Consider the following 288,358-nt stretch of genomic DNA (forward strand, 5'->3'; position numbering starts at 1 on the left):
TTTGGAATACACAAGCAATACAGAGAAAGGCATCATGGGAAATGGAGTCCAACATGAAGCAATGCTCTAAGGAAAGGGAGCCTAGGAAACCATCCAAGGGGCATGACGGGAAAAGCAGTTTCTTTTTTGGTTTTGTTGTTTTGTTTTGTTTTGTTATTCAAGACAGGGTTTCTCTATGTAGCTTTGCGCCTTTCCTGGAACTCACTTGGTAGCCTGGGCTGGCCTCAAACTCACAGAGATCCACCTGGCTCTGGCTCCCGAGTGCAGGGATTAAAGGTGTGTGCCACCACCACCCAGCAGGGAAATGCAGTTTCTAGAAACATTCTAATGTACTGAAATGGAATCCTGGGGAATGGAGTCCAACCAAACTGATGGTGTCATCAAAGACATCCTGGAAAGTTACCTGAGAGGCATGATGGGAAATGGAGCACTACAGAGAAAGGCACCATGGGAAATGGAGTCCAACACAAACTGATGCTATAAAGAGGGAACAGGAAGTTTCCTTCTGACTCCAAAGCAGAGACACAGGACAGCTGAGGATGGTGAGAGGCACCTGCTGAGGGCAAAGAACACCCCTAAATTTAACAACTAAAACTAACCATAAACCTAACCACTAACCATAATCATATGCCTAACACTAACACTAAACTTAATCACTAACACTAACCACTAACCATAACCATGAATGCCAAAATGTAACCCTAAACCTAACCACTAACCCAAAACATAAACACAAACCAAAACCAGAAACCTAACCAGTTACCCTAACCATAAAAATAACCATAAACCCAATATTAACCCTAAATCTAAACCACTAATCATAAACCTAACCACTAACCAGAACCACTAAGCCTAACCCTAACACTAACAGTAACACCCTGACCCTAACCTAACTCTAACCCTTAACCCTAAACCTAACGTTCTGACACTAACTCTAACCCTAACCATGACCCCCTGATCCTAACTGTAATCATTAACCTTAAAATAACAGTAACCTAAGCCTTACACAACCCCATGACACAAAACCTAAATGTGAACCCTTAACCTAATGCCCTGACCCAGACCCCATGACCCTGTCACCCAGACCTTGACACACTGACTGTACCCCTAACCCTGACCCCATGACCCTGAACCCACCCACTGAGGTACCACAAACCTGCAGACGGTCAGGCCACCTGCTTAAGGCCCTGTTCACCTACTGAAAAAATGGGGAAAACCTGGGGAAACAGGACACCTGGAAAATGCAGTCAAAAGTGTCAAGGTGCTGTGGAGCAAGGCATCCTGGGAAATGGAGTCAAGAAGGGAATGATGGTTTAGAGGAAGGCATCCTGGGAAATGGAGTCCATCATAGTGATGGTATAATGAAAAGGTAACAAGGAAACCATTCAAGAGGCATGATGGGAAATGAAGTTTCCAGTGTTATACTCATGCACTGAAAATGAATCATGGGAAAGGGAGTCCAATCCACAGTGTGTCATGAAAGGCATCCTGGGAAATAACCCAAGATGCGTGCTGGAAAGTAAAGGACTACAGGTACTGATGCTCTAAAGAGGGAAAAAGACGTTTCCTACTGACTTGAGAGTGAAGACGGGAAATGGAGTTTCTAGTACAATGCAAAGGAAGACAGAAATGAATCTGGGGAGATGAAGTAAAACAGGTGGAGGAAATACAGAGCAAGGCATCCTAGGAACTGTAGTCCATAACTAATGAAGACATGGGGATGGGCATTATGGGAAATGTAGTCCAGCAGCAAGACACACTGTGGACAGGAGGACACACTGCAGAAAGGAGGACATTTTGAGCAAGGCATCATGGGAAACGTAGTCTGAAATGTAGTCAATATGAAATGATGTCAAAGAGAAAGGAATCATGGGAAATGTAGTCCATATGTAGTGATACCATAGAGAAATGGATCAAGGGAAGACTACTGGTGGTATAAAAAAAGAAACAGGAAGATGTCTTCTAACTTTAAAGAGGAGGAAGCACAAAAACTGGTGAGGACAAAGGTCAGCACTAGATTTAACCAACAATAAACTGTAACCTTTACCACAAAATACCCTATCCTTAGACTAACCTGACCTAAAACAAAATCTAAACATAACGCTAAACGCAAACACTCACCCTGACCATAACCTGACCAAAAGTGTAAAACTAACACTAACACTAACCACAAACTCCACTACCGCAACCCTAATTGACCCGGAAGCTAAATCTAACCATCAAAGTACCACAAACCACTCAACCCTAACCCTAAACTAACACTGACCTTCACAATATACCTAACCCTAACCCTAACCCTAGCCCTAACCCTCTAACCCTAACCCTAACCCTCTAACCCTAACCCTCTAACCCTAACCCTAAACCCCTAACCCTAACCCTAAACCTAACCCTAAACCTAACCCTTGTCTAACCCTAAACCTAACCCTTGTCTAACCCTAACACTAACCCTTGTCTAACCCTAAACCTAACCCTTGTCTAACCCTAACACTAACCCTTTTCTAACCCTAACCCTGACCCTGACCCTGACCCCGACCCCGACCCCGACCCCGACTCCAACCCTAACCCTAACACTAACCCTAACTCTAAACCTAACCCTAACAACATAACCATCTATTATGTAATGTCCAGGTCAATGTGGCAACTCATGAAGCAAATCCAGAGCCATGGCTTCCCACCAGAAGTGGAGGAGCAGAATGTTGAGAGCGCGATGGACTGGCACCCAGCAGCCTGTCCTTCTGCTGGCATCAATGTGTTGCTCTCACCTGCAAGTTTAGCTTGAATTAAGGGATTTGGGGGACCATTTAACTTAATTACTGCTAGTTTTGAGGTCTTTGTAAGAGTAGGGGTTGCAACAGATGCAGAATGGAAGGCTAGGAGATGGGTCACACTGTGTACCTATGGAAAGTGTGAATATTTGTTTTATATGGATTTTTATTCATTTTTCAGACATGATACTAACATGGCCCCTCAGCTGCTGAGCAAGCATTTGTAACTTGTACGTTTGGCAGAATGGGCCAAAAGCTAATGTTGTGACCCATTTTGAAAATAAACTAACTTGAAATAAAAAATAAAATAAAATCTCTATTATTGGTATCGTTTTTTAGATTTCATTTTGTTTAAATGCATTACTGTTCTTATCTCTATTTGTTTCTGTCTTCCAGTGTTTCTAGGTTATTAATACTTTCAATCCTTTTTTTCTCAAGTGCTACTGGTTTTGTGTGTGTGTGTGTGTGTGTGTGTGTGTGTGTGTGTGTGTGTGTGTGTGTGTGTGTGTGTGTGTGTTTCTATTTAGAGCAATATCTCTTGTAGCCCAGGCTTGCCTTATGCTATGTAAATGAGAATAATTTTGAACACCCAATCCTGCCTCTGCTCCCAGTGCTGGGAAGACAGTTCTGCAACTCCCTCTAGGCTGGGCCTTGCCTGGTCAGAGAGAAGGGAAAATAGAAAAGTTTATAAATGCTCTCCAATCTCTCTGGATTTTATTGGGAACATACAAATGAAGAGGGACCTGTGCAATAATTGAGTTCACTGACCAACTTTAATCAGGTGTAGTCACAGCACAGAAAGGGATACGTAAGAAAGAGGGTAAAATCTTTCCTGCTGTGACAGTAGTTGACATTAGCAATGAGTACTGAAGTATAATCAATTGTAGATCATCAGTAAGTGTACTGACTGGCCACAGACCAGGAAATGAAGAATCTGGATAAAGAACTGAACTTACATGAAACCAAATTACTGTCATTACTCTAGTACAATCATAATAGAGTATCTGGGTAAAATGGTGTGTGGTCCTGACTATAAGGGCTGTTATTTTCCAGATTTAAGATGTTCAGCCTTAGAGAAAAGGGGAGAGTAATCCTTGGTGTACTACCATAGAAATCCCTAGTCTTTGGAGCACATGGTCATAAAGCCTGTTTCAAGTTTTTCAAATAGTTTTTTTGGATTATAATTACATTACTTCCACTATCTCTTTCCTGCCTCCAAGCCCAAGTGTGTCAGTCATTCCAGGCTGGTCCTTGACTGGTCAATGAGAAGGAAAAAGAGATGGGAATGAGTGTCCTAGTGCAGCCCAGGATTTTATTGGGGAGTGGCAATGCAGGGGTGCTTGTGTAAGAATGAGAGTTCATTGTCCGCACATTATAAGCTGTTATGGTCACAGTGCAGAAAGGTAGGTGTGGGACAGAGCTTTAAATTTTTCCAGTTTTGTCTGCAGTTGGGATAACCAATGGGCAATCAGTTAATTCATTACAGATGATCTATAAATGTCCTTAGTGGCCATTTCTTGGGCTCTACAGACCAGGTTCCTTGGCCAGGAGTTTGACCTTGTCCCCATTCAAATGTTAGGTCTGAACCCAGGACAGAGATTCTATTATCTTGTCCTAGGGCCTTTTAATAGGTCTTCATTACTACTTTTAACTTTCCTCCTTTCTAAGACACCTATAATCACTTAGCATCAGATATCAGAGCTCCCAAAACACTTTTGGCATCTTTGACCTCTGGCAAGGATGAAACTGCCAAGAGTTACCGTGACAATTCTGGTTTTTAGTCAATAAAGCAACTAGATACTTTACTTTTTTTTTTTTTACCCTAAATTGTCTAGTCAGTTTCTACCTCCAGTTCTTATTCCATCTCCCTTTGAAGAGGTATCCCTAACTGGCATTATTGGATTGGGACAATGACTGATCTGGTTTCTTTCAGCTGAATTTGGGGTATCAGATGGAATATTGGGATACTCTTCTGGAGGGCCTCTCATAAAGACCAAACTCTCAAATGTAGACAGGTAAGGGATTTCTTTACTGGTGTCTGGGAAGGACTAAAATGTCCAAAGTCCATAAGACATTCTTGACGGGCCCACAGTATCCTTTATCTATTGGATGCTTCACTTTGTCCTCTATGGTTGGTCTCAAGTGATGAACCCACAGTCATCTTTTATACCCTTTCATAGCTGTTTCATCAGCCAAAACTCAGCATGAAGACCTTCCCACTTGGCTCCTGCATAGGGAAAGTAGAGGTATTTAGGATCATTTAAATTGGGTCTGTCTTCCTTGGCTTTGGGCAGGTGTAGTTAGTGTTTTCCTGCCTGGCTCACAGTCAGGACAAATCTCTCTTACCCACCAGTCCCACAGTCGCTCAGACCCAACCAAGAAAACACATAGAAACTTATATTGCTTACAAACTGTATGGCCATGGCAGGCTTCTTGTTATCTACTTCTTCTATCTTAAATTAACCCATTTCTGTTAGCCTATACTTTGCCATATGGCTTGTGGCTTTCCAGTGTCTTTACATGTTGCTTCTCAAGGCAGCGGCTGGCAGTGTCTCCTCCCAGCCTTCCTGTTCCTTGTCCTGCCTACCCTATCCTTCCTGCCTGGCTACTGGCCAATCAGCACTTTATTTATTTTAACCAATCAGAGCAACACATTTGACATACAGAACATCCCATAGCACTTCCCCTTTTCTTTTTTTTTTTGAAGCAAGGTTTTAACTTTTATATAGTAAAATTTCAGATAATAAAACAATTATCAAGCAAGAATTACAGTTGCAATATTAAAGAAGATATCCTATCTATCTTATATTTGTGAGTTTAAGGTTTTATATCTAATTTATCTTTTATCATAACTGAGGAAATTATAACTATCTAGTCTTCAACCATATCAAAGACCTGAGAAGGAATGTAATACCTGAGAAATGGGAGAAGGATGCAAGCAACTTTCGGGAGTCTTGCAAGAGTAGACAGAGACAGCTGGCAGCCTGGACAGTCACCTAATGTTTCTTAGCATTGTTGGTACATTCAAATTGGCTACAGGCCTAGAGTATCTGACAGACCATTTTCAGAAGCAGGAATTCTGAAAGACCATCTTACCCTGTCTTGGCAAAGTATAGTGGTCACTTTCCTTGTGTCCCGTTGTCCAGAAAGGACAGCATTTGTATTGTCAGCAGTTGAGGCAAGGGCAGTTCTTTGTCTAGTAGGCCATTTTGTGACAAGAAGACAAACTTCCAAGTGGAAATGTCTTAGAAGCGCAACATTCTCTCGGGATCAAATTGGTGCTGCCAGGAGCAACTGTGTCTCACGTCAACAGAATTCTAAGTTACTTAAATGCCGTATTCTCTAAGTCCATGAAGTGTTTGAAGATTACCTGTCCATCTGACCTATGTATTTATAAATCTGGATAACCTAACTAACATAATTATGGAGATGACAAGCATAGGTGACAATAAATCTATAAGTCTTATCTACCTAAACAACCTAAGAACTAAGGCTTCCTATAAATAAGGCAAACAGTCTGTAAGCAAATGTACAGTAAAAGTACAATGACTTTAAATTGTGACAATACACAAAATATCTTTAACCGAGGTAGGAATGTATAGTGCAATATGCAATATGATAATAATCCTAAATATATATCAGTATACAGAATATCTTAAACAGAAGTAGAACATACATACAGTATGACAGATATAAATTTACATTTTTATCAATATACAAATATTTCAAATAAGAGTAAAAATATGTGTACAATATAACAAACATAGTTCTGTATTTGTATCACTATACAAATTATCTTAAATAGGAATGTAAAAAGTTTATATTTGTATCAACATATAAGAATTCATAACAGTGCAAATTATCTAAGGCTGCTATATTACTAAATTTGTTTACTAATGTATATGATAGTCTACCATAATATCTTATACCTATCCATTCCATTTATTCTTTTCCTTTTTTTTTTTTTAACTCACAAAGGCTAAATCTACCACGCAGCAGAGTAAAGTGCTGCTTGTAGACTCCTCATTCCCGCCACACTGCTGTGGGATGTTCTGTATGTCAAATGTGTTGCTCTGATTGGTTAAAATAAATAAAGTGCTGTTTGGCCAGTAGCCAGGCAGGAAGGATAGGGAAAGTGGGACAAGGAAGAGGAGAAGGCAGGGAACAGGAAGGCTGGGAGGGGACACTGCCAGCCGATGCCATGAGAAACAACATGTAAAGACACCGGAGAGCAACAAGCCATGTGGCAAAGTATAGGCTAACAGAAATGGGTTAATTTAAGATAGAAGAAGTAGATAACAAGAAGCCTGCCATGGCCACACAGTTTGTAAGCAATATAAGTTTCTGTGTGTTTTCTTGGTTGGGTCTGAGTGACTGTGGGACCGGTGGGTGACAGAGATTTGTCCTGACTGTGGGCCAGGCAGGAAAACTCTAACTACAGGCAGGTGCTTAAGTAGTCAAGATCTGATATCTGACATCTAGGCAACATCTTTTATCAAGAAGAAAATATCATTGAGATTGGTTGTCTAAATAACATACCATGTAGACTCACATCTAATGTTTGTGGAGTGTGAGCCCTTGGGTTGTTAGCAATTCTCTTAGTCTTTGGTTAAACTTTCCTCCTGAGTATGGAAGACTATGCTGGTGGCTAAAATTAATTTTTCTTTCTGTGCTGTCAAGGCCAGTTGAACAACCAGTACTCAGGGGTCACTTGGGCTTGAAAGGAACCATCAGACTTTTCTAGTCTTTCTTTTACCAGTTGTCCATCAATGTGAGGAGAAGTCAAAGACTTTGCTTTATGTACTGTGGCTTCCTTTGAGGCCTTGAGTAAATCCTTTCCACATTGACCCTCCTTTTGTATACTTGATAATATTTCAAATTCATTGAGTCATGTCTCCATGATCAAGACAATACAAAATCAATGGCCTGTAGTGGATAGCCATCCCAGCATTGGCCTGGAAGTTCCAACCTCCATTGAAGCTTCAGTAATGATCACACCCACAAGGCGGGGCAGAGGAGGGAGCGGAAGACCGAGGGGCAGGAGGAGGTGGCTCTTTTGGTTCTGGGACGCTGGATGCTGGAGGTAGACCGAGCAGAGTTCTCCAGAGAACACCGCCGGACTGCCCTATACCTTTGCCAGACCCTGCAACCTACCCCTTCATTTGTAAGTTACCCCACAAAATAAACCTCCCTTTTAACTACGTGGAGTGGCCTTAATAATTTCACCAATAATGGCCTTTTTTCCCAGGTACCTAGTTGACCTTGTATGGGAAGGGGAGAAATATTCTCCCCTTTAGTCCCTCTAACCACATTAGAGTAGCCTCCAAGAATGATTTTTAAACACCCAGAAGATCAGTTTTACACCAGTTTGGTACTTTTAACTACTGTATAATATTTCAATAACCAGACATAACTCAATAAACTTTGACAGACATTTTAGCCAGTTCTTGAATTAGTTGATATCTGACCTTGTCAACTTTAATACAATATATCATCTCTAAATCTCATTTTCTTATATACTTTAAACAACTTACTCAGAACTTCATAACTTGCAAAACCTTTACAGACTTCTTTATTCTGGAGCCATCCAGTCATCATCATCTTCATATATCTAAGTTCTTCTTTACTAAGGTCATTTCCACATTTATATTCTTCTAATATGTTCTTTTATGCACTGCTTCCTTTTTCTAATACCATGAGACATAGGAACACTAACAAATGTGTTTATAATATGCTGTAAGGATTTTTCCCCCTGTGGAGGGGGAAGAAGCAATGTCTATCACATCCCCATAAGTCACATTGATGACGCAAAGTACAATTTTACCAAAGTCCATCTTGGGGAACCAATGAGTTTATTGAACTTAATTCCTGAGCATGGTTGAAAAGATACTTATAAGGGTTTTGATACTGTGGTGATTTTAATCAAAATGACCCCCAAAGTCACATAGGCAGTGGCACTAGAGGATATGTGGCCTTCTTAGAGTAGGTATGGCCTTACTGGAGGAAGTGTGTCATAGTCACTTTCTGCTGCCTGCAGATCTGGATGTAGAACTCTCAGCTCTTTATCCAGCACCATGGCTGCCTGCATACCACCATTCTTCCTGCCACAATGCTAATGGATTAAATCCTCTGATACTGTGAGCCAGCACCAATGAAATGTTTTCCTTTATAAGTATTGTTGTAGTCTTGGTGTCTCTTCACAGCAATAGAAACTCTAAGATATCCCAAAGCAGCCATACAGGAATGTCTTCACCTAGTATGTACAATGGCTCTCATATAGCTACAAATGTGGAGCTCACCTTCTCTCTACTCTTTCACTGCACATATATGTAACATGAATTATTAGAATGTCTTATTAATAAAAACAAACCTGGAGCTGGGTATTGAGGTGAATGCTGGAAGATCAGAGAAACAGAACAAGTCTACCTCAACTTGCCAATTCCTCAGCTGATCCTGTTTCCTCAGACTGGAAGCCTCTGAGTTCTCATCTGAATGGGTCTTAGCTGAACTGCTACTCAAAAGCCTAAAAGCTTAACCAGCTCTAGTTCCTGGTCCTCATGCCTTATATACCTTTCTGCTTTCTGACATCACTTCCTGGGATTAAAGGCATGAGTCACCATGCCTGGTTATTTCCAGTGAGGCTTTGAACTCACAGAGATTTGGATGGATCCCCCTCTGGAATGCTAGGATTAAAGGTGTATATGCCACCATTTTCTGGCCTCTATGTCTGTCTAGTGGCTGTTCTGTTCTCTGACCCCAGATAAGTTTATTAGGGTGAAGAATATTTTGGGGAACACAATATCACCACACATATACTCTCCATTACATTTCTTAGTGGACATAGGAAGTAAGCCTGATAGCACTCAAGGTAAACTCCCACTTTTAAAGATGGCTTTCTCATAGGTGCATACACAGAATCTACCTCCTCCCAAGTCTTTCCCAGTCTGTGTACTGTAGTTCTTCCCTAAAATCACAAGGTCACATGTCATTAGGGTTAAATTGCATACAGTTGCCTGGAAAAGAGACTGTATACTCAGAAAGGGGGATACCTCCTTCCATGATGAAACATCAACAGTCAGCAAAGCTGGTGGTGGTCATCCTTTGTAAGCAGGCACAGCTGATCATAAGAAGGTGTCAATTTTTTGTCTTAGGATAGTGCTGAGAAATAACAATTAAATAAAAGAATGCTGAATAGAAATTGTGTATCAGATAATGTAATAAATTAACATTTCCTAGGTACAATCTGTTAAAATAAACCTTAGAGAAAACACAAGACAGTCTTCATATAAAACATGGCATCACCACTATAACTATGCTTTTGGATTTTAATGTGAGTATGTAGTTGATACCAAGAAACAGCAAATATACAACAAAACATCATGGAATTGATGTTTGTGGCATCCAGTACAACACAACTAAGAAATTCCTCTTAAAACTATGATGTCTTCAGCCAATCTGGGATATGTCTGTCCTTAGATTGAAAGCAAGGTCTGGGAACACTGTGTTGTGTTCCTTCTGCTCACCTGGTCCTGTCACTCAAGCCTCACTAGCCAATCAGAGGCTCCAGTAGACCCGCCAGTCAGATGGGAGGGTTCTTCTAGGAGCCAGGTTTAGGGCTCAGCTCCCCTCCTGAGGAAGACGGAAGTTGTCAGATGTGCTGCGCCTTGGGCTCCGTTGTGGGGAGAGCAAGGGTCAGCTGGGTAGCTGCATCATGGTTAACAAAGCGTTGCTCTCCACAGATGAGGAGGAGCAGTGGGCGAAGGTAAGTGAGGGGCTGCTGTCCCCAGACTGGGAGGAGTGGTTGGCTATGGTGAGCAAGGGGCTGCTGTCCCCAAGCAGGGAGGAGTGGATGGTCTTAGTGCATGAGGTGTGGCTGATCCCAGACTAAGTGGAGCAGTCGGGAGCCAGCGGTGGGTCCTTCCCTGGCTGGCCATGGCCAAACACAGAGTTCAGCATTTTCCTGCCTGATCCTACCTGGTCCTGCCTGGTCCAGCGTGGTCCTATGTGGTCCTTGCAAGTCCCTGGGCCAAGCTAGCAGCCTCTGAATAACTTCATTCCTGGGACTGTGTCTGTGCAGAGCATTGGGAACAGAACTGTGCTTAGAAATACCCTTGGTGTTTAACATCACTGTGAAACGCTGGTGCCAGTGGTGCTTATATTGTCATATGTAGAGAGACATCACCAGATTTGCCAATATCAGAGAGTACTGGTCTCTCTAGTGTCTTCCAGAAGTTCTGTGTTTTTAACACTTAACATTTAGTTTAGGATCCATCTGGAGTTAATTCTGTGAAGCTTGTAAACGGTATCTCCTGTATAGAGTAGCATTACAATCTAAACTGTGATGTAGAGGAGTAGAATTGATGGTATAAAGATTTACCAGTTCTTAGAAAACATTGTCACACAAAGAAGAATTTAGGTAAGGGAGAGCTGCATCACAAATACCCCCCAAATAAGTAGTGTGCTAACCATGCCTGTTAGAAATTAGTATAAGATGTAAATGTTTGTTAACCAGGATTTATCAGCCCTTAAGCTACATTCCCATAACAAATGAAACAACCCTGATTTACAATCAGCCCAAAGGCCCACCTCCCCATCAAAGGTCTCTAACATGCTGCTCAAGGGGCCATTACAGGGCCACAGGCAACATTAAGTCCTGGAGTGTCATGAAGGTATATTAATTCTAGAACAACTACATCTCCAGCCTTTTTGAAAAGCAGTTTTGAGTTAAGGTCTTCTATGTTGATTGAGGTGGAATTGAACCTGTCTGGAGCCCCACAGAGCATTGCCTTTGCTATCCTCCTGACTAACCACCCTAGATTCTTGGATTACAGGTCTGTAGCACCACAGAGTTTTAAAATTACCAATTTGAGTCACATAGTGGACTGTCCATTGTAGTAACAAGAAAAGGATTTGCGTGTGGAGCGTGGCTTCTCCATTCAGACCAGAAGAGAAAGAACAGTGTGCTGGATATACTGCAGAAGGAAATAGACTAATTAGGTAGATCACAGACTGAAGTTTAAGGCAGTGTGCTGCATAGGTCTCCATTATAAAGAAGGACTGATGGGGCAGGGTGAGTGACTTTCTGTGTAATTTCCCAGCATGCATCAATTCCTTCTGTTTAAATGACGACAGACAGAATTGATAGGTGTACAATTTAGTGAGGGTAGCTTGAGCTACTGAGCATTCGGTTTCCAGTTAAGGAACTTTCCTATGCAGATATGTGCAATCCTGGATGACACAGTAAAGTCAGTTGAGAAAGGTTTGGAACACAGCAATAAGCAGCTAACATTTTACATGGGACAAAGTCATACGGTGTCTTATTAATGGCATTTTTTTTAACCAGAGAAGGGCCTAGTCTTCAAAGTCAGTATAGCTAAGTGTTCTTCCAATTTTTTTTTTTTTTTTTTATCTCTTTAACAAGTCTGTAGTTAGAGTTTTCCTGCCTGGCATAGTCAGGACAAATCTTTCTTACCCACCAGTCCCACAGTCTCTCAGACCCAACCAAGAAAGCACACAGAAACTTACATTGTTTAGAAACTGTATGGCTGTGGCAGGCTTCTTGTTATCTACTTCTTCTATCTTAAATTAACCCATTTTTGTTAGTCTATACTTTGCCACATGGCTCGTTGCTTACCAGTGTCTTTACATGTTGCTTTTCATGGCGGCGGCTGGCGGTGTCTCTCTCCAGCCTTCTGCTTCCCAGAATTCTCTTCTCTCTTGTCCCGCCTATACTTCCTGCTTGGCCACTGGCCAATCAGAACTTTATTTACACAGAGCAATATCCACAGCACTTCCCCTTTTCTTTTTTTTTTTAAAGGAAGGTTTTAACTTTTACATAGTACAATTACATATAACAAAACAATTATTAAGCAAGAATTATAGTTACAATATTAAAGAAGATATCCTATCCTATCTTATATTTGTGAGTCTAAAGTTTTATATCTAACTTATCTTTTATCATAACTGAGGAAATTATAACTATCTAGTCTTTAACCACATAAAAGACCTCAGAAGATTATAATATTACCTGAGAACCGGGAGAAGGATATAAGCATTTTTTAGGAGTCTTGCAAGAGTAGACAGAGACAGCTGGCAGCCTGGACAGTCATCTAATGTTTCTTTGTAAAGTTGGGGCATTTGTCTTTAGCCCACAGGGCTAGAGTCTCTCAGTCACTTCTCTCAGTGTTCTGTAGAATGTCTGGCAGTTTCCTCTATGAAGCAGGGACCTGAAGGACCATTTTGTCAAGCAAAGTTTAGTGGTCACCTTTTTATGGGTCCTGCATGTCCAGTCAATCAAGCAGTTCAGGCAAGAACAGTTTCTTGTCCAAATGGCTATCTTTGCCAAGGTGAAGATAAACTCCATATGAAGTGTCTTCAATGCCCATCCTCCTCTCTGAAGTAAAACGGTGCTCCCAGGAGCAGACATGTCTCATTGTCCAGAAAGTCTAAATTTTAAAAGTATTTAAAATGCCATATTCTGTAGGTCTTTGAAGTATTTGAAGATTACCTATCTACCTGAAATATCTCTGTGTATACCTAGTAGACTTAACTAACATGGCTACAAGTATGATTATCCTAGATGACTAATTATTAATCTCTTTTTAATTATCCATTACAATTTAAAATGAGCTATACAAACATAATACCTTAAACATGAGTAGAAATATGCACACAGTATAACAAAATTAACTTCAAGTTTGTATCAATAGACTAAAGTTTATACCAATGTAAAACATTTTAAACAAGTTGTTGCTCTTTAGAAGTTCCTTAATCTACCCTTTCATCCTATTATATCTATATCATATCCCCTTTTATTCTTTAGAAAGAAATCACATTTATAATCAACCAGCTTTAAAGAAAAATACTGGTTTTTTTCTGTCCCACACCAGAGGGCTCTTCTGATTTGGGACACAAGAATCTCTTAACCTTTTCTTTTAGCAATATGTCTGGGTTTAGAGAAGGAGTGAGCCAATTCCATCTCCAAAGCCAGCTTGATAATTTTGGGAAATTGGGCGTAGTTTTTCTTACTACTTCCTGCTGGAGGGGGGTGCTGTGTCTTATGGGGACATAAAGAAAATTTTAGGATTATGGAGTAGTCCATTAGGGTGAACCTCTGAGCCAGTTGCCTTGAAACCATTCTGGATGTTGGATCATCTGGCCATGGTGTCATTGGAGACCTTTCAGGTGGTCTTGGCTGATCAAACCTGATATATCTTAATCTGGAACAAATCCACAGCCTCTGGCTTTCTGTGGAAACAAAAGCAGAGACTCCTTTGCAAAGCAACATATCCTTATATCCAAATTTTGAAGTCAAATTACCTTTAAAATTTACATATTTGTTTAACTCAACAGCTTTTATGATCAAATCTTTTTCTGCAGTTAAAAATCCCAAAGACAACATAAACCAGATTCTCTGTGCAATATCCATCTTTGTAAGACTGAAGCACTGCTGTGGCTGCTGGCTCCGCCCACGTCAGCTTTCCAACATGGCGGTGGTACAGTTTACCGCCAGCTCTGGGTCTGGGGCCATGTGTACCATCAACTCTCAGAAGCAGTTCTATCAAAGCAGTGCATAGCCCAGAAAACTTTTTTTTCTTTTTCTTTTTCTTTTTTTTTTTTTAACTAGCAAAGGCTAAATCCACCACACAACAGAGTAAAGTGCTGCTTGTAGACTCCTCATTCCCGCCGCACTGCAGGTCAGACGCACACGCCAGAAACCCACCATAGTAGCTCAAACCGGCAGGCTGCTGCTAACTTGAGAAAGACAACTAGGAAGCTGTTTTTAGCTCCATTTTAGAATCTTTTTTCTCAGGTTTTAGGTGGAAATTCTTGCCAACACGTTACGTTGGATGCCATTTGTAGTTAGAGTTTTCCTGCCTGGCCTAGTCAGGACAAATAGAAAGCACACAGAAACTTACATTGTTTAGAAACTGTATGGCTGTGGCAGGCTTCTTGTTATCTACTTCTTCTATCTTAAATTAACCCATTTTTGTTAGTCTATACTTTGCCACATGGCTCGTGGCTTACCAGTGTCTTTACATGTTGCTTTTCATGGCGGCGGCTGGCGGTGTCTCTCTCCAGCCTTCTGCTTCCCAGAATTCTCTTCTCTCTTGTCCCGCCTGTACTTCCTGCCTGGCCACTGGCCAATCAGAACTTTATTTACACAGAGCGATATCCACAGCACAAGTCAGTTATTTTTATCACTTTTTAAATTTCATTTTCTTTAAATGTATTACTGCTCTAGTCTCTATTTGTTTCTACTTTCTAACACTTCCCAGTCATTAAGACATTAAGCATTTCATTCCATTTTTTCTTAAGTGCTATTTTTTTCTTTCTTTCTTTCTTTCTTTCTTTCTTTCTTTCTTCTTCTTCTTCTTCTTCTTCTTCTTCTTCTTCTCCTTCCTTCCTTCCTTCCTTCCTTCCTTCCTTCCTTCCTTCCTTCCTTCCTCTCTCTATATCAGTTTAGAGCAGTGTTGCTTAACTTGTGGTTCACTCCTGGGATCAAAGACTCTAACACGGGTTGTCTAAGACCACCAGAAAACACAGATGTTTATGATACAATTTATAATAGTAGCAAAATTATGGTATGAAATAGCAATGGAAATAATTTTATAGTTGCAGTCACCACAAGAAGGAAAACAAACTGTATTAACAGGTTGTAGCATTTGGAAGGTTGAGAACAACTAATTTATAGCAATGTTTCCTGTACTCAGGCTTGCCTCACAGAATGTATTTGAAAATTGATTTGAATACCTAATCTTGACCTTTCTGTCCAGTGATGGGAAGACAGTCAGTCCTGCAGCTCTGTCCTTGCTGGTTTCATTTCCAGGATTCCTATAGTTTGTGTTTTCTTTTTTGCTTCTATTTCCATTTTCACGTCTTGAACAGTTTATTTCCTTTAGCTGTTTCTCCTCCTCCTCCTCCTCCTCCTCCTCCTCCTCCTCCTTCTCCTCCTCCTCCTCCTCCTCCTCCTCCTCCTTCTTCTTCTTCTTGGCTTTATTTGGGGGTTTTATTGGTGTCCTCCAATTGTTTGTGTTTCCCTGAATTTACTCAAGGGGTTTATTCATTTTCTACTTAAGGACCTTTGTTATCTTCATGTAGTTCATTTTAAAGTCTTTTTTTTTTTTTTAAATTTATTTCAGCTATGTTGAAATATTCAGTACCTGCTGTGATAGAATAGCTGGGCTCTGGTGTTGACATATTTATTTATCTGACTGTTATGGATTATGTTCCTATGCTGGTGTCTAGGCATCTGGGTTTTGGGTGATTATAGGTCTAGGTGCTGATTTCTGACTTCATCTTTGTTGGATGGGAGTTTTGTTCTTGGGATTCTGTTTGCTCTCTGGGGTTTCACAGTGTGTGTTGTCTGAGTGTTGCCTTTTTTACTGGCCTTCTTGGCTGGTGTGTTCAGGGGAGAATGCTTACTGGTGTTGGAGGCTAGGGGAATGGGAGGACAGGGGGAGATTTTCCTAGGGATCCACAGAGGAGTGGAGAGGTGGGAGGGGAGGCTGCCTCTAGTGTTCTATTCTAGTGCTGAGGCAACTGTGAAAATCTGGTCTGGGGTAAGAGATAATGTGGCAGATCTGCGGACAGCCTAATTGGTCTTCTGGCAGCTGTGGTAAGTAGTTGAGCAGGGTCTGCCTGAGTTGGGGGTTAGGACACAGAGATGAGGCAAGAAGAGAAGGACAGATGGGGGTGGCCTATAGAATGCACAGGAGATGTGAACAGGGGGAGAAGAAGCTGCAGCTAGTGTTCTGTTGCAGCCCTAGGGGCAACACTGAGTACTGGGCCTTGGGTAACAGAGCACAAGGAAGGTCCCTGGGCAGCCTGCCAGGTTCCATACCCAACATACCTGGTTCCATACCCAGCAACTTAATACTGATTCATCAGATTTCCAGGGATCATTTATTTACTTACTTCTTTATTTGTTTTTTGTTTGTTTGTTTGGTTGGTTGGTTTTTTGTTTTTGTGTGAAAGACTTATATTTTATTGGATATAAAGTACTATGTGGGCTGGGTACATCACTCAGCAAGTATTCTTCTTTGGGTTCATCTGAGTTCATATGCCAACACCCAAGTGGGGAGGCTCATAGCCACCTGCTACTCCAGATCCAAGGGATCTGACACTCTTTTCTCTGGTGTGTCACCTGTACACACATTGAAAACTTTCTCTTCTCACACACAAACATACACATAAAAATGAGGATAGACTTATTCTCAAAGTCACTTATGATTTAAAAAGCAATTAGAACAAAACAAGTTGCTTTAGGTGTATAATACAAATCATACAATTTCAGTAAAGACTTACATCTAATATTCAACCAATTATTAGTGATGCCATATACATTGTGTGATCTTATTACTTATAATGTAACTATATTGATGTTTCTCTGGAAAATGATGGACCTTTACCTATTTTTGTATTCTGAAAAATCACTATATTATGTTATGAGGACCTTGAATTTTTGTTAGTTTGAGGAATTTCTGTGGAGAACCAGTTTTAGTTTTCTCTTCTTGATCTTAGAGGCTTGCCTCTCTTCATTTCTTGGAATATCTTTGTTTCCCAGTTGTTACTATCATCAATATTTACACTCTTGCTATTTATGTGGTTAATACATATTTTTTGTTTTTTTTAAACTTTCTTGCATATTAATGTCTCTGTATTCTAGTTAGCTCCAGGTGTCACCATGTCAGAGCCTACAGTCATCTGATGGAACATCAATTGAGGATGTTCCCCCGATAAGAATAGCTGGTTGCTATGTCTTTCAGAGATTGTGTTGATTGATGATTGATGTGTGAAGACCCTTCCACTGAGGGTGGAAATATCCCTAAGAAAGTAGGCCTGAACTGGATAAGATAGCTACCAGAGCATGATACAATTACCAAGTAAGAGAAAAAGCCAAGAAACAAAGTGCCTCCAGTTGCTAGCTTGAATTTCTATCCTAAGCTCCCACAGTGACAGATTATGATCTGACAGAATCATCCAGATAAACCCATTCATTACCCAAGATGCTTTTGGTTAGAGAATTTAATGATAGCATTAAAGAAGAAAGTTAGAACAAAAATGGTACACAAAAAGTGATTTTGTTGCTGGGCAGAACCTGGGAATGTTATCTTTTGGAGGAATGTGAAAGATATTAGGATGTTAGATGGCAAAAACCATAGAAAGCTCTACACAGAGCTTAATCAGCTGCTATTGTAGGACCTGAAAGATGGGAGTGTTGAGAGTAATGACAAACTGTAGTCAGAAGTTTTCCTGTGTCTCGTCTGGCCCACATCCACTCAGTCTCAAGTAACACACAGAGGCTTATATTAATTACAAACTGTGTGGCCTATGGCTCAGGCTTCTTGCTAGCTACCTCTTACAACATAACTGAATGCATTCCTATTAATCTATGTCTTGCCATGTGGCTTCATTGCATTACCTGTTCTCTCACATCTTGCTTTTCTTGGTGGTGGCTCGGAGCATCTCCCCTGACTCTTTTCTCTCTATCTCTCTTGGATTTCCTGCTTGGCTCCCTTCTGCCCTGCCATAGGCCATTGCAGCTTTACTTATTAACCAATGGAAACAACACATATTCCTAACATACAGAAAGATATCCCACAGCAACTGACAGAGGAGGTCCAGGTCATAGAATTTCAGTGGGAAATATACTCCATGGGGAAATTAAGCTAGACGATATTTGTGAGATATTTTGGCCCCAAACCCTTCTTGTTATACCCATGCCCTGAGAAATTGAGGCAGAATTAAAAGTTAATGGGCTTATTTCTTAGATTAAATATTGATTCTTGTAGATAGCTATTACTGATGACTCATTCAGGACTACAGTGAAAAAAAGCAACCTGTGGGGCAGGAATAAATGAAAATATGTGGGTTGTTGAGGGAAAAAAAACCTAGGTAGTTTCAGATGGCAGCCAAGTGCTAAAACAGAGGCAGAAATTTTCAGGGAGATTATCACCATTGAGGAGATGGCCCTTGCTCTACATTGGAATCCTAGCAAGGTGCACTAAAGTTAAGAATCCATCCTTCTATGCCCTCAATTAATGGAAGAATTAGGCAAAGTGATTCCTAGTCCCAGGAAGCAACTTCATACAAAATCTGCTGCAACTCTGGTCCAAGCATGGCATGGTCCATCAAAATTTAGAAGCCAAATTTGGGGGAATCATTGATGTTGTTGTACTCTGTTCTGGAAACAAGAAAGATTCAAAATTTCAGGCCTTGTATTCTTTGTCTATGGTTTGAGTTCAGCACTGTTACAGGAATCTGTGTTTGGCAGAGTCAGCCCCAGTGAGGAAACTGAGAGTTGCATGATGCTGTGAAGATGAGGCCTTGGTTGTATTTTAAGACCAAAAGATGTTGAGATAGCCAAGCTATGAGACATCTGCCCTGGAGAGATGCATATAGGGAGTGAAAGTAACCAAAAAGAAAGATGTGTGAGAAGTTGCAGGGATAGGGCCATCTAAGCCATTTGAAACTGAATTCCCAGTCCGAGACAGAGCTACAGGATTTGATGGTTACCCTGCTGGGTTTCAGTCTTGCCTTGAGCCAGTCATCCTTCATTTTTACATATTCCTCTCTTTTGGAATGGGAAAGGGTATTTTGTGAAATTGTATCTCAGAAAGATATGACTTGTATTCTGATTTTTCAAGATATCACAGTCAAGTGCTTGAGTGTCAGAAGAGATTTTAGACACTTGAATAGTACAGAGGTGTTGTAGACTCTGAGGATCATTGAAGTGATTAATTGCATTTTCTTCATGGATGACCATGAACCTATACTGACCTGGGTCAGAATGCAGTGGACTGAATCAAAAACCTCCCAGAGAGATGATGTATTTGAACATCTGTCTCTCCTTGGAAGATGAGTGTCTATAGCTTCAATCCATTTCCTGTTCTTTGTGTCTACTGTGCTGTGGTTGAAATTAATCAGCCAGTTTCCTTCTTGTGCTGTTATGGCTTCACCACCATTATAAACTCTATCCCTAAAAATATGAGATACAGTAGAAGCAATTCCTGTTCAATGCTAAACCATTTTTATTTTGTTGTTTCTGTTTTTGAAGACAAGGTTTGTCTGTATAGCTCTGGTTGTCCTGAAAGTAGCACTGTAGACATAGATGGCCTCGAATTCAGAGATCTACCTTATTTTGGCTCCCAGGTGCTGGGATTAAAGGTTGGCCAACATTCCTGGGTTTTGTTTTGTTTTGTTTTGTTTTATTTTTATATTACTGGGTTATGGGTGTGGAATTTAAGTTTTTGTACATGTCAAGTAGGTGCTGTTGTGCTGAGCTCCACCAACATCTTGAATTTTGAAATTTGGCAGAGGGTATTATTCTCTTTCCTAGGATGACATGTATTCATGACACTAATACTGCCTGAGCCTTCTGAGTCATTAGATTGCAGGCTTGTGACATTCTTCCTGCCTGTTGTGCTTGCTTTGAATTTTTAAAAAATGAATATGAGTCTTTTGTCTGTATGCATAGAGATGAACCCTATGGGTGCCTGGTCCTCACAGTAGTCAAAAGATGGTCTAAAAACTGCTGAGCTTGGAATAATGGATAGTTCTGATTCCCCATGTAAGTACTGGCAATTTAGCCCATCTATATGCAAGACCAGTAAGAGCTCTTTACTGTTGAGTAATCTCTCCTGCCCTTTTTTGAAGATTTATGATCAATATTTACATTGCTCATGTTTTCATCTGCCCATTTGAACCTGTTTAAACATGCAGTTTCTTTCAGTAAAATGTTACTACTGTTACACTTTAGATAGGCACTTCAGGTTTCTGGAAGATGAATCCAGAATTGGAATGAATGCATAACTCTTTGTAGAAACTTTAGTAAAACCTACTGAGTGTTTTTCTATCTTTTTGTTTGTTTGACTGATTTTTGCAGGAGAGAGAGGGTCTTAATATGTACTTCTGATAGTGCTGGAACTGAATGAATAAATGAGGCTAGCATTCAGAGGCAGACACACCTCCCTCTGCTTTCTGAGTGCTGGGATTGAAGGCAAGGCATGAGCCAGGACACCCAGCTTGCCCTTTTTTTTTTTTTTTTAGTTAAATTGTTCATATAATTCCTCTCATGTATACTCAGTTTGTTTGTCTCTGTGTGTCTGTTAATAGGCATTTCTCTAACAAGGCACTATCCCATTCAAAGAGCGCATAAATGAGAAATAACCCTCCTATTCAGTTTCTTTCTAAAGTGAATTGGTGATTACATTAGAACTTCTATGTCATGGAATAAGTATGGGAAGCATGAGAATTATGTGACTGTATTTTCAAAGAAGTATGCATTTACTATGTTGTCAATATCACTTTCTTTTGTATACATGTATGGGATATTTTAGAATGTAGTGACCCATGATGATGTGCATGTTGACTTCACTTGGGAAGAGTGGGCTTTGCTGGATCCTTCCAGAAGAGTCTCTACAAAGATGTGATGCTGGAGACCTATAGGAACCTTACTGCTATAGGTAAGACTATGAATTTTCCTTCACATTTTAAAATAAGGAAGCAAATGTTTCTTGGTTATTGATGCTCTGCTGTAATTATGATTGAAACTGAGAAAGGATGATGTGAATAAAACAGGCATAATTCTAAGGGTCACTGAAAATAATAACTTTAATTTTGCACAATTTCCAATAATATGTCATACAATTTCTGATACTATATTTTAGGCTACAAATGGGAAGATCATAATATTGAAGAACATTGTCAAAGTTCTAGAAGACATGGAAGGTAATTTTCATGTGCAGCTTAATATAAATATGCCTCAGAAGAAATTTTAAGGTATCTGGAAGTTTTAAAGAAAGCATCAGTGTAAATAAGCACAGCTTAAAGTACACTGAAATTATCAAATTCTCACAAAATCACATACTTCAATGTCAAGTAGGTGAATTATATTTTCAAGGCATTATTTTAAGAAAGAAGACAAGGAAACAATGCCTTAATAGTTATCACCATTTGAATCATAGCCTCATGAGAGCTATGCTGTCGAACTGCCAATCCCTTTAGTTTTATTCCACTCATATTACAAAAGGTATGCAGATTGAATAGGTGATAAGTATATATCTAAAACCTTCTAATAAGCAAATAGTCCATAGTAAAGCTAGTGTTGCTTGTATACTTGTTGTAACTTTACTAAATTTAGTGAGAGAAGGGTAGTTAGAGTCAAGAGCCAAGGGGCAGTTGTGGAGAAATCTCAATTTCTATACCATATGTCTATGAGAAACAGAAAGTCAAACTGTGTGAATGCAATGTGGACACCTTTTATTTGTTATTCTACTTTTAACACGTGTATCATATGTCACACTGCATATAAGCCATATGAGCATAGGGATATTGAAAGAAGCCACATACCCGTCTCCTTCTCAGAAAAATTAGAAGATATGTAGTAGACCACACATTAAATAGACTTGTTGAATGTGATTCAAGTTTATAAGTAATTGGAACGCTTCACGAATTTGCGTGTCATCCTTGCGCAGGGGCCATGCTAATCTTCTCTGTAGCGTTCCATATTTTTTACTAAAATTGGAACGAGACAGAGAAGATTAGCATGGCCCCTGCGCAAGGATGACACAGTTGGGTCTGAGCGACTGTGGGACTGGTGGGTAAGAGAGATTTGTCCTGACTGGGCCAGGCAGGAAAACTCTAACTACAAGTAACTGCTTTTCCAGCTTCATTGGAAATATATCAACAAACTCACACTACAGAAAAGCCCTATGAGCACCAGGAATGTGCAAATACTTCTGTTTGTCCTGGTTCACATTGCAAATGCAGTATGACTCACACTATAGGAAAATTTATGAATGCAATATGCATGATAAAGTTCTGAGTTTTTCTAGTTTTCTTCAAATATGTGAAAAATCTCATACAGAAAAAAGATGCTATAAATGTGAGTACTGTATTAAAGGTTCTTGCCATCACAGGTATATTCAAAGATGCAAAACAAACCTTAATGAAGGGGAACAACATGAGTGTAAACAAAGTGATAAAAGTTTAAGGTTCTGATTGCTTTATAACAATTAAATCAAATTGTAAAATTAATTCATGCAGATATATTCAACAGTGTAATGAATGTAGTAATGCTTTTACATGTGCCAATTATCATTGCAGGCATGAAAGAAGTCATACTGGAGAGAAACCCTATGAATGTAATCAATGTGGTAAAGCCTTTGTATGTAACAGTAGTCTTCTAAGGCATAAAAGACCACATATGGGGAAGAAACCCTATGAATGTAATCTGTTTGGTAAAGCCTTTGGACAGTACAGTAATCTTCTAAGGCAAAAAAGAACACATTACTGGCAAGAAACCTTACAAATGTAATCAATGTAGTAAAGCCTTTGCATGTAACAATATCTCCAAAATCATAAAATAACACATACTAGAGAGAAACCCTATGAATGTAATCAGTGTGGTAAACCCTTTGCACAGTACAGTACTCTTCTAATGCATAAAAGAACACATATTGGAGATAAACTGTATGAATATAATCAATGTAGTAAAGCCTTTGCATGTAAGAGTAGTCTTCTAAGGCATAAAAGAACACATATGGGAGAGAAACCCTATGAATGTAATCAGTGTGGTACAGCCTTTGCACAGTACAGTAATATTCTAATGCATAAAATAACACATACTGGAGAGAAACCCTATGAATGTAATCAATGTGGTAAAACCTTTGCATGTAATAGTAGTCTCCAAAAACATGAAAGAACACATACTGGAGAGAAACCCTATGAATGTAATCAGTGTGGGAAAGCCTTTGCACAGTACAGTAATCTTCTGTTGCATAAAAGAATACATATTGGAGAGAAGCCCTATGAATGTAATCAATGTGGTAAAGCCTTTGCATGTAAGAGTAGTCTTCTAAGGCATAAAAGAACACATATGGGAGAGAAACCCTATGAATATAATCAGTGTGGTAAAGCCTTTACATGTCAGAGTCATCTTCTAATGCATAAAAGAATACACACTGGAGAGAAACCCTATGAATGTAACCAATGTGGGAAAGACTTTGCACATAACTGTAATCTTCAAAATCATGAGAAAACATCATACTGCAGAGAAACCCTATAAATGCAGTCAGGGTGATAAGGTTTTGCACTTCATGGTAGTCTATATAAGAGTAAAACTTTTAGTGTGCCATCATTCAATTAAAGCCTGTGCCTATCACAATAGTCTTTGAGGACATGAAAAACTCATCCAGAAGAGAATCTGGCTATAAAGACTTTGGTAATATCTTTAGCCAACACATTTAAGTTTTACAAGTATTTATTCTGGAGAAAAAAAAATCTGACAATGTCATCAATCTGTTCAAGCAATATAATGCCCATCTTTATTTTGTTTGCACCTGCAAACTCATGTGATCAAAGCCCTACAAATTGAAATGATAAAATAATCCTTTTAGATTTCATACATCTCTTCAATGACATGAAATAACTAATTCAGGTATAAAACTTTATGGATGTTTACTTGTGCTTTTCTGTTGTTGCAATAAAACATAATGTCTATGTCAACTTGTGAAAGAGTTTAATTTGGCTCTTGGTTCCTGAGAGATACAGGATAACCATGAAAGTGACATGGCAACAGGAGTCAGACATGGCAGCTATAGCAGGAGGCTAAGATCTCACATCCTCAAGCTGCAGCATGAAGCAGAGTGTGGCAACTGGATATGGTGTGCAGATATAAATTATAAAAGCACACCCCCAATGACATATTTCCTCCAGCAGGGTATCATTTCCCAAATCTTTCCAAATGACACCATCAACTTAGAAGGATTGATTTCTTTGACTTTAAGCCTACATGCTTGCTTTCTGTTACATGAACCAATTCATGAATAAAAAAAGAAAACCTCTCTAAGCATTTAGATACCTCAAACCCTGTGTTATAGGAATGAATGCTTATAGAGAAAAACTTTCATGAGTGAAATTTGTTTAAAGATTTTATTTAATTTTAATTATCTGATGTTAGTGTGTGTTTGTGTAGGTATGTGAATGTGCATGCTGGTTTCCAAGAACATTAGATGTTTGAATCTTCTTGTAGCAGGAATTACAGGAAGTTGTGAAAAATGTGACTTTAGTCTTGGGAATGAACTTTTAACTGCTCAGTCATATATATATGTTGCCCTATAAATATTTTAAAGCCTTTTTATATCAATTTAAAGTCAGGAAATATGGAATAACTCATACATGAGAAAAACCCTATTCATGCAAATGATTTGTAAAGACTCTAGACATCATAGTTGTCTTAAGTTTTAAGGAAAAAAATCTTGTTTAATCTCTTTTTATCATAGCCTGAAGGAAGTAAATTACTTGCCATGTTCACTCAAGACTGATGGTGGAGGTAACTACATTGTGGTTTCTATTTTTGCAACATTTGAGGCTGACATTAAAGTATGCTATATATGGCAAATCCACTTGCTGAACTTTTATTTTGTGGTTCTTATATTCTTTCTGTGGCTTTGTTCATCTTCCATTATGCTTTTACTTAGTGATAGATTTTTTTTTCTGCTACAATGTATAGAATGGGAGGTCCATTATCTAAGTGGTCCATTATTTATTTAAGTATCAAGCAGTGTAGGATCATATTTTTCAAGTAAGTGTGTCTGTGAAAGGGTGATGGATTGTTGTTCCTGGTTTTGTTTTTCATATTTTTATAAATCCCCATAGGATGTTGTTTGTTTTTACATCCAGCCTGACTAGGATGTCAGTAATTAGTTAGGGAGAACTTTGAACTCATGATCCTCGTGTACCTGACATTGAGGTACACAGTGTTGTGAGAATTTAGTAATACACTTAAATCTGTGCTTATTTACATTATTCCTTTTCCTTAAAATTTCCAGGGCACATTAAAATTATTCTGTAGAATTCAAAGCCAGCCTTGTCTACAAAATTAATTCCAGAACAGCCAGGACAGTTACACAGAGAAACCCTCTCTTGAAAAACAAAACAAAACAAAACAAAATAAAAATATTCTGTGGGATATTTGCATTAGTTTGCATTAAAAATTACTTTCCATATCATCTAGATCTTTGGCAATGTTCTTCAAAATTGTGGCCTTCCAATTTGTAACTAAAAATATAGTACCAGAAAATGAGTGATTTATTTTTGGAAGTTATGCAAAATTTACACTACTTTATCCAATTTACCTAAAAACCATGCCTGACTTATTTACCACATTCTTGCCCTTTATCAATACAAATTTTAGAAGAGCACCAAAAACCAAGTAACAGTTGTCTCTTTATTTTAAACATTGAAGGAAAATTCAGTCTTGCCTATATCAGTGATATTCCTGTAAGTCTCCTACATCACATTTTTGTAGAGAATCTTCTGGGAAGGATTCAGCAAAGCCCACTCATCTCAAATAAAGTTGACAAGCACATCATCATAGGTCACTGCATTCTAAAATGTCCCATTCATGTGCACAGCAGAGTTATAGTGATTACAATGCAAATGTATATTTCTTTGTTAATATATTCATAAATTGTGTGCTTCCCATACTTATTCCATGACAGAGAAGTTCTAATAAAATCTCAAAGTGTGGGTAAGGGTCAGGGTCATTTCTTGGCCCTTTGCATAGTATTTACCCTTCCCAGAAAAATCACTTTTTTTGTTTATTTATTTTTTCTTTATTATTGTGTGTTTTAAATTTTATACATCAGCCATGGGTTCCCCTGTCCTCACCCCTCCTGCCCCCACCCCCACCTTCCCCCCAGCCCCTCCCCTCCATTCCCATGTCCTCCAGGATCAAGGCACCCCTGGGGATTCATTTAAACCTGGTAGATTCAGTACAGGCAGGTCCTGTCACCTCCTTCCAGAATGAGCAAAGTGTCCCTGTGTAAACCCAAGGTTTCAAACAGCCAGCTCATGCACTAAGGACAGATCCTGGTCTCACAGTTGAGTGCCTCCCAAACAAATCAAGCTATTCAATTGTCTCACTTATCCAGAGAGCCTGATCCAGCTGGGGGCTCCACAGCCTTTGGTTCATAATTCATGTGCTTCCATTCATTTGGTTATTTGTCCCTGTGCTTTTTGCAATCTTGGATTCAACAATTCATGCTCTTGCAGACCCTCCTCTTTCTCGACAGTTGGACACCTGGAGCTCCACCTGGGGCCTGGCTGAGGATCTCTGCATCCACTTCCATCAGTTATTGGATGAGAGTTCCAAGACGACTGTTAGGGTGTTTGGCCATCTGATCACCAGACTAGGTCAGATCAGGCTTTCTCTTGACCATTGCCAGCAGACTACAGAGGATGTATCATTGTGGATTTCTGGGGACCTATCGAGCACTCTGCCTATTCCTGTTCTCATGTGGTCTTCATTTATCATGGTCTGTTATTCCTCGTTCTCCCTTTCTGTTCTTGATCCAGCTGGGATCTCCTGCTCCCCTAAGCTTTCTTTCCCTCAAATCTTGCCCTTCATTACTCCCACTGTCGTCTAGATTGTTCATGTAGATCTCATCCATTTCTCTGTCATTGGGTGATCACTGGGTCTTTCCTAGGGTCCCGTGAGAAATCACTATTAACAGACATATATAGAGAGACAAGCAAACAAATCAACATACTAAGTACTTGTCAGAGAAACTGTATGAACAATTACTAACCACAAAGGAAGATGGGCAAGATTTGCGTACTGTCTAATGCCTTTAATCCTAGCACTCAGGAGTCAAAGGCAGATGAATCTCATTTAGTTAGAGGGCAGCCTGGTCTATGAAATGAGGTCAGGATAACTAGAGGTTCATATTTGAACCCTGTTCCCTCAAAAATCTAACCAACCAAAGAAACCAAAAACAGGGTCTCACTGAAGTTCCTACAAAGAAATATGCATTATTTAAGTTCTGTATTCAGCTCCCAGAAATCAGAAGTACCACAGTTTAAACTGTAAGATTATTAAGATCTTAATTATATTTTTATTTAAATTTTTAAAATTCATTTTATATACCAACCACAGATCCCCCTCTCATCCCTCCTTCCACTCCCCCCAGCCTTCCTTCCAACTCACTCCCTATCCCCTCTTCCAACGGGGTAGGCCTCCAATGGGGAGTCAGCCAAGCCCAGTACATTCAGTTGAGGAAAGACTGAGCCCCTACCCCCTGCATCCAGGCTGAGCAAAGCATCCCACCATAGGTAATGGGCTCCAAAAAGCCAATTCATGCACCAGGTATAGATCCTGATCTTACTTCCAGAAGCCCCTGAAACAGACCAAGCTATACCACTATCTTCCGTATGTAGAGGGCCTAGTCCAGTCCCATACAAGTTCCACAGTTGTCAGTCTAAAGTTTGTGAGTTCCTATAAGCTTGGTTCAGTTGTCTCTATAGATTTCCACACTGTGATCTTGACCTCCCTTGCTCATATAATCCCTCTTCCCTCTCTTTGATTGGACTCCCAGAGCTCGGCCTAGTGCTTGGTTCTCTGCATCTGCTTCCATCAGTTACTGGATGAAGGCTCTTTGATGACAGTCAGGATATTCACCAATCCGATTTCTGGGGTAGGCCAGTGCAGGCACCCTCTCCACTATTGCTAGTAGTATAATCTGGGGCTGCCTGCTATGGGATGTCTTTCTGTATGCTGTGACTGTGTGTTGCTCCCATTTGCTAATAAATAAAGCTGTTGTGGCCTATGGCAAGGCAGCTTAGAGGCAGGTGGGAAATCCAAGCAGAGATACAGAGAGAAGAAAGAATAGAGGAGATGCCCAGCTGCTGCTCAAGGAGCAGCAAGATGCCAGCAGGCTGGTAACACCACAGCCATGTGGCAATACATAGATGAATAGAAATGGGTTAATTTAAGATGAAAGAGCTAACTAACAAGAAGCGTGCCATAAACCATACACTTTGTAAATAATATTAAGCCTCTGAATGATTATTTTATAAGTGGCTACAGGACATGGGACTGGGTGGGACCAGAGAAACATACCACTACAGTCATCTTTGTGGATTCCTGGGAAATTCCCTAGTACTCTTTACCCCATAATGTCTCCCTCTATCAAGATATCTTTTTCGTTGCTCTCCCACTCCCTTCCTCCCCCAGCTTAGTCAAGAGATCTCATGTTTTCCCTTCTCAGGGCAATCCATGCATCCCTCTTAGGGTCCTTCTTGTTTCCTAGCTCCTCTGGAGCTGTGAGTTATAGTCTAATTATTCTTTGCTTTGCATCTAGTATCCACTTATGAGTGAGTACATACCATGTTTGTCTTTCTGAGTCTGGGTTACCACACTCAGGATGATATTTTCTACTTCCATCCATTTGCCTGCAAATTTCATGATGTCATTGTTTTTTACAGGTGAGTAATGATCTATCGTATATGTACCATTTTTCATTTTTTTTAATTAAGAATTTTTATACTCACTCTACATACTACTCACAGATTCCCACCTCCTCATTCCTCCCTCCCTAGCCACCCCACATCCCCACATCCCCCATGTTAAGGTCTCCCATGGGGAGTCAGCAGAGCCCTGCACACTGAGCCTAGGCAGGTCCGAGCTCCTCCCCACTGCCACCAAGGCTGTGCAAGGCATCACACCACAGTCACCAATACCACATATTCTTTATCCATTCTTCAGCTGAGGGGCATCTAGGTTGTTTCCAGGTTCTGGCTATTATGAGTAATGCTGTTATGAACATAGTTGAGCAAATGTCCTTGTGGTATGATTGAGCATCCCTTGGGTATATGCCCAAGAGTGGTATCATTGGGTCTTGAGGTAGATTGATTCCCAATTTTCTGAGAAGTCACCATACTGATTTCTAAAGTGGCTGTAGAAGTTTGCACTCCCATCAACAGTGGAAAGGTGTTCCCCTTTGCCCCACATTCTTTCCAACAAAAGCTGTTATCAGTGTTCTTTTTTTAAATTTTTCTTCATTAAGAAATTTTCTACTCACTCTACATACCACTCACAGATTCCCCCTCCTCCCTCCTCCCACCCCCCAACCCTCTCTCCCAAGCCACCCCATATCTCTGTATCCCCCAAATCCCAGGAAGTGATGGTAGGAAGCAGAAAGGTATATAAAGGTGTGAGGACCAGGAACTAGGCTTGTTAAGCTTTTAGGCTTTTAGCAGCAGTTCAGCTGAGATCCATTTGGGTGACAACTCAGAGGCTTCTAGTTTGAGGAAACAAGATCACCCAAGAAGTTGGCAAGGTGAGGTTGAGTGTACCTTGTTCTGTTTCTCTGATCTTTCAGCATGCACCACAATACCTGGCTCCAGGATTGCTTTTATTAATAACACCTTTTAAGATTTGTGCTAGGATTTTGATGGAGATTGCATTGAATCTGTAGATTGCTTTTGGTAAGATTGTCATTTTTACTATGTTGATCCTACCTATCCAAGAACATGGGAGATCTTTCCATTTTCTGATAGCTTCTTCAATTTCTTTCTTAAAAGACTTAAAGTTCTTCTCATACAAGTTTTTTACTTGTTTGGTTAGACTTACCCCAAGATATTTTGTTATTTGTGGCTATTGTAAAGGGTGATGTTTCTCTAATTTCTTCCTCAACCCAGTTATCATTTGTATATAGGAGGGCTACTGATTTTTTTTTTTTGAGTTAATCTTATATCTGGCCACATCACTGAAGATGTTTATCAGCTGTAGGAGTTCCATGGTAGAATTTTTGGCATCACTTATGTATACTGTCATCATCTGCAAATTGGAAAAGTTTGACTTCTTTTCCAATTTATATCCCTTGGTTCTCCTTTTGTTGTCTTATTTTTCTAGCTAGAACTTCAAATACTATATTGAATAGGTATGAAGAGAGTGGACATCCTTGTCTTGGTCCTGATTTTAGTTGAATCATTTTGAGTTTCTCATCATTTAGTTTGATGTTGGCTGTTGGCTTTCTGTTAATGGCCTTTATTATATTTAGGTATGTTCCTTGTATCCCTGATCTCTCCAAGACCTTTATCATGAAGGGGTGTTGGATTTTGTCAAAGGCATCTAATGAGATGATAATGTGGTTGTGGGAGCCCACAACTGACTCGGTTTCCCAGTTTGAATCTGAAGTCTATTCTGAGTCAATAGAGTTTAAGCTTGTTTGCTCCAAGGCTGTGAGAAAGTTCTGATTAGCCCACAGAGTCTCCTTGAAGGGCTGTGAGAAAGTTCTTATTAGCCCATAAGAGGGAACACACTTTCTAGCTAGATGCAAGCTGCTGATGCCTTCCAGAGGTACATTGAGATAGAAAATGAAACTGCCTGTTCCTTGGTGCAAAGCAGGATAGATAGTGGTTGAATGCCTGTGCTGTGCATTGTTCTACCTCTGTCCTTCAAAACTGTATGTAAGCTGGCTGTGAAATAAACTTGGGGCTGTCTGGCATTGACTGGCAGAGCTCTCAACTCTTTTCTGTCTTCTTCATTGTCTCTTCAATCTACACGCCTCTACCCAGCTACCCAGCTGACTGTTGGCAGGCCTGACATGTGGGTTTTTTTCCCTTTCAGTTTGCTTATATTGTGAATTACATTGACAGATTTTCATATGTTGGACCATCCCTGCATTTCTGGGATGAAGCCTACTTGATCATGGTGTATGATTTTTTTGATGTGTTCTTGGATTCTGTTTGCTAGTATTTTATTGAGAATTTTTTGCATCAATGTTCATGAGGGAGATTGGTCTATAATTCTCTTTCCTAGTTGTGTCTTCATGTGGTTTGGGTACCAGGGTAACTGTAGTTTGGCAATGTTCCTTCAGGAGTGTTGGTATTAGCTCTTATTTGAAATTCTGGTAGAATTCTGTGCTGAAACCATCTGGTCTTGGGCTTTTTTTTTCCCCCCCGGTGGAAATTTGATAATTTTCCTTAGGGGTTATAGGCCTAATTAAATTGTTTATCTGATCTTGATTTAATTTTGGTATGTGGTACCTATCAAAAAAATTGTCCATTTCTTTTGCATTTTCCATTTTTGTGGAGTACAGCCTTTCAGGGTATGACCTAATGATTCTCTGTATTTCCTCAGTGTCTGTTATTATGTTCCCCTTTTCATTTCTAATTTTATGGATTTGGATATTCTCTCTCTGCTTTTTGGTTAGTTTAGGTTTGTGTATCTTGTTGATCTTCTCAAAGAACCAACTCTGTTTCATTGATTCTTTGTATTGTTCTCTTTGTTTCTATTTTATTTATTTCAGCCCTCAATTTGAATATTTCCTGGCATCTACTCCTCTTGGGTGAGTTTGCTTCTTTTTGTTCTAGAGCATTCAGGTGTGCTGTTAAGTTGCTAGTATGAGATTTCTCCAACTTCTTTATGTAGGCACTTAGTGTTATGAACTTTCCTCTTAGCTTTGATTTCATAGTGTCCCATAAGTTTAGATATGTTGTGCATTTATTTTCATTGAATTCTAGGAAGTCTTTAATTTCTTTCTTTATTTCTTCCTTCATCCAGTGGTGATTTAATTGAGCTTTGTGCCATTTCCATGAATTTGTAGACTTTCTGCATTTTGTGTTGTTGTTGGATTCTAACTTTAAGCCATGGTGGTCTGATATAATAGGGGAGGTTATTCCATTATTTTTTAATCTGTTGAAATTTGTTTTGTTACTGAGTATGTGGTCATTTTTGGAGAAGGTTCCATGGGGTACTGAAAAGAATGTATATTCTTTTGTGTTTGGGTGAAATGTTCTATAGATGTCTCTTAGGTTCATTTGAGTCATAACATCTGTTAGTTCCCTATTTCTCTGTTAAGTTTCTATCTGACAGACCTGTCCAGTGCTGAGAGAGGGGTGTTGAAGTCTACCACTATTAGTATGTGGGTTTGATATGTAATTTGAGCTTTAGTAAAGTTTCTTTTACATATGTAGGTACCCTTGTATTTGGGGCATAAATGTTCAGAATTGAGACTTCATCTTGATGTATATTTCCTGTGATGAATGTGAAATGCCCTTCTTCATCTCTTTTGATTGATTTTAGTTTGAAGTCTGTTTTGTTAGATATTAGAGTATATACACCAGCTTGTTTCTTAGGTCCATTTGAATGCAAGTTTTTTTTTTTTCCCAGCCCTTTACTCTGAGATAATGTCTGTCTTTGAGGTTGAGGTTGAGGTTTCCTGCAGATACCATTACTCTGAGGTAATGTCTGTCTTTGAGGTTGAGGTGTGTTTCCTGTAGCAGCAGAAGTATAGATCATATTTTCATATATGCCTGTCTTTTTGAATCCATTGATATTAAGGGGGTATTAATGACTACTGATTGTTAATTCCTGTTATTTTTTGGTGGTAGTGTGTGTGTATTTCCCTTCTTTGGGATTTACTGGTGTGAGGTTATCTATTTCCTGCATTTTGGTGGTTGTAGCTAACTTCCTTTGGTAGGAGTTTTTCTTCTAGTACTTTCTGTAGGGCTGGATTTGTGGATATGTAATGTTTAATCTGATTTTGTCATAGAATATCTTGTTTCTTCCATCTACATTGATTGAAATCTTTACTGGGTATAGTAGTCTGGGCTGGCATCCATGGTCTCTTATTATCAGAGTTTCCATTGATAAGTGGAGTGTTAATCTCATAGGTCTGCCTTTACATGTTAATTGACCTTTTTCCTTTGCTGCTCTTAATATTCTTTTTTTTTTTTAAGACAGGGTTTCTCTATGTAGTTTTGGTGCCTGTCCTGGATCTTGCTCCATAGACCAGGCTGGCCTTGAACTCACAGAGATCTGCCTGGCTCTGCCTCCCAAGTGCTGGGATTAAAGGTGTGTGCCACCACTACCTGGCCTTCTTTTTTAAATTCTGTATCTTTAGTGTTTTGACTATTATGTTGTGAGGGAACTGTTTTTGTGTGGTCCAGTCTACGTAGTGTTCTGTATGCTTCTTGTACCTTCATAGGCATGCCTTTCTTTAGCTTGGGAAAGTTTTCTTCTATAATTTTGTTAAATATATTTTCTGTGCCTTTGAGCTAGAATTCTTCTCCTTCTATTCCTATTATTCTTAGGTTTAGTCTTTTCATGTCCCAGATTTCCTGGATATTTTGTGTTAAAAATTTGATGGATTTAATATTTTCTTTGACTGATGAATCTGTTTTCTCTATTGTAGTGCCTGAGATTTTTCTCTTCCATTTCTTGTATACTGTTGGTTATGCTTGCCTCTGTAGTTTCTGTTCATTTACTCAGATTTTGCTTTTTCTGAATTCTCTCAGTCTGTGGTTTTTTTTTTTAATTGCCTCTGTTTTCATTTTCAAGTCTTGAACTGCTTCCTTCACCTGTTTGATTGTTTTTTCTTGGGTTTCATGACTTTCATTAATAGTTTTTTTGAGTTCCTCCAACTTTTTTGTTTGTCTTTTTCTCCATTTCTTTAAGTGAATTTTTCATTTTCTCTTTTAGTGCCTCTATCATCTTCATAAAGTTGTTTTTAAGGCCATTTTTTTTCCTGGATCATCTGCTTTGGGATGTTCAGATCTTGCTGTTGTACAATCACTAGGTTCTGGTGGTGCTGCATTGCTCTTTATGTTGTTTATTGTGTTCTTACACTGCTGTCTACTCATTTCTTCCTTTAATCTGAACAGTGGAGCTCAAGGTTGCTCTTCTTCCAATTGGTACAAGTGGGGCCTCTGGCTTCTGTGGTTCCTCTTCTTCCCAATTGGTCCAGGAGGGGGAGGTGTATGTCTCCATGGTTGCTAGTTCCACAGGGGATGGTTGGTGATGGAGTGAGGGTGGGAGGAGACTGCTACCTGGTCTCTGGGACTGCAATGGCTATGGGGGTAGTGATTTGTGCCATGGGGGCCTAGGGGATAGAGAACTGGGCTGACCATTCCAGAGATCAGAGCCTTCCTTACCTGTTCCCAATCAGTGCAGGGTAGGCATATCAAAATTATATACTTTTTACACTTCCAGATTGCTTTCCTTGGTCCAGTCATTCTATGAAGTCAATATCAATCTTTTCTTGAACTTTTTTGGTTTTAGAAACATTTTAACTAGTTTGTTTGCAAATGGAGCTGTTTGTACATTATGTTTTAATGCTAAGACTCCAGCGGTGGAAACTGAAACAATGCCTATTAAAGTAAATTGTGGTGGTATTGTGTTCCCTGAAATATTGTGCATGCTAATAAACTTATCTGGGGTCATAGAATAGAATAGCCACAATATTAAACATAGAGGATAGGCAGTGGTAGCACACGCCTTTAACCCTACATTCCAGGGGCAGAGATCTACCTGGATCTCTGTGTGTTCAAGGATACAGCCAAGCTTGGAGACTCATGCCTTTAATCCCTGAAAGTGAGCCTTTAATCCCAGGGAGTGATGGCAGAAAGCAGAAATGTATATAAGGTGTGAAGACCAGAAACTAGCAGCTTTTAGCTGGTTAAGTTTTCAGGCTTTGGAGCAGCAGTTCAGCTGAGATTCATTCTGGACGAGGACTCAGAAGTTTCCAGTCTGAGGAAACAGGATCAGCTGGGGTATTGGCAAGGTGAGGTGGCTGTGGTTTGTTCTGCTTCTCTGACCTTCCAGCATTCACCCCATTACCTGGCTTTAGGTTTGATTCTATTAATAAGACCTTTAAGATTCATGCTACAGTAAATATTACTACTTGCCTGCTTGTACTATCCCTGTCAATATATCCATTCCTTCCCAGGCAAAGGAACCTTTGGGATTCAAGCATATACAAATGACCAGCTGAGACACCCAGGCTCATGGGACTGACCAATTATAGATTCTTGGACTTTTCATTCACTGATAGCCATTGTTGGACTGCAGCTTATAAGTCACTCCAGTAAATTCCCAAATATATATGAAATTTTCTGAATACAAAATTGGCGAAGGTCCATCATTTTCCAGAAAGTGAACAATATAATTAGATTACAATTAATAAAATCAACAACATGTATGGCACTGCTGACAAAACAAGACACAAAGACAAACCTACAAATATATATTATGGTCCCTTAAGCAAAAATTACAAGATTCTAATAAAAATCAAACTTCAAGAAATAACTAGCCAGCACTCTCCCTGTGCACCTCAATTCTCTCCTTTGGCAATAATAGAAATCTGATGTATGAGGAGGGTGTTTCACCAAAACTGGAGAGATTAACTTGAAGCTTTCTGATGTTTTTACTTTGTAGAAAATAATTTTGACTAATAAAAGGATTTTATTCTCTTATGATAAAGAAGATTCCTGTAAGGATCACTTAGACACCATTTTGTTTATAATAATTGATAATTGCCTGTAAATCTGCATCAGAGTGAGGAAATGAAAACTTTTTAAAACAAAATGCAAGATAACATATCTTTAAAGAATCAGTGTACACCTAAAGCAACTTGTTTTGCTCTAATTGCTTTACAAGTCACAAGTACTTTAAAAAATTTTTATTGCTATATTTTCATGTATGTTTATTCATGAGAGGTGTATAGAGGTGACAGACAAAAAAAGAGGGTATCGGATCCCCTGGTTCTAGAATAGAAGATAGTTAGGTGTTTCCCAACTTGACTGTTTGTACCTGAACTCTGGTCATCCCCAAGAAGAATATGGGCTGTGCCACCTGCCAAGACACATAATAAACCAATAAAGTCTTTCATAGATTAACAATAATAACAGCAACAAAAACAAAATATATAAAGTTAAAAAATGATCCTTGGGAACATAATGCATCATAATTAAGATGTATGGCCGGGCGGTGGTGGCGCACGCCTTTAATCCCAGCACTTGAGAGGCAGAGCCAGGCGGATCTCTATGAGTTCAAGGCCAGCATGGTCTACAAAGTGAGATCCAGGAAAAGGCACAAAGCTACACAGAGAAACCCTGTCTCAAAAAACCAATAAAAAAAAATTAAGAAGTTGTGTATGGTAAACTTACACCATAAAATGAATACAATCCAATAACAATGCCCAACAATTTATAATAGGAAAGCTGATTACAAAGGTACATTCACAATGTAAATACTCAGAATGTTAAATAGTTTTATAAAAAAAAATAATAGTACCCAGATTGGCACAAATCTACAACAATCAAGAATGTGTACAATATTTGTGAAAGAATAAAGGAAGTGGAGAGAGAAAGCAAAGGACAAAGGCAGAAAAATATAGTTAGTCAAATTTATTATTATTATTATTATTATTATTATTATTATTATTATTATTATGTGTTTTAATTTTATACATCAGCCATGGGTTGCCCTGTCCTCCTGGCCCCACTCCCACCTTCCCCTAGCCCCTCCCCTCCATTCCATTGTCCTCCAGGAACAAGACACCCCTGGGGACTCATTTAAACCTGGTGGATTCAGTACAGGCAGGTCCAGTCCCCTCCTTCTAGGCTGAGCTTGTTTCCCTGTGTAAGCCCAAGGTTCCAAACAGCCAGCTCATGCACCAAGGACAAGTCCAGGTCCCACAGCCTGGGAGCCTTCCAAACAGATCAAGCTATTCAATTGTCTCACTTATCCAGAGGGCCTGATCCAGCTGGGGGCTCCACAGCCTTTGATTCATAATTCATGTGCTTCCATTCATTTGGCTATTTGTCCCTGTGCTTTTTGCAATCTTGGATTCAGCAATTCACACTCTTGCAGTCCCTCCTCCTTCTTGACAGTTGGACACCTGGAGCTCCACCTGGGGCCTGGCCGAGGATCTTTGCATCCACTTCCAACAGTTATTGGATGAGAGTTCCAAGACGACTGCTAGGGTGTTTAGTAATCTGATTACCAGACGAGGTCAGATCAGGCCCTCCCTCGACCACTACTAGCAGTCTACAGAGGATATATCATTGTGGATTTCTGGGGACCTATCAAGCACTCTGCCTATTCCTGTTTTCATGTGGTCTTCATTTATCATGGTCTGTTATTCCTCGTTCTACCTTTCTGTTCTTGATCCAGCTGGGATCTCCTGCTCCCCTAAGCTTTCTTTCCCTCAAATCTTGCCCTTCATTACTCCCACTGTCATCTAGGTTGTTCATGTAGATCTCATCCATTTCTCTGTCACTGGGTGATCACTGGGTCTTTCCTAGGGTCCCATTTTCTAGGTAGCCTCCCTGGAGTTGTGTAGCAGTCTAGTCATCTTTGTTTTACATCTAGTATCCTCCAATGAGTGAGTACATAGCGTGTTTGTCCTTCTGAGTCTGGGTTACCTCACTCAGGATGATTTTTTTTCTAGATCCATCCATTTGCTTGCAAACCTCATGATGTCATTGTTTTTCTCTGCTGAGTAGTACTCCATTGTGTAAATGGACCATATTTTCTTTATCCATTCTTCAGTTGAAGGACATCTAGTGTAGCTAGACTTTTCCTGCCTGGCCCAGTCAGGACAAATCTCTCTTACCTACCAGTCCCACAGTCGCTCAGACCCAATCAAGAAAGCTCATAGAAACTTACATTGTTTATAAACTGTATGGCCGTGGCAGGCTGCTTGTTATCTACCTTTTCTATCTTAAATTAACCCATTTCTGTTAGTCTATACTTTGCCACATGGCGTGTGGCTTACCAGTGTCTTTACATGTTGCTTCTCATGGCGGCAGCTGGCGGTGTCTCTTCCCAGCCTTCTACATCCCAGAATTCTCTTCTCTCTTGTCCTGCCTATACTTCCTGCCTGACCACTGGCCAATCAGAACTTTATTTACACAGAGCGATATCCACAGCACTTCCCCTTTTCTTTTTTTAAGGAAGGTTTTAACTTTTACATAGTACAATTACATATAACAAAACAATTATCAAGCAAGAATTACAGTTACAATATTAAAGAAGATATCCTATCTATCTTATATTTATGAGTCTAAGGTTTTATATCTAATGTATCTTTTATCATAACTGAGGAAATTATAACTATCTAGTCTTTAACCACATCAAAGACCTTAGAAGGATATAATATTACCTGAGAACCGGGAGAAGGATGTAAGCAACTTTCGGGAGTCTTGCAGGGTAGACAGAGACAGCTGGCAGCCTGGACAGTCACCTAATGTTCCTTTGTAATGTTGGGGCATTTGTCTTCAGCCCACAGGGCTAGAGTCTCTCGGTCACTTTTCTCAGTGTCCTGTAGAATGTCTGTCAGTTTCCTCTGTGAAGCAGGAGCCTGAGGACCATTTTGTCAAGCAAAGTTCAGTGGTCACCTTTCTATGGGTCCTGCATGTCCAGTTGATCGAGCAGTCCAGGCAAGAACAGTTTCTTGCCCAAATGGCTATTTTTGTCAAGGTGAAGATAAACTCCATATGAAGTGTCTTTAATGCCCATCCTCCTCTCTGAAGTAAATCGGTGTTGCCAGGAGCAGACATGTCTCACTGTCCAGAAAGTCTAAATTTTAAAAATACTTTAAATGCCATATTCTGAAGGTCTTTGAAGTATTTGAAGATTACCTATCTATCTGAAATATCTCTGTGTATACCCAGAAGACTTAACTAACATGGCTATGAGTATGATTATCATAGATGACCAGTTATTAATCTATTTTTAATTATCCATTACAATTTTAAATGAGCTATATAAACATAATACCTTAAACAAGAGTAGAAATATACACACAATATAACAAAATTAACTAAGTTTGTATCAATAGACTAAAATCTAAACCAATGTAAAACATTTTAAACAAGTTGTTGCTCTTTAGAAGTAAGTTCCCTAATCTACCCTTTCATCCTATTATATCTATATCATATCCCCCTTTCTTCTTTAGAAAGAGATCTCATTTATAATCAACCTGCTTTAAAGAAAAATATTGGTTTTTCTCTGTCCCATACCAGAGGGCTCTTTTGATTTGGGACACAAGAATCTCTTAACCTTGTCTTCTAGAAATATGTCTGGGTTTAGAGAAGGAGTGAGCCAATTCCATCTCCAAAGCCAGCTTGATAATTTTGGGAATGTGGGCGTAGTTTTTTTAACTACTTCCTGCTGGAGGGGGGCGCTGTATCTTATGGGGACATAAAGAAAATTTTAGGATTACAGAGTAGCCCATTAGGGTGAACCTCTGAGCCAGTTGCCGTGAAACCATTCTGGATGTCAGATCATCTGGGCCATGGTGTCATCAGAGACCTTTCAGGTGGTCTTGGCTGATCCAACCTGATATATCTTAATCTGGAACTAATCCACAGCCTCTGGCTTTCTGTGGAAACAAAAGCAGAGACTCTTTTCCAAAGCAACATATCCTTATATCCAAATTTCGAAGTCAAGGTACCTTTAAAATTTACATATTTGTTTAACTCAACAGATTTTATGATCAAATCTTTTTTTGTGGTTAAAAATCCCAAAGACAACATAAACCAGATTCTCTGTGTAATATCCATCTTTGTAAGACTTTCCTAGGGTCCCATTTTCTAGGTAGCCTCCCTGGAGTTGTGTAGCAGTCTAGTCATCTTTGTTTTACATCTAGTATCCTCCAATGAGTGAGTACATAGCGTGTTTGTCCTTCTGAGTCTGGGTTACCTCACTCAGGATGATTTTTTTTCTAGATCCATCCATTTGCTTGCAAACCTCATGATGTCATTGTTTTTCTCTGCTGAGTAGTACTCCATTGTGTAAATGGACCATATTTTCTTTATCCATTCTTCAGTTGAAGGGCATCTAGGTTGTTTCCAGGTTCTGGCTATTACAAACAATGTTGATATGAACATAGCTGAGCAAATGCCCTTGTGGTATGATTGAGCATTCCTTGGGTGTATTCCCAAGAGTGCTACAGCTGGGTCTTGGGTGAGATGGATTCCCAATTTTCTAAGGAAGTGCCATATTGATTTTCAAAGTGCCTGTACAAGCTTGCATTCCTACCAGCAGTGGAGGAGAGTTCTCCTTGCTCCACATCCTCTCCAGCATAAGCTGTCTTCTGTTTTTTTGATTTTAGCCACTCTGACAGGCGTAAGGTGGTATCTCAGAGTTGTTTTGATTTGCATTTCCCAGATAATTAGGGATGTTGAGCAATTCCTTAAATGTCTTTCTGCCATTTGTACTTCCTCAGTGGAGAATTCTCTGTTTAGTTCTATAGCCCATTTCTTAATTGGACTGCTGGGCATTTTGATGTCTAATTTCTTGAGTTCTTTATATATTCTGGATATGAGCCCTCTGTCAGATGTGGGGTTGGAGAAGACCTTTTCCCATTCTGTAGGCTGTTGCTTTGTCTTGTTGACCATGTCCTTTGCTCTTCAAAAGCTTCTTAGTTTCAACAGGTCCCATTGAGTGATTGTTTCTCTCAGTGTCTGTGCTACTGGTGTTATATTTAGAAAGTGATCTCTGGTGCCAATGGGTTCAAGAGTACTTCCTATTTTCTCTTCTATCAGGTTCAGAGTAAATGGATTTATGTTGAGGTCTTTGATCAACTTGGACTTAAGTTCTGTGCATGGTGACAGATATGGATCTATTTGCAGCCTTCTACACGTTGACATCCAGTTATGCCAACACCATTTGTTGAAGATGCTTTCTTTTTTCCATTGTACATTTTTGGCTTCTTTGTCAAAAATTATATGTTCATAGGTGTGCGGGTTAATGTCAGGGTCTTCAATTCGATTCCATTGGTCCACATGTTGGTTTTTATGCCAGTACCAAGCTGTTTTTATTATGGTAGCTCTATAGTAGAGCTTGAGGTTGGGGATTGTGATGCCTCCAGAGGTTGTTTTATTGTACAGGATTCTTTTGGCTATCCTGGGTTTTTTGTTTTTCCATATGAAGTTGAGTATTACTCTTTCCAGATCTGTGAAGAATTATGTTGGTAATTTGATGGGAATTGTGTTGAATCTGTAGATTGCTTTTGGTAAGATCACCATTTTTCCTATGTTAATCCTGCCTATCCATGAGCATGGGAGATCTTTCCATTTTCTGACATCTTCTTCAATTTCTTTTCTCAGGGACTTAAAGTTCTTGTCATATAGATCCTTCACATGCTTAGTTAGGTATTTTATATCATATGTGGCTATTGTAAAAGGTGATGTATCTCTGATTTCCTTCTCAGCCTGTTTGTCTGTTGTATATAGGAGGGCTACTGATTTTTTTGAGTTGATCTTGTATCCTGCTATGTTGCTGAAGGTTTTTATTAACTGTATCAGTTCCTTGGTTGAATTTTTGGGGTCACTCATGTATACTATCATGTCATCTGAAATAGGGAGAGCTTGACTTTTTCCTTTCTAATTTGTATCCCCTTAATCTCTTTATGTTGTCCTATAGTTCTGGCTAGAACTTCAAGTACTATATTGAATAAGTAGGGGGAGAGGGGACAGCCTTGCCTTGTTCCTGATTTTAGTGGTATTGCTTTGAGTTTCTCTCCATTTAATTTGATGTTGGCTGTGGGCTTGCTGTAGATTGCCTTTATTATGTTGAGGCATGTTCCCTGTATTCCTGATCACTCCAAGACCTTTATCATGAAGGGGTGTTGGATTTTGTCAAATGCCTTTTCTGCATCTAGTGAGATGATCATGTGTTTTTTTTCTTTGAGTTTGTTTATATGGTGTATTACATTGATGGACTTTCGTATGTTGAACCCTTGCATCCCTGGGATGAAGCCTACTTGATCATGGTGGATAATTATTTTGATGTGTTCTTGGAGTCTGTTTGCCAGAATTTTATTGAGTATTTTTGCATCAATGTTCATGAGGGAGATTGGTCTATAGTTCTCTTTCTTTGTTGCATCTTTGTTTGGTTTAGGAATCAGGGTAATTGTAGCCTCATAGAAGGAGTTTGGTAATATACCTTCTGCTTCTATTGTGTGGAACACTTTAAAGAGTATTGGTATTAAGTCTTCTTTGAAGATCTGGTAGAATTCTGCAGTGAAACCATCATGTCCCGGGCTTTTTTTGGTTGGAAGACTTTCAATGACTGATTCTATTTCCTTAGGGGTTATTGGACTATTTAAATGGTTTATCTGGTCTTGATTTAACTTAGGTATGTGGTACCTATCCAGAAAATTATCCATTTATTTTAGATTTTCCAGTTTTGTGGAGTAGAGGTTTTTGAAGTATGACCTGATGATTCTCTGGATTTCCTCATTGTCTGTTGTTATGTCCCCCTTTTCATTTCTGATTTTGTTAATTTGAATGCTCTCTCTCTGTCTTTTGGTTAGTTTGGATAAGGGCTTGTCTATCTTGTTTGTCTTCTCAAAGAACCAACTCTTTGTTTCATTAATCCTTTGTATTGTTCTCCTTATTCTATTTTATTGATTTCAGCTCTCACTTTGATAATTTCCTGGCATCTGTTCCTCCTGGGAGACTTTGCTGCTTCCTGTTCAAGGGCTTTCAGGTGTGCTGTCAAGTCACTAGTGTGAGATTTCTCCAGCTTCTTTATGTGGGCATTCAGTGCTATGAATTTCCCTCTTACCACTGCTTTCATAGTATCCCATAAGTTTGGGTATGTGGTGTATTCATTTTCATTGATGTCCAGGAAGTCTTTAATTTCTATATTTCTTCCTTAACCCATTGGTGATTGAGTTGAGCATTATTCAGTTTCCATGAGATTGTAGGATTTCTGTAGTTTTTTCTGTTGTTGAAATCTAACTTTAAACCATGGTGGTCTGATAGAACACAGTGTGTTATTCCAATTGTTTTGTATCTGTTGAGATTTGCTTTGTGGCCAAGTATGTGGTCGATTTTAGAGAAGGTTCCATGGGGTGCTGAGAAGAAGGTATATTCTTTTTTATTTGGGTGGAATGTTCTGTAGATATCGATTAAGTCCATTTGAGCCATAACATCAGTTAAGTCCATTATGTCTCTGTTAAGTTTCAATTTGGCTGATCTGTCCAGAGGTGAATGTGGGGTGTTGAAGTCTCCCACTATTAATGTGTGGGGTTTTATATGTGATTTAAGCTTTAATAATGTTTCTTTTACATATGTGGGTGCTCTTGTGTTTGGGGCATAAATGTTCAGAATTGAGACTTCATCTTGGTGGATCTTTCCTACGATGAGTATGTAATGTCCTTCATCATCTCTTTTGATTGATTTTAGTTTGAAGTCTATTTTGCTGGATATTAGGATGGCTACTCCAGCTTGCTCCTTAAGACCATTTGATGGGAAAGTCTTTTCCCAGCCTTTTATTCATAGGAGGTGTCTGTCTTTGAGTTTGAGGTGTGTTTCTTGTATGCAGCAGAAAGATGGGTCCTGTTTTCGTATCCATTCTGTTAGTCTGTGTCTTTTTATAGGTGAATTAAGTCCATTGATATTAAGGGATATTAATGACCAGTGATTGTTCGTTCCTTATTTTTTGGTGGTAGTGTGTGTGTACTTCTCTTCTTTGGGGTTTACTGCTGTGGTGTTATCTATTGCCTATGTTTTCATGGGTGTATCTGCCTTCCTTAGGTTGGAATTTTCCTTCTAGTGCTTTCTGTAGGGCTGGGTTTGTGGATAAGTATTGTTTAAATCTGGTTTTGTCTTGGAAGGTCTTGTGCACTCCATCTATAATGATTGAAAGTTTTGCTGGGTATATTAGTCTAGGCTGGCATCCATGGTCTCTTAGTGTCTGCATTATATCTGTCCAGGCCCTTCTGGCTTTCAAAGTCTCCATTGAGAAATTGGGTGCTATTCTGATGGGTTTGCCTTTGTAAGTCACTTGGCCTTTTGCTTTTGCTGCCCTTAATATTCTTTCTTTATTTTGTATGTTTAGTTGTTTAATTATTATGTGGCGAGGGGACTTTTTTGGGGGGTCTAGTCTGTTTGGTGTTCTATAGGCTTCTTGTATCTTCATAAGCATTTCCTTCTTTACGTTGGGAAAATTTTCTTCTATGATCTTGTTAAATATATTTTCTGTGCCTTTGAGTTGGAATTTTCTCCTTCCTCTATCCCTATTATTCATAGGTTTGGTCTTTTCATGGTGTCCCAAATTTCTTGGACATTTTGGGTCATGACTTTGTTGGTTTTAGTGTTTTCTTTGACTGATGAATCTATTTCTTCTGCCGTATCTTCAACACCAGAGATCCTTTCTTCCATCTCTTGCATTCTGTTGGTCATACTTGCCTCTGAAGTTCCTGTTTGTTTACTCAGATTTTCTATTTCCAGCATTCCTTCTGCTAGTGTCTTCATTTTTTCTTTTTCCCCCTTCAGGTCCGGCTGTCTCCCTTGCTTTTTCGTGATTTTCTTTCAAGGACTTATTGTTTTCTTCTGCTTTAATTGTCCTTTCCTCTAGTTTTTTATAGCGTTCTTCCCATTTTTTGTTTGTCTGTTCCTCTACTTTATTTTTTATTTCTTCTATATAAGGCTCTAGCCTCTTCATGGTGTTACTTATAAGGTTGCTTTCTTCTTCTTCTTCTTCCATTCCGTGATGTTCAGGTCTAGCTGTTGGAGAAGGGCTAGGTTCTGGTGATGCTATATTGCTCTTTATTTTGTTGTATGCACTTCTGCCTTGACGTCTGCCCATCTCCTCTTGTGTTCGTTCTTGGCCTTATCAGTGTACTTGGTCCAGAGAGAGCTGACAGATTTAGGGAGCCTCTCTCCGGTTCCAGATGAAAGCTCTGGGCCAGATGGGGTGCTGGTCCAGATGAGAGTGCTGGCTAGATAGGAGCTGGGGGGCTGGACTCTGAGTCTTGGGAAGTCCCTGGCGTCTCCTTATTTTGTCCAGATGGGAGCTCCACTTGTACAGATGGGAGTTCCTCTGGTCTCTTGTCCAGATAGGAGTTCTTCTGGTCTCTGGTCCAGATGGGAGTTCCAGGGCAGGATGGAAGCTGGGGCTGGTCTCTGATTCTCAGGGAATGGCTGGGGTCTCTGGCATATGGGTGTGGGGGCAGGTGTGCAGACTGCAGGGTCTGCCTGCAGTCTTGGAAAAGGGGAGCCTTCCTGCAGTGTTCACTGATTGGCTGGAAACTGGGGCCAAGTAGGTCAGGTCCTCCTGGGATGGCCTTTGTCCAGTGATGGGACCAGGGGCACTTGCCTCTCTGACTATAACCCCAGGCACTCACCTCTGGTTCAGATGGGAGTTCTGGGGTAGACGGGAACTGGGGGTTGGTCTCTGAGTCTCAGGAAGTGGCTGGGGTCTTGGGCTAGTTATTCAAATTTTAATAAAAAGACAAGAAAATTCAGCCAGGAAAGCTGTGGTCTTGACCAGTGTTACCCAGCTCCCTATGATTCTATATGTATAGAAATTAAATAAACAGACTTCACAGTTTCCACAAAATTAACTCAAAGTGACTTTTAAACTGTTGCTTCTGACCTTTCAGCTACTGGTATTTCTTCCAAAGACAGAATCCCCATGTTTTAGAACTCTCTCTGCAGAAGAAGGTGATCTGTTGCTATGGTTCTTGTAGCCCCTTATGGATCCTTGTGGTTTCAGGTAAACCCAACCCCACTGATGTCCAATCCAAAAGCAATACAGAAGAATGATTTTAAAAAATGCTTCCTACTACATGGATTATAGAACAAGATGTGGAATTTACCCTATCTACCTGCCCAGCACCATGAACACCTTTGAAATCTCTGTAAATCAGAAACTCCTTTTGTCCTCTGGAACTGAACTTCACTGAATCACTCCATGATGGCTGATGGTTACAGAAAGTTAAAAGCATTTTCATCATATGTTGCTGAAGGATGATCCCCATCACCTCCTTCTACTAGTTTCTAAACTAGTTGTAACATTTAGAAGACAAATCTGAATGTGGAGTGCAATATTCAGAACTTCTAGAAACCATACCTTTAGTTTTCTGTTCTGTCTTCCCATTGCACACCAAGAGCAATGCCTGTATGTGCACACTGGAGAGTGATATTATAAGCATCATATCCTCCCATGTGAAGGCTTTAGAGATTCCAGCTCCCCAGGAAATCCACACACAGGGAGGCTCAGAGGACAAGGTCACTGCCAAGGTCACCACATGGACCAACAGAACCACAGTCTGGCTTGTGACCCATCCAGGTCCCAGCCCAAATGACAGCTCAGTAGACCTGCTCTGAACACCACCATACTTACCATGGCATGACTTGTGGTCTTCCTTACAACCCCCTACAGCAGAAGCAGAGAAGAATCCTGGAAAGAACCTGCAAGCTACCTCCTACTGGTACTCTTGATAACTAAGCCTTCCCAGAGTCCCTCACTAGCTAGGACCATCCAGCTAGGCCTCAGAGTATTAGCAGCTCCTCTACTGGGTGAGCAGAGATCAAATGACTCAGACAGCACAGGTCTTCCAAGCTCTTCCCTTCTACCCCAGAAGATAGGGCTCTAGTGTGGAAAGTTTTGTATTTTAGTAGACATTCTTGCACTCTCCCGAGCACTTACTGTTCTTCCTCCAAAGCACAGGGTCCTTTGTGTGCACATTCCATTACACACTCACTCAAAGTCCAATGTAGCCAATCCATTGCCTCATAGTTGGGAAGTCCTACAGCCAAATGTATGTCACATTGAAATAGTAAGTGTTGTTACTGTGTAACTGTTGTTAAAGCAAAAAGAAGCCATGAATTAGAAAAGAATGTGGGGTCATGGTAGGGCTTGGACACAAGAACAACACCCAGTACTCTTAATTGCTGAGGCGTGTCTCTAACCCTTCTTTTATTTTTATTTTCATAATTTTCAAATAAATGATATTACATCACTTCCCCCTCTTATCTCTTCACTCTGTCCTTCCCAAATACTTTCCTTCCAACTTCTTCCTTATTAAGTTGTGCAAATAAGTATGCTAAAATACATGAATACAACCTGCTGAGTCCATTTTATTGATTATGTGTATATGTTTTAAGTACATTGTATTAGATAAACAGTCAGGGAGCTCATCCCTGCCTGAGGCTAATTCTCCTAACTGGAGGGAATTCCACTTTTTAATCAGCATCACATGTCTGACCTTGACTAGGCTGCCTTGGGCAGGAAACAATCAAGAACAGAAAACTTAGGGTGGAAAATATCTTAGCAGTTAAAAGTATGGAAGAGTCTTGCAGAGCATGAAGATTCCAATCATAAAACATAGAGAAACTCACTATTATCTGTTACTCCAGTATCAGGGGTTCTTCACCATCTCTTGGCCTCCCTGTCCACCACAAGAGGAGACTTGTACCATAAAAATTATTTTCAAGCTGTGTGTGGTAGTGCATTCTCTTAGTAGCAGCACTCCAGACCCAGAGGCAGGAGGTCACTGTGAGTTTTAAAGTATGTGCAAGATAGTCTACATGAATGCACATGCACACACACACAGTCTACATGCATGCACATGCACACACACACACACACACACACACACACACACACAGCCTTAAGTTTTCTCAAGTCCCAAGTTTCTCCAGTCCTGCCCAGCCCTGCCCAGCCCTGCAGTCTCTCAGCTACTTATAACTTTATAGCCTATGGCAGTCCTCTTGCTAGCTAGCTCTTATATCTTAATTTAACCCATTTCTATTAATCTATGTTTTGCCTTGTGTTTCATGGCTTTACTGGTCTGCTGGCATGTTGCTCCTTGGGTGGCAGACTGGCTTCTCTCCAGACTCTGCCTTTCTCTTTTCTGTCTCTCTCCTTAGATTTACCACCTGCCTCTAAGCTGCCTTGCCATAGGCCAAAGCAGCTTATTTATTAACCAATGGGAACAATATATATTCATAGCATATAGAAAGACATACCTCAGCACTTCCCCTTTTCTATCTAATCCAAAAAGAAGATTTTAGCTTTAATATAGTAAAATTATACATAGCAAACAGTTATCAAGTAAGAATTACAGTTACTATATCTAGTCTATTTGTATTTGGCAAAATTAAAAAATATTTTATTATCTATCCTACATTTGTGAGTCTAAAGTTCCATATCTAATGTATATTTTATTATAATCAAGTAAAAGCGTAATTATAACTATCTAATCTTCAACTACATCAAAGACCTCAAAATGATACAATATTACCTAAGTAAACAGGAACAGCATTGTAAGCAACTTTCAAAAATCTAGAATGTCAGAGATAGCTTGCTGCCTGGACAGTCACCCAAATTTCCTCTGTAACATTGGAGCATACATCTTCAGCCTATAGGCCTAGAGTTTTTTAGTCACTTTTTCCCTGTGTCCTGTAGAATATCTGGCAGTCTCCTCTGTGAAGCAGTAACCTGAAGGACCATCTTGCCTTGTTTTGGCAAAATTTAGTGGTCATTTTTCTATGGGTTCTGGTTGTCCAATTTATATAACATACTGTCAAGAAGTCCAAGCAATAGCAGGTCTTTGCCAAGCAGACCATTTTTGCCATAAAGAAAGCAAACCCCATATGGAGTTTTCTTGATGCCCATCATCCTCTTTGAAGTAATTGGTGCTGCCAGGAGCAGACGTGTCTCATTGTCCTGAAAATTTAAAAACATTTTAAATACCATATTCTGTAGGTCTTTGAAGTGTTTGAAGATTACCTACCTAATTGAAATATATCTATGTATACCTAACTAACATGACTATAAATGTGATTATCATAGATGACTAATTATTAATCTGTATTTTTAATTATACATTACAATTTTAAATTATTTGCATAAACGTAATACCTTAAACAAGAGTAGGATTATATATACAGTATAACAAAATTAACTTTAAATTTGTATCAATAAACTAAAATCTATAGCAATGTAAAACACTTTAAACAAGTTGTTGCTCTTTAAAAGTGGATTCAATAATCTACCCTTTTATCCTGTCATATCTGTAACACACACATTCACACACACATGGGAATTTACTGGAATGGCTTACAGGGTGCAGTCCAACAATGCCTAGCTGTGAATGAAAAGTCCAAGATTCAATATTTGCTCAGTCCCACAAGGCTGCATGTCTCATATGGTTTTCTGTATACGCTAGAATCCCTAAGAAGTAGGCTCCAATGCCAGTGAAGGGATGGATGTGCTGGCAAAGTGAGGTCAAGCATGAGAAGAATAAATGAATGCTTCCTTCTTTCACTGTCCTTATAAATGCTGCCAGTAGAAGGTGTGATTAAAGGTGTGCCTTCCCAAGCCTCAAGATCCAGATTTAAAGGTATGTGTCACCCCACTTCAAGATCTAGTTCTAAAGAATGTGTCTTCTAGCCTCAATATCTGGATCAAAAGTGTGCCCTCCATTTCTGGATTGTAGGTCATTCCAGATACAGTCAAGTTAATAACCAAGAATAGCCATCACAACCAGGAAACTCCTATAGGTGATAAACACTTCCAGTAATGTACCACAATACAAAAATCAGTATCTTTTCTGTATAACAAATGTGCAGAGAAAAAAATCAGAGACACACTTCATTTTGCAATAGCCTCAAAAATGTAAAATATCTTGAGATAACTCTAATCAAGCAAGTGAAAGACTGGTATACTAAAACCTACAAAACATTGAAGAAAGAAAATGAGATGGAAAGATCTCCCATGCTCATGGATCAGTAGGGTTAATATAATAAAAATAGCCATTCTGTAATATCATTTTGATTCTATTGTTTTTAGTTTGATAGAATTTTAAACCTCCTAATATTACTAGAAGACACAATCTCAGGAAAACTCCCTGATACTCTGGTTTTTACATTCTTCCTTCCCCCTCTTCTGCAATATTCCATAAACCTTACACATAAAGCCTCACCAACATGACTAGTTAAACTTGAGCAAGACAAAGATAATGCCTATGAATAAGACAAACTGAATGAGGAAGAACCCTCAGGCCTGAACTCTGTGCAAAAAACTATTGGAACTAAGGAAAGCTGGGAAGGGGAGACATGGTGTTCCCCAGGGAAGAAACCACTAATTGATTGTCCTGTGTCAAACAACCCTGAAATCATACATGTAGCTAATATTTCACCAATTGAATAAGTAATATTTAGGAATATATATGTATATACAGATACATGCTTGCATGCAATAATACTTAGTGGAAAAAGGAGGCCATGAATTTGAAGGACAATGCACAAGGGTGTATAGGAGGGTTTGGGGGAATGAAAAAGTGGAAATATTATAATAAAATTATACAGATCATGGATGATATCTCCAAGTAAATTAAAACTTTTGGACAGACCCCCACACCCTCATATAGTTTACAAACTATATGGTATAAGGTATAAAATAGTGTCCATCTTCCTCTACTGAACCACAGAATACAAATAGCTCTCCTTAGTCCAATGTGTTGGTTCATTTGCAATGCAGAAGCATGCTCTACCCATGACTGTCTTCAATGCTGCTCAGGATTATTTGTATTGATTAGGGTATTCAGGCTTCATGACAATATTCTGTCATATAAAAATGGCAGTTATCAAAATGATCATTTAAGTGTCCCATCTTCATCTGCATGTTTTGGCTCTGAACCAGAAATGGATGGAAACTTTGGTTATCAGTATCTACAATCCCACTTTTCTCCACATATCCTCTTTGTTTTTAAAGATACTTTTAAATTTTATAGTAATATAATTTTGAGTTTGGGGAATATCTAAGAATTTATTCAATTATTTCAACAAATATTTACTGGATTTGACAGGAAGTTTGATATGTCTGGGGATACATTGAGAAATATTATCTACATTTCACACTTGATGAAACTGATATTTTCAGTATGAGTGACTAAAATTTGTTGTGTTTGTGTGTGTGCATGTAAATGCAACATAAACACAAATATATGAGAACTAGTGGTAATATTTGTCCACTCATTTTACTGACAATTTTATACATATGTACTGTTTTCATCATTTCCTCCTCACATTTTCCTCATCCAATACAAATGCAAAAAAAAAATGTTGAATGGATTGCTATTTATTCCAATTGTATTGAAGATACTGTTACTTATAACTTGACAATGCCCATTTTCCTATTTATAAAATGTTGAATTTTTTTTAAAGAAAGAAAACCTGGCAGTCCAGATCAGATTGTCTAGCCATTGAGGAATGTGGTAAATTCTGTGTTTTAAGAAAATACATTTAAGTCTAATTAGACATCTTCTGGTTATCACCAACATTTGAGTACCACTTTTTTATCCTTCACTGGTCTCTTGCCATGCTAGTTATCCTCATAGCTCATAGGTGTTGAAGGTGTAACAGTATTCACGCTGCCATGATAAGGAAACAACTAACAGTCCTACCCACCTGTGATACCTATGAACTATGATAATAACCAGCATTGCAAAATATTAACCCTGAGATTCATGCTCCTATATATACATCTACATCACTGCTTCTATATCTTTAGCTAAGCATTTAATAAGATTTATTTGTCATAGGAGATCAAACAAACAATACTATTTTTGGACAAACATAGCAGTTTATAGACACTGGCACAGGATTTTATCCTCCAGAATGTTTGGTGGATATTAAATTAAATCATTGTTTCTAAATCATCTTTTCAAAAATTAATCATTTCAACAAACTAGCTATTTTATGTGTTCAATAGACCAGGGATAGGGGAGGTAAGAAATATAATAGGCAATATTCTGGAATCAAGAACTTCAGTAAGAATTTATACATGCATATATATATACATATGTATATATCTGTATGTGTGTATACATATTTAAATACACACACACACACATATATATAAAACTAAATTAAAGAATGTTCTAAAAAAATTCCTATGTTATAAAAACAGTGTTTTAATGCTGCTAAAATGTTATTTACAGATTTTTTAAATTAGGGAACTCATGTCATCTGCCATTTATTTGATGATTATTTAAAACTTCCTCTTACCTGTAATACCTTCCTCCTTTCAGTATGACAGCCACACTTGTTATCACTGGCAACACTCACTTTACCAAACTCCTCAAAGTTATGCTCATGGAACCTGATGTATCTCCACCAAATTCTCAATGACAATTTGAAAATATAAATCTGTAAGATCACAAGGCATAAAACACTTGACACAGTTTAAAATCATACTTGACATCATGCACTTGCTATAAAGAAAATATGAAATACAAATTATGAGAAAAGAGAAGTGACTATAAAAGGGCCAAGAGTATTATAAACATGTTTTTATAAAAAATAGGAAAAATTTAAATAATCTCATTGCAATGAATAATGTTTTATTTTTAATGTATGTGTTTGTGTGTGTGTGTGTGTGTGTGTGTGTGTGTGTGTGTGTGTGTGTGTAGCCCTATGCCCATTCATGTGCCTATGACCCCTGGCACTAGGAAAGGTTATCAGGTGCCCTGGAGCATAGATTTCAGAAATTTGTGGACCACCAGACTTGGTTGATAGGGACCCAACTCATGTCCTCTGCAAGAGTCCTCCTAAACCTAAGACATATATCTAGCCTTTGGCAAATTTTTATTGTTAAACTCATTAAATTTGTTATCTCTCTCTCTCTCTCTCTCTCTCTCTCTCTCTCTCTCTCACACACACACACACACACACACACACACATACACACATTCACAGAAACACTAGAATCTCCACGTGTGTATGTGTGAGTATTTTCACACAGGCTTAAATGATGATGGGGAGACTTCCTGGATTTGTGCAAAGTCCTACTGATGCATATTCCAGTTTGAATAAAAAGAATAAATAATGCTAAAACTACCTAAGTACCAGCTTTAGTTTCTTTTTGCTTAGTGAATGCAAACTCACTCCTCTTATCACAGTTTCAAGGAACTATTAGAAAGCAAGGTGACAATCTAAACCTGAGACACTGCTAAAAGGAACTTTGAATTGAACTATAGAGTGTGCCTTGATTATTTTTTGCATTTTCCTTTTATGGAGATAAGAACTTTCATTATAGTAGTTTGAATGGCATACCATTCATATCCCAGGAATATCAATATTTGATACCTTGTTCTTGACACCATTTGGGCAATTTAAGAGATTTCACTTTCCTGGAAGAAGAATGTCTTAGGTTGGAATTTAGCGTTTTACATCCATGAGCCATTTCCAGTGCGCACTCTCTGCTTCACATTTGCTGTCCAAAATAAGAGCCCTTCGCTCTCAGCTTTCTGTTTTAGTTACCCTGCCTGCAGCCATGCTCCTCTACTGTAACTGTGAAGGATTCTAATATATCTGGATCTTGAAGCCCCAAATAAACACTTCCTTCTATAAGATGCTTTGATCATGCTGTTTTACTAAAGCTATAGAAATGTAACTAAGACTGAAGACCTTGGTTCCAGAAATCTTGAATCAGCCACATCTAAGAAGAGGGAATCTAAATTGAGAAAATGTCTCCATAAGATTGATCTGTAGTATAGGGAAGTCTGTGGGATGTTATCTTGAATAATAAGTGAGTTTCAGAGGCCAGATCACTAGGATGGTGTCATCTCTAAGCTATTGCTCCTGGGTTATGTAAGAAATCAGGCTGAGAAAGGTATGAGGTGTAAGCCAGTAAGCAGTACTCTTCCATGGCTTCTGCTTTAGTGTTTTCTCTTCAGGTTCTTGCCATGCTTCAGCATGTCCCCTGACATTTCACAGTAATTGCTTACTAGAAGTTTAACACGAAGTGAATCTTTTCCTCTATGAATTGCTTTTCCTCAGTGCTTTTTCACAGCAATACTCCAAACTAAGATACTTGCTAAATTGAAAAGAGTGCTTTTTTTTTCCTGAAATGGTTGGAGTTCTCAGAGAAACAGAACTTGGTGGTGGTGAGAATCTTGCAACCTGACTGACTAGCAACCAGAGTGCTTCTTTATTTGTATAGAATTTAGCAAGCAGGGATAGATTAATGTTCCAAAACATAGATCATACCATTTTTGGTTTTGGACATGTGTTTCCTTTTGCTTATCTTTTAGTCATCATTAATAAACTATGACAGAACAGTTATCATTTTTATATCACATCCCCCTTTCTTCTTTAGAAAGAAATAGACTATGACCAATAACAATTTATAACCAAATCCCCTTAAATGAAAAATTCATAAACAATGTTTTATGTCTTTATAGAATTTATTGATATGTCTAATCCTGGCATTGCAGTGTTCTTTGTTCACATGACAGCACAGTGGCTCTGTATGTGCTAACTTTTCTAAGAAAAGGAGGTCCTGACATCTCATTCTTTTATCATCTTTTCATTCTTTGCTCATCAATATAAGTCTCTGTGTAAAGCAGAGGTTGTGGTGATATTGTGTTCCCCAATATATTGTACACCCTAATAAATTTATCTGGGGTCAGAGAACACAACAACCACTAGAGACCAGAAAATGGTTTCACACACACCTTTAATCCTAGCATTCCAGAGGCAGAGATCCATCTGGATCTCTGTGAGTTCAAAGCCACACTGAAAACACCCAGGCATAGTGACACATGCCTTTAATCCCAGGAAGTGATGGCAGGAAGCAGAAAGGTATATAAGGCATAAGCACCAAGAACTAGAACCTCTGTTAAGCTTTTATGTTTTTAGCAGTAGTTCAGCTGAGATCCATCCAGATGAGGACATAGAAGCTTTCAGTTTGAGGAAACAAGATTGGCTGAGGAGGTGAGGTTTGTGGTGATATTGTATTCCCTAAAATACTGTGCACCCTAATAAACTTATCTGGGGTCAGAGAACAGAACAGCCACAATATTAAACATAGAAGTTAAGCAGTGGTAGCACATACCTTTAATCCTAGCATTCCAGAGGCAGAGATCCACTCGGATCTCTGTGAGTTCAAGGCCACACCGGAAACAGCCAGGCATGGTATCAAGAGCCTTTAATCCCAGGAAGTGATGGCAGAAAGGTATATAGGAACTTAAGCTGGTTAAGCTTTTAGGCTTTTGAGCAACAGTTCAGCTGAGATTCATTCTGGATGAGGACTGAGAGGCTTCCAGTCTGAGGAAACAGGATTAGCTGAGGAATTAGCAAGGTGACGTGGCTATGGCTTATTCTGCTTCTCTGATCTTCCAGCATTCACTGCAATACCTGGCTTCAGGTTTGATTTCATTAATAAGACCTGTTAAGATTCATGCTACAGAGGTTAGCTGTGGTGTGTTCTTGTTTCTCTGATCTTTCAGCACTCACCCCAATACCTGGCTCCAGGATTGTTTTTATTAATAAGACCTTTTTTTTTCCCCAGAGAAGGCAATTATAAACTTTAATCATTTAAAAAGCAGAAAATAACAACAGAACAAAAGACAAAGGGAAATTACCAACAACTTAAAGGCTTAGACATAACCATATTAGTAATCATGTTACAATAGTGTAAGCATCAACTCAAGAACAGATACAGTTGAATTAATCGATTTAGTTCTTTGTTCAAATATTTAATAAGACCTTTTAAGATTCATGTTACATCTGGTCCCCAATGTTTGTGGTACAAATTCGTGAAAAACCACTTGCCTGTGGCCTTGCAGGCCCTGGATCAGGCCTGAGCTGCATGCAGCCAATTGATGTGGCACACACTGGTAGGATTTGCTGAAGGAGTTGGTAGGATTTGTTGAAGGAGGCAGAGGCAGGAGGATCCTGAGTTTGAGACCAGCCTGGGAGGCTTGCTGAGGAGATGCTGTGGCCAGGGTCAGACCTGGTCACAAATGGTGGCAGCAGGACGATGGACACAGCAGCTGCTTCTCCACTTTGCTGGCTGCTTCTCATCATGTTGGTGACTGCAGTGATGCTGCTACCTGGGATGAAGAGTTTACTGCTGCTTGTTCAGAGAACAATTGTCAGGACCATCATGTTACAAGAAAACATCAGCAAAGGTCAGTTTGGAGAAGTTTGGTGAGGCAAGTGATAGGGAGAAATTGCTGTGAAGATATTCTCTTCTAGGGAAGAATATTAGTGGTTCCGAAACAGACATTTATCAGACTGTCATTGCTCCAAACCACAGAGGAGACACATGTTAAATAAATAAATGAATGAGTGAATAAATAAATAAGAAAGAAAGATAGATAGATAGATAGATAGATAGATAGATAGATAGACAGGTAGATAGATAGATAGATTGATTGATTCATGGAACCATGATCATGCATATCAGCAACTTTGAAATTTTCAAAAAGATGATGGGATCCCACAATGACAATTCCACACAGACTATGATAAAGCTATTAAGCTAATTAACACAACACAAAGATCAGCTTTGAACTACAAACTGCTCAAGACAATTTCAAGATGGCTAGCTGAGATGATCCAGATTCACAGACTACTTGAGGAAGGACTTGAGACAAGCCCTGCACTTTCCCATTATGTAGATACTGGACAAATAATATATCTAACTCTCTCAGGACTTGACAATTAACCCAAAATTTTTCTTTTCAGGATTCCCAAATGATGTCTTCCTCCCCAGAAAGCAGAAAGTAATTTTAAGAACATGTCACCCACATTCCCAAGAGGTGGTGTGGGTGATTTTTTGATTGTTTAATGAGTAATAGACATTGTCATTGTTTATAATGGTTGGTTATAAGTTTTAATTGTTAATAGTAAAAAAAAAAAAGCTAAACAAAGGAGATTAGATTCAGGGTTCTTGTTTTAAAAAAAAGAGGATATAAAAAAGGGTGACTCTACCCTGAAGAAAAGGGAAGATATAGAAAAGATATGATAAAGGGTAGATTTTTGGATCTACTCAGAAAAAAAGAGAATATGGATATGATAAGATAAAAGGGAGATTATTAAATTTACTTTAAAAAGGAACTACTTGTTTTAAATAGGATAAGTAATGAAAATTGTTATCTGAATATGTCAAATGATAATAGATTGGGCATTGTTAATGTATATAATGGAGTTTTTTGGTCTGAATCTGTCAAATGTTAATGGACTAGACATTGTTAACATAATTCTTGACTGTATATAGTATATATATTTAGTCGATATAGTTTTTCTTGTATTAGTTATAAAATTTGTTTTATTTTAGACAAAAAAAGGAGAAATGTGGTGATATTGGGTTCCCCAATATATTGTGTACCCTAATAAACTTATCTGGGGTCAGAGAACAGAACAGCCACTAGACCAGAAAATGGTTTGACATACACTTTTAATCCTATAACTTAGGAGGCAGAGATCCATCTGGATCTCTATGAGTTCAAAGCCATACTGGAAACACCGAGGCAGTGACACATGCCTTTAATCCCAGAAAGTGATGGCAGGAAGCAGAAAGATACATAAGGCATGAGGACCAGGAACTAGAGCCTTTGTTAAGCTTTTAGACTTTTAGCAGCAGTTCAGCTGAGATTTATTCAGATGAGGATGCAAAAGCTTTCAGTTTAAGGAAACAAGATTGGCTGAGGTGTTGATGAGGTGAAGTTATCTGTAGTGTGTTCTGTTTCTCTGATCTTTCAGCACTCACCCAAATACTTGGCTTCAGGTTTGTTTTTATGCATAAGACCTTTTAAGATTCACATTACAAGAGGTAACTTCAGCTAATCGACTGTGTTGCTGTATATGCCATGTAATTGCCTGAGTGTATAGTGGGAAGAAGCTTTAAACTGATTGGTGGCCAACTCCTCTAGCCCACTGAATCTTGTTAATCTTTTTAAGTTTACTTTGTTTAGAATATCTTGTTCCTGAATAAATATAGTATATACAGAGATAGATGTTTCAAGAATATTTCATAGCCTCATAAAGAGACCCCTGTCTTCTTTATGTGTGTCACAACCTCCAAGGTGTAAGGAATACTTTCAAGTAGATAAGGATATCTCTCTAAAAGTGGGAGGGGTAATATGTTCGGGACTTTCCTGGGAAAGCATAAATGATTCATAAGAAATTAATCCAATACCCCAAAATTGTACACATATTAAAAGTCCCCCAAGTATGCAACAGGTGGAGATGAAAACTAAAGGTGGCACAGCAACCATCATATGGCTCAGCTTTGCTGGATCTTTGTCAAGCAGCTGTGCTTGCTTTATGACTTTTGCCATTCCTATCAGATATGGTTGTGCCAAGACCCCCCCCCCCAAAAAAAAAAACCAAGTTAGAGTGAATACTAGGTAGCCCACATGATTCTTGTCATTTCTAGAAAAGTCTGTGGAAGTGGTGACCACCATGTTGGTGCAGAATGCCTATCCAGAAGGCACCTACTCACACAAGGTGAATTGTAATTGGTCCTTAGATGCAGAAATGTTGGCCTCTGCCGTGCCCAATGGCTGCAAGGGCATTGCCACTCAGCTCATTGCCAATATGGACATTGACTTGTATTCTAAGAATGAGGAAGGAGGGCTGAATTGAGGTGTCACTCATGGTAGTATAGTCAGACAATAGCCTGAGCTCTGAGGCTTCTGTGGTATTTGAGGAATGAGTAGGGGGAGGATGTTGAAATAGAGTCCAGGGAAAGCCCTTCGCACAAACCTGGTAGGTTCTGTCTGTCAGAAGGAGGCAGAGGGATCCCAAAATCACCTGTCCTGATCTTCTGATCATAGGTAATCCTTGATGTGGGACACAAGTTCATGTTTCCCAAGGGGACATCAGACCCTGAATATCCAGAAAACAGAGCTCAGTCTAGAAGCAGGATAAATGAATAGAATCTGATACAGAAGTGTCTGGGAAAGCACCAGGTGACAGAGGTACCAGGGTATGGGCATAGCCCATACTAGGGCAGGGATGTATGACCAAATGTGTGCACAAAGACTAGCTGTGTCCCTTCAGGGGGCCTGGAATGAGTGGAACTGCAGGAAACTCATTGAGGCATCCCCAGACTCAGCAGTGACTCACCTCATGGATAATGGTCCATTCCTATGATGCCATTTCTTAGAAGGGACTTCCCTGAACATCTATGCATGTGTATCATGACCCCTCTATCCACTACCCAGCCTAAGGATCCATGTTTCTGTATCCCACAGGGCTCTTTTGAACCTAATGACATGAAATATGACATCTACTGAGACCCTACTCAGGACACTTTCGTGGTAGAGATGACAGAAATGACTGTGCACATGCTGAGCAGGAACACCCAAGGCTTCTGTCTCTTTGTAGAAGGTGAGTGGCTATACCTTGCAGAAAGAAAGAGGAGACACGAGTCTAGGGCAAACTCAAGCATCTAGAATGCTGGAAAAGAGAGGGTGGAATTGAGAAGTTACCAGCCAGATGTAGAGAAAGCAAGATGAGAATGCCATATTGAGAAAAGGTACCAAGCCATGTGGCTAAACATAGATAAGAATTATGGTTTAATTTAAGTATAAGAGCTAGTTAGTAATAAGCCTGAGCTACTGGCCAATCATTTATAATTAATATAAGCTTCTGTGTGGTAATTGGGAAACAGCTTCTGGGTATTTGGGAGTTTCTGGTAGGACAGAAACTTCAAACTTCATATGGCACCCAAACATTTGGCAAGTATTTACACATAAAACCTGAGGAAGCTTTAAAAAGGTTCTGAATGCAAAGAAATGGAGACACACTGGACTTCCTAGTTTCAGTCTCATGCCAGCAGCAATGCAGACACACATCTTCTGACAGTTGCCTGTGAAATAGAGCCAGACACTGGACACTATGAGCTAAGCTATGTGGAAGATTCCCACAGTCTCACACAAAGCATGGTACAGAGAATGTGGCAGGTTTAGGATTTTGCTCATGCAAACAAACAAGGTTAAAGATATGCAGTAAGAAATTCAGACAAAAAAGGCCTCTAAACAGATCACAGTATGTTTTTAAAAAATGTGTACAGTTTTGGGAGAGAGAAGAAAAAGGGTAGATAAAATATTAGTAAAGTCCTTAATAAAGTAATAAAAAATATGTCTCATAAAAATGGGAAATACACAGAGAGTCTGGATTTTATATTTTATTGTGTTTCATTTGGATTTTTTTATGAGCTAATTGCTGAGACACATTTGATAATAAAAGATGCTAAATTAGATATGTTAATTGGGAAAGAGATTTTTGCCTTTATTTTCACACGCAAAAAAATGAAAGGCTATATATTTTCAGAACAAGGGGACCAGGCACCAATAAAAATGGATGGCCCAGATGACCCAAAATTTTGATACAACTTGTGTTAGAGTTTCCTCTGTGTTTGCATCCAAAACATCTTCAAAGCTGCTGGCTAAGATGGACCAGTCACACAAAATACTCCGGTCAGGACTTAACCATAACTATATAAATTTTCTCAGGGTCTCCATAAATTACCAGCACCCCCTATCAACAGGAAGTACTGTAGATAACTATGCCCAAACTCCTAAAATATTGTTTATGAATGTTTGTTTTCATTTAAGGGAGTTTGGTTATAAATTGTTATTGGTCATAATCAATTTCTTTCTAAAGAAGAAAGAGGGAATGTGATATAAAAATGGTGGAAAAAAAGGTAGAGTATAGAATCAACTTTAGTCCAAAAAACAACTGTTAATCTCGAAATATTTTACATTGGTATAGATTTTAGCTATTGATACAAATTTAAAGTCAATTTTGTTAAACTATATGTATATTTGTACTCTTGTTTAAGGTATTGTTATTATTCAGGTCATTTAAAAATATAAAGCAAAATTCTCATTTTTAAAAGCTATTATTATAAACTATATAGGATAACTAAGAAAAAGGCTAGTAGTTAGTCATTTATGATTATCAAATTTGTAGATATGTTAGGTGTGCTTTCAAGATCATGTAGAAATATATTTTAAATAGTTGGTCTTCAGATACTTCCAAGACCTATAGAATATGGCATTTAAAATGTTTTGTTAACCTAAGGTTTGCCATGACAATGAGACATGTCTGTTTCTGGCAGCACCAATTCATTTCAGTTATTAAATGGTATTGTCTGAAAAATGTGGGTTGATTTATTTTGGGGCCCTGGTATATGAGCTATCTATTAAGACATAAGAAGAAGGGTTTTAAGATAACACATTGTATGTATCCTCTATAGGTACATTATAGAAATTCTACTTGTTATGAAATCTTCCCATCCCATTCTCTTATAGATTATATAATGAATACATTATATTTTGTGTCTACATATTATTGCATATTTCTACTTCATGGAAATATGGTTACATCACAAAACAATATACAATATTCAATTATTTTCTTTAATTTGTTGTCTAATATATAACTAAACCATTATCTTTCTACAATTTCTATTTAGACAATTTTTATACCCTCTCAGTGTTAAGTATCTCCCATTTAAAGGTGACTGTTTTGTCATAGTGTATTACAATAGATTCACTAAAGATGGTTGAAAACAGTGTTTGCATTTTATTTTTCTCGCTCTTTTGCTTTTGGCAGTACTAAGGGTTGAGCATATTTTTTTTGTGTGAGCATTTAGTCAAGCACTCTCCATATTAACTATACCTCTGAAACCTCATTTCCTGCTGTTTATTAATAATATAGGATTGCTTACCCTTGATTTCTGTGCTCCATATCAATTTCTCACAGTATGAGGAAAATTGAACAAATGACACTGTTCTGTAATTCACAGCACTAATTGCATTGTCCTGGTCCACTGAGTCTTGCAACACTGGAAGGAACACGGTCAAGAGTTTGTGCTTCCAGCAGCTGTCATCACAGCATATGTCTGCCTTATCTTGGAAACCACACAAAGAAGCAAATATTGTAGATGAATACAAATGACCCTCTTCCCCCAAACAGATGAGATTAAAAGAGTCAAAATCACTATATCATGGGCAGTTTCTTTTGCATTATTTCTATATGAATATTACTGGATTTTTATTTTTGTGGATAGGGTTGAATCAAGGAGTCCCACATACTGAGCACAAGTTTTGTCACTAAGCCACAATCCCAGTCCATGTGTTTTGAGAGTTCAAATGCTTTATCTTGATCATGGAATATACAAAGAAGTTCTCACTGGGTTCTTACACACTTTAAATGAAGTGGGGAAAAAAGAAAATTATTTCTATCCTTCTGGAGAGCAAACTGAAGGCATTTAGTAAAAACTTGAATAAATAAGTAGTTTATATATATATATATATATATATATATATATATATATATATATATATATTGAGATACTTTTGTGTCACACAGCACTGCTCTATGAGCTTCCTGTTCTGTCCCCAGGGCTGTTGCTTTTCATCTCTCTCACTATAGACACAGCACAGGGAGCACAGATGAACTAAGGTGACTTTCCAATTGTTCTTGTTATGGGAGGTGATGGAAGCTGATCCGGAACCTCCTTTCACTACATAGAACAGAAGGAGCAGAACTAGAGCTCAGGAGCCTCTTAGAAACTTCTACAGAAGTACATGTGTGTTGGGGGAGAGAACACAGAGATTTGCTGAATTTACACATGGTAATTCTTTGCAGAGATCTTTGTCCTTGGCCTGTTTCTGTCTTGTGTTTTGGCATGCTGCAAAGGAGAGTCACCATACATCCATCTTCCTTGTATAGGGCATTGCCCTAAACTGAACAATCTCAACTGATCAAGTAAAGAAAATTCTCAAAATATTAACAGAAAATTCTGTTTTAAAATTCTTCATAGCACTGAAGTGTTAATCCAATTAATCTTTATCAACAAAAACCAGAAGTCAAGACATTGGGATAAAAACCTGAAAGACCAGAGAGTCAGGGGAGCAGTCACATTTGCTTCCTACCTCTTCCATTCCTCTGGTCCAAAAGGGCTGAGATCCTGTCTCAGCCCTGCCTTACTACTTCCTGTCCTTCTCCCTACAGTCTTCCAAACCTCTATGGTTAACTGGTATCTAACTCCACCCTGTGACTCCAAGCAGATATTTGTCAAAACACAAACAAAATATCACACCATTCCCCCTTTTTGTCTAGATAAAAAGTAACAGTTTTAACTAACATAGAAAAACTATATACAATAAGTATAATAATTATATAAACATATATAGAAGCAATAGTTACATTGACAATGTCTAGTCCATAGCATTTGACAAAATCAGAGAAAACATTCCATTATCTATCCTATATTGGTGAGTCTAAAGTGTTATACTTAATTCACTTTCTATCCAAACTTACATTACCAACCCAAAGCTATATTTTTACGTCTCTCAAACTTATACACTTTACATCTCTTTTGTGAGTTTCTTTTCTGAATTTGCTAATAAGGAAAACTATAACTATAATTATCTAGTCTTCAACTCCATCAGAGACCTTAGAAGGACACATAACCTGCATAAACATGAAATGCAGAGCAAACAACTTCCAAAACTAAGAAATGACAGAAACAGCTCACTAAAGGTTCCTCTGTAATGTTGGGCATCCATATTCAGCTTGCAGGCCTAGAATAACTGAAAGACTTTTCTGTGAAGCAGGATTTTTGAAGGACTTCCCCACCTTGTCTTGGCAAAGTTTGGCAGTAACTTTCTTTTGTGTCCTGCTTGTCCAATTTGGAAAGCATGCTATCAGCAGTTAAGGCAAGGGCACTTTCCTACCTAGTAGATAACTTTTGCCAAAAAGAAAGTAAACTCCATATCGAGTTTCTTCAATGCCCTTCATCTTCTCTGAAGTAGATTAGTGATGTCAGGAGCAGACATGTCTCATTGTCATAAAAAAAAAAAAAAATCTTAAATGGCCATATTCTGTAGGTCTCTGAAGTGTTTGAAGTCCACCTGCCTATCTAAAATATATCTATTTCACCTTGAAAACATACCTAAAATGACTATAAGTTTGATTGTAATAGGTGACTAACTACTAACCTACAGTTTATTATCCTAAATAGTTTGAAATAATAATTTTCAGTGACTAGAAATTTACTTTAAATTGTTAAATGAGCTGTATAGGTACAATACCTTGAACAAGAGTAGAAACATAAGTAAGTATAGTATGTTCTAACAAAAATAACTTTAAATTTGTATCAACATACAAAAATATCTTAAACAAGAGTAGAAACAGATATACAGTATAACAAAAATAAAGTCAAATTTGTATCAATATAAAAAAATCCATATCAATGTAAAATATTTAAAACTAGTAGTTGCCTTTTTGGTTTAAAAGTAGATTCAAAAATCTACCCTTTTATCCTATTTCTGTATTCCCCTTTTTCTTTTAAGAATGAAATCCTTCAATCTAATCTCCTTTGTTCAGCTTTTTTCCTGACCATTAATAATACCAGCTTATAACTAAACCCCTCAAATGATGACAAATATCCATAACCCACTGAATGATCAAAAACTGCCCACTCCCCCTTGGGAATGTGGGCATCATGTTCTTAAAATTACTTGCTGCTGTCTGGGGTGATGGTATCTTTAGGGGGTCCTGAAAAAAATTAAGATAATTCCCAAGTCCAAGGAGAGTTTGCTGTATCATTTGTAGTTCAGTCTCTGTAATGAAAAAGTGCAGGGCTTATCTCAATTCCTGGCTAGAGTAGAGTAGAGGCTGGACCATCTCAGCTAGCCACCTTGAAATTGTCCTGAGGAATTTTTAGTTCCAAGCCAATCTTTGGGTGGCGTTTGTCAGCTTAGTAGCATTCTCATACTCCTGGTGGAATCATCATTGTGGGGCTCCATTCTTTTGGAGACATTAAAGGTCACTGTTAGGCATGGTCATTGTTCACTGAAGAAAACTTAAACATTCCAAATGTCATATGGCATATGCAGCAGATCTCAAAAAGGTTAAAGGACCATAATTTGTTGTGTACATCCAGAGTGCAAAAACTTAATTCCTAGTTACCTGATAGAGACTGAAATTTGAAATCATGTACAGGAAGCTAGATGAGCCCATTTTTCTACAATTAGTACTCTATATGACCATTAATATCATGACAATGAGTTTACTACATATATGTTAACTTTACAGATTTTGAGATAATATTTATACTTAAAGAAAAGTTTTAAAGAGTCAATATAGAACCAAAGAATTATGAGATTAGTGTCAATAGAATAGTCCCTTAATTTTGGCTTTTCTACTGTCCCATATCAGGTGGCTCTTCTGACATGATACAGAGATTTTGGATTTTATATTAACAAGCATTCTTGGGTTTAGAAAAGGAGAGAGGTAGCTCCAACTCCAAAGCTAGCTTTAATTTTTAATTGAACTGGGATTACAAAAAGATCATTTTTATTATGTGTCTATAGAGAAAAGCAGAAACAAATATTTGGAAAGATTCATGAAATTTTATCCTGTTGAAAATGTATTATACCAATAGGCCAATTTACTCTTTTTCTTGGGACATTTTCTTTGGATAATTTGTCCTTTTTCTTCAGATGTCTCATTTGTCCAGTGGTTTTCAGATTCCTTAGCTGGATGCCTTCATTCTTCTGGAAAGACAAAAACAAAACCCTGCCCTAACCTTCACTTTGGGGAATTTCCCTTTCAGCAAGTTATATCTGATTGAATGGAAAGCATTTGTTAGCCTTATAAGTTAGTTTAGATTGAATGGTCACACTGAGTGATGAACTATCACCTCTTCTAATTAAGATGTCTCTCTTGTTCAAATCTAATCTTTATCAATTTTGATGGTATCCATAAGCTTTCTTCTCCTGTGGAAACAAAAGCAAAACTTCTTTCTCAATATAATACATATCCTGTTTTCCATTCTGTAGTCAACACATCTCTAAAGTATACAGGCTGATTTAATTCAGTATTTTTTTCTATTATCCAATGGCTCTCTGCAGCTGTCATTCCCTTCTCATTAGCATTCAGAAAATTTAAAGTTAATAAGGCATTATGCAATCCATCTCTGGGGATCTTTATTATCCCTTTCTGTTTATTAATCATATCTTTTAGAGTTCAATTAGATCTTTCTATAACTGCTTTCCCTGTAGGATTGTGTGGTATACCTGTAAAATGTTTTATGTTGTAATATGCAAAAAACGGTTTCATTTTACTAGAGATATATGCTGGAGCATTGTCAGTCTTAATTTGTACAGGTATCCCCTTTATGGCCATAACTTCTAATAAATGTGTGATTACAGAATCAGCCTTTTCAAAACTTAGAGCAGTTGCCCATTAAAATCCTGAATATGTATCTGTGGTATGGTGTATATACTTTAATGTTTCAAGCTCTACAAAATGAAACATGTCCATTTGCCAAATTTCAATTTTGGGGGTATCCTTTGGGTTACTTCCTGCAGGTAGTGGAGTTTGGCTATACAAGGAATAAATAGGACATTTCCTTATAATTTTCTTGGCTTGTTGCCAAGTGATAAAAAAAAATCTTTTCTCAAACCCTTGCTATAGACATGATGTTTTTTTATGAACTTCTGAGACTTCTAGCACATTTCCTACCAATAGTTAATCAATTTTATCATTACCTTGTGTTAGAGGGCTAGGTAGACTTGTTATATATAAGGGATGATTTCTATTTCTGATTATTTCTTATAACTGAATAAATAACAAACTCAATTCTGTATCATCTGGAATAAATTCAGCAGTTACAATATGTACAATGAATGCCATCTCAGAGAGCCTGCTCTAAGGCTTCACACAGGGTTTGCAAAAATCCACAGTGTTGGCAGAAACTATACTTCCCTATCTGAGGGGTATAGAAAAAGACACATTCATACTCTCATGTTGGCTTCTCTCATTGCCTTGTGTTTCAAGTCTCTTTTTCACTTATATATATCCCAATGAAAACTTTTTTAGGCAATCCCGGAATAACAGAAGGGTCACATTCCAAGTAAGTGAAAGACTATAGAAACCATGACTTATATAAACATTTTGAGCTAACTCCTTGCAATTAGAGGGTAGTTGGTGGGTGCTGAGTCTCCAGGCAAAGAAACTATAAATCCTCTGAGATAAGCTTTGTGTCTTTTATCCCAGCTCAAGTCTGTACTCTGTAAGATACTATGACATAATAACACCTAAATATTAAAATGTTCTTTTTGTCCTGTGTGTAACTTTTAGTTATCCAAGTACACATGCATCCTCATTAGGGGCTACAGATTCAAGTTATTTCCTGTAGCCTTGGCTAATCAGAATATATTTTTACAAATTGTGGTCAGGAATGGGTGCAAGGACTGAATCATTTGCCAGCTAGCAATAATTGGGCTTTTTTATTTGTATGACCTAGCCAGACAACTCAATATGTCCTTGTAAACTAGACTGCTATTTCTGGGAATGTATTATCTAAAAATCCATTAGCAAGGCATCTATTCTTTTTTTAAAAATTACTTTGAACCCTTAAATCAGCTGTCCAAAGCTAGGGAGATACAACTGTTTTCTTACGTCAGCCTGAGCTCTGAAATAAAATAGCTCTCAGTGACTTACAAATTCTTACTTGTATAGTAATTCTTTGTATTCATATTTATTTATCAGAACTCTCTAAGATAACATAATAGATATCAAATGGATAGTACAGCTTAATGAGGACACATCTTTTAGACAGATTAAATGGCCACAAGATTGAGAGGCAATCATGAGATTACATGTATACATTACATGAAATTACACGCTACAGCACAGGTAGTAGAGATATTCCACACCGGTTTTTTGTACATGTGAAATTATAGACAGAAGCAAACAGTATTCAGTCTGTGGCTATAGATGTAACAGTCTTATTAAATAAGAAACACAGAGCCAAATGCAGAGTTAAAAGCCCAAGAGGTCAGAGCAGTAGCTAAGAGCTGAGACTAAATCCACCTTCTTATCACCTACTGCTGTTGCCATCCTTCCCCTGAGAAAGAGACCTACTTCCTGTGTGTCTATCTTTTTGTTGACTTTCTGTTCTGCCTTCTCATTGATTGTAAACCCAACTACATGACCTCCTTGTCCCTGCATGTCTATACAGACCTGCAGGTCTTCTATGGCTGGTATTGAGATTAGGTGTTGGGAGTTTATCTCAGTGGTGGAGGGCTGGCCTAGCAAGCACAAGGCCCTGGGTTTGGTCCTCAGCTCAAATGAATAAGTAAGTAAGTAAGTAAGTAAGTAAGTAAGTAAGTAAATAAATAAATAAATAAATAAATAAAATAAAAATAAAAAAAATTTAAAAAGAGATTAAAGGCATGTGTCTCAATGCTGGTAGTGTCCTTGAACACACAGAGATCTGCCTGTCATTTGATCAGGATTAAGAATGTGTGCTATCACTGCCAGACTTCTACTATGGCTTGCTATTAGCTCTGACCACTATGCAACTTTATTTATTAACATACAAATAAAATCACATTTCAGCACAAATAAAATATCACCATATTTCCCCCTTTCTCTTTTAAAAAGACAAAAGGAAAAAAGTTATAACTAATATAAGAAAAACATATACAAAAAGTACAATAAATCCCTAAACAATGTCTAGTTCATTTGCATTTGACAAATTCAGTGAAAATAATTCCATTATCTATCCTATTTTGGTAAGTCCAAAATGTACCTGTTTCACTTCTATCCTAACTTATATTATGAACAGAACTATCTTATATGTCTTTCAAATTTATACACTTATACCTCTTTAGTGAGTTTCTTTTCTAAAATTCTTAACAAGGAAAACTATAAATTTCTAATCTTTAACTAACTATAACTATCTAATCTTCAACTCCCTCAGAGACCCAAGAAAGAAATTATATTACCTGAAAAATGAAAACGGGAAGTGCATGCAAGCAGCTTCCAAAAAAGTTGTGAGTTGACAGAAACAGCCAACTCCCTGGACAGTCACCCAAGGTTTCTCTGCAGCGTTGGGGCATCATCTTCAGCCTATAGGCTTAGTGTATCTGACAGATTCATTTGTGAAGTAGGATGTACACAAGGCCAACAGTTCATCCTCACATTTGGTGAGAGTAGTCCATGTACCAGAAACAACTGAATTCTACTAGTGTCCTGTCATGGTTCAGGATTTTAAATTCTGGAAATTGTTGATGCTTTTTGTTTGTTTGTTTGATTTCTTTTAAATTCAGCTTTCCATTCTTCTTGTCTTGTGTGTGTGGCTTCATCTTGGCATCTGGTTCTTCTCTGCATCCTTTTCTTCTCAGCTTATGGATTGCTTCAACTCTTTTATTAAATGCCAGCCTACCATTGAGAGGTTAGACTCCATCAGCTTAGTTACTCTTTCAATAACTGTTTCAGGTACTGTTCCACTGTACACCAGAAGCCTTTGGTCTACTGCCAGTTTAGCTGACTTCGAAGAAAAGAGCACTGTACCTTTTCCAGATTGCAAAGGCTACTTCAGGGATGGTGCCATTTTGTCCTGGCCTCAGAAGATGCCTGTTGCTAAAGTCACAACCACACTTGTCTTGGCAAGAATCAGTAGTCCTTTGTTTCATGTCCTGTCTGTCCATTTTGTCCTGTTTGTCAGCAGTCAATCTGAGGAACCTTTGTTATCCAGTGGCTAACTTTTGCCACAAAGAAAGTTAACTCCATATGCAGTTTCTCCAATGCCCATATTTTCTCTGAAGTAGGTTGATACTGTCAGCAGCCAACATGTCTCATAGTCATAACAAAAAAAGAAAAATTTTCTAACTTATTAAAACATTTTAAATGCCATATTCTGTAGATCTCTGAAGGGTTTGAAGATGGCCTGTCTATCTAAAATATATCTGCTCAATCTTGAAAACATACCTAATATGACCACAAGTTCGTTTGTAATGTCTAACTACTAACTTCCATTTCATTATATCCTAATAGTTGGTAATAATAACATTCAAGGATCAGCAAATTATATTACATTGTTAAAGAAATGGTATAAGTACAATATTTTGAACAAGATAAAAATATACAACTCCAGGGAGGCTACCTAGAAAACAGGACCCTAGGAAAGACACAGGGATCACCTAATGACGGAGAAATGGATGAGATCTACATGAACATCCTGGATGACAGTGGGAGTAATGAAAGGCAAGGTTTGAGGGAAAGAAAGCTTAGGGAAGCAGGAGATCCCAGCTGGATCAAGAACAGAAAGGGAGAACAAGGAATAACAGACCATGATAAATTATGACCACATGAGAACAGGAACAGGCAGAGGTGCTGGAGAGGTCCCCAGAAATCCACAATGGTACATCCAGTGTAGACTACTGGCAATGGTCGAGAGAAAGCCTGATCTGACCTAGTCTGGTGATCAGATGGCCAAACACCCTAACAGTCGTCTTGTAACTCTCATCCAATAACTGATGGAAGTGGATGCAGAGATCTTCTGCCGGGCCCCAGATGGAGCTCCAGGAGTCCAATTGTCGAGAAAGAGGAGGGACTGTAAGAGTGTGAATTGTTGAGACCAAGACTGGAAAAGCACAGGGACAAATAGCTAAATGAATGGAAGCACATGAATTATGAACCAAAGGCTGTGGAGCCACCAGCTGGATCAGGCCCTCTGGAGAAGTGAGACAATTGAATAACTTGAACTGTTTGGGAGGCACCCAGGCATTGGGACCAGAACCTGTCCTTAGTGCATGAGCTGGCTGTTTAGAACCTTGGGCTTACACAGGGACACTTTCCTCAGCCTGGAAGAAGGGGACTGGACCTGCCTGTACTGAATAAATCAGGTTGAATTGAATCCCCAGGGGAGTCTTGGCCCTGGAGGAGATGGGAATGGAGGGAAGGGGCTGCGGAAGGTGGAGATGGAGGCAGGAGGGGGGATGACAGGGGAACCCATGGCTGATGTGTAAAATTATAACACAAATATAATAAATAAAAAAGGAAGAAAAAATGTAAGTATAATTAAAAAAAGAAATATACATATAGCATTTTCTGACAATATCAATCTCAATATATATAATTTGTATACAATATACAAAAATCCAATCCAGTATAAAGTATTTAAAATTAGTAATTGTCTTTTAAAAGTACATTCAATAATATATCTTCTTATTTATATCATACCTATATCTTCTCTTTATTTTTCCAAGTAAATTCAATAATCTACCCTCTATTGTATTATTTCTATGTATCTTTTTTTAAAACAAGAACCTTAAATCTAATATCCTTTGCTTAGCCATATTCCTAACCCTTAACTATAACTTGTAATCAACACTCCTAAACAATGAAAATTATCCCAGACCCAAAACCCATTAAAAGACCAAAAATCCACCCACCCCACACCACCTCTTTGGGAATGTGGGCATCGTATTCTTAAAATTGCTTCCTGCTGGATATAGGCAAAGGTATCTTTATTCTGAAAAGAAAAAAATTTGGGTTAATTGTCAAGTTCTAGGAAAGGTAGCTATATCCTTTGTTGTCCAGTCTGAGCATAATGTCAAAGTTCAGGTCTTATCTCAAGTCCTTATTCAAGTCGTCTTTGAAACTGGATCATCTCAACTAGCCATCTCAAAATTGCTCTGAGCAGTTTGTAGTCCAAAGCTGATCTGTAGATGATTTTTGTCAGCTTAGTGATATTATTATTGTCCACATGGAATTATTGTTGTTGTGGGGCCCCATCTTCTTCCCGGACACTTCAGTTGATGTTAGGCATGGCCATGATTTCCTGCAGAAAACTGATAAAGACTCAAACACAAAGACATGTATAGGCAGCCAATTGAAGCCTTTTTTTTAGAATTAGTTAGTACTCTATATGACCATGAATATCTTAACGAAGTTTAATCTTGTAAATTTTGATATAAAATTCATACTTTAAGAAAAATTTAAAGAATCAGAATAGAATCAAAGAATTGAGATTAGTAGTAGTGGAATAGTGAATTAATTTGGTTTTTCTCCTGTTCCATATTGGAAGATGACTCTTTCTTCTGGCATGATACAGGGAGTTTGCATTTTCCTTTTAACAACCTGCTTGGGTTTAAAGGAGAGAGCCATTCTCCAACTCCAAAGCCTGCTTTAATTTTTAATTGAATTGGGACTACAAGAAGACCCATAGTGTTAAATTTCTTTAGAGAAGAGCAGAAACAAACATTTAGGAAGACTTATGAAATTTTATAGATGATGTAACAATAGGCCATTTTACTCTTTTTCTTGGGACAGATGATTTGTCCTTTTTCTTTATTTGTCTCATTTGTCCAGTGTTCTTCTGCTTCCTTAGCCTTCTGTCTCCTAAAAGACAAAACCAAAAACCTTTTCCCAAGACTAATTTTGGGGAGGTTCCCTTTTGGCAAGTTATATCTGATTAAATGAAAATGCATGTGTTAATGGTATAAGTTAGTTTAAATTGGATGGTCATGCTGGTTGATAAACTATCACCTCCTCTAATTAAGAGGTCTGTCTTGTTCAAATTGAACCTTTATCAATTTTGATGGTATCTACAGCTTATCTTCTCTTGTAGAAACAAAAGCAAAACCTTGTCCCAACGTAACACTTATCCTGGTTTCCATTCTGAGGTCAGCAATCCTTAAAGTATATAGGCTGATTTAATTCTATAGTTTTTTCTATTATCCAGTGTCTCTTTGCAGCTGTTGTTCCTTTCTCATTAGCACTGAGAAAAATTCAAAGTTAATAGAGCACTATGCTGTCTATTTCTGGGTGTTTTTGTTACTCCTTTCTGCTTATTTAACATATCCTTTAGAGTTCTGTTTGATCTTTCTATAACTGCTTGGCCTACAGGATTATGTGGTATACCTGTAATATGCTTTATATTGTAATAAGCAAAGAAACTGTTTCATTTTATCAGAGACATATGCTGGAGCATTGTCAGTTTTAATTTGTGCAGATATACCCATGATGGCCATAACTTCTAGCAAATGTGTGATTACAGAATCAGCTTTTTCAGAACTCAAAGCAGTTGTCATTGAAATCCTGAATAAGTATCAATGGTATGCTGTGCATATTTCAATTTTTTTCAAATTCTGAAAAGTGAAACACATCCATCTGCCAGATTTCATTCCTCTGATTACCCTTTGGGTTATATCCTGCTGGTAATGGCATCTGATTGTAAAAGGAACAAGTAGGACATTTCCTTACAATTTCCTTGACTTGTGGGCAGGTTATGGAAAAGTCCTTTTCTACCAAGGCCAATTCTTTCTCAGCTTCAGGTGATAATTCTCTTGGGCTATTTAAGTCCTTGTCTCCTTCTAAGGTTTTGAACAAATTATTCAGCTCATCATTTTTTAACCCCAACAATAGTTCATAGATGAGAAATGTCTCCAAATAATCTTTGAAAGTCATTAAGAGTCTGTAATCGATCTCTCCTAATTTGCACCTTTTGGGGCCTAATTTTTTGTAGACCTATTTTATATCCTAAATAATTAATAGAATCTCTTCTTTGTATCTTTTGAGGAACAATGTGTAATCCCCAGCAAGGCAAAATTTTCTTTACTTCTTCAAACATTCTTTCTAAAGTATTTGCATTTGAGTCAGCTAGTAAAATATCATCCATATAATGATAAATTATAGATTTAGGAAATTTTTTACGTATCACTTCCAATGGCTGCTGTAGAAAATATTGGCACAGGGTTGGGCTATTCAACATTCCCCCTGGGTGAACCCTCCATTGATATCTCTTCACCATTTGAGAATTATTATAAGTAGGTACCGTGAAGGCAAATCTTTCTCTATCTTTTTATTGTAAAGAAAATGTCTTTTAAATCAGTAACTATAATAGGCCATTCTTTAGGTAACAGAGTAGGTAAAGGAATTCTGGACTGCAGAGAGCCCATTGGCTGAATTTCTTTATTAATTGCTCTAAGGTCTGTTACCATTCTCCATTTACCAGTTTTCTTTTAAATAACAAATACAGAGTTCCAAGGGCTGGTTAAGTCTTCAACATGCTGAGCATTTAACTGCTCTTCTACCAGCTCTTCTAAAGCCTGGAGTTTCTCTGTTGTTAAACGCCATTGATGAACCCATACAGGCTTGTCTATTAACCATTTTAAAGGTAGAGCTGTTGGTGTCTTTGGAAGATCAACAGTTGTTGAACCCTGTTCTTGTACAATCTCGATGGCTGGTGACCACTCATTAGAATAATACATTCTAATATTTCTCTCAAGAAATATGTGCAAGTTTATGATTTGTTTCTGGGGTTGGAGGGATATTAATCTGAGTAGTCCATTGTTGTAATAGGTTTCGACCCCACAGGTTCATAACTATGTTAGCCACATATGGTTTTAATTTTCCTCTCTGTCCTTCTTGACTAATACATTTGAGCCATCTTGCACTCTGTTTCACTTGAGATAATGTTCCAGTTCCTAACAGCTGAACATTTACCTCCTGAAGAGGCCAAGTTGGATGCCAAAATTCTGTTGCAATTATGGTCACAACAGCACCTGTGTCTACCAGACCAGACAACAAAACACCATTTATTTTTATTGTTAACTTTGGTCTTTGTTCATTTATAGAAGCTTTCCAAAACATTTTCTTTATGGTTTCTCCTGAATTTTCTGTTCTCTCTGTCTCAGTTGTTCCATTACTCTGAGTAGCCTGGTTCATTCCAACAGGCATTTGAATAGTTAATTGCTCTTAGTAGGGGTTTCCTCTATGATTGCAGGAAAGGTCTGAACTGGATTTGCTGTGGGGGCCTGCCTGAGGCACCTCTGGAGTTTCCCAAAGACTGAGGCAAAGTGTTTCCTTGTTTGTCTCTTGTGGATCTACATTCCTTGGTTCAATATTTTCCCTTACCACACCTTCTGCATATTGCAGAAAGAAGGGACATTCTGTTGCCATTGTTCCTTGAAGAAACATTGTTTCTAGGAATGCCCTGTTTATAGTCCCTTTTCAAATGTCCTTCCTTTCCACATCCAAAACATCTGATATTCTACATACCTCTTGAAATTGCTTCTCCTATGCACATATTATCATGGTCACAAGTCTCAACATTAAATGTGTCTCTAATCCAATCTTCCAAGGGTGCAGATATTGCCTTTAAAGATTTATTTATTTATTATGTATACAGTGTTTGCCTGCATGTATGCCTGCAGGCCAGAAGAGGGCACCAGATCTCATTATACATGGTTGTGAACCAACCATGTGGTTGCTGGGAATCGAACTCAGGACCTTTGGAAGAGCAGTCAGTGCTCTTAACCGCTGAGCCATCTCTCCAGCCCCTAAAAACTGTTGTTGTTTTTTCAAAATTTTCCAGAGCTGCAGACTGAACCCAGGGCCACATGCTTGCTAGGCAAGTGCTCTACTACTGAACTAAATCCCCAACCCAGATCTTGCCTTTAATGGCCTGATTATTCTCTTGCATGCTGCATTTTGCATTTTCAAAAGACAAAGATTTGATTATTATCTGGCTAGCTTCTGAATTCGGAACCATTCTCTTTACTGCTGAAGTCAGTCTTTGTAAGAAATCCATAAAAGATTCTTTTGGGCCCTGTATAACCTTTGTAAATGACACAGTTTTCTTTCCTCTTTCCTCAATTCTGTCCCATGCATTCAAGGCTGCCATTCAACACAGAATTAGGGTTTGGTTATCATATAAACATCTTTGTATTGCAGCATATTGGCCTTCTCCAACAAGCTGATCCTGGGAGATTTGCACACCTCTAGCCCTCCATTGATTTTTTTCTTTTTTCTTTTTTTTTGGTTTTTGGTTTGTTGAGACAGGGTTTCTCTGTGTAGCTTTGCATCTTTCCTGGATCTCACTCTGTAGACTAGGATGGCCTTGAACTCACAAAGATCCACCTGCCTTTGTCTCTCAAGTGCTGGGATTAAAGGCGTGCACCACCAGCACCTGTCTCCTCCATGGATTTTCTGTTTTTAGCTTCATCTTTGAACCACATATGCAACTGAAGCTGTGCCCTGGGTTCCAGAATAGTATTTACCAGCTCTCGCCAGTCCTGTGGTATAATCTTATTATAGGTTGACCAGGAGTTTAGCATTTGCTTTACAAATGGGGAAGGCATGCCATAAAATACTATTGCCTGCTTAAACCATTTCAATAGGAGTCCAAATATTTTGTGCATTCACTTGACCAGGTAGCTGCTATAAGGTTACCAGGTAAATTAAGGGTGACTGTGTGAAAACAGTCTTTCTTTCTGTAACCTTATAATCCAATCCTGAAACAATTTCACCATTAACTTCTTCTGTCTGAATCTGAATTTCTCTATAATTTATTTTAACAGGTTTTTCTAAAGCTTTTATCCTGGCACTTAAATTGACTATTTTTTTAAATAGTAAAATAAGGATAAGTAAAGTAATAATGTGCATAATTGATGTAATGTATATCCCATCAACATTAATCTTCTCATATAGTTGTTCTATTTTCAGACTGCCTAAAATTTTATCAAAGTCCAATTTTCTTCTAATGTACACATACCCATTTTTTATTGTCGAAAATTTTTTTCTCTTTTAAATAGTTTTTTTTCCTTTAAAATATCTGATATCTTAATTGACTTCCCAAGTCTGCATAGTACAGTAGATATCTGAGGGAATTTCAAAACAGCATCTGAGATAGGAATCTAATGAGAGAGAGAGAGAGAGAGAGAGAGAGAGAGAGAGAGAGAGAGAGAATGAAAGAAAGGAAGAAAGGAAGAAAGGAAGGAAGGAAGGAAGGAAGGAAGGAAGGAAGAAAGGAAGGAAAGAAGAAAGGAAGGAAGGAAGAAAGGAAGGAAGGAAGAAAGCATAGCCACTCATTCTTGTTTGAGCCAAGTCAAGCCTGGGCTCCAGCTTCTTTAAGCTCTCATCATGTGAGTTAGCATGCTGAAAGCAGCAGCTCTATCTGCAGTGGAGGCATAGCTGCTGCAATTACAGTCGAGTGCAGCCAGACCAGCAGCAACAGCAGGGCCTGAGTTGTTTGTTGCATCGGCTTTTTTTTTAAAACCTGAGCCACTTGATTTGGCTATCTAGCTCCAAGTACCTCCATCTGTGGGTAACCACTTGTAGCTGTGGTTGGTTGGGCCTGGGGTCTAGGCAGGGAGCAAGACCACACCGCCAAGCTGAGCCAAGTGGTTTTTAATGCATTCTTGCCATGTGGGCACCAAATGTAGATGTAACAGTCTTATTAAATAAGAAACACAGAGCCAAATGCAGAGTTAAAAGCCTAAGAGGTCAGAGCAGTAGCCAAGAGCTGAGTCTAAATCTGCCTTCTTACCACCCGATGCTGCTGGTGTCCTTCCCCTGAGAAAGAGACCTACTTCTGTGTGTCTATCTTTTTATTGACTTTCTGTTTTGCCTTCTCATTGGTTGTAAACCTAATCACATGACTTCCTCATCACTGCCTGTCTATACAGATCTCCAGGTCTTCTATGATTGGTATTGAAATTAGGTGTTAGGGATTTAGCTCAGTGGTAGATTGCTTGCCTAGCAAGCATAAGGCCCTGGGTTTGGTCCTCAGCTCCAAAATAAAATAAAATAAAATAATAAATAAATAAATAAATAAAATTTTAAAAAAGAGATTAACATACAAATAAAATCACATTTCAGCACAAATAAAATATCTCCATCTCTTAAATGAGAGTCCTTTATCAGAGAATAATTCATCTGGTGGGTTGACACCTGAATATAAATTGCCATCTGCTGCATTTATGCCATGATTCATGGTATAAAACAATTCTTTATGCATATTGAGAGTCAGTAACTATATCAAGAGGTTCTGGAAAATCTAATAATACCATGAGAATGGCCCTTTTACCTATGAAGAGAGTATCTTGAATATATATGCTGGGAGAAACCAAAAAGTAAAAGGTTAAATTAATTTTTTACATTTTTCTACAAAATAAGAAGACTGCTTGATCCATATGTAACTAATGGATTTTGGCTTTTGTGGTGGTGAATTTGCTCCATTTGTCTAAAGAGGATATCCAGTGCTGTAGTTCTGAGACATTCAATCCAATATCTATATTATGTAGTTGGGTTACTTGTGAAAGCTAGATCACCAGGCTAAGACTTCACTTGGATGCTGTCCCACTTAGTAAGAGAAATTACACAGATCAAGTTAAAAGTAGACCACATAACACTGGAGGATGTTCAGGAACTAAATACATTAAGGAGCAGAAGGAGAGTAACATCAATGTAGAATATTGTTTACATTGTGTGAATATATGTCACTGTGGTAGGTTTAAAAAGAAGCTGACTAGTCAATAGCTAGACATGATGATGTTATATGAGAGAACAAGACTAAGGCCAGTGGATCTCTGAGAGTTCAAGGCCTACCTGGTCTACAAAGTGAGTGCAAGGACAGCCTGGACTGTTATATAGAGAAACTTCTCTGGGAAAAAAATCCACGTCTTTTCTTTTCTTTTCTTTTTTTCTCTCACCACAGATAGGAAGCTAAACCTTTATGATTTTCTTTTCCTGTGGAGAATACTGTTTTCAACAGGAAAGCCTCCTCACAATCCTACACATGCAAATTGTGTTTAAATTCTGGCCCTCTAGAGAGTAAGAAATACAGTGAACAAAAAGGACCTTAAAAAGTATGTCCCATGATTGCTTTAATCTTCGTGAGATCACCAGCCAAGATGGCTGCCATCCAATTGAATGCTTCCATCTTGGTGAGAAACTGGCTTTGTTCTATGTTCTGTGGCAAGACACCATCTCATACACTACTTTGAATAGAAGCCAGTGCTTAGGGCACCTTAGACCTTATCTAAGGTAGGTAGGTAGGTAGGTAGATAGATAGATAGATAGATAGATAGATAGATAGATAGATACATACATACATACATACATACATATTTACATACTTATATTCATAGACACATAGATACATAGCTATATGATATACGTATACATATATTTAATTATTTTTTAATCTATTATGCCTGCCAACTCCAGGGAATCCAGTGCCTTTGGCTTCCCTACAGAATTAAAAGCAATATAATTACTTGTCCTGGAACTCTTTCTATAGGCAAGTTGGACTGTGAACTCAGAGATGTGCCTGCCTCTGCCTCCAGAGTACTGAAATTTAAAGTATACAAAAAAAGCTGATTAATTTTACTTTTTTCTTCTTTCTTTCTTGTTTCCTTCCATCTTTCTTTCTTTTCCTTCCTTCCTTCCTTCCTTCCTTCCTTCCTTCCTTCCTTCCTTCCTTCATTTCTTTCCTTCTCTCTTTCTTTTGTTTTTCTTTCTGTATTATGTCTGCCCACTCCAGAGAATCCAAAACCTCTGGCCTCCCTACACAATTAAAAATAATTAAAGTAAAAATAATTAACCTGGCATTGATTTAAAAAAAGAAAAAAAAGAAATGAATGGAAGCAAAGGGAACCTGGGCTGGGGATGGGATGAAGCTTCAGGTGTTGGGTTGGAAAGCTGAGCTAGTCTAGGTTTCTGATTTCAGCAGTGTGTGCAAACACTGGGGTTCACTACAGTATACAGAACAAAGCAAGTTCTGGTGGTAGTTGGGACTTGGGGTGTCTTGAGAAGAAGCCTGGATGCTGATTTTAAAGTGAGTCTTTCTTCCTCTCCTTTTCTTTTTTAATAAATAAAAGAGAATTTTTTAATAAATAAAAATAGCATGGAGCTTTCATTGCCAGACCCACACCCACCCAGGGTTTGGATGCCTCCTGCCCCCCAGCCACCCCATGCCTGCAGTATCATATACACATATACAGGTACCCACTCTCCCACCAATGCATGCAGGCTAGAAAAAAAATCAGGCCTGGAAAGATGAATCAGCCCTTAACAGCACTGGCTCTTACCTCTGTAATTTCCAGCAACATGGTGGGATCTGGTGCCCTCTTCTGGAGAATGGGTGTATATGCAGATAGAGCACTCATCCATAAAATAAAAACATAAATCTTTTTTTAAAAATTGAGGAATCAAACAACCTGCTATTCTAAATAAAGATGGGTGTTTTCTGCAATTCACCAAGTTCTAAGAGAGTTCAGTGATCATGAAAGACAGACAGGACCCTGAGGGCTCATCTAACAATCAGAGAGCCAGATTCAACCACAGTTTGCCAGAGTATGCTGCTAAAAAAAAAAAAAAAAAAAAAAAAAAAAAAACATGGGTATTGAATGTTGAATAAAGCAATCATTTCTGAAAGAGGAACTGTTACTCCTCTCTCTCTCTCTCTCTCTCTCTCTCTCTCTCTCTCTCTCGTATGTGTGTGTGTGTGTGTGTGTCTGTCTGTCTGTCTGACTGTATGTATGTATGTATGTATGTATGTATGTATGTATGTATGTATGTATGTATGTCTGGGTACAGGTATATGAGTTTCTAAGTTGACTTCAGTGATCATGAAAGACAGAGACAGGACATTGACAGCACATGTAATGAGCAGAGAAGCCTATATAACCACATTTTGCAAGAGCCTTTCATTAGCCTCCATGATCCAGGAAAAATCAAGAATAATTCCAATCCACAGGGGTGGGAGTGGGCTGATGCCCCTCTTTCTACATGCTGAGTGCTGGGATTACAGAATGAGGCAGCATGCCAAGTGTATGTAGTACCGAGAGAATGGAACCAGGGCTTCCTCCTTCCCTCATATGTCAGATCCCCAGTACTGCTGTCTTTTACTTTTTGTGTTATTCCAAGTTAATTATATTTATTTTTAAAATTCTACTACTTTCTTTCTTTCTTCCTGCCTTCCTTCCTGCCTTTCTTTCCTTCTTTCTTTCCTTCCTTCCTTCCTTCCTTCCTTCCTTCCTTCTTTCTTTCTTTCTTTCTTTCTTTCTTTCTTTCTTTCTTTCTTTCTTTCTTTCTTTCTTTCTTTCTCTATTGTGCCTGCCTATTCCAGGAAATATAATGCCTCTGGCCTCTCTGGGCACCAGTAGGTATGTAGGTGAAGCCACACACATATACATACACAATTAAAAATAATAAAAATTAAAATGATCAGTTAAAGTGGAATTAAAAATAGTAAATAAAAGCAAAGGGGCTAGGGATTTTATGAAGCTTCCAGTGCTGTTGGGTCAGGAACTGAGTTGGTCTAGGGTAAACTGAGCATTGGCTTCTAGCCTCAACAGTGCATAAACTGTGGTGTTGCCACAGCACACAGAAGAAAACCATATCTGGTGGTTGTTGGAGATGAAGGTAGGATGAGAAGAAGCCTGAGTACTTGCTGTGGATATCATTATGTATAAATAAAATGCTGATTGGCCAGTAGCCAGGCAGGAAGTATATGCAGGACTAACAGAGAGGAAAATTGAGAAAACAGTAAGGGAGAAGGGACACTGGGAGCACCTGTCAGGACAAGGAAGATGTAAGGTACCAGTAAGCCAAGATCCACGTGGCAAAGTATAGATTAATAGAAATGGGTCAAATATAAGAGTAAGAGCTAGACAATGGTAGGCCTGAGCTAATGGCCAAACAGTTTAAATAATATAAGCATCTGTGTGTTTATTTTATAAATGGGTTGTTGGACTAACAGGGCTTGGCAGGGGCTGGAGAGAAGGTCTCCAGCTACAGTACTGGTTGCAAGTCTGTCTGTCTTTCTTCTTTTTTTTTTTTTTAGGGGTTTTCTGTGTAGCCCTGGCTGTCCTAGAACTCACTCTGTAGCCCTGGTGGGCCTCCAACTCTCAGCCTCAGCCTCTAGAATGCTGAGAACAGAGGTCTGAATGATCACTGGTAGCTAAACTATGGAATCAGTTGGTGCTCTGCCTTAGGGTCTCTGTGACCTTCTATTTTCCTGTTTCTTTTGTTTTATTTATTTATTTTTGTGTGTGTGTGTAGGGGGTGTAGTGTTGGTTTTTTTTTTTTTTCTTTCCTGTCTGTAAATCCACATTTCTGGCAAGGAGGTGATAGTGCGAGCCTTTAATCCCAAAACTTGGGAGGCAGAGGCAGGTGGATCTCTGTGAGTTCAAGAACAGCCTGTTTCACAGGAGGAGTTCTATGTAGCCAGGCCTGTTATATAGAGAAACCTTCTCTGGGGGAAAAGTGCACGTATCTTTTCTTTTCTTTCTTTTCCCTCTCACCCCAGACAGGAAGCTAAAACTTTATGGTGATTTCCTTTTTGTGTAGAGAGTAATGTCTCGATCAAGAGAGCCTCCTCACAATTCTGCAAATGCAAATTGTGTTTAAGTTCTGGCCCTCTAGGGAATAAGAAACATGGTGAACAAAAAGGACCTTGAAAAGTATGTCACATGGTTGTTTCCATTATGGTGAGGTCACCAGCCAAGATGGCTACCATTCAAGTGAATGCTTCCATCTTGGTGAGAAACTGGCTTTGTTCTATGTTCTGTGGCAAGACACCAGTTCATCCATAGCTGTGAATAGAAACCAGTACTTGGGACAATTTAGAATTTAGCTAGCTAGCTAGCTAGCTTAATTTAACCATTTATTTATTTATCTATTATGCCTGCCCACTCCAGTGCCTTTGGCCTCCCTACAGAATTAAAAGCAATACAATTACTTGTAGTTGGAGTTTTCCTGCCTGGCCCACAGTCAGAACAAATCTCTCTTACCTGCCAGTCCTACAGTCACTCAGACCCAACAAAGTAAACACATAGAGACTTACATTGTTTACAAACTGTATGGCCGTGGCAGGCTTTTTGCTATCTGTTTCTTCTATCTTAAATTAACCCATTTCTATTAATCTATACTTTGCTAGGTGGCTCATGGCTTACCAGTACCGTATTTCTTTCTTGTCATGGTGGCGGCTAGCCTTGTCTCCCCTCCACCTTCTACTTCCCAGAATTCTCTTCTCTGCTTGTCCCGCCTATACTCCCTGCCTGGCTACTGGTCAATCAGCATTTTATTTATACAGAGTGATATCCACAGCATTTCCCCTTTTCTTTTTTGTTAAAAAAGGAAGGTTAACTTTCATATAGTAAAATTACATATAACAAAACAGTTATCAAGCAAGAATTACAGTTACAATATTAAAGAAGATACCCTATCTATCTTATATTTATAAGTTTAAGGTTTTATATCTAACTTATTTTTTATCATAATTGAGAAAAATTATAACTATCTAGTCTTTAACCACATCAAAGACCTCAGAAGGATATAATATTGCCTGAGAACCGGGAGAAGGATGCAAGCATTTTTCGGGAGTCTTGTAAGAGTAGACAGAGACAGCTGGCAGCCTGGACAGTCACCTAATGTTCCTTTGTAAAGTTGGGTCATTTGTCTTTAGCCCATAGGGCTAGAGTCTCTTGGTCACTTCTCTCAGTGTCCTGTAGAATGTCTGGCAGTTTCCTCTGCAAAGCAGGAACCTGAAGGACCATTTTGTCAAGCAAAGTTTAGTGGTTACCTTTCTATGGGTCCTGCATTTCCAGTCGATCAAGCAGTCCAGGCAAGAGCAGTTTCTTGCCCAAATGGTTATTTTTACCAAGGTGAAGATAAACTCCATATGAAGTGTCTTAATGCCCATCCTCCTCTGTGAAGTAAATTGGTGCTGCCAGGAGCAGACATATCTCACTGTCCAGAAAGTCTAAATTTTAAAAATAGTTTAAATGCCATATTTTGTAGACCTTTGAAGTGTTTGAAGATTACCTGTCTATCTGAAATATCTCTGTGTATACCTAGAAGATTTAACTAACATGGTTATGAGTATGATTATCATAGATGACTAGTTATTAATCTATTTTAATTATCCATTACAATTTTAAATGAGCTGTACAAACATAATACCTTAAACAAGAGTAGAAATATACACACAGTATAACAAAATTAGCTTTAAGTTTGTATCAATAGACTAAAATCTATACCAATGTAAAACATTTTAAATGAGTTGTTGTTCTTTAGAAGTAAGTTTATTAATCTACCCTTTCATCCTATCATATCTATATTGTAGTGGATTGCCATCCCAGCATTGGCCTGGAAGTTCCAACCCCCATTGAAGCTTCGGTAATGGTCACGGCCACAAGGCGGGGTGGAGGAGGAAGCGGAAGACCCAGGATCGAGAGGAGGGCTCTCTCTCTCTTGGTTCTGGGATGCGGGACACAGGAAGTAGACTGAGCAGAGTTCTTCAGAGAACACCGCCGGACTGCACCATACCTTTGCCAGACCCTACAACCTATCCCTTCATTTGTAAATTACCCCACAAAATAAACCTCCCTTTTAACTACATGGAGTAGCCTTAATAATTTCACCAATACTATATCATATCCCCTTTTTATCTTTAGAAAGAGATTGTATTTATAATCAACCTGTTTTAAATAAAATAGCGTTTTTTCTCTGTCCCACATCAGAGGGCTCGTCTGATTTGGGACATAAGAATCTCTTAACCTTTTTTTTTTTTTAAACAATGTGTTTGGGTTTAGAGAAGGAGTGAGCCAATTCCATCTCCAAAGCCAGCTGGGAATTTGGGCGTAGTTTTTCTTACTACTTCCTGCTGGAGGGGGGCACTGTATCTTATGGGGACACCAAGAAAATTTTAGGATTATGGAGTAGTCTGTGAGGGTAAACCTCTGAGCCAGTTGCCTTGAAACCATTTTGGATGTTGGATCATCTGGGCCATGGTGTCATTGGAGACCTTTTAGGCGGTCTTGGCTGATCAAACCTGATGTATCTTAATCTGGAACAAATCCACAGCCTCTGGCTTTCTGTGGAAACAAAACCAGAGCCTCTTTTTCAAAGCAACATATCCTTATATCCAAATTTTGATTTGAAGTCAAGGTACCTTTAAAATTTATATATTTGTTTAACTCAACAGCTTTTACGATCAAATCTTTTTTGTAGTTAAAAATCCCAAAGACAACACAATCCCGATTCTCTGTGTAATATCCATCTTTGTAAGATTGAAACACTGCTGTGGCTGCTAGCTCTGCCCACCTCAGCTTTCCAGCATGGCAGTGGTACAGTTTACCATCAGCTCTGGATTTGGAGCCATGTGTACTATCAACTATCAGAAGCAGTTCTATCAAAGCAGCGCATAGCTCAGAAACCTTTTTTTTTTTTTTTTTTTTTTTTTAACTAGCAAAGGCTAAATCTACCATGCAACCAAGTAGCAGAGTAAAGTGCCGCTTGTAGACTCCTCATTTCCGCCACAATGCAGGTCAGATGCACACACCAGGAACGCGCCACAGTAGCTCAAACAGGCAGGCTGCCACTAACTTGAGAAAGACAACAGGAAGCTGTTTTCAGCTCCGTTTTAGAATCCTTTTTTTTAGGTTTTAGGTGGAAACTCATGCCCCACGTTGGGCGTCATTTATAGTTGGAGTTTTCCTGCCTGGCCCACAGTCAGGACAAATCTCTCTTATCCGCCAGTCCCACAGTCGCTCAGACCCAACCAAGTAAACACAGAGACTTATATTGTTTACAAACTGTATGGTCATGGCAAGCTTTTTGTTATCTGTTTCTTCTATCTTAAATTAACCCATTTCTATTAATCTATACTTTGCCAGGTGGCTCATGGCTTACCTTATTTCTTTCTTGTCATGGTGGCAGCTGGCCTTGTCTCCCCTCTGCCTTCCACTTCCCAGAATTCTCTTCTCTGCTTGTCCTGCCTATACTTCCTGCCTGGCTACTGGTCAATCAGCATTTTATTTATACAGAGTGATATCCACAGCAATTACTTGTCCTGAAACTCCTTCTGTGGGCCAGTTAGACTTTGAACTCAGATATCTGCCTGCCTCTGCCTCCGCCTCCAGGCTCAACTCCAGTGCTGAGATTAAAGTCATGCACCACAAGCCCAACTTTCTTTTATTTCTTTAACTCCAGGAATGTTACCAGAAACATTCAGGAGACCTAGTTTCAGATATCTATGAAATCCAGACAAGACCAGTCTCAAAAAACTCAAGTAGGTAAATGAATAACTAATAAACAAGTAAATGAATAACTAAACAAACAACTGGAAGCCAGTGCCCTGGTGCACTCTTTTAATCTCAGCAGAAACAAGCAGATTTCTATGAATTGGAAGTCAGCTTCTGCTAGGGGGTGATTTCCAGTACTATAGAGAGATCATGACTCAATGAACTAAATGAAATGATAAATAAACCATAAAAATGAAACATACAAACAAAAAAATCAATAAGTAATAAACATGAATATAGGGGCTGAAGAAGTGGCTCATGGGTTGAGTACAGGCTGTTCTCCAGAGAGGACTTGGGTTCAATTCCCAGCACTACATGTCAGCTCACACCTCTGTATAATTCCTGTTTCAGGGGACCTGCCAGCTTCACAAGACCCTAATTCTAACCCTAACCCTCTAAACTGAACCCTAGCCCCCCCCAATCCTAACACTAACCCAAATGCTGCCTCTTATACTCTTTCTGCCACCTCTTCAACAGTGTTCCCTGAGTCCTGAGGAGAGAGATTTTATTGAGACATCACATTTAGGACTGAATGTTTGAAAGTCTTAGTCTCTGAATATTTTATGGCTGTGGATCTCTGAATTTTCTCTATCTGCTGTAGGATGAAACTTTTCTGATGATGACTGAGCAAAGCACTGGTCTTGAATATAGAGAATGTCATTATGAGTCTTTTTATTGCCATGGGTTTTTATTTTAGAAGTGTAGGCAGAGTTTTATTGATCCATGGCTGCTCTCAAATAATTACTCTGAAACTTAATATTAATTGTAAATGTCTTGCCAATAACTCAGGCTTGTTACTAGCTTACTTTTACATTTAAATTAACTCATATTTCTTATCCACCTTTTGCCACATGGATCATGGTTTGTTGCCTCATTTTCTACATATCCTAGTTCCTCTGTGTCTGGCTGGCATCTCTTCTGATTCTGCCCTTCTGCCTTGTAGCATTCTCCTAGTCAGGACCTCCTGCCTAACCTCATTCTGTTCAGCTACTGGCAAATAAGCTTCTTTATTAAACTAATCACAGTGACATATATTAACACAGTGTAAAGAAATATTCCACAGCCTTTCCCCCTTTTTGTCTAATGAAAAAGGAAAGGGTTTTTAATTTAAATATATTTATTTATTAATTTTTTTTTCATTTTGCATACCAACCCAAGTTCCCCCTCCCTCTCCTTCTCCCGCCTCCTCACCTCCCTCCCACTCTACCCCCATCCACTCCTCAGAGTGAGTAAGGCCTGCCATGGTAGTCAACAAAGTCTGGCATACCAAGTTGAAGGAGAGCCTAACCCCTCTCCATTGTATCAAGGCTGAGCAAGGTATCCCACCACAGGGAATGGGCTCCAAAAAGCCAGTTCATGCACCTGGGATAAGTCCTGGTCCTGCTGCCAGGAACCCCACAAACAGATCAAGCCACACAACTGTCACCCACATTCAGCGGGCCTAGTTTGGTCCCATGCAGGTTCCTGGGCTGTCAGTCCAGAGACAGTGAGCTCCAACTAGCACCAGTCAGCTGTCTCTGTGGGTTTCCCCTTCATGATCTTGACCCCCTCTTCTTTCTTCTTCTTCTTCTTCTTCTTCTTCTTCTTCTTCTTCTTCTTCTTCTTCTTTTTTTGAATGCTGAATGCTGTTTATTGAAGGAGGGAGCAGATCTTAAATACAGGCTTATAGAACAATGGGAGAACCCTAGAGGGAAGAAGTGTGCTTCTGATTTTTTTTTTTTTTAGCTGAGGATTGAACCCTGGGTCTTGTGTTTGCTAAGCAAGTGCTCTACCACTGAGCTAAATCCCCAACCCTGCTTCTGATGTTTTACAATCTTGCATCTAAGCTGTTAATGCCCAATATGCTGGATACACAAACAAAGAGCTTCCCTTAAGCATTCAGGAGGGTGGAATCTCGCAGGGAATTAGCATAGGGGGGATATCAAGGTCAAAGTCAGCAAGTAATGCAACACTTACCTAAAACAGGAGCCAGGACCCTACAGGTCCCCTCCTATTACTAAAAAATGAGCTTCTGACTTAGGTTGCATGGGACATCAGCAGGTAACCTTTCCCGTCATGGAGACACCTGTCCAGGCCACACGGGTGCTCTGTCTTAGGTTGGAGATTGCCCCCCAGGAATTACCCATCTCTGAATACTCAAGAGCTGCAGAGTTAACTGTTGCCAAAGATCTCTAAGTGGCACTGGGCTTGCAATCTGTGTGTTCGACACAGAAAAAAACAACAGAAGTCTTAACTCACCCATAGCCGGTAGGCTAAAGGCAACTGAGCTATTCTCTTCCTTAATGAGCCTTACTGCAAATTGGAGTCCTTGTAAGATGGTATCCTGAGAGCAAATGGAACTTGAGTTTGTAAATTTATAACTTTCAAAGCCAATCGAATGTATGTAACTATTGATTTAAATTTGTCATGCCCAATAGAATGAAAGATTAATTAACTGTGGTAGCTACTTTTGCTACCAGGGTCTCCACTGTGCTAGCTGTAGTAACCAATTATGAAATGGCAATCCCAGAAACAGTAGTAGCAGTTGTCGTCACTGTTATAACAGCAACAACAGCAGCAGCGTTGTCAAATTCTCTTCTGGAGCATGTGGGTATCCATTGGCATGGACGCAACTCCAGGAACACGAACCACTGAGGCCCATTATTCTTGATCCCAACATGATTTAAGCTGGCATCTCTGCAAAAGAACAACTAAGAACCATAAAGGAAAAACAGGCAGCTCACAAGGAGCAGAACTAATGGTCTCATAATAGCTACATTCAGACTCACAAATTTTAAGGTATCTTCAAAGGGGGCTAAATGAATTTCAGGAGGCCAAAAAATTTTGCACAAAGCCACTCCTGAGAAGTAGGTACTGCTCCAGCTTGAATAAGATTGTGAGAATGAAAATGGTTAGCTGTCATGCTACTGTTAATAAATGGAGGTCAGTGATCTTCAGTGTTATCCTTAATCTCCTAGGTGTCTGGGTGACACGTTCTTAAACATACTTGAAAAAGCAGTTACCACACATTACCTTCTGGAGAATCCAACTGCATGGCTGTAGTTCCAAGGCTTACATTAATGCTTGCCAAAGCTGGCCATATTGGGCTTTCAATCCCCATTGACATTGGAAAGGGAGAGTTTTTCACAAAGGCCCAATAGGTCTCTGCCATGTTGGGCTTCAGCTGCAGCCACAGGGTGCACTCAGTGCTCAGAAACCCAATGAGGAATTTCATTGTCCTGAAGAAAGACATAAACAGAACTCTGGTCCCACACCAACACTAGATTGGTTCCCATCCAAGTGTCAGTAGAAAGATCCTTCCATCACTCCAGACGGTGATTTGTAACAGGAGCCCTCCAGTGTTTATCTGTAGTGGATACTCCAGCAGTACCCACCAATAAAAAATTTAAAATATATAAAATAAGAGAAAGACTAGAATGTGGAGAGTAATGATGAGCTCCTAGTTTCCCCTTTTTGCTTTAGCAAAATATGTTGTCTGTTTTTTTAATAGTTCAAATTTTTCTTTTCTTTTTTCTTTTTTATACTAATTAATTATTTTTCTATTATCAGCTTGATACAGTATAAATTCTTACCTTAATAGAGTAATGTTTCATTGAGGGTTGCTCAGTAATTGAGTAAAACCAGATCTTATTTTAAGCAACAGTTATCCTAGGGTCCTCCATGCCATATATATAACCTTATGGTTCTGTGGGTTGCAGTCTGATTGTTCTTTGCTTTCTATCTAGAATTCACTTATGAGTGAATACATACCATGTTTGTCCTTCTGGGTTTGGGTTACTTCACTCAGGATGATTTTCTAGTTCCATCCATTTGCCTGCAAATTTCATGCTGTCATTGTTTTTCTCTGCTGAGTAGTATTCCATTGTGTATATGTACCACAATTTCTTAATCCATTCTTCAGCTGATGGGCATCTAGGTTGTTTCCAGGTTCTGGCTATTACAAATGATGCTGCTATGAACATAGTAGAGCATGTATCTTTGTGATATGGTTGAACATTCCTTGGGTATATGCCCAAGAGTGGTATGGCTGGGTCTTGAGGTAGTTCAATTCCCAATTTTCTGAGAAACCAACATACTGACTTCCATAGTGGTTGTACAAGTTTGCATTCCCACCAACAGTGGAGTAGTGTTCCCTTTGCTCTGCATCCTCTCCAACATTGACTGTCATTAGTGTTTTTGATCATAGCCATTCTGACAGGTGTAAGGTTGTATCTCAGAATCATTTTGATTTGCATTTCTCTGATGATTAAGGATGTTGAACATTTCTTTAAATGGCTTTCAGCCATTTGTGATTCTTGTTTTGAGAATTCTCTGTTTAGCTCTTTAGCCCATTTTGCAATTGGATTGTTCAGTATTTTGATGTCTAATTTCTTGAGTTCATTATATACTGTGGAGATCAATCCTCTGTCAGATGTGTGGTGGGTGAAGATCTTTTCCCATTCTGTAGGCTGTCTTTTTGCCTTATTGACCATATCTTTTGTCCTTCAAAAGCTTCCCAGTTTCAAGAGGTCCCATTTATTAATTGTGCTCAGTGTCCATTTGAGTCATAACATCTGTTAGGTCCTTTATTTCTTTGTTGAGTTTCAGTCTGGTAGATCTATCTTTTGATGAGGGTGGTGTGTTGAAATCTTCCACTACTAATATGTGGGGTTGGATGTGCATTTTAAGCTTTAGTCATGTTTCTTTTATGATTGTGGGTGCCTTTGTATTTGGGGCATAAATGTTCAGGACTGAGACTTCATCTTGGTGTATTTTTCCTGTGATAAATATGTAATGTCCATCCTGATCTCTTTTGATTGATTTTAGTTTGAAGTCTATTTTATTAGATATTAGGATAGCTACACCAGCTTGTTTCTTACATCCATTTTCTTAGAAAGCCTTTTCCCAGCATGAAAAAGGAAAGTTTTAACCTCACAATAGTAAAACCATATATAACAAAACAGTTAAGTAAGACTTACAATTACAATATCCAGTCCATTTGTATTTGGCAAAATTAGAGAAAATACTCTATTATCTATCTATCTTTATGAGTCTAAAGTTTTGCATTTAATTTACGTTTTTATCACAACTAAGGAAAACTATAACTATCTAGTCATCAACTCCATCAAAGACCCCAGAAGGGTGAAATGTTATCTAATGACAGGAACAGCAAGCTGCTTGGACAGTCACCCTAAGTTCTTTTGTTATATTGGAGCACCCATCTTTGGCCTATAGGACTAGATAGAATATCTGACAGACATTTTTGAGAAGCAAGGAATTTTGAAAGACATGACTTGTTTTGACAAAGTTTGGCAGTAGCTTTCTTTTATGTCTTGCTAGTCCCATTTGGTATCTGTCAACAACAGAGGCAAGGGCATTTCTTTCCCCACATGGCTAGGTTTTGCCATAAAGAAAACAAAGTCCATATGGAGTTTTTTTTTTATTCCTATCATCTTTGTTGAAGTAGATCAGTGCTGTCAGGAGCATACATGTCTCATTGTTGTGAAAAGCCTTAAGTTATTAAACATATTAAATACCATATTCTGTAGGTCTTTGAAGTGTTTGGAGACCATCTATCTATCTAAATATACCTGTGTAGGACCTTGAAAACATACCTAGCATGACTGTAAGTTTGACTATTATGGAGAACTGTAGATGAATTTCTAAACAGTCTTATTAAATAAGAAACACAGAGACAAATACAGGGTGTAAGCTGTAGAGCTCAAAGTAATAGCTGCCAACTAACCTTAGCTTACCACATTGCTGTAGCTTCCCAAGAGAGCCTCTTCCTGTCTAACCTGCACCTTTATTATCTTCCTGTTCTGTCTCCTTATTGTCTCTAAGCCCAGCCACCTCACTTCCTCATCACTGCCTGTCTATACAGACTTCCAAGTCTCTATGGTTGGTACTAGAATTAAAGGCATGTGTCATCATATTTGGCTGTGTCCTTGAACACACAGAGACTCCACCTGCCATGTGATCAGATTAAGGGCAAGTACTACCACCACCTGACATCTGTTTATGGGCTGGCTATGACCTCTGATCTCCAGGCAAACTTTATTTATTAACATACAAATAAAATATCACATTTCAGCAAAAGTAAAATATCACCACAGTGAACTATTAACCTGTAATTATTAATTACACATTACATTTTAAATCAGCTGCATAAACACAATACCCTAAAAAAGAGTAGAAATATACATAAAGAATAACAAAATTAACCTTAAATTTGTATCAATAAACCAAAATCTGTACCAATGTAAAGTATTTAAGACTAGTAGTTGGTTTTTTGGGGGGAGGGGTTAAAGGTAGATTTAATAATCTACCCTTTTATTGTATCATTTCTATATCCTCTCTTTTTCTTTTCAGAATAAGATAATTGAATTAAATCTCCTTTGTTATCTTTTTTCCTGACCATTACCAATAACAACTTGTAACCAATCCCGTTAATTGACAATGAACATTAATAACCATTTTTGGAGAATGTGGGTGTAGTTCTCTGGACTACTTCCTATTGTTTGTGGGTGCTGTTATCTTTGGGGGAACATTGATAAAATCAGTATAATTGTTAGATCTTGGCTGGAATAGTTTGTGAAGCTGGACCATTTCAGCCAGCAGCCTTGAAGCTGTTTTGGATGTAGAATTTAGAGGTGACTGTAACACAGGCATTTTGAGATGCTGGATCACCTGAGCCATCCATTTTCATTGATATCTGGTCTTCTTGTTCTGAAAACACATAAACTTTTAAAGGTAACATACTTTACAAGTATGAAATAGGTAGTGTGTACAAGCCAGTTAAAGATTTTTGTTTGTTTGTTTTATGTTTGAATAGATATGTCTTATGGGGTTTTTTCTTTTTGTCTGTCTGTAGCCAGGATTTCAGAGAGTCTTCCCTAATTAGACCTGATTTCTTTAACTTGGAATGAGTCCACAGCTTCTCATTTCCTGTGGAAAAAAAGCATAACCTCTCCCCCTAAGCAACATACATCTTGACTTATATTGTGAAATAAATTTATTTTTAATATATACATAGGTTGGTTGAATCTAGCAGTTTTTATAATGCAGTATTTCTTAGCTGCCAAAAATTCAAAGACAACACAATAACATACATAATGGGATTATATATTGCTAGCAACCCATAATGATCAAAGGAATTTATCTGGGAGTTAACTCACAAGACAGAATAAAGGAATTTGTTGCAGGATTTTGGAAGGGTGAGGCACAGTCCAACACAGTTCTCTGGTGAGCTCTGCCCTGGTCTGTACCAGAATCCTAAACCATGAGGTAGCAAAGAGAGAGCATAGTGCATCTCATGTCTTAAGGATCCCCCAGTGCACATGCCCCAGGGGCATGTACCTCAAGGTCATAAGTAGGTGTAACAGTTACCTGCTACCTCACTAGGGGCCATGTTTCAGGGCATGGTTCAAACAGCCACCCACTGCACATACAGGATCCAGACTCTGTGTATTTTCCATCTTTACATGATTTATTTCTTTTATTTTATTTTACTCCATTTTAAGGAATTTACTTTCATATATATATACATACATACATAATATATATATACATATATATATATATATATACATATATATATAAAACTATCTATTCTCTTTTTCTTTTCGTTCCCTGAGACTGTACATTTTTAAACATGCTATAAGCAGTTTAGAGGGTTTTTCCCATCGGAATTAGTCTTTACTGCATATCTGTAATTCTTTCCTGTCTGCATGAGCAAAATCCCAAACCTGCCATGAAATGTGCTGGTGGAGCTTGTGCTGGCAGCTTAAACCTGCAGGCAATAGCTGAAAGATGCCTCTGTACTGCTGTCCATGTGAGAGACTGTGGGAACTCACCAAGCATCTTAGTATGGCATACTTGCAGCTGCCAGGAGATGTATGTCAGTACTGTGAGAGACATGAGACTAAGAAGCTGAGTTTGGCTCCATTTTTGTGTGTTTAGAACCTTTTATAAGCTTTTTTGGGGTCTTATGTGGATCTACACCAGATGTTGGGAACCATTTGTAGGTGGAGTTTTCCTGTTCTGCAGCCCCTCTCAAATAATCACTCAGAGGCTTAATATTAATTACAAATGCTCTGCCAATAGCTCAGGCTTATTACTAACTAGCGCATACAACTTAAATTAACCAATTTCTATTAATCTATATTCTACCACCTGGCTTTTACTGCAATCTCTTTTTGTGTGTCCATCTCATTCTGTATCTGGCTGGCAATTCCTCTGACTCTGCTCTTCTTCATCCCAGCATCTTTGGTTTGGTTGCGCCACCTTGCTTGTCCTTCCTGCCTGGCTACATCCAGTCAGCTTTTTATTGAACCAATTTAAGTGACATAGAATAGTCGCATTTTGTTTTACCCTAAGTTCCTGAGCTGTCTAGTCTCAGGTTCTTGGTCATCCAAGTAGTATTAAGTATGGGTTCTTGTGGAGTGAGACTTAAGTCAAATCAGATATTGATTGGCTACTCCTATAAGCTTTGTGTCACCATTGCCCTAGCATATGTTGCAGGCAGGGCAACATTATCAATCCAAGGGTTTGTGGCTGGGCTGATATTCACATTTTTCTTTTTGTGCTGTGCAGAGTAACTTCCTGTAACAAAAACTGTAGAATGTAGGGGTGAAAGCTGTATGTAGGCACCAGCTCAACTTCTCCATGTTTAATGAGTTCTGTAGGTGTTGGAAATGGGGCCTTCCATCAGTTTGTGAAAAACAACTTACATTCTCAGCAACATCCATAGGACCCCTTTGGCCAACAACTCAAAACAGATGTAACCCAATCCTGATATCGGAAGCTTCATTTGGTGGAAAGAGATAGGTAATTAGAGCTCTGTCTTTCCCCATTATTTTGGGATTTCATTTGGATCTCCGTCATATACATATATATTTTAGGAAATTTCTACTGCATTAGGTTTCTGTACTACCCCTCAAATGCCCCTTAATTTTAGCTCTCTTCCCATATTCCCTCCCTCAATCCATTCTCCCCTCTTTTTCCCACTTGATCCTCCCTTTCCAGTATTTTTCCATCCATAATTGTTTATTCTATTTCACTTTCCTAACAAGATCTATCTGTCCCCTACAGTTCCTTACTCTATAACTAACTCCCAAGGTTTTATAAATTGTAGCTTCATTATCATTGATTTAACTGATAATACCCAAATATAAGTGAATACATAATATGTTTGTCTTTCTAAATCTGGGATACCTCATTCAGGATAATTTTCTTTCTAGTTCCAGCTATTTACCTAATGCAAATTTCATTTTTTCATTTTTTAACCAGCTGAATGATACTCCATCATGTAAATGTACCACATTTTCTTTATCCATTTTTCTGGTGAGGGACATCTAGGTTGTTTCCAGTTTCTGGCTATTTTAAATCAAGCAGCAATGAATATGTTTGAGCAAGTGTCTCTGTAGTCAGATGAAGCATCTTTTAGATACATACACAGAGTGATATCACTGGATCTTGAGGTAGATCAATTCTTATCATCATAAGAAACTACCACACCAATTTCCATAGAATTTATTTCAGCCCACAGCTCAAGATTACAGTTCATCACTGCATGGAAGTCATTGAAACAACAGGTTAAAACAGCTGGTCACACTGCATTCATAATAATGATGCATAGAATAAGGAATTTCTAAACAGGGTTTGCCAGTTCTCAGGTTTGATTCAACCCAGGACCCTCTGCCCAGGGAATGGTCACACCCATATTTAATATATTTTTTCATACATCCATTCATGAAATCAAGATAATCCCTGACAGATATGCCCAGAGTTCCATCTTTGGTATATCATTTGCCTGTTATTCAACAGATTCTCTTTTGTAAGTATATATTTCTTATTGTTCAATATATTATGGACAAAATGTTTGTTAGAACTTTTATGAACTATAGAGATGTGTGAAAATGTGGCATATTCTTCTGTCCTATTAGAGAAGTTTGTGCATTATGTATCTTGCTTTTATGGTGAACAGGTTCTGTTTTACAAACATATATTCACCGTGGCTCATAGCAGGCCTGTATACACTTTCCAAGACTGCTCTGAGAAGGTTAGACATAAATGATCATAGCAATCTTCTCTCTAAGCCACAGGAGTTGAACTGTCCTGTGATTGCTGATTTGCACTAGACTTCGGTTCATCATACTTTCTCCAAGCAATTGCTACTTTAAAAAAAACAAAAGCTCCTTTCTGCTTGAATAAGATAATCAAATAAAGGATAACTATGCTGTAATCCACAGACCTGGAGAGAGAAGGAGGGTTCATTGGGGGGATGCCTGGATGTCCCTGGAAGAGGAAATAGAAAAGAGTTCATGTATGGACTCAGGGAAGGTGGAGATGGGAACACAGGCAATCAGGTTGGGGGATGGAGAGAGGGGGAGAGTACTGAGAGAGACTACTGGAAGGGGGCATTTCTGGGTCAGGTAGAAACCTGGCACAAGAGAATCTCCCAGGAATCTACAAGGATGACCCCTGGTAAGACTCATAGCAATAGCAAAGATGTAGCCTGAACTGGCCATCTCCTGTGACCAAATTGGTGCCTAGCTCAATAATCATCAGAGAGGCTTCATCTAGCAACTGAAGGAAACAGATGCATATTTACTGCCACACATTAGATGGAGTTAGGGGAATTCTGCAGAAGAGGGGGCAGAAAGGAGTGTAGGACCCAAAGGCTCAAGGACACCATGGCAAGGCTCATACAATCAACTAACCTGGGTTCATAGAGACTGAACTGACAACCAGGGAGCCTGCATGGGACTGACCTAGCCACTCTGCATATATGTTACAGTTGTGTAGCTTGGTCCTCTTATGGGATTCCTAACAGCAGGAACAGGGGCTGCTTCCAACTCTTTTACTTGCTTTTGGGACCCTACTCCCCATACTGGGTCACCTTGCTCGTCTTTAATACATGGGGAGGTACTTAGTCTTACTGAAACTTGATATGCCATTTTTTGTTGATACTCATTGGAGACCTGCCCTTTCCTAAATTGAAACAGAGGAGGAATGGATTGGGGGTGGGTGGGAACAGAAGGGGTTGGTGGTAGGGACAGGGAGGAGAGGAGGGAGGGGAAGCTGTGGCTGAGATGTAATTTAAATAAATAAAATAAATTTATAAAAAAGAAAATCAATAAAAATGTGGCTCTGTTACATATATTGAATAATGGGAAAAAAGTAACACTTTTCCAACTCTTCATGTAAAGAAGACTCACATGGGGGGAGGAGACTCACATATTTATATATTTTATAAAATAGATACATAAAGTTAAATATATCCTGGAATTAACTTCTTAAAAGAGCTAATCAAAAACTGACATTTCCAAATTTATTATGAAACTGTATTAATATAACAGTGGCTCTAGGGAGCTTATCAGTTTGACCAGGCTGTCATGTAATTAAGTAGTCAATGGGACTTTCACTAACTGAAAGTCCCACTTGGGGTGGGGTGGGGGAGTCTTTCAGCTAAGCTTAGGTTCTTTGTAATGAGACAATATGCCATACTGCTACCAAGAAAACAAAATTATTTGAAACCCAAAAAACCCCTTCAAATTCAGACAATGGAGCTATTCATTGCAAAAAAAAAAAAAATTTGAAACAAAGGCACTGTGGTGTTTGGGTATTGAAAAAACAACAGTCATATAGTTTCTGACTTCTGATCACTCAGAAAGAAGAGCAAGTAGAAATGTTCATTAGAAGGGAACATTTACATTGCATTTAATTTTTTTTAATGTTCTCACTAGTCATTGTTTATGTATCATTGATTTAAAAAAGACTTGTCAAACCACAAATTTTATCATAAGGAATATTAATATGCATTGTGTAATATATAAACTAATAGAGTGAAATATTGTAAAAATAAACTATAGGTGACCTAAGATTCCAAAACTTAAACATATTATCTTCTCTATATACTCATATATATTATATAATATCTATACTAAGATAATTAAAAAACAATTGAATAAACTTCAACACCAAAAATGAGAAAAATCTTTTAATAAACTTGAACAAAGACAAAACTATAAAGGAAGAGAAATGACTACATTAAAAATTTATGTGATAAGGCTGGCATGATCATATACACTTGTAATTCTAGCTCTTAGGAGACATAGGCAAAAGCACTGTTCTAACTTCAAAGCAAACCTAGCCAACATTGTTAGTTCCAAACCAAAAAGGGCTATATACAAATACACTGTAAAAAAGTTACTAACAAAAAACTAGACTAAAGAAATTGTGTGGGGGTTGGGGATTTAGCTCAGTGGTAAAGTGCTCACCAACAAGCACAAGGCCCTGGGTTCGATCCCCAGCTCAAAAAAAGAAAAAGAAATTGTGTGATAAAGTGACTCTAATTTTAAATTAGAAGGAAAATAACAGCAACTAGTATAATAAAAAACAGGTAAATGATGTGCAAAGAACTCTACAAACTGACAAAAAGAAGTTGAATTAATAATTGTGAACCATAAAATACCTATTACTAAAGAGTGAGATTGCATATAATTAATAAACATGTGGTAAGAATTTCAACCTTGCAAGTATTCAGGGATGTGTTGTAGTTGGAGATCTTCTCTCCAGGTGCCACCAAGCCCCCACAGTCCCACAACACATGTATAAAATAATCACTCAGATGCTTATATTACTTATAAACTGTATGGCCATGGCAGGCTTCTTGTTATCTATTTTTTCTGTCTTAAATTAACCCATTTCTATTAATATATAACTTGCCACATGGCTCGTGGCTTACCTGTACCTTACATCTTGCTTGTCATGGTGGAGGCTCTCCCCACCTCTGCCTTCCACTTCCCAGACTTCTCCTCTCTGTTTGTTCCACCTTTACTTCCTGCCTGGCTACTGGCCAATCAGTGTTTTATTTTAACCAATCAGAGCAACACATTTGACAAACTTGAACATCCCACAGCACTTGCCCTTTTCTTTTTTTCCCCATCTCCTTTTTAAAATTTATTATATTTGTGTTTTAATTTTACACATCAGCAATGGATTCCCCTGTCCTCCCTCCTCCCACCCCTCCCCCACCTCCCTCTCATCCCCTCCCCTCCACTCCCATCTCCTCCAGGGCCAAGACTCCCCTGGGGATTCATTTAAACCTGGTGGATTCAGTACAGGCAGGTCCAGTCCCCTCCTTCCAGGCTGAGCAAAGTGTCCCTGTGTAAGCCCAAGGTTCCAAACAGCCAGCTCATGCCCTAAGGACAGGTCTGGGTACCACTGCCTGGGTGCCTCCCAAGCAGATCAACCCTTTCAGTTGTCTCACTTATCCAAAGGGCCTGATCCAGCCTTTGGTTCATAATTCATGTGCTTCCATTTGTTTGGCTATTTATCCCTGTGCTTTTCCAATCTTGGTCTCAACAATTCACACTCTTACATTCCCTCCTCTTTCTTGACAATTGGACTCCTGGAGCTCCACCTGGGGCCTGGCCAAGGATCTCTGCATCCACTTCCATTAGTTATTGGATTTCAAAAAGCAAGGTTTTAACTTTTATATAGTAAAATTACAGATAACAAAACAATTATCAGGCAAGAATTACAGTTATAATATTAAAGAAGATATCCTATCTTATATTTGTAAGTCTAAGGTTTTATATCTAACTTATCTTTTATCATAACTGAGGAAATTATAACTATCTAGTCTTTAACCACATCAAAGACCTCAGAAGGATATAGTATTACCTGAGAACCACGAGAAGGATGCAAACAACTTTCAGGAGTCTTGCAGGGTAGACAGAGACAGCTGGCAGCCTGGACAGTCACCTAATGTTCCTTTGTAAAGTTGGGACATTTGTCTTCAGCCCACAGGGCTAGAGTTTCTTGGTCACTTTTTTCAGTGTCCTGTAGAATGTCTGGCAGTTTCCTCTGCGAAGCAGGAACCTGAAGGACCATTTTGTCAAGCAAAGTTCAGTGGTCACTTTTTTATGGGTCCTGCATGTCCAGTTGATACATTTTTTTCAAGCAGTCCAGGCAAGAACAGTTTCTTGCCCAAATGGCTATTTTTGTCAAGAAAAAGATAAACTCCATAATGGAGTGTCTTTGATGCCCATCCTCCTCTCTGAAGTAAGTCAGTGCTGCCAGGAGCAGAAATTTTTCACTGTCTAGAAAGTCTAAATTTTTAAAAAATATTTTAAAATGCCATATTCTGTAGGTCGTGGAAGTATTTGAAGATTACTTATCTATCTGAAATGTATCTATGTATACCTAGAAGACTTAACTAACATGGCTATGAGTATGATTATCATAGATGACTAAATTATTAATCTATTTTTTAATTATCCATTACAATCTAAATGAGCTAAATAAACATAATACCTTAAACAAGAGTAGAAATATACACACAGTATATCACTGCTTGTCCCACCTATACTTCCTGCCTGGCTACTGGCCAATCAGTGTTTTATTTACTAACCAATCAGAGGAATGCATTTGGCATACAGAACATCCCACAGCACTTTCTCTTTTCTTTTCTTTTTCAAAAAGGAAGGTTTTAACTTTCATACTGTAAAATTACAGATAACAAAAAAAATTATCAAGCAAGAATTACTGTTATAATATCTAGTCTACTTATAATAACTAGTCTGCCAAAATTAAAGAAGATATCTATATTATATTGTGAATTAGAATCTTTTTTCTCAGGTTTTAGGTGGAAACTCTTGCCAACATGTTGGGCGCCATTTGTAGCTGGAGAGCTTTTCTCCGGGTCCCACTAAGCCCCATCAGTCTGGTAGCCCACTTATAAAATGAACACACAGATGCTTATATTATTTAAACTGCTTGGCCATTAGCTCAGGCCTGCCATTGTCTAGCTCTTACTCTTATATTCAGCCCATTTCTATTAATCTATAACTTGCCACATGGCTCGTGGCTTACCTGTACCTTACATCTTGCTTGTCACGACGGTGGCTGCCAGTATCTCTTCCCACCTCTGCCTTCCACTTCCCAGACTTTTCCTCTCTGTCCTACCTATACTTCCTGCCTGGCAACTGGCCAATCAATGTTTTATTTTAACCAATCAGAGCATCACATTTGACATACTTGAACATCCCACAGCAATGTGTAAATAAAGTTATATACTAATTGTCAATTTCCATGATGCCAAAATTTTTGGCATTCAATGTTAAGAAAAATCTGGAGAAACATTTGTTTGATATACACAAGGGACAGAACCATACATTTTTAACTGTAGGGAAATAATTAGAAAATAATTTAAAATGTTTGATAACATTAAAATATACATAATGCTTTGCATAAAACTCTGAGTTAGAGATGTCTCTCCAGCACAATCATATAGAAATATGACATATAAATGCATATATATCCATAATACATCATAATAGATATGAAGCATTTCCACTACAGACATAAATGTAGAAATAATAAAAGAATTTGCCCATGGTTTAAATGTAGACTTTAATCTACAGTGAACAGAGGAATAGCATTTCAAGCAGAATTGATGAAATAAATACACAATACCCAGACTTATTATGAAAAAATAATAATCCATAGGTTTTGAGATGGAAAATAATGCTATTTAAAAGCATTATTTCTATTGTTGTGTGTATTTGTTCTTTACTATTCCTTAATAAAAAGAAAACGAAATTTTGAACACTTTTAAAATGTCTACATATGCTTCCAAGATGTCTTAGACATGTGATCATAGTACCTGGGAGGCTGAGACAGGAAAATTGCCAAGAGTTAAGGCCTAGTCTGGGCTACATAGTGAAACATTGTCTAAATTTTTTAAATTAAACTTTATATATGCTTTTTTCTTCATTTTGATTTTATAGTCTTTTGGTGATCATTTCTAGAGATTTGAGGTATAAGGACAGCATCTGGGAAGTACCAGAAACCTTCATACATAAGTGTATTTTATGTCTGCAAAAAACTAAATTTGAACAAGTATCAGTTATACCGACTTGCTAATGATTAAGTCTCTTTCCAAATACACCTATTTTGGGGGCAAGGCGTTTTGTTTTCCTTCTTTGAACAAACAAGAAGATTTTGATCAGTTGCAGTTATCTCTCCATCAAGTGATATAAATATATTGTAAATATTTGTGCATTAAGTTTCACATTAGGTGAAACACATAGACTGTGTGAGAATTACTGTAGTTGATTTGGGGTATGAGTCATTTAGAGTCACCACAGTTTATCTGTTGTTATACGAGGAAGAAACAATATTTTCTGTTGGTGATGATTTTCACTTAAGTAAAGGCCCTAGTTATGAAATGAATCAATTCTGTGAATAAGAGTTCTGTTAAGTCAATTGAAACAAGCTTGGAATATGCTCTTCCAAGAAAGAACCCTATCACCCTCTACTTCTTATTACTTTAAGCTTAGAAAATTTTGTCAACATACTTAACCTTTAATTATACAAATACCAAAAAGACTAACAATGGACTTTGGTGGGAGAAGCAGAGTTGTCTTTTACTAATTCTGCCAAAGACAATATGAAAACAAACAAACAAACAAACAAAAAAACAACCTACCAAACAAAAAACAGAAAAAAAAATTACCGTTGCTGGTCTTCCTCTTTCTTTATTTTAATAAACTCATATTTACATTTTTAAATTAGGGATTATGTGAACTCTTTAAAACTTTATTATATACAGTTTAGGCTTTCTTTAAAGTCTTCTTCTAGACCTCTCTTGAAGAGGACTCACCCCTTGAATATTGCCCTCTGCCCAAGGCCAATCTGAGCCATCCTGCTCTCAACCCTTAACACCTGTTCCTCCAGGAATCCTGAGTCCTACTGTTATGAGGATTGATAATAACTGAATAAAGAACTCTTAACTTGCTTATTTCCTGTTTTACTACTCAGTTTTTTTCAGTGTCATATTCCCAACCGACCTCCACTTTTCCCACTGAGCTCCTGTTGTGTAGTAGTTTCCTATGAAATTGAAACCTTCCAGTTTTGGAGGAAAATTTAAAACAGGATGTTTACAGAGAGTGAACCAACAGGTTGTTCTAAGGGGAGGTAAAATATTGCAAGGAAGCTCATTATGACAGGAAGCAAATGATTCATAATGGCATCAGAAAGTCTCTAAGACTGACCAGATTCAGTAGGCCTTCCCCTCTGAAAGAGTACACAAATAACAAAGATTTCTGAGAGAAGACTCTCAGACAAACCCAGCCCCCTGGAAGAAGCAATGAGCAGCCAAATAGTCTGAAAGAGCTTAACTACCTGGAAGAGGCTCAGACCAACTGGGCCATTAGGAAAGGATACTCTCCAACCTGTTGGGCTGCCTACAAGTAGTGCAATGAGATCAGCTTTCCACTTTCATAGGCTGTTACCCACGCTAATGTTGGTTTGGGTAATGCAGCAGTCTTTGAGTCATTTCTGCTCCTATAAGTAACCCCCCAAAATTCATTGGTTCACCAACTTCTACTTTGGTCTATCATTGGTTTACTATCTGAGGTGAGTAGACATTTGTTCACATCTCCCTGGAACAGTATCACATAACAGTTCCCCAATGTGTTCTCTCTCTGTCTCTCTCTGTCTCTGTCTCTGTCTCTGTCTCTCTGTCTCTGTCTCTCTCTCTCTGTCTCTCTCTCTCTCTCTCCCCCCCAAAGACTGTAGAGTCAAAGGCTTACAGATGATTCATTCATTTACAAAAGACCAGAGTTCCTGTCATCTTAAGGGAAATATGGGGTAATCCAATGGCATAAATTTCTTGCTAGTGGTTTCCAGGGATTTTCTTAAAGTGAAGTAGTACGGCATGCTTCCAGCTACTTCAGATTTGAAGTCAGATGGAGATTCTTATAGTCACTACACTATATGAGCTCTGTAAAACACACTTGCTTCTTCTGGAGATGCAAAAGAGTAAGAAGTTTCAGGACAACTAACATCTTCTGTTTTCTTCTCTCATAAGGGTACTTATCTTGAGCATCTCACAGGCTACAACTCCAAGTCCTGAATGCTGCTCTTTAATAATTCAAGCTGCCTCCTGAGAGCATAGCCAGCCATTTCTCCCAGGTCCTCATCTGGATATTTATTACATAATTATTTTATAAAACATATAAATATGTTTTATATTCAAGTTATTTCATTAAATTGAATAAAATTAAAAGATACATTAATCTATTTCATCACTTTCTACTCTAACTAATGGAAGCAATGCTTCTTTTTGATGGCATTACTTATGAGTTTTTTGTATTTTTTTCTTTTTTGGGTGGATACCATATGTAGTGTGTGTGTGTGTGTGTGTGTGTGTGTGTGTGTGTATGTGTGTGTGTGTGGTGTACCCATGCTGTTTAGTTAGGTTTCTATTGATGTGATAAAATACCATAACTCAAAGCAACTTGAGAAGAAAGGGTTTAGTATACCTTGCAACTCCCAGGTAACAATCCATCACTGAGGGAACTCAGGGAAGGAACTCAAGAAGAAGCAGAAGCATGAACCATGAAGGAAAGTTGCTTAGTGGCTTGCTCTCCATAGCATGCCCAGCTTGCTTTCCTATACAAACCAGGACCACCTATGCAGGGTTAGGCCCTTCCAAATCAATCATTAAGAAAATGCCCCACAAACATATCCCTAGGCCAATTTGATGGAGACAATTCCTTAACTGATGTTCCATCTTCCCAGTGACTCCAGTTTGTGTTGTTGACCAAAAACTAACCAGCACATGTAAACATTTGTGTTGGGATATATGCACACGAACAGGGCAAAGGTTGAAATTGGGATATTGTCTTCTATCTCTATCTTATTTTGTTTTGTTGGTTGGTTGGTTGGTTGGTTATTTGGTTTTGTTTTTTGCAACAGGGTCTCTCACTGAACCAAGTGCTTACCATTGACTAGAATGGCTGGCCATTGACTTCTAGCTGGCCATAAAATCTTAGTGATCCACCTGCTTCTGTATCCCAGTGCTAGTATTACAGCTGTATACTGTCATGTCTAGACCCTTCTTTTTTTTTTTTTTTAAGGTATTTAGGCTATGAACTTGAGTCCTCATATTTGTATGACAAGAATTCTACTGACTAAACCATGTTCTCAATGCTAAGGTTATTTTCCCCCTACTACCTTATTTCCTCATCAAAGTAATGAAGAGAAATAGCTGCTAGTTGAGGAATCATTTACAGACTTAGATAATAGTGAATACATGAAGACAAAGGTGAAATTCTTGTCTTAAGTTTTATTTAAAGAAAACTGAATTTAATAAATGTGCTCTCTTAGTGAAATTTCAGAACCCTCCTTATGTTCTCTTCAATGAGTACTTTTTAAATTCTGTTTGACTGATATTCCACTTGGAGTTCTGGATTGTACAGATTAAATTAATATGATCCATGCCATTGAGAACCTTCACATTCTAACACCTTGGTTTCTTTTGATAGGAAGGCATGGGGTGATAACACATCCCCTAAAAGCTAAGTATGAGTCAAGAAAATGTTTTACTTAAAAGATAGAGCCCCTCCTATAACATAAGTAAAAAAACATATGGTGGTAAACTTGTTGACTTTTGAAGTTTCCTTAGCCATACAAAATAATCAGAAAACTAAATATAATAAATCAAAATTAATTTAAAATACAGAACTGAAATTAAAAATGAGCAAAGGAAATCCCCAGGTAGAAACAAAATATTCAAAATCAGTATAATGAGCAAAAACTAAATTTGGTGACCTATGAAAAAAAACAGAATGAGGTAAATTCCCCAGGGCCTAGGGTTTAACATGTACCAGCATCCTAGGCTTAATTATAAAGTCTGAGGAAACACTAAACTTTGGAATTAATATTTTAAACTGAAAGTCAGTCTATATCATAGCAACTAGAACATTGTACTCACTAAGCCATTGACACAGAAGGAGCAGGTCAACTAATGTGTTCTGGGAAGAAAGCAGTAGTGAGAAGCTCACCCCTCTACCTTGCTGAGGGTGTCATGATTTGCATTAACCTGTCTGTGGAAAACCCCATGTGACGAATTCTTAATTTACTGAAACCCTTAGGACTGAGGAAAAAAACTAAGCCTGCTCTTATCTTACAGGTACCTCACAGATATCTCACAAATCCATCTCTCCAGCCCCAATCATACATGTTTGTAAGGCAAAATTGAAATTCTGAAAGTTAAAAATGTAATAATTCATACATTTACATTTAGCTATATTGAGTAATTAGTAGAAGACTTGCTCTGGTTTCATAAACAATAATCAAACAGATAAAATATAATAAGTAATTGATTTGGGGCATTAAAAAACAACCAGAGTGACAGGACTAGGCCCTCTGCATAAGAGAGACAGTTGTGTAGCTTTATCTGCTTAAGGGGCCCCCTGGCAGTGGGATCAGGATTCATCCCTGGTGCATGGGCTGGCTTTTTGGAGCCCATTACCTATGGTGGGACACCTTTCACAGCCTTGATGCAGGGGAAAAGGCTTGGACCTGCCTCAACTGAATGTACCAGGCTCTGCTGACTCCCAATGGGAGGACTTACCTTTTTGGAGGAGGGAATGGGGGATGGGTTGGGGAGAGAGAAGATGGGGCAGGAGGAGAGAAGAGGGAGGGATCTGTGTATGTAAAAATGAGTAAAAATATATATCACCCAGAGCAGAATTGTGGCCACTGAGAAAAGAGAAGTGAGTTAGCTGATACCTGTAATAGTCCCACTGTCTACTTAGTGACAAATTCTGGATTTTAGAAAAAGACGGAAACCCAAACAGAGCACAGTGGAGTTCTAAGCTGCAAGATATTGCCCCCCTTGTCAGAGAATCTTGGGTAGCAGAAATTTTCTGGAATTGCACTAGCTGAGAGGGCTACAGACAGAAAAGAGCTCAGAAGTCTTTTTATCAGCAGCTAATCTTGTGCCAGTGATGATAGAAGATGCAGTGCAGAACTGTGACCCTTGGGAGAATGCAGAGAAGGAGAGCTCCACTGTAGCAACAGTGATGCTAAGGATACTTGCCAGATGACAGCCCCAGAGGGCCAGAGACTATCTGAGTCAAGAAGATAAAGTTGAAGCACACTGTGGGCTACAGGGCTAGAATTGACAGAGTACAGAGAGGAGGATGACAGAGACTTGCAAGGAGAGAAATGCTCTCAAGTCTTGGATGAGTACTATATACACATTTATATGAAATTATCTAACATCAGAGAAATAAGCACCAAAACCACACAAGCAGTCAATTCTTCAAGTTCAGCAGGCTAGGGATAATTTGTCTTCTCAGTAGCTAAGTGTAAAGAAGTGGAGGTGGGTATAACCTTCAAAAGCCCCACCCCTAGTGATTCATACCACCTGGGCCCTACCTCCTAAATGGTTCATAGCCACCAAAAATAATGCTACCACTCAAGGAATAAGCATTTAAAATAAGATCCTGTGGGTGACATTTCATTTTTAAACCATAACAAGCATATATCAGTATGCCATTCCTCCTTTTATGCTGAATATGTTTTAACTATACAATTTAATAGCCTTTAATTATAGTTTACTTAATTACACACACACACATCTGTATCTATATATACCTGTAATTTTTATAATATTTCTATTTTATGTGTATGAGTGTTTGCTGGCATTTAAGTATATGCACCTCATGTGTGTACCTGGTGCCCACAAAGAACTGTACTGTTTTTCCTGGAACTGGAGTTACAAATGATTGTGAGCCATCATGTGTGTACTGGAAACTGAACTTAGGTCCTTTGCAAGGGCAACAAGAGCTTTTAATTCCTGAGCTATCTCTCCATCCCTACCCAGCCATGTTCAATATCTTTTAAATACATTGTATGTTGATAAATTTTTTAGTTTATCCACATTCTGGCTCTTGTAAATATAGCTGCTATGAACATTGGCATAGAAGTATCTGTTGTAGTCACTCAGTCCAATATTTTTGGTATATGTAAATACATGTATATGCATAGATGTTTGTTTATATGTACACATATATAAGTATGAGAGATATAAAGAAGTGGAATTGCTGGATTACTTTGCAGCCCTGTGTTTAACTTTATAAGGATTGTTTTTACACATCAGCTGTACTATTTTACCTTACAACCAGGAATGCATAATTGATATCATTTCTTCCATTTTATAAGAAGTTGACTTATTTTAAATTTAAATTTTTAAATGCTTCCTGATTAGATAGTGGAATTCTTCCTTTCTATGCTTTCCATATTTACCCAAGGCTGAATCAAATTTCAGCTACTTTCATAGGCTGTTGTTGGTTAGACCTTGGTCCAGACAATTTTTTCACTGAAATGTTCTTTGATGCTTTCTCATCCCTGCAGATTTGGTGAGTTTCTCCAGATTCTACACTATACTTGAGAAATGAGACATTCTTTTAAAATAGAGAAGGAACCCCAATATGTATTATTTATGCATGCTGCCATTTCTTTTAAGTTCATTAAAGACCCAGAACTGTCAGAAAATCCATCCCTCATCTGCTGTATCATTGACTCTTAGTATCTGTGAATTCCTCATCTCTGAATTTAAGAAAGCTCAAATAAAAAATATTCAGACAGAAGATGTATCTATATTAAACATATATAGACCTTTGTCATTATCCCTTAAATAATAATAACAATTATATGCACAACATGCTAAATTAGGCATTACTAATGATCTGTAGATGTTTCTAAAGGATATAGTAGATTATGAGCAGGTCCTATACAAATACAAGACCATTTTCTCTTAGAAGCTGAGCATCTGATGATTTTGGTATCTTTAGAATCCACATTCTACAGACATAGATGGATGACTCTACTCACAAATACACAATCCTCTCTTAACCACTAAGAACTATTTTGTTCTCTGAGATAAGTTTCATGTGCCCCCCCTCTTGTCTCTTCCAAGCTCCCAAATTTTTTATAAAAATTTGAAAACCTTTTTGCATTTCATATAAACGATGAAATCTTGCAGATTATTTTTGACTTTTTGCAAACTTCAACATGTTCTCAACCTGTAAAATTTTGAATTTAAATTAAACAGATCACAGTCATCAGTTTGATCAATAGAATGGGGAAGGAAATAGGGAAATTACCAGAAAGAGGTAATTTATAGTTCAAAATAGTATTCAAATAAATAATCATAGTTAAAAATGAAAATAAAAATAAGAACTGATATGTGATTGGGAAGGAAATTTGAGCAATTCATGAAATATAAAGATAATTAAAATTATTAATAACTATACCACAAAATTAACATTTTTTAAATTTAATTTTTAATTAATTAATTTATTTGTGTGTGTGTGTGTGAAGTGTATGTGGAATTAGTTCTTTTCTTCCATTGTGTGTATTCCAGGATCAAACTCTTTGGTCATCAGATTTGTTTATAAAGTGACTTTATATTCTGATCTATCTCACCAGTCCCTGAGATAGTATTTAACGTGTATATCTTTTCTATAAACACAGGCATTATTCTATCTAACTTCAAGCTAATACAACCTGTAAGCTATTTGACTTTCAGTATTTCGGAGTTATCTTCTCTTAGATAGTGAGGTAAAGAGTTTTAGCTTCCATTTAATAGAGTTCTAAAATGCTTGATGCTCTGTTTACTAGTTCTAAGTACTCTGACCAACACAGATCATGCTTGCATTTTTATGATTATTCACTTTTAATCCACTATTTGGGGTTTACCATGGGACCTCTGCCCTTTCCATTATATGAAAGTATGTGGCAAACTGCAGCTATTTAAATTCATATTCTTAAATTTAAATACAACTGGACTACAAAAGCTCCTCTTGTGTCTGTTGCCATGGTACTGTCCTTGTGGACTTGAGCCAAAGAGGGAATGATACTAATTTCCTCCTCTCCCTTTGAGTAAAGGTGCCAGATCTCAGTCCCTCAGAGATGGATGATGTCATTCATTACCCGCTGGGCACACTGGAAACAAGATTTGACTATGTATAATTGTCACCAACTGTCTGGTGCTGCCTGAGGACACCAAGACATGATTAATTCAGTATTAGTGTATAGTCAAAGTATAGAGGTTCTGAGGCCTAGAAAGTCTACTGCAAGCTCATAGTTAAATTACTTGGCAACCTACAGGATTATAGTACTCCCAGTTACTGAAAGACATAATTTTTTCTCCGAATGCCAAAGATCCCTAAGAATTACTGCTAAACCAAAAAAACCCAGAGACAGATGCAGGGATGGAGACTATCAGCTTAGGAAAAAAGAGAGGTTTTTTGTTTTTGTTTTGTTTTGTTTTGTTTTGTTTTGTTTGGTTGGTTGGTTTGGTTTGGTTTGGTTTAGTTGTTTCTTTTCCTTTTCTAATGAAGTTAATTCAAAATGTTTCTGTCCCTATTTTTTCAATTCCTAATTTGGAGAGTGCTTTTCTAGAGTCACAATCAATGGGAGCCACAGTACTTCTGCCATGATGCCAAGCTTAGATTTTTTTAAATTTTATTTTATGATTTAATTTAATTTTACGTATCAGCCATGGATTCCCCTGTCCTCCTCCCCTCCTGCCTCCCCCCCCAGCCCAACCCCCATTCCCATCTCCTCCAGGGCAAAGACTCCCCTGGGGATTCAGATCAACCTGGTAGATTCATTCCAGGCAGGTCCAGTCCACTCCTCCCAGGCTGAGCAAAGTGTCCCTGCATAAGGCCCAGGTTCCAAACAGCCAGCTCATGCACTAAGGACAGGTCTGGGTCCCACTGCCTGGGTGCCTCCCAAAAAGTTCAAGCTAATCAACTGTCTCACTTATCCAGAGGGCCTGATCCAGTCCGGGGCTCCTCAGCTATTGGTTCGTAGTTCATGTATTTCCATTAGTTTGGCTATTTGTCTCTGTGTTTTTTCCAATCTTGGTCTCAACAATTCTCACTCATACCATCCCTCCCCTTTCTCACCAACTGGACTCCTGGAGCTCCACCTGGGGCCTGGCTGTGGATGTTTGCATCCAATTCCCTCAGTCATTGCATGATATTTCTCACACAACCTCACTAGATGCAGAAAAGGCATTTGACAAAATCCAATACCCCTTCATGATAAAGGTCTTGGAGCAGTTAGGAATACAGGGAACATACCTAAACATAATAAAGGCAATTTACAGAAAGCCAACAGCCAACATCAAAGTAAATGGAGAGAAACTCAAAGCGATTCCACTAAAATCAGGAACAAGGCAAGGCTGTCCGCTCTCCCCATACTTATTCAATGTAGTACTTGAAGTTCTAGCCAGAGCAAGAAGACAACATAAGGAGATTAAGGGGATATAAATTGGAAAGGAAGAAGTCAAGCTTTCCCTATTTGCAGATGACATGATAGTATACATGAGTGACTCCCAAAATTTAACCAGGTAACTAATACAGCTTATAAATACCTTCAGCAACATAGCAGGATACAAGATCAACTAAAAAAAAAAAAAAATTAGCCTTCCTATATACAATAGACAAACAGGCTGAGAAGGAAATCAGAGATGCATCACCCTTTACAATAGCCACAAATGATATAAAATACCTTGGGGTTACTCTAACTAAGCATGTGAAGGACCTATATGACAAGAACTTTAAGTCCCTGAAAAAAGAAATTGAAGAAGATGTCAGAAAATGGAAAGATCTCCCATGCTCATGGATAGGCAGGATTAACATAGTAAAAATGGCAATCTTACCAAAAGCAATCTACAGATTCAATACAATCCCCATCAAATTACCAACACAATTCTTCACAGATCTGGAAAGAATAATACTCAACTTCATATGGAAAAACAAAAAACTCAGGATAGACAAAAGAATCCCGTACAATAAAACAACCTCTGGAGGCATCACAATCCCTGACCTCAAGCTCTACTATAGAGTTACAGTAATAAAAATAGCTTGGTACTAGCATAAAAACCAACATGTGGACCAATGGAATAGAATTGAAGACCCTGACATTAATCTGCACACCTATGAACATATAATTTTTGACAAAGAAGCCAAAACTGTACAATGGAAAAAAGAAAGCATCTTCAACAAATGGTGCTGGCATAACTGGATGTCAACATGTAGAAGGCTGCAAATAGATCTAAGCTTAGATTTTTATCACAGCAGAACAAAATAAATAGAATACAGAATTGATCAGATTTATTTAATAACTCTAGTATAAAAATTTCAAGCTAGCTTATATTCTTATGAGCTTAAAGTATGTTTCTTCTCCCCATGGGTTCGTTAGGATTGTAGTTGCAGGAACTGCCCTCCAATACAACATCAATTTGATCAAATTTTAAACAACATTTTGGATTTTCTGCTGTGTTTTTATGGGAAATACTTAAAAAATCAAAAGTATTGAAGTGGCAATTGTTGGGAAAGTTCTGTATTTTTTTCTGTTATTGTAATACAATATCATGACCACGGCAATTTATAGAAGAGTTTACTTGGGCTTACTGTTTGTCTTAGTCACTGTTCTATTTCTGTAAAGAGACCCTGTCCAAGTCAAATCTTGAAAAGAAAAAGCATTTAAAGGGGGCTTGCTTATAGCTTCAAAGGTTAAGTACATTATCATACTGGCAGGAAACATGGTGGCATGCATGGCATTGGAGCAGTAGCTGAGAGCCAAATTCTAATCTGAAATGGGCCTGGCATGGGTTTTCAAAACCTCAAAGACCATCCCCAGAGACACACTTCCCCCAACAAGGCCATAACTACTCCAACAAGGACACACCTCCTAATCCTTTTAATTCTTTCAAATAGTGCCACTCCCTGATGACTAAGCATTCAAATATATGAGCCTAAGGGGGCAGTTTTTTTTTTCCAAACAATTCTGGAGGGATAGGAGTCAGTCATAGCAGGGAAGCATGGCAGAAAGCAGCAGGCATGACAGCTGGAGCATGATGTTGAAACCTTACATCTTAAATGGAAAACAAAGCAGAGAGAAAAAAGCTGAAAACAGCACAGGTCTTTAAGCTCTAATATACTTGGCTAAGGTCAAACTCAGTGGAGGATACAAAAATTTACCTACAGTTAGTATGTGCTGGATATTTGCCATCCAGAATAGCATGGCTTTGATCAAGCTTTAGACATTCAACACAATAAACAAACATAAAGGTGCTTGTGTAGCTCGGTTTGCTCTCTTCACTTTGGAAGTCTGCATGTATAAAGCACACCATGAGTAACTATTGACTCTGAGCCTAGTATCCCAAATAAATTATAAAGAGCAGACTTTTAACCAATCTATAATCTGAAGCCTGACTCCAAAGACAGTTACCCATCTGAACCTATCCTAGGAAGAGCAATCTAGAGTCAACTTGCAAAAACATAAGTGTGAGAAGAAAACTGCTTGATAGGACAATGAATTTCAAGGTATGTGGTTAAATATATTGTATGTACTGTTAACTAACTAATATACTTTATTAAAGTTTTCATTTCATAAGGCTTTTTAAATGTTTTTGAGTCATGGGTCCTATATAAAACTTACTATTTTAAGTAAACTCAAAGGATTAACAACCTTTACAATGACTAATCTACCTTTAAGTATACAACTAAGACCAAAAATTAAACTGATGTAACATAAACTAAGATCTTATAATTCAGTTTACCAATTGGTAATCCAAAATCTTATGGAATTTGAATTTTTAACCCTAGGTAATGGACATTAAGATGAATTTCAAAAATTAACAACCATGCAAAAAATGAGAAATATAATCCATTCCCAGGATGTTAGTCAATCAATTTAAATCTACTAAATGCTGACATGAATATAACTGAAGTCTTCAAAACTAAGGCAAGAAGTAAGAGAACAGAAAAGCTTTCTGAAGAAATAAGGACTTCAAAATTTTAACAATAATCAACATATTTTAAAAATCTTAATTAACTATAGGTACAAGAGACCTAAAACAACTACTTGATGTTACATTGTAGTCAAATTGCTCAAAACTAATGAAATAGAGGAAATCCTACCACAGTGTGATGGTTCACATCACAGTGTAATGCCAGTATGTAAGAGGTTGTGACAGAAGGTTCTCATTGGAAGTCATGCCTGAACTATACAGATAGACCATGTCATAAAACACCAAAGGAGACCTAATTAAAAGGAGAGACAAATTATAAATAAGCAATAAACATTTACATACAGAGGAAGAACAGTATGAGTGACAGCAGATTTACTGTGAGGCAAGGAGACAGTACAGAAGTATCTTTGAAATACAGAAAGGAAGAAGTATCACTCTAAATTTCCAGTGAAATATTTTTAAATTAGGACATGTTAATTAGAATAAATGGGATCCAAAAGAATAAGCCTTGAAAACTGAAGAAATACATTGGAAAGAGTAGTTCCAGAAACATTTAAATGTTTTGGTGTTGATTTTCTTTGGAAGAAAAAGTGATAATGGTAAATTTTACAATTAAAAAGGCCTCTGCAAATTGAGTGGAGAGGATTGGATTCCAAGTGGGAACAGCCAAGAATGAGACTTCTGGATGTGGTTGCAGCTTATGGACAACTGAGCAGAATGACCACCCAGAGATACCCTCTGTTTTGGCAAAATAAGATTTTCTTTGTGACTGATACTGGAGTTTTGACCCAGAGCCATATTAAAATGGGATATGTGGGACTGCAACAGATGTCATTGCCTTTTTTCCAATTCTGAAATGCAAATTCGGAGTATAAATACTGAACAACTTGTAGTATCTTAATAGTGGTTTATTAATCAATATCTTGGCTGGCTGTTCTTAAATGCACTGATGTTTTTGTTCTAGTAAGTGTATTTTCTTGACAGTACAGGCAAAGTGAAAAGAACCCTTTTGAATTTCCTTTACTTACCAAAATAATAAACCAATGACAACACTGATTCTTGGAAAAACTGTTAAGATTAGCAAAAATATCAAGACCCAACGGATTCAAAGTTCATGATTTCTATAACATTTGCTCATTTCACTAATGCAGAAGAAAAATGGCAATGAAAATGATATTGACCTGTATGCTGGCTAGTATTTCTATTAATTTGACATGGGCTAGAGTCATTTGAGGACAGAGAACCTCAGTTAAGAAAAGATGATCCCACCAGATTGGCCTGTAAGTAAGAATGTGGTGCAATTTCTTAATTAGTGATTGATGTGAGAGGAAAATCCCAATGTGAGCAGTGCTACTCTTCAACATGTGGTCCTTGGATGTATAAGAATAACAGACTGAGCAAGTGTGCTGGATAGTTTTATGTCAACTTGACAAGAGTTAAAGTCATCTGAGAGGAGGAAACATCAATTAAAAAATGCCTCCATAAGACTGGGCTATACTGTAAAGTGAAGGATGGCCATGCTACAATCCACAAACTCAGAGAGGCTAGGTAACAAGGGGTGGGGGCAAATTAGGATGCGTGGATTGCCCTGGGAAGGGGAAATAGAAGAGATCTTGTGGCTGAACTGGGGGTGGGTAAGGATGGGAACATGAAGGAACAGGTTGGGAGGTGGATGGAGAGGGAGAGTACTGAAAGAGATGATTGGAAAGGGAGCGCATTTTGGGGTCAGGTAAAAACTGACATGAAACTACAAGGGAAACTCCATGAAATCTACAAGGATGACTCCAGCTAAGACTCCTAGCAATAGTGGATATGTAGCCTGAACTGGCTATCTCCTGTGACCAAGCCAGCCTTCCCATGGATGGATTGGGACACTAACGCAGCCACAGAACCTATGACCTACAGTCTGTCCTGCTTATGGGATATGCCATAGGGAGTGTGGTGGGGTAAGAGTGGTGTAGAGATTGTAGGAGTGGCCAACCAAGGACTGGTCTAGCCTCAGACCCTGCCACAAGAGTGAGCCCATCCTTGACACTGCCTGGAATGCCAGGACCCAGAGACTGGATGGCCCAGGATCTAGGATAGAACCACATACAATTAGAGGGGAAAAAAAGTCAATGTAATGATGCCTAATGATATTCTAATATACTCATAGATAGATGACTGCCTCAATTGTCATCAGAGAGCCTTCATTCAATAACACTTGGAAATAGATGCAGAGACCCACAGCCAAACATTAGGCAGAGCTCTGGGATTCCTGCTGAAGAGAGAGAGGAAAGATTTTATGAGCCAGAGGGGTCAAGGACATCACAAGACAACCCACAGAAACAACTAACCTAGTGTAATTGGAGCTCACAGAGTCTCAACCAACAACCAGGGATCTGGCATGGGACCAACTTAGGCCCTTTACATATATGTGACAGTTGTGTGGCTTGGTCTACTTGTGGGACAACTTAGTGAAAGCAGGGGCTGTCCCTCATGCTTTGACTGGCTTTTGGGGACCTATTCCTCATACTGGGTTGTCTTGCCCAGACTTAATACAAGAGAAGGAGCTAAATCCTACCCCAACTGATATGCCATGCTTTGTTGATACCAATAGGAGCCCTGCCCCTTTCTGAACAGAAGCAGAGGAGGAGCAGATTTGGGGGGTGAGGGGTAGAGGGGAGGTGAGATGTAGGGGAAACTGTGGCCAGGATGTAAACTAAATAAAAGTTGTTTTTTTTTTAAATACACAAATAAGCTGGAAAAAAAAAAAAAAAGACTGGGCTGTAGGTAAGACCATAGTACATTTTCTTAATTAGTAATTGATTGGGAGGGCCCAGCTCATTGTGGGTGGTGCCATCCCTGGGCTGGTGGTTCTGGGTTCTATAAGAAAGCAGGATGAGGTGGGCTGGAGAGATAGCTCAGAGGTTAAAAGCACTGACTGTTCTTCCAGAGGTCCTGAGTTCAATTCCCAGCAACCATATGGTGGCTCATGACCATCTATAATGAGATTTGGTGCCCTCTTCTATCATGCAGGCAGAATACTGTACACATAATAAACATTAAAAAAAAAAAGAAAGCAGGATGAGCAAGTCATGATGAGCAAGCCAATAAATAGTACTCCTGCATGGCCTCTGCATTGGCTCCTGTCTCTAGGTTCTGGCCCTGTTTGAGTTCCTGTCCTGACCTCCTTCAGTGATGGACTACAGTGTGGAAGTGTGAATCAAATAACCAACCCCCAACACTAGTTACTTTTGGTCATGGTGTTTCATCATAGCAATAATAACACTAAGACAGCAAGGGATGGAAAGCAAGTCAATAATCAGCACTTCTCCATGGCCTTTGCATTAGTTCTGCCTATAGGCTCCTGCCTTGAGTTCCTGCCCTGAATTCCCTGGATAATGGACTAGGTACTATGAAATGAAATTAACCCTTTCCTCCCAAAGTTGCTTCAGTCATTAAATTTTACTGCACCAGTAGAAACTATAACTAAGAATGTTTATAATTAATTTTATTAAAATGTAACTTTTTGATAGAGTCAGTCAATATAGCTCCTCCTTCCAGCTACATGGTTGTTGATGCAGAAAATATTTTTTTGTTACCTGTTCATAAAAACTATTGAAAGAAGCCTGCATTGACCTGGAAGATCTAACAGTACACCATTTCTACTTAGGACTAAATTAACTCTCTAAATGTTTTTGTGACCTTGACCACCTCCAAAAATTTTTACATGCAATGTATTTTGATCATATTCTTTCCCCTCACTCAATCAAAATGTGGTTGGTTACTCCCATAACATTTGTGCAACTATTGCACTGATGTATCTTGTAGGCATATTGCTGTTGTAGGTCACAGGGTTTATATCTTGGTGATGCTGATGATTGTTTTTCACCTCCAGTACAGTGAAAAATACCATCCAGTCCCATGAACACTAGTCATTAAGAGTGAAGCTTCTATCTGGGAACCAGCTCAATTTCTTCATGTTTTGTAAGACGAATTGCTAAATGGTCTTATTAATAAAAAAAAAAAAAAAACCCTGGAGCCAGATATTGGGGTAAAAACTGAGAGATCAGAGAAGCAGAAAGAAGCCAGCCTCATTCTTACCACTAGGAAATCCTCAGCCAAAGAGAGAGCTACTTCCTGTATATCCACGCCTATATGCCTTTCTTTGCTCTACCATCTTACTTCCTCTCTCCACCCAGCTACATCACTTTTCTCTTTCCACCTAGCTCTATCACTTACTGTCTGTCTGTACAGACCTCCAGAACTCTGTGGTTAACTAGTGCTGGTATTAAAGGCATGTACCCCCATGCCTGGCACTGTTCCCAGTGTGGCCCTGAACTCACAGAGATCCAGATAAATCTCTGCCTCCTGAATGCAAGGATTAAGGGCATGTGCTACCATTGCCTGACCTCTATGTTTAATACAGTGGCTGGCTTTTTCCTCTGATCCTCAGATAAGCTTTATTGTGGTGCACAAATAAAATATCACCACATTTTCCCTTTTTTGTCTAAAATAAAATAAAGTTATAACTAATATAAGAAAAACTATATATAATAAGTACAATAACTATATACATTATATACAGGCAATAAATACATCAACAATGTCTAGACCCCTGGAACCCCCACTCATCACTGCCCTAGTTGCTGGCCAGCAGGGAAGACTCCTGCAGGCAGGCTCCCCCATCAAAATTCCCCATCAGACCCTGAAATCTATAAGACTCACACCCTACCCCAAACCTACCCATCCCCCTGTAACCCCAGTAGCTTCCTGAAACACAGAATCTGTCAGCTCTCATTGGACCAAGAGTGGCTTCCTGAGACACAGAATCCATCAGCTCTGATTGGATCAAGAGCTAAGATTGGACCCAGAGTGGGCCCCTGAGACACAGACACAGCAAACACAAATTGGACAAAGAGCAGCTTGCTCAGACACAGGCACACCTCTTGCACTTATTGAAGGAGGAGATGGGTAGACACCAGTGCAAAAATACATATAACAACATAAAGAGCAATACAGCATCACAGAACCTAGCAGTTCTACAACAGCAAGACCTAAATGTCACAATGTAGAAGAAGCAGAAGAAATCAACCTTAAAAATAACTTTGGGAAGATGATAGAGGCCTTTAAAGAGAAAATGAAAAATTCCCTTAAAGAAATTGAGGAAAAGACAAACAAAAATTTGGAAGAAATCAATAAATCCCTTAAAGAAATCCAAGAAAATCATGGAAAGGCAATTAAACAGGTGATGGAAACAGTTCAAGACCTGAAAATTGAAACAGAAACAATGAAGAAGACACTAAACTAGGGAATGTTGGAAATAGAAAATCTGAATAAATGAACAGAAACTACAGATGCAAGCATAACCAACAGAATACAGGAGATGGAAGAAAGAATCTCTGGCATAGAGGATACAATTGAGGAAATAGATTTGTCAGTCAAATAAAACACTGAATCCAAAAAGTCATAACACAAAATGTCCAGGAAATCTGGGACACCCATGAAAAGGCCTAATAGGGATAGAAGAAGGAGAAGAATACCAACTCAAAGGCACAGAAAATGTATTCAACAAAATCATGGAAGAAAACTTTCTCAACTTAAAGAAGGAAATACCTATAAAGATACAAGAAGCTTATAGAACACCAAATAGACTAGAACCCCCCAAAAGTCCCCTCACCACAATATAATTGAACTATGAAACATACAGAATGAAGAAAGAATATTAAGAGCAGCAAAGGCAAAACACTAAGTGACTTATAAAGGCAGACCCTTCAGAATAACACCGACTTCTCAATGCAGGCTCTGAAAACCAGAAGTTCCTGGACAGATGTAATGCAGACACTAGAGACCATGGATGCCAGCCCAGACTACTATACCCAGCAAAACTTTCAGTCACCATAGATGAAGTAAACAAGACATTCCAAGACAAAAGCAGATTTAAACAATACCTATCCACAAATCCAGCCCTACAGAAAGCACTAAAAGGAAAGCTCCAACCTAAGGAAGTCAGATACATCCACGAAAATACAGGCAATAGATAACCCCACAGCAGTAAATCCCAAAGAAGAGAAATACACACACACACACTACCACCAAAAGATAACAGGAATTAACAGCCATTGGCCATTAATATTCCAATGGACTCGATTCACTTATAAAAAGACACAGACTAACAGAATGAATATGAAATCAGGATCTATCCTTCTGCTGCATACAAGAAACACACCTCAACTTCAAAGACAGACACCACCTTAGAGTAAATGGCTGGGAAAAGACTTTCCAATAAAATGAACTTAAGAAGCAATCTGGTGTAGCTATCTTAATACCTAGCAAAACAGACATGAAACTAAAATCAATCAAAAGAAAAAATAAGAATTATTCAGCATCTCTTCATAAATGCAGTTATAGGATTATGTATTTCCTGTCTTATCATTTTTGTACATTTACACATCATTTAAAACAAAAAACCATAATCATAAATGCTTATACCTTTTTTCCTCATTTCATAGTACAAAGTGACCATTTTTTCCATTCACACCCCCCAAAGTGACCATTTCTTTATGAAAAAACATAATTACCACTTGATTGCTTTATAGCTTAATCATAACAGAAACATGATACATCCATCTAATTTTTTGATATTCAGGTTGTTTTGAATATTTTGTGATGACAGGTCACAGCCATTACATGTGATTCTTTGAATGAATCTCTCATAACTTTTTAAAGAGAAATTCCCAGTGTACCAAAGTGCATTAAATACTTTTAAGCTTCAGATGCATTTTACCAAACTGCCCTCCAGAAAGATGGTGCCAATTTACAACTATACAATCCCATTTCAATTGTCAGCAGTGCAGGGAAATGAGTGTTCTCATCAGGCTTCACTGTTGTCAGTTTAATAGGAGAAACGATTGATAAGGTTTTGAGCTTTGTTCCCTTACATTTCTGCAGGCTGTTGCTTTTCTTCTGTGTTCTGGAAGAGTGGGTATTTTGCAGAGTGCATTGTCTCTTTCTATGCTCTTCTTCCCAGATGAAAGCATGAAGGCTGCAAAACTTCCTTGTTTTTGTTTAAGCAAAATCCCCCAAAGACTAGAAGTAGTAAGTCTCCTTCTGGCAGCCATGCTGTTTTAATGTCTTGGTGGTAAAATAGAACACTGGGCCATGTTCTTCAGGTTACAGAGCATTTCTGACCATTGCATTGACCCTATTTGGTAGTAAGGAATAAACGTGTGGCTTTGTTGGCATTTTCTTTCATGGTCATTAAAACTCCATCCAATGACACCAATTCTTCATGCTTCTTCCAACAATAACATTGCCACGGCAATGCTTACACGGCGAATTCCATCTCCCTTAGCAAGCATCACCTCTGGAACTATAATCATATTGATTACATCCACACTGCAAGTATGGAAGAAAAAGCTTTCTGCTAGAGAGCTGAAACGAGGCCCCTCAATTGTGACTATTGTCCCCTTTAAATGGCATCAAAGTCCAAGCTTCTTAGCTGTTTCTGTGAGGACCTCTCTTGTTTGGGGGCAAAATGGTTCAGCCATTGGGATATAGCACACTCCTCTGGAGCTGCAGTGACTTCCAACGTAGAAGGTCTGAGGCCTTAGGGAATGTCTTGTCAATGAACTGATTGATGATGACCATGTCACCAGGCTGGATTTCCTCTCTCAAGGACCCACAAGCTGTGGTCACTATGAAATATGTACAACCCTCTTCCTTCAAAGCCCAGATGTTTTCCTGGTAGTTGACTTTTGAAGGCATGATGGTATGTTGTCTCCCATGTCTTGCAAGAAGCATATAATCAAAGTTTTTTATCTTCCCCAAAATTAAGGCATCAGATGGCTTGCTAAATGGAGTATCCACATACCTCTCAGTTCTTCCTTCTAAAATTTCTGTATCATCCAAGCCTGTTTCACAAATTATTCCGATCTTTACCTCCATGCAGGTGGTTCCTGAGGCCATGTCTCCACCCAGAAATTCCTCTGCAAGCCAGAGCGCTTATCTGGAGGAGGACAAACTGCTTTTTAGCCCTATCAAATGTCATGGAAATGATCCTACATTTTAAACCATATTCAGACAGCAAGAGTAAAATGTTTTTGAAAGAGCCTGGGAATAGTTTCTGAGGCCTCATGAGATAGGCCTCAGATTGTTTTGAGGGGGAGGTGGTTTGTTTTTTTTGTTTTTGTTTTTGTTTTTGTTTTTGTTTTTGTTTTTGTTTTTGTTTTTGTTTTTTTTGAGACAGGGTTTCTAAGTGTAACAGTTCTGGCTGTCCCGGAACTTGCTTTGTAGACCAGACTGACCTCAAATTCACAGAAATCCACCTGCTTCTGCTTACTGAGTGGTGGTATTAAAGATGTGAGCCACCACCACCTGGCAACAGGATCATTTTTAAAAAGAAAACTAGGGAGGAGAAAGGGTAAGGTAAAGTCAGGAGATTCCTATGATTCATAGCAGGAAGTTGGGAGACTATATCTCTGAGGATTCTCAATGAAGCTTAGAGACATGAAAGTATTGAAAGAGTAAGGAGTTAAGTACAAAATAATATTCAAGAAAACAAATTAACATAGGAAAACAACTGTATAGTTGCCATCATGTTGTAGACCTGTTTGATACGTGTTGCCTTGAATTTACCCACAGATAGAACCCATTTTGTGACTTTCTTTTTTTTTTAAAATTTCCTTGTATTTTTTTTTGCCTTTATTTTGTTTCATTTAATTTGGTTTATTTTAGTAACAAGATCTTGCAATGTAGCCCAGCTCATCTGGAACTTAAGAATCACAAGGTCCTTCTGCTCCAACTCCCTAAGTCCATGAATGCTTGGAATTAAAGAATTGCCCTACCACATCACCTTTGCCATATGACTTTCAATGGTAGTACTGCAGAACAAAGAAAGTAGAAAACACAGTTGAACCCTGATTTGGGGTTTTCAAAACACTGGTGGTAAGTCAATAGAGGGAAAGGACCTTCTACTGGGGTGATGAATCTTCTTGAACTTGTGGTTTATAATTTCTAAACTGGTTACTGAAAAGTAGAATGGTAGATGTGAATAATGGGGAAGAGAGGGGCATACATTGCCATATAAGTCAAACAGGAATTAAATGGGTTTACCTTTGAATGCATATGCAAGATTTAGAGGAGACTGTAGAGAGAGCAGAACACCTCATTTAATGATTTTAGAAGTGGTACAAAATTATACCACAGGCAGGGTTAGAGGGTCATCAAGAAAGTAGTTTGCTAGTAGTACTTTCTTGAATCCATGTGAAAACTTAATCTCCATCAATATTAATACCAATTATAATATTTAACTGTGACATTGAAGTGTACATTGCTTTTTTTTTTTTTTAACCAGAGCTGAGGACTGAACTCAGGGCCTTGCACTTGCTAAATCCACTCAGCTAAATCCCCAACCCCTGTTCATTGTTTTTTAAATAAATGAGAAAAGATAAATTTACATTTTCAGTCTCTGAATATATTTTCACTGATATTATTTACATGTTTTCAACTACTAGCAATAATAAATAAAACCTTATATTTAGGATTATATACTTCTTCTCAATAACATTTAAATTTCATTTGACAGTTTAAGGTTTCTTAACACTGTGCTTTACAACCTTGACGATCACCAGAATCTTCTAGAGACTTTGTATGACATCTCTGCCCACAGCTCACCTGATTCAGTGGCTCTCAGATAGAGCATGGAAATTAGTATATTAAACTGAAAAGTATTTTCCCAAGAAAGTCTGAAAATCAGTCAATAATGGCAACAATTGCTCCAAGAAAGAAGTAAACATTTCTCAGTTGACTTGCCTCTGTCTTCTGAATTCCTCAACACAAACTTCTGTAGGATACTTCAAAGGAGCCTGCTTGAAATCTTGGAGTGACCAGACGACAAGCCTAATGAACTGAAGCCTAAATTTATATTTTATGGAGCTACTTTATGAGTTTTGAGAATTTTAACTATAAATCCTTTTGAAAATACATACTTTGTGATTTATAAGAGTAATATAAATAATAATTTTATTAAAACATTATAATAATTACATGCTAGACTACTATAAAATGTATAATTACTTGTGATATTAATTTCAGTGTTTTCTTATTTTCTTATATTCTCCTCATATATGAGTTTTGAAAATGAAAAAAGATAATTTGCTAAGCTACTGTAAAAACCTAGGTTGAAGATGGTGAAAATTATTAGCATTGCAAAAAGAATAAAGAAAATACAAATTTGAGTGACTGATGAAATTTGTATTTCTACAGGGTTTTAAATTTTTTTACTGCAGTATCTATTTCTTGAAGTAATACATGGCCCATGGCTGGGACAAAGCCCAGTTGTAAAGCCCTTAGTTAGGTTGCATAAAGCCCTAGCTTCGATATGAGACAACATACAAATAGTACATCTAGTGTTATTTAAAATTATGTGATTAAATGATGTGATTAATGTAATAATGCAATTAATGACATTAGCTTATTTTTCAACCAAAAAATACAGAATTAAAACTAAATTTCAAATTTGCTGTTGTCACACTTGCTCACCTAGGAAGGCACCAGAAAGAAGAAGAATTGAAAAGCAAGTGCAATGGACCTTGTTTCCTATTTCCTATGGGAACTCTTCTGAGAGTTTAAAGTGAAGCCCATGGGAGAAGGAAGGAAGTGAATTTAATTATGTAAGTCATGTCAACCAGAGAGTGCTTGTTTAAAATAGTACACTAAGACTAACTCCTGGTGGAATAAAATTAACCCCTTTAAAGTTCACACATTTAGAAATATAATGTAACTAAAATTCATTTTGAAATACATGTATGATTTATGGGTTTGTGCCTAAGTTAAACTGGTTGCATTGTATTCCTTGTTGTTTAGTTGGCTTTCTTTGTTTTATGTATTTGTTTTTTATTTTTTTATATTTTTGAGACAAGGTCTCACTACACAGTGTAGGCTAGAATCAAACTCAACCCTCCTGCCTCAACTTTCCTGATTTGGGGATTATAGTTGTGTACTATAATTGTGTATAGTTATGTATAACCGGCATCACTTTAATTCATGCAAATAACTATTCTCAACAACTAATAGTCCAAATATAGAACCAACTTTGTCTTCTCAGAAACTTGGAAGAATTTTTGTGGCAATTATATGGAATTTGTGATGAACATTAAGTAAGGTCAAATAGCCAAAGCAGGTTGGAAAATGATATTACAAAGTAATATTGACCTTGGAAAATTTTTAGGGCAAAACACACTTGAATAAATATTATAAATATAATTACAAATATGGATAATTTGTTAAACTTTCACTTTCAAATGTTAAAAGGCTTGAGCTCAAAATGCCAACTAACATAGCTTAAGAGAAGTATATAAAGAAAAACTTTACAATGACTATCTCTACATGAGTCAGTAATGTTATAAAATTGTCTAATTTACTCCTGTTATTCAGGACACATCTACTATAAAAGTACATTGTTCTGAAGTGATAATCACACCTTTTTCTTTATTGAACGCACTGTAGAATGTTTAGATTAGCTTTGTCTACTACATTTTAGGACCATGAACAAAATGGTTTTATACTACCATAGTTTTATCCATGACATAATTCATTTAAGAAGTAAAACAGTTGATTTATAGAATGGGACAGTATATCTGTGTCAAATATGCGATGAAAAGCTCCACTTACTCTATAGTTCCAAATGGCAGTTCTTAGTAAGGCTACTAATTGGAAAGAAAAGGTGGGTGAGCACAAGTGTTCTTAGCACACAAGAGGACCTAGTTTGGTCCCCAGCACCAATAAGGAAAGGAAGAAAGAGAAAAAGAAAGGGAGAGAGAAGAGGATCACTAGGGAGTGGAATAGAAGGATACAAATTGTTAGAAAGGGGAAGGTTAGGTAAAACAAGGCAGGGATAGATAGGAGGAACAGAGGGCAATACAGAAGGAGAGGAAGAGACTAGTGTAAAATGAACACAAAATGGGGCAGGAAAGAAAATTAATAAGGAGAAAAAGGAAAATTAGAGCAAATTTTGCCTTTATGCCAAAACAAGTAAAGAGCAAATGACTTAAGGAATTTCAAGACCAGAGAGAACTAGTCACAAAGATGTGGATGAATGGAAAAGTAGAATATCTTGCATAAGCTCCCTAGAAGATTTCAGATACTAGTGCCAATCTGTCTACATAAAAATAATTATTTAGAAGATAATTAGAAACACAAATTTCCCTGGGGCTTCTGAGTTATTCAGACTGAGTTCAGGTACAGGACATATTAGGTGCAGACTGGGAACCTCTTAGGCACAAAAGTTTGCTGTGTGGTGACACAAGAGTTTATTGGGCAAAGACCTGGGAATATGCTAGGTGCAAGTAGAGGAACGTGTATCTTTGAGATGCTCAAAGCTAATTGGGATGCCAGCCATGGTTGGAAATCATTCACATTGTTTTTAAAATTATACTCCACATCTATAATACCAAGCCATTAAAGAATGATGCTATGGGGCTGGGAGATGGTGAAGTTGGTAACAGTGTTATCATAGAAGCATAAGAGCCTCAGTTTGATCATAAGAACCCAAGTGAAAAAGTTAATAATTCCAGTACTGTGGGTCTATGGGGTTTATGGGCCAGTCAGTTTAGCCAAATCAATGAGAGCTAGGCCAATGAAAGACCTTGTCATAAAATCAAACAAAAACAAGGCAAGTAGTCCCTGAGAAACAACTATCAAGTTTGTTGTATGACCTACACACACACACACACACACACACACACACACATAAGCACAGATGTGTATGTACTCACACATATATATGATATAGATATACACATATATTTACATATACATATAAAATCATGTTGGACAAATGAATTAATGAAATATTCAATGAGGTTATAGTTTTAGTATGTCTTAATATTTTATTACATAACTTGTAAGACGTCCTAAAAATATAATCTGAAAAAGAAGTTGGAAGCATTAAAAATAAAAGAAAAACTAGACAGAGTGGCACATGCCTACAATTGTAGCACTTGGGAATCTGAGGTAAAAATATTGCAAATCTGATGCCAGCCTGAGTTCTATAGAGAGTTCTAGGTCAGCCTGTAGCATATAGTGAGCCCATGTCTGGAAAAAGAAAGAAAAGAAAGAAACAAAATAAAACAAATGCTATTTTGTTTATTATTTCATTATTCAATTAACTTAGCTGAAACCATGGATGTTTGCCAGTTGCTAAAGAAATGCCAGGATTGAGTATAATACTCCTTAACCATCCTGCAGAAAGCACCAATGTTTCTTGGTCTTGTATAGGGATTTTCCAAAAAGCAGAAAAGGACCCTTTGTCCAATGATCCCAATGGGAATTCATTAAAAAAAATATTAGAAAGTTGCTGATTATTAAAAGTTTCACAAAGCACAAATGTCCTTTAGTAAACATGAACATAAGCCAGGCACATTCAAGAACTGTAAATGTTCTCTGTTACCAACTTCTGGACCTTGAAGAATAATTTGTTCCTTAGAGCAATGATTACTGAGTTGAAAAAGCAGAAGGACAGATTTTTTTTTTACAGATGAAGTTGTTCACCCACTTTCAATATATTGGTCTTCAAAGTGCTGAAGAGCTAAAATTCACAAAATACAAATCAATAAATAGTTAAGAACTGTAGAATCAGAATCTCCTTTTACTAATGATACAATAAAAGTTTAGAGTGGCATGGCCTGACCAAGGTCTTTCCTTAGATACTAATAGTGCAATAGTGTTTGCACTGGAATCTGAGCCTCTATTTTCAGCTGCAATGTTAGTACTTTTTGTCACCATGACCAAAAATACATAACAGAAATTGTCCAAGTCAGGAGAGATCCATTTTGGTTTATGGTTTCAGAATGTTTCAAACCATCTTAGTATAGAATATATGGTGGAGCATCTTAATTCATGGCAATGGACTCAGTGCATGAAGAAGTAGAAAATAGGCCTGAACTGGAGGCCTCACAAATAGTTACTTGGCTCCATATGAACCTCTCTTTCTAAAGATTCCATGGCCTCCCACAGCTAGAGAACAAGATTAAACACAAGAACCTGTAGGGGACATTTCAGGTTCAAACAATATCAGGCACAGGAGAAAATCTGAGAGCCTTAGCTTTAGACACCACTCTCAGGATGAATAGCCTCACTTAGATGGAGGTGAGTGGTGGTAATGGAAGATGTAGCTGACAGTCAATAAAGCTTATACTGACAAGTTCTAACAAGGTGTTGATATGCTCTGCATGTACATAGGATGGCACTCATGTAAATCAGTGGCTGGTAATTGAAGAACTAAAGAAAAGAGCAGGAGGCTAACACAAAGCCATTAGGATGGAAACAGAGAAGGTATGCCTTGACTAGCATTTATTGAGTGATAGTAACATTACAAGTAAACCAAAAGAAGATAGAGCCAGAAACTCAGTGCACACAAAATGACAATACTACAAAGAGTGAAATTTAGATGTGTGGAATTATGTGCTATTAAGATGAACCTGGATAGACAGCATTGCTCTCTCCTCTACTACCACAGGTGAATCCATACCACTGACGCTAAGATAATTTAAAGTTAAAAACTTTGGAAAAGTCCTCCATAGACTTGCATCCAGTAAGGGATATTACAGCACACATAGAAAGAAAATTAGGATGTTGCTCCACTGCTGAATTTTTTTAAAAATCAAGTACAAAATAAGACTTCATAAAAGTTCCATAAACTTAAAATTTAACAAAATGTCATTGTTTTGTGTAGAAACTAATTTTCATTATTCCTTAACTATAAATAATTTTTCATTATGACTTTCATACATACATATTATACTTTGGTAAATATTTCCACCCTATTACCCTCCCTTGTTTACTTTCTCCCCACTTCTGATCTACTTCTCCCCTCCCATGTCATGTCCCCTCTCTTCCCCTCCCCTTCTTTCATGTCCTACGTATACATTTTAATCTAAATTCAAAATGTGATATTTGCCTTCTTGAGTCTGGCTTATTTCCTTTAATAAGAAGATGTCTTATGAGTGAATAAAACTCAGATGTGAATATATAACCTGAGGAAAGTGCAGAAAGCATGAAGTAGTAAGAGGACCATGGCTAGGGGGAGCACGAGAGAGTAACAGCAGAATGTACACTATTTGAATTGAGATGAGTAAAATGGAGGAGGCTTTCACTGGTGATAGGGACAGGAGGTCAATACAGGAAAAGAGGGAGGGTAAAATAACACTAAGGATGTATGAAGAAGTCATAAGGAATCATATTGATATTTGTCTACCTAAAATTGCATATATATAATTTTATGCATATACATTAAACAGATGCAGTTTAAATCTCATGTGGACTGACAACTCTCCTCTCAAGACTATTTAACAAAATTCCCAATGCCAGACATAAAAAACTTTCAAATTGTAGGTCATGGGAGTCCAAGAGACTCCCCAAACAACACAGGCTATTCCTCTTGTCCTTCGTTACCCTACAGAGCTTACAGGCAAGTCCTTAATTCTGAAAATACCACACATTTCAGACACAAGATTCAGAGGACCCAAGGTGGATTTGGCTTGAAAGCCTCATCTCTTAGGACTAGCTTTCATAGTATTGGAAGATGCTATGCAAGCTTCCAAGGGAGGGATTCAATAACACATGAACCACAATGACAACCAGCATGTCATGGTATCCCTCAAGATGCAGTAGTGGCACTTACATATTGGTAATAACCAATAGTTCTCTAATTGGACTTAAGGCCCACTCAACTGGAAAGAAATTATGCTTGGCACTGGAAAACCAGCCAACAATCCAGTACTAGTGAAGTAATTAATGGATCTTAGAAGAGAGACTACCACCAAAACCAGAATAATTTCTGATTGTATTCTAAATACTTATCCTTATACCCCAGGTAAGTGCAGCTCTTACCCCTCATCAAAGAAATTTTTCTTTGCAACAGAAGGAAACCATTACATAAAACAACTGGTTAAAATACAGAGAACAAGTTATTGTATTTGATATAATTGATTCACCTACAATATAACTCCTGCACCTATCGATCAAGGGGGAACATGGAAGACATGGTGGAAAGATTGTTAGCGCCAAAAGACCAGGAAATCTGATGTGAGATTGTGTCTCCTTAAAAGAACAGAGATGTTTCACTCATGATACCTCTACAATATGACTGCTTAAACAAGACCTGAAGAAGTACAACACCAATAGAGGGTTAACATAGAATAGGGAAATCTCATGGCCCCTACCCATAGAAATGAACCTCAGGCAACTAATGAATGCTGAGAGGTGATAAAATGATGTTCCCCAGAGATGATGCACTTAATTGGTTATCCAATACCAAGTGGTCAGCTTTGAAATTATATATATTAGAGTAACACTAAATGGACTGAGCAGGTTGTATTTATATGTTGAGCTCTCTGTCTGTCTCTGACTCTGTCTCTCTGTCTCTCTCTGTCTCTCTGTCTGTCTCTGTCTCTGTCTCTGTCTCTCTCTCTCTCTCTCTGTCTCTCTCTCTCTCTCTCTCTCTCTCTCTCTCTCTCTCTGTGTCTGTGTGTGTGTGTGTGTGTGTGTGTGTGTGTGTGTGTGAATAACAAAGAAAAAGAGGCCATAATTTCAAGAGTTGGTTGGAAGTGGAGCACAGTGGAGGTACTGGGGGGAAGAAAAGGACTGGGGAAATGAAAAACTTGACACTAACAAACTCTTTGCATGTATACTACATTTTCTTTATCTGTTTGTCAGTTGATGGGCCTTTAGGTTGTTTCCATTTCTCACCTATTGTGAATTGTGCTGCAGGATGTGCCAGTACTGTGATATGTTAACATCAGGAGTATGTGCATGAATGGAATAACTGGGTTCGATGTTAGTTCTAGTTTTAGATTTTTTAGAAAACTCCATACCAAGACCTCTGTCTGTATCAGTTTACATTCCCATTAGCAATGTCTGAATTCCGTCTTCTTTAGATACTTGCTGGCATTTGTTGCTGTTTATATCCTTTTTGTTTGTTTGTTTTTTGAGACAGGGCTTCTCTTTGCAGCTTTGGAGCCTGTCCTGGAATTCATTTTGTAGACCAGGCTGACCTCAAACTCACAGAGATCCACCTGCCTCTGCCTCCTAAGTGCTGGGATTAAAGGCATGTGCTACCACCACCGGCTATATTTATATTCTTCAAAGTAGCCATTCCAACTGAGATAAGCTAGAAACTTTGTGTAGCTTTGATTTGCATTTCCTTGATGATTAAGAATGTTGAGGTTCTTTTCTTATGTTTATTATCCATTTCACTTGTTTTGAGAACTGTATATTCAGTTCATTTCTTCCATATTTTTGGAATGAGAGTGTAGAGTCCTAGTTAAGTTGGGTAAATGTTTAAGCAAACTTTGGAATATGACTAGTGAGATCCTATATGAATATTGAAATAATATATATGAATATTTTAGAAAAATTAAGACAAACAGATGAAAAGGTACACATATGGTATAGAAGTAATTCCTTTTTTTTTGACACAGGGTTTCTCTGTGTATCTCTTGCTGTCCTGGAACTCACTCTGTAGATTAGGCTAGACTTGAACTCACAGAGATCCACCTGCCTCTGCTTCCAGAATGCTGGGATTAAAGGCATACACCACCACACCTGGCTAAGAAGTAATTTCTAAACAATAAGATAATATGATGATAAATATTATAGGTATTATTATTATAACAATAGAAAATTTATTTTGTATTTGGATAATGATATATATGTATTATTTTAAGTATATTGGCTTATGATCTAATTTTTTATAATGAAATTATGGACATTTTAAAAATAGTTAATAGTAGAATCTTTAGCCAAAAGTTAGAATCAATACATAATACAAAGTTTAGTGGGTTGGTAGAAAGAATTTAATGAATAAAATACATCTTTATCATATCATATAAGCTTAGAAAGAATTGACAATTCATGAATAGGAAACACACAAGAAAAATGTATAGTAGAATTATCTAGTGGTCAGAAGTGAATGAATGAGTACTTTATACTGAACCACTTTAAAGTATATAATAAAATACATAAAAGATCATTTGACTAGACTACCAATCTCTAAAATTCTAAATTAATATAAGAAAGCTATAAAAAAAAAAAACTATTAAGCTCTAGAATGAGTTTTCTGTGAGGTAAATGGCAACTTCCAAAAATAGGTTGCCAGTAATCACATGGAAAGACTTTTAAGTACATTCTCTATTTTGTAGAGATAATTCATTCCTCATCTTCAGGAGTCATTGTCTATAACAAGCACTGGGGCAGAATTTTGGGGCTGTCTTGATACACCATGAATAACTTCAGGCATTTTGGACATAACTAAAGACATTCTCTTTTTTTAAATGCATTTCTTAATCATAGGCATTTGGTGTTCTAAATTTATTCATCCTTTCTACATGCTTTTTTCATTAACAAACTCTATGGTAATTTATTTTTACCCAAATATGAGTGGAATTCATCTCCAGGGGAGGCAATTTCAGAAAAATATTATTAGAGGAATGCTGTGGATATCGCTCTGTATAAATAAAATGCTGTTTGGCCAGTGGCCAGGCAGGAAGTATATGTGGGACAAGAGAGAATTCTGGGAGGTAGAAGGTGGGGGAGGGGAGATACTACCAGCTGCTGCCATGAGAAGCAACATGTAAAGACACCGGTAAGCCACAAACCATGTGGCAAAGTATAGATAGACTAACAGAAATGGGCTAAATATAAGAGTAAGAGCTAGACAACGGTAGGCCTGAGCTAATGGCCAAGCAGTTTAAATAATATAAGTGTCTGTATGACTATTTTATAAGTGGGTTGTGGGACCTCAGGGGGGTGGACTACAAATGATGCCCAACGTGGGGCATAAACCCACGACCCTGAGATTAAGAGTCTCATGCTCTACCGATGGGACTGTAAACAGGGCACTTCTAGAAACAATGTTTCTTCAAGGAACAATGGCAACAGAATGCCCCTTTCTTCTGGAGTATGTAGAAGCTGTGGTAAGGGAAGACACTGGACCAAATAATGTAGATCAACAAGGGACAGACAAGGTAATACTTTGCCTCTGTCTTCCTGAAACTCCCAGAGGGGCCTCAGGCAGGCCCCTACAGTGAAACCAGTTCAGACCTTTCCTGCGATCATAGAGGAGACCCCTACTCAGAGCAGTTAAATAACCAAATGCCTATTGGAATAAACTAGGCTACTCAGAGTAATGGAACAACTGAGACAGAGAGAACAGAAAATTCAGGAGAAACCATAAAGAAAAATTTTTGGCAAACTTCTACAAATGAACAAAGACCAAAATTAACAATAAAAATAAATGGTGTTTTGTTGTCTGGTCTGGTAGACACAGGTGCTCATGTGACCATAATTGCACCAGATTTTTGGCATCCATCTTGGCCTCTTCAGGAGGTAAATGTTCAACTGGTAGGAACTGGAATATTATCTCAAGTGAAACAGAGTGCAAGATGGCTTGAATGTATAGGATGTGTTTCACTTTGCAGAATTTGGAAAATTGAAATATGTACACCATAGTATTGATACTTATTCAGGATTTCAATGGGCAACTGCTTTGAGTTCTGAAAAAGCTGATTCTGTAATCACTCATTTGCTAGAAGTTATGGCCATCATGGGTATACCTGCACAAATTAAAACTGACAATGCTCCAGCATATGTCTCTATTAAAATGAAACAGTTTTTTGCTTATTATAATATAAAGCATATTATAGTTATACCACATAATCCTACAGGCCAAGCAGTTGTAGAAAGATCCAACAGAACTCTAAAGGACATGATAAATAAATAGAAAGGGGTAACAAAAACCCCCAGAAATAGACTGCACAATGCTCTATTAACTTTGAATTTTCTCAATGCTAATGAGAAAGGAACAACAGCTGCAGAGAGACATTGGTTAATAGAAAAAACTACAGAATTAAATCAGCCTATATACTTCAAGGATATGCTGACCTCAGAGTGGAAACCAGGGTATGTGTTACGTTGGGGACGAGGTTTTGCTTTTGTTTCTGCAGGAGAAGATAAGCTGTGGGTACCATCCAAACTGATAAAGGTTTGATTTGAACAAGAGAGACCTCTTAATTAGAAGAGGTGATAGTTCATCAACCAACATGACCATCCAGTTTAAACTCACTTATACCATTAATACATGCCTTTTCATTTAATCAGATGTAACTTGCCAAAAGGGAACCTCCCCAAAATTAGTCTTGGGGAAGGGTTTTTGTTTTTGTCTTTTAGGAGAATGAAGGCTAAGGAAGCAGAAGAACACTGGACAAATGAGACAAATAAAGAAAAAGGACAAATCATCTATCCCAGGAAAAAGAGTAAAATGGCCTATTGGTATATCATCTACAAAATTTCACAAATCTTCCTAAATGTTTGTTTCTGCTCTTCTCTAAAAAATTAATACTCTTGGTCTTCTTGTAGTCCCAGTTCAATTAAAGTTTCAAGCTGATTTTGGAGTTGGAGAATGGCTCTCTCCTTCTTTAAACTCAAGCATATTGTGAAAAGGAAAATGAAAACTCCCTGTATCATACTAGAAGAAAGAGCCATCTTCTGACATGGGACAGGAGGAAAACCAAATTAATTAAGGGACTATTCTATTACTAATCTAAATTCTTTGATTCTATTCTGATTCTTTAAATTTTTCTTAAAGTATTAATTTTCTATCAAAATTTACAAGATATATTTTAAACTTTGTTAAGATAATAATGGTCATATAGAGTACTAATTAATTCTAGAGAAAAGGCTTCGATTAGCTGCCTATACATGTCTTTGTGTTCGAGTCTCTTTTCAGTTTTCTACAGGAAATCATGGCCAGGCCTAACATCAACTAAAATATCCAGGAAGAAGATGGGGCCCCACAATGACAATTCCACATGGAAAATAATATCACTAAGCTGACAAACATCATCTACAGATCAGCTTTGGACTACAAGGTGCTTAGAGCAATTCTGAGATGGCTAGCTGAGATGATCCAGTTTCAAAGACTACTTGAATAAGGACTTGAGATAAACCCTGAACTTTGACATTATGGATAACACAGAATATAGTTGCCTTTCCTAGAATTTGTCAGTTAACCCCAAATTTTTCTTTTCAGAATAAATATAACTTTGCCCATACTCAGCAGGAAGCAATTTTAAGAATACGATGCCCACATTCCCAAAGTGGTGGTGTGGGGTGGGTGGTTTTTTGGTCTTTTTATGAGTATTGGGTCTGAGATAGTTTTCATTGTTTAGGAGGGTTGGTAACAAGTTGTTGTTAAGGGTTAGGAAAAGGGCTAGGCAAAAGGTGCTTGTTTAAAAAAAAGGAAAAAAAAAAAAGAAAAAGACAATTACTAGTTTTAAATACTTTACATTGGATTGGATTGTTTTATATTGTATACAAATTATTATTACTATTGAGATTGAGATTGTTAGAATATACCATACACATATTTCTAATCTTGCTTGAGATATTGTATTTATAACATTCATTTAACAATGTAATGCAATTTGCTAATCCTTGAATGTTAATATTACCAACTATTAGTATATATAGAAATGAAAGTTAGTGGTTAGATATTACAATTGAACTTGTAGTCATATTAGGTGTATTTTCAAGATCAAACAGATATATTTTAGATAGACAGGTCATCTTCAAACCCATCAGAGATCTACAGAACATGGCATTTTAAATGTTTTAATAACTTAGGATTTTTTCTTTTTTGCTATGACTATGAGACATGTTGGCTCCTGGCAGTACCAATCTACTTCAGAGAAAATATGGGCATTGAAGAAACTGCATATGGAGTTAACTTTCATTGTGGCAAAAGTTAGCCACTGGACAACAAAGTATCCTCAAATCAACTGCTGACAAACAGGACAGATAGGACATGAAACAAAGGACTACCAATTCTTGCCAAAACAAGTGTGGTTGTTGCTTTAACAAAAGGCATCTTCTGAAGCCAGGACAATATGGCACCATCCCTGAAGTGAGGGGCCTTTGCTATCTGTGAAAGATATCGTGCCCTTTTCTTTGAAGGCAGCTGAATAGGGAGTGGGCCGATGGCTTCTGATGTGCAATGGAACAGCAGATGAAAAAGTTATTCTTGAAGAATAACTAAGCTCATCCCTCTCAAAAGTAGACTGACATTTAATATAGGGATGTGGAGAAGAACGGGATGCCAAGATGAAGCCACATATACACAGCCAAGAGAAATGGACAGCTGAATTGAAAAATCATCAATAATTTCCAGAATTTAAAATCCTGAATCATGACATGACACTAATGGAATTCAGGTGTTTCTGATACATGGACTGCTCTCACCAAATGTGAGGTCAAACTGTTGACCTTGTGTACATCCTACTTCACAAATGAGTCTGTCAGATACGCTAAGCCTATAGGCTGAAGATGATGCCCCAACACTGTGGAGAAACCTCAGGTGACTGTCCAGGCAGCTGGATGTTTCTGTCAACTCATATATTTTTTTTTTTTGGAAGCTGCTTGCATGCACTTCCTGTTTTTATTTTTTATTAGGTAGTATTATTTCCTTCTTGGGTCTCTGAGGGAGTTGAAGATCAGTTAGTTATAGTTATAATTATCTTTGCTAAGGATTTAAAAAAAAACTCACTAAGAGCTGTAAGTGTATAAATTTGAAAGACGTTATAAGACAGTTCCGTTAGCAATATAAGTTAAGATAGAAAGTGAATCAGGATATTTTGGACTTACCAAAATAGGATAGATAATGGAATTATTTTCTCTGAATTTGTCAAATGCAAATGGACTAGACATTGTTTAGGTATTTATTGTTTGTATATATGGTATATATAGTTATTGTACTTTTGTATATAGCTTTTCTTATATTAGTTATAACTTTTTTCCTTTTTTAAAATTAAAATAGAAAAGGGGAAATATATTGATATTTTATTTGTATTGAAGTGTGATTTTATCTGTATGTTAATAAAGTTGCCTTGAGGTCAGAACAAGCCAGAAAAGAAGCTGGGTGGTAGTGGTGCAAGCCTTTAATCCCAGCACTTGCGAAGCAGAGCTAGGTAGATCTCTGTGTGTTCAAGGACACAGCCAGCATGCAGACACATGCCTTTAATCTCAATACCAACCATAGAAGACCTGGAGGTCTGTACAAACAGGCAGTGATGAGGAGGTCATGTGGCTGGGTTTACAACCAATGAGAAAACAGAACAGAAAGTCTATAAATAGACAGGACACAGAGAAGTAGGTCTCTTGTGGAGAGGAAGGACAGTAGAAGCAGTGAAGGGTAAGGTTTTCCACTCTTGCTCTGACCTCTGGTTTTTAACTTTGCAATTGGTTCTGTGTTTCTTATTTAACAAGCCGGTTACATCTACAGAGGAATAAAGAAATAAGAGAAGGAAAGAAACCAGTTGTCTTAGTTTGGGTTTCTATTGCTGTGAAGAGACACCATGACAATTGCAACTCTTATTTTGAAAAGGCATTTAATTAGGGCTGGTATAGAGTTTCAGAGGTTTAGCACATTTATCATCATGGCAGGATCTGGTGGCATGCAGACAGACATGATGTTGGATAAGGAGCTGAGAGGTCTACATCTTGATCTATAGGCAGCAGAAGGAGAGATTGTACTGGGAATAGCTTGAGCATGTATGATGAAACCTCAAAGCCCATCCCCACAGTGACACACTTCCTCCAACAATGCCACACTTCCTAATAGTGCCAGTCCCTATGGGCCAAGCATTCCTAAACATGAGTCTATGGTGGTTATACCTATTCATACTACCATGCAAATAATGTGTGTGTCATATTAGTAACCTCTGAATATAATTGGGGCTGGAGAACTCTGAGGCACAGTGAAGAATTCACCTGTTGTTTATCACAAAAGAGGGACAGAGAAGTTAACATGCCGTCCTACCTGTCACCACCTTGATACATGACTCCAGCAGTTCTAACTTACTCTTTAGGGCCCAACATTTTCCCATAGTTTGAAAAACTCTATTGACAGTGTTATATTTGTACAGATAAATACTCAGGAGAATCCATTGCTATAGCACCTTCTTCCACAGCCCCTTTCATACAGGAAAAAAATAGTGCCTAAGACAGTGTGATTTGTTTTCCTCTTCTTATGTCCATTCTAGAAGAAGCCATCTTCTTGTTCAGTGCTTTATTTATCTTCTGGGAGCCAAACACTTTAGCTTATGTTTCACATTCTAGCATCTTCTCCAAATCCTGATTCAAAAGTTTCACTTTCTGTGGCATAAGTTCACTTAGATATCTCAGAAGTCAATCTTCAAAATCCTAAAACTTTCTCATTGTTACAATAAAATTTCATTCTCTCCACAAATATTTGTTGAACCTTAACTATGATATTACACAGGTAATGGGGATATATAAATTAATAAACTAGATTTATTTTAGCACAGTTTAAAATTTGAAGACAGTTATTAGAATATAGATTAAAAACATGTGATTCTAAGGTAAGAATCCCTAGGATGTGGACAGTCAAGAATATTATGAGAGACAACAGAGGACAGAATTTAACATGTGGAGCAGAATAATTTCCCAATTAATGTTTTTCAAATGAATGAATGAGAAATAAATCACTATTAAAAAAAATATACTTTTAAAAAGGAATACCCTATTCCATGGTGAGTAGCAAAGCTGTTTACTTCATTGCAGCAATGAAGCAGAAAGGAAGAGAAATATAAGGTAGCTGGGGATGATATATCATCCCCAAAGTGCATTCCCAAAGACCTTATTTCTATCACTTTCAAAAAGCTACTAAATTATGAATCCATCAATAATCTATTAACTAATGCCAGAGATCTCATGATCCAATCACTTCCTCCAAATCCCAACTCAAGAACATTGTTGTATTAGAACAAAGTCTTCAACACATGAGATTTAGGAAGCATTATTTCAGACTCAAGCTTCAACAGTGAAGAAACCAGAAGCTGGCAAGCAATCAGTATTGGAGAGGAGGGGAGTAAAAGGCTAAATATTTCTGTTTGAAATGTATTTTCATTGTCATTATAAAATGTTCCAAATATAAAAAAATACAATAAAGAGAAGTTGTCAAATTCAACAATATTTTGCCATTTTGAATCTGTTTTAAATTTTCTTCTCTTTTCAAAATAACAGATAGACTTGTTTAATGTAATTTCTCTTCTCTGCTTTTATTATGCATTTTCTCTAAAGTATATTTAATACTTTGTTGCATGTTTTGTATTTTTACCAAAAGTAGATGCAAAAGGAGTATTGTTTTGTATATTTGTATACAAATCATATCATCCATGTATACTGCAATTTTCCATATCCACTCCAGTATGTTTTAAAGAATTATCTATATAGATGCATGTTGCTTTAAGCTACCCACTTTCATTAATATATGTTATAAAAATTTACATAGATGTAGATTTCATACCAGAGTTTCCTCTAAATACATATCTAGATATGTATGTGGCATAGTTGGGTCAACACAAAAATGCAATTTGACTGTTACAATAATTAATATGTCAATTTGTTAATGAGTTTTGCTGTGATATTTCCATGCATAAATATGGTATATTTATCATGTCTACTATCTTAAAATATTACATAAAAGGAGAAATGAGAGCAATACAAGCAATTGAATACTTCAGGAATAAAAAGGATTAGGATAAAATAGTGGGAATTAATCAAGAGAGTTATTCTATCTCAACAGCAAAGCAGTATGAGCTTTCATTGCTTCTCTGAATTTCCTATCCTGTCAACCAGATAAAATGTCTCTTGAAATGGATTGGGTTATGACAGAGATGACTTGCGCCATCCCCTGCTACTCTACAAGGTGCTTTCCAGAAAGAGTGGGGTTTCCACAATGCTGAAATCTGCAGGAAGCTAGAGTATATATGGAATACTTTATAGACTGGAGCCTTTGGTTAATGTTTAGTATCACATAATACACTAAAAGGAGACTTACTTTTCCATCCAGCTATGAGAATAGTCCCTGAGCCACGTCATTGTTCAATATATTTATTGAATGGACAAGAAAATAAATTAATACAAATGTAAAGATGTTACTACCATTCTTGCCTGTGATTTTTCAAATATCAATCCTATCAGAGCCAGAACCTATGGGAAATGTCAGTTAATACCACAACAGAAGTGAGTAGCAAATGATGGGGAGGGTATACCAGCTATCTTGAATTGTCAACTTTAAACTCCAGAGAGTCTTTTTGACTCTCAAAAAAACAATAATGAGTATGATACAAGGAGTATTTGGGGGAAGATTTCCTATGTGAGAGTGAACACTGCCATCCAAGAAACTTCAGCCTGGTACTGGCGGCTTTGCTCCTTACACTTGGAGAAACAAATGCTTCAGAGTTGTCTCATTTCCTCCAAACTACAACAAACAAGCACCTGGATGATGACTCAACACTGAACAACACTTTTCATTCTAAAATATGTAAATACACACAAAGAATATAGAAACTAGGAAAGGAGGTGAAAAGAAGCCATGTAAAAACTTACATTGTAAAGAATCTATTATATGTTCAAATTGACTTCTGAGGCAGTAGAAGCTTTTGTATTTTTTCAGACTTCAGTAAGAAGTGGGAAAATCATGACAAACTTTGATGACAATGAGTGGATTTTTAACAGTTGTAGGGATGCTAATCTGAAAGAAAGGAATGTGAACTATTAGGATAGTTAAAATTAATACATTAGAAAGGGGAAATAAAAAACAGTACACAACAGTTAGCTGTGCTGTACAGTAGTTTCTGTGTGGTTGTGTAGTTTTGCTTGGCTGGAAGGTAAAAGAAGAAACTGAAAGACAATGGAAGCCAGGCTCCCCAGCACAGTGAGTTTTTCAACTCTGTCCTTAGTACATAGTCCCCAGTCAGTGTTCATTGAATGCTCATTACATCTAAGCACTCTTAGTGGGACTAAGGATCCTTGGCACCTGAAGTTAACAACTGAAAGATGATAATTCACTGCTTAAATCTCAAACAATTTTGGTAAGTGCTCTAGACGAGACGATTGTACATTATTGCAATGAAATGGAAATATTTCACTATTTTACAATTTCCATGGCACAGGTGTAGGTTACTAAAAAATAGTTTGCTTAAAGTTAGATTTCCTTTCTTTTTTCTTTAGGATAGATTATGATCAAAGACAGCTCACTCAGAAAATTTCTGCTTGGCAGTCTAAAAGATACTAAATTCTGAAGGGAAATAGAGTTGATGGAAGATGTGGATGGTCAATTTTAATCTCATTTTTTGGTCTTACATAAAAACAGATATATAGGTATATGCATATATATGTATGTGTATATATATGAATACAAATATATGTTTACATATATGTTTAAGTGTATGTATAAATATAAACACATTATTTATACATACACATATATGTTTATATGTAAAACTGCATAGCCAGACAACCAAAATCATTATGTTCTGTTTATGTAAATGTCAGTTTCTCATGAGGCCTGTGCACTTGGATGAACGTATTATTACATCACTGAGAAGTAGAGTTTATAATCAGTAAATAATTACTCAATTTCTTTAAAAAGGAATGATTAATGCAGTTGTAGTTTTGCTAAATAGAGTATCTACCATTTATATGCTTTGGACTATGGAGATATTGAGAGAAGTTTTGCTCAAAGAGACAACATGAAAATAAAATATGAATAAGAGTCACAGTTAACATGGAAAAATAGATATCTCTAAAAAGTAAAAAGATATATTGTAAAATATATTAAAAGTTGTTAAATCATTGTGAAAATGTATAAAATATGTCTCCTTTCTTCCTCTTCCCTTTAGTCATTGTTTCTTTTTAGCAGTTGTTTTCTGCAGGTTATTCTAAATAAAAAGAACATTATTCCTTTGAAGAAGGGCTACTTGAAAGTACCCATTAAAACCCAGTTATGCCCAGACTAGCCTGCATCTCAGGCTTTTTAATCACTAAACGTCATTGAACTACACATGGAAAACATTAAATTGTCTAATAATTGTCATTTACTCTACACTTAAGTTTTCCTTTAATAAAAATTTATGAAAATGCCCTTTTTAATAGAGATATGTACAAATAGAAACACAGCAATGCCTCACAATGTGTATTTAGTGTATCTTGTTTCCTTCATCTCATTTAAAAAATTGTGTTTTGCATAAATTCAGACCAAGGCCTTTTCTGAGCCCAGCACTTGGATACCTAGAATCTACCAGCCTAGCTGTGCCATTCTTCCTTCACTATTTATTTTATATCAGGACTAGCAGAAGGACAGACAACCCTGGAGATCATTTAATTTCCTTAGATTTCCTTAGCAAAGTATCATAAATAAAATTTCTGAAAACAATAATTATTTTCTGTAAATTCTTTCCTACCATAAATTGAAGAAATTAGCAGAGTTGTTTTCTATAAGGCCTTTGGTAGAATATTTCTCATGCTTAGATTCTCTTTTAGTATGGCAACCAATATTTTATTCTTTTTTTACAGATTGTTCACAGTGATACCTGTTCTCTCTCTATCTCTGCACATATATCTTTATCTGTCTACCAGGGCAAATATTTGACAGAGGGTCCAATGTATTTTAGTGTAACCATATCTATCCTATATCTACAGTGACCATACTTTGAAATAAGGCCAGATACATGCAACAATATTGCATTTAAGATGCCAACAGACATTTTCTCAAGGACACAATTCAACTTGTTTAGAACAAATGGTTGAAAAACAAAACCTTTGACTTTATTGCTGATGCTTTGATTTCCATTGCTTCATTTCTAGAATGTATATGTGACTCTGTGTGGCAGCGTGTAGTGTATTCCCTGTTGCAAATATTTCATAGCTTGAAACATTTACTCATGCTCCAAGGCTCTGCTTGGCCCCTGTTTTTATAGTCTGTCATGGACTTTCTTAGTGTTTTACTCTTGGAAAGTTTCTGACAGGGCATGCTCTTGTGGGGATCCATAGAGTTTAGCATATTGACTGGTTATCTCCATTGTGGACATGAAACACATCCCTTGCCTAATTGATTCCTAACTGAGAGGAGTCTGGGGAAGGGCTCTATTTGGACTATAATCTAAGACTAGAATTTAATTGAACAGTAAGGTGTAGTTGATACATGGCAAGCACAGGCCTTACTTATGGATCTTGGCATCTGTAATTTAGTGAATTTTAGTGGGTAAGCATGTTGGTCCTGCTTGCTTTGGTACCTGACTCTATAATGATATGGATGAATATAGTGACTTGGAGTTGAGAGTACAGTAATGGAAACAGTAGATGGTGTATCATTAAAAAGCTGTTCAAGAAAGAACGGGTACAAGAAATCTTAAGACATGAAAAATAGCACAATTACATCACAAATTCCGTGCTTATCACTAAGAAGCATCCCTCTGTTAAAAGCAGAAAGGAGCCCTTTAGCCATAGTCACCCTACAGTGATCTTCCTTTTATTTTGTTTCACTGTTGTTTTTGAAAGCATTTTATGTCTGCTATATGGCCTTTCTTGAGTAGATTGGGTCTGGACTGTTCATCTTGCTGCAACAGTGATTTAACAAAGTAATGGAACTCTAAAAGTAAAGGAATAATTCCAGAAAACCCCACATTGGAGGCAAGAACAGGCTGAAGTCTGGACATAGAGGAGGATCTTCCTCATGGAGAAGAGACTTCTCACAGCCCAAGTCTACCTACATGCACCTCCTGCTTCTGCCCTACTTCTTCTAAAAGCTTTAGAAGCTAAAAGCTTGTCACATCCAAGGCACAGACAAACTTGGAGTTTCTCTCCCATATTCTGGACAAGATTGCAACTAAACTAGTTATCAAGACACATTGTGCTCTACCCTTGGTAAACAGTAGACTTAGATTCCAATTACATGAATTACTTGTCCCTAATTTCTTCAAATTTGGCACTTTCATGTTATAGTAAATGAGTCTCCTCTATTTTTTGTCATTATTTTTGTTGTTTATTTTTTAATTATTATTATATCTGTGTTTTAATTTTACACATCAGCCATAGGTTCCCCTGTCCACCTCCTTCGCGCCCCCACCCCCTCCTTCCCCCAATGCCCTCCCCTCCATTCCCATCTCCTCCAGGGACAAGACTCCCCTGGGGATTCATTTAAACCTGGTGGATTCAGTATAGGCAGGTCCAGTCCCCTCCTTCCAGGCTGAGCAAAGTGTCCCTGTGTAAGCCCAAGGTTCCAAACAGCCAGCTCATGCACTAAGGACAGGTCTGGGTACCTCTGCCTGGGTGCCTCCCAAACAGTTCAAGCTATTCAATTGTCTCACTTATCCAGAGGGCCTGATCCAGCTGGGGGCTCCACAGCCTTTGGTTCATAATTTATGTACTTCCATTCATTTAGCTATTTGTCCCTGTTCTTTTCCAGTCTTGGTCTCAACAATTCACACTCTAACATTCCCTCCTGTTTCTCGACAATTGGACACCTGGAGCTCCACCGGGCTGAGGATCTCTGCATCCACTTCCATCAGTTATTGGATAAGAGTTCCAGCATGACTGTTAGGGTGTTTGGCCATCTGATCCCCAGCCTAGGTCAGATCAGGCTTTCTCTCGAACATTGCCAGCAGTCTACAGAGGATATATCATTGTGGATTTCTGAGGACCTCTCCAGCACTCTGCCTATTCCTGTTCTCATGTCGTCTTCATTTATCATGGTCTGTTATTCCTCGTTCTCCCTTTCTGTTCTTGATCCAGTTGGGATCTCCTGCTCCCCTAAGCTTTCTTTCCCTCAAATCTTGCCCTTCATTACTCCCACTGTTGTCTAGATTGTTCATGTAGATCTCATCCATTTCTCTGTCATTGGGTGATCACTGGGTCTTTCCTAGGGTCCCGTGAGAAATCACTATTAACAGACATATATAGAGAGACAAGCAAACAAATCAACATACTAAGTACTTGTCAGAGAAACTGTATGAACAATTACTAACCACAAAGGAAGATGGGCAAGATTTGCGTACTGTCTAATGCCTTTAATCCTAGCACTCAGGAGTCAAAGACAGATGAATCTCATTTAGTTAGAGGGCAGCCTGGTCTATGAAATGAGGTCAGGATAACTAGAAGTTCATATTTGAACCCTGTTCCCTCAAAAATCTAACCAACCAAAGAAACCAAAAACAGGGTCTCACTGAAGTTCCTACAAAGAAATATGCATTATTTAAGTTCTGTATTCAGCTCCCAGAAATCAGAAGTACCACAGTTTAAACTGTAAGATTATTAAGATCTTAATTATATTTTTATTTAAATTTTTAAAATTCATTTTATATACCAACCACAGATCCCCCTCTCATCCCTCCTTCCACTCCCCCCAGCCTTCCTTCCAACTCACTCCCTATCCCCTCTTCCAACGGGGTAGGCCTCCAATGGGGAGTCAGCCAAGCCCAGTACATTCAGTTAAGGAAAGGCTGAGCCCCTACCCCCTGCATCCAGGCTGAGCAAAGCATCCCACCATAGGTAATGGGCTCCAAAAAGCCAATTCATGCACCAGGTATAGATCCTGATCTTACTTCCAGAAGCCCCTGAAACAGACCAAGCTATACCACTATCTTCCGTATGTAGAGGGCCTAGTCCAGTCCCATACAAGTTCCACAGTTGTCAGTCTAAAGTTTGTGAGTTCCTATAAGCTTGGTTCAGTTGTCTCTATAGATTTCCACACTGTGATCTTGACCTCCCTTGCTCATATAATCCCTCTTCCCTCTCTTTGATTGGACTCCCAGAGCTCGGCCTAGTGCTTGGTTCTCTGCATCTGCTTCCATCAGTTACTGGATGAAGGCTCTTTGATGACAGTCAGGATATTCACCAATCCAATTTCTGGGGTAGGCCAGTGCAGGCACCCTCTCCACTATTGCTAGTAGTATAATCTGGGGCTGCCTGCTATGGGATGTCTTTCTGTATGCTGTGACTGTGTGTTGCTCCCATTTGCTAATAAATAAAGCTGTTGTGGCCTATGGCAAGGCAGCTTAGAGGCAGGTGGGAAATCCAAGCAGAGATACAGAGAGAAGAAAGAATAGAGGAGATGCCCAGCTGCTGCTCAAGGAGCAGCAAGATGCCAGCAGGCTGGTAACACCACAGCCATGTGGCAAAACATAGATGAATAGAAATGGGTTAATTTAAGATGAAAGAGCTAACTAACAAGAAGCGTGCCATAAACCATACACTTTGTAAATAATATTAAGCCTCTGAATGATTATTTTATAAGTGGCTACAGGACATGGGACTGGGTGGGACCAGAGAAACATACCACTACAGTCATCTTTGTGGATTCCTGGGAAATTCCCTAGTACTCTTTACCCCAGAATGTCTCCCTCTATCAAGATATCTTTTTCGTTGCTCTCCCACTCCCTTCCTCCCCCAGCTTAGTCAAGAGATCTCATGTTTTCCCTTCTCAGGGCAATCCATGCATCCCTCTTAGGGTCCTTCTTGTTTCCTAGCTCCTCTGGAGCTGTGAGTTATAGTCTAATTATTCTTTGCTTTGCATTTAGTATCCACTTATGAGTGAGTACATACCATGTTTGTCTTTCTGAGTCTGGGTTACCACACTCAGGATGATGTTTTCTACTTCCATCCATTTGCCTGCAAATTTCATGATGTCATTGTTTTTTACAGGCAAGTAATGATCTATCGTATATGTACCATTTTTCATTTTTTTTAATTAAGAATTTTTATACTCACTCTACATACTACTCACAGATTCCCTCCCTAGCCACCCCACATCCCCACATCCCCCAAGTTAAGGTCTCCCATGGGGAGTCAGCAGAGCCCTGCACACTGAGCCTAGGCAGGTCCGAGCTCCTCCCCACTGCCACCAAGGCTGTGCAAGGCATCACACCACAGTCACCAATACCACATATTCTTTATCCATTCTTCAGCTGAGGGGCATCTAGGTTGTTTCCAGGTTCTGGCTATTATGAGTAATGCTGTTATGAACATAGTTGAGCAAATGTCCTTGTGGTATGATTGAGCATCCCTTGGGTATATGCCCAAGAGTGGTATCATTGGGTCTTGAGGTAGATTGATTCCCAATTTTCTGAGAAGTCACCATACTGATTTCTAAAGTGGCTGTAGAAGTTTGCACTCCCATCAACAGTGGAAGGGTGTTCCCCTTTGCCCCACATTCTTTCCAACAAAAGCTGTTATCAGTGTTCTTTTTTTAAATTTTTCTTTATTAAGAAATTTTCTACTCACTCTACATACCACTCACAGATTCCCCCTCCTCCCACCCCCCACCCCTCTCTCCCAAGCCACCCCATATCCCTGTATCCCCCAAATCCCAGGAAGTGATGGTAGGAAGCAGAAAGTTATATAAAGGCGTGAGGACCAGGAACTAGGCTTGTTAAGCTTTTAGGCTTTTAGCAGCAGTTCAGCTGAGATCCATTTGGGTGACAACTCAGAGGCTTCTAGTTTGAGGAAACAAGATCACCCAAGAAGTTGGCAAGGTGAGGTTGAGTGTACCTTGTTCTGTTTCTCTGATCTTTCAGCATTCACCCCAATACCTGGCTCCAGGATTGCTTTTATTAATAACACCTTTTAAGATTTGTGCTAGGATTTTGATGGAGATTGCATTGAATCTGTAGATTGCTTTTGGTAAGATTGTCATTTTTACTATGTTGATCCTACCTATCCAAGAACATGGGAGATCTTTCCATTTTCTGATAGCTTCTTCAATTTCCTTCTTAAAAGACTTAAAGTTCTTCTCATACAAGTTTTTTACTTGTTTGGTTAGACTTACCCCAAGATATTTTGTTATTTGTGGCTATTGTAAAGGGTGATGTTTCTCTAATTTCTTCCTCAACCCAGTTATCATTTGTATATAGGAGGACTACTGATTTTTTTTTGAGTTAATCTTATATCTGGCCACATCACTGAAGATGTTTATCAGCTGTAGGAGTTCCATGGTAGAATTTTTGGGTCTTTCCTAGGGTCCCATTTTCTAGGTATCCTTCCTGGAGTTGTGTAGCAGTCTAGTCATCTTTGTTTTACATCTAGTATCCTCCTGAGTGAGTACATACCGTGTTTGTCCTTCTGAGTCTGGGTTACCTCACTCAGGATGATTTTTTCTAGATCCATCCATTTGCTTGCAAACCTCATGATGTCATTGTTTTTCTCTGCTGAGTAGTACTCCATTGTGTATATGGACCATATTTTCTTTATCCATTCTTCAGTTGAAGGGCATCTAGGTTGTTTCCAGATTCTGGCTATTACAAACAATGCTGATATGAACATAGCTGAGCAAATGCCCTTGTGGTATGATTGAGCATTCCTTGGGTATATGCCCAAGAATGCTACAGCTGGCATATACCCAAAATTATCAAGCTGGCTTTGGAGATGGAATTGGCTCACTCCTTCTCTAAACCCAGACATATTGCTAAAAGAAAAGGTTAAGAGATTTTTGTGTCCCAAATCAGAAGAGCCCTCTGGTGTGGGACATAAAAAAAACCAATATTTTTTATTTAAAGCAGGTTGATTATAAATGTGATCTCTTTCTAAAAAAGAAAAGGGGATATGATATAGATATAATAGAATGAAAGGGTAGATTAAGGAACTTACTTCTAAAGAGCAACAACTTGTTTAAATTGTTTTACATTGGTATAGATTTTAGTCTATTGATACAAATTTAAAGTTAATTTTGTTATACTATGTGTATATTTCTACTCATGGTTAAGGTATTATGTTTGTATAGCTCATTTTAAATTGTAATGGATAATTAAAAACAGATTAGTAATTAATCATCTGTGATAATCATACTCATATCCATGTTAGTTAAGTCTTCTAGGTATACATAGAGATATTTCAGATAGATAGGTAATCTTCAAATACTTCAAAGACCTTCAGAATATGGCATTTAAAATATTTTTAAAATTTAGACTTTCTGGACAGTGAGACATGTCTGCTCCTGGCAATACTGATTTACTTCAGAGAGGAGGATGAGCATGGAAGACACTTCATATCTTATCTTCACTTTGGCAAAAATAGCCATTTGGTCAAAAACTGTTCTTGCCTGGACTGCTTGATTGACTGGACATGCAAGACCCATTAAAAGGTGACCACTGAACTTTGCTTGACAAAATAGCCCTTCAGGTTCTTGCTTTGCCGAGGAAACTGCCAGACATTCTACAGGACACTGAGAGAAGTGACCAAGAGACTCTAGCCCTGTGGGCTGAAGACAAATGACCCAACTTTACAAAGGAACATTAGGTGACTGTCCAGGCTGCCAGCTGTCTCTGTCTACCCTGCAAGACTCCCGAAAGTTGCTTGCATCCTTCTCAGGTAGTATTATATCCTTCTGAGTTCTTTGATGTGGTTGAAGACTAGATAGTTATAATTTCCTCACTTATGATAAAAGATAAGTTAGAGATTGTTAGTTATTTAGGCGGCACTCTTACCCTGTGGGGAACACATCCTGAACACGACAAATCCACAGTAGAGCTGTTTATTAATATAGGATAGAAAGAGAATGTGACAGGTCTGTGTGAAGCACACACATGAGTGAAGAGAGGAGAGAAGAGAAGAAGAAGAGAGACCTGTGCAAAATGTCGCTGGCTTTTTAAAGAGTGGGCCACGCATGCGTACAGGACCACATGTGGATACTCCGTGCGCGCTTTTCACAACCATGTAAAGCCACAGAGTCTTAGCCACGTGAGATGTTCTAACCTGGAAATGGCTATTTTGAACTGGAAATAATTAGGCGGTCTGCCAGGCAAGCCCAACCATGTGGACATGTTCTGATTTCCTATCATTTCCGACTCATTTCTTCTTAAAAAAAGAAAAAAAAATGTGGATGGGTGGGTATGGGGCGCCATTTCTTTCAAAGACTGCTTCAGGCTGAATGGTGGGCATCCGTTGGGGGGGAAATGAGAAGCTGGCTCTTAGAGTCCTAGGATGAAGTCCTGCAGCTGTGTCTATCCCTAATGGTGTGGCTGGTCCTGGGATGAAGTTCTGTCATGCCTTGTCCTACAGCTGTCCATCCTTCATGGTGTAGCTGGGAACCTTCTGTCTGACAAGACACTAGTGACATAAAAGCTTAGAGAAAAGACTCATTATTATTTTACTTTTGGAGTTGACATTTATCTGAGGTGGATCTAGCCTGTCTGGATGGAGACATGTTAAAAAGGTGGCTGGGATGTTCTAGTACTCTGCTTGATTTTTACCTGAGACAAGCATTATTCCAGGTGGTTTATTTAAGGCACCTGTTTGTTTTGTTAGTTTAGCATTTAGGATACACAGGTGATCAGTTTCTGAGTATTGAATAGTGATAGACTGTTATATCCTTACCGCCTGGATATTTTGATGGTCCCTTTTGCCTCTGGCCCTGTGTGGCCATAGTTGGGAAAGGAAGGGGTGATACCTTATTCCTCTGGAATTGGTGAAAATGCAGTGGATCCTGGTGTCCTCTGGAACTTGAGAGTGCAAGAGAACTTATTTTTTGAAGTATGGACAAGGCAAAGATCATGGCCCTGTCTGTATGCACATGAGAAACACAGGTTATAACTATAAAGTAGGACAATGAGCTCTTATCTTAGTTGGAAATCTTTCTCATTAAGTAATTCTGAAAGTACAATTAAATCTGGTGAGGTAAATAAGGCTATCCTCTGTTCCTGACAATAGAAAGGAGGAGTGACATCCTAAAACTCCCAGGACTGAGTCAATGGTTCTGGTGTCCAGAAGGAAAGAAACTGATCGCTTCCCTGCTGAGTTCTTGGTTCCCTGCTGTGTCTGTAGTCAAGCCTAGGTTTGCTGGAGGTCTTAGCTTGATGTACCCATGCGTCTTGGCGCCTGGGGGCAGTCAGCTGACTGGTTGTCTTGCTAGGCAGCACCTTTAACAAGGCTGTTGATGGGCAGGGCATTCGCTAGCCCATGACCTTTTTCACTCAAAACAGGGACCCAACAGCTTTTGGGAGTCAGCAAGTGCCAGCATTTGGCAATTTTGTTTTCGGGCTTTTATCTCTTCCCTGGCACACCTTAAACACCACAGATGACCCTTTTGCCCATGGGGTCAGAGACATTGCTCTCCAGATACTTAAGTTTTAGCCAGGAACCAGAGACAGATTTTACTCTGTGTCCTGATTTTTTTCCTGATGATTGGTGGCTTAGGGACAGCTTTTGGAAGATCTGCCAGTAGGCAGACTGTAAACCGATCCTTTTGGAAGACTTGCCTGAGGCTATAAGCTGATTTTTTTGGCTTAGGAGCCATCCTGATTGTTGTAAACTTAATTGTTTAGATCTCAGCTGCTTTTAGACCCATCTGTGGTTCTCAAGGCAGTTTGAGAATGAGTGGGTGGAGTTAAGATGAGTTAGGGTGAGTCTTAGAAACTGCCCAAGCCCGTGCATTTGAGCCCGCCCACCACCGGAGTGGAAGTCAGACAGAAAAGGTTACACATGGCAGACGCCAAAGTGGGAAAGGAAAGAAAGGGTTTAGAGCTTTAGCGGAAAGCTTCTAGATGAAGCAACTCCTATTTTCCCGTTCCCTGGCTATAGTACCTGCCACACTCTTATGCGGTCAGGTTTAGTGGTACCGGAAAGCTGTTAAGCGGCAAGATTTACCCGTACCTGCCCCATCCGGCAATGTAAGTGGGTGGTATCTGTCCTCTGTCCCATGGCTGTAGCTGAGTGAAAAAATAAATAAAAAATGAAAAAAAAAAAAAAACAAAAAACCGGGGTCAGACTTCAACTCAGGTGTCCCAAGAATGAAGTAAGATCTAAGATCAGCTCAAGTCCCCCCCTCTTCGTCAAGGGATGAGAAGAGCTGCGACTGTGCTGCTGTTGGTCCACCCAGTAGACCCCAGATGCCATTTTTTGCTCCTTCTCATCAGGAGCAAAAATGTGCCTGCCATTGCCAGCACAACCTGGAGGACAATCCCTTGGATTGTCCATCGCAAACATATAGCTCAGATTTCAGCCATTAGAACAGCAGACTCACTGTGAAAAATCGTAGCAGTATCAACAGTGGAAAGCCGCACTTCTCATGGCTGGCCACCACCCGCAGCGGCCAGCTGGAGGTGCGTGCTGGTTGGCGGACGAATCACAAGCCATGGTTACCTTTCTAGAGCTTTATTGAGAGAGAGATAGGAACAGAGAATCTTCCAGTTTAGCCATAACTAGGAGCACATGAGCAGGAGAGAATGAAGAGACAGTTTAACATTGAGAGAAAGAAAGCTAAGATAAAGAGCAACTCTTTCCACTTGCCTGTTTGCTGGCCAGAATTAGATAACTTTTGTAAAAGATTGGGATTTTTTGTTGTTTTTTAAAGCATACTTGGGCCATCTCTCAGTACAGAGATGGATAAGCTTAGGAATCTTTAAGTGAAGCTTCAAGAAGACAGCCTAAGGAAACAGCCTAAGGGAGAGGAAGGACTGATTGGGTTGGAAGCCTTGTTTCCCATGTCTGCAGCAGAGAGGCAGAAAAAATAAAAAATTAAAAAAATAAATGTGATCCGGAGTCAAGACCCCTGGTGTCCCCAGAGATCAAAGACAGATCTAGGGCACAAGCCACCTTATCAGCTCATCAGCTGATAAGCGCCCCCCCCCCTCCTGTGTGAGGCAAGGACTCCCCAGGAGCCCTTAACACTCAGCTGCCCGGTCAGGCATGAAGAACATGTCGGCTTCACACAGCCCCAGAACGCACCTGACGGTAGTGGTCCTATCACGAAAAATATCTCAAGCTGCTGGAAATTTGGGCCTGGGATAGGGGCCGACCATAGCCAGTGAAGACCATGGCCGGGGTTTCCCCCAGTTTCAAGAATAACCAGTCAGGTGCCAGATGCTCAACAGTTGTTCTCATAGAGTCAGGAAACCATTTATGCTAGGCGAAAAGGGGATAACTCACCAATCAGAGCAGCGGTGTTGCATGCAGATTTGTATGACCAGGCAAATGGAGAGTGATCTGTCGAGAATGGAGCAGAGTTCCCGGTTTGTACAGCACAGAGTTTCCATCCCCGGTTCCCAGGTTTCCAGGCACAGGGCGCCTGGAAGTACCCATTCCCTCACAGCACCAATGTTAGTTATTTAGCGCTCTTACCCTGCGAGAAAACGTCCCGAACACGACAAGACCACAGAAGAGTTTTTATTAAAGAGAATAGAAAATGTGACAGGCTTGTGTGAAGCACACACATGAGAGAGGAGAGAAGAGAAGAAGAGAGACCTGTGCAAAATGGCACCGGCTTTGTAAAGAGTGGGCCGCACATGCTTACAAGACTGCATATGGCTACTCCACATATGCGCATAGATTACATGGCCGCCCGCGCTTTTCGCAACCATGTAAAGCCACAGAGTCTTAGCCACACGAGATGTTCTGACCTGGAAATGGCTATTTTGAACCGGAAATAATTAGGCGGTCTGCCGGGCAAGCCCAACCATGTGAACATGTTATGATTTCCTATCAGATATAAAACCTTAGACTCACAAATATAAGATGGGATATCTTCTTTAATAATATAACTGTAATTCTTGCTTGATAATTGTTTTGTTATATGTAATTTTACTATGTAAAAGTTAAAACCTTCCTTAAAAAAAAGAAAAGGGGAAGTGCTGTGGATATCACTCTATGTAAATAAAATTCTGATTGGCCAGTGGCCAGGCAGTAAGTATAGGCAGGACAAGAGAGAAGAGAATTCTGGGAATAGGAAGGCTAAGGGGACAGACACTGCCAGCTGCTGCCATGAGAAGCAAAATGTAACGACACCGGTAAGCCACAAGCCATGTGGCAAAGTATAGACTAACAGAAATGGGTTAATTTAAGATAGAAGTAGATAACAAGAAGCCTGCCATGGCCATACAGTTTGTAAGCAATATAAGTTTCTGTGTGTTTACTTGGTTGGTTCTGAGTGTCTATGAGCCTGGCGGGTGAGAAAGATTTGTCCTGACTGTGGGCCAGGCAGGAAAACTCTAACTACAGTTTTGTCTTGGAAGGACTTGTTCACTTCATCTATGATGATTGAAAGTTTTGCTGGGTATGTTAGTCTAGGCTGGCATCCATGGTCTCTTAGTGTCTGCATTATATCTGTCCAGGCCCTTCTGGCTTTCAAAGTCTCCATTGAGAAATCAGGTATTATTCTGATGGGTTTGCCTTTATAAGTCACTTGGCCGTTTTCCTTTGCTGCCCTGAATATTCTTTCTTTATTCTGTATGTTTAGTTGTTTAATTATTATGTGGTGAGGGGACATTTTGGGGGGGTCTAGTCTGTTTGGTGTTCTATAGGCTTCTTGTATCTTCATAGGCATTTCCTTCTTTAAGTTGGGAATGTTTTCTTCTATGATCTTGTTAAATATATTTTCTGTGCCTTTGAGTTGGTATTCTTCTCCTTCCTCTATCCCTATTATTCGTAGGTTTGGTCTTTTCATGGTATCCCAAATTTCTTGGACATTTTGGGTCATGACTTTGTTGGTTTCAGTGTTTTCTTTGACTGATGAATCTATTTCTTCTACCGTATCTTCAACACCAGAGATCCTCTCTTCCATCTCTTGCATTCTGTTAGTTATACTTGCATCTGAAGTTCCTGTTCGTTTACTTAGATTTTCTATTTCCAGCATTCCTTATGCTAATGTCGTCTTCATTTTTTCTATTTCCCTCTTCAGGTCTTGGATTGTTTCCCTCATCTGTTCCATTGCTTTTTCATGATTTTCTTTCAGGGACTTATTGTTTTCTTCTGCTTTATTTGTCCTTTCCTCTAGTTTTTTATAGTGTTCTTCCCATTTTTTGTTTGTCTGTACCTCCACTTTATTTTTGATTTCTTCTATATAAGGCTCTAGCCTCTTCATGATGTTACTTATAAGGTTGTTTTCTTCTGCTTCTTCCATTCTGTGATGTTCAGGTCTAGCTGTTGGAGAATGGCTAGGTTCTGGTGATGTTGTATTGCTCTTTATTTTGTTGTATGTACTTTTGCTTTGACATCTGCCCATCTCCTCATGGATTCATTCTTGGTCTTATCAGTGCACTTGGTCAAGACAGAGCTGACAGATTTAGGGAGCCTCTCTCTGGTCCAGATGGAAGCTCTGGACCGGATGGGAGCTCTGGTCCAGATGAGAGTGCTGGCCAGATGGGAGCTCCTCTTGTTCAGATGGGAGTTCTGGTGCAGGATGGAAGCTCTGGTCCAGATGGGAGTTCCAGGGTGCATGGTAGCTGGGGCCTCCCTGGTCCAAATGGGAGTTCCGTGGCAGGATGGAAGCTCTGGTCCAGGTGGGAGTTCCGGGATGGATGGGAGCTGGGGGCTCCAGATTATTATAGTTCTATTTAACATGAGTTCTAGATTGAGAAGAAAAATGAAAGATTTTTGTATGTGTGAAGATGATGAGACTAATCAGCATCTAGAAGCCAATGATCCCAGTTTAGACAAAAAGTTGGATATATATCAAGTAGGAGAAACAAAGAGCAATTAAGAAAGAGTATTGATGTCTATAGCATAAGGACCTGCTCTCTCACTACTTGCTGGCTTTCACTAGTCTTCTGGATCATGGTCAGGAAGTAGACATAGGATGCCATGATGTTACCAATCACCATTCCTGAGTGTCTAACAGTAGTTTGTTTTGGTATTCTGCATGTCTAAAAACTCTGAATGGGCAATACTTTGCTTTAGTACCCCATAAATAAATATCTGAAACAGGTTAAATATGTCAAATTAGTTATAAAAATCTACAAGTTTTACAGGAAGGTGGTTCCAAATGACAGGGAAATAGCCTTTGTCTTGACCTCAAAGGAATAAAAACAGAAATGATCATGAAGTGCCTGCAGTGTTAAGTACTAGAAAGCCCCTATAAGTGTCCTTGACCAATATTCTCCAAATCACCACATCCATTATCACCACCAGCACCATCATCTTGTTTTAAGGCTGCAGTATATGTTAAAGCATTTTCATATACAGTTCAGGTAGAAGTATTCTGAGGTAGGGATGGAGAGGTGGTTCAGTGGCTAAAAGTATGTGCTGCTTTCTCAGAGTGCCCAGATTCACTTACCACATTGTCTGGCTTACAACTATCTTTAACTAAAGTTCTAGGATCCAGTCACTTCTTCTGGCATTCATGGGCACACAGGCACACACACACACACACACACACACACACACACACACACACACAGAGAGAGAGAGAGAGAGAGAGAGAGAGAGAGAGAGAGAGAGAGAGAGAGCATATATTCACATGCATACACATAAATAAAAACCACAATTAAGTATTCTGTGGTAGTTTATTTGAGAAGGTATTGGGTTAAGTAACCATCCATTTATGAGATGGGTTTGGAGAGGAAAAGAATAATCCTAACCATGGTCTAGACTCTGATTCTTCTTATCTAATACTACATTAATTCTATTTTCCAGAAAGGAAAGAACCCCATTTATTATGATATGAATGAACTTCTTTCACTCTTAAGGGATCTACATGACAGCATGGAAATCCCCTAAAATAATCAGTTCCTCTTTGCTCTTTAAGCTAACTCACCAGAAGGGTTTTACAAGAAGACTGTATAAGTTTATTTTTATTTGTGTACATATATTTTTTATGTTGTATGCAGTATACCCATATTACAAGTCATGGGCTTAGATAGTAAAGCATTGCAGATATCCCATATTAGTGTAATGACAGGAACCCCTAATTGACTTTTAAAATATTTGACTGGGAAAAATTAAGTATTGAAGAAACTGGTTTATTTATCTTAAAGTCATCTGTGAGCTGTTGGCCAAGCAGTATGCCCAACCCCCACCTGTGTTCTTGGCAATACATAGGCAATTCAAGTTCTTGAAAGAAGGAGCATCAGTTTTCCTTAAGGATATGACCATACTCCAGGGAATGGCCAGACACCCAAGAGTATTTGGGTGATAGAAATTGTATGAGAAGGGCTTTTTTTTTTTGGAACATGAAGTTGGTTGGGTAAGGATATGAGAATGAACCTGGGAAGAGCTGGAGGAAGAAATAAATATGATCAAGTTCTATTGTATAAAATTATCAATGAATTTAGTAAAATATTATTTTTACAATAAAATAACACAAGATTCATTGTTCTTATTTATTCTTGGTAGGAGTATATTGCATGATTTTTTTTCCTGGTGCATCTATTTCTGTTCACCCCAGGTGGTGTAATAGTGGACCAAAGAAATGATTCCATCAAGTGGAGCTTCATGAACAATGTACTTAATTTGGGTTTCTTGGCTGCAAGTTACAGGAGCATGGGCAACTTAAAGGGACCTATACTGTGAAGAATATGGTATAAAATATATTTATAAATTGTTATGTGCTGCATGTGCATACTAAAAGCAGATTCTGGGCATGAGAAGAGCTCCCTTTTTGTTTATTTCAAGTGTCCTCCAAAACTCCCTGTCTAGCTGCCTACCTCTGTGACAGGGAGAAAAAAAATAGCAAGCAGTCAAGGGTATTAAATCAGAGCATCACTTAAAAGGCTAGAAGTTAAATCACATGGTATCTGTGTTCATTTGTATTGGTGTGGTCATTCATTCTTGTCTGGTGCCCTTTGTGGTGCCATCAGTGCACCAGGCAATTATGAACGACTTTTTTTTTTTTTTTTTTTTTTTTTTTTTGCTTCCACTAATTCAAGGAGGCTCTGTGGCTTGAAAGAACACTGATCACATCACAATTTGCATGACATTGGTGGCAGAGCTCATGAACACAAAACCACATTGCTATGAATATACATGTTATTTTTGCAGTTTGATTCGGTGCTATCACAGAAAGAAGATGGGCTGAAGGCCTTAAGTCTAGCACAAAATTGGATATGCTGTTTTAACTGTTACTAAAGTTGAATCTATAATGGATTCTGTCTGTTGAAAATTCCTTATATATTGCTAATAATTGCTGTTCTAATGTTATATCTGAGCTTTTATCTCTTTCCAGGACTGGGACCAATATTCTATAGGAGTTGTTTAATTGATTTTTCTATCACAGTCTTAGATGTAACCCTTTCAGCTTCTGTTAACTTCCAGTATAAGCATGGGCTGGAGAGATGACTCAGAGGTTAAGAGTACTGACTGCTCTTCCAGAGAGGTCCTGAGTTCAATTCCCAGCAACCACATGGTGGCTCACAAACCATCTGTAATGAGATCTGGTGCACTCTTCTGGCCTGCAGTTATACATGCTGTATACATAATAAATAAATAAATCTTTAAAAAATTATTGAGGCACACAAATTAGCCTGTCCTCCAAGGACTCTAACTTGCTAAAAAACTTCTTCATATATACTATCTGTATCCCATGTGGGACTCCTTTTTATTAAGTCATATAAAGGATGGACATTTTAAACAAGATGGCTATGACAATGCAGCAGTTCCCCCAGAAATCCCCCAAACCAACTGTAGGTGTTTTACATTCATAGACACAGGCTGATGTAGACTTTTATCAATAAACTTGTCAGGTATTACACCCAACTTACCTGACTATCATATTCCAGAGAATTCCACAGTTGTGCCTGTCCCTCACACCTTGTATAGACTGACTTCCTACCCTCACTTCTGTAGGTACATTTGTGAATCTTCAAGATACTTTTGTAAATCTTGAAGACTCTCAAAGGATGTCATTGTATAAACTCTATAATGAGGCCTTTTACAGGGCTTGCAGGATAACAAAGCAATGCGCATGAAAAACAGTAGGACCCTGAAGATGAACTCGAGGAAGGTAAACCTCTATCTAGTCCAAGTTTGGGGATTCAGTAGCTCAAGGGGGAAAAAAAAGCTTACATTGTTCAATATAGCATGGAAGTATCCCATTAACTGCATTTTTTTTTTTTTTTTTTTTTGTCAAAAGAGCAATGTTGGTTAACTAGTATGCATGAGAAACACAGCCTCATTTAGCTCTCTATAATCCATGGTCATTTTCCATGAGTCATCTAGTTTATTTACTGGCTCCACAAGGCTTGTGAAAAGTCTCTGAGCAGGTCAAATTATCTCTACCTGTATTACCTTTATTGTCTGTTATTTACCTCCCTTCAGGTACTCAGTTCACTCAACCACACAGGACTACTTAACATTCTTATCCCCAGGAGAAAAATCTCTAACCATGGTATACAGGAGGTGTATTATCAGTACATCCATCTCCAGTTTCTTTTCTAGCAAGAGAAAAATGTCTTCAGTACACTCTTGGGAGAGATAATCACCTCCCTTGGGACAAGCAAAGTCCTTTTTACCTTGACTGTTCTATCTCTATATCCACCCACTGCTAGTCATTGCTCCAATGCTTTGCAAGTTGTCATGAATTAATGTACACTCAGTCTCCACACCCACTAAAGTGCAAGTATTTTGTACATCACAGAGGACTTCAAGGTACCTTGTCCAGCCCTCAGTTGTGATTAAACTTGGCTACTTCAATAGAGGAATGATTAGAAAGGCTCTCATCCGAGAGCATAGTAGGAAACACTCACACCATTTCTACCCTTTTATTGAACTATTGTTCAGGTGTTAAAGTCTTCTGAAGGTTCACAAGCATTGGATTCAGCATCCTGTCAATTTTCCTTCCCCATAGAGACTCCATCTTGACATATTCTTGCCACTTTTATTTTACCAGGGCCAAGATAGACTTCATCATCTGCCTTGCCTTTCTTTATCACCTCCTGCTTGCTTTAGCACCTTACAAACACAACTTACATGTTTCCTGTTGTGTTGACTTTTCCTAGGAAGACATGAACAAACACTATGCATCCATATAGGGAACCAATACTATATCCATGAAAGATTCCAAATAAGTCTAGCTAGGTGAGTGAATGTGTTTAAATGGTGTTCCTGACAGGAGCACAGGCAACGTACAGTGGCTACACTATTGAGGAAAATACTCCCCCTCCTTAGCTAATGTGTACCACTTATATATCCTCACTAAGGAGTGGGACTTTGTATGCCTTATGAGACTCCTATGCATAATTGCAGCTGCTCTGATTTTTAAAAAGCAACAGTCATGTCTAAAGGACAGATTTCTATAACAGAATGGATATTGACACAACTGTTTTTTCTTTTCAGGGAATTTTGTTATTAGCTAACAAAACTATGTTTTCCATTTGACCAAGCAATTTGTAGAATTTTTAACTGAAGTTATACATCCAACAACAGAAACATAAAAATAAAAAGATGGATCCTGTTTTCTAATCTAATCTGTTAATCTGTGTCTCTTAATTGGGGAATGGAGACTGTTAATATTGAGAGTCTTTAATGAACAGCCTAACATATTCATATAAGAAAATGGTTGAATAAGTCATAGTTCACTTATTCAATGAAGTACCATGCAGCAATAAAGACAGTAAGGAATATCTCTTACTGTACATGGAGTGAAGTCTAACACATTTGTTAAGTCAAAAAAAGTAAAGGAATTTTGGGGTTATAACCCTAAGATATAGCATGCTTTCTTTTATGTGTGAAAGAGAAATAAGAACACAAATATTTGTTTGCTCACTGGGGCATATATATAAGATAGATAAACAAGAAAATAATGAAATATATTACCTGTAGGCAGGAAGTGAAATAGAATAAAAAAAAGAGACATTTCTCTGATCATACATTTTTGTATAATTTTGATATTTAAAACTATGGGTTTTCTAAGTAAAAATAATGGAATACAAACTAAAATTTAATATAAAGGGAAATAAGCCCATCTAAATGATTAACATATTCACACTGGAGGAAGATACTTAACCTAAACAGTTTAGGGTTCCTATACTTTCAGGCATGGATAAGAATACTGTGAGTTGGAGATCAGTGGTTTCTATGCTTTCAGGGCACAAACAAAATAAAACTTCAAAATTTTCCAGGTTTTGTTCTTACCATGATAAAGTTAGGAACCCTAAAACCTATTTCTCTGTAAGACAAATACATAAGTATATTGTTGAACTAAGTAACTTTCCTTTGGAGAACAGAGTAACAAATATAGATAGAAGGAAAGATGGGGAAAATCTGTAGTCACAGACTGGAGTTGGAAGACATAATATAGATCAATGGCAGATATAAAGAAGGAAAAAGTTTACATAGACATAGAACTAGACTGCATTCTTCATGTGTACTTTTCTTGTTCTGTCTGCTGAAAGGTAAAGAAGCAATGGTACTCCATGAGCAATGAATGTAATGTTCAGAGTTTAGATCCTAACCACAATAAGAAAAGCAGATGTACATTGATTAAAAAAAAAAAAAGGAAAAAACCAATATTCCTTAGAGAAAGAGCAAATTCCAGTCATGGGTCTAGAAAATTACAAAGTAAATGTCAGGCATTTTATTTTACCTGAACATAAGGAAGTACTTAAATTTATAAGAATAGGACAAAAAGGAAACAGGAACTATTTTGAAATCTTCTACAGGACAAATCAGGAACAATTTGAAGTTAAATAACTTCAGTAACAGATCATGGCTCATTAAATAAACAATTTCTTATTGATGTAGACACTGGTTCCATGGTGATTTCATATAGAAAAATTAATGAATAAATGAATAGATAAGAAAGCTTTTCTTTACAGTGGAATATCAATTAATGAATATAAATGTAATGGCTGAATATCATTTGGGAGTCATCTGAATAGTAATTAAGTAAGACAAAAATCATTAATGAGCTAAAATTAGCAGGTGAAAATTTGATTTTTAAATGAAGTATTTATATAGTCTTGAAATATCCCTTCCTAAAAATACTCATTAATAATAAGGGCATAATAGTAACTTAACACTACAGAAACCTACTTATATGATTAAAGTGACGACTACCAACAAAAGGACCATTAGGCAACAAGTACATCCAGACAAACATACAGTATCCATCCTCTGATATCTCTGCCCCAAAAATGGAAAATTTCAAACTAATTGTGAAGAAGCATTATATAAAACCAAACTGACTAATGTTAGCAACCAGCCTCCGTGATGGTTCCCCCTCATCTCTGACTCTCTGTATTTCCATCCATGCATAGTGTCTCTCTGGCACTAAGAAGAGGCTGATCTTTGTTCTGAAAACCCTATGACAGCTGAGAATCATGAAAGACATTCTGGCTTCTGTCCTTCTTGATCTAAAAGAAGTTAGCCGTCATAAGGTGAGAATTTTCAACCCCTACAACCCAACAGCCCAATGACCATAAACACGTGATGAACAAATGAGGAATACAGCCAACAGCCACTGAGTGAGCATCTTCTGTGTGGCTATTCCTGTCCCAGTCAACCAGATAACTGTAGTTCCAGCTATCATTTTGACCACAATATCAGGGAAGATGTCCAGTCCAGCTAAATTGCCTCCAAGTTATGACTTCAGAAACTGAAAGATACTATTTAGTTTCACTTTAAGCCACTACTAATCTTAGGGAAATTTGTTACCATACTATATAATAAACAAATACTTTAAGTGCCATTCTAGAAGCTTCAAAGACATCAAAGACAAACAATGAAAGAAACAACAAAATTCCAGATCCAGAGGTTGGAGAGGGTTGTCAGTAAAATGCTTGTCATACAAGCACAAGGGCTTGAGTTCAGGTTTCCAGAATCCAGGTAAAAAGCTGCACCCAGTCTACCTGTAGTCCTAGGACAAGGGAGGCTGACACAGGCAAGTGGAACTTGTTGACCAGCCTAACACAATCTGCAAGTTTGGGGTTTGGAGAGAGACCTTGCCTCAAATAAGAGGATGAAAGCAGGCAAGAAAACATTTCTCTAGTCCTACATACATCTTCATGCACATGTACATGAACATGTACACCCACATATAACACACACACACACACACACACACACACACACACACACACACACAAACTACCACTCCCAGAGATTTTTTTTCAAATTAAAGAAAAAGAGACCCAAGACTCAAACATATGATCCTGAGGGTGGAAGGTTTTGTTGTTCTTATTTTGTCATAACAAAGACTATTAAAATAATCATCAAAATTTGAATATAGTAAAAATTATAAAATAGCACTGTACCAATATTAGTGTCTTGTAATTGATCTTGCACTATACTTATAGAGAAGTGTCCTTATTTTTCGAGATACATATCAAAATATTTAAAGGAGAGATAAATTTATTTAAAAATATCAAATGTAACAATTACATAACACAACTGCATAGTCAAAGATATATACTTTTATATATATTTTATACCGACAGAGAAACAAAATTTCTAAAATGCCTACCTTTAGAAAACCCCTTCAAGGGCATCAAGATTATGATAGGGAAACCTACAGAGACAACCAAACCAAATTAGTGGGAACTCATGAAATTTAGATCAACAGCTGTGGAGCCCACATGGTACTGGACTAGGCCCTCTGCATAGCTAGACAGTGGTGTAGCTTGATCTGCTTAAGGGGCCCCCCTGGCAGTAGGATCAGAATCCACCCCTGGTGCATGAGCAGGCTTTTTGGAGCCCACTACCTATGGTGACACCCTTGAGGCAGGAGGAGGGGCTTAGACCTGCCTCTACTAAATGTACCTCTCCATGGGAGGCCTTACCTTCTTGTAGGAGGGGATGGGAGGTGGGTTGGGAGTGGGAGGCTGGAGGGGCAGGAAGAGGGAAGAGGAGGATCTTTGGTTGCTATGTAAAATAAATAAAAAAAATTGTTAATAAAAATAAATAAATCTTTAAAAAAATAAAAAATAAAACCCCTTCACAGATACACAGAAATTAAAATTTTCAATATTTACCCTGGAGTGAAAGACTGCAATACCAGGCAGTGTTATTCCTGAATTTCCACTTAAGTGTTTTCTCAAACTGAAAGTTGACTACATTAGTTGGGTTTGGAAATGAATTCACTGGAACAAAATACAAAACAGGTTTAAAAATACAATACTGTACATTAGCACAGCATATGAATATTGTAGATTAGTAGGAATGAGTATTATTTTGTGAAATGATTCAGATCTAGGTGGGGAAAAGGTTAATGTACTCAGTTGAATAGTCAACAAAAAGTAGGAAAGACAGGCGCTGAGCAGGACCCAGCTTGAGCCAAAAGCAGACTTCCCCGGGGCCTCCCCTCCCTGTCTCTTCCGCCCCTAGCCACCTGCAGATGTGCTCCACAAACCTTCAGTGCCCAGAGCTGAACAGACTATTTAAAGGTCCCTTCCCCACAGCTTACAGCCAGCCGCCTGCAGCTAGTCAAGTCCTCCTATCCTTGCTGGAGGCTCACAACTCTCAGAAAGCAACGCGCCGATGGGCTCCTGCTGTGGCATGGGAGCCTTGGGTTCGCTCTGGGTTTTCTTCACTCTCATCACTCCAGGAGTTCTTGGTGAGCGGGGCCTGGGAATGCAGATAGGGGAACTCCTGCAGGGTTGGAAATCTTCTGTGCTTACACAAATGCTAGAGACCAAACCAGGAATGTCCGGGTCCTGCTGAATACTTGCCTGTCCCTGACAGCTTTTGAGACCCCCTCAGTATCTGATGCAGAACGTCTCCTCTTCTGGGAGCTGGACCACCACCACTGAAGCCTGAGCCACATATGGGCGCTTTAGAAAGACTGCTGTCTTGTTTAGGTGGTTCTCTCTTCTCTCCAGCTCCCAGCTTCCTGAGAATTCAGCAATTGCTGAAACATTTCCAGCAAGGGTCCCAGGCTGTGTTCAAGGATCACAGAGCACATGCGCCTCTGTGCATGCAAAAATCCTCTCCAGCCATGGAGAGGTGGTTGAGTCTCTGTTTCTTTACTTGAAGAACACCCGATTCTCCAATATAGGACTCAGATTTTTTTTTTTAACTTTGATACAATAAAAACTAACTGGACTTAGTTTTTAAAGTTGAACATGAATGAAAACTGCGACTTCTGTAACGTCGTGTGCTTCCATAGGTCCTTCTTCAAAGTTCTTCATAAGAGTTTATGTTGTTTTGTTTTTATTTCACCGATTGACTTGCATTTAAAGTAGTATCATTTGCTTTGGTAGTGAAGGCATAGGTTATAAGACATTCACTGTAAACAAACCTCAATAGCTGGGTGAATTTTGGCAAGTTGCAATATAATTTGTTCTCAGAGTGAATGTATTCATGGTTTATAAGGCGTTTACAGTAAGCAAACATCAATAGGTGGATGAATTTTAGAAAGTCGGTTGGAGCCCCAACCCTCAGTTTCTCATACATGAAATGAAGTTAGAAAGAGCTGTGCTACCATTCCACAGAGCTGTGAGAAATCAGGAGCTGCCAGGGAAATTATGTCAAGGGCAGTTGATGACACTAAGTGTAGCAATTAGCAGCTAATGGTGGATCTAGTCATTAAAGGGTCTGAATATTATGCATTAGTTCTGGTGCAACTTCTACTGGAAAATAAATCCTAGGGATGGCTGGACCTTGTTTCATGTTCACTGATGAATGTTTTATGCTTAGTACTATACTTTTCTTAACATACATGACTCTCTTTTTTTTTTTTTTTAATCATCCTTTAGATAGCCAGAAATCCCAGTATTCAGGCATTTGATGATAATTTTCAATAATGATCTCCCCCATTTCCTGCTTTCTGGCCAACTTTTCAGATTTTTTTCCTATACATAAATCTTCCATCAACTTCCAAAAGATTTCTAAATCATCCATGTAAAGCCCCTTAGATCTAAATAGTTAATTACACCCTGTCCTCCAGAAACATTTTCTGTGTTAAGTAGTCACTACTTTGATCTTCGCTCCTGGTGCTAGAAAGAGGTAAAGAGGGAACAGGGAATTCCAAGAAAACCCTATTGTAGTTGGAGTTTTCCTGCCTGGCCCACAGTCAGGACAAGTCTCTCTCACCCGCCAGGCTCATAGACACTCAGAACCAACCAAGTAAACACACAGAAACTTATATTGCTTATAAACTGTATGGATGTGGCAGGCTTCTTGTTGTCTACTTCTTCTATCTTAAATTAACCCATTTCTGTTAGTCTATACTTTGCCACATGGCTTGTGGCTTATCGGTATCTTTACATGTTGCTTCTCATGGCAGTGGCTGGCAGTGTCTCTCCCCAGCCTTCCAAGAATTCTCTTCTCTCTTGTCCTGCCTATACTTACTGCCTGGCCACTGGCCAATCAGAATTTTATTTATACAGAGCGATATCCACAGCACCCTATCATGCAATAACTTGTAGACTACCCTTTCTTTTTCTTTGAAAAAAATTATTACATGTATTTATTTGTTTGTATATTTGTGTGTGGGGGTTATACAGTAAATGACATGTGCTTGAAGGTTAGGGGACAATTTCCTGGAGTTAGCTCTCTCCTTTCACCATGTGAGCTCCAGGGATTAAACTCAATTGGTCAGACAGGTTTGACAGCAGTGCCTTTAGCCAGTGAGACAACTCACCTGCTCCTTTCCTTTTCTGATTGGAGGAGAAACAAATCTCTGGAAATTCTGTAATTTGCCTGGGAGGTGGGCAGTTTCAATAGAAGTCCAAGGACTCCATACTAGAGATTTCCATTGATTCTTGTCTCATTTTAACATGGAAAGTCATATTATAAAGTTCCTTCTTTTATTGTAGTTCCCAGATCTTGTATTCCTCTTGGTCTGTATTGTTACTACTGGTTGAATCTTATGCATTTAAATGGTTTCCCATATTGTGGAAGATAATTTAGTTTTGTCCTTACTTACATTTGATATCATAGATTGTTATCTGATTAGAGTAACTGGTAGAAGCAGTATCACATTGTGAAGTCTATCTTCACTGTTTTTAAAACTTCATTTTTCTTAAAGTCTTTCTTGCTGTTTTTCACAGAGTATGTATTTGGGGACATTGGTGAGTATTAATGGAAGAAACCAAAGAATAACAAAAAAGGGACCTACAGTAATGTCTGGCTCCTAACAGCAGTGACTATTTTTCAATTCTCCAGCACAAGCATGGGGTTAGAGAAAGACTGCATTTGGCTGTGGCCATGGGTGCTCAGGGATATCTGAGTCAGCAGACATTCTCTGTTTAACTTTTGCCTGCGCCAGCCTCATACTTCTATGGAAAAAAATGAAAATTTGTAAATTTTCAGCTATAGTTCTACTCTTGAAGGGTTTCACAACTGGCATTTTTGCCTAAATTACCTCTGATATAAATGAGAGTGAACTTCTGCATCTCTGCAAATAAATTTAAGGAAGTAAAATGTGAGTATTCACTCAAATATAGAAAAATTACTTTTCTAGGGACATACTCAAGGGTATGGGTGTTGCAGTCTCTTAATCATCTCATAGAGTGGAATTTATTTCATTGGTAATGACTAGCTCTTTTCTCTGGTACATAAGAAAGTTTTACTAGATATTTTTGGGTTTTGTTGCTCTAATTGGTTAAAATAAGGAAATAAATATGAAAAGTAGAGTACTAAGAGGTTGAGACAGAAGGATTCCAAATTCAAGGTCAGCCTGAGTTATATAGTGAGACTCTATCTTATAAAACCACAAATAATAAATAAACAAATTCAATAAAGAATATATTTTCTCTATACCCTAAAAGTGTAGTGATTAAGATAATCCTATAAATCAATTAAAGTATTTTGATTTTACAAGATCTCTGGAGTAACATAGTTTCCTATGCCAAAAGTTTTTATTTATAAAATATTTACTTGTAAGGCTGGAGAGATTGCTCAGTAGTTAGAGCACTTGCTGCTCTTACAGAGGACAAGGGTTCGGTTCCCAGAACCCACTTGGTGCCTCATTATCACCTGCAACTCCAGTTCAAGGGGATCCATCACCCTCTTCAGGACCTTGCAGGCTCTGAGAACATATAGTGCACATACATACATTTAGGCAAATACTTTTAGATGTAAAATAAAAAATAAAATCCTAAAGAATTTTTTAAAAAGATTTTTACTTGTAGGATGTTTGTTGCACTCATTATTGTTTGAATATAATGTCTACCACAAGCTCACATATTTGAACAGTTGGTCTATAGTTGACTTGTAAAACCTTTAGGAGGCCAGAGATCTGTCTGGATTGTGGACCTTAGAGGTTATATCTCCTCCCCACTTCCAGCTAAGTTTTCTGCTTCCTGGTTGGTGTCATTTAACCAGCAACCATGATGGATGATATCCCTTGGACTATGAGCCAACTAATCTCCCCTCCCTTAAGTTGTTTCTGTCAAGTATTTGGTCACAATGACCAGAAAAATAACTGGTACAATTAGCTCATATAACTTCCCTTCCACACCACCAAAAAAAGTGTGTAAACTCATTATTTTATTATTATTATTACATAAAATTATATAGGGCCATTCTCATGCAGCTATATAATGTACTTTGAGTATATCCTACTACCATATCCTTCTTAATCTTCTCCCCTCCCATTAGTACCGTTTGTTCTCCCAGACAGTTTGCCTCTACTTTCAAATATATATGAGAGAGAAAAAAAGATACCTGTTTTTCTGAGCCTAACTTAATGCACTTGATATTATTATCTCCAGTTGCATCCATCTTCTTTAAAACAACATAACTTCATTCTTTTTTATAACTGAAAAAGTTCCATTGTGTATATATACACCACATTTTCTTAATCTATTCTGTTGCTGGGCATTTACATTGGTTCCATAGCTTAGCCATTGTGAAGAGCACTGCAATAAGCATTGATGTACAGGTACATCTGTGACATATTGACTTGGATCTTCTGGGTAAATACTAACAAAAGTTCTGGATGTTGTGGTAGATCTATTTTTATTATTATTAAATATTATTTACTATTATTTTGTTGAGAAATCTCCAGACTGATTTTCACAATGACTGGACTAGTTTACACTCTCATCAGCAATGTAAAAATGTTCTCTTTTGTATACAACCTTACCAGCATTTGTTGTTATTTTCTTCATGAACGCCATTCTACTATAGGGCAAAATGGAACTTTAATGTAGTTTCTATTTTCATTTCTCTGATAAATAGTGAAGTTGAATATTTTTTCATATTTATTGAATATTTGTACTTGATTTAAGAACTGTATTTTCAGTCCATTAGCTCATTTACTAATGAGGGTTTTTTTTGTGTTTATGTTCTTTATATATTCTAGATATTAATCAGATATCTAGTTAGCAAAGATTTTCTCCCATTCTGTAGACCATCTCTTCACCTTTGTACTTTCATGAATTCTCATTTGTCACTTGTCGGCTCTATTTCACGAGCAACTGCAGTCTTGTTTTAAACCGTGCTTTCCTAAGCTGATGTCTTGCAGCATTCTTCCTTCATTTTCTCTATTACTTTCAGAGGTTCATGTCTTGTATTAAGTTCCGTATATTCATTTCTATATGCTTTTCTTATTTTTCCTGACTTCACTATGCAAAAAAAGAAACAAAACAAACAACCCACCCACAATTTTAAATTATACAATGGTAAGAGAATGAGAAAGAAGTTTGCCAGATATTCTCTGAAGTCTGTTTTTAAAACTGTTTGAATCTCTGTATTTATCTGTGCCCATCCATACTGGAATGATTTTCTTAGATAATATTGCTCCAGAAAATATTACTTCTAAAGATCAATTTTTTTAGAATACTTGGTGGCAGGAGAGAAGCAGAGAAGCTTTAGCCTTTCTCAGATTTCATGTTTCTGTGGTCCTTTATTTCTAGGTCAGTGTAAGTCGCTGCCAAAGTATCATTTTGCTAAGCCTAATATTATGAGTGATAAGTCTGAGTTTGCTGTTGAAACAACTTGGGAATACAAATGCCTCCCTGGGTATACTGGGAAGCCATTCTTAATCACCTGCTTAGATACCTCCAAGTGGTCAGATGCTCAGCAGTTCTGTAAACGTGAGTACTCCTACAAGCCATGTTTGGTCTATCATTTTATCTATATAGGATAGTATGTCATTTTCCAGACAAAAACAAGTGAACTAGTATGTCATGGCAAGGAAAGGATGATCTAAGCCTCTTCATTTCCTTTAACTTCTAAATTTTCTGGGTACTAGGGCTTAAGTTATCATCATGGTTTAACCTATCATCTTCATGACATTATTCTATGACTTCTTTATTGTGTTAGAGATTAGATGTTAATATACAAAAGAATATTAGTTTCATTTCATTCTTACTACATTCAATTCAAGAAATATTTTTATTAACTAACATGTGTGAAACAATAGGCAATGGATCTTGTAAAGGACAACAGAAATTATACATATGTAATGTATAATTGAGATTCAACACAAGGCATTGCACAGGCTAAGCAAGTTCTCTGTCACTGAGATATATCCCCAGACTTTATGATGCCATTTAATAATAGAGGTAAGCTGCTAATCAACCATAAAAAAATGTATGCTGTCTAAGAAAATTAGGGAGATTGAGGACTTCTGGAAAAAGTATGGAGGAAATGATATCTTTGAAAAAATGGAAAAAGATCAATATGATTTGAGCACATATAAACTCCAAGATTGTATACTTTTTCCTGTGAATAATGGTAAGGCATCATAATTTTTAAGTGGAAGTATGATATGACCATATTTATAATATAAAAAAGAAACTCATGCCATGCTATGGAGGAAGTGCTAGACCAAGGCAGGCCAGCACTAGAAAGGTAAATTTTGCCACTCAACAATCCAGTAAAACTATAAAATAAGGGATTTGGGGAGATATTCTGGAATCCAGGCACTAAAATTCTGTAACTAATTGAATTAAATGAAGGATTAGAGGATGAGATACAGAAAGGAAATGATGATTGTAGGTTTTTAATATAGGAGGCTTGGTAGATGATGCCATTAGCTGATAGATTTTAATAAAGAGAAAACAGAGATTTTTAAGTTAGAACTGACCACAAATTTCTTCCATATACAGAAATATAGACAATAGGGCTTGAACAGTGTTCCAAAATTGACTGATCCCTGAGAAAGTACACATTTTACATATTTCAAAAATTGCTTTGAGTAAACATAATGCAGATCCATCAGCAAGTCCAGTCAGGGAATTTAATAGAAAACACACAAAGTCTTCTTCATTCCAGCCCCAAATCCTATTTTGTTTCCCTTGTAGGTAAATCATGTACAAATCCTAAAGAACTCCTCCATGGCTCTGTGCATATAAACACGGGTATCAAGTTTGGGTCAACAATTACGTATTCTTGTAATAAAGGGTGAGTAGGCAGGAAGCCTCTGCAGGATGTATGGATACTAAAATAATATTTCTAACCAGAAACCCTTTAATATGAATGAATACAAACAAAAGCATGGTCTCCTTGACCTGCTTCAGAAATGGCATTTGAGTCTTGCTCAGTTAAGAGGATCCTTAGAAAGAACAAAGATGGAGCTACCCTTCTTCAATTTTAAGTCTACAGTGCTATTGACGAGGAAGTCAGACCTCATCTGGCTATAGGCTGTTGAGCCCATTATAGAAGTCCTTTTTACTACTATTTCACTGTATTGTGCATGATATTATACCATTTCTCATTCTTTAAATGGAAAAAAATTAGGCTTTTCTAAACTGTTAAGTAAACTGGATGTGATCCATTGCTTCTTTGCCTCCAGATATCGACTCATTGGTGAATCATCTGCTACATGCATTGTCTCAGACAATCATGTAATTTGGGATAATGACATGCCTTATTGTGAATGTGAGTAAAAATCTCTTTATGGCATCCTACTAAATTTCTCTTATCCCTTTCCAAAGGGAAACTGGGCATCTGCATATAATTATGAGTGCCTGGGAAGTTTCACTAGGTTTGGGTTGTGGAAACAACTCTGACTGGTATTCTTCCATGATCTCTAATTCTTTTTTTTAAATATATACATTTATTAATTTTTTTCATTTTACATACCAACCCCAATTCCCCTCCCCACCTCTTCTGCCTCCTCACCTCCCTCCCACTCTACCCCCATCCACTCCTCAGAGTGGGTAAGGTCTCCCATGGTAGTCAACAAAGTCTGGCATACCAAGTTGAAGAAGAGCCTAGCCACTCCCCATTGTCCATGATCTCTAATTCTATCACACTTTTCCATTAATGTTCTTTAATGATGTTATTTAATAGTGAATAGATTCTTGCATTGCAATATGCATGAGATTATACACTGCCAAATGCAACCATGCAAAAGTAGATCACCCCAAAAAGTCTCTAGTAACAGAGTCTCTGTACTCTATCTGTGCTTAGAGCTTTTGGACTTTTTATCAGCCAGTTTCATGTATTTTCCTTTCTGGATTATTTTTATTTAGATCATAATACAGAATTTCAATATTATAGATAAATTGTACATAAAGTTTAAGTTTGGTTTATGAAAATGAAGACTGAATTTTCAGAAAATATAATGTTTCAATGCCTTCTCTCTTTTCTTAAATACTTCCTTCCCAAAGCTATTCCTTGTGAGTCACCTCCAGCCATCACCAATGGGGACTTCTACAGCAGCAGTAGAGACAGCTTTTTCTATGGAATGGTAGTAACTTATTATTGCCATGTTGGAAAGAATAGGGAAAAACTGTTTGACATGGTGGGTGAGAAGTCAATATATTGCACCAGCAAAGACAATGAAGTTGGCATCTGGAACAGTTCACCCCCTCAGTGTATTGGTATAGTCAAGTGTCCGGTGCCAGAAATTGAAAATGGAGATGTGGAGTCTGGATTTAAACACTCCTTCTTCTTAAATGATACAGTAATGTTTAAGTGCAAGTCTGGCTTTACTATGAAAGGCAGCAGTATAGTGTGGTGCCAGCCAAACAGCAAATGGAGCCCTCCACTGCCAACATGCTTCAAGGGTAAGTTGAGCTAAAATGTTGGGTATCTGCAAATAAAACCAGAGGTTTTGTAGAATAGATACATGGTACCTTAAAAAGAGTAAGAGGAATATGTGACTGGATTTACAGGATAAAGAATTTGAAAGTAATATTTATTAACTTTACCAATCCATCATCATTGGAGATCTCTGTTAAAGAAATGAGAATTTTATTATATTATAAGCCAGTGCTATAATTGTAGGGGAAAGTATAACATACCCTTAAAAAGTCATTGGAATGTTTTCAAGTAGAATTATGAGACATGAAACACTTTGAAGAACATAGATATATACTTAAGATCATTGGAATAGTCAACATGCTATGGATAAGACTATGAAAAGCATAGAAAACGATGGTGAAAATAGACTAATGGTATAGAATAAAAGGTTTCTCTATGATAAGTGAAACAATAGAGTGAAGAGAAATCATATAGAATGAGAGAAAATATTTCCAAACTATACATCTGACAAGGAATTAGTACACAGAATATATAAGGAACTGAAACCACTCAAAAGAACAAAAGAAATCTAATTTCAAAGTGGACATTAGACATTTCTCAAATAAAATGGACAACAAATATATGGCAAAGTGTTTAACATTACTAATCATCAGGGAAATGCAAATTAAACAACAATGATATATGTCTACTCTTCAGTTAAAATGACTCCTCAAAAAAAAAAATATCAAAATATAGAACTGGGGAGATGGCTCAGTGTATAAAGTGTTAATTGTACAAGCGTGAAGATTTGAGCTTAACATAAAACCTATATAAAAAAGCATCATGTGGTGGCACATGCTTATAATCTCAGGATTTGGGAAGCAGAGACAGACAGAGCCCTGAAGCTTGCTGACCAGCCAGTCTAGCTTAGTTGGTCAGCCACAGTTCCAATTGAGAAGCCTTCTCTCATAAAACAAGATAATGCCCTCTATATGATTGTGTGTCAATATATACTCCAACAAACATACACACACACACACACACACACACACACACACACACACACACACACAAAGCATGAGGAGTGAATCCACTTCTACACATATAAAGACCCCTCCATTTCACAATATATCAAATGCTGTTAAGAATGGAGATAAAAGTCAGATTAGATAGGAGAAATAAATTCTGGTGTCCCTACAAAGAGAACTCCCACTGTATATTATGATAGTTTGTTGTATATAGAACAAAGGATTTTGAAAGTTTTCACTATAAAGGAACGATAAATTTTAGAAGACAGATATATTTGCCCTTATTTTCATATTACATAGTATACTTACTCATCTGAATATCACATGGTATCTTATAAATATGTACAATTATGCCTTTTAAAGAACTTTAAAACCCAGTAATTAAAAAACTCAGTACAAAGTTGATCATTAGAGTTTTTAATGATTATATTTTATTCAAATAAGGATAAAATAAACTCTGTATAGGCCATATTGAAATATGGAATTGACTAAGATAAGAATTTGATTCAGAATTTTGTAGATATCCATCTTGATACTGAAAATGTAATTTTGTGGAAGAAGGCTGGTAGTTAGTTTTCACAAGCCTGTGGCCCCCATTCTCTCCTTCTCCTCATAATGTGAATTGTCTGCTTTTCTAAAAGCCTGATGACAAAACTCAGAAGCCTTGTGAACCTTGTTTTTGTAGTAAAAAGGATGTGGTAGATTTGGGTGGGGGAAATTGGTATTATTTGGTCCTTGTCTATGCGGTTGGTGGAAGGATATCTCAAATTTTTTAGTAGAATAAAGTGAAAAATGAGTAAGAATAATATTTCCTGGCATGGATCAAGAAAGAGAAAGCAGATAGGCATATGGCTTTCCACATTTAGGCTGAAAGGCACATTAACCTCACTCTATGACCCTACTCTTTGCCTTAGTGTGGGAGAGTTGCCATGAACATCTTTATCCCACCTGACTGAACCCAAGATAGCTCTAAGTTATAAAGAATAAAGTTCTTATTGCAGAAGTAAAAGGACTTTCTGGTCCTGTTCTTTCCTCAGGATGCCTACCACCTCGAAATATCCACCGTGGTGATTATAACAAAAAAGATAAGGAATTCTTTTCTGTTGGCCAGGAAGTGTCATATAGCTGTGAACCTGGCTATACTCTCATTGGAACTAACCTTGTGCAGTGTACATCCTCGGGAACCTGGAGCCATGCAGCCCCAACATGTGAAGGTGCCTAGAGCTCCTGCTCTATTCAGAGGAAACAAAACTGTTTCCTGACTCTTCATGTGCAAGCCTTCTCTCTTCTTTCCTAGTGAAATCATGTGATGCCATTCCAAACCAACTTCTCAATGGCCAGGTGTTTCTTCCTCCTAATCTCCAGCTTGGGGCAGAGGTTTCCTTTGTTTGTGATCCAGGGTGAGTGTGAAGCAACAGGTCCTCCACTTACTGTTTCCCATAAGGATTTCAAAGTGTGAGTTCTGGAGATAGTTAAGTTTTTAGTCTTGTTTTCTTTCCTATTCTTGACCTTTTCTGACTAAGAACTCTGTCATTGATCAATTCCTTTTTATTTTCTTCAAGTGTGTATATTTTGTGCTTACCAGCAAAAGTAGGAAATGCCATTTCATCATCTGGAAACACAAAGTTTTGGTTCACAAATTAAGACTCCTGTTATGAAGAATGAATACAAAATTTGGATTTAGTGAGACTCATTAGAATAAGCTTGGGAAACAAGGCCTTTGCTATTTTCTCTATAGGAATTGAGACTGTTTTTCTCAAGATGATCAAGATAATCTTGATATTTGGATGTCAAACAGGAGAGGGAGAATTCTAAAAAAAAAAAAAAAAGATGTATTTTTAGTATGCTTTAATCCATTATTTATTGATTCATTGTTTAGTGGAGCAGTTTCACAAGTAACTGTGGGCTTTTTCTTAAGCCAGAAATATTTTTTTTAATTTACATCATTCTACAGATACTTGAGAGAAGTGATTCACTTTGTACAATTGAAAAGTGGCTTGTTCTAGTGATGATTTGGTGCTCCTTATTGTTTAAGGTTCCAGTTAAATGGCAAACCTTCTAGTCAGTGTGTCCCAGAAGGAGAGACAGTAATCTGGAATAATAAGTTTCCTGTCTGTGAACGTGAGTAGAAAATAAGAATAATCAAATATGGATCTTGTCTCTTTATTCTGTTTACCCATACCATACAGTTATTAAATAAAATATGTCACCCAATTATGTACTTTAAAGAAACACTTGCTGCTTTTCTCTGTTTAAAATGCAGGAAAAAGGTATTAAATTTGTTCACTTGTTAACATATTAAGTTGTGGTTCTATAAATAAAGTAATAAAGGCTCTGAAAGGTTACCTGTAACAAAACCAAGTATAACCCCTTCTAGTGTACTAAAACTCTGGTTGTGCCTCTATATGTCATTTCTTGTACTAAAGAGCTTTACCTAGGGCCAAATGGACATTACTGGGAATACATTAACAACTAAAGATATGTATATGTCAGAGTAACTGTTAACAACTAATATCCTTCATGCGACCAGGATATATAAAGAATATGAAATCAATATTCAAATGGTTTTCTCAAAGGAATCTGGCATTAAGGGGTCACAAATGACTTGTAATGAGGCTGCAGTGTCTTTGGTAACAGTATCAAATGTGGCTATGCTACCTGCAACCTGGATGTGTGTTTTTAAACAGGCACTCAATGACTAGTGTGGTTTGAATACTGGACATGCCTATTTCACATGCTTTTGTCTCACTATATTTTTATCATGCCTTATATAGCCCGAACTATAGACTGGGAAACTCAGGCTAGGGGAGGGTACAACTTGCCTAAGGTCATACAGCTACTGAATGACAGAGAGGATTTGAAACCAAGACTATTGAGCCCAAAGCAGTCCACATTGACACCCTACATGCAATTAGTATGTCATTAACATATTTTAAGTTTGCCTTTTTATTTATTAAAAGTGTTTAGAGAAAAAATTATAGAAATAATCCCTGAAAGTACAGACTATACAGATTTGGGGGCCAATTCTATTTCCTTATTGTCTGGTATAATGATTTCTTTGACAAGGATCAAGAAAGAGGTAAGAACTTACACATTTGGTTGGAAATGAACAAACTATAAGTAAAATCATAACAAAGCATTCAATTTCTAAGTATATTTCTGGGAAAGTGATTTGATCTATATTTGGAACTTTTATTTATTTAGTTTTAAATGATCAATATGCTGACCTGGTCTCTTTTCTACTTTTCAGAGATTTCTTGTGACCATCCTCCTAAAGTCAAAAATGCTCGGGAACCCCATTATACTGTTCCCATACCCCTTCAAACTGTTGTGCTGTACACTTGTTTACCTGGCTTTCGTCTCATTGGAGAAAAGACTATTTTTTGTATAAGTAAAGATCAAGCAAATGGCACTTGGGATAAAGCTCCTCCTGTATGTGAAAAATTGAATACAGTTTCTGAATGCCCAGAACCCAGAGTACCAGGAGGATTCAAAGATAGAAGATCTAGACCACCATTCCGACATGGTAATTCTGTGACATTTACTTGTAAAGCCAACTTCACCATGAAAGGAAGCAAAACAGTCTGGTGCCAAGCAAATCAAACGTGGGGACCAACACCACTACCAATCTGTAAGAGCGGTAAGTGTGGGAATAAAACCTAGTCAAGGGCCTGGGGTCTACCAGCTTGTGAGAGCATTGAGGATGGAAGCAAAGCTCCATCAAGAGCTGGGACCTGCCAACCTATGAGAGTGCTGAGAGCAGAAGTAGAACCCCACTAAAGACTATGACCTTCCACTTATGGGAAGATCATTTGTTGCATGCTCCCAAAGAAAGAATTGTGTAGGTCTTGTCCCTGGAGCTTGAGACGGCTTTGGGAACCCATTCCTCACGCTAGGTTGCCTCTGCAAACATGTTCACAAGTGATTACTCTTTACTCAAACCACCTCCTGGGCTGTAGCTTTTCAAATCAACTAACTTCACAAATAGAGACTACTGTGAAAGTGTTACTCTCTTTCATCTGGTTTACATTGCTAGTAAATCTAAATCCAAAGTTTAATTCTGTAAGTAAGAAATTGTCAGTATTTGACAAAATTACTGTAAAAAATTTTAATGAAGAACAATATTGATAAATTCTAAATAGATTATAGAACTTAGGAAGTGCTATATTGTTTATAAATATGATTCACTCTGGCATGGGAGCACAGAGCTGCAGTTCACAAGAGGCTGACGTAAGAAATTCCAAGCTCAAGGCCTGCCTGGGCCACACTGTGACTTTAAAGCCAGCCTGGGCAAGTTAGCCAGATATTGTTTCAAAATAAAAAGTAACAAAAGGGATTATGGATGTAACTCAGAGACAGAGTACTTGCCTACTTAAATCATAAGTTCCATAAATTATATTTATTTCACATATTTATCAGTAGGTTGATTAACCAGTAATCTCAAATTGGATTGTCTATGGAAAACAAATCTTAAATATTTAGGTGGACCTATACATGTATCATGCTAAAACGGTCTTATTAAAAAACCCAGAGCCAGGTATTGGGGTAAAAGTTGGAAGTTCAGAGTGCAAGCCAGCCACATCTTACCTCTAGGAAATCCTCAGTCAAAGAGAGAGCTACTTCCTGTATACTCACACCTATCTGCCTTTCTGTACCCTGCCATCTTCCTTCCTCTCTCTCTCTGCCCAGTTCTATCACTTCCTGTCTGTCTGTATAGACCTCCAGACTGCTATGGTTAACTAGTGCTGGGATTAAAGGTGTATGCTACCACTGCCTGACCTCTATGTTTTATATAGAGGCTGGGTTTGTCCTCTGATCCCCAGTCTTTATTGGGATGCACAAATAAAATATCACATTTCCCCTTTTTTGTTTAAAATAAAAAATTTATAACAGATATAAGAAAAACTATATACAATAAGTACAATAACTATATACAATATACACAGGCAATAAATACATCAACAATGTCTAGTCCATTTGCATTTAACATATTCAGAGAAAGTATTCCATTATCTATCCTATTTTTGTGAATCGGAAAGATTGTATCTAATTTACCTTCTATCCTAATTTGTATTACTAAACTATCTTTTGATGTCCTTCAAATTTATACACTTTATGCCTCTTTAGTGAGTTTCTTTTCTAAAATTGTTAACAAGGAAAACTATAACTAGCTAATCTTCAACTCCCTCAGAGGCTTGTGAAGGAAATCATATTACCTAGTTTAACAGGAATTGAAAGCAAGTGACCTTCCAAAAATATGAGTTATTATAGAAACAGCTAGTTGGCTGGACAGTTATCCAAGGTTCCTTTGTAACATTGGGGCATCCATCTCCAGCCCACAGGCCTAGCATATCTGACAGACCCGCCCTGTGAAGCAGGATTGCTAAAGAGCTTTCCTACCTTGCCTTAGCAAGAATCATCAGTCTTTTCTTTTGTGTCCTGCTTTTGCTTTTTGGACACCATACTGTCAGCAGTCAATGCAAGGGCATTTTCTTGCTCAGTGGCTAACTTTTGCCACAAATAAAGTAAACTCTAGATGGAGTTTCTTCAATGCATATCATCTTCTCTAAAGTAGATTGGTGTTTTCAGGAACATACATGTCTCATTGTCATAAAAAAAAAGAAAAAATCTGCTATTAAAACATCTTAAATGCCATATTCTGCACATCTCTGAAGTGTTTGAAGATGACTTGTCTATATAAAATATATTTCTGCTTGACCCTGAAAACATACCTAATATGACTACAAGTTTGATTGTAATAACTAACTACTAACCTGTGTTTCTTTATTATCCTAATTAGTTAGTAATAATAACTTTCAAGGACTAGCAAATTGTATTACATTGTTAAATGAACTGTAGAGGGACAATGCCATGAACAAAATTAGAAATAAATATATGTACAGTGTTTTCTAACAAAATCAATCTCAAATTTGTATTATTATATGTAATTTGTATACAATATACAAAAATCCAATCATATGTAAAATATTTAAAATTAGTTGGTGCCTTCAAAATGTAGATTTAATAATCTACCTTTTTATCTATATCTCCCCTTTTTTCTTTCAGAGTAGATTAAATAATCTACCTCTTATCTATGGCCCCTTTTTTCTTTTTTTTAAACAAGAATCTTAAATCTAATATTCTTTGTTTAGCATTTTTTTTTCTGACCATTAACATTAACAACTGTAACCAACCATCCTAAATGATGACAATTATTCAAAATCCATTGAAAGACTAAAAATCAATCACCCACTCCACTTCATGGGAATGTGGGCATTGTGTTCTTAAAATTACTTCCTGCTGTCTGGGGGCAAAGGTGCCTTTAGGGGACCCTGAAAAGAAAAATTTTGGGTTAATTGTCAAGTCCTGTAAGAGGTAGCTGTATCATTTGTTGTCCAATTTCTGCATAATGTGAAAATGAAGGGTTTGTCTCAAGTCCTTGCTCAAGAAGTCTGTGAGGCTCAATCATCTCAGCTAGCCATCTCAAAATTGTCCTGAGCAGTTTGTAGTCCAAAGTCGATTGTAGCATGAATCTTAAAAAGGTCTTAATAAAATCAAACCCAGAGCCAGGTATTTGGGTGAGTGCTGGAAGATCAGAGACAAGCAGAACAAGCCACAGCTACCTCACCTCGCCAGTTCCTCATCTGATCCTATTTCCTCAGACTGGAAGCCTGTGTCCTCATCTGAATGGATCTTGGCTGGACTGTGCTGCTCAAACGCCTAAAGGTTTAACCAGCCAAATGCTTCTAGTTCCTGTTCTTCAGGCCTTATGTATCTTTCTGCTTTCTGCCATCACTCCCTGGGATTAAAGGCGTGAGTCTGGCTGTTTCCAATGTGGCCTTGATCTCACAGAGATCCAGACGGATTTCTGCCTCTGGAATGCTAGGATTAAAGGTGTGAGTGCCACCATTTTCTAGCCTCTGTATCTAGTGGCTGTGCTGTTCTTTGATCCTAGATAATTTTATTAGGGTTCACAGTATTTTGGAGAACACACTACCACCACAGCCAATCTTTGGGTATGGTTTGTCACTTCAGTGGTATTATCATCAACCTAATGGAATTGTTGCTGTGGGGCCCCATCATCTTTTTGGAGACTTCAAAGTCGCTCTTAGGCATGGTCATGGTTCCCTGCAGAAAACTGCTAGAAGCTCACACCGGAAATCGTACACAGGAAGCTAGATGAAGCCTTTTTTCTAGGATGAGTTAGTACTCTATATGACCACTAATATCATGACAAAAGTTGAAATACATATATATATATATATATATATATATATATATATATATATATATGGATGTATAATGTATATATAATATATAATGTATATATAATCTTAGAAATTTTGATGTAAAATTCATACCTTAAGAAATGTTTTAAAGAGTCAAAATAAAACCAAAGAATCATGAGATTAGTGACAATAGAATAACCCTTACTTTTGGTTTTGCTTTTTCCCACAACAGATGGCTCTTCCAACATGATTCAGAGATTTTTGAATTGTGTTTTTAACAAGATTGCTTGGGTTTAGAGAAGGAAAGAGCCATACTCCAACTCCAGAGCCAGCTTTAATTTTTAATTGAACTGGGACTACATAAAGACTATTTGTGTTATCTGTTTGTAGAAAACAGCAGAAACAAACATTTAGAAAGACATAGGAAATTTTATATGTGATATACCAATAGGTCAATTTACTCTTTTACTTGGGACATTTTTTTCTGGATGATCTGTCCTTTTTCTTCAGATATCTCATTTGTTCAGTATTCTTCAGATTCCTTAGCCTTCATTCTCTTGAAAGAGTGAAACAAAAACCCTTCCCCAACCCTAACTTTGGGGAGGTTCCCTTTTGGCAAGTTATATATGAAATAACTTAAATAAAAAGCATGGTTTTTGTTAGTGGTATAAGTTCGTTTAAACTGAATGGTCATGCTGGTTGATGAACTATCACCTCTTTTAATTAAGAGGTCTCTCTTGTTCAGATCTAACCTTTATCAATTTTGATGGTATCATAGCTTTTCCTCTCCTGTAGAAACAAAAGCAAAACCTCATCCCCAACATAATACATATCCTGGTTTCTATGCACATCTTTAAAGTATATAGGCTGATTTAATTTGGTAGTTTTTTTCTATTATCCAATGTCTCTATAGCTGTTGTCCCTTTCTCATTAGCACTGGGAAAATTCAAAGTTAATAGAGCATTATGCAATCTATATATGGGGATTTTGTTATCCCTTTCTGCTGTTCATTTATCATATCCTTTAGAGTTCAATTTGATCTTTCTATGACTACTTGGCCTGTAGGATTATGTGGTATACCTGTAATATGCTTTATATTGTAATGAGCAAAAAAAAAGTTTCATTTTACCAGAGACATATGCTGGAACACTGTCAGTTTTAATTTGTACAGGTATACCCATGATGGTCATAACTTGTAGTAAATGCGTGATTACAGAATCAGCCTTTTCAGAACTCAGAGCATTTGCCCATTGAAATCCTGAATAAGTATCAATGGTGTGGTGTACATATTTCAGTTTTCCAAATTCTACAAAGTGAAACACATCCATCTGCCAGATTTCATTCCTCTGAGTACCCTTTGGGTTACATCCTACTAGTAGTAGAGTTTGATTGTAAAAAGAATAAGTGGGACATTTTCTTGTAATTTTCTTGTCTTGTTGCCAGGTTATAGAAAAATCCTTTTTTAAACCTTACTATTGACATGATGTTTTTTATGAAATTCTGAGGCCTCTAGCACATTTCCTATCAATAGTTTATCAATCTCATCATTACCTTGTGGTCCTGGTATACCTATTAGATCCGATGTGAGTTATATATAAGGGAATGTCTCCTATTCCTGATTTCTTTTAACTGAATAAAGTTAATTCTGACTGATCAGGGATAAATTCTGCAGTCTAAATATGTAAGACCACTCTTTCAGCATACTGAGAGTCATTAACTATGTTGAGAGGTCCTGAAAAATCCATTAATACCATCAGAATACCATATAATTCCAATTTTTGAACCAAATTATAAGGACTTTGAACCATTTTCCTTAAATTTTCTGATTTGTGACCTGCCTGCCTTTCCTTGTTTGTTTGCACCTGTACAAAATGTACGAACTCCAGATATGAATCTTTCCCATACAATTTGAGGCAGGATCCAGTTAGCTCTCTTTGTAACTTTTAATTCTATTGCTTTTGGGACATTTTCTGTTAATCTTTCCAAACAAATTACTGCAAGCTCTTTGCCAAGGTTCACTTTCTGCTCATAATTTGTCAATTTCATCCTTAGTTAAAGGTACTATAATTTTTGCTGGGTCTATTCCTGCTAATTGACAAAGTCTCAATTTTCCTTTTAAAATCAACTCAGATCTTTTCCACATAAGTTCTTAATTTTTTTACTCTGTTTATTTAGTAGAAATATCTATTCCAATATAGTATCTTCCCTCTGCATTAAAATTCCTGTAGGAGAATGCTGAAAGAGTAAAATAACCAAAATGCAATCAAACTTTGGATCCACATGATCCACATGTGCATCCAGTATTTTCTTTTCCACCAAAGCCAATTCTCTCTCAGCTTCAGCTGATAATTCTCTTGGACTATTTAAGTCTATGTCATTCTCTAAAGTTTCGAACAAATTACTCAGTTCATCATTTTTTACCCCAACATCAGTCCATAGATAGGAAATGTCTCTGAATAATCTTTGAAAGTCATTAAAAGTCAATAATCAATCTTTCCTAATTTGCACCTTTGGGGGACTAATTTTTTGTAGACCTATTTTATATCCTAAATGCAGGGCATTTATCCACCAACCTCACAGTTCCCCAGAGTTTTCTTGAGTTTGAGCAGCAGGAAATATTAGATAGAAGGAGATAAACAGAAAATACAGGATAGCCTCGAGAGGGACTGGAACCTTTTCCAATGACCCTGACTGTTTCTGTGCTAAGGTATTTACAGAAATGCCAAGGGGTGGAGCAAAAGACCTCCCCCCAGACCATTTTAGACACCTGCACTCAGGCCGGTGGTCCTAATCATCTTCTCTATTCAGACCTGCTGGGCAAAGCCACAAGGAACCTGAAAATGGGCTCCCACAGGTACCCCTTTCTTAATATATATAAAAATAACTCAATATTAAAAGCTCACAGCAATCTCCATAGCTGTTACACCTCCCAGGATGGGAGTAGAGGATGATAAAGATGGCATTTCTTTTTTTTGATTGGGTGCAAGGTGACTATAGCAGTCTTTAGCTGCATCCAGCCCTTTCTAAACCAAAAACTCTTAATGTAAATTGCAAACTTAAAGAATACCTTATTTTATCATTACCAGTAACAGGTTAGCATAAATATTGATATACATAGTTACAATTCTCTCAATCTTAAAACTTAAAGTAAACTCTTAACAGAACCATTTGAATGAACATATATGGTTCTATATATAGTTATAATTTTCTCAGTCTTACAACTTTAACTCTTAATAGAATAATTTGAATTTTCTTGCTAGAGAACATAGGGAAATTTCTGATGTATTCACATCAAACTTAAATAATTCCTTAACTTCAAATCAGGGTGCATTAATATTAATAGGTTAAACATAATTTCTGCAAACATACATTCAACCTTAATTCACTCATAACTCCTTCATTTCTTTATAATTTTTTTCAAACAAAATCTCAAACCTAGCTAGGAAAACCCAAACTTACACAATTCCTACAAACCCATATTGAAAAGCAATATTCTCAATCTAACCATTAACACTTTGAAAACTTTTAGCAAAACATCCAAAAGCAGTTTCTTAATAAAATTCTTTACATTTTAAAGTAATCTCTTAGTACACCCATTTGCATTTCTTACTAACAAAACATGACATTAATCCACTCAAATAACAAAATATTTTTAAATTAAATAGACTACGTAATATTACTTCTCCCTTTTCTTTATAACTTTTTTAAACAAAATATAAGCCTAGTTAGAAAACCCAAAGTTTTCCATCTGAATAGTTCCATTTGTAACACAAAACCAGTTCCATAAGTAATTCCATTTTACATAAACAGTTCCATAAAACAAATTCCATTTTTAACACAGAACAATTCATGAATCACCAAATAATAAAGCATATATGCATACACAAAACTTCATTTTGAGTCTAGGTAGAAACAAATTTCTTCATTTAAACAGTTCCATTTTTAACACAAATAATTCCCGAAAAACAGTTCCTAAGTCATTACTACAAGTAAATTCAAAATTATCCCATTGCAATGAAATCACTATTATTCATTTTATTTCTTAAGTTCCAAAATTCAAATAACATATCCTGGCACTAGCCTTCCAAATATGAAGAAAGCCATAACCAAAATCCTTTTTGTAGTTTTATTTCATTTTTTAAGTTCAAAAAGTTCAAAAAAAGGTAAGTTCTGGTATCATATTTTCACTTCCAAATATGAAGAAGCGTTTTACAACCAAAACTTTTTGCAGTTAACAATTTTAGTCAAACAAGCATCTCTGTAACTTTCATTCTCAAGCTGAAGACATTTTTAGCTATAGTAATATTTTAAACTGCACCATTTTTTGCTGTTAGCACAGGTTTTTCTGTGTTGCATTGATTTTTTTCATGGATCTCAGCTGCAGATGCCTTGTCTGTGGTTGTTATGACATCTGCCATTCTTAGCTTCTTAGTGGCTTCTGGAAATTTTGAAACCACTCAGACTGCCTGCTTTGTAGTCTGCTAGGACACCACTAACTTCTGTGTCTCAGGTTCCTTCACCATAAACGTTAAGCATAGACTCACACTCAACATTTATACTTTACAAACTCACACATAACATGTGCTTAAGCATAAACTCACACTTAACATTTACACTTTTTTACAAACTCACATATACTTATTTATACTTCTTAAGGAAATTATAAGACTACTTTAGCAAATATATTTCCTATTTATTTCTTTTATTCTTATTTAAATTTACATTTACAATTAGTATCTTTACTTCTTACAAGCTTATTACTACATGTCTTAGGACTACCTTAGATACTTCTTGCAAGCTTATATTCTTAAATACTATAGATCTATTTTACAAACTTATATTCATAAGAACTATTAAGCAAACTCTACAGCATATATCTAACTTACCAAACACCTAAAGATTTCTTAACACTTAGAAGAGATTTAACATTTTTCTAACAAGGCAGAATAATTTTCTACTTCATACTCTTATTATCATTACCTCTATTAGAAAGATTCGCTTAACTTGACAGGAAGTGTGTACAACTTCTAAAGTTCAGAGCTTTTAGACAGCTTTGCTATTTCTGAGAGTTCTTTTGAAACAGGGGTCTTTCTTTAATGGCCTTCTTAACTCTGTGATTTAGTGAGTTCTGTTGATAAACATTTCATATTTTTTATAACAACTCTATTAAGAACTTTCTTCATTTACAGCAAACCCAAAAAGAAAGAAAAAAGAAAAAAAAACTTGTAAGGAATATTATGTTTCTGAATTGCTTAGCTGTCATTCCATAACAGTCATTTCCCAACAGAAGAAGATAGTTGTCTAAATTGGAATGGGTTCCAAGACTTGCAGCTTTCAGCAGATCAGAAAACAATGCTGAAACATTTTAAACTCTTCAGCAGACTGGAGGTCTCCTTATACTCCTATCCCTAGACTGCAAGATGGAACCTTAATATCAAGAACATTGAATTAGCTGCTTTTCATACTAAAACTGTGATATAATCTTCCCTCATCTTAATTTTTTAAAGCTGTATTTGCCATGAGTTCTTTAACAATGCTGATGTTTCTGATAGATTTTTATCAGCCCAATATTTTCACCAAAACTGCTATTCAAAGGAGTTAAGAACATAGATGTTCTTTTATGAAACATATCCTTCATTAGCTTACTCTGAGAAAAAGCATTTTCATCATTTCACTTCATTAGCTTTAAACCTGATGTTATTGTTAGAAGCTGTGATATTTAGCATTTATTTTTTTATAAGGAACTTTCGGGTGAAGCAACTCTATTTCATAAGACAGCTAGATTTTCTGGCTTGTTTCCCATCAATAAAGCAGTTATTACTTTTTGAATGCCTGTTTTCTTATCCCTTTATTAGATTTGCCAAGGAATCATTCATTGCACACTGTTCAAAAGGCAAAGAACTTTTTTATTTTCACTTACATTTTTTCATATCTAAAACAATGTTCTGCGTATAAACTGCTTTCTCTTGCTTTTTTTTTTTTTTTAAGGATTTTTAAGTGGCTTGTTTGCTCTTATAGGTAGCTTTTTGTCATCCAACTACTGTAAAATCTCTTCCCAGCTACTAGGGTAAATAAGGCATTTTCTCAAGGAGCTGGTAAAGCCAAAAAGCAGCCAAAAAGCAGCCAAAAAGCAGCCAAAAAGCAGCATAGCTCTGAGTTTCGAATTCTTACAAGTCTTTCCTTGGAACTAACATTCAAGAAACTAGATGATTTTCTTCCCTCTTCCTTAATCTTTTAAAAGCTGTATTTTAAGTTTACTATGAACGTATATTCTAGCTGACAAAAGTCTTTCAGGGCAATTTCACCATCTTTTGCGGAAAAACTACATTTCCCAGAATGCATTTCTCTTCATCAGCTCAGGGTTACAAGCTAGCTTATGGACTTCATTTCCCATAGTTCGTTTCAGGTCTGAAAGTCAACTTCTAGTTCTCTTTTACTGGTCTTGCTTTCAAAGTTTTTTGCCTGGGAGGTTTGAACCAAGCTTATTGCATTTTCAACTACAGGAAATCGGGAGATTTCTGCTCTCTTTTACTGGCCTTGATTTCAAAGTTTTTATTTTTGCAACAGGAGATTTGAACCAAGCGTTTTAAGTTTTCAGCTACAGAACATTGGGAGATTTCTGTTCTGAGCTGGCCTTAACAGGTGTCTCTCCATCAGACACTGCCCTGAATCAGAACTGCACCTGCCTTGTTAGCATGCAATGAGGTGGGCATTTCTGATAGCAACTTCTCTTGGGGCTTGTGCTTTTTCTTAGCCAGTCAGTGAAAAACAAAAGCATTTGCAACAGAGCTTTTCCATAGCTCCTTCAGAGAGATTTTCTCCCACTGATAGATCTTTATCTCATTTTGCTTATTCCCCCCACCCCACCCCACCCCACTCCCAGATGCTGAGCTTCAGATATCTCAGGCTGCAGCTCTGTTCCTCGGTTCCTCTTCTAGCTGCCTCTGGGGGTAAGCCCCTCCCCTGCCCCAAATCTTAGCAGCTTTCGTTTTCTGGGGAGGGATTTGTCCCTTCTCCTGTTTCTTCTTCAGAGAGTCTTTCTCCCCGACAGTTCCCAGTTTGATCTCAGTTTCTTCTCTCTGCCCCAGAAACATTTCCGACACTACAGTGGCAGCTTTCCCTGCTACTGAAGGTAGGGACTTTAGTCCTTCTCTATTTTCAGGGTCTGTGTGGTTTGTGTGCAGATTGAAAATCAAGCTTTTCTGACAAGGGAGGGTTTTGCCATCTCTAAACTCTCATTAGAACAGGTGTACTTCCCTCGTCAGACCTTTTACCTGACTCAGTCTCTCAGTGAGTTTGTTCCTCCTGTGCTCAGACAGCTATTGCCTGAGGCAATTACCCCTTAAGGCTACACTCCCTTGTCTTACCAGAGTCAGTTGAAACAAAGGTTTTGTTGTTGTTGTTGTTGTTGTTTTGTTTTTTGGGGTTTTTGTTTTGTTTTGATTTTGGTTTGTTTTTTGTTTGTTTGTTTGTTTTTGGTGTTTTGTTTTGTTTTGTTTTGTTTTGTTTTGTTTTGTTTTGTTTTGTTTTCAGAAAGATGCTTTCTCTGATAGAAAACATAGCTTTATTCCTGGATAGTTCTCCGTTCTGCCCTGGCTGGGCTCTTTCCTCAGACAGTGTTCCTGACTTGGCAGCCCAACTGCAACAGACACAGTTCAGCTTTATTGCTTTCTCTGATAGGAAAACTTTTCTCAGATTTCTTTTTTGCAGCTGTGGACACTGTGTAGCCCCACCTAACAACCTGGAACTTGCAGGAAAGTGGGCAACTGTGCCATTCCTGCTGGCTTTAGCTTTGTTTGTTCATTAGCAGTTTTCCCCTGGGTCCTGCACCTTCCTGCCTCAGATGTTCTCTCCAGGAAGTTGTTTACAACTGCAGGAACCCTAGTATCCCTGAAATGCACTCCAACTCGGAAGCACTGTCCAGTCACTTTTGGGTTGTTGGTCAGAAGCAAGGACTTCAAGGGACCTTTGTGTTAGGGCAATTAGGAGCACCCTTTCATTTGACAAGTGGTCACTCAGAAACAAAACCCTTGATGCCTCAGCTCAGCAGTAACTGAAAGGCTTAGCTTTTTTGCTTTTCCCAGTAAAGAGTTTCCTGCCCTATTGGGCTCTATATGTCTCTTCACCCACATTCTCCCAAGCATTTCCCTCAGGGTACTCTGAACCTCTGTTTTTTACTAGCTTGAAGAGACAGAGGTTAGAAGTTTTTAGGAACTCCATCCCTGCCTCCTGCATTGCAGGGAGGATTTTTAAAGCTTGAAAGAAAGAACTTAGAGAGGTTTAGCTGTCTTAAGAGGTTTGTTGTTTTCCCTTAAAGCTAATCACAGGTGATTCCCCTACTAATATTCTCAGGTGATTCTAATTTTTGTCTTTCTGAGCGAGAAAGTTAAAGGCTTTAGTTTTTAAGCTTTTTAAAGAGAACTTTTGGTTTGAGAGAGAAAGATTAAGGCTTTTTAGAGATTTTTTTCCAAACTTTCCAAGTTTTTTTGTTTAAGAAAAAGTTTTTGTTTGTTTTTTTTTTTTTTCTGAAGAGAAAGACCAACTTTTCCCAAAACTTCTTAACTTTAAACTTTTTGACTTCCTACACCCGCATTTTTGCCTCAGGAGGAAATCACTTTCTTCTGCCACTTGGACTTAGCATTTCAACTGTCCCTAGGCCAAAAAGATTCCATAGGGATCTTTTTTCTGCCTGATAAGCTCAAAGAAAGATTTTCACCCAGTTTGCTTACAAAGCCCCCAAAGTTAGAAAATTGAAGAGTTTTTCTATGTAGTTGCCTTACTTATCTTAAACTTATTCTACACCATCTTACACTTCTAATTTTTTCCTACACTGTATTTCTACACTATACCTTATACTTATTTTTCACAGATAGAAATTGAGAAAGAGATAGAAGATAGAAATCTTGATAGAGGAGATTTTTGCACTGCAACATCGGACATCCACTCCATTTTTTCCTTTTCTCTCGAGGATAAAACCCCCTGCCATATATATTTTCCATTACAACACCAGACATGTCCCTTGTTTTCCACTGGCAAAGATTAACTTGCACTTTCACCAAAACCCTGTAATAAAACTAAATATTACTATTATTTTCCTTTGTCTTTAGTCCCTATTACTTTGTCTTTAGACCCTGCTCATTTGTCTTTAGTCCCTGCTCATAGTGCCATTCTGTGTGGCATTTACCCACCAACCCTATAGTTCCCGAGAGTTTTCTTGAGTACAGCAGGAAATATTAGATGGAAGGATTTAGACTGTGGAGATAAACAGATAGAAAATACAGGATAGCCTCAAGAGGGCCTGGAACCTATTCCAACCAGCCCTGACTGTCTCTGCTCTGAGGTATTTATAGAAACACCAAAGAGTAGAATAGAATCTCCTCTTTGTATCTTTTCAGAAGCAATTTGTAATCTCCAACAAGGCAAAATTTTCTTTACTTCTTCAAACATTCTTTCTAAGGTATCTGCATTTGAATTGGCTAGTAAAACATCATCCATTTTTTTATTTCAGACAAAAAAAGGGGAAATGTGATATTTTATTTGTGCATCCCTGTAGTTAGAGTTTTCCTGCCTGGCCCAGTCAGGACAAATCTCTCTTACCTGCCAGTCGATCAGATCCAACCAAAAAAGCACACAGAAAATTACATTGTTCACAAACTGTATGGCTGTGGCAGGCTTCTTGTTATCTACTTCTATCTTAAATTAACCCATTTCTGTTAGTCTATACTTTGCCACATGGCTCGTGGCTTACCAGTGTCTTTACACGTTGCTTCTCATAGCGGCAGCTGGCGGTGTCTCTCTCCAACCTTCTACTTCCCAGAATTCTCTACTCTCTTGTCCCGCCTATACTTCCTGCCTGGCCACTGGCCAATCAGAACTTTATTTACACAGAGCGATATCCACAGCACTTCCCCTTTTCTTTTTTTTTTTTTTTTTTAAGGAAGGTTTTAACTTTTACATAGTACAACTACATATAATAAAACAATTATTAAGCAAGAATTACAATTATATTAAGGAAGATATCTATCTTATATTTGTGAGTTTGAGGTTTTTATATCTAACTTATCTTTTATCATAACTGAGGAAATTATAACTATCTAGTCTTTAACCACATCAAAAACCTCAGAAGGATATAATATTACCTGAGAACTGGGAGAAGGATGCAAGCATTTTTTGGGAGTCTTGCGCAGAATAGACAGAGACAGCTGGCAGCCTGGACAGTCACCTAATGTTCCTTTGTAAAGTTTGGGCATTTGTCTTCAGCCCACAGGGCTAGAGTCTCTTGGTCACTTCTCTCAGTGTCCTGTAGAATGTCTGGCAGTTTCCTCTGTGAAGCAGGAACCTGAAGGACCATTTTGTCAAGCAAAGTTTTGTGGTCACCTTTCTATGGGTCCTGCATGTCCAGTCGATCAAGCAGTCCAGGCAAGAACAGTTTCTTGCCCAAATGGCTATTTTTGCCAAGGTGAAGATAAACTCCATATTAAGTGTCTTCAATGCCCATCCTCCTTTCTGAAGTAAATCAGTGCTGCCAGGAGCAGACATGTCTCACTGTCCAGAGAGTCTAAATTTTAAAAGTATTTTAAATGCCATATTCTGAAGGTCTTTGAAGTATTTGAAGATTACCTATCTATCTGAAATATATCTATGTATACCTAGAAGACTTAACTAACATGGCTATGAGTATGATTATCACAGATGATTAATTATTAATCTATTTTTAATTATCCATTACAATTTTAAATGAGCTATACAAACACAATACCTTAAACAGGAGTAGAAATATATACATAGTATAACAAAATTAACTTTAAATTTGTATCAATAGACTAAAATCTATACCAATGTAAAACATTTTAAACAAGTTGTTGCTCTTTAGAAGTTCCTTAATCTACCCTTTCATCCTATTATATCTGTATCATATCCCCTTTTCTTCTTTAGAAAGAGATCGCATTTATAATCAACCTGCTTTAAAGAAAATATTGTTTTTTCTCTGTCCCACACCAGAGGGCTCTTCTGATTTGGGACACAAGAATCTCTTAACCTTTTCTTTTAGCAATATGTCTGGGTTTAGAGAAGGAGTGAGCCAATTCCATTTCTAAAGCCAGCTTGATAATTTTGGGAATGTGGGCATAGTTTCTCTTACTACTTCCTGCTGGAGGGGGACGCTGTATCTTATGGGGACACAAAGAAAATTTTAAGATTATGGAGTAGTCCATTAGGGTGAACCTCTGAGCCAGTTGCCTTGAAACCATTCTGGATGTTGGGTCATCTGGGCCATGGTGTCATCAGAGACCTTTCAGGTGGTCTTGGCTGATCAAACCTGATATATCTTAATCTGGAACAAATCCACAGCCTCTGGCTTTCTGTGGAAACAAAAGCAGAGACTCTTTTCCAAAGCAACATATCCTTATATCCAAATTTTGAAGTCAAGGTACCTTTAAAATTTACATATTTATTTAACTCAACAGCTTTTACAATCAAATCTTTTTTTGTAGTTAAAAATCCCAAAGACAAGACAAACCAGATTTTCTGTGTAATATCCATCTTTGTAAGATTGAAACACCTCTGTGGCTGCTGGCTCCACCCACCTCAGCTTCCCAACATGGCCGTGGTACAGTTCACTGCCAGCTCTGGGTCTGGAGCCATGTGTACCATCAACTATCAGAAGCAGTTCTATCGAAGCAGTGCATAGCACAGAAATCTTTTTTTTTTTTTTTTAAACTAGCAAAGGCTAAATCCACCATGCAGCAGAGTAAAGTGCCACTTGTAGATTCCTCATTCCTGCCACACTGCAGGTCAGATGTACACGCCAGGAACCCGCCATAGTAGTTCAAACCGGCAGGCTGCCGCTAACTTGAGAGAGACAACTAGGAAGCTGTTTTTAGCTCCATCTTAGAATCTTTTTTCTCAGGTTTTAGGTGGAAACTCTTGCCAACACGTTGGGCACCATTTGTAGCTAGAGTTTTCCTGCCTGGCCCAGTCAGGACAAATCTCTCTTACCTGCCAGTTGATCAGACCCAACCAAAAAAGCACACAGAAAATTACATTGTTTACAAACTGTATGGCTGTGGCAGGCTTCTTGTTATCTACTTCTATCTTAAATTAACCCATTTCTGTTAGTCTATACTTTGCCACATGGCTCGTGGCTTACCAGTGTCTTTACACGTTGCTTCTCATAGCGGCAGCTGGCGGTGTCTCTCTCCAACCTTCTACTTCCCAGAATTCTCTACTCTCTTGTCCCGCCTATACTTCCTGCCTGGCCACTGGCCAATCAGAACTTTATTTACACAGAGCGATATCCACAGCACTATCCCAATAAAGACTGGGGATCAGAGGACAAACCCAGCCTCTATATAAATCATAGAGGTCAGGCAGTGATAGCACACACCTTTAATCCCAGCACCAACTAACCATAGAGATCTATACAGACAGACAGGAAGTGATAGAGCTGGGCAGAAAAAGGAAGGAAGATGGCAGGGCACTGAAAGGTATATAGGTATGAGTATACAGGAAGTAGCTCTCTCTTTGGCTGAGGATTTTCTAGAGGTAAGATGTGGCAGGCTTGCTCTCTGATCTGTCAGCTTTTACTCCAATACCTGCTCCAGGATTTTTTTAAATAAGACCTTTTAAGATTTGTGTTACATATACATATTCAAATGAAAAAATATCAAATATATTGTGCCATGGAATAAAAAGAAATTAGCATATTGTGTGTTATACATAATGTACATATTTATATACATGTTATATATTATATACCAATAAACTATATTGGTAATGTCTACTAGGATAATCCTCTGAATGATAGGCTTAAAGATGAATAAAACTGAACCTTTCTAGCAACTGAAATTTCTCTCAAGGTAAAAGTAAGTCATATGATATAATTAAAGATGAAAATAACACAATAAAGATAGGTGTGGTGGTATATACCTTTAACCACATTTGGAAGGCAGAGGCAGATGGATCCTGTGTGTTCAAAAGTATCTTGATTTATGTAGAGAGTTCCAGGCCTACCAGGGTTCCATATTGAGACCATGTCCTCCCAAAAATTGTAGTAGTTTTTGCATAAAATGGAACAACTAAGCCATATCTGGTTGGGAATGAGTTGAAAGTTAATGGTGACTGGTTACCACAGACTGCATGCTATTTATTTAGATCTGCGTCCTAAGCTGGCATCTAAATTCATAAGGATATATCATCTGATGGCTTTTTCCCCTATGTGTATATATAAAGATTTCCCTCTAGAGTGCCCATCACTTCCTATGATCCATAATGGACACCACACAGGACAGCATGTTGGCCAGTTTATTGCAGGATTGTCTGTGACATACAGTTGTGATCCTGGTTATTTGCTTATTGGACAAAAGACAATTAAGTGCTTATCTTCAGGAGACTGGGATGGTGTCATCCCCACATGCAAAGGTACCTTAAATTTACTATCTACTGGGGGCTGGCCTGATATTTTCCACAATTTATTTCTTAGTCTTGTCACTTTTTTTTCTAGAGGCCAAGTGTGAACCTCCAGGACAATTTTTCAATGGGCATATAAAAGAGCCACTGAGTCTTCAGGTTGGCAAAACTGTATACTTCTCCTGTAATGAAGGGTGAGTGTCAGGAAGGTCTTTAAAATTTAATGTACTTGGATTATATGTGCCTGCTGTGAACTATAAAGCCTATAGAGGGAAGCACATGGATGATTCTGGATATTATTCAGGAATAATCTGGAATGAGGTAGTGAAAGGGAATACTAATGAAAGAGTAGCTGTAGAGATTAAGTGGACTTCTAGATTTGAAGTCAAGCTTACCAGTTTTTCCAGCACAAACTGCTTAATAGTACTAAATTCCAATCCCGGTCTCCAGGTTCCAATTACAAGGACAACCTTCTAGTCAGTGTGTAATTGTTGAACAGAAAGCCATTTGGACCAAGAAGCCAGTATGTAAAGGTAGGTAAGATAATGGTGGTTTGTAAGGAAATACAAGGGTCCACACACGCTGCATCTTTGGCTTTCCTATAAGTATGTACTTTTTCCTATAAGTGTGTGTGTGTGTGTGTGTGTGTGTGTGTGTAAAAACAAACTAGAAATCTTATGAGTCTACTCTGCACTGCAACGTCCTTCAATTGCCTTTTTTCACTATTTTCTTAAGTCAAATGAAGCAAGCAGCTTTCTTTCTCTCAAAGACACAGGATCTTAGTGAGGGAATTTGAGCTATGTACATAAAGAAGATTGTGTATTTGGTAACTAGAACTAATAAATCATCAAAGGAGACATACTCAAAAATAAAGTTTTAAAATCATATTTGGAATAATATTGCATTAGCTGACTGAATGACTAATTGTAGATTCAGAAATCACAGTCCTTTACCTTTTCTAGAAATTCTCTGTCCACCACCTCCACCTGTTCTTAACGGAAGACATACAGGCCGCTTTTCAGCAAATGTACCTTATGGAAGCACAGTTACCTACACCTGTGACCCAAGCCCAGAGAAAGGAGTGAACTTCATTCTTGTTGGAGAGAAGACTATCAATTGTACCAGCGACAGTAATAAAAGTGGGATCTGGAGTGGCCCTGCTCCACATTGTGAACTTTCGACTTCTGAAGTTCAATGTCTGCAACCCCAGATAGACAGAGGGAAAATATCTATTTTGAAAGATAGATATTCCTATAATGACACTGTGACATTGTCTTGTGAATCTGACTTCAACTTGAAGGGCAGCAGAAGAATTCGATGCAATGCCCAGGGCACATGGGACCCATCAGTACCAGTGTGTGAAAAGGGTGGGTGCTTAATAATCAGAAGATGAATCATTTCACAAATTTAGAGGAAGGGCCTATGGACTTTCGACAGGGCCCTTTGTAGTACCTATACCTTCAGTCATACGATAGTGGATATAAATTATAAAGAAAGCTTTCTTAGCACTCAACCACTATAGAAAATACACTAGAGTTTCTAAGTTGTCCATTTCTTTAGGAAATATGAGAGCAAAAATACTTGTTTGTCTTAACAGTGATTTTTTAAAGGAAAGTCACCAAAGCTTTCACCTGGGGGTATATTAAAATCTTCCATGAAGTCTTCTAACATAATTCCTTCAGAAGGGAAAAGCTGGTGTAATGGCACATGCCAAAATGCTGTAACTGAGGAGAATGATATAAGAAGGTTGTGAATTTGAGATCAGCCTGGAGTACATAGTAAAATCCTATCTTTAAAAAAAAAGTAAAAGGAAGAAAATGAGTGAGTGGGGATGAGAGACAAGAGATGAGTTATAGCAAGCAGAAACCAAATAGATCAGTGGCAGCCTGAGTACAGAAAAGAAAATATGATTGAGAAATCGCAACCTGAAATTATCTAAGAACTGCAAAATACCCTCTGTTCCAGACAGCTGCCATAATAATGGGGTTATTATATTAATTTTGACTTCTTTGGCTCAGTTTCTATTTTTCACTCTAAAAATGTTTCAACATATTCATTTTTCCTTTAGAATGTCAAGCTCCTCCTAAAATCATCAATGGGCAAAAAGAAGACAGGCACTTCCTCAACTTTAACCCTGGAACATCCATAAGATACAGCTGTGACCCTGGCTATTTACTGATGGGAGAGGACACTATAAACTGTACTCCTGAGGGGAAGTGGACACCCACTGCCCCCCAGTGCAAAGGTACTATACTATACTGCAGATATTTTGACTTAGATTGTCTTATGTTGTTACTCATCCTTATCTTTTTTCTTAGTTGCAGAGTGTAAACCAGTAGGACCACATCTCTTTAAGAGGCCTCAGAATCAGTTTATTAGGGCAGCTGTTAATTCTTCTTGTGATGAAGGGTGAGTTAAGCATGTCTCACCCTGAAAGAGGTCTGTCTTATCAGCACCCACTGCAAACTGTATATAAGAGTTCATCTTAAAGGTCTTCCCTTGTCCTATGCCCATGGATTGTTTATCACAATGTTTTTTCATGCATGGGAACTACAAAACAGATGGATGTACTGAAGTTGGATGTATTTTTTTCCTGTTGCATTTGTCCTAAAATTTGTCAGTCTATCTCTGGGGCCCACAGTGCTTGCTTAGCTTATTGTTAATCACATGGCCAAATGGTATGACTCTTTGTCTCCAGGTCCCAGCTAAGTGAGAGTGCTTACCAGCTGTGTCAAGGTACAATTCCTTGGTTTATAGAGATTCGTCTTTGTAAAGGTGAGTAACAAAATTGACAGAGGAGTTAAAGTGCTATAAGATGGATGAGTGTCCTATTTTAGACTATGTTATGGGAATTAGCACATTATTTTGTCAAGTTTGATGGCTATTTTGCCATCTTGCTTCTGTCACCTCTTTCTACTTTAATCAATCAAATTCCATGTACTTAGTTACCAAGTTTATGTTGTGGGTTAGGATTATCAGAATATAGCAAGTTATAACTACCTAAGCCACTATCCATACTTTGGGTTACACCAAGGTTTAGTGAACAGGTTAGGAGATTGGTGTCAAATATGAACTCAGATTCTGTTCCTTCTGTCTAATACCTGTATGACCTTTGGCAACAAATATGACTTGCAGAAACTCTAGTCTCATCTGTAAAAGTATCATCAAATTGCAGGTTTTCATTATTAGAAAAAAATGGTACTGTACCTACCTTCTGGATGATGAAACTTCCTATTATAAAGTAGGTGCTCAATCAACAATACCTGTCCTTAGTCAGCCATATAGCTGTTGTAATAGGATATACTCCAAAAGCATGATTTTATCACTTATACTTTTTATTCTCATATTGACAGTGATAAGATAATTATTAATTTAATTAAAAAGTGAATATTGGGTCTTATTATGTCATAATATGTTCATTTTCAATACCAATCTTATTTTCAGTGAAATCCAATCAAATTTTATATACACAATAATGTTTGATATAACTCACAGCATGAGCATCCACACCTTCCAGAGAAACATGGTCAGAACTGCTGCACTTCTAACCCTGGGTCAGATGTCTACATTATCTTTTTATGTCTCCAGAAATCATCTGTCCACCACCTCCTATTATCCACAATGGGACACACACAGGGAGTTCCTCAGAAGATGTCCCATATGGAACTGTGGTCACCTATATGTGTAATCCCGGGCCAGAGGAAGGAGTGCAATTCAACCTCATCGGGGAACGCACTATCCACTGTACAAGTGACAACAGAGGAAGAGGGTCCTGGAGTGGCCCTGCTCCTCTCTGTAAACTTTCTCTCCCTGCTGTTCAGTGCTCAGATGTCCATGTGGCAAATGGATATAAGCTTACTGTCAATAGTGCCCCATATTTCTACAATGATAGTGTGATGTTCAAGTGTAATAGTGGATACATTTTGAATGGAAGTAGCCAGATTCGTTGTAAAGCCAATAACACCTGGGATCCTGAAATACCACTTTGTGAAAAAGGTAAGAAGCCAGACTCAATGGAAATTTTAAATGGTATTTACTTATTTACATTTTTCTTTTCTGTTTTATAATTGAAGGACTGGAGATGAAACTCAGGGCCTTGCACAACTAGACAAGTATAAGCTACAGCTACAGCCTCTATAGTTTAGTCTTACTTATTACTTCCTACTCAAAACAAGTGTTTCATTTTTTATTTAAAAAAGGCAAAAGAGACACAGATTTCCTTCATATTTCCTCCATAACACAGAAAGCTATACATTGTTGTATTGTGATCTTTGCATGAGAATACCCTTGGATTTGTAGCATATTCAAGGTATGATGAGAAGAACTTTTAAAGAAACCTCAAAATAAAAAGAAAGACAAATTAGCAACTAAAGGAACATTCACATCACAGTCAAGACTTCAGAGTCCTGAAGACTGACAGTGGATAGATTTATTTCATACAGCATGAATCCAGGATTACAAGTATAGCCACAGAACAGAAAGCATTCTATGATGGATGAGAACTTCCAGAACCACGCCTTCAAAGATTCAGTTGGGCACCAGCTGTTGTTTTTCAAGCAGTTCTGGAATAGAATGCTGTTGTTGGTGTTTGTGTGGGAAGTTCACTCTCCAGGCCACTACTCTATTAGGTACCACTGTAGTTGGTATATGTGTAGAAATATGTTCTTCTGTCTCTGGAATAATGTGAACATGCTTGTGACTCTTACTACAAGTTATAGGAAACAAATCCACCCATTGCCTTCAGGACAATAGAGACTTGCCTATAATGTCAAGAGTCTTTTGGTTCCTGAGTCATCTTTCTTTTTGCTATGAGGAACCTAAAAGCAATCTCAACTTTGTCCCCCTAGAAGGATGTGAGCCTGTGAGAGAACTTCATGACCTTCCAGATGATTCTCATGTAAAACTAGTGAATACTGCCTGTGAACATGGGTGAGTGTTAAGTTGTTCATTCTAAAAAAGAATGCCCACCTTGTATTTTGTGATAACTCTACCCACAGCTTTGTCTTGGTAAAACCCTCTGGGGATTCCTCATGCTCCTACCCACAATGGTCTAACTAGTAGGTGTAACACAAATCTTGAAACTTATAATAAAAAACTCAGAGCCAAATATTGGGGATGGAAGCTGAAAGATCAGAGAAACAGAACAGCCAGCCACAAGTTCTTACCTCTACAAAATCCTCAGTCTAAAGAGAGTGAGTTCCTGTTTCCTCATGCCTTATATACCTTTTTCTGCCCTGCCATCTTACTTCCTAGGATTAAAGGCATGTGTGTTTCCCAAGAAAAGACATGATATCTCAAGTGTTAGGATTAAAGGTGTGTGCCACCATGCCTGGCTCTGTTCCCAGTGTGGCCTTGAACTCACAGAGATCCAGACGATCTCTCTCCCAAGTGATAGGATTAAGGGTGTGTGCTATCACTGTCTGGCCTCTATGTCTCTAATCTAGTGGCTGACTCTGTCCTCTGATCCCCAGATAAGTTTATTGGGATGTACAATATATCACCACAAATAGATCCTGTCTGCTTTTCTGACATGGGAAGGGCGTTGCTGAGGGTTTCTTATGTAGAAATAGTTTTCTGATTTGGAGGACCAAGAATTTAAGTTTCGTTGCACCAAAGCTGTCATTTAGAAGTACCTGTATAGTTGTACAGTCTTTGTTGCAGAGGTGAAATATTGAGAATAAATGTAGTATAACATCTTTTTCTAGGTACCAGTTGACTGGACATACTTATGAGAAGTGTCAAAATGCTGAGAATGGGACTTGGTTCCAAAAGATTGCAGTTTGTAAAGGTAAATTATGGACATCGGGGAAGACAATCATGGATTAGGGAGTTAGAAAAGGATAATCAATTAGTGGAGAGTAAGTTTACAACTTCTTTAATAGCTTATACTTCTCCTTGCTATGTATAAGATATAGAAAATCTTTTAGTTTTGATCAACACTGGCACTGAGAAACAATTTGCCAAGTAGGAATGAGTATTTACCATATGTATATGAATATAAATATGTATGTATGTGTATATATGTATATATATATATATATTCTAATTTTACTAAATAGAAAAATATGTGGGATATTTCTGGGATATAGGAACACAGCTATATTTCTTTATACTTTATTTTATTTTCTGAATTTTTTGGAATCTGTACATATATTGATAAAGCATGTTCTAATTTCCAAATTTTAATTTTCTATTCATATAAAGTATAAGGCTCTTGTACTGTGTTGTTTATATTGGGATGAAGACTCAAATTCTCTAAATCTCTTGTGCAGTTATTCTCTGTCAACCTCCACCAACGATCAAAAATGGGAAGCACACAGGCATGATGGCAAAGCACTTCCTGTATGGAAATGAAGTATTTTATGAATGTGATCCAGGGTTCCATCTTCAGGGAGAGAAGAGTCTGCAGTGTAGAAATGGTCCTAAAGGACATGGGTCTTGGAGTGGACCTCCACCAAAGTGCTCAAAATCTTCTCCTCCAAATCATTGCCCTGATCCAGAAGTCAAGCATGGATACAAACTCAATAAAACTCATTCTGTATATTCCCATAATGACACAGTACATGTTGCCTGCAATCCTGGCTTCATCATGAATGGCAGCCACTTGATAAGGTGTCATACTAATAACACATGGGTGCCAGGTGTACCAACTTGTATCAGAAAAGGTAAGCCATTTTCATGTATAAAACGCAAAATGTTTTACAAAATAAAGAAGGCTTTTGAGTATGTATTCTACCTAAAGTAAAGCATCTAAAAGCTAAAGCATTTAGTGTTTTATAAGATGAACTGCCTTTTCCTATCTCCTCACTTAATTCTTTTTTCTCTTTCCTTTATACAGAGTAAGAGCACCTGAATTTATGATTAATTTATATATCAATCAATCTCTAATTTATTCATTCTCATGAATTTAGTTGAAAAAGTGGGCACACTTTTTGGCAAATACTTGACAAAAATGCTGTTTGAAAATTTTTAAGGCTATTGTTCTACCCAGAAGGAAGATGTTGGATGTTCTGATGAATGAACCTGACCTTCAAACCCATTAAATTATCTCCTAATTTTAACTGTTATTTGACAGCTTGTTCCTGCTAGTGATTGTCCTAATCAGAGACTGCCTGGTGCTGCTTCGTTAAATTAAGTTCCACAGAGGTGTGGTTTCACTTCCTTGTTCCTGAGCATCTGTATGTGTGGTGCTTAGATTATAGCCTGTTTTCAACATAGAAGAAGATAATAGATTGATTAGTTGTAAACACTATTACTCTTGGACCAACTGAGGGGATATAATAGAATACCATAGGCTAATAAATTATATTTGTAGACCACAGCTACATCTATTATAGCATCATGGCATCATATGTTCAACTTTTTTCTTCTAGTCATATATGGTATAGAGAGGAAAAGTACACATTAGTTCAAACTTGAGAATTAACTAATTGGCTTGTTTCTCATTGCTTTTCTGTGTTGCTACTACCCAGGGACTGTGTTTTCTAAGTGTTATTCTGTGCTCAATTAAAAGTCTTTTCTTGTTGATCTCCAAGCTTTCTTAGGGTGTCCTTCTCCATCCACAATCCCCAATGGGAATCATACTGGTGGAAATAGAATTCAATTTTCCCCTGGAATGTCTGTCATGTACAGCTGTTACCAAGGTTACCTTCTAGCTGGAGAGGCACTTCTCCTCTGTACTCATGAGGGTACCTGGAGCCAACCTGCCCCTTATTGCAAAGGTACTTTGTCTGCTTTGTTGTTTTCTCTAGCAAAGTAATTTGACCCAAATATATATGTTCAGTTAAGCATTTCAGCTTGAAATTGTTAGAGATCAATTCTGTAATTTAATTGAGTACATTTCATAAATTATATTAATTTGGGATAATATATTAATCCTAAATCTTAAAATAAAAATGACATAACTATATGGCTAATAATTATTTAGTTATTTATATGTAGAAAGTTGAAGTGATTTTTGTAATCTAAGCAATTAAGCAAAGGTTATAATCACACTATTGTTAAAGATTAGGTAAGAGTGCATTTGACAAAACATCAATAAAAATCACAATGTTCTTTTGATTCTGTTTCCCTACTTGGTAGTGAGATGATGGGCAATGCACCTTGATTGCACTCACTTCCCAATCTCCTCATGTTCATACCCCTCCACTGTGACCTCTCCCTCAACAAAAGAAAAAAAGATCCATTTTGTGTTGTTTGTATACTCACTGGAACATGGTCAAATTCCTAGTGGCCAGCCACCCAAGTGAGGATAACTCCACCTGCATCCGGCACCAGAAGCCATCAACTGAGGAGAGCTGTGTGTTGGCCTGAGAAGGGAAGGGCCAGCTCTCCAGTGCTCACTCTATAGCCTATGGTGCAGGGAAAGCTCTCCTGCACCCACCACCATTGTGTGTCGGCAGGTGAGGGGTGGAGCCAGCTCTCCTACAATACAGACATCTTTTACACATTTTATACAGTAATTATTATCAACAATGTGTATGAAAGTCAGTATATAATATTGCTGAGGATTCTACTATATGCCAGACGCTGTGCATTGCTTCCATTATTATCTCATTTAATATTCACAAAACCCCTAAGAGGGTTGTACCATTGTTATTCCTGCTTTGTAGATAAGGTTCCAATGTCTCAGAGAGATTTGTGACTTACTCAGATTCATACAACTAGCAGTGAAGATTCAAGTTCAAGGTCTTATTAAGCATGTTTCTAATTTTCATATTGTGAAATGATGTTATCATTTACAAAATTCATGTTCAAGACCCAAAAGACAGCTCAGTAGTTAAAAGTGCAAGCTATTCTTCTACAGGACCCAAGTTCAGTTCCACCTACACAGGGTGACTTACAGCCACCTATAACCAGATCCAGAGACTCCAATGCAGAAAAAGAAGATTTTTCAGGCTTCTGAAGGCACCTGCACACATATTATGGATATGTGTGTGTGCGAGCACACACACACACACACACACACACACAGAGAGAGAGAGAGAGAGAGAGAGAGAGAGAGAGAGAGAGAGATCCTATAAAAAGAAATGTACAAATAAGTTGCCAAAAATATCACAAAAAAATCATGATATTCTAAATATGTTTAAGATTTTGGGTCACATTCATAGCTATCCTAGGCTGAATGTGGCCACCTATGGCCTGCAGGCTCCAAGTTGAACACTATTGGTTCACATGCTCACAATATTAAAGAAGAAATGAGAATGCATATTCATGTATGAAGAATTAGAGAATAAGATTAGAAACCAAGAAGGAACAGTAATTTGGAACAATTAGCCTTTAGTATTTATCTAAGAAGCCATTAGAATTATTTAAACACTGTTAGCACAGACACACAAACAGAAAACAGCCCAGCTTCAGTTACTAGGTAGGTTGTTGAAAAATAGACAAGACTGTGCAGAGTATTGCTTTATTATGCTATCCAATGAAACTTTGCTTACTGATAATGAAAGAAGTTTATTTCATAATCTTTCTAGTAAGGATAGCTTCTACTTACCTGGTAATAGGACAAATCATGACTATGTATTAGTAAGAGTTCTTTAATTGCAGAGGTAAACTGTAGCTTCCCTGAGGATACAAATGGAATCCAGAAGGGACTCCAGCTTGGGAAAATGTATCGGTATGGAGCTACTGTGACTTTGGAATGTGAAGATGGGTATACCTTAGAGGGCAGTCCTCAGAGCCAGTGCCAGGATGACCACCAGTGGAACCCTCCCCTGGCTATCTGCAAATACCGTAAGTGCAAGTGCCTCATTGCTATTTTTCATGTGGCCTGTGTAGGAAGGAAATGGAGTATCTATCAGTATAGGAGATTCCCACGGCTTTGACATAGTGAACAGTGACGTGACAGCAGATTAACTAACTGAAAGGCAGCAGTCACTATAAAGAAAAACATGGTTGAAGACGGGTACATCACATAAAGAGGGACACAATAGTCTAAAAGGAGCAAAAATGTAAAACTCACAGCCTTTTATTTTGAAAGAAACTTCTGTCAGACTTCTCTCCTGGATGATTTTTAAGTGCTTACCAACTTAAGAGGTATTCTGAAAACACACCAACTACCCTGTTATAGCAGTTCATATTTTTATTTGATCTCAAAAATCACTAACTATAAAGCTGAATGTATTGACCAACTCCCACAACTTAACTAGTTAAAGTAAGAAGATAGCCATTGAATTTTGACAAAATAGAAGAGTAGATATAACTTGGGGAATATATCATAAGTAGACTAAATGGGAGCTAAGCGTCAACTTCTGGGACACTGTGAAATGTAATGGTGTCTAGAAAACATTGACTTCTACAACTAGACTGATGCTTCCTGACTTTTTATTTTTATTCATTTTAGGATCAACTATTCCTCTTATTTGTGGTGAGTTCTCTTAAATACTTTGAAAAGAGTTCTTAAAATTTTTTGTAAATACATGTAATTAGATGCTTTACAATCTACACATTAATATGTTTCATTTTAATTCATTGTGTCTGATGTTCTTTCATGTTTTAAAAGTATTTTAATGTTCTTGGTGCATTACAAAATGCCCATCTAGGTTAGAGTTGAAAATGTATTCAAGGTTTTTAAATTGAAAGTCTCATTTCATTTGTTCTTGGTATTTGGTACAATTGAAATAAGTTATCTTATTCTGCTATAGCAAAGTATACTTCACAACTAAGGGTCAAATGTTATTATGCAAAATCTTGGGATTCTGGTGTCCTTCCTATGTTCCTAATTACACCCTAGAGACAAGATTGTTTGCCAGTGAAACTGAAAAGAACAGAAAAAACTTGATGGAAAGTTGACTGGAGCTAACTGGTCCATCTGTCTGGTGCTGCAGACAAAACATGGACTAGATACACCTAGAAAAACTTAAAGTTCAATTATGATTATTCAGTAATTCAGTGTTTATGGTTAAGAGAATGTGTTAGAAAATCACATTAACAACTTCTGTACCATTAGGAGCAAGCCCTACAATCAGTTCCTGGTCATATATGTCATTTCTTTCTGGCATTAAACATTTTTTCCCCTTCAGGTGTTTCTGCAGGCTCAGTAGTTATCATTTTGGCTGTTGTCATCTTCTGTATGATGTTAAAATATAGAGAACGGTAAGTTCAAGTGAATGCTTGACCAATATGTACTACAGCTTTTGGGTTTTTGTCTCCAACTAAACAAATCACAACTTATATGAACTGAAACAACAATGTGATCACTAGAGTAAAGTGCTTTGTGGTATAGAGGGCAGACTTCTCTATAGGAACTTAAAAGATACCCAATACACATCTTAATTTGTAAAAATAAAATTTAAAAAATCCAGGAAATAGCACAAAAAAACTCAAACAAACAAACATCCAATGATAACATCTGAAATTTTCTGTTTCATGGTTCTCCTGCATTCTTTCTTTTTTGGTTGTTTTGTAAACTTTCATATAGCCTTTTGTCTAATTTCCTTTAGTTTATATAAAGGTTTTTCATAATTATTATCTTTCTAAAATATAAAAGTTGGGCTGGAAAGATGGCTCAGAGATTAAGAGCACTGAGTGCTCTTCCAGAGGTCCTGAGTTCAATTCCCAGAAACCACATGGTGGCTCCCAACCATCTGTAATGAGACCTGGTGCCTTCTTCTGGCCTGCAGTCATACGTGCTATGTACATAATAAATAAATAAATAAATAAATAAATAAATAAATAAATAAATAAATATTTTTTAAAAAAGTAAATATATTGGTTCTAAATGTAAACGACATATAGAAAATACACCATTTATTCTTCTGCACTACTACTGATGTCTTTAAAGCCCAATGTTAGAGAATGTCAGAAAATTTCTGAAAAGGCATCATGTATTACTCTGTCTACCATATATATATATATATATATATATATATATATATATATATACATGATTTTGTAAAAATTTTACAAGTTATGATAGAGAAATAGGAGGCATATGAAAAGATGATGATTGTGTCTGTTCATTGGTGATACAGTAACTTTATATTTATATTAGCACCACACTAGAGTATCGAGACATAGACTTTGACATGAAGAAGGTCACAATATGGTGAAAGAGGACAAGCTTGCAATTCAACAAGTACCATGATGCTGACATAGTTAACTTTGGAAACCACACATATAATTGGATATGACTGGAAATAGTGTATGTGACAATGAAGATGGGATAGATTTAGGTACAGATGTGACATAAAAGCCCTCTGACACTTGAATCTTATAGAAACTACAGATAATTGGTATATGCAAAAGATATCTTTCAAAAAGCACATAAAATAGATACCAACCTGGAAAGATACACAGATGAAGATTTGCCAAGTATCAGGTTATTTTGAACTGGGGAAGTCCAAGTCATGCTAACCCAAATATAACACACACACCCCAAAATACAACAAATTATTTCCAGAAAAAACACTTTAGAATATTAAGCCACTTGAATTTGTCAGTTTCCCATGAGACCAGTGCCATATGACACCAATGCCCACAGTTTCATGTCTACTCCAGGCATGAGACATGATAGGGTTACACTACCATCACATGATGATGTTATTATTGAACCTACATAAGACAGCTTTAGTCATGTTCTATAACTGGCATGCACTATTAATTATCAGAATGAGTATCATACAACCTCAGATTTGAGAAGGACTTAAGAGTTCAGCACCACTATAGGACTGAGAAATACTACAAACTCCTATTTTTTTTCTTATGTAGGCTCAGAATACTTACAATAATAACATATGGCAATAAAGGAGCCTGTTTTGGTTTTTGAGTTTTCCAAATGAGTTAGACTATAGTATGTTTTTTAAAAAACATTTTTTTAAATCCATAGAACTAACACTGTTCCACTCAGCAGGCATTGAGGAAAATCTAGCAAGGTCATGAGGAGTTGAATTATGAAGGAGGCTTGTTGCCATGACAAAGAACTGTGTGTCCTGTAAGATCATTGCAAAGAAATAAGGTTCAGATTTGTGTTTCTAGAGCAAGGTCGGGGACCAGGGAGCTGGATCACTGATAAACACCTTTGCTATAAAGAAAATAAATTTCCTGAACTTAGTGATTCATACTAGATATGTGGAAAGAAAAGTCACATAGAAACACTCCAGGGAAAGAGATTCACTGAGGGAAGAGGGCAGGCTCTGAAAACACACACAGTACTTTGAGGTACCTGTTATGTAGAATTTAAAGGGATCTGGACTCAGGTAGGTAACAGACAGTGGAAGTCTGGAGATTACAAAGAACAAAAAAGGTAAAAGTAAGAATGAGAACAGACATCAAAAAGATAATATTTAGAAGTGGAAGGAAAAACCATAACCAGAGAAGGAGCAAAGCTAGGAGAATGATATTTAGGGAATTCAAAAGAAAGAAAAGAACCTAAAAGAAAAACATTGGGCTGTCATTTGAATGGCTTTCTTCACAGAAAAGAGATAATTTAGTCAAGAGTAATTAAATTTCTAAATAAATTAAAAATGTGGATTGTAAATTTACTATCAGAACATTCCATATTCTAAATTTACTTAAATTCATTTTCTTCTAATTGAAATATATGTAAGCATTATTGTTATGTAAATGAGAGTAATAATAAGTTATCAAGGGTCAGATACTAACTTGAAAATTTACCAAACATGTAAGTTATTTATTTTTATGTGCCTTTAAAATTGGGGCTAGTGGTGTTTAATATTTAAGAGAATGAGATGAAATCACATGTGAAAATACAATTTTGCTTAGATGGTAGAAGCAGACAGGTATTGAATCCTCACCATAATCACAGTTAATGAGTGAAGATTTGACTGTTTTTCTTATGTCTCTCTTTTAGCAACTATTATACAAAGACAAGGCCTAAAGAAGGAACTTTTCACTTAGAAACACGAGAAGCATATTCTGTTGATCCATACAACCCAGCTAGCTGATAACATGACAAGTTGGTATATAATGAAACTGAAATATATTATTAATATGTGACAAGATTTGCTTTACTATTTTCTAATAGTGTTTCTTAAGCATTATCTTAAGTAAATATTGTTTGATATCAGTCTTTAATAGCCATGTATAATATTATTAACTTACCCAATTCATATTGCCAACTGAAGGTCTTAGTTTTAAAAACTTGTCTATTCAGTAAATATGTAATAAATGCAATTAACAAAATTATTTTAGATGATTAAGAATGAAATAAAGTCAGACATGGTGGCATGTGTTTATAATTCTAGCATTTGGGAAGTAGAAGAAAGATCAGGAATTTAAGGCTGGCCTCAGCTACATAGTGAATTTTGAGGGCAGGATTGTGTGGATGAGTCCCTGTCTCAAAAGGGGGTGGGAGATAAGAATAAAGTATAATTAAAGAGAAATAAACAGGGAAAGAGGATAGGGAAAAGAAGGTGAATACATAGAGAGTATTCACTAAGAATATGGCATTTGTGCAAAGACTGGAGAAAAGTAGGGAGCCAGCCAAGTAGCTATATAGAAGAAAAGGATTCAAGGAACATACAAACAAGAGCAAGTTCAAAGACTAAGGTCTTGTCATGTTGGCATAACAAGGTGGTGGTGTGGCCTAGAGTGGATTGATCAAATAGGAAAAACATACTCAGAGAGGTACTTGGGAAGGAGCTGGATGATTAGATAGGGTGGGCTAGGCAATTCTACTAAGTTATTAATTTGAGATGGGAAGCACCACCTGAGTTTTAAGCAGAAGAATGACATAATCACCTTAACTGCTGGGTTAAGAAGAGGCAATAGGAAGTTAAGGGTGGAAGAAGGGAATCAACAAGGAGGCTGATAAAATAATCCCTGCAAGAAACAACAGCCTGGCAAGAAGAGATCATATTCTGCATGCATTTTTAAGATAATAACAAGAGGGCTAGATAATGGTTTGTATCTGGATTTAAAGAATCTGAAAGGTACTAATAATGGTGCCAGGGATTTGGGACCTTAGCCACTGGAATGATAACACTGCTATTAAGATGATTCAGAATGTGATAAGTAGACTGTGGTGGTATTGTGTTCCCCACAATATTGTGCACCCTAATAAATTTATCTGGGGTCATAGAACAGACAGCCACTAGAACAAAGCCAAAAATGGTTTCTAGAAAATGGGTCAGAGCAAGCCATAGCAGAAGTTAGGCAGTGTTGTGCACGCCTTTAATCCCAGCACTTGGGAGGCAGAGCTAGGTGGATCTCTGTGTGTTCAAGGATACAGCCAGCATGGAGACACACGCCTTTAATCCCAGAACGCAAGCCTTTAATCCCAGGGAGTGACGGCAGAAAGTAGAAAGATATATATGGTGTGAAGACCAGAAACTAGAAGCATTTTGGCTGGTTTAGCATTTGGCTGGTTAAGCATTCAGGCTTTGGAGCAACACAGTTCAGCTGAGAGTGATTCTAGATGAGAACTCAGAAGCTTGCAGTCTGAGGAAACAAGACCAGCTGATGAACTGGTGAGGTTAGGAAGCTGTGGCTTGTTCTGTGTCTCTGACCTTCCAGCAGTCACCCCAATAACTGGCCTTGGGTTTGATCTTATTAATAAGACCTATTAAGATAGCTGCTACAGAAGACTAGGGTGATGCTAAATGTGAGATATCTAATAAATAATCAAGTAAAACTGTCCAGAAGGCAGCTGACAAATTCACATCCCAAGCATCACAGATGATACTGAATACATACAAATACATACCTCATAAAGATACTGAATCAGATCATCATGGAGTTTAAAGAGGCCACAGAAGAGAAAAAGCCCAAGAATCGAGCCTTATGGTTTCTAATGTGAGGAGCTGTAAAAGAAGGAAGACCAGCAAAAGAGGCAGCTTCTGATGCAAGAGATACCCCAAGTGTGATGTGCAGTGGTACAGAGAGTTTAGGGAAGAGGGAAAGGACAACTATGAAGTTGCTGTTGACAGCTTAAAAATGACAAGCAATGAAAATTGACCACTGGATTTAGCAGCACAAAATTTGTTGATGAACTTAACAAAATTAATTTTAGTAGAAATAAAGGAGAAAGAAGTTGGATTAACCTTAAGAGAAAATGAAAGAACAGAAAATGAAGTACCAACTATAGATAGCTGTGCTATCTCTAGGAGTTTTTCTATAATGGGTCAGATAATCACAGCAAAAATAAAGGAATGACTTTTGAATAATTAATAGATGTGTCTATGCCACAGTTCCTATAAGCTGATGGAAACAATCTAGTAGAAAGAGAAAAAATAAAAACAAGGAGGTAATAAAGAATTCTGGGCCAGGATTTTAGTGGAGGAGTTCCTCAGATAGGAATAAAGATTCAGTCACAAAATGGAAACTATAACAAAACAGAAACAAGAAAGATGCTCCCATATGATATGATGGCGAATGCACAACCATTCTCCTTAAATGGTGTAGCTTGCAATGACTAGGAAGCGAACTGATTCGATGAGAATAAGACTGGGGAAGATTCAAAAATTAAGAGAAAGGAGGAAATATTGAAGTTGGATGGACATAGAAGATTGAATGATGAAAATTACAGAGGGTGAACAAGCACTATTTATAATCTACCTAAGGTACCAGAAAATTGGGAGTGAACACTGGAAGGCATACTTTACTGAGACTCTTTGATACTGTATCTCACTTAGAAAGACTTCTCTACTATTTTGAAAGATAGCTACTGATAGCTCAATAATAACAAGAAATGAAAATTGACCATTAGACTTAGCAGCACAAAATTTGTCGATGAAATTGTCAAGACTTCTTGTAGAATAAAGGGGAAAGATAATACCAAGCTGAAGTAATAATCCAGATGAAAAAACTAAAGCTAAAATATTCTCTTGGCATAAGAATTCAGAATCAGGGTCTGGAAAAATGAATAATTCAGAGGTTAAAAGCATTTATTGCTCTTGCAGAGAACCCAAGTTTAATTCCCAAAACCTTCATGGTGGCTCACAATCATTGGCAACTCCAATTCCAGAGGATCTGATGCCTTCTATTGATGTCTGTGAGCTTTTGCCCACATGGTGCACATGCGTACACTCAGGCACACATACATATGCATAAATTCTTTAAAAAAGAATTTGGTGTCAGTTGTGACTTTAAACTGATTCCTATATTTTCCACAGATACTTTATTAGGACAAAAGACATACATATGATACAGTAAGAATAAGTGTCATAGGCAAAGTACAGAGAAACTATTGTAGTATTTGAAGACAAAAATGTTACTTGCTCCCAGGGAGTCTTAGCAAAGGAACATAGGAGAAAGGGCACATAGTATCAGAGGGTTCCCACACTCAAAGTAAGGGAGTCAAAGAAAAGCTATTGTATATTTGTTGGATAGACATTGATTTTTATTTTATTTTTATTTATCAACATAAAATATAGTTATGTGTTCCAGTTCATATTGTCTGAAGTACTTCCTAATAGAATGATATCATCTAATTGTTTGATGGTTGTAATTGTCAAATAGAGAGAATGTTGATGCTCTAGTTATGTTATTTAAACTTGAGTTACATTATTCACATTGTTACCTTCTAAGAAATTATCTGTTTTGGTGTCTTCTGGCTTGTAATTGCATGGAACATTGATATTAAAGAAAGTACTTGAATATCAGTAAATCTCTGAGAGGTTGTAGGATCAGTGAACTAATTTCATAAACTGTAATTTTTATATGCAATTTACTCTCAAGCAGAACAGAGGTTTGTTTGATGTTAAAGATGGGTTCACAGACATCATGCAGTGAGGCTTCCTCTATCAAGCTTTATTTGTGATCTGACTGAAGCCAGGCTGTGGGTATGGAAATGTAAATGATGCTGCAAGTATAAACTTCTTAAAGAAAACTCATTCTTAGATGTAGCCCCATCTTTTTGAAAGTGGCCTACACACTGTTACCATACGCTTTGTATTACAATAAATCCCAGGAAAACTATGAATATAGTTCAACACAAAATCAAATCTTACTTAAAATATCACGAGATTTCCTTTTGTAACTTTTATTCTGTAATTTGGCTGTCTTGTTCTCAAGTGTAAACTTTTCAGATGACAATGCATGTTGGAAAAACCAAAAAGTTGCACACTCCTGTATTAGAAATATGTCCTGCAGTTGTGATGAGCACACCTAACTGGAAACACTGACTTTAACAGAAATTTATTTCTCTGATTTGACTAAGCATACACACTTGGGTTAATAGTTTTCTCATAATACTGTGTATTCTTTGCCTATACACAATCAATCTGTAACTCCAATTTGTAAAAGATTTAGGAACTATACAAGCTGATTTTTAATTCAAGCTTGGGTCATTTCCTTAGCATTTTTTTCATAAGCTTCAGCTTTTTTTTTTATTTATAAAATGCCATCTAGTGTAATATATACACCATTCAAATAAACTGTATTAAAAAAAAATCTTACATGGCTTTGTCTTTCTGAAGTCAGGGATTTGCTAAATAATATACACAATTCTAGAGTCATAAGAATTTATGCTTATTTTAGCAAATCTCTCAATCCACAAATTTAGCTCCCTCATCCCCAAGATGTACATATTGTTCAGGGAACAAGTTCCCTCAGTTCTCCCATTATACATTAGATCTACCCTCTAGATTATTGAGAAAAAACAACAAAAACCTCCATATCAATGACCAGGTTTCTCCTAAAGGAAATGGGCTATTCAGCGCTCTCTCTCTCTCTCTCTCTCTCTCTCTCTCTCTCTCTCTCTCTCTCTCTCTGTGTGTGTGTGTGTGTGTGTGTGTGTGTGTGTGTGTAGGGGGCAGTTATAACTATGGCTTTAAAAATCACATGTAGGACTGGAAAGATGGCTCAGCAATTAAGAACACTTATGGGTCTTCCAGAGGACCTGGCTATGATTCCTAGCACCAACATGGCAGCTCACAACTGTCTATAACTCCAGTTCCAGGGAATTAGACAGCCTCTTCTGGAGACTATGGGCACTATGCACACACAAGGTTCACAGACATTCATGAAAGAAAAATAGCCAGACACAGAAAATAAAGTAATTAAAAAGAAAAAAAAATAACCTATAGGAACTAAAGGCTAAGATTATTTCCTGAGGAATCTGTCCTAACTCCTATTCTCTTTTCCCTTGCTGGCTTCACTCTCTGGAAAACACTCTAAACTCTGACAAAAATATTTGCTGACAAGGCCAAACATACAACTTTAGCATTCCATTACATATTGCTGCTGTGGTCAACAACTCCTTTAAAAAGTCCATTTAATAGTACTAAGCTGGGCAGTGGTGGTGCACGCCTTTAATCCCAGCACTCGGGGAGGCAGAGGCGGGAGGATCTCTGTGAGTTCGAGACCAACCTGGGCTACAGAGTGAGTTCCAGGAAAGGCGCAAAGCTACACAGAGAAAGCCTGTCTTGAAAAACCAAAAAAAAAAAAAAAAAAAAAAATAGTTCTGGTTTATCACCATAGTATAATATGCATGCAAACAAACTAGTGGGACAAAAATATTTGTTGACAAGGCCAAACATACAATTTTAGTATTCCATTACATATTGCTGCTCTGGTCAACAACTCCTTTAAAAAGTCCATTTAATAGTACTAAGCTGGGCAGTGGTGGTGCACGCCTTTAATCCCAGCACTCGGGGAGGCAGAGGCGGGAGGATCTCTGTGAGTTCGAGACCAACCTGGGCTACAGAGTGAGTTCCAGGAAAGGCGCAAAGCTACACAGAGAAAGCCTGTCTTGAAAAACCAAAAAAAAAAAAAAAAAATAGTTCTGGTTTATCACCATAGTATAATATGCATGCAAACAAACTAGTGGGACAAAAATATTTGTTGACAAGGCCAAACATACAATTTTAGTATTCCATTACATATTGCTGCTCTGGTCAACAACTCCTTTAAAAAGTCAATTTATTAGTACTGGTTTATCACCATAGAATAATATACATGCAAACAAACCAGTGGGAATAGAGCAGAGAAATAAGTGGATGGTAAAACCTTCATTGTCTTCCTAGCTTTGGAGCTTTTAGTAGGAATAACGTACCTTAGTTGTCCTTAGATGGAGCGGGGTTTTTAGAGTCATTATGGTGGTTAAAACTGGAGGAGGGAAATACTCCTGTTAACTAGTGTGTAGGGGCTAAAGTTGTAGCTAAACCTACTAGCACTCACATTAAAGTCATTTATAATGATATAGTAAATTGATTAAAGAACAGAGGGGACATCAAGCAAAATTACAAATGTTACCAAAAATGAGGGAACTCCCTTTGTGATCTGTTGCAGGATATTTGACCACACTTTGACCCCCCGAGACTGTGTTAATAAAGTTAACCTTGAATCAGGGGGCAGAGCCCATGACTAGCTGACCAGAATTAGCCACAGAGAAGCCAGGAATATGGATAGAGAAGATGCACAGGAAGGAGTAGGGAGGGACTTAGAGATTTTGCAGTCTTTTCTATCTGGGACATGTGAAGAGAAGGTCAACTGGTCACTCCTCTGTTTCTTTGGTCTGTCTGTTTTTCACCCCATTATCTGACTCCTGAGTCTTTATTGATAATAGAACAGCTTAGCTAAACACAATATCCAGTGTCCAATGTGTGGCACAATGTCACATGATGGTTTCTAAAGCTGCCATATCTTCCCACCGCCACAGCCAATCCTCTGCTTTCATCTCCCATCACCGACCCGCCAAACCTTCACCATAGGCAAGGGACTTGGTCCTTCATAGGTCTCCTGTGTCCCCTCCTAGAGCCAACACCACATGCTACATTCCTGCTACAATGCCCACTCAGGCTTCTACTGCTGCTAATCCTCCACATATGCACATAAGACACCATAACTCAGCCACTCATTGCCTGCTCTGTCATCCAAGAACCCCCATGCCAGCATTCATGCCCTCACCTCCCACCATGCCCCTACTGCCCACTCCCCCCTCCCCCATACCCAGGGTGCCAAGCACCCACTGCTGCTATGAACAAACTGAAAAGTCATTAGATTTGGTAAGACACCTGGGAAGTCCAAAGAAAAATCTTTCTCACATTAAGAATGGGGGATATCACCATGCTGAGAATTAGGATTCTGTTAGTGCCGCAATAGATGGCTTGAAAAAAGAAAAAAATAAATAAATGAAGGGATAACTGACTTAGCTGGGATTGACATAATATCAATTTTAATTACTGTCAATTTGGTAATTCATATTTTATCCTTAAAAAGTGGGTTTGATAACTGTCAAATATGAAAAATTGACTGATAAGATGCAAGCCTTAGAAAGACTTACTATTGATAAGATACAAGACTTAGAAAGTTCTACTAATGAAAATTTAAAAAAAAATTCAGAAACAGAAGAATTTATACCACAACCTACTGTACCATTACATTATGAAACAAAAGAGGAGCAAACCAAGGTATTAGAAAACCAACCTTAGTTTATCCAGATACTATACAAGGATGATCAGCAGACAATAAGCAACACCAAAGTTATACAAAAGTTAAATGGAATCCTATAGAAATGTTAGATTTGAGGAAATTTAAGGAAGTAGTCTTTTCATATGATATACATTCATCCTATGTGAAACAGATGTTAAATCCATAAGCAACTCAGAATAGAATTATCCCCCCAAACTGGAAAGATTTAGATTCAGCAATATTGGAAGTCAGTCCTCAGTTACATTAGAAAACATGGTGGAAAGAGAAAGCTAGGGCTACAGAACAACAAAATTGGGCTAGATGTATTGATATTTCCCAAGAACAGTGTCTTGGTAAAGACCAAAATGCTGATTTGCAAAGACAGTTTGGATTTGATGATCACAACTTGGCCCTATGTCATCTAGCAGCTTTGAATGCATATGACAAGGTTGAAGAATCAGGAAAGAGGTCTGAGTCATTTACTAAAATTAGACGAGGCCCCAAAGAAACATTTACTGATTTTTTTTTTTTTTTGGCAAAGATTGACTTCAGCTGTAAATAGAGTACTATCAGATCCAGAAGTCTCACAAATATTAATTGAATCTTTAGCTTTTGAAAATGCTAACTTAGCAAATGGAGGATTAGGCCTTTAGTGGCAAGATCAGCACCAATTAATGTCTGGACTAGAAATACAGCTGATATTGGATCTTATGTTTATAGTGCTATTTTGATAGAAGTGAATTCTAAAATTTTTAAGCAAAATCAAAATGTCAGATGTTCTAATTGTGATAAACAAGGTCGTCTGAAAAGGGAATGTCAACAAAGTATTCCTAGAAACAATGATTTTTCTAGGGCTAATCCAAATAGAGGGCCCCAGATTTCTAAAGTATGCAGAAGGTGTGGCAAAGTCCAGCATAGGACTAATGAATGCAGATCAATAAGGGACAGGCAAGGTAACCCTTTGTCATCAGCAAATGCATAGGGGGCCTCCCACAGGCCCCAATATCAAATTTCATTCAATTATCCCATCAGCATTGGAGACATTCATCCTAGAGCAATTAAAAGACTTAATTGTTGTTAAAAACTCTACTGCTTTGGATGTGATCAAGGACAGAACAGCTCCAGTTGATAAAACAACAAATTCAGGAGAGACCATAAAACAAGTATTTTGGCAGACTTCTATAAATGATCAAAGACCAAGGTTAAAAATACAAATAAATGGCATTGTAATTGAAGGTTTGTTACACAGGGGCACAGATGAAACAATAATTTCCCCAAAATTTTGGCATTCAGATTGGTCTCTTCTAGGGACTGGAAATTTATCTCATGTAAAGCAAAGTACAAGGTAGGTCCAATGTATAGGATCAAAAGGACAGATAAGAAAATTAAAGCCATACATGGCTAACACAGCAATGAATATATGGGGATGTGATTTGTTACAGCAATGGAAAATACAGATTAACATTTCTCCAGTCTCAGAAACAAATCATAAAATAAAGAATGCTCACAAGAGAAATATTAAAAGGTGTTATCATAAACAATAACCAACCATTCAGGTTGTATGAAAACAGGGCAAAACAGCTGTTTGTCTTTCAAAGTTACCAACAGCCCTACTTTTAAATGGTTAGCTGATAAACCTGTGTGGGTGGAAAATGGCCTTTGACATCAGAAAAATTGTATGCCATAGAAAAGCTGGTACAGATGCAGCTGAATGCCAGCATATTGAATAATTGACCTGTAGGTCATTCTTCAATATAAAAATTCTCCTATATTTGTCATTAAAAAGAAATCTGAAAAATGGAGAATGGAGAACTGTAAATAAGGTGAAACAGCCAATGGGCTCTTTAGAGCCTGGAATTCCCTTGCCTTCTCTATTACCAAAGGGATGGTATATTGTAGTGATTGACTTAAAATACTGATTTTTTTCACTATACCTTTATGTATTGATATTTTATTTGTACTGAAATGTGGTGATATTTTATTTGTATGTTAATAAATAAATTTGCCTAAGATCAGAGGAAATAGCAAGTAAACACAAAAGTCAGGCAGTGGTATCACATGCCCTTAATCCACTCACTTGGCAGCCAGGGTCTCTGTGTATTCAAGGCCATACTAGGGAACAGAGCCAAGCTGATGACACACGCCTTTAATCCCAGTACCAACCATTGAGACCTGGAGGTCTGTACAGACAGGCAGTAACAAGGAAGTGAAGTAGCTGGGCTAAGAGCCAGTGAGAGAGCAGAACAGCAAGGTAATAAAAGCCTGGGTAGACAGGAAGTCTTGGCATTTTTGAAGCTACAGAGCTGGTGAGATAAGGTGGTTGTTGGCTCTCACTATTTTCCTGATCTCTAAGGCTTTCACCCCTGTAGTTGGCTCAGTGATTTTTTGTTTAATGAGAACACTTAGACATTTGGCTACACCTTTACAAGAACAGTATTGAGAAAAATTTGCCTTCTTATAGAAAAACAGTGCCACTTATGATAACTTTCAACCTGTTAAAAGATAGAAGTGGAGGGTCTTGCTACAAGGCATGTTAAACAGCCCCACCTTGTGTCAATATTTTGTACAACAGTCATTAGAAATCATTTGTAAACAGTTAACACAACTTTTTACTGTAATATGGATTGCATCTTTTTTTCTCAATAAAATGTTTTTTTTAATTATTATTATATTTGTGTTTTAATTTTACACATCAGTCATGGGTTGCCCTGTCCTTCCCCCTTCGCCCCCCCCCCCACCTTCTCCCCAGCCCCTCCCCTCCATTCCCATCTCCTCCAGGGCCAAGACTCCCCTGGGGATTCATTTAAACCTGGTGGATTCAGTACAGGCAGGTCCAGTCCCCTCCTTCCAGGCTGAGCAAAGTGTCCCTGTGTAAGCCCAAGGTTCCAAACAGCCAGCTCATGCACTAAGGACAGGTCCCAGTCCCACAGCCTGGATGTCTCCCGAACAGTTCAAACTATTCAATTGTCTCACTTATCCAGAGGGCCTGATCCAGCTGGGGGCTCCACAGCCTTTGGTTCATAATTCATGTGCTTCCATTCATTTGGCTATTTGTCCCTGTGCTTTCTCCAATCTTGGTCTCAACAATTCACACTCTTACATTCCCTCCTGTTTCTCAACAATTGGACACCTGGAGCTCTACCTGGGGCCTGGCTGAGGATCTCTGCATCCACTTCCATCAGTTATTGGATGAGAGTATGGATTGCATCTTAATAGTTGATTCAGATACAGATACCTTAGAAAAATGTTTGATGAAGTAAAGAGAATTTTGCCTTGCTGAGGACTATAAATTGCTCCTGAAAAAAAAAAAAAAATATATATATATATATATATATATATATATATATATATATATATATATATATAAAACAATGCTATTAATTACCTAGGCTATAAAATAGGATTAGAGAAAATTCAACCACATAAAGTATAAAAAAGGAGAGATCAATTACCAACTCTTAGTGATTTTCAAAACTTTCTGGGCAATATTAACTGGCTACAACCCACATTTGGATTAACAACAAAAAACTAAGCCATTTATTTCAAATCTTACAAGGTGATAAGGACTTAAATAGTATAAGAAAATTATCATCTGAGGCTGAGAGAGAATTGGCTTTGGTAGAAATGAAATTACAGGATGCACATGTGGATCGCTTGGATCCACAGCTTGATTGTATCCTAGTCAAACTACCTTCTACTCATTTTCCTATAGGAATTCTTAAGCAAAGAAAAGATAGATTCTTAGAGTGGATATTTTTACCAAAAAAAAAAAAAAAAAAAAAAAAAAAACAGAGTAAAAAATTAAAGACCTATGAAGAAAAGTTTCTGAATTGATTCTGAAAGGGAAATTGAGATTTCAGCAATTGGCAGGAATAGATCAAACAGAAATTCTAAAAATTGTGGTACCTTTTACTAATGCTGAAATTGTCTCATTGTGGGCAGAGAATGAACACTAGCAAAGAGCTTGCAGTAATTTTTCGGAAGAGATTAGAAATAAATATCCCCAAAGAAGGGGCTTCAGTTTATAAAAATGTAGATGTAACTGGCTTGTTAAATAAGAAACACAGAACCAATTGCAGAGTTAAAAACCACGAGGTCAGAGCAAGAGCAGAAAACCTTACCCTTCACTGCTTCTGCTGTTCTTCCTCTCCGCCAGAGAGCTACCTCTGTGTGTCCAATCTTTTTTATAGTTTTTCTGTTCTGTTTTCTCATTGGTTGTAAACCCAGCCACATGACCTCCTCATCACTGCCTGTTTGTACAGACCTCCAGGTCTTCTATGGTTGAGATTAAAGGCGTGTTTCTGCCATGCTGGCTGTGTCCTTGAACACTCAGAGATCTACCTAGCTCTGCCTCCCAAGTGCTGGGATTAAAGGTGTGCACCACTACCACACAGCTTCTGCTCTGACTTGCTCTGACCTCAAGGCAACTTTATTAACATACAAATAAAATCACATTTCAATACAAATAAAATATCACTACATAAAAAGAACTTATTAGATTCTCCCTCATATAAAAAGGGGAATGTCAATGTCTGGAGCCCCTACATTCTATACTGATGCAAATAAATCAAGAAAGTCAGCATTATATGTCAAGAAAAATCAATAAACTTGTTCAAAGACCTTATGATTCACTTCAAAAATCAGAATTATATGACATTCTCATGGTACTATGAGATATTCCAGAACCTCTTAATATAGTTACTGACTCTCAATATGCAGAAACAGTTGTTAAACATATTGACACCACTTAACTTACTCCAGATGAATTATAATTAATTTTCTTATTTATAGCTACAAGTAGTCAGAAATAGAAATCATCCATTGTATATATAACATTTATCAGATCCAATAAATGTCTACAGGCCCTCTAGCACAAGGTAATGATGAAATTGATCAGCTATTGCTAGGAAATGTGCTAGAAGCCTCAAAATTTCATTAAAAAAAGCTATAACAGCAAAGGTTTTAAGAAAGATTTTTCTTTTTTTTCAATTTCAGTAAGTGATGACTTCTTTTTTGTATATAAATATTCTTATCTACAATTAATTTTACATACCAGCCACAGATTTCCTGTCCTCCCTTCTCCCACCCCCCTCCTTCTTCCCCCAATCCATCACCCATTACCAACTCCTCCAAGGCAAGGTCTTTCCTGGGGATTCAGCCCAGCCTGGCAGCTTCAGTTGTGGCAGGTCAAGTCCCCTCCTCCCTGTACTAAGGCTGAGCAAAGTGTCTCAGCATAGGCCCTAGGTTCCAAAAAGCCAGTTCATGCACCAAGGACAGGTCCCAGTTCCACTGCTTGGGGGCCTCCTAAACAGTTCAAGCTTATCAACTATCTCACTTATCGAGAGGGCATGGTCCAGTTCCATGGCGTCTCCTCATCTTTTGGTTTACAGTTCACATGTTTCCACTAGTTTGGCTATTAGTGCCTGTGATTTTCCCAATCCTGGTCTCAATATCTCTTGCTCATATAATCCCTTCACTCTCTTGCTGATTGGACTCCTTGAGCTCCACTTGGGGTTTGGTCATGGATCTCTGCATCTGCTTTTATCAGTCACTGGATGAGAGTTCTATCATGACAGGGTGTTTGACCATCTGATCACCAGAGTAGGTCAGCTCAGGCACTCTCTTGACCATTGCCAGTAGTGTATAGTGGAGGTATCTTTATGGATTTCTGGGGACCTCTCCAGCATATGTCTCTCATAAAATGGAACAGTTTTTTTACATATTACAACATAAAGCATATAAGATTTATACCACCAAATCTGACAGGACAAGCAGTTTTAGAAATACCCAATAGCACTTTTAAAAATGGACTTAATAAACAGAAAGAGGTAATAAAGACCCCAGAGAGAGATTACACACTGCTTTATTGACTTTAAATTTTTAAATGCTAATGAGAAAGGAGTGACAACTGCAGAAAGACATTGAACAGTAGAAAAAAACTGCTGAAATAAATCAGACTATATATTATAAAGATGTGTTGACCTCAGAATGGAAACCAGGATATGTGTTACATTGGGGACGATGTTTTGCTTTCGTTTCCACAAGAGAAGAAAAGCTATGGATGTCATTAAGATTGATAAAGATTAGATTTGAATAGGAGAGACGTCTTGATTAGGAGAGGTGATAGTTCATCAAACAGTGTGGTCATACTATTCAAACAAACTTACAAGATTAACAAATGTCGTTCAGTTGACAGATATGAAATATATATGACAATACTTTTTCTGTTGCCAAAAAAACCATTTTGCCTTAAGAAAGATATAACCTGCCAAAAAAAGGAACTTCCCTAAGTTAAGGTTGGGACAAGATTTTTGTTTTCTCTTCCCAGATGAACAAAAGCATCCAACTAAGGAATCTGAAGACCCCTGGACAAAAGAGACATTGGAAAAGAAGGACAAATCATCAGAAGAAAATGTCCCAAGAAAAAGAGTAAATCGGCCTAATGGCACATCTCTAACAGGGTAGAATTTTATAAATCTTCCCAAATATTTGTTGCCGCTATTCTCTACAGATATATATGGCCAGCGGTCTTTTTATTGTCCCAACTCAAAATTAAAGCTGGCATTGATCATGGCTATCTTTTTCTCTAAACCCATGCATGCTTCATAAACAAAAATTGAAAATCTGTGACTCATGTCTGAAGAGCCACCTGGTATAGGACAGAAAAAAAATGAAATTAAGGGAATAGTCTGTTGCCACTAATTTCATAGTCCTTTGGTTTTCATCCGATTCTTTAAAACTTTTCTTAAGGTATAAATCTTATCTCAAAAATTCATAACATTGCTATATACATAAACTTTCTGTCATGATATTTGTGATCATATAGAGTACTAATTATTTCCAGAAATAAACTTCATCTAGCTTCCTGTACATGTCTTTGGGTTTCAGTCTGAGAAGGTAACTAGAAATTAAGTTTGTTTACCTCAGCTGTATTTACCAGACTTTGGTCCTTTAACCTCTTAGATACCTGTTGCATATGACATTGAAAATGTTTATGCTTTCTCCAGTGAATTATGACAATACCTGGCAGTGACATTTGAGGTCTTCAAGAAGATGATGGGGCCCTGCAATGACCAATCAAACTGGACTGTGATAATGCCATTACATTGACAAAAACTTTAGGCTGCAAACTGCTCAGGACAACATAAAAGCAGTTAGCTAAGATAGATAGCCTCATAGAACACTCCAGCCAGAACCTCAGATAAGCTCTGTGCTTTGCTATCACACTAGACTGGACAACAGCTAGCTTTCCCAGGAATTAAAAATAGCTCAATTTTCTTAGGGTCCTTAAATATGTGATCACTCCCAGACAACAGGAACTAATATTGAGTATGTGACATCCACATTCCCAAAAGGTAGGTGGGGTGGGTGGTTTTGGCATTCAGCGGGTTATTGATATTTGTCATCATTTGGGGGGGGGGGTTTGCAAGTTGTTTGGTCATGGTCAGGGGAAAAAACTAAGAAGAGGAGATTAGATTCAGGGATCTCTTTCTGAAAAGAAAAAGGGGGTATAGGAATGATGAGATTAAAGGGTACATTATTAAATCATCATTTAAACTAAAAAGCAACTACTAGTCTCAAATATCTTACATGGGTATACATTTTTTTATATTGACACAAATTTAACCTTATTTTGTTACACTGTAGATATGTTTCTACTCTTGTTTAAGGTATTTTTGTATATTAGTACAAATTTAAGGTTATTTTTGTTATCTCATTGTATATATATGTTTCTACTCTTATTTGAGTTATTGTACCTATGCAGCTCATTTAAAAATATAAAGCTCTAGTCCTTGGAAGTTATTATGACCAGCTATTTAGAATACTAAAGAAATGCAGGTTAATAGCCATCTATAACAATCAAACTTGTAGGCATGTTAGGTATGTTTTCAAAGTTTTAAATATATTTTAGATAGATAGGTAGTCTTTGAACACTTCAGAGACCTACAGAATATGACATTTAAAATGTATTAATAATGTAAGGCTTTCAGGACAGTGAGAACTGTCTGTTCGTGGCAGCACCACTCTATTCCAGAGAAGATAATGGGAACCAAAGAACCTCCATATGGAGTTTACTTTCACTGTGGCAAAGTAAGCCAGCAGGCAAGAAGCTGCCCTTGCCTTGACTGTTGACTATATGCTGTCCAAATTGGACAAGCAGGACACAAAAGATGATTGCCAAACTTTGCCAAGACAAGGTAGAACAAAATTGCTACTTCACAGAGAAGTCTGTCAGAAATTCTAGGCCAATAGGCTGAAGATGGACACCCTAATGTTGCAGAGGAACCTTAGGCGACTGCCCAGTCTGCCAGTTTGCTCTGTCATTTATATAGTTTTGGAAGATGTTTACTCTGCACTTCCAGTTTACCAGGTAATTTATTATCTGTCTTGGGTCTCAGATGAGGGTTGAAGACTAGATAGATACCGTTTTCTTTGTTACCAACTTCAGAAAAGAAACTTACAAGATGATGTAAAGTTTATAAAAGTTGAGAGACATAAAAGCTTAAGTTGTTTATCAAGAAAATGTTTTAACATCTAAAAGGATATTTTTAGGTTGGTAAAACAACTTCTGATAAAAAGAGGGTTAGGAATAAAACTTGGGACTCATCAAGGTAAGATAGATACAGAGAGTTTTCTCCAAATTTGCCAAATACAAATGGGCTGGACATTGTGAATGTAATTCTTACCTGATAATTGTTCTTACTGTGTATAATTTTACTGTGTTGGGGTTATAACCTTTCCTTTTTATTTAGACAAAAAGGGGGAAATGTTGTGGGACATTTGTCACTCTGTGACACCCCAAGACTGTGTTAACAGAGTTATGTTTGAATCAGGGGACAGAGTCAGTGACTAGCTGACCAGAATTATCCATAGAGAAGCCATGAATATGGATAGAGAAGATGCACAGGAAGGAGTAGAGAGGGACTTAGTGATTTCACTGTCTCTTTGATCTGGGATGGGTGGAGAGAGGGTCAACTGCTCACTCCTCTGCCACTTTTTTCATCTGTCAGGTTTTCAACCTAATAACTGACTCCTGAGTCGTTACCGCTAATAGAACAGCTTAGATAAACATTACAGTGATCACCAAATGATACTGGGGATATTGGGGTTTCCTCTTTGAGTTCTTATTTTCATTAATTATTGGAGACCACCTAGGTTTCCTAGTGGTTTTACCCATCAGGACTGCATAAGAGGATGATGGTCACAGGCCTGGGTACCAGGTATTGGAAGGGTCTACATTTGGCTGTATCTAGCAAGGGGGAGGTCTTTTTCCCCTCCCCTTGGCATTGTTATAAAAAGTGCTTTGAATAAAGTTCTGGGTTGGTGGGATTTGAGCCAGGCCTCCTGAGGCTACCCTGTGTTTCCGTCATTCCTCTCATCTAGATACATCTTTATATCTAAATATTCCTCACTTTTCCTGGCTCAAGAGTACCCTAGTCATAAAGTGGGGGCTGGTCCCCCACAATTAATAAAATAATTTAAGAATGGAATAAAACAGAAGCACTATGACAATTTTACTAGACTTTCACAGAAAAGCACCAGGGCCTGTGTGTTGTAAATCTTAACAGTTGCTCAGAGGAGGAAATTGGAGAAGAGAAGAAAAAAGCCCATGCCACTGGAGTTAAACCAGCATGGAGGTCAGCCATGTGGTGGTAGGCAGTCACATGGTGGGAAGGAAGGTTGCAGGAAAAGAGTAAATCACAGTGTTTGGGAAGCCAAACACAGGGTCAGGGGAAGTATGCTTACAAAAGAGGTGGAAAGAGGGCTGGAGAGATGTGATGGAGACTCCTGAACAGCAGGGGCTCCCTCCCAGATCCCAGATTAGGCACAAACCACACCCAAATACTTGTTTTCACAGAGAGATCCTTTATTAAGCATCTTTTAAAGAAAAGTTAAAGTGGATGCTTGCTGACTAAGGCAGAAAAACAGCAGCACATGACCTTGCAGGGGTAATTGTTAAGAGAAGAAAATGGGGAGGTCTGTGTTAGAATGGGCTAGGATGAGGTGGTAAAGAGGATAGGGGACAAGGTAGGAAGGGAAAGGAACAAGGGAAAGGTGACAGGGATATTTGTCCTGCAGGGAAAAAGGACTGCCTCTGAATACAGGGGAGACAGATGTGGCACATAGGAAAATGGTGGTTTATGAAGATAAAATGGGATGCTCTGTGTTAGTATGAGGTGTTTAATTTTAATTGGGCATGTTAATTAGGTGAACTAAATGGTGCTTTTGATTGCTGGACTTTGGTAGTCAGCCTCAGAAGGAGGAAGTGGCCAAATGAGGGAATAGTCCTAGGTGGCTAGCAGTTTTTAGCAAGGCAGAGGGAATGGGAGAGAAGGGCAAGGCATGTCAGTCCACGTGCCAGTGGGCTAGATGCTTTAAGATGGCTTACTGGGGAGAAGTACTGGCTGCTCTTTCCAGAATACTGGTGTCCATGTCAGAAGAGCTGCAGTCAGCAATGGAGCTTATGGAATAGAACCCACCAGATGACAAAGCTATGAGGAGTGAATCCTGGAAAGGCAAGTTTTCGGGAGTGTTATTCCCAGAATGCGCCTTGCTTCTGCTGTGCCTTCTGCTTGCTACTGCCGTGTTCCTGTTTTATTAGGCATGATGTGATTCCTATGTGAAAGGATCCCATGTATCTAGTACAGTGCGATTATTTCATGGGAAAATCCCACTCTTCACTGTGCAATTCACTTGCAGATCATAATGAAGATGATTTTTATAAGAGCAATGATGCTTACTTGAATCAATTATTAAACTGAACTTTCTGAGTCAGCCTAAAAGATACAAGTGGTTAAGACAGTAAAGGTCAAAGAGGGAAATGGTTTGGTATATTCTGCCAATGGCTCCAATAAGAGGTACAAAAAAAGTATAAAAGACCTGTTTCAGCAAAGAAACAGATTAATATCCCTCCAACCTCAGAAACAAATCAGAAACTAGCACATGTTTCTGAGAGAAATATTAGAAGGTATTATTCTAATGAGTGGTCACCAGCCATGCATCCATATTATACAAGAACAGGGCACAACAACTGATGATCTTTCAAAGACACCAACAGCTCTACCTTTAAAATGTTAACAGACAAGCCTGTATAGGTTCACCAATGGCCTTTAACAACAGAGAAACTCCAGGCTTTAGAAGAGCTGGTAGAACAGTCAAATGCTCAGCATATTGAAGAATCAACCAGCCCTTGGAATTCTCCTGTATTTGTTATTAAAAAGAAATCTGGTAAAAGGAGAATGGTGACAGACCTTAGAGCAATTAACAAAGAAATTCAGCCAATGGGCTCTCTCCAATCTGGAATTCCTTTGCTTACTCTGTTACCTAAAGGATGGCCTCTCATAGTTATTAATTTAAAAGACTGTTTCTTTTCAATACCCTTACAAGAAAAAGCCAGAGAAAGATTTGCTTTCATGATGCCTACTTACAATAATTCTCAACCGGTTAAAAGATTTCAATGGAAGGGTCCTTCCAGAGGGAATGTTGAGTAGCCCAACCCTGTGCCAATATTTTGTACAACAACCATTGAAAGTGATACGTAAAAAATTTCCTAAATCTATAATTTATCATTATATGGATGATATTTTACTAGCCAACTCAAATGCAGATACTTTAGAAAGAATATTTGAAGAAGTAAAAAAAAAAAAAAAACATTGCCCTGCTGGGGATTACAAATTGCTCCTGAAAAGATACAAAGAGGAGATTCTATTAATTATTTAGGATATAAAATAGGTCTACAAAAATTAGGCCCCAAAAGGTGCAAATTAGGAGAGATCAACTACAGATTCTTAATGACTTTCAAAGATTATTTTCTCAGCTACAAACTATTGTTGGCATAAAAAATGATGAACTGAATAATTTGTTCAAAACCTTAGAAAGTGACAAGGACTTAAATAGTCCAAGAGAATTGTCACTTGAAGCTGAGAAAGAATTGGCCTTGGTAGAAAAGAAAGTACATGAAGGACACGTGGATTGTATTGATCCAAAGCTGGGTTGCATTTTGGTTGTTTTACCTTCTAGGCATTCTCCTACAGGAATATTAATGCAGAGGGAAGATATTATATTGGAATGGATATTTTTACCAAATAAACCGAAGAAAAATTAAAAACTTATGTGGAAAAAAATCTCTGACAAATTCTGAAAGGAAAATTGAGACTTTGTCAATTAGCAGGAATAGACCCAGCAGAAATTGCTGTACCTTTAACTAAAGAGGACATTGAAAAATTGTGGACAGAAAGTGAAACTTGGCAAAGAGCTTGCAGTAATTTTTTTGAAGAAATTAACAGCAAATATCCCCAAAGCGATAGAATTGATCTTATAAAGAGAGCTGATTGGATCTTGCCTCGAATTGTATGGGAAAACCCAAATCTGGAGTTCATACATTTTATACAGATGTAAACAAACAAGAAAAGGCAGGTTAAAATCAGAAAATTTAAGTAAAGTGGTTCAACGACCTTATAATTCAGTTCAAAAATCAGAACTGTATGCTATTCTGTTGGTATTAATAGATTTTTTTCAAAACCTCTCAACATAGTTACTGATTCTCAGTATGCTGAAAGAGTGGTATTACATATTGAGACTGCAGAATTTATCCCTGATGCTTCAGAAATAACTTCACTATTTATTCAGTTACAAGATACAATCAGGAAAAGGAGTCATCCTTTATATATAACTCACATCCATCCCATACTGGTTTGCCAGGCCCTCTAGCACAAGGTAATGATGAGATTGATAAATTATTGATAGGAAATGTGCTGGAGGCCTCAGAATTTTATAAAAAACATCATGTCAATAGTAAAGGTTTAAAAAAGGATTTTTCCATAACCTGGCAACAAGCCAAAGAAATTGTCAAGAAATGTCCTACTTGTTCCTTCTACAATCAGATGCTATTACCACCAGGATGTAACCCAAAGGGTACTCAGAGGAATTAAATCTGGCAGATGGATGTGTTTCATTTTGCAGAATTTGGAAAATTGAAATATGTATACCATGCCATTGATACTTATTCAGGATTTCAATGGGAGACTGCTTTGAGTTCTGAAAAAGCTGATTCTGTAATCACACATTTGCTAGAAGTTATGGCCATCATGGGAATACCTGCACAAATTAAACCTGACAATGCTCCAGCATATGTCTCTGTTAAAATGAAACAGTTTTTTGCTTATTACAATATAAAGCATATTACAAGTATACCACATAATCCTACAGGCCAAGCAGTTATAGAATGATCAAACAGAACTCTAAAGCATATGCTAAATAAACAGAAAGAGATAACAAAAACACCCAGAAATAGACTGCACAATGCTCTATTAACTTTGAATTTTCTCAGTGCTAATGAGAAAGGAAAAACAGTTGCACATTGGATAATATGAAAAAACTACAGAATTAAATCAGCCTATATACTTTAAAGATGTGCTGACCTCAGAATAGAAACCAGGATATGTGTTATGTTGGGGACAAGGTTTTGCTTTTGTTTCTACAGGAGAAGATAAGCTGTGGATACCATTAAAATTGGTAAGGGTTCGATTTGAACAAGAGAGACCTCTTAATTAAAAGAGGTGATAGTTCATCAACCAGCATCACCATCCAATTTAAACAAACTTATACCATTATCACATGCCTTTTCGTTTAATCAGATAATAACTTTCCAAAATGGGACCTCCCCAAAATTAGTCTTGGGGAAAGGTTTTTGTCTTTTTAGGAGAATGAAGGCAAAGGAATCTGAAGAACACTGGACAAATGAGACAACTGAAGAAAAAGGACAAATCACCAGTCTAAAATGGCTTATTGGTATTATCATCTACAAAGTTTCATAAGTCTTCCTAAATGTTTGTTTCTGCTCTTCTCTAAAGAAATTTAAAACTATTGGTCTTCTTGTAGTCCAAGTTCGATTAAAATTTAAAGCTGACTTTGGAGTTGGAGAATGGCTCTCTCCTTCTTTAAAGTCAAGCATGTTGTTAAAATGAAAATGCAAACTCCTGTATCATGCCAGAAGAAACAGCCATCTTCTGATATGGGACAGGAGATAAACCAAATTAATTAAGGAACTATTCTATTGTGAATCTCAATTCTTTGACTCTATTCTGATTCTTTAAACTTTTCTTAAAGTATGAATTTTATATCAAAATATTCAAGATTAATATTTATATAATATACATTTTAAACTTGTTAAGATATGAATGGTCATATAGAGTACTAACTAATTCTAGAAAAAAAGTCTTCAATTAGCTGCCTATATATGTCTTTGTGTTCGAGGCTTTATCAGTTTTCTGCAGGAAATCACAGCCAGGCCTAACATCAATTGAAGTCTCCAGGAAGAAGATGGGGCCCCACAACAACAATACCACGTGGACAATAATAATATCACTAAGCTGACAAACATCATCCACAGATCAGCTTTGGACTACAAAGTGCTCAGAGCAATTTTGAGAGGGCTAGCTGAGATGATCCCGTTCTAAAGACTACTTGAAACAGGACTTGAGATAAAACCTGAATTTGACATTATGGATAACGAAGAAGAATATAGTTACCTTTCCTAGAATTTGAAAATTAACCCAAAATTTTTCTTTTCAGAATAAAGATACCTTCACCAATACCCAGCAGGAAGCAATTTTAAGAATATGACACCCATATTCCCAAAGAGGTGGTGTGGGCCAGATGGTTTTTTGGTCTTTTAATGGGTTTTGGGTCTGGGATAGTTTTCATTGTTTAGGAAGGTTGGTTACAAGTTGTTGTTAAGGGTTAGAAAAAGGGCTAGGCAAAGGAGATTAGATTTAAGATGCTTGTTTTAAAAAAAAGAAGAAAAGAAAAAGAGATACAATTACTAGTTTTAAATATTTTTCATTGGATTGGATTTTTATATTGTATATAAATTATATATATTGACATTGATATTGTTAGAAAATACTATACATATATTTCTAATCTTGTTCAAGATATTGTACTTATACCATTCATTTAACATTGTAATGCAATTTGCTGATCCTTGAATGTTATTATTACCAACTATTAGGATATAAAGAAATGAAAATTAGTTGTTAGACACTACAATCAAAATTGTAGTCATATTAGGTATGTTTTCAAGATTGAGCAGATATGTTTTAGATAGATAGGTCATATTCAAACCCTTCAGAGATCTACAGAATATGTCATTTAAAATATTTTAATAACTTAGAAAATTTTTCTTTTTTGTTATGACTATGAGACATGTCAGCTCCTGGAAGGACCAATCTACTTCAGAGAAAATATGGGCATTGAAGAAACTGCATATGGAGTTAACTTTCATTGTGGCAAAAGTAAGCCACTGTGAATCAACTGCTGACAAACAGGACAGTGAGGACATGAAACAAAGGACTACCGATTCTTGCCAAAACAAGTGTGGCTTTATCAAAAGGCATTTAATGAGGCCAGGACAATATGGCACCATCCCTGAAGTGGCCTTTGCAATCCAGAAAAGGTACAATGCCCTTTTCTTCAAAGGCGGCTGAACAGGCAGTGGGCTGATGGCTTCTGATATGCAGTGGAACAGCAGCTGAAACAGTTACTCTTGAAGAGTAACTAAGCTCACCCCTCTCAGTAGTAGACTGGCATTTAATAGAGGGATGTGGAGAAGAACGGGATGCTGAGATGTAACCACATAAACACAGCAAAGAAGAATGGACAGCTGAATTCAAAAAACATCAACAATTTCCAGAATTTAACATCCTGAATCATGACATGACACTTGTGGAATCCAGGTGTTTCTGATACATGGATTGCTCTCACCAAATGTGAGGTCAAACTGTTGATCTTGTGTACATCCTAGTTCACAAATGGGTCTGTCAAATATGCTAAGCCTAATGGCTGAAGATGATAGCCCATTGCTACAGAGAAACCTTGGGTGACTGTCAAGGCAGCTGGCTATTTCTGTCAACTCACATTTTTTTTGGAAGCTGCTTGCATGCACTTCCTGTTGTTGTTGTTGTTGTTGTTTTTTAATTAGGTAATATTATTTCCTTTTTGTGTCTCTAACAGAGCTGAAGATCAGTTAATTATAGTTATAATTTACCTTGTTAAGAATTTCAGAAAAGAAGCTCACTAAGAGGAATAAGTGTATAAATTTGAAAGACATTATAAGACAGTTCTGTTAGTAATATAAGTTAGGATAGAAAGTGAATCAGGTACATTTTGGAATTACCAAAATAGAATAGATAATGGAATTATTTTCTCTGAATTTGTCAAACACAGATGGATGAGATATTATTTAGGTATTTATTGATTATAGTTATTGTACTTTTGTATATAGTTTTTTATATTAGTTATAACTTTTTTCCTTTTTATTAAAATAGAAAAGGGGAAATATGATGATATTTTATTTGTACTGAAATGTGATTTTATTTGTATGTTAATAAATAAAGTTACCTGGGGGTCAGAGCTAATAGCAAGCCATAGCAGATGCTGGGAGGTGGTGGCATACACCTTTAATCCAGATGACATGACAGGCAGATCTCTGTGCATTCAAGGATACAGCCAGCATGGAGACACACACCTTTAATCTCAATACCAACCATAGAAACCATAGTGACAAGGAGGTCATGAGAAGGCAGGACAGAATGTCTATAAAAAAGACAAACAAACAGGAAGTAGGTCTCTTGCTGAGGGAAGGACAGGAGCGGCAGTGAAGAGTAAGGATTTTAGCTCTTAGCTATTACTCTGACCACTTGGGCTTTCATCTCTGCATTGGCTCTGTGTTTCTTATTTAACAAGATAGTTACATCTACAAAAATAGGCTAGAAGTCATCATCCCCTCTGTTAGATATGAGATTTGCAGAGGATGGAAAATAAGAACATGGAAGTTTCATGCATTCTGGACCCATAGATTCTGCCTGTGAAAAACAGGCTGATGATCAAAAGAAGCAATTATGTCCCTACACTCAAAGTTAAGCCTGAGTTCCTTGGTCAAATGGCTTACAGAATTAACTACAGATTTTGCGATGTACCTTGATAAACCAAATTTGTGAAAGGAAATTAAATCACCCTATTATGTGTGAAGAAAAATACATGGTTAGCTGACCACTTGACTAAACGTTTTGTAGAGTAGAAATAAGATGGAAATCTGCTACATTGAAACCACAAACAGCTGCCTGCAGTTCAAAAGGAGCTTACTGAGATATCCTTGGCTTGCTTAAACTTTTATTAATTGTGATCACAGCACTCAGCAGGCAGAAGCCGGTGGATCTCTGCAAGTTTGAGGCCAGCCTGCTCTACAGAGGCAGTTCTAGGACAGCCAAGGACTGTTACACAGAGAAACCCTGCCTTGAAAACACACATACAATTTTTTTGTTGTTGTTAATCAATAAGAAAGGAATCATTGCTTTGGGGGTGAAGATGTTACGTGGGGAAATTAATACAAAGGCAAACGTTTAAGTACTTGTGGGATTCTAAGGAAAACATGTAGCTTGTAATTGTAATGTGATTTCTCCCTGAATAAGATTTTAATTGTCTTTAAAATATGTAACTTGTGGTTGTAAGGAGATTTCCTTCTTACATAGAAGCTTTTGTCTTGGATGGTATAAAAGGGCTAAGAGAAAAATAAAGTATGTAAAAAGCAGCAGAATAAAAGGAAGAATTAAGCTTTGCCCCTCAGAAAAGGTCCTTCTGTGGGTATGTGTGTATGTGTGTGTGAGCTTGCTCATGTCTAGCCCTCGATGACTCCACATCTCTTTTCCAATTTCTCTAATCTGCCAAAAGCTGGATCTTTTGGCACCAGAGGACTTCACTTTCCAGCACCCACATGATGCTAGCAACTTTCTGTAACTCCAATTGCAGATCTGAATCCCTCCTCTGGCCCTGTGGACACTGCACACAAGTAGTGCACACAAAAACATGCATATAGGCACAAATCACCCGTACACATAGAAGCAAATAAATAAAACTGGAAAGATGTAGAAACAAAAGAAAAAAGAAAGGAAAGAAAGAGGAGAAGAAAAAGAAAGAAAGATGAAGTTATCCTTTTCTGTGTGTTTCAGAAAAGTCGGTGACTTACAAAGCAACATAGCTGCAAAAGACTACAGTAGAGGATGGGAATTTGGGGAAGAAAAGGCAAAGTATCTCATGAAGGTGATTATTCTACCTATCCCTTTAGCATGGCTTAAGGTGAGCCCATGTTCCTAGATGTGGTCTCTTGGCAAGGTGGTTGACTTTGCCCAACTGGAATATTAGGTATCCATCCAGGCCAGGTATTATATTTTCTTGACCAGAAAGAGTTGTCCCATTTGTTTGGCTATTTGTCCCTGTGCTTTTCCAATCTTGGGTCAACAATTCACACTCTTACAGACCCTCCTCTTTCTCGACAATTGAACTCCTGGAGCTCCACCTGGGGCCTGGCCAAGGATCTCTGCATCCACTTCCATCAGTTATTGGGTGAGAGTTCCAGCACAATCATTAGGGTGTTTGGCCATCTGATCACCAGACTAGGTCAGATCAGGCTTTCTCTTGACCATTGCCAGTAGTCTACAGTGGATGTATCATTGTGGATTTCTGGGGACTTCTCCAGCACTCTGCCTCTTCCTGTTCTCATGTGGTCATCATTTATCATGGTCTGCTATTCCTTGTTCTCCCTTTCTGTTCTTGATCCAGCTGGGATTTCCTGCTCCCCTAAGTTTTCTTTCCCTCACATGAATTATGAACCAAAGGCTGTGGAGCCCCCAGCTGGAACAGGCCCTGTGGATAAGTGAGACAATTGAACAGCTTGAACTGTTTGGGAGGCACCCAGGCAGTGGGACACGGACCTATCCTTAGTGCACGAGCTGGCTGTTTGGAACCTTGGGCTTACACAGGGACACTTTGCTCAGCCTGGAAGGAGGGGACTGGACCTGCCTGGACTGAATCCACATGGTTTAAATGAATCCCCAGGGGAGTCTTAGCCCTGGAGGAGATGGGAATGGAGGGGAGGGGCTGGGGGGAAGGTGGGAGTGGGGTCAGGAGGGGGGAGGATAGGGGAACCCATGGTTGATGTGTAAAATTAAAACACAAATATAATAAATTTTTAAAAAGGAGAGAAAAAAAAGAGTTGTCCCTTAATAGGCCTTTGTTGTCACCCTAACACAAACATTTAAATGAAATGAGTTGTCATTAAAGTAAGACTGATCATCATCAATTATTTTCTTCTAGGCACATTCAGTTTTATATTAATGTAGGCCAAATAGTAGAGATTGAATTTTATGTTGCTTTTGTCCAATAAATACTGTAAGTGAATGGTGAATGCAAAATGGTAACTATTAGAATGGAGCACAAATCTAACCTAGCAAGAGACCAGTTGTGGCAGGTCCATGAATTTATAGGTACTGTGAGATACAGATTGTGAGAGACAAGACACTGGGGTGAACTAGAAAGGTAGGACTTGTGGTTAAGTGGAATAGTGGAGCTTATGAAGAGGATACAGTAACAGTGACAGCTCTGGGATATTCTATGGGCATGGTGGCATAGTGGAGTGGAGGACAAGGTCATAGGCAAAGATAAGAAACTATGAGACCAAGTATATGAAAAAACAAAACAGAAACGTTTCTATGACCTTTGAAGTCAGTGAGGACTAAGATAAGAGGAGATTGGTGGAAGTGAATGTCAGCCAGGAGCTAAACCCATCAAGGACTGAGGGAAGAAAGCAGGTGCTAAGAGGGAAGCCCAAAACCCTGCCGGAGTGAGGAGCCTACTCTGTTAGCATTTGGTGTAAGAAAGATGAGGGACTTAATCCACTTAACTACAATATATCTTCTTCTTCCATATTCTTTTCCAGAATACTTAAATTCTAAATAAGTCTTACAGTACTTTATCCAAAGTGCTGCCAAGACTGGTTCCATCTGAAAGCTCCAGAGGAGAATCTGTTTATTTCTTCTACCTTATGGAGGCTGTTGCCATTTGCTCTCTGGAGGCAGTAACTCTGATCTCTGTTCTCACTATTCTCCATCTCTGATCTAGTACCACCTTCTTATAAGGATCCTTGGGATTGTCAAACCCATCTTGATAGTCAGGATTACCTCCCCATTTCAACATCTTGGTTTAATTTAATCAGCAAAGTCTTTCTGCCATACAAGTACCACAGGTTCTGGAAACAGTGTGTGGACATTTTAGTTCACATGCTCTATCTTGTAATCTTAGAATTCTTAATCCTGTTCCCTAAACTTGGCCTTCTATATTTGTTATTTCAATAAGTACCACCATCCATCTCTAATTAGGAGGCTATTTCTTGATTCCTTCCTTCCTCCCTTCCTTCCTTTCTTTTTTTCCTTTCCTTTCCTTATCATCATTATTAAGAAAGGATCTGAAATCCAGTGCAAAGCCTGTTTATTCCATTTCTGGGATCTTATTAATTGTTCACCTCTCATCAAATCTCACTCGGATGATGGCAATGCCTGATCTGCCCCATTAATTACTGCATGGTCTTAATGTAGGCTGAATAGCATTGACATTATATTTGTGAACAAAATCTTCTGAAAAGAAACTGCATCTGCTGTGAAAGAAAACTCCTGAAAGGTATCTGTGTTTGCAGAGACTGATTGGCTAATTATAATTTCAATATTATGGAGGGATTGCAATGTTGAAGTCCAGAGGTTAATTACCTTATCTTGTTTTGGATTTCTGAAATAGCCATTCTTTGACCCCTGTGTCAGAACTAACATTTGGGACAATATGTTAAACAAAACAAACAATCAAAAAACCCAAAGCAAGCAAGCAAACAATAAATAATCTTTTAGAATCTATTAACTTAGCAGGCAACTAGCTTCTACCAATACAAAAGCTAATAAGAGTGCCGTCAAACACTATCTTGAGCCTTCAGAAAAGCACATTAATGTACTCCCTTCTCTGATGCACCCACCAATGTATTTTAAACTTGATTTAAGATTTTCTCTGCTCTGTGAAACCATAAAAACTGTGGAACTGCTTCTAGGTTGGACAGGGAATTGGGGGTAACAGGGACATGGTCACTCAAAATGGCTCTAGAATTAACTCTTATTCCCTTTAAGATGAGAACTGTGGGTTTTGAGTCCATATGTGCATAAATTTTTATATCTGGTTAGCTCATTGCTTTAATTTTTTTTCTATGGCACCTTACATCTGAATTCATCACAAGGAGGCAAGTTACTGTATACTACACAGGGCCTGCAGCTGTTGGCTCAGCCTTGATTAGGCTCCACCCTTTCGATTTCTGAAAAGAAAAGAAAAAAATGGGGGGCGTGGAGAGAGCGGGGAGCAAGGCCGGGTTATATGCAACCTGAGTTCCCATTATGCCTTGTTTACTTTGGAACCAAAGTACTTAGAAAGAGAGAAGATCCAGGAACTGACTTGCTAGATTTTTAATTCTGTGCCTGCATCCCTGAAGCGATCTCCCAGGAAAAATTCCACAGAAATCCAAGGAACAAATGGTAATCAAGACCCCGCCCAACAAGGGGAAAGCTGTAGTCAAAACTTTTATTCCGGAACTCAGCGCCATTTCCCGCACCCTGGGCGGAGTTACCTTCTCTGCTTTGCAGTTCTACAGTGCTTGAGACCTGTGTGAAGAAAATGAAGGTTTCTCGGAGGAGCCCAGAGCGTCTGGTCACTGTGGGACGCCTTGCAGCTTTCTGCCCAGGCAGAGTCCAGCTGGCGGTCCTGCTGCTATCCCTGGCGCCATCTACTTTAGGTGAGCCACTCAGGGAGGCGCGGGGAGGTAGGAATGTGCTCTGCACCGTGGTGAAGGGGGGCAGTGCAGTCTGCAGCACTGGTCTAGGGTCCCCTGGGGGTGCCCAGTGTCCCTTTCCCATGGATGAGTGCTGAGCTCTCAACCCAGATTGTACTCTGCCTGTAGGAATGCTTGGTCTCCCACCTGCTTGTCTGTACTTAGTGTAGAGCAAATTGTAATGAAAGAAAGGGGTGTAGAGTTGGGGGTTGGGGGGGGGCACACGTTGTGCAAACCTGCGAGACACAATTTCCAATCCTAGAATTTTGGTTGTAAAGAAAGTAAATATGCCTGTGTGTTTCCTCATCTGTGAAATGGAAATACTGAGTGTTTCTAAGGTGTTTTTACCCTACAAGGAAAAGTTAAGAAACATGACAGAATCCACTAACAGTTTTATTAAGGGAGAGGGACATATGTGCACAGGCCTGTGGAAAGACATATATGTGAAGGGGCCTGGGAATAATGGCGCCGGTTTATAAATGCGAGCTGCACCTGAGAACACAGGCCCATTTGGCTATTCTACGCATGCACATTGATCACGTACGTTGCATGTTTTACCCAATCACAAAAAGCCACGGTCCTGGGTCACAGGAGACGTTTGACCGGTGGAAGTGACTAGGTCCCACCACGCATGTGCGACCATGCCCAACCTTGGAGGCATGTTGTGAATTTATATCACTGAGGTCCTCCGTGACATTGCTATTTAATTTGTGTCAAGTGTCTTACTCAAGTTCTGCTGCTTAATTAATTTCTATCCTGGAGTCGTTATTTGTGCATTTGCTCTGAAGACCTAGACAAACAGAACTAGGAACTGTGTACTTTATCTTCTGCCCCAAAGCCTCATCAACTCACTTGAGTTCCCACTTTAAGGAAGATCCTCCCATTCCCACCCTAGGTTAGGATTTGAAGAGCAAGGAAGCCCCTGGGTGCAACGGAATATTTGCAAGTCAAAAAGTCTACAAAAAGACTGTTGAACTTACATATTACAATTTAGTGATAGTTAAGCACAAAATAGTGTCCATTTTACCCGCTATGGAAGTTCTAAGTTCCCTTCATTCGTCTTCAGTAAGAACTTTCTTACAGAAAGACTTCCTTGAAGTCTTTTTGCATTGTTTAGACTCATTGACGTTTGAAATGACAGTCTTGTGTTTTTGCTCAAATGGAGGTTTAAGCTTTCCCACTAGACCGATTACATACATTAACTGAACCTAATTTTCTGAGAATAGAGAAAAAACAAAATTCCTGCAAAAAGTTGTGCTTAAATTTTTATCTTCCTAGGCACACATAGTAACTGGTCAGATGAAGATATATGATAAAATTTAATTTTAGAAAAGAAATATACCAAGAATGCTGGGAATCTCCTATCAGTGCTTAGGGATCTTTGTGGCTTTGTCATCTTCTGGCTGAAATGTTGGGGCAGTTTTGCCATAGTTAAATCACGCATTATTGTGTGCAAAGGAAACCAAGGTTATCACAGTAACCTTCAAATGTGACTCAAGCCATGGAGTGCTTTAGTCAACAATGTTGAAATGAAGAGAATGCCACTAGAATGCTTCCACTGGCCACAGCACTTTGTAATTTAAGCAAAATATGGTGGAGAGCTTCACCTCGAAGGTATGTATACTCATAGAGAAATTGGTTCTGGATTTCCAGTCTCTGCTACTTACATCTGAGGACCTTGGACCCAGCAATTCAATTAACAAGTATCCACATGTGTGCCTCTGACAGCATTATCAAAATGTATGAAGCAAAAATGGGCAGACTTGTGAGCAGCAATAAATGAACCCACTGTTAGAGCTGGAAGCTTCAATACCCCTCCACCAGAACTAGACAGATGTAGCAGGCAGAAAAACAGTAAGGACACAGCAGAACTCAGCAACACCAGTATAACTGGCAAGTGTGGAATCCTCTCCCAACAGTAGAACATACCTTTTTCTCAGGCTCATAACAAACCATTCAATGAAATAGACCACATTCAAGGCGGTCAAATGGCACAGTAGTTAGGTCTTACTAGTATACTGTTGGAGTTGGTGGACTCTGGCATGCCCTAAGATACTCCTGTAGGATCATTTCTGTTAACTCTGCTGCATGGAGAAGACAAAGAAAGGGAGTTAGAGTCTGTTTCCTGTACTTTGCATCTCAGTTTCTGTATTCTGAGATGTGTGATTTATGGTTTATATTATCTAATATTAGCCAAAATAACCTCTCTTAGAAAAGCAACTTCCAACATGCCTTGCACATCAGAAATACTCACTGAAGATGATTATAGTAAGAGTAATTCCAGAAAACAAGATTGCTTCAGGGACTACCCCTTTATCTGCCTAAGGATACACACACCTAAGTTGTATGTGAAAGGCACTCAGAAGAAGAAATGCTGTCAGATAAAAACCAGTAACAACAACAACAATCTTGAAAATATCAAGAATACTAGTTGAAAGACAGCTTTATATACACTCATATTAACAAAATCTGTGATAATATCTTGTCACTCAATGTTAACTAATGATATTAAATCGTTATGTCTATTTAAGTATTTAAAATTCTTATTCTAAGCTAGGTGATGTTGACGCACACCTTTACTCTCAGTCCTCAAAGGCTGAGATTGGCGGATCTCTGTAAGTTTCAAGCCTGCTTGGTCTGCAGAGTGAGTTCTAGGACAGCCAGGGATACACAGAGAAACCTCTTGAAAAAAACCAAGATAATAGTAGTAATAAAATAATAGTAAAAAAATAATAAATAAAATAAAATCTTATTCCATTTGTATGGTATTGTTTTAGATATTTATGCATACCACATTTATAAGTTTATTTTTCTTTATTTTGAGCTCTTTATTTTTACAGATAAAATTGCTTAAGCAAAATCTTCGCAGAATCTCTTCATTGAAGAGTAAAGTATGTAGACCAGAGTGTAGCTCAGGTTGACCCCTTATACTCTCCAGCAAAGTCACAGAAGTGGTCATGAGTTCACAGTCCTGATGACTCAGGATGAGTCAGTTAATGACTTAAATGGACCATTTGAAAGGAGGTTATGTCATTCAGGACAAAAAAAATCCAATAAGATAACAATATACAAACAAGAGAATATACAAACAAAAAAAATCCAACAAGATAACAATATACAAACAAGCTCTGGGCCAGGTATTTATTTAGAGGAACAAAGGATATTTGGTCTCTTACCTTTACATTATCTCTGATGCCTCTTGAAAATATCTCATCAAAAGCATGCATATTTAAAAATCACAAATTATAATAATAAAATATTGTTGATATAATAGTAAAAAGGATAATGGGTAAAGTAAGAACAGGGTTTAATTTTCATATTTCTCAGTAGGTCAGGCAAGTAGTGTGTAAGTTGAGATGTGGAGGAAAAGTAAAAGCTAGAGAGAAATAAAAGATCCCAACTAGGATGTGTTTAGAGATAGAGAGTGAATGCATGTCTGGAGGAAACAGATGTAGAAAACTGGAGCCTTGTAGGAAGTCAAGTTGAAGGTTATGAAAAATGCATGTGAAAACAAAGAACGGAACAACTATCATTCAGTGGAGTATGTGGGGACAGCTAAAGTCACTCTAATATAGGAGACAAATTAGGAACATGAGCTTTTTTGAAGTGAATCCTCTACTTTAATATGAAATCCAGAGTTGGTACCCCATTCTAATAACTATTTTCAATAGGAAAAAAAATCAGCATTTGTAATTCTTATATCTGTTGATGTATGCTTAGGAACCATGATAAGAATTTATGAGATATAAACAATAACTCCTAGGCTGAATGTGGGATGTGTCATTCAGAAGATCTCTGAAATCATCCGTTGTAGAGGTCTTCCAGGGCTTTCCTGACAAAATAGGCTCATTTCCTACAAATTTTGACAGAAAATAAACTCTTGAAAATAATTACACATGCTGACTTTAGTTGCATACTGTAAACTGATACTATTTTCTCTTTGATATGAATAACAATTACAACTTTCAGCACCCCTCTCTATGTGTAATACTAGTAAATATTTTACATTCATTTCCTTTGATACTCCTAGGAAGCCTACTAAGTAAATAATGTCATCTTCTTCAAAAAGATGAAGCAGAGACTCTGACATATTAAGCAGTTTTTCCAAGACATCAAAGCAGGAATGGAAGGACATTAGGTCCTAAAGTCCAGAACTCTCTGAATCTATTATTTTCAATACTATGTCTTTGTGGTTTCATCTTGATACTGCAACAATTTCCCCAAACTTTATGGTCTTAAACAAAATAAAGTGTTGTCTTACAGTTAATTCTTGGTTCCCAAGTCTGGATTACTGTGTTGCTCTGTAGGGCACAGAGGAAAATGAGTTAGTTTCCTTACTCTTTCCAGCTTCCAGATGCTGCCTACATCTCATGGCTCATGGCATCTTCAAATATCCTTCCTTCTCATGCAGACCTCTTACCAAAGGACTACTATGAATACATTTAGTGTTTATCCAGAAAATCCAGGGTAATTGGCAGATCTTAAAAGGTTTAGTAATACCTACACAGCCACTTTATCATAAAATGTCATGCTCACATACTCTAGGGATTAGAACATGGGTATCCTTGGGAAGTAGTTACTTAGTGTATTACTTTTCTAGCCACTATGACAAAATAACTAACATAGACAATTTAAAGGAGAATAAACTTATTATGTTTTCAGAGTGTTCAGTCCATGCTGGTTGTGGAGGCATGGCAAATGGAGCCCGTCCATCTGCAGCAGTGGGAGACTATAGCAGGTGGCTTCTTGCTTGGTAGCAGAACAGGAAACAGGGAGCACTGACCTGACCCCAAAGTGGATGTATCATTGAAAGTCATGCCCTTACTGTCCCACACTGCCAGATTGGCCCCATGTCCCAAAGATTCCACCACCTCCCAAAACAGCCCCAACCACTGCAATCCAAGAGTGACAGTGATGGATGGACATTTACTTCCAAACCACAGATAGCAGTTCAGCCACATGAGGGAGTCAATTGCCTTTAGCATCCAGCCTAGTAGCAAGTAACAGACATTCAGCAAACAGCATACAGTATCTGTACTGAAGATGATTAGCAGTGGTTTAAAATACACATCCTATTTAAATGTTTGATAGTAATAGAACAAGGGTTGGAAGTAGATGGAGTCAGCATTTCTGTGATTCTTGTTGGGCAAATTATATTGTTGTTAGTAGATGTTTATATTTTGAGATCATGTTACTTTTGATAGAAAAACAAAAGTATAATAAAAGTAAGTAACAATAACAAATGTAATCACTAATCAAAACAAAAGAACAAAAACACTAAAGACAAAAACAGTAAGATGGTAGATTTAACCTTAATTTTATTCGATATTAATAGTCAGTTCCTATTTAAAGGAGTTGTCATGTGATCAGATATCTGAAACTATGGGCTGAGGGAGCATTGGAGCCATGGCAGACTCACAGGAGTACTTTGAAAGTGTAGTTTGCTTTCTGTTGCTATGATAAACACAGTAACCAAAAGCACTATGGGAGAAAAATAGGATTATTTGGTTCACAGATTATAGTTCATCACTGAGGGAGGGATGCCAAGGCCAAAACTCAGGGATCTCAAGGGATTGGAAGCAGACACCACATAGGAATGCTACTTATTCCTCTACAACCAAGGTTCATGTGCCCAGGAACAACATCACACACAGTGAGCTGGGCCCTCCTAAGTCAATCATTAATTAAGAAAATGTCCCCACAGAAATGTCACAGGCCAGTCTTGTAGAGGCAGTTTCTCAGTTGAGGTTCCCTTTCCCAAGGTAACTCTAGTCTGTGTCAAGTTGAGAAAGACTCACCAGCACTGGAAGGTGCTGTGGATATCACTCTGTGTAAATAAAGTTCTGATTGGCCAGTGGCCAGGCAGGAAGTATAGGCAGGATAAGAGAGCAGAGAATTCTGGGAAGTAGAAGACTGGGGGGAGACACCGCCAGCCACCACCATGAAAAGCAACATGTAAAGACACTGGTAAGCCACAAGCCATGTGGCAAAGTGTAGACTAACAGAAATGGGTTAATTTAAGATAGAATAAGCAGATAACAAGAAGCCTGCCACGGCCATACAGTTTCTAAACAATGTAAGTTTCTGTGTGCTTTCTTGGTTGGGTCTGAGCGACTGTGGGACTGGCAGGTAAGAGAGATTTGTCCTAACTGGGCCAGGCAGGAAAACTCTTAACTACAGGAAGATTTTAAAATTGCAATGAAAACAACAACTCTTGATTTCTTTCAGTTACTGTATGCACTACAAGAACTAGTTCAGAGTAGCTGCTGGCTCCAGAGATGGATTATACTAGGCCAGTGTTTTGTAAACTTGCATTTTAGCAGTTGCTACGGAAAGAGTACCACATGAAAATTAACGTGGAGCAGAAAAGGAAATGGGTGGTTTCAGTTTGATTCCAAGTTTTGAGACTACATTAGGCCCCAAATCTCTTTGCATAATTGAGATATGGACCTGTATTGTTTGAACATACTTATTTAATAAATGGAATTGTTCTATATTCTTTTAGACTGTCAATAAAAATTGCTGAGACTCTAAAGACATTGCAACCTAAGTTTGAAACGTCTGTCATAATGACTCAACAGTAAAACAGTAATAACAAACAAAAGGAATAAGACGTATTTCAAGACAGGCAGGCGAATATAAAAGGATGGAAAATACCATGTCAAAACAAACCAATGTAAAGCTTATTAAATGGCATTATGATAGTATTGTCTTTAAAGAAATATTATGTGTTTACATTTAAAATTATTGATACAGGGTAGGGGAGATAGCAGTTAAAGTACTTGTACAAGGATGAGGACTCATGTTCAGGTACCCAGAAACTTATGTTTTTGCTGGGTGAGTGTGGCAGCCCACACAGGGGATCACCAGAGTAATTGGCCAGCAAGACTAGCCATCAGCAAGGTCTGGGTTTCACTGTAAGACACTGCTTCAGTCAGAAAATGGAAGAGTTGATAGAGGATCATTTTCAACATCACCTCAAGTTTCCATGTGCATACATACACACACACACACACACACACACACACACACACACACACACACGCATACACACACACACAATCAAATTGGAGATATTTTATTATAATAAAGGTTAGTCTTTCATGAAATATAAGTTTAAATTTGTATGTTCTAATGATACAGTATGAAAAGGTAGGCAAAATGAAAAGAAATTGACAAGTATATAATCAAATAGAATATTTGAACATGACTTTTTAGCATCTAGTAGTACAAGTAGACTCTCCAAAATGAGGAAATATATAAAAAAATTTTAAACTAGCATACCTACCAAAGCTGGCCATATGCAAAATAAGATGCAATCAGTTTAAAAAATAGCTAGAAGTACATTGCTCAAAATTTTTGTATGCCTTAGTCCACCCCTTGTACTTGAATTAATTAATTGACAGTGTGGAAAGGAAAAGAAGTCATAACAAACATGTAATATTTCTGAAGTTAAATTAAGGTGATTTTTTTCCGACAGAAAATTATTGATTACTTATTATTTGACACTAACTGGTAACTAAGTTAATTCTGCTAAGTCTTAAGGAAAGATGACTGAGTCTAGAAGTGAAATAAAAACATGTATCAGAAAATACATTCACAAAATGAAATACAGTTTCAGTTTTTGAGTTTTGTTATTTTTCTCCTTTGACCAAAGTGTTGATCCATTCCTGAATGCCAGAAAGGAGGATCATGGGCCATTAGAGTTGGCTGGACAACTGAGAGTGATAAGGGTGATTCAATTCATGAGTATGTTTTGGTGCAGGAGAGATTGATGAGGGGGGATGGGATGGATGAAATCTAAGCACAGGTGCTCTCTCCCTGGCTGAAATTTGAAGCTATGTGTTGGAGTTTCCCCCACTGTGAAAGACTACCTATATTACATTAATATGTTTTGTGTGAATTAAACCACATACACATTGCTTAAAAAAAAAAAAAAAAAAAAAAAAAGAGCAGGGGTATCCACAACTCCAGTTCAAGGGGATCCAACATCCTCTTCTGACCTCCAAAGGACACCATGCATGTGATGCACATATATGCATTCTTAAGCACAAGAGTTGTGAAATACAATGAATAAATCTGAAAAGTTGTTCTTAAAGCAGAGATTTTAATCATAGATTCTAAGTAAAGTTATTTTAAAAGCTTATTATAAAAATAACCATTAAAGGAATCATTCCATTTACTACTGTTACTATTTTCCTTCTTTGATCACATCTATGAAGCATACTGGAGAAAAAGAAAAGATGGACCTGAAGTTCTTCCATTATAAGTAATGTTGCAGCCAGGTGGCGGTGGTGTATGCCTGTAATCCCAGCACTTGGGAGGCAGAGGCAGGCGGAACTCTGTGAGTTCGAGGTCATCCTGGTCTACAGAGCTAGTCCAGAACAGGCTCCAAAGTTACAGATAAACCCTGTCTAAAAACCAAAAAATAAAAAACTAATGATGCTGTGGTCACTATCTCCAGGCCAGTGCAAAGTGCCACAATGGTTTTCATTTGCCAGAAGTATAAGTAAAACTGATGAATCCAGTTTTCCCATTGGAACATCTTTGATGTATGAATGCTACCCAGGATATTTCAAGAGGCAGTTCTCCATCATCTGCCAACAAAACTCAGAATGGACAAGTGCTGAAGATATCTGTATAAGTGAGTAACTGTAGAGGAAGCTGACACCTAGATACTTTGTGACAAATAGTAGAGTCTGCTTCAGTTTGTCTGGATTTTAAAATTATGACACGTCATTCATAATATTATCTAAGGTATATAGTACATTGAATCATTCTTGAAGGTCATATATCTTTTTACTCTGTGCTTCTGTCTTCTCAATTGTTAATAAATTTAATAATGATTACCATCACAGGGAAAATATCTTCAGGATACTTCACTTAGTGTGTCCAACTTTGAACAAGTGTCACTAAGTAATTAGATATTCTGAAGCAAAGAAAAGTGTAGCTAAAAACTAAGAGATGAAAAAATCCCAGACTCTGAGGTCTGTGAATTGGAACACTCAGAAGAATGCTTTGGTAATAAATGAAGTAAACATATTTTTGGGATTCATCATGTGAAAATAAGAGGGAACTTGGATGGGAGTTCTTTTGGAAAGTAGTGTCTCATTAAGTTTCCTCAAAGTGGCAAAAATCTCTGAAATATTACAATTATGTATGCTCCCTAGAGTAAGTTACAGTCAGGTTAGAACTTCATAAACTAAGGAAAGTTTAGTTTACTTGACTTGGTTCCAAAATTCTGTTTCTTTCTCACAGGGAAATCATGTAACACTCCTCAAGATCCTCAGAATGGCATAGTACATGTACACACAGACGTTCAGTTTGGATCCAGTATTGATTATATCTGTAATCCAGGGTGAGTTGGCAACAACATCTCTTCACTCAAGACTTCTGGAACAGTAGTACTACCTTCTCAGCAGGTCTCAGGAAAGACATCTAATCTGTTACTTCCTGATTTGGTGTTTGGTTGTGCTTTGATTTGTTTTGTGCTAGAGGTTGTACTCAAGTCTTTAAACATGCTAAGTAAGTGCTCTACAATGAATCCACACCATCAGAATGTTGCCTGGCCTTAGGAGGCTTGAGTGTAAGTACTTAATTCTTGATTGAAATGTACAAAAATATTACATGATTAGGTGGAAAAGATATGTTATCTCTGCTGAATAATCAAGACAACACATGTTATCAGCTTTCCATTATTATGACAAAATAATTGAGATAATCAAGAGGAAGAAAGGTATGTTTTAATTCATAGTTAAAGAAATCTCAGTTCATGTTCACTTTGAGTCTCTTGCTTTGGTCTGTGGTGGCATGGTCCATTACAGCAAGAACATGGTAAACTTGGTAAACCATTCACCTCATGGTTGACATGAAGAAAAGAAAGGCCAAAAGAGGATAAGGTCTCAGTATCTTCTCCAAAGACACACAGCTGGTGAGCTAACTTTGTCCCATAAGGCCCACCTCTTAAAGATTCCACCACATCCCAATAAGATTATAGCCTGGTAGACTAAGCCTTTTATCTAGGAGCCTTATGGGGATGTTCCTAACTATGGCAACATAAATAGAAAGGGAGGCACTCACTGGGTGAGATGGTGCAGTCTAAGTTCACAGACTTCTGAAATCCAGCATGAATGTTGCTAGAAGAGAAGCCTAGGGAGCTCTGAGTAAGAACAGGTCTTAAATTCACAGCTTTTATTAGTTTACTAAGGTTGCTAAAATGACTACCACTGTGTTTGCAAACAAGAAATTGTTGGAGTTCTGTTCTGAGTCTGGAAGTCTAAAATAAGGTGTTGGCAGGATGGTGCTCCCTCTGATGTCTTTAGGGGAGGGAACTTCCATACCTCTTCCAGCTTCTGGAAGCTCCAAGCCTTCTTAGGTTTGTAGAACACAACTCTAATTTCTGTCTATCGATATCACTGCTTATTCTCTGTGTCTGTTTTTATTTGTTGATCTGTGTATTTATATTCAATGTTCTCTCTTTTTATAATGATACCAGTTATATAGCATTAAGATCCATTCTATAGACCCTAATTTTAACTTGATTATATTTGCAAAGGCCCTGTTTTCAAATGCTGTCACATTGACAGGTATAGGAGTTTACAGGATCAGACTATCACTTAGGGAACGCAATTCAACCACAGAATCGCTCTTCGAACATGTCTGGCATGAAGTCCTACCAAGGATGGTGTTGCTGATGTTAGCACTCCTCATTATTCAACACAGAGTGTTGCCTTAACCTGATTCTGAATGTTAATTAAGTTATACGATATGAGCTAAATCTGTGTTTTTAACACAAGCCAAATAAAAACGTTATTTAGGGATTCAAAAATTTTAAAACATATACTTTTCAAAGTACACTTTTGAGATAAAACAAATAGAAAAAAAAAAATCTAAAGCACAGAGTTTATAAAGCTGTTTCCATAATATATGAGTTCTTATAACTCCAGTGAAAGGACAAGTAATTTTAAAATAGGCAAAGGAGGGCCTGAAGAGATATCTCAGTTGTTTAGTGTATAGTCTGCCCTTGTGGAGGACCTGGGTCAGTTGCTAGCATCTCATCTGCCTGTGCTCCAGGGAACGGACTGATACACGCTCAGGCCTCCACTGGAACTGCATGTACACACACAAAACCACATGTACACATAATTAAAAAAACAAATAAATCTGTGGATTCAAGGCCAGTCTGGTTTGCATAGTGAGTTCCAAGCCAGCTAGGTCTATATAATGAGACCCTGTCTATAACAAAACAAAGCATAAAACAAGCAAAGGATTAAGCACTTCTCAAAAGAAAATGGACTAAAAGAAGAAGATATTTACTCCATATGGTCATCAAAATGTAACTTATAACCATGTTGAGATACTGTCTCAACCTATGAAAATATTTCTAAAGGGAAGACAGTAGAAAGTGTTGATGAAATTGCAAAGAAATGGAAGTTCCCATACATTTCTGAAGTAGACAACAGACCAATATGTCTGAAGACTCTAACAACAAACCAATTTATAGATCCCATTAGAATACCGTGACCCACTGAATCCACTTAGTGCTGCCTATTCACAGGGTATAAGACCATCTACTGAAGCATAGGTAATTTATCAGTGACTACCTCCCTGAAGAAAATTTACTCTCCTTCCCCCAGTAGCCATCCATTGCCAGCAGCTCCCTAGCTAGGTTTGGGACTTCATGAGCTCCGTCTCCAATCATGCTGGGGTTTTGGCAGGCTTGATCTTATGCAGATCTTATGCACCCAGTCAAAGCTGCTGGGAGTTCCTTTGTGCAGTGGCCCTGTCATGCCAGAAAACAGTGTTCTTTAGCAGTCAACCACTATCTCTGGCTCTTAGAATCCTTTTGCCCTTCTCTCTATGCTGATCCCTGAGCCTCGGGTGTAGACTGTATATTATAGGTGTCCTGTTTAAAGCTGACACCCTTTGCTTCCTTATTCTCTAGACATTGTCCAGTGGAGTCTATGGGTGTAAAGATAAGACCTTAATGCAGGTTATTACTATGATTATTTGGCAAAAAAAAAAAAAAAATACTATTAGAGTCCCCTCTAGAGCATGAACTAGCCAACCTCTGATTTTTAGTGCATTTAACAGTACCAGGTATGGATTCCTATTTGTGTAGCAGGCCTTAGATCCAATCAGTGGTATTATTTTTAATGTCTCTGTCAGTATTGCACCACAGGGCATATCTTGCCATGCCAGTGATTATTGTCGCTTGCAGAGTGCATGGTTGGGTAAGACGCTTGATGACTTTTCACACATAGTAGGGTACCCGGAACATTCAAGTACTATGGAAGCCAGCCAATAGGGATGAAGTTTCCAGGTTAGTACCGCCTTGATTTCTTCATGTTCTATGACTCAAGTGTGTGGTTACTTCAGAAATAGGGTTTTACTAACAAGTTCTGAAAAGTCACCAAGAGCAATGGTAATAGCCTGTTATGTTTGAGGGGGCATCTTTGGGACTCCACTGATCGACAACTCAAGAAGAGGCAGCCTATACCTGACACTGTGGGCTTTTTATTTAATATCCTGTGGTATCTTTAAGAGGCATTGTCCCCAGATAATATGCTAATGCCATTTAAACTTCTTTTATATATGTATGTATTTTAAGAAACTTCTGTAGTAGTAGATTTCTATATGACTTTTTCAAAGATCTTTAGTGTTATTATGTTGGTTAGTTTTTGTCATCCTGACCCATACTAGAGACACCTGGGAAGAAGGAATCTCAGTTGAGGAATTGCCTCCATTAGATTGACCTGTGAACATGCCTGTGGGGCATTGTCTTGATTGATGGTTGATGTGGAGGGTCCAGCCCACTATGGATGGTGCCATCCCTGGGCAGGTAGTCCTTAGTTTTATAGGAAAGTTGACTGAGTATGAAGAAGAAAGTGAGCCAGTAAACAGCACTCCTCTGTGGTCTCTGCTTTTCCGACTGCAGGTCCTGGTTGGGTTCCTACCCTGACTTCTCTCAATGCTGGGCCGTGATGTGCAAGTGTAAGCCAATTAAACCCTTTCTTTCACCTTAGTTGCTTTGGATCAGCATTGTATCACAGCAGTGGAGACACAGACTTGGATAATTATCCCTCCCTACAGTCTTTCCTCTACCCTACCTTCTCATTCTCCATCCTATTTAAACCTTCCTCTTTCATTATTCCCCCTTCTTCCTTCACACCACCTTAGTCAAGATGCCATCAGCTTCAAAATTATTAATACTATAACATCTTTTTAAGCTTTGAAGTAATCGCAAAGATTACCTCTAGTAAAAACAGAAAGATAAAGTTATCAAACATAACCACTACCAGTGGATCATCCAATTACAAAGGAAGAAAACAAGTGAAGAACAATGGAAACAATCTGGAAATCAATCATAAAACAAAATTAATATCTGCCACTCCATACCTATCAATAATTTGCTTGAAAAGAAAATTAGTTATATGCTCTATAAAAAAATCCCAGTGGCTGAATAAATACAACAATATGCAACTTCCTACAAAAAACTTAAGATATAGCTTTAAAGACACATAATATGAAAGCAAATGAAGGGAAATGATACTCCATGAAAATGTCAAGTGGAATAAATCAGGCTGATTATTAATTATTAGACAAACTAAGTGAAAAACTATCACAGTAGGCAATATCATGGGTGTATAATGTTTTCTTGGATAAAGTAAAGAAAAAGCTATTCACACATGTGAAGGGGACAATGGCAGATTAAAGGAAAGATCCTATTCAAGTCCAGCTGGATGAATCAATGTATTTATCAGTATTACTTGCAGAAGAGTAGTTGTCTCAAAGGCAACTTCATCACAAGTCCCACCCTCAGCATGGATAACTCAGGAAAAACTACACTATTGAAGTATTCCACCTTCCAGTCCATTTTCTGCCTCCTCTAAATCTTAGTAACCCTCACGACTCTATGACATTAGGGCAGGAGGGAATGGCACCTGTAATTTTAGGTGAGGGTCTTGTGACCCTTCCTTCTCCTTCCATAAATGCATGCTGACCTAGCTATGAGCTATATTTTCTGCTTATTTCTGCAGGCCAAGGTCTCCTATAGATTACAACAATTAATTGTTGGTGATAGTCATGTTAAGCTCAGAGGAACTAGATGCACTCTAGCCATAGAATAGTAAAATGGTCAATTGAGTAAAAGGATGGAACAATTATAAATGCATATTCACATCAGAGCATGTGAATTTGTAAAGCAAATATTAACAGAATTGAAGGATGAAATTAAAAGCAATACCATATTAGTACAGGACTTCAGTACTCCACTTTCAATAATAGATAGATCACTCATCAAACAAATTCAGTATAAAAGGAGCAGTTATAAATGAAACAGCCCATCAAATAACAGAAGACTCTATATTCTTCTCAAGTGTACGTAGAACATTTTATAAAACATGTAAAAATATTAGACCACTGCCATGAGTACACTGTATCAGAAACAGATTAATGTGTTTCTATCTCTTCATAATATCACAACTTATTGAATAGTAATAAATTCACTAGGTATTTATCATGGTTTCAATGGCAATAGCTTGCCAGACATAACTTCTTTTTTTTTTTTTTTTTTTTTTTTTTTTTGGTGACTCTGGCTGAGGCAAATATAAAGTTTTTTTGTTATAACAATCTTAATTACTAATAGTAACTTTCAGGTTATGCATTACACACACACCACTCTGTGTCTGTGTTAGGGATACTATTGCTGTGATGAAATAACCTGACCAAAACAACTTGGGGAGGAATAGTTTTATCTGGTTTATGCTTCCAAATCACTGTTCATATTGAAGGAAGTCAGGACAGGAACCAGAAGAAGCAGGAACCTGAAGGTAGGAGCTGATTCAAAGGCCATGGAGGAGTTCTGCTTATGGCTTCCATACAGTTTCAGAGGGAAGTCTATATCATCACGGTGGGGAGCATGGCTTGGAGCAGTAAGTGGGAGCTTCAAACAACCACAGTGTGTGTGTGTGTGTGTGTGTGTGTGTGTGTGTGTTACCACAAAGAGTTAGAGAAGGGTTTCAGAGAAAAGCTAGGAAACCAGATGGCACAGTCTTTTCATTGATAATGAATCCTGAATCTAACTGTGAGAAAGAAGCTGAAGAAGCTGTGATGACTCTGACTTGGCATTGCAGGTACATGTTTGAGAGCAAAGCTATATAGTTGAATGTAGCTGAAGAGGCAAAAGATAAATACTTAGGTAAATTCCATTTACTTACCACAACCTTCCAACAAAGGAAAACTTAGGACCTGTGGGCTTCACCACTGGATTCTAATTTGTGTTATAAGGCCAATATTATGCTAATAGCAAACCAGACTTGACAACAGAAGAAAACTGCTGGCCAGTATCCTTAATTAACATGTTATAAACATTCATTCTCTACAAATTACTAGCAGACAGAATTCACAAGTGCATACACTGGGGTGAGTGGGATGAATCTCCAACATCCATGTAAAAAGAAGCTTCATGTGCCTGTAATCCCAGCACTAGGAGAATGAGAGACAGACAGATCCTAAGTGCTTGCTGGCCAGGCAGCCTAGCCAAAAGAGTGAGTTTTCAGCTCAGTGAGAGATTTTTGTCTCAAGGCAATGGACTGAGAATGACAGAGGAAGATGCCTGGTATCCTGCTCTGAGTTCCTCTGATATACACATATGAGCACACTATCACATAGACCCCATATATGCTCATACAACATACACACTGTCATACATCATGATTAAGTGGGATTTATCCCTGAAATGCAAGCTTCACTTGACAGTGTACAAACAAAATGTGATATATCACACTGACAGAATGAGGTATAAAAGCATAGTCATTGCTTGAAGAAGAAAAGACTTTTGAAAAAAATTCAAATTTTCCATCATTAGAAAAGTTCTCTAACATTTAGACATAGAAGGATTATGGTTTCATGTAATATATTTTCCACATATGACAAGCCTACAACTAACATTGTATTCAGTGGAGAAAGGCAGTCTTTTCTATAAGATTAGGAGCACAAAGGCATTTTCACCATTCTCAAACAAAAATGTGCCCTGTCCTGTCTCTGCACAACGACCTACTTCTCTATGGATCTCCCTGATTTTGGACATACTCAAATGTCCATCAGTAGGTAAATGGTTAGATGAATGATGGTGCATCCATGTTATGGGCTCTAATTTATAACAAAAGGACTGCTTGATAAATCTCCAGGATTATGCTGAGTAGAAAGCTAATCATATATGGTTACATTCTTGTAGCATGAATCTTAAAAGTACATGTTGATAAAATCAAACCTGAGCCAGGTATTGGGGTGAATTCTGGAAGATCAGAGAAGCAGAACAAGCCACAGCTACTTCACCTCGTCACTTCCTCAGCTGATCCTGTTTTCTCAGACTGGAAGCCTCTGAGTCCTCATCCAAATGGGTCTCAGCTGAACTGTGCTGCTAGAAGCCTAAATGCTTAAGCAAACAAATGCTTAACCAGCAAACTGCTTCTAGTTTCTGTTCTTCACGCTTTATATACCTTTCTGCTTTCTACCATCACTCCCTGGGACTAAAGACTTGCTTTGTGGGATTAAAGGCATGAGTCACCATGCTTGACTGTATCCTTGAACAGATAGATTTCTGCCTCTGGAATGCTAGGATTAAAGGTGTGTGCTACCACTGCCTATGCTCATGAATAATATTGTGCCTGTTCTATCTCTGACCCCAGATAAGTGTATTAGGGTGCACAATATTTTGGGGAGCACAATACCACCACACATTCTAAATGACTCTTTATATAATTTATTAAAAATTATTTAATTATAGAAATGGTCACCAGCAATAAGAATGTGTAAGAAAAAAACAGGAATGGGGAGACACACAGAGGAACGTCAAAATAAATGGACAGAACAAGAGGTCTTGTGTCTATTTTAGTTCTTGCTGTGGTAGAAAATACATAAGCCTACATGTAAAATTGTCTCAAAGGTTCTTTCCCACTGGGTGGTGGTAGCACATGCCTTTGTCCCAGCATTTGGATGTCAAGGCCAACCTGGACTACAGAGTTCCAGGAAAGCAAGGAAACACACACACACACACACACACACACACACAGAGAGAGAGAGAGAGAGAGAGAGAGAGAGAGAGAGAGAGAGAGAGAGAGAGAGAAACCCTGTCCTGAAAAACAAAAGTACAAAAAAGAAAAAAAGAAAAAAAAGAAGGTTTGTGAGGGGGACCAGAAAAGGTCTCTTTCCCATAGGAAAATGAGCAAGTGGAATTTAAATGTAAACATAAAACACAACCGTTTACATTTGTACTTCCCATAATGACATGTTTATGTGTAAAACAAAGTAGATAAGAGAGTTGTTACTGTAAAATAATTGTCATGAATTGTTTTCATTGTATGACACACTAGACAATTTGTAGCATATTAACTGAGTATTTCTGACTTTAATCGAGTAGGAAAAATTTGTTTGACATTTTGGTAGGTTTCAGTCCCTTCATTCCAGTTTAATGAATCTTGCTGATAAGGTGTTCCCTTATCTAGGCATTCACATTAATGCTTTCACGGTATAAATTAACTCACTCATATTAGTGTATTAAACACATACACATGGCATTTACTTTGCCCTCAGGAAGCTTGTAATAGCTTTATAAATAAGACTTATAGGAAACAACTATAATTTACTACAGATTGTATGATAAGATAATAAAAAGAAAAATCTCATTTAGTTGGGAAGCATGAAGATGAAAACCTTAAAGTCCAAAGAGGGATGAAGGATTTGAGAACTCATGGCCTCTGGCAAGAAAAAAAAATGTTCTAAAGCTTCCAAGGTAGTAATCTGGGAAGCAGCAATTTAAGTAGGCAATTACTTATGAATTAATTAACATTCTTTATTCTGTGTGTAGATATTACCTCATTGGTCCCTCCTCTGCTGTATGTATAATCTCAGATCAAACTGTTGCTTGGGATAATGAGGCACCTGTTTGTCAGAGTAAGTTGAAATTTTTATTTCTATCTCTTGACTCATGTACTTCAAATTTTCTCTGAAATTATATGTATATGCTTGGAGGGCTGAGATTGAACCCAGGGCCTCATGCCTTTTAGGAAGTGCCCTACCACAGATGTAAACCTAAAGCCCTATAAGGGATTTTTTAAATCTTTATTAAAATCGCATTTGTATAATCTGTTCTTCAAGTAAATGAAGATGTTCTGAGCCATCTGAGGAAGCCATGAGGAACATAACCAGTACCCCTCCATGGCCTCTGCATCAGCTCTTGCCTTCTGGTTCCTTCCCAAACTGAGTTACTGCCTTGGTTTCTCTCACTAGACTGTGTTTCTGGATATGTAAGCCAAATAAATTCTTTCCTCCCCAAGTTGCTTTTGGTCATGGGTTTTCATCACAGTAATAGGAACCCTAAGACATAAGTAACTCTTGTCCTTTGTCCCAATTCTTCCTCTATAAGCTCCTGTCAATACCCAGAAGACAGGCTTTGGGGTCAATGAGCCTCTTTTTCTCACCCCCTTTCCTGTGTGTTCTCTTTCAATAACTCTCCCTTCTCTGCTTTTTGCCATCTCTTTAATTGGCTTCCTGAGGACCAGTGGCCAAAACTAGACTATTAGGCCTGCTAGAGCCCTGCTATAACAACAAAGCAGACTGAATTACAGAGAAACCGTGATTGAAGTTTTGGAGGATGAGCTAGGTTAGAGAGACTCTCTTTGAATGATTAACATGCTTGCCGGTGACTCACTTTGAAGGAGACAAACACAAAATTAATAAAGTCAGTCGCTTATCACTGTAATGAAATAATTGCAGCAATTAACTTCTATGATAAAATATTTATTTCAGCTGACAAATTTGAAGGGTCCATTCCCTGATTTTGTAGTTCTATTGCTCTGGACCTCTACTGAGGCAAAACCTCAGGGCAGGAGCATGTGGAAGTGATGAGCCAAAGCAGTGGAAGAGTCAAGGTCCCACATTTCTTCAAGGTCACATCCTCAGTGACCCAAGCATTTCCCAGGAGGCCAAACTTCTTAAAAGTTCCACTGTATTTATGCCACCTGGGATACCAAGCCTTTAGTACTTGGTTGCTGTGGAAAATTTACCCATATTTAAAACACAGCAATAACCCCACTCTTCAGAGAACACTTTTCTTTTTTCTGCAAGGCTCTAGGACACTGCCCAAATGGCACTATTTTGATTCAGTATCATGAATTCTAATTTTTCTTGGCCATCTACAGTACTGGAAGATTTCCAGCCTTGAAAATAGCAGTTATCAGTCAACCCTGATTCTAAGAGTATAGTTAGGTATTACCAGGACTTCCTTGTTTAGGAATCTCCAATTGGACTCCAATTTTTGCCCCTTGATTTGGTAAGCCCACCACAAGTTCAGTAGACTCTTAGTTCCCTACTATTGGCCCGGCTCCCTCTTTCCCATGGAACAGCAGCCCAGTGCCAAACACTTTCTTCATTTTAAGGATATTTAGGGTTTTTATTGAATTAGGTCATAAAAACCCATCTTATAATAAGCTTGAGGGTTTTGTCTTTTACATGTCTCAAAGTACTTGAAATTATATTTGGAACTATATATTACTTGAAAATTTGAAATTTTTTTTGTATTCTTAAAAGTTCTTGTTCAAATTCAGCATCCTACATATTTTTGAATGAATATTAATGGTCTGTATTTTCACTTATCCATTACATTTTCAAATGCTTAGTATATAGTAATCTATATTTTCACCAATTTTCTTACATACTTGCAGACATTCAAATTTTGTTTTATACTATCCATTTGTGTTTCATTCACCCCTTATTTTTTCTTAGTGAATGTTTTTTAAAATCCTCCTTTTAATGGGTAAGAAGAAAAATCTGGAAACTGATATAAATTCTCTAATATGATCAAAGAGATATTTCAAATGAAAAGTTTGATTGTATTCGTTTTATTATTATTATTATCTTCAAATTTTATTTGGGGAATGGGAGTGGTCAGTGTTACTCTATTTTTTTGTCTTTTTTTTTTCTTGATTGTTCTTGTAACTGCATGTTTTTATAAGAAATAGGTAGGAAAGACAGAGCAAATGTTACTGTGTGCACCTAAATAGCAATAGTTTAAAACTCATCTACAAGTAAATAAATATTAAATGCTTTTAATGAACATTTATATTCATTTATAATGAGTATAATTTTCAATTTAGTGATTGATTAGAGTTGCCCTATCATTATTTAAATAAAATTTAATCTGCTCTCTTCACCCAGTAATTTCTTGTGAGAGACCCCCCTCCATTGCCAATGGAGATTTCATTTCTACCACAGAAGATTTTCATTATGGAATGGTGGTTACCTATCACTGCAGATCTGATGCAAGAGGGGAGAAGCTCTTTAACCTGGTGGGTGAGGCATCCTTAAACTGTACCAGCAATGATGGAAAAGTTGGAGTTTGGAGTGGCCCTCCTCCTCAGTGCATGGAAATCAAGAAATGTACACCTCCTCATGTTGAAAATGCATTCATAGTGTCTGAAAACAGAAGCTCGTTTTCCTTAAGGGATACTGTGGAGTTTAGATGTCAGCCTGGCTTTCACATGGCGGGAGCCAGCAGAGTGCGTTGTCATGACCTAAACAAATGGGAACCAGGATTACCAACCTGTTTCAAGGGTAAGACTGACCAGGGCTTGGGAAGCCTGCAATGCCATGGAGTGTTGGAGGACCAGAGTTAAGGGTTGGTACTGGAAGAGGGCATATGATGAACAGGTTGGATGAATAAGTTTTCTTGGGAGGGATTGTGAAATCAAAAGGGACATGTGTTTTTGTGAGTGTTTGTACATCCTTACAAACATGTCCATTCAAATTGAGGAGGAGCTAAATATGAACAAGGAATGTGATACATCCTGGGAATTCTCATACACAGAAGTTCTTTCCATGTATTGCCATCTCCAGCCCTTATCAGTTATTCATATGTATAATGTTTACTAATATGTAATGAGTGGTCCATGGCTAGTCATATTAAATGAATGCATATTTAACTCCTAAAATGAAGCTATGAGGAAGTTACCATTCCTTGTATATTGAGGCTTAGGGGTTAGATTATGTTCTAAGACAATATACATAGTAACTTGCAGAGCAAAGATTAGAATCCAAGGCTGCCCATCTGGCAGATTCTTCAAGGAAGGAAGTCTTTCCTATTGATAGTGGATTATAAAGACGTTAGAAGGACAGGAAGAATAAAAGCAAGAAAACAATGTTGCCAAGATTAGGGAGGTACTGTTACTACAGGAATAGTGCTGACAAGCTGGTCCTAGCTGATTGACACTGTCATGCTCTGTCATGGCTGACACAGCCCGACTCTGCCACTGCTTCCAGGATAGAGCCAGTCCTTGCTGGTCATTGGTGTTACTAGAATTTGAGTGGCTGTTGCTCATTTGAGAGTCACCAAGGTTGCCTCAACTGATGCTGTCCCTGGATGCATAAAGGTATCTATCACATCTTGCCTTTTATATATATATTTCTTCCAGGTGGCAGAACTTAATTAAAGCCCCTAGAGCAGTGGTTTTCAACCTAAGTGTTGGGACCCCTTTGGCAAACCTCTGTCTCCAGAAATATTTACATTATGATTCAATAACAGTAGCAAAATTACAGTTATGAAGTTGCAATGAAGATAATTTTATGGCTGGGGCTCACCACAATATAGGAACTGTATTAAAGGATCACAGCAATGGGAAGTTTGGGAACCACTGTCTTAGAGCAAAGAAGTTGTAGTTTTCATGTTTCTACCCATAACAATCAAAAGGCAATAAATAGCATGAGACTAGGAATCATTAGAAATTTAATCAGCCTAGTCTGTAAATATCATAGCTCAATGTATTAGTCAAGGAAAACTCTTAAAAGATGAGCTCTCAAAACAAGTATTATAATATCAAAAATATTTGGAAATTCTCATGGAATTCATTCATTCTAGACTAATACCCTGTTTTTTTTTACTGGAGAAGTCTAAAGTTCAGAGAGGAGAACTGAGTTGATGTGAGGTTTTTGATTTGGTTGCGTGTGTGTGTGTGTGTGTGTGTGTGTGTGTGTGTGTGATTTTTAGCACCATTTTGCAGCTTTAAGTAATTGTGTTAAGACTCACATGCATCCTCAATCCCTGAGTTAAAACAATTGCTTAAAGAGAAGCTGGACCTAGGACTGTTAGAATACTTAATATATAGTGCATCGTTCTCAATATGATAACTGGAGGTATTTTAAAAGATTTTGCTCAATGGCTATCCAACTGTCTTCTCAAGGGAATGAAATGAGTGACTGAACAGCACCAGCTGTGTAATATGTGCAAAGAGAGGTATCTCTCTAGTGAAGCAGGATTCAAAGATCATAACAGAATCAGTTAGCGCCATTGTGGTTGCCCACTGGGAAATATGTTAGAACATTTAGGTTCTCCTTATTGCCTAAAATGTGAAACTTAAAGTTGGTGATGCCATTCTAGAAAGGTAGTATGGGAATCTAAAATAAATGATCAATCAGAAGCCTATTTCCAAATCCATTAAGAAATTAGCTTTGTAGGTAATCTAGGACTGCTATCCACTGGGCTATTAGAATAAACTCTAGTTTAGGATAGCTCCATTCTGTCTTAGCAAAAACCTTACAGTCCCAAAAATACTAATGTCGCATTCACAGGCACCTTCATCATATTAGTTATTTTTATTGAAATTAATAGAACTTAAAGTTTTTGTCTCTTACTAGGACTTTTATTTTTGTCCATATTCTCCAGCTGTCATCAATGGGAAGCATACAGTTACTGTTCTGGAAGCTTGTTCTTCCCCCACAACCCCTCCCCCCCGCCTGGTTGTCCACTATTAATATAATTCATTTTTTCCTTAACCAATAAAGCATACTTTACACCAGTACCTTTTCATCCATAGTTCCATCCATCATAGTAGCAAAATCACCTGGAATGTTACTTAGCTCCACTCCAGGACTCAGACTCTGTTCTAAGAAGGGTCAAAAGGCTACTTTTAACAAATCAGTCAAAATACTCTAATATAGGAAAACCACACTTGCAGAAATGTCACTTTACCTTCTTGATACCTTTAGGGAGAAACAAATTTTAAGCAAATCTTAGACAATTACAACAGAAAAGGGGGTTTTACTTGAAGTTAAGGAAGATATTGATGGCTGGAAAGAAAAAGAAAGCAATTTCAAGGATGAGTTCAATCAAATAAAGGAATTAAATAGAAAGATAGTATTTAAAATTAGAATCGCAAGTTACTAAATTTTTGTTCTGTATACAAAAACAGGCCAGAAGTATTCACTTACTCCAGAGCTAAAATATCATAATATGTTCTATACCTAGAGATTTAACATGAAATTGGTATTTTCTTTAGGTGTGGCTTGCATGGAACCAGGGCTAAACCATGGTTGTCCTAACTTCTGATCTTTCTAAAAATTTCCAGCTACAGAGCTGATAATCACAAGTGTCCCACATTTCCTTACTTACACAAAATGTGAAAGTCAGAAAAATATTTAAAGCATAAAAAGTTTGGAGGGGTGACAATAATTCTTTATTGAAAATATGCCCATTTTTGTAGAAGGCAAAGTTTGGGGTTGCAGATGTTTCTATAATAGCAGTTTCGATTAACAACAAAATACTAATTTTCTTGTGATTTTTCTAATTGCAGAAGTGATATGTAGCCTCCCAGAGTATATGAGTGGAGTCCGGAAAGAGTTGAAAATGAAAGAATATTACTATGGAAATAATATAACTTTGGAATGTGAGGATGGGTATACCCTAGAAGGCAGTTCTCAGAGCCAGTGCCAGTCAGATGCTAGCTGGGATCCTCCTCTGGCCAAATGTGTATCTGGTAAGTACAAAATGTAGAGATTGGAGCCCCTGCCCAGCATGGTCACTGACTGCCCAGTCATCTATCTATTCTGGTGCCTACTGGGATGAAGTGTTACCATGTGTAGGGATAAGGGAGCTGAGAATGTGCTGTCTCAAAATACAACAAGTTAAGATGTTAGTAAAATCACTTCAAGTATGACTTCAGAAGTAGAGAATGCACAAGAAGCACATACACATAGAGAGACACATACCAACACAGAAAACCACAAAATCAGAAACCATAATATATGTAAACAAAGGACCAGTAAGGCTAAAGAAAGAAAAAAGTGCCCACGCAAAGCAACATGAGACATAAAAAAAAAAAAAAAAAAAAAAAAAAACCAATAACTCAAATCCTACTTTTTGAGTTGGTCATCTGCTGCCAGGCATGGGGCCTGTCCTTGAGTGTAGCTTGTATACCCAGTGAGACTCCATTGGAGAAAAATAAGTTTTCATTTGCAAGCTGTTGGAGATCATGTCCACTTCCTCCTCTCAGTGCTGGGACCCCATCTGGCTTGGAGCTATGCTTTGCCTGTGCATTCTACCACAGTCTCTGTGCATTCATATGTGCATCAGTCCTGTTATGTCCAAAAGGCATTGTTTCCTCTTCCATCCCCACTGGCTCTTACAGTCTTTCTGCCTTGTCTTCTGCATACACCCTACATTTGATCTTTAGCACTATCGACAAATAAAGAATCCAATGTTTTATAAAAATTGTTCACATTTTGGACCTGTTGACCAATTTGAAATGTAAATAAGAAGGTACTGAAGAGATTGAAAATACATATAAAATAGAATAAAAGGTTAATAGTGTTATCATAAAGTACTATAGTGGTGGTTGTGGTAATGGTAATAATTATAAAAGTTAAAGTATATTGAACATGTAGTACTGATGTTCAAAGGCTAATGATAGGCATGATAGGTGGTAGATGATAGGTATGTAGATAGATAGATAGATAGATATTCTAATTAAATGCTAATAACAACCATAAGGTTATATTCTTGGGGCACCATATTTACAGATAAGAAACTGAAACATGAAGGGCTTAGATAACTTGCCCCAAACCACAAAAATAATGTAGCCTAGGTACAATCTAATGCCACATACCATTAGAGACAGTGTGCTATAACAAATAAACGAACAAAAGTCCTACATAAATAATTGTCAAGAGGAATAGTTTCCTGTACTGTAGTTAAAGGGAAGACAACTATTAGGTAAAGGTAACAAACATCAACTGAAGGAGAAAAGGGTTTACACTTCCACATTGTAGTCCATCATCAAAGGAAGTCAGGACAAGAATTCAAACAGATCCAGAACTGGAGGCAGGAGCTGATGTAGAGCCCATGGAGAAATGCTGCTTATTGGCTCTCTCAGCCTGTTTTCTTATAGAACCCAGGACCACCAGCCCAGGTATGGTACCATGCACAATAGGTTGGGCTCTGTCCCCATCAGTCATTAAGAAAATGCCCTACAGGCTTGCCTACAGCCTGATATTATGTAGGCATTTTCTTAATTGAGATTTCTTCCTCTCGGATAGCTTTAGCAGATGTCAAGTTGGCATAAAACTATCCAGCACAGAGTGAGAGACAAAAGGGACCAAATATCTACCAACTAGAAGATTCTTGGAATCAGATTTTAGGGTAAACTCATGGTTTGTGCTGTACCATTTGTGAACTTTTTCTCTGGATTAAGATCGTGACTAAAGCAGCCTCCTTTGGATTCTTATTCCTCTCAATACCATCTGGTAACAATTTTTTTGTGGGAAGAAGAGGCAAATAGGAGCATAGAAGGAAAAAATTAAAGAAAAAACAAATAAAAACAACTGTATTTGTCCCTATGACTGAGATGAAATTACCCAAAGTAGAGGAAGAACATATTTTGGTGGTGAGGAGTAGAAGGGAGGTGGGATGGAAGGGAAACTGTGGCCAGGATGTTAAGTAAATAAAAATTTAATTAAAAAATACACAAATAGCTAGGTGGATGTCTGTGTATTCAACCATACAGCCAGCATGGAGACACACCTTTATTCCCAGAAAGCGAGCCTTTAATCCCAGTGAGTGATAGCAGAAAGAGAAAGATCTATAAGGCAGGAAGACCAGAAACTAGCAGCATTTGGCTGGTTAAGCAATTTGGCTGGTTAAGCTTTCAGGCTTTGGAGCAGCACAGTTCAGCTGAGATTCATTTGGATGAGGACTCAAAAGCTTGCAGTTTGAGGAAACAAGACCAGCTGAGGAACTGGTGAGGTGAGGAAGCTGTGGCTTGTTCTGCTTGTCTGATCTTTCAGCATTCACCCCAATAACTGACCTCAGGTTTGATTTTATTAATAAGTACCATTAAGTAATCCTGCTACACAAATAAGCTAGAAAGAAAGATTGAGCTATAGGCAAGGCTATAGTACATTTTCCTAATTAGTGATTGATTGTGAGGGCCCAGCCAGCCATTGTGTGTGGTTCCATCCCTAGGCTGGTGGTCCTGGGTTCTATAAGAAAGCAGGATGAGCAAGTAATGATGAGCAAGCCAATAAACAGCTGTAGATGTATCCGTCTTGTTAAATAAGAAACAGAGCCAATTGCAGAGTTAAAAGCCAAGAGGTCAGAGCAATAGCTGAGAGCTGAAAACCTTACTCTTCACTGCTGCTGCTGCTGTCTTTCCTCTCCACCAGAGAGCTACTTCTGTGTGTTTTTACTTTTTTTAGACTTTCTGTTCTGCTTTCTCATTGGTTGTAAACCCAGCCACATGACCTCCTTGTCACTGCCTGTCTGTACAGACCTCCAGGTCTTCTATGGTTGGTATTGAGATTAAAGGCGTGTGTCACCATGCTGGCTGTATCCTTGAACACACAGAGATCCGCCTAGCTCTGCCTTCCAAGTGCTGGGATTAAAGGCGTGCACCACCACCACACAGCTTCTGCTATGGCTTGCTCTGACCCCAAGGCATCTTTATTAACATACAAATAAAATCACATTTCAGTACAAATAAAATATCACTATAAAAAGCATCTTCCATGGCTTCTGCATCAGCTTCTGTCTCTAGGTTCTGGCCCTGTTTCAGTTCCTGTCTGACCTCCTTCAGCAATGAACTATAGTGTAGAAGTGTAAGTGAAATAAACCCTCCCTCCAAGTTGCTTTTGGTCCTGTTGTTTCATCATAGCAATAATAACACTAAGACAGCAAGGGATGAAGAGCAAGCCACTAATCAGCACTCCTCCATGGTCTTTGCATCAGTTCTGCTTATAGGCTCCTTCCTTGAGTTCCTGCCCTGAGTTCCCTGGATGATGGACTACACACTATAAGAAGAAATGAACCCTTTCCTCCCAAAGTTGCTTCAGTCATTAAATTTTACTGCACCAGTAGAAACTGTAACTAAGAAAGTTTATCATTAATTTTATTAAAATGTAACTATTTAATAGAGTCAATCAATATAGCTCCTCCTTCTAGCTACACAGCTGTTGATGCAGAAAATACTTTTTCATTACCTGTTCATAAAAACTATTGAAAGAAGCCTGCATTGACCTGGAAGGGCTATCAGTTACTGTTGCTACTTAGGACTAAATTAACCCTCTAAAATTTTTTGTGACCTTGACCACCTCCAAAAATTTTTGCATACAATGTATTTTGATCATATTCTTTCCTGTCACTCAATCAAAAGGTGGTTGTTTACTCCCATAACATACATCTTGTAGGCATATTGCTGTTGTAGGTTGCAGGGTTTGTATCTTGGTGATGCTGATGATTGTTTTTCTCCTCTAGTACAGTGAAAAATACCATCCAGTCCTATGAACACCAGTCAATAAGAACGAAGCTTCTAGTTGGGAACTGCTGGGGACGGCATATGAGATCGGTGATGTGCTGCTAGCAGAGATTGGAGAAAAGGAGACCCGAGATTGTAGACTATCAACACTTCATGTGTTCCCCTCCGTATCTTCTGCTTAGCATGCCTCTAGAGGGCCAAGGCAGAAATGCCTACATGTCCCAAGATCATGCTTTATGGCATGTACATGTCATGACCTCCTCCATACAAATATTTCTTGTAATACTAGTCTTCTTCTTCTATCTGATCTTCATGTTCTGTGTTCCTAGATCAATGGTGATTTCTGTGATACAGGAAAGGAGTAAAGTAAATTTCGCAGGAAATAATACAGAGATGATCACCCAGGCTGGGGTTAAGGCAGTTATGCAGTTCACAGAAAAGAACCTACAGCCTGGGGAAGCTTTTCAGGCTTGGGTAAATTGTACCGAATGTGTGGTCAACTATAGCACATGGTATGATGTGTATCAAATCACTAGACTTAAATTGGCCATGATGAATAATTCGGTTTCCAAAGATATTCCAAGGGCATTGTGTAAAACTTGAGACCCTAAAAGGGGTATTGGCTGAAGACTGTGGATGGAGTAACATATAGATGGGATGACAAACTAGAAGTGTGGGAACCTAGAATTAAAAAAAAAAAATAGTAGCCTCCACCAAGAAAGGGAGATGGCAACTTTAATCCATATATTTTTTATTCCTCCTGAACAATGATGGAGAGATTGCTACAAGTTTTATTGGGTTCCTAGATTAAAAAGAGCTGCCAGGAAAGGTAAGAAAGCTTCCTTTCATGGAGGCTCTAAAAATTAGATTAAGTCTTCCTTGTAATTGTTGGGATATAGAAGGACAAAAGTAGCTGACTTGCAGGAACAGATTTCTTGTCTGAGGTCATTGTGGCCCACCAGTCATGGGGCTTGGTGTTTGCAGAGGGCTGAGGAGAAACTTAGGCAGCTGCAGGGGTCTTGAGGTTGGAGTAGGCTGTGTGAGAGGAAATGACTGTCTGTACATTGACCACTGTTCTTATTTTTACCCTTTTTTTTGTGAAATTGCATGTTGCTAGTCTCTGGGTCAAGTGCTCAGAAGATTGTATAATCATTAATAATAAAAATAGATTATGCTTGCTTTGGTGTTAAGTTTGAGATAGTTTCTGTGTTTAGTAAAAGCTGATAAAAATATATTGGTGATTTTCTAAGAATAACCTTTGAAATCATGAGAATATTTTGTATTGGGTGATTTCCCCTTTTCTTCCTGTTCCCCCTCATGATAATAAAAGACTGAGGTTACCAGGGCAAAAACAGAAGCTAAGAAAAGTTAGAGACACTAAGAGAAATTAGAAAAACTAAGAGAAGCAAAGATAAGTAAGAAAAGCTAAGAGAAGCTAAGAAAAACAAAAGAAACAAAGTTAGAGAAGGTAAGAGTAGCTAGAGAAGCTAAAGAAACTGTAGCAGAGAAGCTGCTTAGCAACTGCAGAAGCCCGAAGTAACCTGTCAGCTTGCATGAACACTGTCTCTGAGTCTTTACTGTGCCTTCCAGGTATCCCATCCTTCAGACTCCCCAAAAGTGCTAAGACTGGTGCCTGGCAGGGAACCAACTCAATTTTTTCATGTTTAATGATGTAAGTAGTGTGTTCAATAAAAGGACCTTACCATCAAGTTATGGAGGGTAATCAATAGCCTTGGCAATAAACTGTGTTATTCAGGGGTGGTGTATGTAACCCCTTTGGGCAATGACTTAACAAGGTGAACTAATTCTTGGCACTGGAAATTTTATTGGTGGCATAAGATATCTAGTTGGAGAATTGTTTCTCACATTGTATGGTGACTATATTTAAATTACTTTATTATATGTATGTATTTTAGGAATCTTTTACAGCAGTGGGTTTCCATATGGCTTTTCAGAAGGCCTTTAGTGTTAGTTGTTCCTTCCCATAAACTTTCCTTTACACTGTTCTCCAATCTCCCCCTTTCAAACCTACTATTCTGGTTTGTCCTTTATCTCTTTATAACATGAAATTCTAGTTCTCCTTCCTTGGAAAAATCTCCTCTTCTTTCCCTGGTCACTGACTACTTAGCCTCTGTGGTTATTCTGATTGAAGCCCACAGTCTATACCTTTAAAAGTTAACATATACATGTAAGAGACAACATTCAATATATGTGTTTGTGAGTCTGGGTTACCTCACCAAGGATGATTGTTTCAGTCTCCATCTACTTACCTGCAAATTTCTTGATTTATTTTTTAACAGTTGAATATTTTCCATTGTGTAAATGTACCATATTTATATTATCCATTTATCTTCAAGTGATATATAGCTAGGCTATTTCAAATTTCTGGCTATTATATATAGAACAGCAATAAACATTGATGAGCAAGTATCTCTGTAGTAAGATGTAGAGTCCTTTGTGTATAAACCCAAGAGTTGTATAGCTGGATCTTTTGATAGATTGATTTTAAGCTTTTTGAGGAGTCTCCACATAGATTTCCAAAAAGGCTATACCAATTTATATTTCCACCAAAAAGAATAAGGGTTTTCTACATCCTTGCTATAATTGCTGTCATTTGTTTTATTTCTTGTGGCCATTCTGACTTGGGTAATGTGAAATCTCAAAATAATTTGAATTTTATCTTCCATGATGGCTAAGAATATTAAATATTTTTAAATGTTTACAAACTATTTGTGTTTCATCTTTTGAGAACTCTCCGTTTAGTTCTATACCCCATTTTCAATTAGCTTGTTTTCTTGATGTTAAGTTTTTTAGTCCTTTGTATATTCTAGATACTAATCATCTCTCAGATGTATAATTTGAAAGATCTTTTCCCATTCCAAGGCTGCTGCTTTGCACAAATGATAGTGTCCTTTCTATACAGAGGTGTTGCAGCACTATGAGGTACCATTAATTAATTGTTCATCTTAGTGCTTGTGCTATTGATGTCTTGTTCAGAAAATCCTTCCTGTGCCAATGAACTAGAGGTAATTTCCCACTTTTTCTTTGTGACTCAGGGTTTTTGGTCTTATATAAGTCTTTGGTCCATTTGTAGTTGGGTTTTGTTTACGGTGATAGATAGGGATCTACTTCCACTCTTCTACATGCAGCCACCCAGTTTGACCGGCACCATTTGTTAAAGATGGTGTTTTTTTTTTTATTCTCCAGTGTGTATTTTTGGCTTCTTTGTCCAAAGTAAGGTGTCTAGGTCTTCAAGTCTATTCCATTGATCAACATGTTTGTTTATACAAATACCATGCTGTTTTTATTGTTGGTTTTTGCTCATTTCCCAGCTCCCAAATAAATCACACACAGAGGAATGTTCTTAATTATAAATGCTCAGCCTTAGCTTGGCTTATTGAGAGGCAGCTTTTCTTAATTTATCCTGTCTCTTTGGCCTTGGGATTATTCCTGTTCTCTTACTTCTGTAAATCTTACCCTTACTCCGTGGCTTGCTGTTTAGCTGGATGGCTGGCCCCTGGAATCCTCCTCCTTCTCTGCTACTTCTTCTTTTCTTCCTTAGATTTCTCCTATATATTCTCTCTGTCTGCCAGCCAGCTCCACCTATCCTTTCTCCTACCTTCCTATTGGCTGTTCAGCTCTTTAATAGACCATCAGGTGTTTTAGATAGGCACAGTAACACAGCTTCACAGAGTTAAACAAATGCAACCTAAACAAAAGTAGAACACCTTACAATAATGTTCTACAACAGTTTTTATTACAATAGCTTTGTAATACAACTCTGAAATCTGAGATGGTAATAATTCCAGTAGTTCTTTAATTATTCAAAATTATTTTTAGATATCCTGAGTTTTTTGTGTTTCTATAGGAAATTGAAGATTGTTAGTTTTTTCTTTTAATTTCTGGGAATTGTGTTGGAATTTTGATGTGGATTGCATTGAATCTGAAGAATACTTTCTGTAGGGTGAACATTTTAATTCTACTGATCCATGAGCATGGCAGGTTTTTCCATTTTCTTGTGTCATCTTCAATTTCTTTCTTCAGTATCTTCTAAAATTTTTTGTTATACAAGTTTTTCACTTGCTTAGTTAGAATTATAGAAAGACATTTTTGAGGTTATTGCAAAAGCTTCTATTTCCTTGAATTGTTCTCAGTATGTTTGTCATTTGTATATATAAAGGCTACTGATTTTTGTGTGTAAATATTTCAGCCTGCTACTTTGCTGAAAGTGTTTAGCAGCTTCAGAAGTTTCCTGATGGAGTCTATAATATATAAAATCATATCATTCACAAGTAAAGATACATGACTTCATCCTTTCCTATTTGTTCCCTTGATCTCCTTCAGTTGTTTTATTGCTCTAGCTAAGACTTAAAGTACTCTATTGAATAGATATATCCATGTTTTGTTCTTGATTTTAGTTTTGTTTAGATTTATTCTTTATTGTTTTACTGGAGTGTTCTATAGATGTATATTAGGACCATTTGATTTATGGTTTAGTTAACTCCAGCAGTTTTCTATTAGGTTTTCTTCTGCATATTATTTTTTTAATGATGGAGAATTTATTATAGCCAAAAAGAACAAAATAAAATTATTTTTTATCTAATAAGATGTCATATTGGTAGAGGCACATATGTGGAAGTCTGATGACCTGAGTTTGATCCCTGTATTCCACAAGACAGCAATAGAGCACAACATCTCCCAAGAGTTGTCCTTCAACCTTAACATATGCATCGTGGAATGTGTGTGCCAATATTTATTGTCTCTCTTCTCCTTCTGCTGTCTCTGTCTGTCTCCCTCTCTCTCTTTCTCTCCCTCTTTCCCTCCCTCCCTCTATCTCCTCATCCTCATTAAATAAATAAATAACATTAAAAAATGCAATTGTTGGTGTGGTGGATTAAAATGAGAAGCACACTTACAAAAAAAGAAAAATCAATTTTATAACCAATATATTATTTCATACTAAAGATGGTGGTAGCATGAAATATGGTGGTGAAAGATGAGGAAAGTGTTAGTAGATAGAATTATATAGAATGAAAACAGGTGAGGGCTGGAAAAAATGAACCTGTCATTCATAGTACTTGCTCTTCTTCCAGAGGACCTAAGTTCAGTTCCCATCTCCTACATTAGGCAGCTCACAACTGTCACTCTAGATATAGAGGATCTTAAGGCTTCTTTTTGGCCTCCACAGGCATACACATACATGTGATGCACATATACACACAGACACTTACATAAGCAAAAAATATATAAAGAATAGATATAAGTGAATCTCAAAATGAATTGTATGTGAAAGTGTAAAAAGATAGATATCTGCCATAGATCTGTCTGAGATCTATGTTATGTAACTGGATATATTTACTTGTAGCAAAAAAATAAAATGTGAAAAAGGGAGGGAACGGAATAAACCTAGGAAATTTTAGCATTTAATAGCAAGGTAAATGAAGAGGAGCCTTTAATAACATGAATTATATAAATTATATAAAGTGGCTATTTTTGCTTTAGCAAAGTAAGGAACTAAGATAAAAATCCCTGTAAACCAACAGAACATTTGTTTTCAAAGAGAAAGAACACAGAAAGTATGTGTTTAGTTTGGCAATATTAAAGTGATTGTTAATCTTGGTAAGAGAAACCACTTTGAACTAGATGGAACATTGATGAAAGATGAAAGTTTTGGGGAAGGATAGGTCATCTGTAGCTCAAGAGACTACATAAAAAGATGGGCGATGACAGTGAGAAGAATGGGTGGGTGTTAGTTAAATAGGATCTGGGCAGGTATTAGGTAAAATGCTTTAAAAAATTTTAGCCCTATCAAATGTCATAGACATTTTAAACAATATTCATACAGCAAGAGTAAAATGTTTTTGAAAGAATAAGGGAATAGTACAATATGAGGGCTCATGTGACAAGCCTCAGATTTTTGTTTGTTTGTTTGGTTGGTTGGTTTTGGTTTTGGAGGGTTTTTTTGAGACTTGGGTTTCTCTGTGTAACAGCCCTGGCTGTCCTGGAACTTGCTTTGTAGACCAGGCTGGCCTTGAATTCCCAGATACCCACCAGCCTCTGCCTCCAGAACACTGGGATTAAAGGTATGAACCACCACCACCTGGCAACAGGATCATTTTTAAATAGAAAAGTAGGGAGGAGAAAGGGTAAGGCAAAGTTAGGAGATTCCTATGATTCATAGCAGGAAGTTGGGAGAATATATCTCTGAGGTTTCTCAGTGAAGCTTAGAGGCATGAAAGTATTTAAAGTGTAAGGAGTTAAATACAAAATAATATCCAAGAAAACAAATTAACAGAGGAAAACAACTGTACAGTTGCCATTATGTTGAAGACCTGTTTGATACGTGTTGCCTTGAATTTACCCACAGATAGAACCAATCTTGTGACTTTCTTTTTTTTTTTTTTTCTAGTTTCCTTGTTTTTGCTTTTGTTTTGTTTCATTTAATTTGGTTTAGTTTGGTAACAAGATCTTGCTATGTAACCCAGCTCATCTGGAACTTAAGAATCACAAGGTCCTTCTGCCCCAAATTCCTAAGTCCATGAGTGCTGCAATTAAAGAATTGCCCTACCATATCACCTTTGCCATATGACTTTCAATGGTAGTACTACAAAACCAAAAAAAAAAAAAAAAAAGTAAGAAAAAGAAAAAGAAAAGAAGTAGAAAACACTGTTGAATCCTGATTTGGGATTTCCAAAACACTGATGATAAGTGAACAGAGGCAAAAGACCTTCTATTGTGGGGATGAATCTTCTTGAATTTGTGCTTTATAACTTCTAGACTGGTTGAAGAAGTTACTGAAAAGTAGGAAGGTAGATGTGAATAATGGGGAAAAGAGGGGCAGACATTCCCATATAAGTCAAATAGGAATTAAATAGTTTTACCTTTGAATGCATATACTAGATTTAGAGGAGACTGTAGATAGAGCAGAATACCTCATTTAATGATTTTAGAAGTGGTACAAGCCAGAGCAGTGGTGGTGCACGCCTTTAATCCCAGCACTCGGGAGGCAGAGCCAGGCAGATTTCTGTGAGTTCAAGGCCAGCCTGGGCTACCAAGTGAGTCCCAGGAAAGGTGCAAAGCTACACAGGGAAACCCTGTCTCAAAAAACAAAAACAAAACAAAACAAAAAACAAACAAACAAAAAAAGAAGTGGTAAAAAATTATACCACAGGCAGGGTTAGAGGGTCATCAAGAAAGTAGTTTGCTAGTAGTACTTTCTTGAAACCATGTGAAATCTGAACTGTAGATGTAACCGTCTTGTTAAACAAGAAACAAAGCCAATTGCAGAGTTAATAGCCAAGAGGTCAGAGCAATAGCTGAGAGCTGAAAACCTTACCCTTCACTGCTGCTGCTGCTGTCTTTCCTCTCCACCAGAGAGCTACTTCTGTGTGTTTTTACTTTTTTATAGACTTTCTGTTCTGCTTTCTCATTGGTTGTAAACCCAGCCACATGACCTCCTTGTCACTGCCTGTCTGTACAGACCTCCAGGTCTTCTGTGGTTGGTACTGAGATTAAAGGCGTGTGTCACCATGCTGGCTGTGTCCTTGAACACACAGAGATCCGCCTAGCTCTGCCTCCCAAGTGCTGGGATTAAAGGCATGCAACCACCACCACACAGCTTCTGCTATGGCTTGCTCTGACCCCAAGGCAACTTTATTAACATACAAATAAAATCACAATTCAGTGCAAATAAAATATCAGCATACTGAACCTCCACCTTCAGAGTCAATATAATACCAATTATAATTTTAACCATGGAATTGAAGTGTAGATTATAATTTTAAATAAATGAGAAGGGATAAATTCACATGTTCAGTCTCTGAATGTATTTTTAATGATTTTATTTACATGATTTCAACTAGTAGCAGTAATAAATAAAACCTTATATTTAGGATTGCATGCTTTTCAATAACATTCAAATTTTATTTAACAATTTAAGGTTTCTTTTTTTTCAAAATAAAAACTATTGTTTTTATTTATTTGTTTCCTTATTTTGATGCAGAACATTTCCCCTGAAAGAAATATTTAGAAATTATTTTAGCATTCCTTACAGCAAAAACTAATAAATATGTGATATGATTCTGTGCTAGAAAAAAATTACAATTTTCTTAAATGCACAGAATCATTTATTCTTAAAGTGATTTTCTACATACAAAGCATTAAGATTATTTTCAAGTCACAGATATAGATATGAAAATACAACTATTAACCCAGTTGCCAGAAGACAGCAGAGATGCAGTTTCAATGACTAAGACATCCTCATTCAAAGAATCATCAGATATCATCATCGCCTAATGGGAGAGAAAGCAGACGAGTAAATACACAGGTAAATTAGAACAGATTTTCTATAGTGTTGACTCTTTTTTGAGGACTATGAAACAGTTTTAATTTTCTTAACACTGCTTTACAACCTTGATGATCACCAGAATCTTCTAGAGACTTTGTGTGACATCTCTGCCCACAGCTCACCTGATTCTTAGATAGGGCATGGAAATTGATATATTAAAATGAAAAGCATTTTCCCAAGAAAGTCTGTAAATCAGTCAATAATGGCAACTATTGCTCCAAGAAAAAAGGAAACATTTCTCAGTTGACTTGCTTCTGAATTCCTCAACACAAACTTCTGTAGGATACTTCAAAGGAGCCTGCTTGAAAGCTGGATGCAGTGACCAGACTACAAGCCTAATGAACTGAAGCCTAAATTTATATTTTATGGAGCTACTTTATGAATTTTGAGAATTTTAATTATTAACTCTTTTGGAAATATATACTTTATGACTTATAAGAGTAATATCCAATAATAATTTTATTAAAACACTATCATAATTGCATGCTAAACTACTGCAAAATGTATAATTACTTATGATATTAATTTCAACATTTTCTTATATTACCTTCATGTCTGAGTTTTGAAAATGAAAAGATAATTTGCCAAGAAACTGTAAAAACCTAGGTTAAACATGAAGATGGTGAAAACTATTAGTACTGCAAAAAGAATAAAGAAAATAAAATTTGAGTGATTGATGACATTTATGTTTCTACAGGTTTTTAAAATTTTCTACTGCAGTATCTAGTTCTTTAAATAACACAAAGTCCATGGCTGAGACAAAGCCCAATTGTAAAGCTCTTAGCTAGGTTGCATAAAGCCCTACCTTCGATCTGAGACAACATACAAATAGTACATCTAGTGTTATTTAAAATTATGTGATTATAATGATGTGATTAATGTAATAATTCAATTAATGACATTAGCTTATTTTTCAACCAAAAAATACAGACTTAAAACTAAATTTCATATTTGCTGTTGTCACACTTGCTCACCTAGGAAGGCACCAGAAAGAAGAAGAATTGAAAAGCAAGGGCAATGGACCTTGTTTCCTATTTCCTATGGGAACTTTTCTGAGAGTTTAAGGTGAATCCATGGGAGGAAGGAAGGAAGTGAATTTAATTATGTAAGTCATGTCAACCAGAGAGTGCTTGTTTAAAATAGTATACTCAGACTAACTCCTGGTGGAGTAAAATTAACCCTTTTAAAGTTCACACATTTAGAAATATAATGTAACTAAAATTCATTTTGAAATACATGTATGATTTATGGGTCTGTGCCTAAGTTAAACTGGTTGCATTGTATTCTTTGTTGTTCAGTTGGCTTCATTTGTTTTATTTATTTGTTTGCTTGTTTTTTTATTTTTTATAGTTTTGAAACAAGGTCTCACTACACAGTATAGGCTGGCATCAAACTCACAACACGCCTGACTCAACTTTCCTGATTTTGGGTCCACAGTTGTGCAGCACTATAACTGGCATCACTTTAATTGTTGCAAATAACTATTCTTAACAACTAATAGTCCAAATATAGAACCAACTTTGTCTTCTCAGAGACTTGGAAGAATTTTTGTGACAATTATATGGAATTTGTGATGATCATTAAGTAAGGTCAAATAGCCAAAGCAGGTTGGAAAATGACACTACAAAGTACTATTGACCTTAGAAAACTTTTAGGGCAAAACATGTTTGAATAAATACTATAAATATAGTTACAAATATGGAAATTTTTTAAACTTTCACTTTCAAGTGTTAAAAGGCTTGAGTTCAATATGTCAGCTAATATGGCTTAAGAGAAGTATATGAAAAAAACAACAACTTTACATTGCCATTTTCTTTACATGAGTCAGTAATGTTATAAAATTGTCTAATTTACTCCTGTTATCTTAGGACACATCTACTATAAAAGTACATTGTTCTGGAAAATTGAGGTGATTATTACAGCTTTTTCTTTGTTGAAGGCACTATACAATGTTTAGATTAGCTTTGTCTACTACATTTTAGGACCATGAACAAAATGGATTTATACTACCATAGTTTTATCTATGACATAATTCATTTAAGAAGTAAAACAGTTGATTTATAGAATGGGACAGTATATCTGTGTCAAATATGCGATGAAAAGCTCCACTTACTCTATAGTTCCAAATGGCAGTTCTTAGTAAGGCTACTAATTGGAAAGAAAAGGTGGGTGAGCACAAGTGTTCTTAGCACACAAGAGGACCTAGTTTGGTCCCCAGCACCAATAAGGAAAGGAAGAAAGAGAAAAAGAAAGGGAGAGAGAAGAGGATCACTAGGGAGTGGACTAGAAGGATACAAATTGTTAGAAAGGGGAAGGTTAGGTAAAACAAGGCAGGGATAGATAGGAGGAACAGAGGGCAATACAGAAGGAGAGGAAGAGACTAGTGTAAAATGAACACAAAATGGGGCAGGAAAGAATTTTAATAAGGAGAAAAGGAAAATTAGAGCAAATTTTGCCTTTATGCCAAAACAAGAAAAGAGCAAATGACTTAAGGAATTTCAAGACCAGAGAGAACTAGTCACAAAGATGTGGATGAATGGAAAAGTAGAATGTCTTGCATAAGCTCCCTAGAAGATTTCAGATACTAGTGCCAATATGTCTACATAAAAATAATTATTTAGAAGACAATTAGGAACACAAATTTGCCTGGGGCTTCTGAGTTATTCAGACTGAGTTCAGGTACAGGAACATGGTAGATGTAGATTGGGAGACTTGTAGGTTTAGACACAAAAGTTTGCTGTGTGGGGACACAGGAGATTATTGGGCAAAGACCTGGGAATATGTTGGGTGCAAGCACAGGAATGTGTATCTTTGAGATGCCCAAAGCTGATTGGGATGCCAGCCATGGTTGGAAATCATTCACATTGATTTTAAAATTGTACTCTGTAACAGGAATCTTAAATGGTCTTATTAATAAAATCAAACCTTGGATCCAGGTATTAGGGTGAATGCTGGAAGATCAGAGAAACAAAACAAGTCACAGCTACCTCACCTTGCCAGTTCCTCAGATGATCCTGTTTCCTCAGTTGGAAGCCTCTCAGTCCTCATCCAAATGGATCTCAGCTGAACTGCTGCTCAAAGCCAAAAAGCCTAACCAGCTTAGTTCCTGGTTTTCAGGCCTTATATACCTTTCTGCTTCCTATCATCACTTCCTGGGATTAAAGGTGTGGTGGTATTGTGTTCCCCACAATATTGTACACCCTAATAAATTTATCTGGGGTCATAGAACAGACAGCCACTAGAACAAAGCCAAAAATGATGGCTAGAAAATGGGTCAGAGCAAGCCATAGCAGAAGTTGGGCAGTGGTGGTGCACTCGTTTAATCCCAGCAGTTGGGAGGCAGAGCTAGCCGGATCTCTGAGTTCAAGGCCACTTCTGAAACAGCTAGGCATGGAGACACTCACCTTTAATCCCAGAAATCCAGCCTTTAATCCCAGGGAGTGATGGCAGAAAGTAGAAAGATATATAAGGCGTGAAGCCCAGAAACTAGAAGCAATTGGCTGGTTAAGCTTTGGACTGGTTAAGCATTCAGGCTTTGGAGCAGCACAGTTCAGCTGAGATTCATTTGGATGAGGACTCAGAAGCTTCCAGTCTGAGGAAATAAAACAGGCTAAGGAACTGGCAAGGTGAGGTAGCTGTGGCTTGTTCTGGCTATTTTCAGTGTGGCCTTGAACCCACAGAGATCCACACCTCTAGAAGTCTAAGATTAAAGGTGTGAGTGCCACTATTTTCTAGCCTCTGTATCTAGTGGCTGTTCTGTTCTCTGACCCCAGATAACTTTATTAGGATGCACAATATTTTGGGGAACACAATACCACAACATGTACTCCACATCTATAATCCCAAGCCATTAAAAAATGATGCTATGGGGCTGGGAGATGGCGAAGTTGGTGGCAGTGTTATCACACAAGCATAAGAACACCAGTTTGATCATAAGAACCCAAGTGAAAAAGTTAATAATTCCAGTACTGTGGTGGTGGAGAAAGGAAGATCTCTGGGGTTTCCATAAACCAATCAGTTTAGCCAAATCAGTGAGAGCTAGGCCAATGAGAGACTTTGTCACAAAATCAAACAAAAACAAGGTGGGTAGTCCCTTAGAAACAACTATCAAGTTTGTTGTGTGACCTACACACACACACACACACACACACACACAAAAGCACAGATGTGTATATACTTCCCTTCTGCCTGTCACTCCCTGAGATTAAAGGCTGGGTTTCTGGGAGTAAAGGCATGGGTCATCCTGCTTAGCTGTTTCTAAAGTGGCCTTGAACACACAGAGATCCACCTGGCTCTGCCTCCCACGTGCTGGGGTTAAAGGCGTGCACCACCACCGCCCAGCTTCTGTTATGGCTTACTCTTCCCATTTTCTAGCCACCATTTTTAGTTTTGTTCTAGTGGCTGTCTGCTGTCTGACACCAGATATGTTTATTTCAGGGAACACACAATATTTTGGGGAATACAATACCCACCACACACATATATTTACATATACATATAAAATCATGTTTTTGGACAAATGAACTAATGAAATATTCAATGAGGTTACAGTTTTAGTATATCTTAATATTTTATTACATAACTTGTAAGACTGCCTAAAAATATAATCTGAAAAAGAAGTTGGAAGCATTAAAAATGAAAGAAACACTAGACAGAGTGGCACACGCCTACAATCACAACACTTGGGAATCTGAGGTAAAAATATTGCAAATCTGATGCCAGCCTGAGCTACATAGAGAGTTCCATGTCTGGAAAAAGAAAGAAAAGAAACAAAATAAAACAAATGCTATTTTGTTTATTATTTCATTGTTCAATTAACTTAGCTGAAACCATGGATGACTGCCAGTTGCTAAAGAAATCCCAGGATTGAGTATAATACTCCTTAACCATCCTGCAGAAAGCACCAATGTTTCTTGGTCTTGTATAGGGATTTTCCAAAAAGCAGAAAAGGGCCCTTTGTCCAATGATCCCAATGGGAATTCATTAAAAAAATATTAGAAAGTTGCTGATTATTAAAAGTTTCACAAAGCACAAATCCTTTAGTAAACATGTACATAAGCCAGGCACACTCAAGAACTATAATTGTTCTCTGTTACCAACTTCTGGAATCTACTTCCCCTGTGTACATTCTCACATGTGGCATCAGGAGGACCTTAAAGAATAATTTGTTCCTTAGAGCAATGATTACTGAGTTGAAAAAAAGCAGAAGGACAGATTTTTAAAGATGAAGTTGTTGGCCCACTTTCAAAGTGCTGAAGACTTAAAATTCATAAAATACAAGTCAATAAATAGTTAAGAACTGTAGAATCAGAATCTCCTTTTACTAATGATACAATAAAAGTTTAGAGTGGCATGGCCTGACCAAGGTCTTTCCTTAGATACTAATAGTGCAATAGGGTTTGCACTGGAATCTGAGCCTCTATTTTCAGCTGCAATGTTAGTACTTTTTGTCACCATGACTAAAAATACATAACAGAAATTGTCCAAGTCAGGAGAGATCCATTTTGGTTTATGGTTTCAGAATGTTTCAAAGCATCTTAGTATAGAATACATGGTGGAGCATCTTAATTCATGGCAATGGACTCAGTGCATGAAGAAGTAGAAAATAGGCCTGAACTGGAGGCCTCACAAATAGTTACTTGGCTCCATATGAACCTCTCTTTCTAAAGATTCCATGGCCTCCCACAGCTAGAGAACAAGATTAAACACAAGAACCTGTAGGGGACATTTCAGGTTCAAACAATATCAGGCACAGGAGAAAATCTGAGAGCCTTAGCTTTAGACACCACTCTCAGGATGAATAGCCTCACTTAGATGGAGGTGAGTGGTGGTAATGGAAGATGTAGCTGACAGTCAATAAAGCTTATACTGACAAGTTCTAACAAGGTGTTGATATGCTCTGCATGTACGTGGGATGGCACTCATGTAAATCAGTGGCTGGTAATTGAAGAACTAAAGAAAAGAGCAGGAGGCTAACACAAAGCCATTAGGATGGAAACAGAGAAGGTATGCCTTGACTAGCATTTACTGAGTGATAGTAACTTTACAAGTAAACCAAAAGAAGAGAGAGCCAGAAACTCAGTGCACACAAAATGACAATACTACAAAAAATGAAATTTAGATGTGTGGAATTATGTGCTATTAAGATGAACCTGGATAGACAGCATTGCTCTCTCCTCTACTACCACAGGTGAATCCATACCACTGACGCTAAGATAATTTAAAGTTAAAAATTTTGGAAAAGTCCTCCATAGACTTGCATCCAGTAAGGGATATTACAGCACACATAGAAAGAAAATTAGGATATTGCTCCCACTGATGAAATTTTTTAAAAATCAAGTACAAAATAAGACTTCATAAAAGTTCCATAAACTTAAAATTTAACAAAATGTCATTGTTTTGTGTAGAAACTAATTTTCATTATTCCTTAACTATAAATAATGTTTCATTATGACTTTCATACATACATATTATACTTTGGTAAATATTTCCACCCTATTATCCTCCCTTGTTTACTTTCTCCCCATTTCTGATCTACTTCTCCCCTCCCATGTCATGTCCCCTCTCTTCCCCTCCCCTTCTTTCATGTCCTATTTATACATTTTAATCTAAATTCAAAATGTGATATTTGCCTTCTTGAGTCTGGCTTATTTCCTTTAATAAGAAGATGCCTTATGAGTGAATAAAACTCAGATGTGAATATATAACCTGAGGAAAGTGCAGAAAGCATGAAGTAGTAAGAGGACCATGGCTAGGGGGAGCACGAGAGAGTAACAGCAGAATGTACACTATTTGAATTGAGATGGGTAAAATGGAGGAGGCTTTCATTGGTGATAGGGACAGGAGGTCAATACAGGAAAAGAGGGAGGGTAAAATAACACTAAGGATGTATGAAGAAGTCATAAGGAATCATATTGATATTTGTCTACCTAAAATTACATATATATAATTTTATGCATATACATTAAACAGATGCAGTTTAAATCTCATGTGGACTGACAACTCTCCTCTCAAGACTATTTAACAAAATTCTCAATGCCAGACATAAAAAACTTTCAAATTGTAGGTCATGGGAGTCCAAGAGACTCCCCAAACAACACAGGCTATTCCTCTTGTCCTTTGTTACCCTACAGAGCTTACAGGCAAGTCCTTAATTGTGAAAATACCACACATTTCAGACACAAGATCCAGAGGACCCAAAGTGGATTTGGCTTGAAAGCCTCAATTCTGAGGACTAGCTTTCAAAGTACTGGAAGATGCTATGCAAGCTTCCAATGGAGGGATTCAATAACACAAGAACCACAATGACAAGCAGTATGTCATGATATCCCTCAAGATGCAGTAGTGGCACTTACATATTGGTAATAACCAATAGTTCTCTAATTGGACTTAAGGCCCACTCAACTGGAAAGAAATTATGCTTGGCACTGGAAAACCAGCCAACAATCCAGTACTAGTGAAGTAATGGATCTTAGAAGAGAGACTACCACCAAAACCAGAATAATTTCTGATTGTATTCTAAATACTTATCCTTACACCCCAGGTAAGTGCAGCTCTTACCACTCATCAAAGAAGTAAACAAATAGATGAAAAGGTACATATATGGTAGAGAAGGAAAAAAATTTTTTGAGACAGGGTTTCTCTGTGTATCTCTTGCTATCCTGGAACACGCTCTGTAGATCAGGCTGGACTCAAACTCACAGAGATCTGTAGCATGAATCTTAAACGGTCTTATTAATAAAAACAAACCTGGTGCCATGTATTGGGGTGAATGCTGGAAGATCAGAGAACAGAATAAGCCACAGCCACCTCACCTCATCAACTCCTCAGCTAGTCCTGTTTCCTTAGATGGAAGCCTCTAAAAGTCCTTATCCAGAATGAATCTCAGCTGAACTGCTTCTCGAAATCTTGAAAGCTTACCCAGCCTAGTTTCTCGTCCTCACACCTTAAATACTTTTCTGCTTTCTGCCATCACTTCCTGGGATTAAAGGCTCCCTTCATGGGATTAAAGGCGTGAGTCACCTTGCCTAGGTGTTTCCAGTGTGGCTTTAAACTCATAGAGATCCAAATGGATCTCTGCCTCCAGAAGGCTAGGATTAAAGGTGTGAGTGCCACCATTTTCTGGCCTCTATGTCTGTCTAGTGGCTGTTCTGTTCTCTGACCCCAGATAAATTTATTAAGGTGCACAATATATTTTTGGGGAATACAATATCACCACAGAGATCCACCTGCTTCCTTCTGCCTCCCGAGTACTGAGATTAAAGTATACACCACCACACCTGACTAAGAAGTAATTTCTAAACAACAAAATAATATGGTGATAAATATTATTATTATTATAACAGTAGAAAATTTATTTTGTATTTGTATAATGATAATTATGTATTATTTTAAGTATATTTGCATATGACATAATTTTTTATATTGAAATAATGGACATTTTAAAAAATAGTTAAGTAGACACTTTAGCCAAAATTTAGAATCAATAGATAATATAAACTTTAAGGGTTGGTAGAAAGAATTTAATGAATAAAATACATATTTGTCATATCATATATCCTTAGGAAGAACTGACAGTTCATGAATAGGAAACACTGTAGAATTATGTAGTGGTCAAAAGTGAATGAATGAATACTTATACTGAACTATTTTAAAGTATATAATAAAAAATACATAAGAGATCATTTGACTAGACTAACAATCTAAAACTCTAAATTAATTTAAGAAAGCTATAAAAACTATTAAGCTCTAGAATGAGTTTTCTGTGAGGTAAATGGCAACTTCCAAAAAATAGGTTTGCCAGTAATCACATGGAAAGACTTTTAAGCACATTTTCTATTTTGTAAAGATAATCTTCAAGAGTCATTGTCTATAACAAGTACTGGGGCAGAACTTTGGGGCTGTCTTGATACACCATAAAAAACTTCCTACAGTTTGGACATGACTGAAGACGTTCTCTTTTTTTTTTCAATGCATTTATTAATCATATGCATTTGGTGTTTTAAATTTATTCATCCATTCTACATACTTTTTTCATTAACAAACTCTATAGTAATTTATTTTTACCCAAATATGAGTGGAAATCATCTCCAGGGGAGGCTATTCTAGAAAATATTATTAGAGGAATAAGGAAATGAGAGAAGGAAAGAAACCAGTTATCTTAGTTTGGGTTTCTATTGCTGTGAAGAGACACCATGACAATCGCAACCCTTATTGAAAAAAAAAAAACACATTTAATTGGGGCTGGCATAGTGTTTCTGAGGTTTAGCTCATTTATTATAATGGCAGGATCTGGTGGCATGCAGACAGACATGGTGTTGGAGAAGGAGCTGAGAGGTCTACATCTTGATCTGCAGTCAGCAGAAGGAGAGACTGTACTGGGCTTAGCTTGAGCATGTATGATGAAACCTCAAAGCCCATCCCCACAGTGACACACTTCTTCCAACAATGCCACACCCCCTAATAGTGCCAGTCCCTATGGGCCAGATGTTCCAAAACATGAGTCTATGGTGGTCATACCTATTTATACTACCATACCAATAATGTATGTGTCATACTAGTAACCTCTGAATACAACTGGAACTGGGGAATTCTGAGGGACAGTGAAGAATTCACCTGTTGTTTATCACAAAAGAGGGGCAGAGAAGTTAACATGCTGTCCTACTTGTCACCACCTTGATACATGACTCCAGCAGTTCTAACTTACTCTTTAGTGTCCAACATTCTCTTGTAGTTAAAAAACTCTGTTGACAATGTTATATTTGTATAGATTTTTTTTAACTAAATGTATATATCCAACAACACAAACATAAAAATTAAAAGGATGGATCTTGTTTTCTAATCTAATCTGTTAGTCTGTGTCCATGGGTGCTCAGGGATGTCTGAGTCAGCAGACATTCTCTGTTTAACTTTTACCTGTGCCTGCCTCACACTTCTATGGAAAAAAATGAAAATTTGTAAATTTTCAGCTATACTTTTACTCTTGGAGGGTTTCACAAATGGCATTTTTGCCTAGATTACCTGTGATCTGAATAAGAGTGAACTTCTGGATCTCTGCAAATAAATTTAAGGAGGTAAAATGTGAGTCTTCACTCATATATAGAAAAATTACTTTTCTAGGGACATACTCAAGTGTATGGATGTTGCAGTCTCTTAGCCGTCTCACAGAGTGGAATTTATTTCATTGTTAATGACTAGCTCTTTTCTCTGGTACATAAGTAAGTTTTTACTAGATATTTTTGGGTTTCATTACTCTAATTGGTTAAAATAAGGAAATAATTATCATGAAAAGTGGAGTACTAAGGTTGAGACAGAAGGATTCCAAGTTCAAGATCAGCCTGCGATATATAGTGAGACTCTATCTTATAAAACCACAAATAATAAACAAATTCAATGAAGAATGAATATATTTTCTCTATACCCTAAAAGTTTAGTGATTAAGATAATCATATAAATCAATTAAAATAGAATAAAATGTTTCTCTATGATAAGTGTAAGAATAGAGTGAAGAGAGATCATACAGAATGAGAGAAAATATTTCTAAACTATACATCTGACAAGGAATTAGTACCCAGGATATATAAGGAACTGAAGCCACTCAATAAAACAAAATAAATCAAATTTCAAAGTGGACATTAGACATTTCTCAAATAAAATAAAATGAAATAGACAACAAATATATGGCAAAGTTTTTAACATCACTAATCATCAGAGCAAAGCAAATCAAACTACAATGATATATGACTTCTCTTCAGGTAAAATGACTCATCAAAAATCAAAATATAGAACTGGGGAGATGGCTCAGTGTATAAAGTGTTAATTGTACAAGCATGAAGGTTTGAGCTTAACACAGAACCTATATGAAAAAGCATTATGTGGTGGCACATGCTTATAATCTCAGAATTCGGAAGGCAGACACAGACAGATCCCTGAGGCTTGCTGACCAGCCAGTCTAGCTTAGTTGGTGAGCCACAGTTCCCACTGAGAAGCCTTGTCTCATAATACAAGATAATATCCTCTATATGCTTGTGTGTTACTGTATACTGCCACATACATACACATATACACACACAAGCATGAGAACCTGTACTGTTGGATGTCCTGTATGTTGTGAATAAATAAAATGCTGATTGGCCAGTAGTCAGGCAGGAAGGATAGGGTATGTGGGACAAGAAAGAGAAGAAGGCAGGGAGGTAGAAGGCTGAGGTGGAGACACACTGCCAGCCCACACGATGAGAAGCAGATGTTAAGATACTGATAAGCCAGGAGCCATGTGGCAACTTACAGATTAATAGAAATGGGTTAATTTAGGATATAAGAATAGTTAGCAAGAAGCCTGCCATGGCCATACAGTTTGTAAATAATATAAATCTCTGTGTGTTTACTTGGGGAACACCAGTGGGAGAGATTTGTCCTGACCATGGGCCAGGCAGGACCAGGAAAACTTCAGCTACAAATGGCACCCAATGGGTTGTCAAGAGTTTCCACCTAAAACCTGAGAAGAAGATTCTATTTTTTGTTTGTTTGTTTGTTTGTTTTTCGAGACAGGGTTTCTCTGTGTAGCACTGCACCTTTCCTGGAATACACTCTGTAGCCCAGGTTGGCCTCAAGCTCACAGAGATCCAACTAGCTCTGCCTCCTGAGTGGTGGGATTAAAGGCGTGCACCACCACTGCCTGGCAAAAGAAGATTCTAAAACAGAGGTAAATACAGCTTCCTAGTTGTCTCTCTCAAGTTAGTGGCAGTTAAGAATCCGGTTTGAGCTACTATATCACAGGTTGCATGCGTTTGACTGGCAGTATGGCATGGCGGGAAGGAGGTATCTCCAAAGCATGCTGCTTTGATAGAAGCATAGAACCACTGTTTCTAATAGTTGATGGCTCCCAGAGCTGGTGGTAAGTGTACCACCACCATGTTGGGAAACTGAGGTGGGAAGAATCACCAGCCAAAGCTGCTATTTTAGCCCTAGTAATGCTGCAGTTTAAAACAATAGATTCACAATAAGACAGATTCAGATGGAACAAGACTTCAAATGCTTTACCATGTATGTAAAAATGTACATAGGCTTGGAAGAGAAAGAAAAAGGAATATAAACAGCTATATAAAAATAGTTTTTAAAAATAAAGTCTTTAAAGAGACAGTAAAGATAGTATAAAAATAAGCCATGTAAAGCTGGATATTACACAGAGAATCTGGATTGTGTTGTCTTTGGGATTCTTAACTTCAGAAAAACATTTGATTGTAAAAAGCTGTTGAGTTAAGCTAATATGTATATTTTAAAGATACCTTGACTTCAAAATTTGGATGTAAGGATATGTTGCTTTTGTTTCCACAGAAAGCCAGAGGCTATGGATTTGTTCCAGATTAAGATACATCAGATTTGACCAGCCAAGACCCCCTTGAAAGTCTCCGATGACACCATAGCCCAGATGATCCAACATCCAGAATGGTTTCAAGGCTACTGGCTCAGATGATACACCCTCATGGACTACTCCATAATCCTAAAATTTTCGTTATGTCCCCATAAGATACAGTGCCCCCATCCAGCATGAAGTAATAAGAGAAGCTATGCCCAAATTCCCAAATATACCAACCTGGCTTTGGAGATGGAATTGGCTCACTCCTTCTCTAAACCCAGGCATATTGCTAAAAGAAAAAGCTGAGAAATTCTTATATCCCATATCAGAAGAGCCCTCTGGTGTGGGACAGAGAAAAACCATTTTTTTGAAAAACAGGTTGATTATAAATACAATCTTTTTCTGAAGAAGAAAAGGGGATATTATACAGATATGATAGGATGAAAAGGTAGATTAATGAACCTACTTTTAAAGAGTAACAACTTGTTTGAAATGTTTTACATTGGTATAGATTTTAGTTTATTGATACAAATTTAAATGTAATTTTGTTATACTGTGTGTATATTTCTACTCTTGTTTAAGGTATTATGTTTGTACAGCTCATTTAAAATTGTAATGGATAATTAAGAAATAGATTAATAATTAGTCTTCTATGATAGTCAAACCTGTAGCCATCTTAGTTACGTTTTCTAGGTATACATAGATTTATTTCAGATAGATATATCTTCAAAGACCTAGAGAATATGGCATTTAAAATGTTTTTAAAAATTTAGACTTTCTGGACAATGAGACATGTCTGCTCCTGGTACTACCAATTTACTTCAGAGAGGATGGGCATTAAAGATACTCCAATGTAGTTTATCTTCACCTTGTCAAAAATACCATTTGGGCAAGAAACTGTTCTTGCCTGGACTGCTTGATCAACTGGACATGCAGGACCCATAAGAAGGTGACCACTAAACTTTGCTTGGCAAAATGGTCCTTCAGGTTCCCGCTTCACAGAGGAAACTGCCAGACATTCTACAGGACACAGAGAAAAGTGACTGAGAGACTCTAGACATGTGGGCTGAAGACAGATGCCCCAACTTTACAGAAAAACTTTGGATGACTGTCAAGGCTGCCAGCTATCCTCTGTCTACTCTTGTAAGACTCTCAAAAGTTGCTTGCATCCTTCTCCCTTTCTCGGGTAATATTATATCTTTCTGAGTTCTTTGATGTAGTAGTAGACTAAATAGTTATAATTTCCTCAGTTATGATAAAAGATAAGTTAGAAATGAAACCTTAGACTCACAAATATAGGCTAGATATCTTCTTTAATATTGTAACTGTAATTCTTGCTTGATAATTGTTCTGTTATATGTAATTTTACTATGTTAAAGTTAAAATCTTCCTTTAAAAACAAAAAACAAAAAACAAAAAAGGGGAAGTCCTGTGGGATGTCCTGTATGTTGTGAATAAATAAAATGCTGATTGACCAGTAGCCAGGCAGGAAGGATAGGGTATGTGGGACAAGAAAGAGAAGAAGGCAGGGAGGTGGAAGGCTGAGATGGAGAGACACTGCCAGCCACCACAATGAGGAACAGATGTTAAGATACTGGTAAACCATGAGCCATGTGACAACTTATAGATTAATAATAGAAATGTGTTAATTTAAGATATAAGAAAAGTTAGCAAGAAGCCTGCCATGGCCATATAGTTTGTAAATAATATAAGTCTCTGTGTGTTTACTTTTTTTTTTTTTTTTTTTTTGAGACAGGATTTCTCTGTGTAGCTTTGCGCCTTTCCTGGAACTTGCTTTTAGACCAGGCTGGCCTCAGACTCACAGAGATCCAACTGCCTCTGCCTCCCGAGTGCTGGGATTAAAGGCATGCACCACCACCACCCAGCTCTGTGTGTTTACTTAGGAGAGGCTAGTGGGAGAGATTTGTCCTGACCATGGGCCAGGCAGGACCAGGAAAACTTCAGCTACAGACCTGAATCCATTTCTACACATATAAAGACCACTCTATTACACAATGTATCAAATGCTGTTAAGGATGGAGATAAAAGTCAGATTAGATAAGAGAAATAAGTTTGATGTCCCTACAAACAGAATTCCCACTACATATTATGATAGTTTGTTGTATATATTTTAAAATCTAGAATAAAGGATTTTGAAAGTATTCACTGCAAAGAAATGATAAGTTTTAGAAGACAGATATATTTATCCTTATTTTCATATTACATAATATACTTACTAATCTGAGTATCACATGGTATCTACAAATATGTTCGATTGTGTTTTAAAGAACTTTGAAGCCCAGTACCAAAGTTGACCATTACAGTACAGTTTTTAATGATTATATTTTATTTTAATGGGGATAAAATAAACTCTCCATTGTATTGGCCATATTTCAAGATGGAATTCAGTAAGATAGAAATTTGATTAAAAAACAAACAAACAAACAAATAAATAAGAGATTTGATTCAAAATTTTGTAGGCATTGGCCGGGCTGCAGTGGTACACCCTTTTAATCCCAGCACTCAGGTGGCAGAGGCAGGCCTATCTCTATGATTTCCTGGCTAGCCTGGTCTACAAAGCAAGTTCCAGGACAGGCTCCAAAGCTACACAGAGAAACCCTGTCTTGAAAAACAAAACAAAAAACAAGCAAACAAACAAAAAATTGTAGACATCCATCTTGATACTGAAAGTGTAATTTTGTGGAAGAAGGCTGGTAGTTAGTTATCTTGAGCCTGTGGGCCTCATTCTCTCCTTTCCCTCCTAACATGAATTGTCTGCCTTTCTAAAAGCCTGATGACAAAATTCAGAAGCCTCATAAACATTGTTTTTGAAGTAAAAATGATGTGGCAGATTTGGATGGGGGAAATTAGTGTTATTTGGTACTCGTCTAACCTATTAGTGAAAGGATAGCTCAGATTTTTTTAGTAAAATAAAGTGAAAAATGAGTAAGTGTAATGTTTCCTGGCATGGATCAAGAAAGAGAAAGCAGATAGGCATATGGCTTTCCACATTTGGGCTGAGAAAGGCATATTAACCTCATTCTCTGCCTTAGTGTAGGAGAGTTGCCATGAACATCTTTATCCCACCCAACTAAACCCAAGATAGCTCTAAGTTGTAAAGAATGAAGTTCTTATTGCAGAAATTAAAGGACTTTCTGGTCCTGTTTCTTCCTCAGGATATCTACCACCTTGAAATATACACCATGGTGATTATAACAAAAAAGATAAGGAATTCTTTTCTGTAGGCCAGGAAGTGTCATATAGCTGTGAGCCTGACTATACTATCATTGGAACTAACCTTGTATAGTGTACATCCTTGGAAACCTGGAGCCATGCAGCCCCAACATGTGAAGGTGCCTAGAGCTTCTGCTCTGTTTAGAGGAAACACAACTGTTTCCTGACTCTTCATGTGCAAACCTTCTCTCTTCTTTCCTAGTGAAATCATGGGATGCCATTCCAAACCAACTTCTCAATGGCCAGGTGTTTCTTTCTCCTAATCTCTCCAGCTTGGGACAGAGGTTTCCTTTGTTTGTGATTGAGGGTGAGTGTGAAGCAACAGTTCCACCACTGACTGTTTCCCATAAAGATTTCAAAGTATGTGTTCTGAAGATAATTAAGTTTTTACTGTTTTCTTTTCTTTCCTTTTCTTGACCTTTACTGACTAAGAACTCTGTCATTAATCAATTCCTTTTTATTTTCTTCAAGTGTGTATATTTTGTGCTTGACTAGCAAAAGTGGGAAATGTCATTTCATTGTCTGGAAAGGAAAAGTTTTGGTTCACAAATTAAGAATCCTGTTATGCAGAATGAATATAAAATTTGGAT

At 37.7% G+C, this 288,358-nt stretch overlaps 2 protein-coding genes and 3 pseudogenes across 3 annotated transcripts; 3 read left to right on the plus strand and 2 right to left on the minus strand.

Annotated features, from left to right (window-relative positions):
* The first annotated feature begins 10,375 nt into the window (after positions 1-10,375).
* Cr2 (complement C3d receptor 2) lies at positions 10,376-221,326 on the plus strand. The gene is made up of 28 exons (XM_036201891.1): positions 10,376-10,527; positions 21,107-21,232; positions 59,135-59,270; positions 168,524-168,703; positions 169,916-170,015; positions 170,407-170,492; positions 171,227-171,625; positions 173,647-173,823; positions 173,907-174,009; positions 174,645-174,730; positions 175,860-176,249; positions 193,069-193,257; positions 193,340-193,439; positions 193,696-193,778; positions 194,208-194,612; positions 195,314-195,490; positions 195,564-195,654; positions 195,944-196,020; positions 196,834-197,241; positions 198,093-198,174; positions 198,951-199,033; positions 199,518-199,910; positions 200,781-200,966; positions 202,795-202,980; positions 203,591-203,614; positions 204,270-204,342; positions 207,059-207,163; positions 220,889-221,326. The coding sequence occupies exons 3-27, from the start codon at positions 59,207-59,209 to the stop codon at positions 207,150-207,152; spliced, it is 4,236 nt and encodes a 1,411-aa protein (XP_036057784.1). The 5' UTR covers positions 10,376-10,527; positions 21,107-21,232; positions 59,135-59,206; the 3' UTR covers positions 207,153-207,163; positions 220,889-221,326.
* LOC118593611 lies at positions 22,199-22,311 on the minus strand (annotated as a pseudogene).
* LOC118593619 lies at positions 22,254-22,366 on the plus strand (annotated as a pseudogene).
* Positions 120,296-121,136, minus strand: LOC118592813 (annotated as a pseudogene).
* Positions 221,327-235,782: 14,456 nt separating the features above from the next.
* LOC118592812 (complement component receptor 1-like protein) lies at positions 235,783-264,150 on the plus strand. 2 transcript variants are annotated; one of them, XM_036201902.1, is made up of 7 exons: positions 235,783-236,218; positions 244,719-244,898; positions 245,513-245,612; positions 254,124-254,209; positions 256,472-256,867; positions 259,879-260,061; positions 263,832-264,150. In XM_036201902.1, the coding sequence occupies exons 1-7, from the start codon at positions 236,101-236,103 to the stop codon at positions 263,837-263,839; spliced, it is 1,071 nt and encodes a 356-aa protein (XP_036057795.1). In that variant the 5' UTR covers positions 235,783-236,100; the 3' UTR covers positions 263,840-264,150. The 2 variants fall into 2 exon arrangements, with proteins under 2 accessions (XP_036057795.1, XP_036057796.1); XM_036201903.1 differs by lacking the exon at positions 244,719-244,898.
* The last annotated feature ends 24,208 nt before the right edge of the window (positions 264,151-288,358 follow it).

This window comes from Onychomys torridus, chromosome 11, assembly GCF_903995425.1.
Source record: "Onychomys torridus chromosome 11, mOncTor1.1, whole genome shotgun sequence".
Classification (NCBI taxonomy): domain Eukaryota; kingdom Metazoa; phylum Chordata; class Mammalia; order Rodentia; family Cricetidae; genus Onychomys; species Onychomys torridus.

Coding starts and splice junctions, on each gene's coding strand:
- Cr2 (XM_036201891.1), top strand. CDS start 59,207: ATGACAGAAATGACTGTGCACATGCTGAGCAGGAACACCCAAGGCTTC. Junction 170,493..171,226: donor TGACATGCCTTATTGTGAAT/GTGAGTAAAAAT, acceptor TCCTTCCCAAAG/CTATTCCTTGTGAGTCACCT. Junction 193,779..194,207: donor CAAGAAGCCAGTATGTAAAG/GTAGGTAAGATA, acceptor TACCTTTTCTAG/AAATTCTCTGTCCACCACCT.
- LOC118592812 (XM_036201902.1), top strand. CDS start 236,101: ATGAAGGTTTCTCGGAGGAGCCCAGAGCGTCTGGTCACTGTGGGACGC. Junction 244,899..245,512: donor TGCTGAAGATATCTGTATAA/GTGAGTAACTGT, acceptor TCTTTCTCACAG/GGAAATCATGTAACACTCCT. Junction 245,613..254,123: donor GATTATATCTGTAATCCAGG/GTGAGTTGGCAA, acceptor TTCTGTGTGTAG/ATATTACCTCATTGGTCCCT.